The sequence below is a fragment of the Onychostoma macrolepis genome, chromosome 22 (genome assembly GCF_012432095.1).
Source record: "Onychostoma macrolepis isolate SWU-2019 chromosome 22, ASM1243209v1, whole genome shotgun sequence".
In the NCBI taxonomy this organism is placed as follows: Eukaryota; Metazoa; Chordata; class Actinopteri; order Cypriniformes; family Cyprinidae; genus Onychostoma; species Onychostoma macrolepis.
This window is the reverse complement of record NC_081176.1, coordinates 31,606,384-31,894,741: the sequence shown is the minus strand read 5'-3', so window position 1 is coordinate 31,894,741 and position 288,358 is coordinate 31,606,384. Positions and strand designations below refer to the sequence as shown.

General features: G+C 35.8%; 12 protein-coding genes and 1 long non-coding RNA gene across 25 annotated transcripts in view; 6 read left to right on the top strand and 7 right to left on the bottom strand.

The window, feature by feature from the left end:
- slit1b (slit homolog 1b (Drosophila)) overlaps positions 1 to 26,763 on the bottom strand; it is a 58,138-nt gene extending 31,375 nt beyond the window's left edge. Inside the window, exons 1-16 of the mRNA XM_058759928.1 lie at positions 26,633 to 26,763; positions 25,013 to 25,414; positions 24,689 to 24,919; positions 17,406 to 17,477; positions 17,027 to 17,098; positions 15,743 to 15,814; positions 8,029 to 8,100; positions 7,845 to 7,916; positions 7,655 to 7,726; positions 7,380 to 7,543; positions 5,912 to 6,056; positions 5,535 to 5,606; positions 5,214 to 5,285; positions 1,452 to 1,523; positions 1,162 to 1,305; positions 920 to 1,083 (exon numbers count right to left, since the gene is read on the bottom strand). Coding sequence (XP_058615911.1) covers positions 920 to 1,083; positions 1,162 to 1,305; positions 1,452 to 1,523; positions 5,214 to 5,285; positions 5,535 to 5,606; positions 5,912 to 6,056; positions 7,380 to 7,543; positions 7,655 to 7,726; positions 7,845 to 7,916; positions 8,029 to 8,100; positions 15,743 to 15,814; positions 17,027 to 17,098; positions 17,406 to 17,477; positions 24,689 to 24,894 — 1,471 coding nt within the window. The 5' untranslated portion in view covers positions 24,895 to 24,919; positions 25,013 to 25,414; positions 26,633 to 26,763. The remainder of the gene's footprint in view (positions 1 to 919; positions 1,084 to 1,161; positions 1,306 to 1,451; positions 1,524 to 5,213; positions 5,286 to 5,534; positions 5,607 to 5,911; positions 6,057 to 7,379; positions 7,544 to 7,654; positions 7,727 to 7,844; positions 7,917 to 8,028; positions 8,101 to 15,742; positions 15,815 to 17,026; positions 17,099 to 17,405; positions 17,478 to 24,688; positions 24,920 to 25,012; positions 25,415 to 26,632) is intronic.
- Positions 26,764 to 27,760: 997 nt separating this feature from the next.
- Positions 27,761 to 40,644, bottom strand: arhgap19 (Rho GTPase activating protein 19). The gene is made up of 11 exons (XM_058762164.1): positions 40,560 to 40,644; positions 38,686 to 38,960; positions 37,282 to 37,362; positions 36,045 to 36,254; positions 34,235 to 34,461; positions 33,310 to 33,396; positions 32,565 to 32,630; positions 32,316 to 32,492; positions 31,315 to 31,413; positions 29,939 to 30,041; positions 27,761 to 29,478 (listed from the first exon to the last, which is right to left on the bottom strand). The coding sequence occupies exons 1-10, from the start codon at positions 40,601 to 40,603 to the stop codon at positions 29,946 to 29,948; spliced, it is 1,362 nt and encodes a 453-aa protein (XP_058618147.1). The 5' UTR covers positions 40,604 to 40,644; the 3' UTR covers positions 27,761 to 29,478; positions 29,939 to 29,945.
- Positions 40,645 to 41,174: 530 nt separating this feature from the next.
- kcnip2 (Kv channel interacting protein 2) lies at positions 41,175 to 48,933 on the bottom strand. 3 transcript variants are annotated; one of them, XM_058760846.1, is made up of 10 exons: positions 48,583 to 48,630; positions 46,065 to 46,163; positions 44,932 to 45,034; positions 44,676 to 44,796; positions 44,075 to 44,144; positions 43,885 to 43,955; positions 43,489 to 43,596; positions 43,256 to 43,360; positions 42,870 to 42,932; positions 41,175 to 42,022 (listed from the first exon to the last, which is right to left on the bottom strand). In XM_058760846.1, exons 2-10 carry the CDS (start codon positions 46,138 to 46,140, stop codon positions 41,975 to 41,977), a joined length of 765 nt encoding a protein of 254 aa, XP_058616829.1. In that variant the 5' UTR covers positions 46,141 to 46,163; positions 48,583 to 48,630; the 3' UTR covers positions 41,175 to 41,974. The 3 variants fall into 3 exon arrangements, with proteins under 3 accessions (XP_058616829.1, XP_058616828.1, XP_058616830.1); XM_058760845.1 differs by lacking the exon at positions 48,583 to 48,630 and adding an exon at positions 46,348 to 46,418 and having other exon boundaries at positions 46,065 to 46,178; XM_058760847.1 differs by lacking the exon at positions 46,065 to 46,163 and having other exon boundaries at positions 48,583 to 48,933.
- A 5,622-nt stretch (positions 48,934 to 54,555) lies between these two features.
- armh3 (armadillo like helical domain containing 3) lies at positions 54,556 to 77,833 on the bottom strand. Its single transcript, XM_058761496.1, has 26 exons — positions 77,715 to 77,833; positions 77,207 to 77,323; positions 75,696 to 75,752; positions 75,470 to 75,616; positions 73,786 to 73,893; positions 73,611 to 73,703; positions 72,232 to 72,306; positions 72,061 to 72,147; positions 71,891 to 71,947; positions 71,762 to 71,805; positions 71,626 to 71,686; positions 70,227 to 70,273; positions 67,971 to 68,046; positions 67,753 to 67,846; positions 65,391 to 65,492; positions 64,827 to 64,885; positions 64,678 to 64,743; positions 64,281 to 64,350; positions 64,145 to 64,205; positions 63,967 to 64,055; positions 61,946 to 62,028; positions 61,725 to 61,851; positions 61,563 to 61,638; positions 60,153 to 60,231; positions 57,508 to 57,624; positions 54,556 to 56,307 (listed from the first exon to the last, which is right to left on the bottom strand). Exons 2-26 carry the CDS (start codon positions 77,306 to 77,308, stop codon positions 56,215 to 56,217), a joined length of 2,070 nt encoding a protein of 689 aa, XP_058617479.1. The 5' UTR covers positions 77,309 to 77,323; positions 77,715 to 77,833; the 3' UTR covers positions 54,556 to 56,214.
- Positions 77,834 to 83,475: 5,642 nt separating this feature from the next.
- Positions 83,476 to 97,933, top strand: si:ch73-173h19.3 (uncharacterized protein LOC563864 homolog). 2 transcript variants are annotated; one of them, XM_058760442.1, is made up of 9 exons: positions 83,476 to 83,748; positions 84,647 to 84,739; positions 85,997 to 86,042; positions 86,309 to 86,584; positions 91,233 to 91,352; positions 92,826 to 92,945; positions 93,088 to 93,211; positions 93,325 to 93,517; positions 95,466 to 97,933. In XM_058760442.1, the coding sequence occupies exons 2-9, from the start codon at positions 84,653 to 84,655 to the stop codon at positions 95,625 to 95,627; spliced, it is 1,128 nt and encodes a 375-aa protein (XP_058616425.1). In that variant the 5' UTR covers positions 83,476 to 83,748; positions 84,647 to 84,652; the 3' UTR covers positions 95,628 to 97,933. The 2 variants fall into 2 exon arrangements, with proteins under 2 accessions (XP_058616425.1, XP_058616424.1); XM_058760441.1 differs by having other exon boundaries at positions 83,477 to 83,677.
- Positions 97,934 to 100,204: 2,271 nt separating this feature from the next.
- Positions 100,205 to 117,383, top strand: srfa (serum response factor a). 2 transcript variants are annotated; one of them, XM_058760437.1, is made up of 8 exons: positions 100,206 to 101,181; positions 103,779 to 104,045; positions 110,515 to 110,767; positions 113,533 to 113,715; positions 114,724 to 114,825; positions 114,911 to 115,102; positions 115,247 to 115,323; positions 116,655 to 117,383. In XM_058760437.1, the coding sequence occupies exons 1-8, from the start codon at positions 100,732 to 100,734 to the stop codon at positions 116,742 to 116,744; spliced, it is 1,614 nt and encodes a 537-aa protein (XP_058616420.1). In that variant the 5' UTR covers positions 100,206 to 100,731; the 3' UTR covers positions 116,745 to 117,383. The 2 variants fall into 2 exon arrangements, with proteins under 2 accessions (XP_058616421.1, XP_058616420.1); XM_058760438.1 differs by lacking the exon at positions 113,533 to 113,715 and having other exon boundaries at positions 100,205 to 101,181.
- Positions 117,384 to 118,799: 1,416 nt separating this feature from the next.
- On the top strand, positions 118,800 to 121,709 carry LOC131530267 (uncharacterized). Its single transcript, XR_009268343.1, has 2 exons — positions 118,800 to 120,557; positions 120,874 to 121,709. It is a non-coding gene; the product is annotated as an uncharacterized LOC131530267 (long non-coding RNA).
- Positions 121,710 to 129,227: 7,518 nt separating this feature from the next.
- LOC131530266 (protein krueppel-like) lies at positions 129,228 to 141,195 on the bottom strand. 2 transcript variants are annotated; one of them, XR_009268342.1, is made up of 5 exons: positions 141,012 to 141,195; positions 140,759 to 140,867; positions 136,636 to 136,764; positions 133,048 to 133,169; positions 129,228 to 129,429 (listed from the first exon to the last, which is right to left on the bottom strand). XR_009268342.1 is itself a non-coding variant. In XM_058760444.1 (2 exons), the coding sequence occupies exons 1-2, from the start codon at positions 130,866 to 130,868 to the stop codon at positions 129,386 to 129,388; spliced, it is 423 nt and encodes a 140-aa protein (XP_058616427.1). In that variant the 5' UTR covers positions 130,869 to 131,002; the 3' UTR covers positions 129,228 to 129,385. The 2 variants fall into 2 exon arrangements, 1 of the variants encoding a protein (XP_058616427.1); XM_058760444.1 differs by lacking the exons at positions 133,048 to 133,169; positions 136,636 to 136,764; positions 140,759 to 140,867; positions 141,012 to 141,195 and adding an exon at positions 130,490 to 131,002.
- rnf13 (ring finger protein 13) lies at positions 136,163 to 166,975 on the top strand. 2 transcript variants are annotated; one of them, XM_058760440.1, is made up of 10 exons: positions 136,163 to 136,182; positions 143,161 to 143,297; positions 143,393 to 143,473; positions 150,303 to 150,428; positions 154,662 to 154,749; positions 155,716 to 155,806; positions 156,151 to 156,256; positions 156,364 to 156,457; positions 163,184 to 163,264; positions 166,039 to 166,975. In XM_058760440.1, exons 2-10 carry the CDS (start codon positions 143,184 to 143,186, stop codon positions 166,389 to 166,391), a joined length of 1,134 nt encoding a protein of 377 aa, XP_058616423.1. In that variant the 5' UTR covers positions 136,163 to 136,182; positions 143,161 to 143,183; the 3' UTR covers positions 166,392 to 166,975. The 2 variants fall into 2 exon arrangements, with proteins under 2 accessions (XP_058616423.1, XP_058616422.1); XM_058760439.1 differs by lacking the exon at positions 136,163 to 136,182 and adding an exon at positions 141,266 to 141,414.
- A 1,224-nt stretch (positions 166,976 to 168,199) lies between these two features.
- On the bottom strand, positions 168,200 to 178,362 carry pfn2b (profilin 2b). Its single transcript, XM_058760443.1, has 3 exons — positions 178,070 to 178,362; positions 172,825 to 173,017; positions 168,200 to 169,509 (listed from the first exon to the last, which is right to left on the bottom strand). The coding sequence occupies exons 1-3, from the start codon at positions 178,202 to 178,204 to the stop codon at positions 169,412 to 169,414; spliced, it is 426 nt and encodes a 141-aa protein (XP_058616426.1). The 5' UTR covers positions 178,205 to 178,362; the 3' UTR covers positions 168,200 to 169,411.
- Positions 178,363 to 183,439: 5,077 nt separating this feature from the next.
- On the top strand, positions 183,440 to 214,427 carry tsc22d2 (TSC22 domain family 2). Its single transcript, XM_058760436.1, has 3 exons — positions 183,440 to 185,551; positions 210,930 to 210,981; positions 211,974 to 214,427. Exons 1-3 carry the CDS (start codon positions 184,035 to 184,037, stop codon positions 212,244 to 212,246), a joined length of 1,842 nt encoding a protein of 613 aa, XP_058616419.1. The 5' UTR covers positions 183,440 to 184,034; the 3' UTR covers positions 212,247 to 214,427.
- A 5,276-nt stretch (positions 214,428 to 219,703) lies between these two features.
- rubcn (rubicon autophagy regulator) lies at positions 219,704 to 242,795 on the top strand. Of its 3 annotated transcripts, XM_058761066.1 has the most exons (22): positions 219,704 to 219,897; positions 223,685 to 223,838; positions 225,243 to 225,326; positions 225,418 to 225,577; positions 225,668 to 225,774; positions 228,271 to 228,445; positions 228,653 to 229,033; positions 230,375 to 230,422; positions 230,854 to 230,949; positions 232,271 to 232,386; positions 232,464 to 232,662; positions 232,748 to 232,852; positions 234,350 to 234,424; positions 235,320 to 235,377; positions 235,504 to 235,636; positions 237,194 to 237,339; positions 237,424 to 237,488; positions 237,573 to 237,811; positions 239,769 to 239,830; positions 239,908 to 240,061; positions 240,214 to 240,307; positions 241,042 to 242,795. In XM_058761066.1, exons 1-22 carry the CDS (start codon positions 219,860 to 219,862, stop codon positions 241,188 to 241,190), a joined length of 2,838 nt encoding a protein of 945 aa, XP_058617049.1. In that variant the 5' UTR covers positions 219,704 to 219,859; the 3' UTR covers positions 241,191 to 242,795. The 3 variants fall into 3 exon arrangements, with proteins under 3 accessions (XP_058617049.1, XP_058617050.1, XP_058617051.1); XM_058761067.1 differs by lacking the exon at positions 230,375 to 230,422 and having other exon boundaries at positions 219,705 to 219,897; XM_058761068.1 differs by lacking the exon at positions 234,350 to 234,424 and having other exon boundaries at positions 219,705 to 219,897.
- A 1,122-nt stretch (positions 242,796 to 243,917) lies between these two features.
- On the bottom strand, positions 243,918 to 254,579 carry LOC131530653 (5-hydroxytryptamine receptor 3A). 5 transcript variants are annotated; one of them, XM_058761033.1, is made up of 11 exons: positions 254,448 to 254,579; positions 253,742 to 253,924; positions 253,448 to 253,612; positions 250,912 to 251,075; positions 250,781 to 250,825; positions 250,584 to 250,693; positions 248,633 to 248,802; positions 248,023 to 248,183; positions 246,680 to 246,890; positions 244,444 to 244,707; positions 243,918 to 244,178 (listed from the first exon to the last, which is right to left on the bottom strand). In XM_058761033.1, the coding sequence occupies exons 2-11, from the start codon at positions 253,893 to 253,895 to the stop codon at positions 243,952 to 243,954; spliced, it is 1,671 nt and encodes a 556-aa protein (XP_058617016.1). In that variant the 5' UTR covers positions 253,896 to 253,924; positions 254,448 to 254,579; the 3' UTR covers positions 243,918 to 243,951. The 5 variants fall into 5 exon arrangements, with proteins under 5 accessions (XP_058617016.1, XP_058617017.1, XP_058617015.1 ...); XM_058761034.1 differs by lacking the exon at positions 254,448 to 254,579 and adding an exon at positions 254,230 to 254,358; XM_058761032.1 differs by lacking the exon at positions 254,448 to 254,579 and adding an exon at positions 253,975 to 254,092 and having other exon boundaries at positions 253,742 to 253,888.
- Between the last annotated feature and the right edge of the window lie 33,779 nt (positions 254,580 to 288,358).

The following is a 288,358-nucleotide window of genomic DNA, read 5'->3' as shown; positions in this document are numbered from 1 at the left end:
AAGTGACTGTCTTTATGAGCAAATCATTAAACCATTAAATCACTGATTTGTTCAATATTACTAATTCATGAACTAAATGAGTGACTGTCTATATGAGTGAGTCACTGAAGTCTTCTTTCAACTGATTTGTTCATAGACACTGATTCATTTATGGAACGAAACAAGTGACTCTTTATAAGCGAGTCATTAAATCATTCACTTAATCAATTTGTTCAACAGCACTTTTATTCAGGAACTACACAAATGCCGTTTGAGTTATTTACTCAAACGTTTTGTTCAAAATGTACTCATTCAGAAATGAAACCAGTGACTGTTTTTTTTTTTTTTTTATGAGTGAATCATTAAATCATTCACACAAACGATTTGTTCAACAACACTGATTCATTCAGGAATGAAACAAATGACTGCCAATATGATTAAGTCACTGAATGATTCATTCAGCCATTTGTACAAACACTGATTCTGTCTGGAAGAGCGAATCAATAAATAACTTATCCAAATGATTTATTCAACATCACAGATTCATTCAGGAATGAAACCAGCGACTATCTTTATGAGTAAATCATTAAATCATTCACTCAACCGATTTCAAAGACACTGATTCATTCAGGAATTGACTGTCTATAAAAGCAAGTCATTTAACTGACTTGTTCAAAAACATTTTATTTCTTTCAGGAATGAAACAAGTGACTGCCTTAATGAGCAAATCATTAAATCATTCACTCAACTGATTTGACTCATTTACGAACACCTACTAATGTGTTGCTTGGAGAAACAATTACTGTCTGCGCAATTACCTGGAAATTCAAACAATCTTCCCAATTAAAAGTTATGTGCGTACTTTTAAATGAATAAATAAATAAATGTATGCAATTATTTATCTTTGTAAATAACTGCATGGTGTGTTCGTGTATTCTACCTGAACAGCGGAACTTCTTGCTCTTGATCTGACTGATGCGTTTGTTGGCGAGCCGTCGAGGACTGGAGCATCGTGCGCCACTGGTCTCAATCGGGTTGGAGCGCAAAAAGTCCGCCAGCCACTTCAAACCACAATCACAGACGAACGGGTTCTGAGCTAAGTGACTGAAAGAAAGTCAGCAATAAAACATCTTCATTACATTAAGTGCCCATATCAATTGTTCGTTATATAACATCTCTTACAGAGTCTGGATGGATTTCAGCGGAGTAAATGTGCCTTTGGCTAGAGTCTGGATCTTATTGTCATACAGGGACAATAGAGATAGGTTCTCAAGGTCATGGAAGACATTGACGCGAACACAGTGGATTTTATTGGCATTTAATAGTCTGAAAGAGAGAAAGACAGACAGCTCAGACATTACAATGACTGTCTGGATGATGCTGTTTCAGTGTGCTACTTTATTCACAGACCATTAAGCAATTTTTATATGTGGGTGGTAATTTTACATTGACATAGGCTTTTCTGTACTTACAGTAACTCTAATGCACTCAATCCATCAAAAACACTTCGAGGCAGATCTGTAATCTTATTTCCATAAAGAACCCTGTAAAACCAAACACAATAATGAGATACAATGGTGCTGGATAAACAGTTTCATTTGAACCAAGTCTGCAGGGCTTGAAAACATGCAGATTTCATAAAAATTGACCATTCGGACACAAGGTTGCACATACATTTAAATACAAATGCCAAAACATAAAGCCCTATCAGGTTAGGTTTAACTAGATTATTTTTATGATTTTACATTTTATTAGCTGAAGTTATAAGAGCACATCCCCAAGTATATGGTCTTTAGATAGAACTTCTTTCTTCAGTATTAGCATTAAGCAATGCATTCTAATGAATTGAATCTTTTTAATGAATCAGTTGAACCGGTTCACAAAATCAATAGGATTTAAGAATTTCACAAATCAGCGACTAATAGAACCAAACCATTTTGGACATGTCTGACTTGTAAAAAAAATCTGTTTAACAACTCACAGATTCCTTGAACCAAAAACCGATTTAGGAATGAATCATTTAGAATCAGTTTGTGAACTGGTCCAACTGATTAGCTGAAAAGTTATGACTCAATAGAACAATTCTGACTGAACTTTTATTGAACTGGTCATTGAAATTAACTTTTCGAAAGAAAAATATACAAATCTAAATGACTAAATGAAAGTCTATGAATGAATCATTCTAATTAACCAAATCTTTTTAATAAACCGTTTGAACCAGTTCACAAAATAAATTTGAGCTATTTAAGCATTTGGTTCAAGCTTTTCACAAGTCTTGTTGACGACTCATCAGAACCAAAACATTTGGACATGTCTGACCCACAATGAGTCAGTTTTATAGCTCAATGATTGCTTGAACCAAAAATTGATTTGGGAATGAATCATTCAGACTGAGTTTGTGAACTGGTTGATATAACTGAAAAGATATGACTCGATAGAACAATTAATTCATGAATCAGTCATTACTAAATTAACGAACGAACGAATGAATGAATATTAATACTAATGAGGTCTTTGTTGAATTCCACATGAATTCCTCTTTCAATGTAATTAGCATCTTATTCATGAATTAATTTTTTAGCGAATCAGTTCACAAAACCAGTCTTAACGTTTCATTTGCAAATGATACTGAATCTGTCCAAGTGGTTCTCAAGTCAACACAGTGACTCACAGAACCAGATCTTTTGCACATGTCCGACTTGTAATGAGTCGGTTAAACAACTCACCGATTCTTTGAACCAAAAAACATTTGGGAATGAATGGTTCAAACTGAGTTTGTGAACTGGTTCGACTGACTGAAATGAATGATTCATTCATATAATAAACAAAGTAATAAATAAAATTGTTAATAACCTGTTCATTGAATTCCAGATATGTCTTCTTTTATTCATCATAAATAACGTTTGATTAATCAATGAATCATCCTAATGAATTGGATCTTTTAATGAATCAACTTAGCCAGTTTATAAAACCAGTCTGAGGACATCTTTTTCTTTACATGTCAGATTTGTAATGAGTCTGATTAACAACTCAACAATTCACTGAACCAAGAACCAGAATCGTTCAGGCCGAGTGAACCAGCGGTACTGATTCACTGAAAAGATTAGACTCAATAGGTGATTCATTCATGAACCAGATATCTGTACATTCTGAAATAAATAAATGAATGTATTAAAGACTGATTTTTGAAGGAATCGATACTGTATCAAATATTTATAGCGACTGACTGAACTGCTGAATCATTTATTCAACTGCTCAAAAGAGCCAGTTAGCAGTAATGAATCAGACCGACTAAATGTAAGTCTATGAGATTTTATCACCCGTTTTATCAAAAAAAGACAACCTGTCATGAAGCAATGTTCCCACTGAGCTGAATCGCACGCATCCTCACGCAGTAAAATCATATAAGACATGTAAGCTAGAGACGTCTAGCGCTGCAGGCTAGACACACACTCATATATTTACACAAAACGCACACTTTCATATCAGAGCCCTGCTGAGATTCTCCCAGAACAGATGTTTACAAAGAACTCTTCATGTTACACGATGCATAATTCAACACAGCTAATAAGCGCGCACATATGAACATGTTGGAAATATACACGCAATCAAATGCAGATTAAATGATTATATATATGTGCGTGGTGTAAAATGCACACCACACGAAGGCGTCTTGTTTACAGATTTGAATAAATGGATATGTAATTCTCAAAACAATAAAGTAAGCAGAATAATAACAATTATTCTTTGTGATTGTACGTTTCATTTTATATTCATGTGCAAAGTAATTGTTTATTGTGATTTTTAAATGTATTTCTTTTTTCATGTTGCTGTTGCTGGCTCTCAGGTCCTGAAAAAAAAAAAAAATCATTGAAAATATAATTTCCTATTTAAATGCTGTTGGAAATCTTTTTTCTGTAGGGCGGTGTTGTATAAAGGAGCATTAGCAGTAATGTCTACATCAACATTTCTGTTCAGTTCAAAATGATTTTTATCGTATGATGTCTGTGGGCTTTATGAGACCCTCTGCAGCATTTTTATGAGTTCATATAACTCAGTTTTCTGATTTGCTCTATCAAAAACACACAGATTGGCTTGAGTTTTTCAGGTCATTTTCTTGCAAGGTGCATTTCTAGCTGCGCTTCAGCTTTCTGACATGAAATTTCAAATCTTTTCAAGGCCTGAGATTTTTTTTTTTTTTAGCATGCTATAGTGAAACACCTGAATTGCTAAAACTAGACTATATTATATTATATTATAAGTAAAATCTTACCTTACTTATAACATAATATAATACATTACATTATAAGTAAAGTAAGATTTTTGTTTGTTTGTTTTAGAAAGAAGTCTCTTCTGCTCACCAAGACTGCATTTGTATAATTTAAAATACAGTATAAACTGTAATATTGTGAAATATTATTACAATTTAAAATAACTATGTTCTATTTGAATATTTTGTAAAACATAATTTATTTCTGTGATCAAAGCTGAATTTTCAGCATCATTACTCCAGTCTTCAGTGTCACATGATCCTTCAGAAATCATTCTAATATGCCGGTTTGCTGCTCAAGAAATATCTTTTTTAATTATTATCAATATATTTGTGCTGCTTCATATTTTTTGAAGAAATCACCATATATTTTTGAATAGAAAAAGTTGAATAAAAAGTTATTTGAATAAAGGTCATTGACATCAAAAAATGCTTTTGATCAATGCAATGTATCAATGCATCCAATGTAATATAATAAATATAATATAATATAATAGCTATCATAAAATTATATATTTGATTTTTTGGAAATATTTTTATGATATTTTTAGCGCTGTCAAACGATTAATTAGGATTAATCGCATCCAAAATTTATACATACAGTATAATATTGTACACATACATACAGTATATATATTTTGAAAATATTTACATGTATTTATATGTATATATTTATATTCATATAATTTATATTATATATAAATATATTTAATATAAAAACATAACATTTTTCTGAAATATATACATGCATGTGTGTGTGTATTTATATATAAATAATAAATATACACAGTACACGCATATATATTATGTAAACAAAAACGTTTATTTTGGATGCGATTAATCGCGATTAATCGTTTGACAGCACTAGATATTTTATGATATTTTTTCCATTCCTTTATTTTCTGGCATGTAATTCCGTAAAACAGACACAGTAAGACTGAATGAATTTTAAAAGCACACTTACAGTGAGTTGAGCGAGCGCAGGCCTTGAAAGGCATCAGGGGCGATTTCAGATATTTGGTTATTACTCAAATCACTGTGGAGTAAAAGAAAGAATTATGAAACGTGTGAAATATATAATGGCGATAAATGTAAGGAAAAACAAACCTCTGTTTCTTAACAAACGCAGCAGATCCTGAATGAATTTATTCCAATTTTTCCTTCATTAACAATTCCATGTTGCGCAAAAACTGCATGTATAGTAATTCTCATAAATGTATGTGAACTAATGAATCTAATTTGTGTCATAGTTCATATTGTAGTTTATATTAATGTAATCACTCACATTCTGCGCAGTCTCTTGTAGGAGGCGAACGCGCCTGGAGGAACAGACTTTATACCGTTCTGCTCCAATCGTCTGAAAGACAGAAAACCAGAGAACCAGTCAACTAAATGTCAAGGGTGGATGGTTAGCTCTACTAGCGTCTCCTTGGTTCCCTTATTATCATGGATACTACGCTGTGAAGGGTGCGACCTTTAGCAACTAGTCAGTGTCAAAGACAGCAAACGATCGATCACACCAATGCAGGTCAAGAAAGGGTAAAACCCACCAGATGTGAAGGTGAAGAGTCAAGGAGAATGTAAAGTGCACTTATTTTTCACAAGGGGTTTCTCAAAAACGATGTTAAAGTTGAGCTAATATTAAACATCTTAAATACTCACATCTCAGTCATGCCTTCAGGCATGTTAGCTGGAATCGCCGTCAGACCTTTTCCTCTGCAGTCCACGATATTGTTCGTACAGGTGCACATCGGAGGACAGGAACCAGACGCAAGACCACAGGGCTGAGGACTGGAATCAAAAACACCTCAGGAAAAGAAGGAAACATTATATATATTAGACTTAAGCATGCAGTTGATTTGTTTAATGTTTGCTTGATATCGGTCTGGATGTTTCTTCAATTTTGGGGACTTTGGAACAGTGTTTTTTTTTTTTTAACATTGTGTTTCTAAATGAAAAAAAAAAAAAAAATTCCTTCACATTTCAAATCATCGTGGAAATGACATTTTTATCATTGAATAGAATGGCTGAATTCTTCTGAGACTAATTTCACAGCGAACATTTTATTTATCCAAAACACACAAATTACATAATAACTTTGGTGAATTTTTTATATAAAATTTAGCGCTGTCAAGCGATTAATCGCGAGTTTTTATTTACATAATATATGTGTGGATACTGTGTATATTTTTATGTATATATAAATACAAACACATGCATGCATATATTTAAGAAAAGTATGTTATAAATATATTTATATATAATATAAAATATAAGAAAATACATATATAAATGTATAAACATGTAAACATTTTCAAAATATATACTGTATGTGTGCATTTATAAATAAACACAGAAAACATACATATATTAAATAAACTAAAACTTTTTTTTGGATGCAATTAATCGCAATTAATCATTTGACAGCACTAATAAAATTACAGCTTAATTAGAAATAATACACCATAATTATAATATTCTCTAGCCTTGGTAAACAGTTACACTGACATCTGAAAATACATAAGTTATTCAGAAAATAGCAAAAAAATAAATGATAAATTAAGATAAAACATTTTCAAGGCACTGTTAACGTGACCTTCATAAGCTTTTTTTAGTTTTAAAAAAGTTTTTAATAAAAATTAACCTCTTAAACATAAAAGCTAAAGAAACAAAATGTGACTGTCATACTACATATATCAAAAAAGTTGAGTAACTCAAATGCTGAATATCTTAATCTGTTTTTAATCATAATTTAGTAAATGTTTAAAAATGTGCTTCGTTTTTTTAAACACTTATATAATAGAAATGAATACACAAAGAAACACAATGTGACCGTCATACTATTTACCAAAAAGTAAAAATAAAAACTGTCAATAAAAACTGTAACTGTTTTAAATAAAAGTACACTCTAAAAAATGCTGGGTTAAATACAACCCAGTGCTGGGTAAAATATGGACGAACCCAGCGATTGGGTTGTTTTCAACCAACAGTTGGGTTAAATGTTTAACCCAACCACTGGGTCAAAAACAACCCAATCGCTGGGTTTGTCCATATTATTATGTATTATTCAATTTTTAATTAAAAAGGCGCAAAATGAAAAACAGCCAATACTCCAAGAGGCCAGATTTACCGGAGCATGTGAAATCCTTCTTCTGCAGTTCGGCCAGGTTGAGGCCGTGTAGATTGGGTGGTGCACTGCACTGAGTGTAAAGTCCCAGCGTCGCTCTCTGTCTGAGCCACTGAGACAGCCATGACAAATGACAGTCACACCGCAGACTGTTAGAGTGCAGCCGGCTATGAAGACAAAAGCAGAAAACTGCTGAAAACGGACTTTGGAAGTATCATTATTGTCAATTCTCATACTCCTGTGTGAGGAGAAATGTGGAAAATGGGCTCTGGACTCACAAGGTACGTAACTTGGGCATGTGGTTGAAGCTGGAAATGGGGATGGTGCTGATATTGTTGTTGTTTAGTGTGCTATGGAGGAGAATTAAAGAGGTTATAAAGAATATATAATCCATATATACTGTGCATATTCTGAAATACACGCAAACTAGAATTTTCTTTCTCCATAGCACATAAAGTCAGTACATACAGGACCTCAAGGACTCTCATGGCACGAAACGCTCCGTCCTCAATGCAGCTGATGTGGTTCTTATCCAGCTGTCTGAGATCAACACAAGCACAATGGCATACAAGACATTTAAAGGTTACATTTAAATTGGGGAAATTAAAAGAAACATTTATAGATAAATAAAGTTGTGTGAATTTTAACTCACAAGTTCTTGATGTCTGTGGCTCCTCTAAATGCTCTTCTTGGGATCATCTGGATGGCATTTTCACTTAAGTCCCTAATTAAAAGAGTTTGTGAAAGGTCTACTTAAATTAAATCAATAATTAATTATGCAAAATAGAACTGAAAAGCAAGTTTAGATTAGAAAACATCAACAACCAAGAAAAAAAAAATTAAATCACCAAGATAAGATGCAACTTTTATTGCTATTTTGCAGTTTGAGAGACCTGAAAATTGACTCACCTTCAAGATGCAGATGAGCTTGTTTCTTCATCAGATTTGGAGAAATTTAGCATTGCATCACTTGCTCACCAGTGGATCCTCTGCAGTGAATGGGTGCCGTCAGAATGAGAGTCCAAACAGCTGATAAAAACATCACAATAATCCACAACACTCCAGTCCATCAAACAATGCCTTGAATTGAAAAGTCTGCTTGCTTGTGGAATCAGATCCATCATTAGGATGTTTTTGATTTCAAACCGTCACTTCTGGCCAAAATATGAGTCCATAATCCATAATAACACTTGCTCCAGTGAAAAAAACAAACAAACATCTCCTAGTCCATCACATCAAAATTCAATGCACTTGTTTGGAACAATTTTGGACTGTTTTCACTTGTAAACGATGCTTAATCTGGGCATATTTCACACCTAATTCATACCAGATTCCGTTTTCACCGGAGGAAGCAATGTTATGGATAGAGGACTCGTGTTTTAGCTGAAAGAAATTGTTTTAAGTTAAAAACATCTTAATGATGGATTTGTTTCTTACAAAAATTCAGTTTTTCTCTTCTCAAGACATTAATTGATGGACTGGAGTGGTGTGGATTATTGTGATGTGTTTATCAGCTGTTTGGACTCTCATTCTGACGGCACCCATTCACATTCATTGGTGAACAAGTGATGCAATGCTACATTTCTCCAAATCTGATGAAGAAACAAACTCATCTGCAACATCTTTGTTGGCCAGAGGGTGAGGGTATTTACTTACTTATGTATTTATTATTTTGATTCATTTCGATTAACTATTCCTTTGGTAGCTTATATCTAGTCAATCTTGGCAAATCTGAACACAATTTGAGACATTCTTGAGATGTCAAAGCTGTTCTATTATGACTTTTAACCATTAAAAAGAATGTCTCCGCATGAATAATATTTCCAATTTGGTGATAAAATGAGCGTGACACAATCCCAATGCCATAGTTTTGAAATGTATCTATATTTCATATCTAGTCATGCTCGGTGCTGTTCTGCAGGAAATTGACATTTAATAAAAGAACATCTGGATTCCTAAATGTCATTTCATCTGTTTTCTCTCCATGTGAAAGCCATCGGTGACCTTTTCCTAATGCATGTGATTTTTGCAGCAATTGCAAACTGTTGTTAAGTTCCCCGCAATTGGTTCAAGCTACAGTCGCTGTTTGATAGAGGCCTTTTATGTTCCTTCAGGATGAACAAAGAGTTCAGCAAATTAAAGCTCATTTTCTTTGTTTAAGGAGTAAAATGCAGTAAAAAGCTAAAAGCTACCAGCAGACGCTGAGCATCAGCTGTATCATTAGTGGCATTTGCTATAAGGCACTATTTCCAGTAGAAGTCAGACCACTGAGCCAGTACAATGAATCAGACACATAATAAGAAATCTGTAATCTAGGGCTGTGAATCTTTGGGTAAACAGCAAATCGATGCGATTCACGATTCATATAGGGTTTCAATTAAATTCAAGAACGATTTTTGCAAATTCAGAGCAAATTCGATTAATAATTCGATTCTGCATTCTTTAAGTGCAATCACAGGATTATTAAAATGCTTTATATGCTTGGTCAGAGGGTAAATTACACAGCAGCCTTTATGGAATCAGAGAGTGCGGGTAAAAAACAACAACAATATTTTTATCCATTGTTAGATGTTAGTTTAATAATGCTACGGCATGACATATGGAGTATATAGAAGGTTAACCTAGTGAAAAAGTATATTTTAAATACCTTTATTTTAAACTATGTATAGTTCAAACCTATTAATACATTTACTGACATATCGCGTGAGACTTATACTGATATAAAAATGATATTTAAGCTTTATTTGGAATAGTACTTGTGCACAATGCACATCTCTTAATATTAAGCTTAAAATGTGTTTTAATGTCACTATTAATGAGGACTGTATGATCTTTGAATAATATCGGTCTTTTAATGCAAGATATTATGATAGTTAAGTTGCAATAGTTCCACTTTAGCACAATCAAATATACTTCACTATATATTTAGTTGCACTTTAACACTACTTCCTCACAATTAAAGTGCATTAAGTAAAAAATTAGTTTACGTATACCAGTATAGTACACTAAAAGTACAATTGCAGGGTATTTTTATTAAGCATTTAAATATGTAAATGTATGTAGTATATGTAGCATGAAATAAATTGATTTCAAATACATTTTAGTATATTTATTTTTCACTAGGGTATGTTAGCCAAGATTTAAAAAAAAGAAAAAAAAAAAGAAAAAAGGATTTAAAAGTATTATTTCAAGGTTCATTCAAAAATGCATTTGATTCTTAGCGTTTTAAATTGATTACTGGCCCAAATCAATGATTCACGATTCAAAAATCCATGTTTCAAGATCGATGCATATGCACCGTCAGGGATTGAAATCGATGCATCGAGAAAACGAGTGAATCGTTACACCCCTACTGTAATCAAGTGTGAAATTGAGTAAGAAAAGAGTGAGAAAATGCTAAATATTTTTTAAACAAATACTAAGGAGTCAATTTTTCTGTTACTAAGTCTATAAATGAACAGAAAACCTCCAGCTGTTTAACTCTGAAATGTGAATATATGGGGCTAAAATGGACTGTTCCATTGCTTCTTGTGTTTTTCAGTGCAAATATGGGCAAAGAGGTCTTTTTCACTTCACGTTCCAAGTTTTTGATCTTAGTCTGTATCATTATTTATGGAATGCATATGTAGGTCAAAATAAAATTTTCTCTGTTATTTAATGCATTCCACAGGCCATTTTTCCCCCTTCATTTTTCATCTAATATATGTAATAAATTTTAAATTAGTTAAGCATCGTGATACCATATTTCAATTAAGAAAATTCTCACAAAAAACATTGTTTTACATTTATAACATGTATTATTTATTATAAAATGATACAGTTTTATGAAGTAAAAATGCACCAAATTGATCATATTTGACCCACATATATACTCAGTTTATATTGTATATGTGTTCTACAGTTATTTAGATTAATTTTACACTCATGTAAATGTAAGCAATAATTTCTGCTCAAGAGAGCAACCAGATTTCATTGCCTGTCATTCCCACATGTTATTTTCTACTTAACAGCTATATTACTTGTGAATGCCGGTCACTGGTTACAGGTCCACTCAAGTAATTATCTGAGAAAAAGACCCCAGTAAACTCACGTATTAATGCATCAAAGTCAGAGATATCAATATGATATCAATTTCTCATTGGATTCAGGAGTGAAGTTGCTCTCCATTTGTACTATGTATCAATTTGGTCGTCCAAAAATCGGCCTCATTCACTTCCATTGTTCCTTCCAAGTTCCTCCAAACAACCTTGATATTTGCTTTTTTTTATAGCAAACACTGAATGAGTCTAATTTATTTTTGTGGTAATCAACATTACTTCACCAGTGTTGTTTTTTGTGTTTAACTTGTACTGAACCCTGAATGTATACAGAACTCAAACGCAAGAAGTATCATGATAATGCAATGCAGGTTTCCATTATTTACGTGCAACACAGCCAATTCTTAATCACATCAAAGTGGCTTAAACATATTCTGACTTTGCAATCAGATTCATCTTTAAGAGGAACTAAGGGAAACCAGAAACAACCTCCTAAACTCTGGGAAGAAAAGCCTCCAGTGCTCTCAGTGTGAGCGCAGGGTTTCCTGGTAACCCCCTTTAATCTAAGCTGTTTGCCAAGGATGTTCAGTTTGCATTCGCTGCGGTCCCAACCTGGCTGACATCCAGAGGTGAAGGCAAACAGTACGGATAGTAAGACTGCTCAACCTCTGCAAATATTACACTCCAGATCTTTTATTTGAAAACCCTTGAAAGAGGGCAAGAAGAAGAGGACAATAGAGGCCTGAGTGGGAAAAAACGAGCAACAAGTTGTGGGATCTGAGAGACTGCGACTAGCCACACTGGTTTCCTTTTGTTAGCCGTCGTCTTTCTTACATTCGTCTTTTTGTGTTTGACGTACTGTTTGCTGAGGGATATTAAATGTTAGCAAAGGCAAAACTCATTCAGCAGAAGCTCAAAGACAGTGAAGAAACAGTAAATAGAGAGAAAATGACTCTGGCGTGAAGAGAATGTGTGTCTATCACTGTGCCTTTAAAATTGTTACACATATTGTATATAACCAAAGCTACAGATCTTTAAATGTCTTATTTGCGATTTTTTAATTAGCTTATGGTTTGTAAGATAAACACTCAGAGCAACAGCTTAGCATATCGTTAGCTGATTAGCATGCTTGCCTAAGTGTCTTCAAGTTACTTACAGAAACATGAACTCTACACCTCAGGCGTGCATTAATTTTCAATAATTCTATAGACTGTCATAAATAATTCCTCATGTCCACCACTTGCGCTACAACTAGACAAACGTCTAACTCAAGCACATGTTGTGTGACCAGCCAGTGAACTGTAAGAAGTGGTTCATTGTGCCATTACTGCATAATTTTTCAAGAAAAGCTTTCAAAGAAAAGTTTGTTGAAAGTACATGAAAATTGGCTTTGTGCTGTAAAATGGCCATTTTGTAACCATGTAGAAGAATCATTCAGTACAATGACTCATTTAAGACCAGAAACATTTTTAAAGCAACAAGTAAAAGATCTTTGCAAGTTGAAAAGTGCAAAACTCCTCTAGCATAACAACCAGCTAGCATAACATTCACTGCTAGCACTACAAAACACTTCAACTAACCTTTAGAAACACATTACATGCATTTAAGGGTTAAGTTAGGACATCTGCTCACATGGAGTTGGTCATTAGTATGTTGCTAAGTTAACAATAATACATCGGCAACAAAAAAAAAAAATCAACAAAACTCAAACTTGTCTGATCTTCAAGGATGTATGTAAAAAATAACTTAGACTCAATTCACTCAATTTCCAAATATATAATAATAATAATAATAAATATAATATAATATATAATAAATATAATATATAATAATATATTATTAATGAAATAACAGGCCACTTAAGTAGAGAGGCATTTTCATGACTGTTACTAAACACATTTAAGGAAAAATGTCCTTTGTAAAAATGCCAAATTAAATGTTTTATTTTAAAGTAAATTTTAAATCATCATGTTTTAATAATTTGTCGTTTTAAAGTGCACTTATTTTGATGTGTTGACGAACGTACTAAAGCACATGTAAAGTACTTGATTATAATGTTACAATATTTCATTTAAAGTTAATGTATTTTTCATTTACTAAATAGCAACTTCATCATTATGTGTATTTACAAATATTTCAATAGAATTTACATTAAAGTATATTTTAGTATAGATTAAATGCTTGCAAGAAAAGCTTTGAATGTAATATTAGATAATAAGATAATAAAAGCATGAGATAATAATGATATTTCTGTACATAAAAAATCTACCTAAATCCAATATAAGTGGGTCAAAAAAGCACTCTAAAATTATTGCACATAATTTTAAACTACAATACATTTTCATTTAATTGCAGTTAAATGCAAAGTGTCTGAAAACATTACATTCATTTCACACTTAAATATATATTTTTAAAGTAAACTTTTTCACAAGTTGAGTTCGGTATTACCATGTTTGCTAAGCTAACAATTTGATACACTAATGAACACAACATAATAAACACAGCACACAAAAATATTGCATAAAACAGTCTACTACCTTTTTATCAATACATAAATGTACTGAACGAACTATAACTATACTTATAATGGACATTTTCCCGCATTATCATCCGCTATCTTGTATTTTTGTTGGACTGAGCTTGTGGCAATACATTTATGGGATTTTCTTACTTACAAAGAATGGTTATATTTATGATTTTGTCCTAAATGAGATTTCTTAGAACACATTGATTCCTACAATTCAGAACAGCCTTCGCATTAGTAGTGCACTTATAGTCTGTAAAATGCTGTCTTTATAGGCAGCTGCCTAGGGTTTGGAACGAAGCTATTCACGCTACAGTATCCTGTCAAATGAAGTCAATTTCTGAGCGTTCCTGGAGAGGAGAGACAGGAATAGCATGAACGTTGAAGAATAATTAGTCTTTTCTGTCTTTGGTTCGTAACATACACATTCTTAGCTAAGTTCTCAACCGGTTACCGCAAATGAACATTTCTGCTACCCACAGTGACAGAGTTGAGGAAAATCTACATACCAATCATAATTAGCAATCACCCCTCTTATTTCCTCTCTTAATTAAATGTATTAATTAATTGTGCATGGAGAACGCCACCATGGTGCCAATTAGCAAAGCTAGCCTAATGAATCTTCAAGTATTAGGAGACTATTACTTGTTTTAATGAACTAGATATTGCTTTATTTAATTGTTCGCAACAAAATTCAAACAAAGAGCAAGAAAGGAACCCAGATTACCCACATGACCCACATTATCATAAACCAATATTCCTGAGGTTACCAAAACGAGTGTCTCTGAAGGAAAAAGACCTTATGAATTTCATTTATAATAGCAGACATCTTTCCCTAAAGGCATATGTGGGTGGTTGGGGGTGTTTGCAGGCAGATTGACTGAACGCACCACATCCATATGGCAACTCACTAATGAGACAACGTGTGAAACGGCATGAACAAACAACCAAATAACAAGCAAACACAGCTGTCCTTAACTATTTGTTCGCACCCATTATGCCTCTTTCCGTACTCCCACACATTCCTACATAGTTTCCTTTTTGACCCACTGCCCCCGGCAGTGCAGACTTTACCAACTGTATCTGCATTCAACTATAAAAACTCTTTGACTAACCGCAGCTAACTAACCCAAGCTCTTATATCCAGGAATATCGAGGAAGACACTACACAAGCACGTAAAAGGTGTTTTGACACAAATTCATTGGTAGAAGCTAGGCAAATTAGCCAGACGCTAATGTTTATTGTCATATTTCAAAGACAATATATTCATAAAAATTCCTCTAAAGATGAATATAAACTGTAATTAGCATGCAATTAAGTTTCTGAAAACATTATATTCAGTTCGCATGAATGTAATTTTAATTCCATAATTAGTGTTTTTTTAGAAAGTGTTTTTTTTTTTTTTTTTTTTTTTCAGAAAGGTTGATTCCAATTGCGTTTGTGAGCATGTTAGTGAAACTGACAATGGGATACATGAATAAGCATTGCATAATAAAGGAATAGCACACAAAAATACCTAATGACAGTTTTTTCCCAGACTACCCCTGACAGGCCAGACTTTACCAACAATATATATTCTTAGTGCTAAAAACTCTTCATCTAACCACAGCTAACTAACCTAAGCACTTATTAAGATGTGATTATTTAGGAAGTCACTACGCAAGGTGTTTTAGCACAAATTCATTGGTAGAAGCTAGTCAAATTAGCCAGATGCTAATGTTAATGTCATGTTTTTGCCTGAGAATGGGTGGTTTCATCTCAACAAGTATTTCCTGATGTTTCTGATAAGAAAGCAGTCACTTACAGTCTGGAGAGAGCGGGATTTTTCAGGAACAGGAGCTCTGGGAGTTGCTGGAGACGGTTTCGGTTGAGACGCCTGAGGGAAGCACAAAGACATATGGCTCACAATTAAACCCAGTTTGAAGATTACTTAGTAATTGTCCCTACATGCTATAGCTTTTAAATAATTTTTCTTTTTGTGCCAGTCTCTTGCTAGTTACACAAATTGTAATGTTGCCTGCATTTGTCAACCCTGTTACCAAAATGATTGCTACTGTAAAGTTATTAAAATTCTAACATTGGCTTAATTTGTGCTAAACCACAAGCCAACAATTGGACTCAAACTGGCTTAATTTAGATATTTTCAACCCTGATGCCCATTCGGCTGAGATGCCTGAGGGGAGCACATATAGACATACGACTCAGGAAACTCAATTTAGGAAAATGATATAAAACATGAAAAAAATTAAATTTGCGATTTGCAATGCAATTAATTTGAAAAGTCACATTGATCCCAAAGAAAAACTGTTACTATATTAGATTCCAGACAGAGTGCTAAATCTTCCATGATTCTTTTGTGAAAACTGGGTTTTTTATTAGGTGATAGGAACATATTAAAAATATAAGTAAAAGGGAAAGTGAAGGTTAATTTCAAAATGACTATGATTAATTTTACACATCCAGCTTTGGGGACTCTGGGAGCCCAAATATTAAGAATGTAGTAAATTTCAACAGAACCTGAGGGTTAAATGCTTTAAATATTATATTAACCCTATAAATCCTACTGTATCATTTTTGATATGCAACTGTTTAAGTCATCTTAGACTGATATTTATATGCATTTCTATACAGTTATGCCAAAACCTCATTGAATTACATTAAAGCTATCAGAATTTCATCTTACTTTTTGTCCATATAAATATCAGCATCTGCATAAAGCAGTATTTTTCCTCCTCGAGTATGAGCTCCATATTGTCATATCATACAATATATGAGCCATAAAAGCCTAATCCATCAAATATGATATACTTTCTAACCATAGCTTTCAAGGAAATAATTTTGTGCCAGTTTCTAATTAGTTACACAAATTGTAGTAAGATATTTTCAACCCTGTTACCCATTCTGATATATGGAGACAGATAGAGAGACTTCTGATTTTAGATTTTGTCTAAAGGTTCAATAAACTGTTAAACCATTTCAAAAAAGTAAATTTTTCTAAATGAGATTTCATATGTCAGGTTTTATAGGGTTAAAGCCTTTGAAACAAATTACTGTGTTATAGAAATAATTAATATCTCTCTAAACTCACAGTCTGTCCAACTCCTTCAGATCATTGAAGGCTCCTCTGTCAATAGTGACAATCTGGTTATCCATGAGGTGCCTGTATAGATTGATAGAGTAATGCACAGTGAAAGTTAAAAAGAAACCAGCATTCAACACAAAGTGAGTAATAGCGAATGTTTAGAACAACCACACATTCCAACCTCTAACAGCATACAAACTGTAATTAAAATGCAATAAAACTGTTTGCTTGTTAATTGTTGTTTACATGCTAAAATGTGCTCTTGTCTGCTTCCTGGCTATTGTTGTCGCATATATAAATGTGTATTTAAATGTCTAAATCTCTATAGATTACAAAATACAACAAAAATGAGATTGATGTGAAGAAATAAATGAATAAAGCTTACAAAATTCGGAGGTGCTTCAGGCCAGCGAAGTCATCCTTGCCAATATGTGTAACGTTGTTTGAGTTCAAGTCCCTTTAAAAGCAAGAAGAAAGAGTAATTGGTAGTTAATAATTAAATATTAATTGAAATGATTACAATTAAAAAATAAAAATAAATGGGTTAATGGGTTAATAATTCAACTGCAATTAAAGCTGTTGAAGTGTCTTTACAATGTGCTTACAATTTTGTTCCACTTTCTAAATTTGTACACAAATTACAGTGTTGACTGCACTTGTCAACTCTGTTACCAAACTTTTTGATATTGTAATGTTATTTAAGAAAAGTACCTAACAAATATTTTCTATATTCTCAAGAATTTATGCTAAACTACAAGCCAACATTGTACACCAAACTAGCTTATTTTATATATTTTCAACCCTGTTACCCATTCTTATATTATATTATATTATATTATATTATATTATATTATATTATATTATATTATATTATATTATATTATATTATATTATATTATATTATATTATATTATATTATATTATATTATATTATATTATTCATATTTTTAAACTCATTAATATTTAATGTGGGTTGGACAGAGAAGAAATACGATATGGTAAGAGGGAAAAAAATACATTAATGGGTATGAAAAGAGGTGGACAAGGTGAGGCTTAAATAAGTGTAGATTTTTGATAATGCAACTTGCGCATTTTAAAATGAAATTGTGATACAACAGCACTGATGAAAGAAAAGTCAGCTTGGAGATCTAATTAATATCTCAATAGTTTGTCCCTGACAGCCATGAGATTAATGTAGACACTTTTTGGACAGCAGCACACATAAATAATAAATAAAACCTTAGAAATGGAAATAAAATCCATAAAGACCATAATTTGCGCATGCAAGGGAGGGTTACGTTCATTGTTAAGAGGTGAACACTGACAGGCTGCCCCTTTTGTAGTGGAAATATACATTTGCGCACACATGTAGACTGGTGTCACCTGGGACATGGGCTGTAATGGCACTATTGTGGAAAAGAGCCCAGGTGTGACCAATCAGGGCAGTGAATGAGGTGACTCCTTTAATCCTTTAATTAGTCCAGCATCTGCGGCCAACACTGGCACCATTAACGTGGAAAATTGGACACAAAAGCAGCTTGATCTCTTCATCTACTATACATCCCCACAGTTTCCTTGAGAGCTTGAAAAAGAAGCTAATGGCTTGTCACAGATATATATATAACCAGAAGACCTTCATTTCAATCAGCGCAGTTGTGTGGCAATAAAGAGTATATATATATATATATATATAATTCATGCATTTACAGTGGTTCGTTATGTGGCCTAAGTAATCTTTAGAAAATATATTAGGAAAATAATAATTAATTTGACAAAAAGCAATTAACATGTAATTAACATGTTTTTAAACATATTCTTGGCAGAAGTAACCTTCGGGGTGGTTTATTTTAGACTTTTTTTTCTCAGGGAAACAAGGTTGAACAGATTTAATTATTTACGACTTTTGTTTACCAGGGCTAATTAACATTGGGTCTTGAAAGTCACATTTGTTGGTGCTACAGAAAAACAATTTGAAATATTAAGAACCTTTTAAGTAATTTTCATGGTCTGAAGGTCATTTGTTCCAAATATGGAGAAGATCGGAAATTCATCATGGTGGAAAATCTAGTCAAAGAGAGTCTTGGGGGAGAATGTAGGGGAAATTTTTTCAAAATGAAAAAATAAAAATGGAACATTTCTTAAAATAATGATATTCAGGAAATGACATCAGTTGGAACCTTTATAGTTAAGTCAAGTCAAGTCACCATTATTTATATAGCACTTTTTACAATGCAGATTGTGTCAAAGCAGCTTTACAGTATTACACAGCATCGCAGGAAGGCAAGTACATAAAGTCATTGTATTTTCTCAGTTTTTACACAAATTGTAGTATTAACTGCATCAAGTTCAACCCCGTTAGCCAAGTAGCTGACCAATAAAAAACCCCACAAATAAACAAACAAGAATCCAAGATCAACAAGTAATAGATTAATTTAGGCTACATTTTCAACCCTGTTACTTGGAGCTCTATTACCCGTTCTGGCATATACATAAACACAGGGGAGCTGAAATGGTGGAAATGTTGGGATGACTCTGGTCAGATGGGTGGAGCAGTAATATTAGCATTCCCCCAGAAAATGATTTTGAGGGGAGCCAATAGTTAATAATCTGTCCAGCGGCCCCAGAAACCCTAGAGACACACAGAGTTACCTAAGCCATACTTCAGATTTGGCCTCTTATGAACAGCTAAGTTTATACTCAACATAAATTTTATTTATTGTACTTTATTTTTGTAGAAACCAACATCTAGCCTCAAACTAGTGAAGATCTACTAAATGACAAATTAATTTTGCCTACATTTTCAACCCTGTAACTTGCAACCCTGTTACTCACTCTGGCATACCTTCAGAGTTTGGCCCCAACAATCAGCAGTCCCATATTCAGATTTAACCTCTTATGAACATCTTTATGCCTGTTTCCACCGCAGGAACTTTCCCCAGGAACTAGGGACTTTCAAAATCTCTTTAAGACGATTCATGTCACTCAGCTGCCATCTTTGAAACACCTCTCCGGCATGCAAGTGCAGCTTTGAATCAATCTCCTTGAATTGGGAAACATCAAATTCTCCAAAGCTGTTCACTAAGCTTACGATTAAATTTCATATTTGAAATCACCAAAGAAATCTGACAACAACTGTATCATTAATGTTGTTTCGTTTGCTCAAATAGCATTATAAAAAGCTTATTTTTCAGGCTAGATTAGCCAGTGCGCATACGCAGTCCTAAGTGCACGTTTTAAAATGCTGACTGTTTCTATAGCAACCGGGACTTCTAAGGGCAGCTGCAGTGACATTTAACGATTAACGATTGGCTCTTTCATTCAGAAGGCGGGGCTTCCTGCGATTGAGCGGCCATATTGAGTGTTGCATTGTGCAAGTGACACGTCTTGGTTATTCTATAGTCATTGGGACTTTGGGGCGGTACTCACTGTGTTTTCACTGCAGGAACCAGGATCTAAATAAAGTTCCAGGTAAAAATTTGCCCCTCAGAACGTCCCTGCTCGCGAGGTAGTACTTTTTCAAAGGTCAGGAACTTTCACGGGTGGGACTTGGGCGCTGAACACACTGTTTGATATAATATTTCATTTCATTGTAATGTATGTACATTCCCTGAACTACATTTCTGCGGCTATTAATATGTTTAAATGAAAATGAAAAGAGGCAATACTGCTTGATATAATCTTTTGTTTCATTGTAGTGTATGTACGTTCCCTGAACTACATTTCTGCGGCTATTAATGTTTAAATGAAAATGAAAAGAGGCAGTGGTGCTTCATATCATATTCTGTTTTATTGTAAATACAGTGAGGAAAATTGCAGTAGCCAAGGTGAGCTGACTGACGTTATCAAGTACACTGCTGTTCCATTTGCAGAATTACCCGACTTGCATCGTCCCATCCTCAGGAGTTCACTTCACACTCCCAAGTCGAACTTGTGAAGTCCGAACTACCGAGAATGAAAGGGACAACAGGTCTGGAGAAAAAATGTTCCTGGGACAAATTGTTCCAGGTAATTTCGGTGGAAAAGTGGCTTATGTTTATACTAAAACATTTTATTTAATTAATTAGACATTACTTTTGCAGAAACCAACATCTGGTCCCAAACTAGATAAGCTCTACTAAGTGACAAATTAATTTAGGTTACATTTTCAACCCAGTTACTCATTTTGGCATATACCTACACACTTTCAATCTCTCATGAAGAGCTGAGTTTACACTGAACATATATTTAATTTAATGACTTTATATTTGTAGAGACCAATATCTCTTCCCAAATCAGCTAAGATCTACTACAGTAAATTATTAATTTAGGCTACATGTTCAACCCTGTTACCCATTCTGGCATATACATTAACACAAGGGGAAAGGCTAGGACAATCCTAAGGGCCCTGGTCAGACAGGGGACCAAGCAATTTTCAGCCTTACCCCTGGAACATGATTTCAAGTGGATCCAGAGTCAATAGCCTGTCTAGGAGGTTGATAAGCTCTATCAGCACCCCTACATAAGCACCTAGACAACTTCAGAGTTCATTCCCAAACAATCATCCATCCTATACTTAAGATTCGACCTGTTATTTTACACTGAACATATATATATATAATTTATTGGACTTCGTTTTTGTAGAAACCAACATCTGGTCCCAAACTAAATAAGCTCTACTAAGTGACAAATTAATTTACGCTACATTTTCAACCCTGTTACTCATTCTGGCACATGCACCTACGCACCTTCAGTGTACGACCCCTACCAATCACTTCTGATTCGATCTCTAATCGACCAGCTAGGCTTACACTGAACACTTTTACAGAACATTTGAGACACAAGATACCCTACACCAGATATTTAATATGATGATCTAATCAATCAGTTTACATTTAGTTTCAATTCATTTCATTCAAAAGACAAAAACAGCCTGTACACAGATATCCTGTCCGTTCTCAACTCTATTATTGGCCAGTGATATCATGTTGAGCCGTTTGAGCACTGCAACCCTCAGCAGCCTTTTGCCCTCCTTCACGACCCCCCGCCTCCCCCCAGCCAACTCAAATAACGGTGCCTCCGCAGCTCCATTCTTTACCACTGCAGGGGCAAAGCTCAGGGGACGATGGGGGATATTATTTGGCTAGTGCAGTCTCCTTGATAAATGACTCTCTTTGCTGCGCATCCACTAGGGAATGTCCTCCTCACTATAGAGCTGCTTGATATTATCAATATTGCTTTCACTGCTAATTGTTCAACAGGGTTGAACACACTGAACCTCATCTAAATGCCTTTTCATTGTTTATTGCGGCTCTTTCCTGAATTGTTTGTTGGTACTGAAACATCATTCCTGTTGAGGAAAGAGACCTAACCTTAAAGTCTGGTCACATTTACAGTCGAGGGTGAAATCCAGTCATTTTAATTAGATTCCACGTGATTGGGAATTTTGTTTAAGGGCGTAAGATATCCCTACACAGAATTCGCAACGGGTTCAAGCTGGTCACATGGTTTTGCCCCGATGACCAACAGAAAGTTGCCTGGTTCGAAACTGACTTCTGTGTGAGTTCGGCTTAATACATTGCTACACCATTGGCAATAGATGTTGGACCTCGTTTGCCGCAAAATACCGCTGACCGCAACTTTAAGCTTAGAATTAGCGATGTCTGATGTAATGAACGGTTCATTCTTCTGATTTAAATCTTTTTAACGAGTCGGTTTCTGATTCACAAAATTGAATGATTTGTTCATGAATGGGACTGAGTCAGTTCTTCAATTCAACTTTGTGAGTCATATGCCACAAGTCATATGGACTACTTTTATTATATTTTAAGTGAATATTTTACCAAAAAAATGAAAGTTCTGTCATTATTTACTTACCCTGATTGGTGTTCAAAACCTGTATGGTTGCTTTATGAGTTGAGACCAAAAACTTCAAAAAAGACATAAAGGAAGCGTAAAAGTAATCCTGCATGTCACGTGACTTATCCGCATGACCCAAATGCCAATGCGGTCCAATGTTACTCACGTGTCACCATATTTAATTTGGGGCTCTGAATATGTGAGTTGATGAATGATTTGATCTGATTTGCAAATTAACTACTTAAGTTTGTTCTATTCGTCATACAAAGCTATTGTATCACTTCAGAAGACTTGGATTTAACCATGGATTACTCTTCCAATACTTTTTTGAGCTGTACAATATTTGGACCCCATTGACTTTCATTGTATCTACATAAACATCTGAGAGATTCTTCAAAAATTTGTGTAGAAGAAAGAAAGCCATACACGTTTGGCACGACATGACAGATTCTACATTTCTGAGAACAATTCCTTTAAGTGCACGATTTGAAATATGAGGCACTACTAAATCACACACCAATCCAAGTAAACAAACATATGATACATCTCAGTATGATCTGAAAAAGCGCTCGAGGATGACGATAACCGGAATTACATCTTCTGAATCAATGGACATTATGTCCTGTAGTATCAGTTACATTTGACATCTCTTGAGCCTCACAGAGGATTTGATAGACATGCTCTGAGAGCTCTGACATGAGATACTCCAACCTCTGAGATACACAAACATGCTCATATACAGAGCCAGTGCATAATTTAAAGGCCGACACTATAAACAAGACCAGAACACAACAGTTGTGCTGTCCTTTCTCTGAATAAAACACTACTGACTGTGCACACAAATCTATATCTATCTATCTATCTATCTATCTATCTATCCTTCAAGTGTAACTGAAAAAGTTCCTGTAAATTGTTTTTTCTCAATGTAACAACTCGTTCAGCACATCACACAAATGTTACTGTGTTTGTCAGGATTTTAAAGATTGGGCTTAATTTTGCACAAACAAGGTTAGTAAGTGATTTTATCATACTAACACAATACTTAGTTAAATACTGTAGCTATATTTTTAAACAGCAACATTTAACCGATAAGCCGATAATTATTTTCATGCTACTGCTAGTGTTAATATTATTTCTTGTACTATTCAATATATTTAATTTTTTATTTTTAAAATGAATACATTTTTGTATTTAAAATGTATTTATTTTTTTAATATTTTTGCCATTTTAGTAGTTCTCTATGTATTTCTATTTAGCTTTAATTTATTTTTATTTCAGTTTTAGTATACTTCAACTTATTTTCAGTTAGCTGCCATGTTTTTCATGTAATATTTACTTTATTTCAGCTTTATTGTGTTTACAGAAAATATACAGAGCAGTATCTAACAATTGGTTATATGTCATGAATGGCCAATACTAAATCTGTCTATGAAAAATGAACATTCATTTTTAGTTTAGTTAACATAAATTTAAATAAAACCAATATCAATTATCAAATAACCTGTATTGCTGCCCATCATTCTTCCTTTACAAGTCAATTACTAAAAAAATAAATAAAAATAAAAATGTTCTAATAAACTAAGCAGCAAATTGAAATCATTCCACAGACTTTAACTTTTTAACTCAGGACATTCCTTAAGTTGCCAGATATAACTTCTGGAGTAAATTAGATCCAAAATATCATTAGATTCAAGTTGTAAGTGTCAAGCTCATAAAATATATCATGTTACAGCCAAAAAGTGAGTGTCAGCCTATGCCATTCACAAATGCATAATAATGCACATACATTAGTGACGTATAGTGACACATGTGCAATCAGCAGATGATACTCACAGTCGTTCTGTGTTCTTTGGTATATTTCGTGGCACGTTTTTGAAGGCAAGTCCATGGCAGTCCACAGTGGTGCCTGTGCAGGAGCAGTGAGGAGGACACGCTCCAGACTGACCCGCCAGGAGAAGGGCGCTCAACAAACCCCAAATCCACAAACCACAGCTGGGAAGCATCAGTTCAGCGTTCAGACAGCCAGTCCTGACCGGCATCTCCAAACCAAAACCTCTACTGCAGCTGCAAACGCCCAAACATAAACTACAGGACAGGTATCGCTTCTTAAAACACTCAAAATGTGAAAAACAAAGAGTAAAAGTAAAGCTAACAGACCGCAGGTCCCTCAGGAATAACAGCACTTGTTATTTTCTCCACTCCAGGCTGTTTTTTTGTCTGGGCTTTGTGCAGTGCTTGTCTTTCTACAGTGGTTCCCCTTCTCTCTCTCTCTCTTTCTTCTTTCTTTCCTCCAGGGTAGAGCTCTGGAAAAAAAAAGACAGACTCGTACAATCTCCCACACGCGTCCTCCCTCATTCACATATAGGAATCATCCATCAAAGGATCTACAAATCACTGCTTCTGACTCCTCCCAGTCAATATTACACCCTCCAACGGTTTCTAACGGTCACACACACACACACACACACACAGAGTCACAGTAATGGGAGTCCTGCAGATGCCCAAGGTCCTGCTCTCCCTCTCTCTCTCCTCTGGGTAATTACGCTCTCTGACAGGGGTCTGGAGGAGGACAAGGGAGGAAGAGGAGGCTTTACAAACACAATAACTGAGCATTCATGTGCACACAAGTATGACTTTGCAGAAGTATATATTTAGGGGGAAATTATAGAATGTCTTACTTACAAAAACATCCACAGTAGGCATATTTTTTTTTTTTTTATAATATTAAAATAATAGAAAGTCTGTACTAAGCACATACTATAAACTCTTCGCAAATACGCTGGTTTAATCATTTATTTGGTGTAACATGAACATTTCTCAGTTCATGCAAATTACCCAATCAAACCATGGAACATGAATATAAACTAGGCTATACATGCAGAAAAAACTATAAATAAATTAAAATTAAAGTATATTAATTAGTGATTATATATTGGCCAATTTTATGTTTTTAAATTAATAAAATAAATTGATAAATTATACAAATTTTATATATACTGTATGTGTGTATATATAACATTTTTGATTTATATCTATATAATATTTATATTATATATTTAATTAAATCAAATATTTACCCTCTATGATTTATATTTAAATTAAAATTTACAATATAAATATCATTATACATACACACACACACACACACATATATATATATATTAAAATATCGAGAAGTGTGTGTGTGTGTGTGTGTGTATGTATGTGTGTGTATATATATACATATATGTGTGTGTGTGTGTTTATATTTATTATATATATATTTCGTTCAAGCAATATACATTTTTTTAATTAGCATTTAAATTAATATTTACTATATATTATATATTTGTGACCCTGGACCACAAAACCAGTCATAAGAGTCCATTTTTAATAATAAATAAGCTTTCCATTGATGTATGGTTTGTTAAAATAGGACAATATTTGGCTGAGAGGCTGAGATACAATTATTTGAAAATCTGGAATCTGAGGGTGCAAAAAAAAAAAAGCTATAATTTTGACCCATACAATGTATTGTTGGCTATTGCTGCAAATATACCCGTGCTACATATGACTGCTTCTGTGCTCCAAGGTCACACACACACACACACACACAGACAGGCTATATATATATATATATATATCTCAAAACATCTATATAACAGAGAAGGGTCTTTTAAACTACATTTTTATCAACATTTCAGAGGCATGGTTTGATAAAAATATAAATCAACATTTTATTCATAAATTTAAGCTGCTAGTTCAGTCAATAGTACTAAACTGGTAATGTTTACTTACAATGAGTAATTCTGTCCAGGCTGGACTATTGCAATCCTCTCTTGGCAGGTCTTCCAGCCAGTTCTATCAAACCTTTACAATTAATCCAGAACTCAGCAGCAAGATTAATTTTAATGAGCCAAAAATAATGCACATCACACCTCTGTTTATCAGTTTGCACTGGCTACCAATATCTGCTCGCATAAAATTCAAGGCATTGATGTTTGCCTACAAAACCACCACTGGCTCTGCACCTCTTTGCCTAAATTAATTACTTCAGACTTATGTGCCTCTAGAAGCTTGTGTTCTGCAAGTGAACGTCGCTTTATTGTTCATCCCAAAGAGGCACAAATTCACTTTCACAGACTTTTACATTAACTGTTCCCTCCTGGTGGAATGACCTGCCCAACTCAATCCCAGCATCTTCAAGAATCGGCAAAAACACATCTCCTCCATCTTTATTTGACCCTCTATTGTAATTCTATTATTATTTAAAAAAAAAAAAAAAACCTTCCCTTTTGGACTTGCACTCTATTCATTTACTGCTTGTTTTCTTTAAAAAAAAAAAAAAAAAAAACACTACCTTTTATAATCTTTTTGTATTCTATCTGTTTTCTTTTTATTTATTATACAATTAACAAAAGCAAAAAAGGCCTCGAACACCAGCTTGCTCTATTCTGTTTCCTTTTTATTATGCAATAAAAAAAACAAAACAAAAAACCTTGCTATGTGTACTGCGCTCAGCTAACTGAGACTTGTTATAGCACCTGCATATCATTGCTCTTTTGTTGGTTTTGATTGCTTCTATTGTCCTCATTTGTAAGTCGCTTTGGATAAAAGAGTCTGCTAAATGACTAAATGTAAACAGAGCGAATAAGACATTTTTGAAGGCAAAATCTGATTAGTTAATTATGCTGTCCCTTTACAAAACTCTGAATACAAAACCACCTAATTAACATTACGAGTCAAGTCTTCGACATAAACATTTCCTAAAATCGTCCTAAGTCAGTCAAATGACAGATAATGAGCAGAACAGGCTGACACGATGAAGACAGCCCCGCGCGGACGGACTTCAGCTGTGCGGCAGCGACCTCTAGCGGACAGCCGCGCGAACTGACCATCAACAACAAACGACAAGCAGCTCAGCTGGTGTGAGAGTTTTAATGAAAAAAGAAAGGAAATACACAGAAGCAATCGTTGTACTAGAGCGGATCAAGCACAAACACAAATGTTTCACATATCAAATACAAAAATGTTTTTTTTAAACTCCAGTTTTAATTGCTGTAACATAAAAAAAGGAAAATATAAAACTTAATTTGAAAACAAAATCAATGATTTCCCCAATCTTTTCCAACAGATAACAACATCCCCAATCTCCACACGTACCATCTGTACACACACACACACAGAGTTAAATAAAACATCCCAATTATTGCTAATTACACGTTTGCAGATAGCACCATATCTAAACTTGAAAGAAAATTTTATTTAGCTCTTCTTCTTTCCTTAAACACTTCAGTAAATCGCTGATTATTGTGAAAATGTATTTCAATTTGTGAATTGTAAAAAAATCCACCATTAGCATGCAAAATTAAACTTGAAAGCTTGCATGCTTATTTATTGGTGTTAAAGACGTTTTAATATTTCCAGTTTTTAAACAAGTTAACCACCCACCCCTTTTTCAACATTGCAGGCTTAAAATATAGATTTAGAAAGGCTACATTTGAGTTAATGCATTAAAATGGGAGGGGGGGGAAAAAAATGAAAAAGCAATTCATCAGTCGAGGGAACGTGCATTTGGAGAGTGCTTGTGACCAAACACATCTGAAAGAGCTATATATATGAAGACAATGAAAGGAAGTGACTTCACAGCGCTCTCCAGGAACATGAAAAACACACTCTGCTTTGAGGAATAAGACAGGAGACGTTCAGGATCAAAGCCAAACCAGCATTAAGAGCAATTACTTTCACAACATCCTTTAATACCCACTCGAGTTCACACAAACACTTACATCTCGACCTCTGCACCTTCATCCACCACCCGTAACATACAAAAACCTTCGAAACACCCCTGACACGCACCCAAAACCCTTCAAAAACAGCACTGAACAGCGTTTAATACAAAAACACGGCTGCTTTGTGCACTTCTCAATATGAAAACACAAAATTATCGTACACTGAAATGAATTTTCATACAAAAATACAGGAACCTATTTGGCTTAGTGGTTAAATTACATGGAAACTTCAGTCGGCTGATGATTTGGGCCTGAAAAGCGACATCAAGTTTTGAAAAATAAAAATAAAAATCACATTTGTCTTGTTCTGGTCACAAAATACCATATTTCGAATGTCCATAGTGTTATTAAGACAATATCTATATATATATATATGTAAACAAACGCCAGTTTATATTCTCACAGATCTCTAAATGACAGTAATACACTTTTGTGAGTAAATGATGTCTATCGTTCCCTTAAAATCTGATTACAGCATGAATTGAGTGATTAATGTGAGATGCGTACGGCCCAGATATCAGTACGCGCTTCCACACACGCAAATATATTTATACATATATACACTGGCAATATGAATGAGCTGAGCAAGTTAATCTTATCGTGGGTCAGGCTAAAAGGCCCAGTGTAACTGACAAGTGGTTTACCCATTAAACCTGATGTAACAGTTTAAAACCATACAGCGAATTAAAAAAAACTTAAAATTCACATTAAATGAAAATTAGTCTCAACATTTAGTATGTTAAAACAGTACAGAATATAAAGAAATAAATAATTAAAATAAAATAAAAAACTATCTTCTCTGGTCGTCTTCTATTCGGGCAGAATTCACAGTACAGACAAAGACACGCCGCGCTGGAAAATAAGCAGAGATTTATGCATTGAGCCTTGTTCAACAAGTTCAAATGTTATTTAAAACCAATTCATACTTTTGAAATAAAAAAACTAAAATAAAACAAGTAAATATTATCACACTTTAATAAAACTAGACATAAAACCAAAGCAAAACAAAAACACATGAAAAAAAAAAAACATTTAAACTACAAACAAAACCACACAATGAAAAGCAAAAAAAAAAAAAAAAAATAAAAGCAAAAAATAAAAACAAAGCAAAAAACAATGAAATCAAAACCAAAAAAAAAAAACACAAAAGCAAAGCAAAACAAATTAAGACAAAGTAAAATACAAAACAACAAAGCAAGGGAAATGAAAAGAAAACAACTGAGACGAAAGCCAATCAAAAGAAAAGAGTGAATATGAGAAGCTGATGCCATGCACTCAGTGTGTTGGTCGTGATGGTTAAACTGCTGCTGACCTGATGTTCAGCTCGCCGGATCACAGCTGATGTTCTCCTTCCCCGGAGGAGACACGTGCCGCCCCCTCCTGTCTGCGCTGGGCTGACTCCCCAAAACCTTCTTCTGCAGTCAAACACAGCAGCACTCACTACACAAGCACTACACACTCGCTCGTTCCCTGCAGGTTATTTTTGGGAACCAAATAAGAACATTCGCTGCTGTTTATTTTTCTAATAACCTAAAGAGAACCTTCCCAGAACGTTCCCTGCAGGTTATTTTTAGGTTTAATTTTATAACCTAGAGCAGTGGTTCTCAAACTGGGGTGCAGTGACGGAGGGGGTACGCCAACAAAATGCTGAAATTCTACCCCAACTTAAAGTAACATTAAAACCGAGCATGTATTTCTGACGAGCAAAATGCCGCTTCTAATATAAAACATGAAAATGGGAATGCTGCAAACACTCGTTTATTGATCTCTTTATTGAATAATTACTTATAATTAATATATATTCAAGAGTAAATACTGTGATTTCAGAGAGATTTGATACGTCTAATTGAAGAGAACATGACATTAACCGAGAAGTTTGTGTTTACGGACAAAAAGAGAGAACATCATCGTTAATTCAGTGGTAAGAAATGAATGCAATGTTATCCCAGATAAAGTCAAATAAATGTTATTCATTTTTAATGTCTGTAAAAATAAAATACACATTTTCAAATCCAGATGTTTAGTTGAAGTTGCTGTTATTTGGTGCTTAAGAAATGTAATATCTGGGATATTATATGGTATATGGTAGTTATAATAAAGAAATCTTACATATTAACGGATTATTCAATCTCATTTAATGCTCCTTATGATGGTTAAATGTGCTCTGATTATCTTCAATAATTAAAAATAGTTTAAAACAAGGTTTGTAGTACTGATTATTGAGGTCCATATCCGTCCGTCTTCCTTGCCACTTACTCTACGAGACGATGATTACTGACCTACAGCAGCGCTGACGGAGAAAAGAGGTTAGGAGAACCTTCTTGGAACGTAAATAGAATGTTCTCTTTAGGTTAGGAGAATGTTCCGGGAACCTTCAGAGAACTTTCTGGGAATGTTCTGAGAACGTTCCTCTAACCTAAAGAGAACGTTCTATTTACGTTAAGAAAACATTCCTGGCTAACCAAAAGGGAACGTTCTAGGGAACAAAAAGTTGTTAGCTGGGTGAACTGTTCGAGTGTGTTTTCACAGCACAGCTGTTATATATCTGGCAGCAGACTGATGACTGAACTAAAGGACACACAGCTGCACTTGAAGAGACACCATCATCACCTTCATAACTTCTGTGAATGTCACAGAGGTGAGAGTCATGGATGTGGTTTGATTAAAGCAGAGATAGAGAGATCTGACCTTGATGAGTCCGCCGAAGGAGCGCGAGCGCGCGTGTTTTTTACTGGTCGGGGTCGTGTTCTCGCTCACAGGAGTGCCAGGACTCGACTGCTTGCCGAGCTGAAACCACACAATAATTACAGCACAAATCACATACGAGAATTACAGAATGAAAGCGCCACACTTCTTAATACATTTTTTAAATGAATCACAAAAGAAATATAACGAAAATGCACACTAATGTTTAAAAAGAGATCTGCTGCCTTTAGTATCATATTAATATGTCTCAACAGCAAGTTATGAATAAATTACTCCAATTATAGCTAAAATAGCATGTAGTGCATTATTGTAGCGTCAATAATAATACTAATAATTCTATACTACTACTATATATATATATATATATATATATATATATATATTTTATACACACACATATACATACATATATATATACTTATATAAAATTCTACACAAAATGCAGGTGTCTGTTGTAAATAGTGTATTAATTTAAACAAAAATGTTGGTTTAAAAAAAAAGCAATGTAATTATTGTAAAAATGTATGGTAGCATAATAACAAAAAGCCAACTAAAGGGGTATGTTGTCATTTGTGTAAATAATATTAATAACAACAACAACAACAATAATAATAATAATAATAATAATAATATGCACAATGTATTTTGTTGGGTTAAAAACAATTATTGTAAAAATGTAATATCGTTAATATAATAAAAAGTTATGATATGGTTATGATTATAATCATACTTATCGCAGTAGTGTCATTAAAAGTAAGAAAAAGATGATTTTTTATTTTCAATAATGACAAAATAATTATAGGGAAAAGTAAAGCTAACAACATTTAAAAAATAATACTAATATATAATACTAATAAAACAGATTTGTATTTTATTTAAATTAAACTATTGGTGAAAATGTAAAAAAACAACATCAATGGTCTCCTGCTATTAATAATAATAATAACAACAACGGGATTGATGTTTACACAGTGTGCTCTCACCTGTCGGATGAGTTTCTTCTTCTTGGCGGAGTTCGGCATGTGATCGGTGACGTGTCGATAGAGCTCTCGGAGCGCCTCTTCTGTGTGACCGTCCGAGTCTAAGCGCACGCGCGCTCCGCTCCTCTTACACGCCGACGCGAACGGAGAGCCGTCGACCGACAGCAGCTCCAGATCATCCTGACAGCACACACAGGAGCATTAGCTCAACAACAACTCAATCAATGAAGAATGAGCTCCAACGCCACAAACCTTGGAGTGAATCATTTTGGTGTTTGCGAACTGAAGTCTGGCATGTTCCCTCAGATACGCCGGCGCCTTCGCAAAAGAGAAAACAGATTTGACTTAAAAACTGAAATGTGTTTAAGTTGAAGTACTAAAACTAAACAAAATACTGCTGAAATAAAAACAAAGGTAAATACAAATAAAACAACATAAAAATGACAAAAGCACATACTAAAATTATTCAAACTAAAGCTGAAATAAAAATAAATTCAAGTTTTCTTCTTTTTTATTTTACTCACAAAAATTACAAAAAGCAAAATTAGAAATGTTTCTTTGGCAAATAACTGAAATAAATAACACTGAAGTTGAAGTACTAAAACTAAAATAAAAATTAAGCTAAACATAAATATTAGAAAAATGTCAAAAGCACATAAAACTAGAAATGTTTTCTTGGGAAGTAATTGAAAAAATATTATATATATGTGTGTATATATATATATATATATATATATATATATAATTAAATTAAAAACAAATAATAATAATAAAGATATTTAAAATTGTTATCAATATTTTTGTGTATATATGACAAAATTACCAAAATTAAAATGAAAACTGAAAATACAGAAATGAGGGCTAATTCAATATATTAATAAATACTATAAAAGCATATATATAACACTAAAAGAACACTATGATGTTATTTTCCGTCCCATCAGTTCTGTGAAAATAAAAAAAGCTGCATTTGTAGAAGGTGAGGTGGGAAAAATACCCGAAAGATCTTCTGGGAGTGTTTGATGAGAAACGCCATGCCGCTGTTCAGTTTCTTCAGGTTCTCCTGAAGGTCACTGGCATTCATCTGAAGAAAGCAGCACATCACACATCACACATCACACATGACACCTGAACCTGGGGCATTACAACTAACTAAAACCATTTAAAAAAACACGATTTTCATGTTCTTATTCTGACAGAGCTGCACAAGGGTTCAAAGTTCAGAGCGAGAGGAAAACCTGCACTGAAACTGTGTTACTGCTGTAAAATAAAAGAAAAGACAATAATAATTACAACAGCTCTATTAATACATTTATTAGAACACACAGTGTTCAAATTGGGATCTGTAATATTTTCTAATGTTTTAAAACAAAGTCTCTTCTCCTCAGCAAGGCTGCATTTATTTGTACAGTAAAAAAAAATAAAAATAAAATACATAACTGATTCAAGAAGGGGGTCTCATAAATGGCCAAAAAATATTATTTTACTAACTTACTAATTGTAAGTTAAATTGTGCTTTGTTGGTATAATGTCTCCTAGAATGTTAAAAATGTTCTGTGTAAAGTAAATATTTTTAAATTGTTTTGTAATTGATTTTTTTCTTTGAAAAGCTATAGACAAAACAGTAAAAAGCACATTTTGGCTATTTATTTTATGCAATGGTGAAAAAAATTGGCAAAATGCATGAGGAAAAAACGCAAAAAAAACGTGCTCGGTCTTCGGCCCAGGGTTTCATTTTGTTCGGCTTCAGTCAAGAAAATAACTAAAATAACTAAAAAGACAAAAATGCACAGAATTACTAAAACTAAAATTACAATGAAAACCGAAAGTCAAAAAACAAAACCTATTAGTAAAAACAATACTATTATCTGAAAGACACAAAAAGGTCTAATAATGCAAAAAGAAAGAAGCGAATGGCGTACGTTCTTGGGCCAGATGACGTGCGGGGCGAACATGAGCGCGAGGTTGTGCGCGGACATCTTGTTCTTGTCCTGCTGTTTGGCGGTGTGGTAGAGCAGGTCCAGCAGCAGCTTGAGCAGGGTTCGGTTGGCGGTGGGCAGCAGCATCAGCAGTAGCTGCAGCGCCTCGATCTGACGCTCCTTATCCGGCAGACTCGTCTTGTTGCCCTGATCGTCGAACAGGCTCAGCTCTGCGCAGACAGACCGATCGGGTTAATTTCTGTCAACAACATTTTTTCACCAACGAAAATGAGACGATAACGAAAGAAAAACTCGTTTTGAACAACAAAAACTATGACGAAAATTGATGTTCAAAACTGTCAATATCCGGGAGTAAGAGAAGAGTAGACATATAGATAAATTTGACGATGCAAAAGAGAACTCAATTCGGTCCGAAGCAGTGCCTCTCACACAGCACACGAGTGCACTTTCGTGTCTCATGAAGGGAGAAATACGCACTAAATGAGGTTGAATTGTCCACTTTTTACAGTTACGCCTGATGTGAACGTAAACAATTGGGAGAATTTCGGACGTGTCAGTACATTGCATCCGTGCATTCGGTTTTAAAGGGACAGCAGCCTAATTTAGTCAAGTATTTAATTAATCAAATATTAAAAGAAAGAGAGAAAATCACTCGCTGCTCTTGACTGAATCACTTTAGTAGCCATGATAAAGATTAATCTAAATTTATGTAAATAAATATGCCTGCTTGAAAGAATGAAGAATGTGTTGTTATAAAGCATGCATAATTAGCCTATATACACATTTCATTGAGAAGAAGACCATGTTCTTGTTTCTTTATGAGAAGGGGTTTCATTTAATTTGAATATAAAGGCATGTTGCGTCACAGCAGTTAAATCTGTGTCTATCATGATAAAACCATAAGGCCAGTTTTACTAACAGCCTGCGCCAGCGCAAACCGTCTTTTGGCGTTAAAATAGTACGGTCAGGTTTTACTAAAGACGCACAGTGACTAATTAGCGCTGAAAAGGCGTGGAAACAGTTATTTTTGCGCCTGACATTACTGAATATGCATTAGTAGGAGTTTCCCTTTCAGATGCAAAATTTATGGGAGGTGAATATTAAAATGAATCATGCAACGCGTTTTACTACCGTTCGCGTTCGTCAAATTACTGGTATTTGCGGCATTATTTAACGCCCAGAAAAAGCATGTTTTAAACTATTTTGCGCTTGAAATGGCTGCAATTTGTTGCTAGGAGAGGCACCGCAGAGAACAGAGAGCGCGTGGTAGAAGGAAGAGGGTTTTTTCCACACATTAATTTATTTGGAAAGCAAGAAGAACATATCGTTTGCCAAGCCATGTTATTTTTAATTTGCTTCAGGAAATAAAAGACGACTTTGAACCCTCAACTAGGAGTCACGCAATACCAGCTCTATCAAAACTTCTAGCGAACCTTCATTTTTTTAGCCTCCGGTTCTTTTCAACATACTGTGGCTTCTTTATTTCTTTATTTGCGACTACTCTAATTTGCGCTCTGCTTGGTATATTGCATTGGTCGATATGTAAATGAGATGTTGCGTCTGTGTTCTTTAATTTGCACGTTGTCAGTAAATCAGAAATTTCCACACCCATCGGTGCTGTTTTGGAATTGCGCTCTTGCGTTAATTTGCCCCGTTTAGTTAACTGTAGATTAAGATTTAACTAGGCTAAAACAAATCAGATCACTAAAACTAAATGGCATTTTAGTCAAAAGACTAAATCAAAATTTGGTGTCAAAATGAACAGTGGTGAGGTGTGACTGATCTGCCAGACCTGTGATCTTCAGGTGAGCGTGCAGGTGCCGCTGGGTCAGCAGGGGTTCGGGCAGCTCTCCCAGGAAGCTCTTGAGGAGCGTGGCAACATCGTTGGGATGGAAGTCACCGGAGGAGAAGTCGATGTCGGCGCCGCTGTTGAGCTGCTCTCTCAGCGTCTGCTGTCTCAGACTGTTCCCAGGAACCCGAAACAGACCCTCCACATGCAGATCTGCACCACAACAACCAGCTCTTTACTTTGTTATTCATTCAACAAAGGCAAAATATGGTTGAATATTGAATACAAAAGACACCGTCACATTACCAGCAAAATCCAGTCATTTCAATAGAAATCCAGACAATCAGGAAATTTGATATTTGATTTAATATTAAGAATAATATTTATCACAATAATGTCAAAAACAACGACAGCAATAAGCATGATTTTTTTTGTTTTAATCACGCGCATAAATAGTAATTATAATAAATAATACTAAATCTCACTACTTAACATTTTTTAAAATACAAGTTAATAGAAATTATTTGTTTTAAACAAACAAAAAGATATGGATTTAATAAAACATGATTCCCATTAAGGAACATCTAATTTAAAAAAAATAAAAAATCTATCATTTTCATTACATTGATATTCATTAACTTCTTATACATTACTTCCACACATCGACAATTTCAGTACTCAGGTGTCAGATTTATAACTTGCTGGCCAAATATTGACCTTACACTGAATAAACTATAAGACTGAGGTAATTTGAGGTAATAATTCACACAAACTATTTTTAACTTGATTCACCATAAATCATTAAAGTCAGATGTAACTGTAAATACTTTGCCACTGAAAATCATTTTTAGGGCATTTGAGCTAGCTATTTGTTGCAAATTGAACAGACCAAAATATGTTAAGTTAACTCAACATTCAACAAACTGACGCTATTTCCATCAGACGTCTACAGAAGTGCTTATTGAGAATTAACCTAGGTTTAGATGATGGTTTTTGTTGTTGTTTGATACTACCATGATGGAGATCAGTGTTTGCTTTAGTTGGGCTCTTGACCCTTGACTTTTTAACATGAACTTTTCTTTGGCTGCTGTAACAATGTGTCAAAAAAGAGCCAAGGCAAAATATGTAGAATTGTTGATTATGTTTTGCTAATGACGTAATCATCATTAAACACCAGGTTCAGTGATTTGATCCAGAGTCTCTTCTCTTACCAAAACAATGTTACGCTGTTATAACTCACTTTTGTTGAGGTACACGATGAGTTGATATATCTGGGCTATTCCTTCCTCCATAAGAGGCATGCCAAACACAACACCTTTGTCTGGAAAACAAAACAAAAAAGACATAAACCAGTTGACAATTAAACATATTTTCAATAATAATGCGTTTAATGCAGAATTTCTTTATCAAATGTAATAAATTTGATACTATTACATTTAGACTTCTAAAGACTATATTGGTTTAGAACAAATACATTTTTCATATATATTTGCAAATAATAAATTTGAACTCACTGTCAGTTTAATCTAATTTGAGTTCATTACAATTACAGAAGGATTTAGTGGAATAAATTTAAAAAACAATGAAATTATTAAATGCACCATGAAATATTGCAATAAATACATTTTGTAAAATGTAACTTGAAATATGTCTTGAAAATAACAAAGTTATATATATACACCTTGAAGTAAAATGTAGCAGACAACATAAAACAAATAATTATATTAAAAATAAGTATATAGAAATACTTATTATATATAAAAAGTATATTATGAAATAATATTCATGTAAAAGGCCTAGTTTCATGTAAGTAAGGTTTTTTTGTTTTTAAAAGGATGTCCAGTCTGTTCGCAAAGGCTACATTAATACGATAAAAAATAAAGTAAAAATTGTGAAATATTATACTGTTTTCTATGTGATTATCTGTTAAACTGTAATTTATTTCTGTGATCAAAGCATCATTACTCCAGTCTTCAGTGTCACATGATCCTTCAGAAATCATTGCTGATTTGCTGCTCAAAAAACATTTCTGATATATTATTCCTATTATCAATGTTAAAAACAGTTGTGCTGCTTCATATTTTTGCGGAAACCTTGATATATTTTTCTTTCATGATTCTTTGATGAACAGAAAGTTCAAAAGAACAGCATTTCTTTGAAATAGTAATCTTCTGTAACAATTTATTTTTATTCAATTGAGTTTATTTTATATTTACAACCAAATTCATTCTATATCAGTGCCTTCATTTCGTTGGGAACCAAACACTGTTAGTCACACAAAGAAACCAATCAGGTCCTGATTTCCATTACTGTTGACTGTGAATCTAGAGCCGGCCAGTCGATAGCGAAACCCTACGGCAGGAAACTAACTTCAATAGCAATCGGTGAACTTCAGAGAACTTCCCAAAACAGACGACGTAATTCTCCCACTGAAGGTTATTCAATCGTTTTTGTCAATAGTGTCTGCAATCTTCCCACAGAAGAATCACCGGTGCCTCCACAAGCTCAAAAGGCATATCGACAACAGGCCAGTTGTAAATTAGTAGGAAGCATGAGGAAGAATTAATGCCCACTGCAGGATGAAACAGAAACAGAATACACAGTCAATGGAAAATGACTATAATTTCCAAAAAGCAGTTCTGACCTTTGCGTTTGAGGAAGTTGAACGAGCGGAAGAAGCCTCCGGCCGCAGTGCTGTTGGGCGTCTTGGGCACCTCGTCGAGTAACTGTGAGAATTCGGCCCCCGGGAGGTCGATGAGCCGCGTGATGTTACTCAGCACCAGCTCGGTGAAGGCCTCGGGCCGCTCGTGACGCAGCTTCTCCACGAAGAAGTCAGGGTTGAAGATGATGGGCGGCCGGCTGTCACCACTGCCGCCCATTTCTGACTCCTGACTGATCACAACATTGCACACCGTGCCCCTACGAACAAAGATATCATGGCATCACGCTGTTTTTATTGTTTATCTACCAATCAAATTCTTCAACAAAAACATTAAACATGTCATTTCACTTTTCAACTTTTTAATTTTTTGAATAAAAATTAATTTTTTGTATTTTTTTGAGGGGCATAAAGTAAAAATGTCAGGGCGACACAACTGTACTTTCATCACAGTAAAGAAAAAGAATTAAAAGAATTAAATTCATGAAGTAATTTTGCATAATCTTTTCTTAACAAATATATATTTAAACAAAACTGTTTCACTTTTCGATTAGTATAACTTATCATGTGGTGAAACCATCATGCAAAAACAAAACAGGAAATGTGAATCAAAGGCAATAAATCTCTTAAAATATCCAATAATTCAAGTCAAGGTTAGTTCAGGTTTAAAATGTCATGTGGTGCGACTCAAAAACATAATGTTTATTAATTAATAGGCTAATTTAAGATATAGATGTGGGGGGAAAAAACTTTTCAAACATTTAAAAATATTTATTTTTATTGATGGTTACACTACATGACATCAAACATTTTTATACCATATATACGTAAGGGTATACATTTCTTACACCATATACGTGTGCGTTTAAAACTAGAATTTCCCTTTTCTTTTGAGGGCCATAAACTGTATATTTATGCATTTATTGTCATTTTATCCAGCAAAGACAGTTATGGAAGCCTTGAATGAAACGATACAATTACATACTAGATTATATAAAAGAAATAGTCGCAAATTTTTGCATGCTCATTTAAAATATTCAGCTGTCAACTTAATAAAAAACAGACATTTCCCAGATAATATTTTAATGCGTCGCTTTGTTTTCAGTGCAATTCTACAAGGATTTAAATCAATAAATCTATAATGAAATTATTCATGGAACACTGAAATAAAAAGCATCCAAAAATAAATTATATCTAAAATGGTATACTGGATTTATATTAGTATACTAACGTCACATTTCTAATAACCTGGCATGTGTGTTTAAAACTGATTTTTCCTGTTCTTTTAAAGGCCAAAAACTGTAAATGAACCTATAAATTGTCCATTTTTATCCAGCAAAGGCAGTCATTGAAGCCTTGAATGAAGAAAAGTGTGCTTAAAACTGCTATAAAATTGCTTCTGAGCAAGTACAGGACAGAAATGATTATGAATTATAATGTATATTGAAAATTTCAAAACATCAAAGAATGAAACAATCCAATAATTAGTAACACCAAGGATTACATGGTAAAACGCGTTGAAAACATGTAACGTTAAGAAGCTTTCTGAATACAACTGTGACTTAGTTTCACTCTTATTTTGATGGCACTGAAGTACAGATAGTAACGTTACTCTGATATTTATCATGTTCTGAAAGATTCACACATTAATTTCACCAAGGATTTTACATGGTTTTTCTACGGTTCTCTAAAGAATACCAAGTATTACTATGGTACTGCGTGTTTATGCCCATTCAAAGTTACCACGATGTTTCTACCTCTCTGCTTCCACCCAGCAGTTATTCAAAAGTGTAAATACGTTACTGTATTTTCAGACTATACGTGTTTGACTAACATTTTTGTAAATACATATTCGTTACCTTCTGTCTCGATTATTTACATCGGTGTCTTTCTCTGCGGCCATCTTTCATCTTCCGTTTGAATCCGCCGCTGCTGAGGCGTTAACCGCTGCTTAATCATGATTGGACAGTGAAGGAAAAGTGGGAGGGGCTATGGAGCCAGGCGGGTTTGCTGAGTCCTGATTGGTTTATTCAAATATTTCAGCGATACACAGATCTGGGAACAGCCTTGAGGTAAAAGACGTCTAGGTTGATTATATATATATAAAGTGACCCTTTAAATGTGTAATATTAATTTACATTTAGATATTAGTATTTATTTTTGTTTTATTGTTGCTAAAGTGTTGAATGTTGTCTATATTTAGAAAGTAACCTTAATAACCCTAATGGCAAAATAAATATTAATCTAGCTCATATGATCAACGTGAATTTACTACTTTATATGAGACATAAATCTTTTTATAAAAGGATTCAAAGTCTACAGATTGAATTAAAGTCAGGTGTGAAGTATGATTTTGCTTTAACATTTATAGAAAGGCAATCAACACTTTTGTGCATAGCAATCATGAATTTATTTGTTAAAATAAAATTAACAATAAATAAAATAAAATTGAAAATCCACATGGAATATGCGCCATCTACTCAAAATGTTATGGTAGTCTATAAATAATATTTAACCAATTTATATATATATAGATAGATAGATATAGATATATATATATATATATATATATATATATACATACAACTGCTGTTTTAAATATGCTGCAAAAATGCTGTTTTAAAAGTAGTCAAATGCAATGTTTGTGTTCAAAGGTCTTATCAGAAATATATTACACGAACTGAAATCAATAAAAATGAAAAGGATAAATAAATATAAATATAAATGTATTTATTAGGGAGATTGTAAAACATCATTAGTGCGAATCTACCAAAAACTATTCCACTTTTGCATAGTTCGTTACATCAAATTCTGCCGATTCCGTAATCTTTCCCATCAGTGATATTGATTGTAAATTGTTGTGCATATGCATATATTTCAAAGTAGTGTGTTACAACATAATCTAAATAAATTACATCTCACATGAATAATGTTTGTATTTATAGGATTTTCACACATTCCTTTCTGTGAGAAACATAATAGTGATATAAGGTGTTAGTGCAAAACTGAAAGAATCTCGTTTTTAAGAGCCTTTTTTGTTGTTGAATTGGCTTAAAATATCTCTTCACATTATATTAAACAAAGACAGTGGCATACAACAGCTGATCTTCAAAGACATCATTTCATCCTCAGGGTGTAAAATAACATGGCATGCTCACTTTGCACCTGTTCAGGTGTTCACTGTAAGTGCAAGATGGAGGAAGCCAGGCAGACGCCACAACAGATCAAACACTGTTGCTGTTCTGAAAAATGTTCCAAAGATCGTCATGCAGAGCTAAATTACGTGATCCAACATCTGCATGGACTCCATGATGGCCTCGTCCTGAACAAAAATATTTGGTAAAAAAAACAACAACAAAGGTCATATTAAAGGAATAGTTAATACAAAAATGGAAATCTGCTTAACATTTACTCATGTAGATGAGTTTGTTTTTTTATCAGATAGCAGTACATCACTTGCTCCTCTGCAGTGAATGGGTGCCGTCAGAATGAGAGTCCAAACAGCTGATAAAAACATCCCAGTGTTTGTTGAAAGCATGTTTTTGGACTGTTTTTGCTTGTAAACAGTTCTTGATCTGTGCATATTTCTCTCTTGATTCTGACAGTATGACTTTTCATTGGAGGAAACTTTATTATGGAAAATGGACTTGTATTTTGGCCAGAAGCGACAGTTTGAAGTTAAGAACTTAGTGATGGATTTGTTTCTTACAAACGCACAGCTTTTCTCTTCACAAGACATGAACCGATGGACTGGAGTGATGTGGATTGCTTGTGGATTATTGTGATGCTTTTATCAGCTGTTTGGACTCTCATTCTGACGGCACCCATTCACTGCAGAGCATCCATTGGTGAGCAAGTGATGCAATGCTACATTTCTCCAAATCTGATGAAGAAACAAACTCATTTACATCTTGGATGGCCTGAGGGTACATTTTCGGCAAAACTATTCCTTTAAATATCATTGCAGGTAATGTAGACATTACTCGTAATTAATTTTACTTATGTTTGGAGTGTTAATTTTGGACTCTGGATACACCTTAGTTGTGTCTTGTAATGAGTAATGAGTAATCACACTCACATTCTAAAAACAAAAGATTTTTACTTAATACCAAAAGCATAAAAAATATAGAAATTAGTATCAGTAATTCGTTTTTGTGTCGTCCTTATACCTTTTGACACGACTCCAGGAACTCCTCCATTGTGACGATACCATCATTGTTGCGATCCATTTTCTGAGTGCAAACAGATAAACAATTAATAAATGAAAAATCTGAGACCTAGTATTGTGCCAGAAACATGGCATGCATTAGAAGTTTTGAAGAAATAATAATTAGAATATTAGTTTTATGTGTTTTGTTTTTTTTCTTTTGCTTTACCAAGGCTGCATTTAGTTGATCAAAAATACAATAAAAACAGTAATATTATGAAATATTTTTACGATTTAAAATAACTCTTTTCCATTTGAATATATTGTAAAGTGCAATTGTGTCACACATGATCCTTCAGAAATCTGTCTAATATGCTGATGAAAGAGACAGAGCTTTCTTGAAGGTACCTGGAAGAAACTTTCGACATGTTCTCTAGGTGCGCTGTCCTTCATACACGGATGCGTATACTTCCCCATCATATCATAAATAGACTTCATAATATCATTCATCTCCTAAAACAGACAGGATAATTGAACAAATACAATAATGGATTCACATAAATGACCAGTTTATGCACCAGAATAAACCTTAAAATGCACAATTTAGTGTGACAATAGTCTATACATCTGTGATACTGTACCTCTTTAGTGATGCAGCCATCTTTATTAAGATCATACAAACTAAAGGCCCAGGACAGTCTATCAGTGACGGTACCACGCAAGATGATTGACAGGCCAACCACAAAATCCTGAAGCCGATGAGAAATCAGAGACCAGTTAGTGTGAAAGATTTTAATATGCAACATGATGATAACAGCGAATCATCTATTGATTTGACTATAAAATCCATTTTTTGTGAAAATAAATAAGAAATAACCTCTTTGCTAATGTTGCACAAAATACATCGACTTTAAGATGCACATTTTGCATATTAATGTATATTACTATATGCTTTGGTATATGCAAATATACTATATGCAAATGGTATATGAATTATACTTATTCATATAAAGTATATGAATAAACAGCAAACTGACCTCAAAAGTTACTGCTCCATTTTTGTGTCTGTCAAAAGCCTCAAACAGGAAATGTGCATATGCGCTAGAATCTTCAAACGAATTTAAAAAAAAACACAGAGGGGTTTATAAAGGCCTCTTTAAACTCAATTAATTAAAAGGTTGGAACAAATGAACTGATTTAATTAGCTTCATGAATTAATTCACTCACCTCCATGAGGAAAAAAGTGAGAGTAGATTATCTTAAAAGTCTCTTCATTTACTAATCCAGAGGGACATTCCTACAGCACATAAAAATACTCAGAAACAAAATTACAGTATATTGAACAATATTTCAGTATTTAATATATTTAATAATAATGAAATGATTTGAGAAAATAATTGTAAAAAGGGACAGAGCCCTGTAATATGTATCCAACACACAAAGAAGAAAACTTCGTAAGCGTAACCTAGCCATGAAAACCCAACCCAATTTTATGAGAAAACGTATTTTACGAGAAAACGAATATTTTACAAAATTGCAATTTCATACAAATTCATTCAATGTGATTTGTTGGAAAACAAATTATAGTGTGGACCTAAGCTGGTCGTACACAAATGTAACACGAAAAATTGTTTCGAACAATCACAACAGAGGTGATTTACATTTAGAAGTCTTAAAGGTACAGTAACCCTTTTTTTCTTGATTAATTCTAAGTGTAGGCGAGAAGCATAAACACACGTTAAGAATTGTATATCAATATACAAACTTATTGTCGAGTCCATCAAATCAGTAGGGACTTTATAAAGTCACTGACGGAAAAGTTTCTTACATTTTTGAAACTTCTATAGAGGACTTGTAGCTCTGTTTTGGAAAATTTGGTCTGTTCCATCATTTTTTCCAGACTATCCGGTCTGTAGCACACAGTGGCAAGCTCAAAATCCTCCTCTATACTGTCTATATGACAGATGAAAAGAAACAAATATTATACAGAAAACTGCAAACAATATTAAATGCATTTTAGACATTTGTCTAATTAGTTACAGACAAAGACCATGAGGAAAGGAAAGCGACAGACAGTCGGTCACTTGCTTTGCCTGACAGTTGGTGTGGAGTCAACATGACAGCAGGGCAGAAGTTTGAGGAAGCGCTGCTTCATGTTCTTTTTGCTCTGGCCTGAGGGAGGGTTACCTACAAACACAAAAAAGCATTGGGAAACTGCTTAGCAATGCAAAAGTGCTCAGTAAATCATTTCAATTCTATTATAAAGACACAAAACTTTTCGCAAAACGGCGGTCTGTCACAGTCAGTTGGCACAGTTTGCTGCTCTGGCTTTGATTCAAAAATGAATCGGATCACTGAATTTAGAGAACTGTATTTCCCCCCAATCGTAAAATAAAAGAATATGAGCACACACTTTCTCTGACCCTTTTGATTTTACCGGACATGGCATTTGATATCAGTATGAAAAGCCCATACAGTTGGGACAAATAACATTAAAGGTGTGTTCACGCCCTGCTGAAAAAAACAATAGAACCCTGCCCAAAACACAATAGAAAATGTAATGGTTTTAATGGTTATAATGGGAATTATATTGGTTTTAATGGAAACTATAATGGTGTCTACTGGTATGTGATGGATTCTATTGGTGGGATGTTAAATCATATTGGAAAAATGCCCAAAACACACTACAAAAAGGAATTTTATAATGGTTTTACTGGAAAAAGCTAATGTTTATAATGGTATTTTAATGGAAACCATTGGAATTTCTGTGATGGTTTCTAGTGGGCTTCTATTGTTTTTTTTTTTAGCAGGGCGTTAGAGCAATTTTCGTGGGCAAAGTATTAAGTGATGAATTAAGCAATGCAGGTTATTTCCAAAACAAGCAGCTTTATAATGGAAAAAGTGACAAATTCAACAAAATTATGCCATATTAAATCTGCTAATGGAAATTCCTTCCTCAGAAGTGGATTGAAATCAGTGCATTTCGCCCGCGGAATTTAAAGCAATCCAAAGGTAAAGTTAAAACAACATCTCACAAACAGTGCTGTTTTAATATTCAGACTAACAGATTGTGTGTGGAATTGCTTTAATACAACAATCTTAAATTTCACTAAAGTTAAGTATCAAGTAACTATTTTAGACACAACATTGTCAGTTATTTTGTTTAATTTTCACCTCACCGACAATCTCAAAGTGAAAAACAGAATCAATTGTGTACCTGAATGAATCGATTGAGTAAAAGGTTGAATGAATCGCTCATTGTCGCTTATTTTGTTCCTGATCAGAACAATCATTTTTCACCACCTACTGATGTGACCTGCAAAAACGTTCACTGAAAAAAATCCCCACAAACAGTCTGGAACGCGCAAACACAGATAATTAAGCCTATGAAAGTATGGCCATGGAAACAAACCAAATTAATGCCAGTGAGTCATAAATAAAACATTAAACTAAAAGTCAGAGACAAAAGCAAAGTGACAGAAATTATATTCACAACAGACCTTAAATCCGTTTCATCGAGTGTGTTCATTACTGAGCTTTATTTGCATATCTATCATCAGCCGACTTCACGAGACTTCATTTTGGTGAATTATTTCAAACACCTGTTCCTCCAGAGCTTATTTATACTGGCATGGAAAAACAAACAAAACCAACACTACATTAAACGCACAGCGCATGCGCACAGGTGCATACAGCCCTTAGAAAATACTGGTGCACATCTGCAGCAGCACAAACAGCCCCACATACAGTATACATCAACAAATATGGAACGAACTGCCAAATTATTATTTATGTACTCTGGATTGTGGCAATGATATGCACACTATCCCAGTAAACTTGGTTATATGTTAAAACACTTTCACAACATTCCCCATTTACCATAGTATGCATAAAATATGTCTAAAAGACAGCTAAATATCTATGTATCAAATCTTAGAAAGCCATGTTTTTGCATAAGTCTGGTTTCAGTTGTTCCTTAACTTCAGAACACATTTTAGTATGAAAGTTGATCAAGATTTATCCGTTAAAATGTTCACGCATGCATATAGTGAATATGACCCTAATTTCATTATTTTTGCAATTCCATTTGGTGACACTAGAGGCACCAAAATTACACTTTTTCTGCTTTAAATACCAGCTTCTCGCACAGTTCAGGAATAATTTAGGCCCATTCGTCCAGTCAGATCAGGCGTTTTTCAATAGTAATGGATTTTAAAATCCCTCAGATTGTCATTTGGATGAAAAGTTGGAAAGACATTTGGTTTTTTGTTCTTCGGTCTCTCATTTGGAGCTACTGAGAGTATTGACAGACATAAAGGAGCGCATGAAGGGTGAAACCAAGATGGAGGCAACAACAAAACTGGCTAGCTGATCTGAATCCTTAAAAAGGGCAGAGAGGGTGATTAAGATCCTGAAAAAAGATAATGATAAACGATAAAAGAATTCAGAAATAGAACTTGCTACAGCTCAACCAGGTGACCATCTATCTATCTATCTATCTATCTATCTATCATGGACCACCATGGTACGTTGTGTAATGTCTTCATTAGTATGCATTACATATGTTTTATACGCTACTGTAAGCTAGATTGACCGAAGGCAACAGTAGCTGTGACACTGACAAAGAGGAAGCCTGACTATAAAATGAAACTTTATCAATTATTTAAGCAATGTTATAAAGCCCTTGTTATGACAAGATATGAGATATGACTACCATGAAACGGGTGAAAGAGTCAAGTGATTTATTCAGACCTATTTAGTTCACTTGTTGGGGAATTATTAGTTGGTTAACAGGTAAACTGGTCTCATACATTTAGTAAGTTGACTAACTAGTTAGTCTGGCAGTGGTCTCACTGCAAAAATAGAACATCTAAATATGAATAGAATGTAGGTTTAGCATTATGCAAATTGCACAGAAAATTAGCTAGTTAAAAATATGTTAGTCACCTAAATAACGTGATATTTTGTTTACTTAGTAAGTTGGCTTGTTACTAGGTAGTTAGTAAGGCAGACTTCAAAGCAAAGCAATCAAAATGTGAACCTGATGTAGCTGTGTTGGTATTTTGTCAAGGTCAGAAATTTGTATTAGTCCTATTATTGACTGCAGTGTCTCAATAACCGAGATCATAAAAACCGCAGACATAAAAATTATATTAAATAAAATAGCTTGAGGTAGAGTTTAACATGTCAACTACCAGTCTACATACAGCCGTGTATAGCTTGTAATTTCATAAAAAAAATAAAACGTGAAACGTGATAATTTAGCTCAATGACCACTAAAGCGCGCTAAAAAGCATTTATAGTTAAAAAATTTAATTTAAAAAAATGTGGGAATAAACCAATCGTTTCCCAAGAGATTACATCAATCCAAATCCTGTCAGGTGTTATACTATGCTGAAATAATGCAGTAAATAACATTGAAAATATCCTAAATATAATCACAAACATCGAGAAGCTTGTACGTTTCATGATTTGAGAAGCGACAGTTAGCCGCTTATAAATATGCGGACAGAATTGGTTACATGGCGAAATATGTCCGGTGATGATTTTGAAAAGTGAAAACCTAAACTAAACAACTAAATATCTGTCAGCAACAGTTTAGCCAACATACAGTCTGTAATCTACAAACAAGGGCAGCCAACTTTATCTGAGAGCATACAAAAAATATAACACTTGCATAAATTGCGCGATGTCGCGGTAATGATCGATTCGCGTGTCGTTTTAAGTGCACTTACCTGTCAGCAAGTCATTGGATCCGTCACATTCTCCAGAAGTATTCAAACTCTCATCTCTAGATTTCACCTTCATTTTGCCTTCGCAGTCAGAGAAAAATACCTTTAATCCCTTTAGAGTGAGAAATTATATTGAATTATCTGCCTGCCAGCAAATGTGAGTGCAAGGCTTTTTAATAGAGTGAATAATGTTGTTATATTTCCATTAGAAGTTCCCGTCGGATGTCAGCTGAATTCGCTCCAGTATCCGGTTCATTCATGTGTAGACTGTTTTGACTGTACTATCAAAGTCAGTCCTTCTTTGTTATTATAAAAGAGTCTCCGCACTGCCTTGCTGCCTTGCTGCCATCTGCTCTGCCCTGCTGCAAAATGAATGAAGCTGCTCGGTGAATCAGGACTGAGTCAGGCGGCGCGTTTGGGCATCATCATTGGCACGGTCCACATCTATACAAACTTCAAGTCAGTTTTTAGGGCGCATTACAACATCAGCAGTGGCTATTTTAAACACATTCCAAAGCATGTTTTGCTCTTTGCAAAAATTAATTTTGGCACTTTCCAAATCAATTAACTTTGTGTCTCAAATCTAAAGCATTTTTAAGTATTCTGATTCAAAATCTTTTATGTTCATTCCAACAAATTCCAACTCATTTTCGGCATGTTACAAATAATACTTTTTGGTGCATTCCAAAATAAAAGAATTTTTATGTGTTGGTAATCAAAATAATGTTGAATTCTGGCATTTTTACACATTCTTAACACATTCTTTTACACATTCTTTCACGTATCTTTATGTATGCCAAATTAATGCTTTCCAACATTCCAAATCAAAAGCGTTCTTACACATTCTGAATCAAAAGCATTTTTCTGCACTTTGAGTCTAAACTATTTTTTTTTTTCAACATTCCAAATGAAAAGTAGCTTTATGTATGCCAAATTAATGCTTTTTTTTTAACATTCCAAATCAAAAGCATTTTTACACATTCTGAATCAAAAGTATTTTTAAAGATTCAAAGTCATTCCGAATCAAGAGCATATTTGCATAGTCCAAAACAAAGTCATTTCTACACATTCCAAATCAAGAGCATTTTTACACAGTCCAAATCAAAAGCTTTCTGAAATATTCTGAATCAAAAGCATTTCTAAATATTCCAAATCAAAGGCATTTTTTACACATTTTGAATAAAAAATATTTTTTTGTTTTTCTTTACACATTCTGAGTCAAAAGCATTTTTAAATATTCCAAATCAAAGGGTTTTTGGTACACAAATTCTGAAACAAAAACATTTTTAATCTTAACACATTCATAAAAGCATTTTTGGCCTTTTCCAAAAAGTCATTTTGTGCACATTCCAAATCAAAAGCAATTTTTTAAACATTCCAAAATCAAAAGTATTTTTACAAAATCAAAAGTTTTTTTATTTTTTATTTTTATTTTGAGCATTCTGAATTCAGGTGGGCTGTAGCAATCTGATCTCACTGGAATACTGAACGATTTTACAAGGTAAATCATACAAAACATACAATTTTGAGGAAAGAAGCATGAAGGTTCACCCCTAAACATAACTGTCACTGAGGCATAAGATCATATGAAAACCAATTTACCGATCCACCAATTTGCCAAAATGTAAAACAGTTATTTGAGATGCCGTTTTTTGGCATTGCTTGTCTCCCAAAATACCTTTTCTCTTCAAATGAGTCTTCCAAATGCCTAAATAATATGAATAAATCATTCATTTCCTGTGGTTCAAAATTTTGCACATATTTAATATTTCATAGACCAGAGCCACTAGTGCAAGGATGAAAGACTTATATTTAGTTTTTGTCTTGAACTATTTTTAAACTACACTTCTCCAAAAAAAGAATTATCTTCTCTTCTACTGAAAGCTGTATTAATGACACAATACTATTAGGATGTATATATAACTGTTAGGATGACCGTATGAATCTGTAAGCATCTTCTGATATAACATTAGGTTTATATTTATCCGTCTGAAAACATGAGACCAAAGGAAAGGACATGAGCTGACAGCCCTGCTTAGATCTGAGCATTTCAGATGCTCTAATAATAAAACAGAAGTCAATACACTTTTCATGTGCATAAAATAATGTTCAACACTTTGTAGGGCCCGCATTTTGTAATAAAAAAGGTGTCGATTTTAAGACCTGCCACATTGTGATCAAACTCAGATGAGTTTTATTTTAGATACTTTTCATGGACATAACACAAGATTGTTGCGAGGATGTTAAAGAGTCAAATCGGTATCAGAAAGGTATCAGACATTTCAGTCGAGGTACATTCTTTAAAAAAAAAAAAATTGTCTTTACTGGTAGAAAGTCAAAGAACGTTATGATGGATATAAGTAATCTGGAATGTAACGATTACTATACAGGAACGCTAATCTCTAATCTTGCTAATACATTAATGCATATAGTACGCACAATGGATCTTGCAACATAGTTATATTTATAAATGATCTCTAAAAACACTCCCAAACCAGCGCCCAAACCTTAACTAGATCTAACTGATTATTCAAATACAGTCAGCAGCCAATGGCAAGTCTCCAACGGCAGACTATTTCAGTATTTATATTTTTGTCTTAGAAGTAATGTTGTTTAATAAAATTACATCTACATTTTTATTTCGGTAACACTTCACAATAAGGTTCCATTAGTTAATGTTAGTTAATGTATTAACTATGAATGAACAGTGAACAACAATACATTTATTACTATATTACAGTATTTATTCATCTTTGTTAATGTTAGTTAATAAAAATACGGTCGTTCATTGTTAGTTCATGTTAATTCACAGTGCACCAATGTTAACAAACACAACTTTTAATTTTAATGCATTAGTAAATGTTGAAATTAACATTAAGATTAATAAATTGTCAGCTACAGACAAGTGAAAAATTTCAATTTTGGTCGAATTTCAGGTTTTCACAAAAATGATTTCATTAAGCCCTCGTCTAGTGATCCCAATGCTCCAAATAGTAGCCTAATTAAACACCTAAAACGATCTTTATTTGTACGTTTTCTGAGAGCTGCTTACATCCATATAGTTTAGAAAAGAACCAAAGGGTTATTGTCTGTTTTGTATATTGTGTATTTTTATATACTTATTTTATTCACCTATTTCATTTTTATTATCTGTCTTTGAGATCACACCTCATTATAGTCAGCTCAAATATCCTTCAAAATATATCTTTGATTAAGATGTGTTGGCTTAAATTCAGCAATTAGTGCTCAATATCACTGTAAAAAATGACCATGATTTTAACGGTAAAAAACTGTGAAAAAGCTACGGTAAAAACCTGTTAAATGGTTTCACGGAAAGTTCGCCTAATATATACCGTGAAAAACTGTAATAGACATTTCAGACAATTTTACGGTGAAATACCGCTTTTGGAAGTGAAAAAGAATGTAAAATTTACAGGGAAAAAACGTAAATTGACGTTTCCAGAATTCCCTGCGTTGCATTTCAAATTTGATGTTTTTTCTTTGAAATAACAAGGTTTCTTTGTTTTTTTCTTATCAGTTATGTTTATTAGGGTTGTATGTTACATCTAATGTTGTTAAATTAATGTTTATTGCATATTTCAGTTTAATGAGTCTCACCATGATGGTGTTTAGTGTTTGTGTGAATGACACTGTGCACCTTCTATATATGTTATTATTTAAAATCTGCTTGTGATGGGCTTTGGTTCATCATGTGACTTTCTCATCACCACCTGCATTTGGTGGTTATCAGTGTATTTCAAAGGTACAAAACAGATTTCAGTACTTCTATAGGTTGGTATATTAACATTATATCAGTTAATGAAATTATGGTATTTAACTGTAAATTTAAGTTAAAACCGTAAAACCTAAAATGTTGCTACCGTATATTTTACGGTAGAATTCCGGCAACCACAGCTACCGTTTTTTTTACCGTAAATTTTACGGAATTTGTTTTACAGTGTTCAAAATGTACCCTCTGTAAACTAGTCGCAAAAATATTTGCTGAATAGGTCTCAGAAGTTCAATAGTTGAAGACAGAATTAACTAAACGAAAGACTGAATGAACACAGAGACTGAAAATAAAGAGATTGAAGAGTGTTGGCTAAATGTGGTTGGGCAAGATATCGAAAAAGCTGTGATAAACGTTAAACGCTATAAGCCTAAAAGAAATAAAAAAACAGCATGGTTTTTGTGCAGTTCAGCTTTATTTATAAAGCACTTTTAACAATGGAGACGTCTATATAAGCAGCTTTTCAGGAAATCCGTCCAAACACGAACTCCCAGAGAAATCAGCCTCTTCAGACTGATACATGAAGTAATGAGAGCAGAGTTTGTGATCAATATTTATACGTTTGTTATTACCTTTTTGTTTGTTTGTCTTTTAATTCCTTGGCAGAAACTGGCTTCCATGTATTTCAATAGAATCCATGCCATCGGGACTTTAATGTGAAGGTGAAAATTTATCCCAATCATATTTCCAAAGGGGTTCTAGTTGGTCGAGGATTTGAGCATCAGGAGCTTCCCATATTAAGAATTCGTTCCTTCATTGTAAGCTATTATATATCATGTTTCCTCATTTTAGTTAAACTGTGGCCACAAATTAAGAATCTGTTACCTTGGTTTAGTAAATCATGGCCATGTTGTGATAAATTGGTCCCTTGTTTTGATTTCATTAAACAAATTAGTACAATGTGGCCATAATTTAATAAAAAAAGGAAACAAATTTTTAATTTGTGTATATATACATACAATGTTGGTATAACGCCAAGTTAAGAACGTTAAGTAATCAGATTACTTTTTCAAGTAACTTGTAAAGTAATGCATTACCTTTTAATTTATAAGAAAATATCTGAGTTACTTTTTCAAATATGTACGCTGCTGTGAAAAGATGACAATACTGTAGTTCTAGACTAAATGTCAACATGCATTTACTCATCTCACTTGCGCAAAAACAGATTCATTATTCCTCAAAATGAATAAAAATTCAGAATATGATGCAAACCTGCAATAATTATTAACCAATATCTTTGCAGCTGACTTTTGATGATTCAATTCAACCGTACTAATATGCAAAAATGACTTTAGATAAACATTTGCATTTTTTTTTTTTTTGATTGCTTAAGATTGATGAACTTTCTTCTCTTGCCTCCTGTTCTTCATGCAGTCCAGAATGGCAGCACAGCTGAATGGTTGGTTTGAGCTGCGCCCTCTACTGTATAGACGTGAATTTACATTTTCTTCAGCCTGAGGCTTATTCAGTGGACCTTAATTTATGCAGAGAGGCTGAAATAGAAAAGCCCTTCTCCAAACTGTTCCCACAAAGTTGGAAGCCTAGCAAAATGTCTTGGTATGCTGAAGCATTAAGATTTCCCACCACTGGAAGTAATCCCTTCTCCACCAAACCTTACAGTCAGCACAATGCAGCCAGACAGGTAATGTTCACCTGGCATTCGCCAAACCCAGAATGCCAGAGGCGCATGATTCGTCACTCCACAGAAAAGGTTTCCACTGCTCCAGAGTCCAGTGTCGGTGTGCTTTATTACACTCAGTTCAGTGAAGCTAGCACACAGAAACTGCATGGCAAGGTGCTCGATTTTATATAGCTGTGGCAATGGGTCCGATTGAAACACATTCAATAATTAAGACGTGTGTCCCAATACTTTTGTCCGTAGAGTCGCCACAACTTAAATTTAAGCAGATAAGGTTATCTTTATATAGCATATGCCCTTCTGAAGGAGAAAGTAAAAGCTTTATTTTATCTCACTGCCACACGAACATCTCAAACTTGGCGGCCATAGGGAATAAATCCTTGGAAGGGAGTTTAACTTAATAACTGCTTCTTTTAGAGGTAAAGTCAATGATAACAAGTAGAACCCGTTTATTTTTTTAGAAGACGATTCACTACCGAGATGCCAGAGCATTGGGTTATAGGGTTAACGTTGAAGTCTGTAACACAAACCAAGACACTGGCCATCATTGTGTATGTTGTACAAAATAAGATTTAATAAGGAAACAAACACCCATAAATAAGAACACTAAGGCAAAGGAAGCCAAATACTCATTTAGGACCAAACCCAGGAAGAATTTACAAAGAATTTCTTTTAAATGTGTTTGTTTTATTCAGTTATCCTCCACGTGTTGGTTTAAATTAGACTAATTAGTAATAGAACTGGTTTGGATTCTATAATGTTCTAAATTTTCTAGAACTAGCTTTCAGTGGAGTTTCAAGTTAATACATTTGTTTCTTTCTTTACCCAGTGTTATAAAACTCAACATACAGCTGCTTTTACACTGCAACTTCATATCTTTTCATGATACCATACTGAAACATCTTGCAATACTGGAATATACTGAGAGTGAAGAGAATTAAGAGACTGTCAGATTTTTTAAAAATTAATGCACTTATACTCGAGGGTGAATCTCATGAAAAACTGACATGAAATGTCCAGGTCACATTTTAAAAAGCTGAAGGAATAAGAAATTATATTTTGCTTAAAAATGAAGCCTATCGATTTATTAATGTGACAAGAAAATGTAATTCTCTCCTCAAGAAAATTCCAAAGTACAATTGTAATCATGCATTATGGCTTTATGTGTTACACTGAAATTATGTTTTTAATAAAAAAGGACAGGATAATAATTCTTATTGTATTATGGTATGAGAATTAGATTTTTAAACATTCTGATAAGAATCTGAGAGGAAATGTGCTGAAACGTCACGAAAATGAAACCGGTTTTAGGAATATTAATATTTGTTTGCATTGTGATATAATTTTACACCCAAATTATCATTATAAAAATGTATATAATTCAAAACTGTAAATAATGGTATGTAAATGCTGTTTTTAATAAAAAAGGACAGAATATTACTGTATCACAGTAATGAGAATGAAATTTTTGCGCATTGTAATGAGAGGACAATTAAGCAAATTTCACAATTTCTCATTACCGTAATATATTCAAAATATTTAAAATTGTAAGTATGCATTATAGTAGTATGTGTTAAACTGAATTTTTGAAGTAAAAAAAAAAAAAAAAGATGTAAAAATGATTATTAGTGTATCATGGTAATGAGATTTTTGGTGCATTACGGTAATGATAATCTTTTCTTTTTTTGCATTACAATAATGAGAATTTGGAGAAAATATGAAAATATGTCAGAATGCAAATCTTAATGGCTTAATTTTATTAATGCAAATTATGATTTTCTTTCGAATACATGATGATTTATGACCCAGACATTTCTTTGTCAGGCTCATGAAAATAGGGTAATTTATTTCCATTCACTCTGAATGTAGAAAAGAACTGAAAATCGGTTTGGTGCTAAGGCAATGAAGAATATGCAGTAGAATCAACAGAAACAGCACTGGGCCACCAATAAAAGGAGAAGAAATAATAATCAAAAACCAAAAATACCAAGTTGTCAGAATCAAAATTCACATTGTGCAAAGTTGGGCTGATTGCTTTGTTAAGCCAATACAAGTCAGTTCTGAGTGCGACCAAACTCACACACTACATCAGTAATACAGCCTCAAATCCAGTTCTGTCCGGTTCTGGATACTCTGGTGTAACTACGAGAAGCCTCAGATGTGGGGCGATGGATGTGTCCGTATGAAGGTCAAAGGTCCAGTTGTCTCAGGATATTGAGGAGAACTCCTTCAGCAGGACGTCCTGACTCATGGTACTCAGAGACACGTTCTTCCTCACATTCAGACTGATGGAGCGAACCTGCAAACACAAAACCAGCATCTGTGCATCAAAACTAACTCGTTTCCTGATGACTGCCATCGTGAAAGGAGACGCGTGTGAAGCTGGTCATAAATTCACATCACATTAAAATTTAACACAACAGTGAGTTCCTCGGGGCACAGGAACTGAGCTCAGAAAAGAAGAATTGGGCTCATACCAAAATGCTCAGCTTTACAATATAATAAACAGACGGTATTTAGACTGTTGAGTATGTGTTATATATTTGAGCATCATGTAACAGATATGTTTATTAAACTAATAATTGAAATGTACAAGAAATATGGTCATATTTGTGCAAGATTATAGAATTAAGAGCTATAATTATTAATAAATTCAATAATAATAATAATAATCTCACCAAATATTCCTCTGCATGAATAGGGCTCTATGAAATTTTTATTTTACCCCAAATTCAGTGTTTTTCTTTTTAATTTTTCTGGATGTTGTTTAAATGGTTTAATAACATTTTAAATAGGATGTTTAATCAACTGAATTCATAGAACTTTAACAACTTATTCATTTATTACAATTCTAATGTTTATTAGTAGTAGTAGTATTTTATAGAAATTCTGTTGTTTTATTTTTCGTTCTATGATTTATTAGAAATTTATTATCAAAAACAATGCTAATGAAATGAATAATTAAAAACAAAAAAAATTACAAATCTTGCAAAATGAAATTTGAACAATTTTGAAAATGTTATTTAATTTTTTAGCAAAAATGCTGTACAACAAAAATGCACAGGTGAAATTAAAACATGGATTAAAATTTGTGCAATATTGTGAGATATTCCTTTGTTTTAATTATTAGTACTTTGAGAAGTACATTCTACTCTACAATAGTAACATATTTCTGTCATAATTTTTGGTTCACGTTAAACTGAACTTTTATTTTTCTGGGTTGTAGTGGAGGCCCGTTTGTGTGCATCCGATGAAAGTTTTCTCAAAGCAAATGGTGAAGTAACTCTCAGAGCATGAAGTTTCATGTGAAGTGTAACAGTGAAACAACAGACACTGAAAACCACCAAATTCTGTGACGTTCTGCGCTGCACTCTAAATATCATTTTAATGACTGGATTCTGTGATTTCGTCCAACTTTTGTCGTATTCGGTATCATTCAACCCATAGTTAACGTAGCCAAAGGAAGGAAGTAACTTGTTAAGCTAACTCAAAAGCTTACCAGCTCCTTGAAAAAGCCGGCCTCTCTGGGCTGTTCAGAGTAACGCTCAAACTGATCCAGACCATCCTGCAGCTTCAAGGTTAGCGTGTCGTAGTTTGAGCGCACCACCTCCAGCACCTACAGATGAGAAAAATGACATAAAACCCAGAACAACTACAAGAAATCTTCCAGGTTTAAGACAACAATGCACTTACAATGAAGGACTCTGGCATATTATCTGTTTTATAACAACTGTCCTGAACTGAACTACAGGAACACATTTAAAAAGCTAGTGGAGTGATCACATGACTACTACAGAAACAGATATGAACCACCACAACTGGCACAAGCTCTCTGTCGACCACTGTTGATCAGCTGACCAAGCAAGATCAGTAGTAGTTTGCAAACTTCACATTCATCTTATAATATCTAACACATGATATTTGCTTACTTGTAGTTGGTCAAATACAGGAAATGGACCAAAACAACTGTTTGTCTCTGCATTAACACTTGTGGTCTTATAATTTATATTTTAGAGTTTCAAAATGGTGACTTTTAAAATGATTATATTTTATTTGCATTACAAATGTTATGAAAAAGTGCATTTATTTTGTCCCTGTATTTTAAAGAAATTAGCTAAAAAATAAAATACATTTAATTTAATGGTATTTTATTACATTTTAATCGTACTTTATTAAAATGTACTGATATATTTTAAATAATAATGTTTTCTGACATTTTACTTTAATATTTAGGTAGCATTTTGTTGGATTATTTTGGTAGATGTTTTACTTTTCTTTTTTTTTTAAATAGCTAATTTTTATATAATAATTTTTTATTAAAATGTAATGGTATTTTACTACATTTTAATAAATAGTATATTAAATATTTGATATTTTTGAAATAGTAATATTTAAATAATATTATCTGTCATTTTACCTTAGAAAAAATGTTTTGGTAGATATTTCATTTTAAACAGTTTAAATATATATATATATATATATATATATATATATATATATATATATATATATATATATATATATATATATATATATATATATATATATATATATATATATATGTGTGTGTGTGTGTGTGTGTGTGTGTGTATTTTTTTAATTAAAAAATCATTAAACGTAATGGCATTTTACTACCTTACTACTTTGATGAATATATTTTATTAGAATGTAATGGTATTTTTTTATAATAATATTTAAATAATTTTTCTGTCATTTTACCCTGGAAAAATAATATTTATTAAAATTATTTATTATTTTGGTAAATATTTCGTTTTAATGTTTTTTTAATAAACATTCTATTAAAATGTAATTATATTTTTGAAATAATATATTTCTGAAACAACAATAATATTTCCTGTCACTTTACCTTGGAAAAAAAAACATTTTGGTAGATCTTTTAAAAGAGACTCCCAAGTAAGATTCTGAAGGAACTCAAGGAGGCTTAGAAACTTCTAGACCCCTCGCAAATTGCAATTGTCTTTTTTTGTTAGTACGCAACAACGTAATGCTTTGTTTATTTTTACAATATGAAAGACAAATCAAAACAGTTCTCTGTGGCAATCATGGAAAGACATAATTTCAAAATAGCGTTCCCACAACTACAAGCTGTTTGAGGTCACATTGTGCGCAGTAATTTTAAATCGAATGGGTCTGGAGTTTAACTGGGACACTCCAGGGCATGAAACGGGCTGATGGACCACAAATCCCTACACTTAAACTAAACTAAGAGAGCCAGAGAGCCTGGACAGAGGTCTGTTAGAGGTCATGCGGGAGCATCTGGCAAAGTGAGATAAAAGAGACAAGAGTTTGAGACTACGAGCGACAGCTGGCATAACCATCTGTAAAACTGACCTCACTTCCAGCACACGGCATCATTACCCTACAGATCAAAGGCTAATTAAGCAACACCTGTGACCACAAACACCTGTGACCGTCCCAATCAGCCGCTTTTCTAGACACATATACAGTGTTTTGCTTATTCAGATTCAAAACCAATTCTCTCATATGACAGAATTTAATTAAAGTTGACTGATAAGATTTTAATGTTTTTGAAATAAGTCCTCTAATTTTTTGGTTAAAAATACTGTAAAAACAGTAATACTGCAAACATTATTTGAATTTAAGCAGTTTTCCATGTGGAAATATTAATTTATCAAATATAACTTATTTCTGTGATCAAAGCTGAATTTTGAAATCATTCCAATACACTCATTTGCTGCTCAAGAAACATTTCTGATTATTAGCAATAATGAAAACAGTTGTGCTGTTTCGTACTTTTGCGGAAACCAATAAACCTTTTTTTAACAATTAAAATAAATAAAGAGATCAAAAGAACAGCATTTTTATGAAAATCTAAATCTTTTATAACATTATAAATGTCTTTACTGTTACTTTTGATCAATTTAATACATTCTTGCTGAATAAAAGTATTTATTTCTTAAAAAAAATAAAAATAATCTTACTGACCCCAAACTTTTGAATGATAGTGTTTTAATAAATTAGAAAATTACATATAAAATTACGCTATATTATAACGAGGCTAAAAGTTAATGTTCTTTGCAGAAACTCATTAAAGTCTGTTTGAACTCATGAGATCAAAACGTTACATGACTGTCTAAATCTGATGTGAACGTATTCAGTTACCTGATCTTCTGAGAGCTGTGAGATGTGGTTCACAGCGGCGTACGACTCAATCTTAGGGTTGAAGTGGTTAATAATGGCTCTGAAATTACAGAAACGGGCAACATGAGATAGACATGTGAAAACAGTGCAGGAGCTTCATAATAGAATAAAATGTAACGTTGCAGAGAATTTTCAATGGTGTGGTTCTTTTAAATATTCTGCAGTAATGCTTTGCATTATGCATGCTGCAAAAAAACAGTGCTCGACTTCTTTTGTGCGGCACAAACACATGGTGACATCTCTGAAAGCCCGGAGAACGCTTCCACATTACCTCAGACTCTAAAATCAATAATTAATTCACCAGCATGCCCCTTGCACACTAACCAAAATAAAGACAAAAACACACATTTTACTAAAGCTGTCCAATGATCGTTACAGACTTCAACTAAACAACTCAAACTATGATTATGATCTTTCACGATTTCACCCATATTTAAAACATAACTGGTATGCAAATTAAAGTACATTGTTTAAATACTGTATATTTAGTATGATTTGTATTATAGATTTTTGCTTGTTTATACATTTTATAAACAAGTATGTTATACATAAGAAAAACAAAGAAAAAAACCCCAAAACAAACAAACCAGACACAAAACACTACAAAAACAAAGAAAAAGTAAGTAAATATATATATATATATATATATATATATATATATATATATATATATATATATATATATATATATATATATATATATATATATATATATATAGAGAGAGAGAGAGAGAGAGAGAGAGAGAGAGGGGGTAACAAAATCAAACGAAAAAATTAATCAAAACCAAAATAAATAAAAGAACAAAAAATCTAAATCAAAGAAAAAGCTGAGAAAAACAAAAAAATAAAAAAAAAGGACAAAAAAAACCCCAAAAATGAATAAATAAGAATAAAACAGAACGAAAACCAAAAGCAAAGGGGAAAAACAAAAAAAGAAATCAATAAAAATAAAAAAAAAAAAAATATAGAAAAAAAAACAACAAATACAAATCAAAGGGGGGAAATAAATAAAAAGCAGAGAAAAAGAGGGAAAAAAATTCAAGTACATTATATAAATAAACTATATATTATTTTATTATTAATATTATATAAAAATATCATTTTACATTTACATTTACATTTATGCATTTAGCAGACGCTTTTATCCAAAGCGACTTACATTGCATTCAAGTTACAGTTTTTACATTTTATCAGCTCTTGCTTTCCCTGGGAATCGAACCCATGATCTTGGCGTTGCTAGCGCCATGCTCTACTATTTGAGCTACAGGAAAGAATACTTAAAACCGATTATTTAAACAAAGAATGCAATAAATCCTCCGATTATTTATTGTGAAAGCGTTCAGGAATGAAGGTAAATGTGAGCGTTCTGACCTGACGTTGACGAGAGCGTGAGTAACTTTACTAGCAGGCTCCTTCCACTGGCCTGCATTGGTCGAGACTCGCAGCACTGCGGTGTCATGAAGGTCAGGTTAGTGCTTTAATGATGGATACAAATAAACATGTACACAGCAGGATGGAGCTCGGGTGACTTACCCATGCAGTAGAGGTTATCAAACACCTGATGCATGCGTATAATCTCATAATAGAGTTCGTCGTAACTGCTGGGCGTGGGCAGAAACGTGTCTCCATACGTGATGAACATGTTAAAGAGGTTCACCACCTAAAGCAGACAAAAACATGTCAAATGAGGTGAGAAATGCCCAATCTGTACTTAAAAACATGACAAACTGCCGCTCACAGCGAGTGTGATTTACCTGAAGAGCCAGCTGGAAGATATTGTGCTTCGCCAGAAGGATGGTCTCATTAGACAGCAGGAACTTCAGAAGGTTAATGAGAGCTGGAAAACACAATCAATGCAGCCATCTGAAGCTATCTGAAGAAACACATTATTTCACACTGAAATAATCACTGTTTTGACCTGTGACTCCACACAACTGCTAACGCAGATTTACACGGTCATTGTCGGATCTATTATCATGGGTTGCAGAGAGGTATAGACAAATGGAGTTAATAAATAGAAAGTATTTATTTATATATATATATATATATATATATATATATATATATATATATATATATATATATATATATATATATATATATATATATAAATAAATAAATAAAATGGTACAAAAACAAAATGAAAAAATAAATAATTAAACCAAAAGAACAAAAAGCTCAAGCAAAAGAAAAAATAAATAAAATCAAAAACTAAAGTGAATAAAACATTTTTTTTAAAAAGATCAAAAATCAAACAAACAAATCAAATTAAAAAGCAAAGAAAAAATAAAGAAATAAAAATTAAAACAAGAATAAAAAAGCAAGCAAAAAAACATAAAAATTGAAAAAAAAAAAACTAAAAGAAAGCAAAGGGAACGGGGGGAAAAATAAATAAAAAGTAAAAGTGAATACAAAATAATTAATAAAAAAAAAACAGAAGAACAAAAAAAAAAGATATCAAAAGAAACATAACATGAATAAAATAAATAAAAACAAGAACAAAAAAAACTAAATACAATAAACAAAAAGAAAAAACTAAAAATAATTTTAAAAATAAAATGAAAAACAAAAGTGAATTTAAAAATAAGCTATTTAAAAAAATAAATCAAAACTGAAGAAATACAAAATAACATTAAAAAAAATTACATTGTCATTTAGCAGACGCTTTTATCCAAAGCAACTTACAAATGAGGACAATAGAAGCAATCAAAACCAACAAAAGAGCAACAATATGCAAGTGTAAAACTATACATTACTATATATATTAAAGGTCCCATGACATGCTGCTTTTTGGATGCTTTTATATAGGCCTAAGTGGTCCCTAATACTGTATCTGAAGTCTGTTTCCCGAAATTCAGTCTTGGTGCAGAATTTCAGCCACTATGAGCCAGTCCCACAATGAGCTTTCCTTAGGACGTGCCATTCTGTGTCTGTAGCATTTAAGGACGAGAGAGGCGGGGCAAGGTGGAGGGTGGGGGTGTGGCCTTAACCAGCTTGCGCTATCATGTGCTAATGTTGACAGTAGATGTATCGCAATGGCTCATAGACACACAGTCATTCAAGCTTTTCAGTTTGACCCAGAATCTGATCCGGATGGAGAAGCACCGGATGAAGAAGTTGCAACTCAGCGGCTACAGCAGGACGTCTCCGAATGGTTAGTTTAAAATATTGTGTCTGGATACGGTACTTTAGTTGGTTTGTTTATGTATGCTGTTTCAGTTATTATCATGTAGCTAATGCTAGCCATAGGCTCGGATGAAGGAACTGAAAAAATACTTTGGTGTTCATTTGTACATCCAAACACTGAGCAACTGCCATGCTTCGCTCATTTGCAAGCCATGATGTCTCTCGAGGAAAAAATATTGTGCTCGCCTCGCACGGTAGTAGCTCATTTTCTCATGGGCGGGCAAAGCAGAGAAAGGGGAGGTAACCTTTCCCCATATGACGACATAAAGGGAAGATTCCAGATTGGGCCATCTGAGCTTTCATTTTCTCAAAGGCGAAGCAGGATACCCAGGACTCGGTTTACACCTATCGCCATTTCTAGCCACTGGAGGACCATAGGCAGGCTAGGGGGACTCATATTAATGTTAAAAAACCTCATAAAGTGACATTTTCATGCCATGGGACCTTTAAATATTTAGTATATGTAAAACTAAAGCAAAAATAAATAGCAAACCAAAAAAACAAAAACAAACTAAAAGCAAAGAAAAAAAAAACAGAACCCAGAGTGCATGCCTGCGTTTGGCTCAGACACACACCGTAAATATCATACCTGACCAGAGGTCTCTCCATGTGTAGTGCATCCTAACTCTACACTTCTTCTGGTAGCAGATCAGTTTGTGAATTATCTGAACGCAGCGCCTAAAACAAACGACTAAATTAATTCTCACCATATCCACAATCATCTAAGCACTGCAGTATTTAAAACGGCAAATTAAAAGGAAACTCACACATAGAGATCCATAGGAAACTCCTTCATCATATGAGTAACAACGAACTCCACCATCAGATCTGCAAAGACAAAAAACCTCTCAGAAACGCTCACAAAACGATAAAGACATCGCTCATTCTGAACACAAAACTCACCCAGAACGGCACAAACTAAAGGCCGGGAGGGGATGCTCTTATCCGCGGCTTTCTTTCGATGCCTCATGGGCTGAAATGCATAAGAGAAATGACTTCACTCAAAGCTACAAGTCCAAACAACACTGGACTTTCATTGCATGGACTTTATTTTTGGATGAAAGCTCCCTTTAAGACTGGCCAAGGTTGATTTCAGTCAAAAGTACACAAATAATCCTGCTTTCATGTGTCTAGATAACTGGATTTACTGCATCAGCAGTGAGGCTCTGGGACGTCCCATTTCGTAATGGATTGGCTGTAACATGGGGCCGGGCAGTTTGCTGCTTTATATGCCAGACACACTGTCTTCATTTGGATTCTGCCATTTAAAAACAACTGAGACCTCAGCAGAGACTCTTACCATTCTGTGCAAGTTGACCCTGAAGTTCATGTTATCATCGTGGAGAAAGGCGTCGGCGTACTGGTCCTATATAACGGACAGCGAGAGAACAAACAGTCAAACAGTGAACGAACTCACAGGGGAAAAAATAATTACCCACAATGCATTACCTCGGCTATGCAGGTCAGAATGATGAGGCACAGCCTGGCACTGTTGAGTCTGTGTTCATCTGAAAGCATACAGAGGAAAACTACTGTAAGATGTGCACAAAAAAACTGGTTTAAAACCAAGAGAAATAAATGGCTCCGTTCCAAATTCTAGTGAGCTCCCTACTTAGGCAGCATTTTAAGGCACTAAGTGCTTTGGCATAGAAGCTTTTCCAACATGTAGATAAGGTAATGCCGCCTTACCTTCTTTTGTAAAAATTAAAAACTACATGCATCCTTTGCAAAGAACGCAATCCCATAATGCACTGCAAAAAGAGCAACAATCCAAAATGGTGGACAAAGCGGGAAAAATGCTGACTATATTAGCTAAAATGTGCGTCCTTTGCGTTTTTATGCTTATGAGAGTATCATGTTATTAGCTTAGCAACTATTAGTTTGCTAATAACAAACCCCACTGAAGTCAATAGCGAGTCGAGGTTCTGTTTGACTCTGGATGCTGCCTAGGTAGGCGCAAGGAAGCTCGCTAGGTTTTGGACAGCACAGATGAGAGAAACAGTGATATCTTGCCTTTGGTGTCCTGCATTACGATGGAGGAATATTTGAGGAAGGTTATAAGAAGATTACTTGTCTGCAAGTTTGGGTCCAGAGGAAGCTCAGGATTATTCATCACTGCAAAGAGAGAATGTGAGCATGGTGAATCATTTCTGAAAATGATCATTCGCCACAATTTGCGTACCTATACTACACGCTAAAAGTACATATTTCGTATTGAAAAAGACCACACTTTAGAGTATGTAGCAACACTCAACCCCCTTTGTGTTGTTAGCATATTAGCATTTAGCTGAATTCATGTCCATCATTATCTAAGTTCATTACTTATGTGGGAGTGTCATATAAAAAACTTTTTTAACTGAAAAATTCAACAGAGATCCATCACTTTCACCGCGCAAAAACTGAGCAATATTAGCCAAAAACTACTATTCTGTTTTGTCGTCTGCCACTTTAAATGCTCACAGTCTGTAAAGTCATGTGGATTCTGATTGGCTGTCAATGTTTTTATGGTTCATCAGCTGGGGAAAAAAAAAAAAATCCCTTCTGAAAGTGAATACTGCATATTGCATATTGAAGGATATCTACCGTTATAGATATCAGTAAATTAGAAGGATTATTAAAATGTTACAGTTCTTGTTAAATTATAACGATTATTAAAACTTTACAGTTCTTGTTAAATTAGAACGATTATGAAAAATGTTACAGTTATTGTTAAATTAGAACAATCACTAAGTGTTAGTTATCGTTAAATTAGAATGATTATGAAAAATGTTACAGTTATTGTTCAATTAGTACAATTATGTAAGGGATAATCAACGGCTAGCTGTGCATTAAACGATTTGAATGCACGACGTGGAGGCGAAGAACTGCCCGACGCGCAGCGGAGTGCATTCAAATCGTTTAATTCACAGCTAGCCGTTGATTATCCCGTTTATGCCATGGTCATTTGCCAGCATTCACATATTAAAGATGTTAATAATATTTGCGCTGTAATAGTTGACCAGATTGATACAATTGACCAGAACGGTAAAAATGACGGTTATTTTCGTCTGTATTACTATTCAACTGTAACTGTATGTTACTATGGTTACCAATGTTTATAGGAAGCGCATTAATATAGAGCATGATTAAACTGACCTGGAACTACCTGTGCAGTTAAACAAATTTAATCAACACCTGCCAGCCAATCAGAATCCAATATTCAGACAGACCATGGCATAATAAAACATTATAGGTACAGTTAAATTAGAACGACTGATAAAACATTTATTTTACATAGTTATTAAATTAGAATGATTGTTAAAACGTTAGTTATTGTTAAATTAGGATAATTAAAATGTTAGTTATTAAATTACAACTGTTAAAACGTTACAGTTATCGTTAAATCAGAACGATTGTTAAAACCTTAGTTATTGTTCAATTAGAACAATTATTAAAACATTATAGGTATTGTTAAATTAGAACTATTAAAACGTTAGTTATTGTTAAATTAGAATGTTATTAAAATGTTACAGTTTTAGTCAAATTAGAACAATTATTATAATGTTACTGTTTGTGTTAAATTAAAATGCTTATTAAAACATTACATGTATCATTAAATTACAATGATTATTAAAATGTTATAATTATCATTATAGTTATTGTCCTTTTTGTGAACAGGCTATAAGTATATTGTGAATCAGTGGTTCCCAAACCTGTCCTGGAGGACCCCCTGTCCTGCACATTTTGTATGTCTCCCTAATCAGACACACCCAGTTTAGTTCTTGCAGTCTCTACTAACGAGCTGATGAGTGGAATCAGGTGTGTTAGATGAAGGAGACATACAAAAGTTGCAGGGCAGGAGGGCCTCCAGGACAGGTTTGGGAACCACTGTTGTGAATGTTTCTGGACCAAGTAATCTGTGTCATCCTGATTACAGATGATTGAGCTCTGCTGGCACATTCAAGCAGGAGAACACGCCACATCCACCACGGGAGCTTCAGTCTGCCAGATCCGAGTGGATTTAATATTTCATACAGCTAATGGATATCAAGTTTTTAAAAGGTTGCAATGCAAAAAGCAGCATTAAAGTTACACGTGTTTTAGAGGCAAATGTAAGTGTGGAATCAGTCTGAAATGCCGGCTCTACAATATAACAGCCTGGAAGTACGATTCAAAGGGTCATTTCCTGAACAACAGCTGCTTAAAAAGCTCAAAGCGTTTCATTATTCAAACAAGTCTCACTTCTGACTACTGCGTTGACCATTTAAACAGCCACTGAAAGTATTAGATTCTCATCCGGTGCATGTATTTCTACTTCAGTGTTCTGCAGAAGAAAGCAGGTCATGTGGGTTTGACATGAGGGTGAGTGAATGATATTTTAATACTAGTTACTCACTGTCCAGAGAGGGCGGTGTGGTGCCCAGCGGGGTCGTAGGAGAGGCTGGGACGGGCACAGCCGGGGTTGTTGCAATATCAATCTCCGGATGGCTCTGTGATTGACAATTACAGATGCATAGATAAACCACAACCATCAATGTAGATGTAGGATAGGCCTAACAATATATGCATATGTCAGTGCGCAAAGATAAACACAAGTCATTGTGCAGTGCTGACCTGTGCAAGAACCGTGATGAAGTTTCTGTTGAGATGTACGGCCTCATAGAGAGCGAGCAGAATGGCTTCATTAGTCCTAAAGGACAATAAAGTATTCAGACATGTGGAGCATTTGATTTAATAATACAAGAATAGACATTTCAAGATTTGATGACTGCTATAATGCGCTGGAGACTTATGGGGCTGATCTGACCTTCAAATATATATAGTTCTCTTCAAAGGTTCGCCTTTTTGAAAGAAATTAGCACTTTTTTTCAGTAAGGTTGCATTAAATTGATCAAAAGTGACAGTAATTACTTTTAGAATGTTAAAAGGCTTTCTGTTTAAAATAAATGCTGTTCTTTTGAACTTTTATCATGTGAAAGGATCGTGTGACACTGAAGATTGGAGTAATGAGGCTGAAAATTCAGCTTTGATGACAGGAATCAATTAAAATTTTAACATATATTACAATAGAAAACACTTTTTAAATTGTAATAATATTTCACAATATTACTGATTTTACTGTATTTTTGATCAAATAAATGCAGCCTTGGTGAGAAGACAAGACTTCTTTCAAAAACATTTTTAAAAATCTTACCAACCCCAAATTTTTGTAGATAAGTTGTATATATATATACACAGGTGCTGGTCATATAATTAGAATATCATCAAAAAGTTGATTTATTTCACTAATTCCATTCAAAACGTGAAACTTGTATATTACATTCATTCATTACACACAGACTGATATATTTCAAATGTTTATTTCTTTTAATTTTGATGATTAAAGCTTACAGCTCATGAAAGTCAAAAATCAGTATCTCAAAATATTAGAATATTTACATTTGAGTTTGAATAAATGACCATCCCTACAGTATAAATTCTGGGTATCTCTTGTTCTTTGAAACCACAATAATGGGGAAGACTGCTGACTTGGCAATGATCCAGAAGACGAACATTGACACCCTCCACAAAGAGGGTAAGTCACAGAAGGTCATTACTGAAAGGTGTGGCTGTTTACAGAGTGCTGTATCAAAGCATATTAAATGCAAAGTTGACTGGAAGGAAGAATTTGGGTAGGAAAAGGTGCACAAGCAACAGGGATGACCGCAAGCTTGAGAATACAGTCAAGCAAAGCCGATTCAAACACTTGGGAGAGCTTCACAAGGAGAGAACTGAAGCTGGAGTCAGTGCATCAAGAGTCACCACGCTCAGGCGTCTTCAGGAAAAGGGCTACCAAGCCACTTCTGAACCAGAGACAATGTCAGAAGCATCTTACCTGGGCTGTGGAGAAAAGAATTGAACTGTTGCTCAGTGGTCCAAAGTCCTCTTTTCAGATGAAACTAAATTTTACATTTCATTTGGAAATCAAGGTCCCAGAGTCTGAAGGAAGAGTGGAGAGGCACAGAATCCATGTTGCTTGAAGTCCAGTGTGAAGTTTCCACAGTCAGTGATGATTTGGGCTGCCATGTCATCTGTTGGTGTTGGTCCACTGTGTTTTCTGATGTCCACAGTCAACGCAGCCATCTACCAGGAAATTTTAGAGCACTTCATGCTTCCTTCTGTTGACAAGCTTTATGGAGATGCTGATTTCATTTTCCAGCAGGACTTGGCACCCGCCCACACTGCCAAAGGTACCAAAAGCTGGTTCAATGACCATAGTGTTACTGTGCTTGATTGGCCAGCAAACTCGCCTGACCTGAATCCCACAGAGAATCTATGGGGTATTGTGAAGAGGAAGATGAGAGACACCAGACCCAATAATGCAGATGAGCTGAAGGCCACTATCAGAGCAACCTGGGCTCTCATAACACCTGAGCAGTGCCACAGACTGATCGACTCCATGCCACGCCGCATTGCTGCAGTAATTCAGGCAAAAGGAGCCCCAACTAAGTATTGAGTGCTGTACATGCTCATACTTTTCATTGTCATACTTTTCAGTTGGCCAAGATTTCTAAAAATCCTTTCTTTATATTGGTCTTAAGTAATATTCTAATATTTTGAGATACTGATTTTTGACTTTCATGAGCTGTAAGCTCTAATCATCAAAATTAAAAGAAATAAACATTTGAAATGTATCAGTCTGTGTGTAATGAATGAATATAATATACAAGTTTCACTTTTTGAATGGAATTAGTGAAATAAATCAACTTTTTGATGATATTCTAATTATATGACCAGCACCTGTATGTATGTATGTATATATATATATATATATATATATATATATATAAAAATGCAATCACCAACTAAAATGTTTTAATTTTTACTTACTGTATTGACAACTTCTGATCTGCGTCAGCAATAAACATACTGCCCACCTGCAGACCAAAGCATTATTATGATAAATATGTAGCTGCAAAGTCACTTTTATTGTACTGAAAAGAGCAGCGTGAACATTCTGCTAAATTTCTCCTTTTGTGTTCCACAGAAACAAAAAAGTGAAACAGCTTGGAAAGACATGTGATTTATGGATTTTTTTCCTTTTGATTAGTAGCCTACGTTTAGGCAAAGACAATTTATATAAAAAAAAAAAAAAAAAAAAAAGTTATTAACCGTTATTTTTTCTACTCGAACCGGTTCCGGAACAGTAATAATACAGAGGAACGCAGGAACAGAAACGTTAAAATATCGATTCTGCTCGGAGTTAACTTGTTTCGTTTTCAAGCCTTGGTTCACATACAGCTACATGACATACTGCATGAAAGGTAATATTCGAAAAGGCATAATAGGGGCACTTTAAGCCACAAAAATACTATTTAAACATGAATCCTGCATGTTCTGCGCGTCTCTGTATGAATGAATTCTGCAGATGCGATTTTGTTTACTGAACACATACTTGAAGCGTGTGACGCTCGCTTTGTTTTCAGCCTCTGCCTCCTCACTATATGAGCATTTTTCTTCACAGCAACCCGTCGAAATAAAAGTCTGGTTTAACTTGAAGAAACTGCGACAGAAATACTACTACTACTGATAAAATTTATTAAAACATTATTTTTAAAGGAATATTTACCATAAGAAGTATTTACCAGAATTTTTTAGCAGAAAAATGTAAACACAGCAGTATTTCTGAAAAAAATAAAAAAAAATAAATAAATAAATCTATAAATAAAATCAATTAATTAAAGCTTTTGATTATTGATATTTAATGAAACCATTAAAATGGAATCCAGATAATTAATGGGAAACTAAATTTGGTTAAAAATAAATAAATAAATAAAACTGAATTTGAGAAAAAAATATATATATATTTTATAGGGCCTTAATTTTATTTTTGTTAAATTGCTGTTTAATATTGTAAATTTCATTATTTTGATTAATTAGACATGCTTTTTGATGAATAAAATACAATTTAACCATTAAAACAGAGTCTAGAAAAATTTTAATGGAAAAAAAAAAACAAAACAAAAAAACAATGGAATCCAGAAAAATTTAAACGGAAAAAAACCACTTTGGAAAAAAATAAAACGCAATTTGAGAAAAAATAAAACTGATTTCATAGGGAAAGACATGCACCTATGATTTCCGCGATGTGGAAAACGCGGACGGAATTGCGGAATCTAGTCATAAAAACCAAATTTACTGTATAACGCAGAATTTGGCCATTTTTGGATGGAAACATGAAAAGTAGGTCAGTTCACAGACATGAATAAATTATAAAAGAGTTTTATACCATGCTGGTAAGGGTGGAGAAAAAGCCTCCCTGGTTTTCTTCTTCTTTGTCTCTATACTGTCTGTGGAAACCAGATGGATCACATTAAATCTTTCACACGTTTCTTAAAAACAAAACAACAAAGATCGCATGTTACCTATTGTACTCTGCAAGTGCGTGGTGGATGACCATTCCCATGCCCTGTGAAAAGATCAATTTTATTAGACCAACGCATGACAATGAATGAAAAATATATTGATTTTCAAGAATCTCGCTAACTACTCACATCCAGGGTCGGCTCGTCGTCCACTATTGACAGCTTCACAATATAAGGATTCACAGACTGCAATTAAAAGAGGAAACAATCAATCTCACAGAAATCTTACAAACAATGCTTCATGACTAGAACTGCTAGAACAATAGATTGTATTACTACAAACATCACTGTGCATTTACCTCATACTTCCTGTAGTTGACCAGCAGAGCTAAAAGTACCACAGCATCATATCCGTGCTGCGCTCGACTGGAAACATCAGACAGAATCTGGACAAAAAGAGGATGAAATTATAATGCACAGGTAAAATCGAAAAATGACACTACACATAATTCACCCAATCACAGTTTTACCTGAAGAATGGCCTCAAATATACTGTTGATCATCACATACTCCAGTATGGTGTTCTGACTAATATTATCTGTCACCTGCAAGAAAAAAAAACACATTATAACCACGTCTGAAAGCATAGTGTCATTTGAACACATACATTTTAAAGGAATAGTTCAACCAAAAATTAAAGTTTGCTGAAAATGTCCTCACAAGGGACATTAATCGCGATTAATCGCATTCAAAATAAAAGTTTCTGTTTACATACTGTGTGTGTACTGTATATATTTATTATGTATGAATACACACATAAAAATGTTAGATTTGTATATAAAATATGAATATTTACATATAATATAAATTATATACATATATATATATATATATATATACACACACAACTTTAAAAAATATATATATGTACATACATGTGTGTGTATTTATATATACATAATATATGTGTGTGTACTGTGAATATTTATTATGTAAACAAACTTTTATTTTAAAGTGATTAATCGCAATTAATCATTTTGCAGCTCTAGTCCTCACCCTCAGGCTTCATCCAAGATGTAGATGAGTTTGTTTCTTCATCAGATTTGGAGAAATGCAGCATTACATCAGTGTCTCACCAATGGATCCTCTGCAGTGAATGGGTGCCGTCAGAATGAGAATCCAAACAGCTGATAAAAACATCACAATAATCCACACCACTCCAGTCCTTCAGTTAATGTCTTGTGAAGAGAAAAGCTGCATGCTTGTAGGAAACAAATCTATTATTACATTCAAACCATTGCTTCTAACTAAAATAGGAGTCTATAATCCATAATATTGTTTCCTCCAGCGAAAAAGTCCATCTTCTGTTATCTCTCACATCAAAATCAACCAATATATTTGTTTAGAGTTGTTTTGGACTGTAAACGGTGTTTGATCTGCAGATTTAGACCAGATGACTTTTTCAATGGAGAAAGTGTTATTATGGATAGAGGACTCGTATTTTAAGGTTTGAAGCTAAAAACGAGTCTTTACGATGGATTTATTATTTTTTTTACAAACAAAGTTTTTGGCTTCTCAAGACATTAACTGATGGACTGGACTGGAGTGGTGTGGATTAATGTGATGTAATGAAATCAGCTGTTTGGACTCTCATTCTGACGGCACCCATTCACATCCATTGGTGAGACAGTCATGCAATGCTACATTTCTCCAAATCTGATGAAGAAACAAACTCCTCTACAGCTACAATTTTCATTTTTGCGTGAACTATTCCTTTAAGTTCTGTTGCTATAATTTTGAAATCGTTCAGTGACACCAAGACATGACTTCCATCGTAAATGGACTGAATTTTGCTTGCTTTTACAAACTGAGTGAGCAGTGAGCAGAAGAATGAATGCACTGATCTTACAGTGACCAGACACAGCAGTAGTTTCAGACATAAACTCTTCAGACTCTCTGACCCGTCACCGCACAGCAGACTGTCCAGGCTCTCCATTAGCTCCTGTGTGCACAATTACATTACAGCTCAAATCAGCATTCAATAGAAACGTCCAGATCATGTGTTAGCAGGACAGACGACTGACCTTCATTCGGAGCTCAGCTTTGTCGAAGCCCATCAGCATGTTGATGATGTCAAAGCCCGTGGCGGATTTGTTCTTCTGGTGAACTCCTCTAAACAGCGCACAAAGAGTCTACAGAGACAGACAGGAGGAGACTGGTGTGCTTTTCATGTCTTTGTCATGTTCATTCAGATCTTTAGGTCGAAAGCAACTGTTACATTTTCTTTATGCCAACCAGTAACTGAATGAAGAGTGTGTCTGCAAACACAAAAGCTGACTTCACAACTTTAGTCTTATGTTCGCTGGGGTGTATTTGTAGCAGTAACCAAAAATACACTATATGGGTCAAAATTATGCCAAAAATCATTAGGATATTAAGTAAAGATCATGTTCCATGAAGATATTTTGTAAATGTCTTGCCGTAAATATATCAAAACTTAATTTTTGATTAGTAATATGCATTGCTGAGAACTTCATTTGGACAACTTTAAAGGTGATTTTCTCAATATTTTGATTTTTTTGCACCCTCAGATTCCAGATTTTCAAATAGTTGTATCTCAGCCAAATATTGTATAAATCTCAAGGTCACATATGTATGTTATATATATTTATTTATATGTAAATGTGTATATATATGTACATATATTTATGTGTGTGTGTGTGAGAGTGTCTGTATATATAGTGTAAAGAAAGTGAAACTTCCAGTACTGTTTAAAAGTTTGGGGTCTGTAAGATTTTTTTGTAATGAAAGAAAAAAGTCTCTTCTGCCTACCAAGGCTGCATTTATTTGATAAAAATACAGTAAAAACAGTAATATTGTGATGCATTACATTTTAAAATAACTGTTTTCAGTATGTGAATATACTGTGAAATATAATTTATTCCTGTGATCAAAGCTGGATTTCCAGCATCATTACTCCAGTCTTCAGTGTCACATGCTCTTCAGAAATCACTCTAATATGCTGATTTGTTGTACAAGAAACATTTCTGATTATTATCAAACATTAAAACTTTTTTCCGAGATTCATCACTACAACCGCATTTATTTGAAATAGAGACCTTTTGTAACATTATAAATGTCTTTACTGTCACTTTTGATTAATTAATGTGTCCTTACTAAATAAAAGTAGCAATTTCTTTAATAAAAAAAAAAAAAAAAAGTTTACCGGCCTCAAATTTTTGAATGTTAATCTATTTTTACACTATTATTATATTTTGTAATCTTATGACAACTAAGTACATTTTACCCCATAATTATCATTATTGTAAAATAAAATAAAATAATAAAGCGTAGGGATTTTAGAGAATGGGATTTCAACTTTTGGGTTGTAATTCCATGATTATCAATGGTTAACCTTATTAGATTCTTACATTTTCAGTACTCTAAATATAAAAAACACACACACACAACCATTACAAAAAATTAAGTACAAATAGTTCTACCGTCATGTATAAATACTTCGCCATTTAAAAAGTACATAATTATTTTTTCAAATTGCAGTGACGAAAATAATGTTTTTACAAAAATGTTTGTAATTGATATAAAAATAATATAAATACTAAATGTTTTAACGATTCATTTTCTTTATATTAAATCTGCTGCAAAAGAAAAATCTTCAGTGAAACCCAGACATTGATTATTTGAAGCATGACTTGATTGTCAGTATTATGAACATGTTCCTTAGTAATGCAGCAAGCATGGTTTTACCTGAAGCGCATTGACTACTTTGATCTGGTGCTCTTCACCCAGAGCTTGAACGCAGTGATGGAACAAACTGTTGATGTTGTCTTTGATTTTCATGACTTCATCCCCGTCCAGAGACTCCAGCTTCCCCTCCAGATACTCCAGATTGACCTGCTCAGAGCACACAGATCAACAATATAGTCCACGCATTCAGAAAACAGCTCCACGGAAATGTGTATCTGCCACGGACCTTCATCAGAAACAGCTCGTCCCAGAAGCGAGGATTGCTCTTAGTAGGGTCTTCCTTCTGATGGGAAAGAGCAAAAACAGTGTTTACAATCTATATCTGCACCAACATTACATTTAAAAACATTTCCATTCAAATAAATGACATTAATTAACATTATCATTAATGATCAGTTATTGTTGATTCATTGCGTTTTGCTGCTTTAAAGTGACACAGTTGTCCAGTCATGTCACTGAATACGCATTTCCATGAACAAAACACATCTGTATATGAAAGCTATATTTCAACGGGATAAAAAATAAAAATAAAAACACACACAAACATACAAATCTGGACAGATTACTTACAAATTGAAAAGTAGTATTCTGACTACTTTTTAGATTACTTTTTTATCAAACGTGTTTTAAACTTACCATTAAACATAGCATGTTGACATAAATTCAAATACCTTGAAATGTATTTTTTTCTGTCTGTTTTTGGGAATATAATCAAAGCTGACAAAGCAGCATTTTTAGAACTGAACATTTAAAAGAGGAATTAGGGAGAATCAATAAATTATGAATAATTTAATGCCACTGTGTGAATAATATGTAATCCATAAAGAAATAACTGTATTCTGATTATGAGCATATATACATAAATATACACATATATACATTTTTTTAAATATATACATTTTCATACATACACTAACAGTCAAACGTTTTTGAACGGTAAGATTTTTAATGTTTTTGAAAGAATTCTCTTCTGCTCACCAAGCCTGCATTTATTTGATCCAAAAGCAGTAATATTGTGAAATATTTTTACTATTTAAAATAACTGGTTTCTATTTGAATATATTTTAAAATACATTATTGATTCCTGTGATCAAAGCTGAATTTTCAGCATCATTACTCCAGTCTCCAGTGTCACATGATCCTTCAGAAACCATAATAATATGCTGATTTGCTGCTCAAGAAACATTTATTATTATTATTATTATCATCAATATTTAAAACAGTTGAGTAAATTTTTTCAGAATTCTTTGATGAATAGAAAGATCAGCATTTATCTGAAATAAAAAGCTTATTTATCATTATACACTAAAGCAATCAAAACCTTGAAATCAGTATTTATTTATTTATTTATTTTTAGGAATGAATACTTTTATTTCGCTTTATATTGATGATAAAGACATTTATAATGTTACAAAAGATTTCTATTTCAGATAAATGCTGTTCTTCTGAACTTTCTATTCAGCAAAGAAACCTGAAAAAAAAAATCTACTCAGTTGTTTTCGACATAATAAAAATAAGCAGCATATCAGACTGATTTCTGAAGATCATGTGACACTGAAGACTGGAGTAATGATGCTGAAAATTCAGCTTTTCATCACAGAAATAAATTACAGTTTAACATATATTCACATAGAAAGCAGTTATTTTAAATAGTAAAAATATTTCACTGTTTTTACTGTATTTTAGATCAACTAAATGCAGGCTTGGTGATATAAATCAGGAAAAATATTGACTTACTGCGAATATCTCATCGTACATCAGCACCACCTTCTCCTTCAGAGGCTTCTTCGAAGAGGATGTTCTCCTCAGAAGACCTGCTTTCTTCTCAGTCTGAGCCATGGCTTACAAACGCGACTACAAACACACATTAACACGACAATAACGCTTACAAATCTCTCCTAGAAGTAAATTCAGACAGACAATCAGGTTTCGAGACGCAGCTCATGTTCTCGTGCATGTGTTTTGACAGCTTAGCTTTAGCATGTAGCTTCCTAACATTATATACCGCAAAGAAACACAGGCCGATTAGTATCACTTCCAAATCAAAACAAATCATATTTTAACACAGTCTCTATTTGAGTCAGTCATGCTAACTGTTCAAAGCTAAACTGTTTGGCATCCTTTCCTTGCATTTACAACAAAATAAACATATTATGCATTCCAGCGGTTACTTTTAACAGTCAGGCAAGGATTTTAAGTAGGAATCTATCAGTTTGAATAGATAAATTCAATAATATGTTCATACCCGGGTAAATGAATCACTGTATTTGTTCCATTACTCTTCTAGCTAAACAGATGGATTTCGCCCGACTGACTTCCGGTGGGAGCAGAAACCCCGCCCATGTGCTTACATCACGTCCGCTAGCCATGCTGAATAGACACGTATAGCCAAAACCTTTTTATATAATATGCTCATAATAATAAGAGCATCTCTGCACATGCCGTACTGATATGATTTGACCTTGTCAAATTATTTTTTTTATTAATAGTTTATAGTGCAAATTTAGATGGATCATTTGATAATTTTATTATTGTTCAAAATACAGGTATGTTGCTATATGTATTATATAATCACCTAATATATATAACTCAACAGTTCATAGAGACAACATTTGACACAAAAATCACTTCTTTATGTAAGCATTATTAGTATAGATATATATAGACATATATAGATATAAATTTGAAACGGATTTTATTATTTATTTTTAGTAATTATAAATGTTATTACATTTTTAAAATAACTTTCTTAGATAGTTATACATAACATTTTATATTTAAGAGATTTTATGATACAGATAAATGACCATATAGTATTTAATATAATAATAAAATTCTTGATTATCGTTAAGACATTTTTATTTTTTCAAATAAATTTGAGATTTTATTAAAAATATAAAAAGCTGCTTTATTTAAAAAAAGTAAAAAATTCAATTAATGAAATCAGTTATTTATTATTTATATATTAATTATATATTTATTTTATTAGATTAGATGTTTGACTATATATATATATATATATATATATATATATATATATATATATATATATATATATATATATATATATATATATACATATATTCAAAGTCAAGTCACCTTTATTTATATAGCGCTTTTAAAAATACAAATTGTGTCAAAGCAACTTCACAATATCAAAATAGAAAATAGTGTCAATAATGTAAAATGACAAGATTAAAAACTCAATTTTCATTTAAAGGCATTTCATTATTGAATTCAGTGATGTCATCGTCCAGCTCAGTTCAGTTTAAATAGTATCTGTGCAATCATGTAGACGATATCGCTGGAAAATAAGTGTCCCCAACTGAGCAAGCCAGAGGAATCAAAACTCCATCGGTGACAGAATGGATAAAAAAACCTTGGGAGAAACCAGGCTCAATCGGGGGCCAGTTCTCCTCTGGCCAGACAAAACAGCAGTTCAGTTTCAACTGCAGCAAAGTCAGATTGTGCAGAGGACTCATTTGGTTCCCGTGGTCTTGTCCCGATGGCTGTCTAGGTGACGAGGTCTTCACTGGGGATCTGTCTCTGGGGCTCATCTAGGTGTCCTGATCTCCGCTGACATTCAGGGCTGTAGTGGTCATCTCTAGGTGCTGATCCACCATCTGATCTGGATACGGACTGGATCCGGGTGACTGCAGTGACCATCTGATCTGGATACGGACTGGATCCGGGTGGCTACGGTGATCTCGGAATAAGAAAGAAACAGACTAATAGATGCCATTCTTCTAATGATGTAACAAGTACATCGGGTGTTATGGGAAGTGTTCCCGGTTCCGGTTGATCTAATTAATGCAGCCTAAAAATCCTTTAACGGATTTGAATAATAGAAGTGTATTAATGTGTTATGTGTAAGCCAGGCTAAAGAGATGGGTCTTTAATCTAGATTTAAACTGACAGAGTGTGTCTGCCTCCTGAACAGTGTTAGGTAGATTGTTCCAGAGTTTGGGTGCTAAATAGGAAAAGGATCTGCCGCCCGCAGTCGATTTTGATATTCTAGGTATTATCAAATACGAACATAGTGGACGTGAAGGACTATAGTGTGATAAGAGCTCACTCAAGTACTGGGAGCTAAACCATTCAGGGCTTTATAAGTAATTAACAAGATTTTAAAATCTATACGATGTTTAGTAGGGAGCCAGTGCAGTGTTGACAGAACCGGGCTAATGTGGTCATATTTCCTGGTTCTAGTAAGGACTCTAGCTGCTGCATTTTGGACCATCTGTAGTTTGTTGATCAAGCGTGCAGAACAACCACCCAATAAAGCATTACAATAATCTAACCTTGAGGTCGTAAATGCATGAATTAACATTTCTGCATTTGACTTTGAGAGCATAGGTCTCAATTTAGATATATTTATAAGATGAAAAAAATGCCGTTTTACAGATGCTAGAAACGTGGCTGTCAAAGGAAAGATTGCTATCAAACAGCACACCAAGGTTCCTAACTGATGACGAAGAATTGACAGAGCAACCATCAGGTGTTAGACAGTGTTCTAGATTATTACATGCAGGGATTTTAGTTCCGATAATTAACATCTATTTTTTTTTCAGAATTTAGCAGTAAAAAATTACTCGTCCTCCAGTTTTTTATATCAACTATGCATTCCGTTAGTTTCTCAATTTGGTGTGTTTCACCGGGGCGCGAAGAAATATAGAGCTGAGTATCATCAGCATAACAGTGAAAGCTAACACCGTGTTTCCTGATAATATCTCCCAAGGGTAACACGTAAAGCGTGAAAAGTAACGGCCCTAGTACCGAGCCTTGAGGTACTCCATACTGCACTTGTGATCGATATGATACCTCTCTCTGTCTCTCTCTATATATACAGTGAGGAAAATAAGTATTTGAACACCCTGCTATTTTGCAAGTTCTCCCACTTAGTAATCATGGAGGGGTCTGAAATTGTCATCGTAGGTGCATGTCCACTGTGAGAGACATAATCTAAAAAAAAAATCCAGAAATCACAATGTATGATTTTTTAACTATTTATTTGTATGATACAGCTGCAAATAAGTATTTGAACACCTGTCTATCAGCTAGAATTATGACTCTCAAAGACCTGTTAGTCTGCCTTTAAAATGTCCACCTCCACTCCATTTATTATCCTAAATTAGATGCACCTGTTTGAGGTCGTTAGCTGCATAAAGACACCTGTCCACCCCATACAATCAGTAAGAATCCAACTACTAACATGGCCAAGACCAAAGAGCTGTCCAAAGACACTAGAGACAAAATTGTACACCTCCACAAGGCTGGAAAGGGCTACGGGAAATTGCCAAGCAGCTTGGTGAAAAAGGTCCACTGTTGGAGCAATCATTAGAAAATGGAAGAAGCTAAACATGACTGTCAATCTCCCTCGGACTGGGGCTCCATGCAAGATCTCACCTCGTGGGGTCTCAATGATCCTAAGAAAGGTGAGAAATCAGCCCAGAACTACACGGGAGGAGCTGGTCAATGACCTGAAAAGAGCTGGGACCACCGTTTCCAAGGTTACTGTTGGTAATACACTAAGGCGTCATGGTTTGAAATCATGCATGGCACGGAAGGTTCCCCTGCTTAAACCAGCACATGTCCAGGCCCGACTTAAGTTTGCCAATGACCATTTGGATGATCCAGAGGAGTCATGGGAGAAAGTCATGTGGTCAGATGAGACCAAAATAGAACTTTTGGTCATAATTCCACTAAACGTGTTTGGAGGAAGAAGAATGATGAGTACCATCCCAAGAACACCATCCCTACTGTGAAGCATGGGGTGGTAGCATCATCTTTGGGGGTGTTTTTCTGCACATGGGACAGGGCAACTGCACTGTATTAAGGAGAGGATGACCGGGGCCATGTATTGCCAGATTTTGGGGAACAACCTCCTTCCCTCAGTTAGAGCATTGAAGATGGGTCGAGGCTGGGTCTTCCAACATGACAATGACCGAAGCACACAGCCAGGATAACCAAGGAGTGGCTCTGTAAGAAGCATATCAAGGTTCTGGCGTGGCCTAGCCAGTCTCAGACCTAAACCCAATAGAGAATCTTTGGAGGAGCTCAAACTCCGTGTTTCTCAGCGACAGGCCAGAAACCTGACTGATCTAGAGAAGATCTGTGTGGAGGTGGGCCAAAATCCCTCCTGCAGTGTGTGCAAACCTGGTGAAAAACTACAGGAAAGCGTTTGACCTCTGTAATTGCAAACAAAGGCTACTGTACCAAATATTAACATTGATTTTCTCAGGTGTTCAAATACTTATTTGCAGCTGTATCATACAAATAAATAGTTAAAAAATCATACATTGTGATTTCTGGATTTTTTTTTTAGATTATGTCTCTCACAGTGGACATGCACCTACGATGACAATTTCAGACCCCTCCATGATTTCTAAGTGGGAGAACTTGCAAAATAGCAGGGTGTTCAAATACTTATTTTCCTCACTGTATATATATAATGTATATATACTGTGTATATATGTATTTTGATTATTGGTAAGACATTCCTCTAACCTTCGTAGACAGACCTTTTTTGAATATTTTATTAATTTTAGATTTTATTAAAAATATAATAAAACAGCTTTCTAAGAAAACAAACTGTTAAGAAAAAATGAAATCACCGTTTTAGATTACATATGTTTTAGTTAATATATTTTTATGAAACATATTAATAATCTTAACGATTATAATATAGTTTTTGATTATTGGTAATAAAAAGACTCTTCCCTTCATAATCAGACTGTTTGTTTTTTTAATTCATTTCAGATTTTACTAAAAATTTAAGAAAATGTGTGTCTTAGAAAAACTGTTAAGAAATCAAACAAGTTTTTATATATATAGTATATAAATTGTACATTTACCGTATTGACCCGAATATAAGACGATGTTTTTTTCTTGGAACTACAACGCGGTCATCTTATATTCAGGGTCTAGACTTTGACATGTCAATAATACAACCACAACAATAGGTGGCGCCAAAAACGCATAAAACGAGTGTGCCATGAAATATGTAATGTAATGTGTGTTGTAAAGATCGCGAGTGAAAACAAAAGAAAAAGAAAAGCTTACAGCAGCAGAGTCGTGACTGTCATGTTAGCCTGATGGGACCAAACTTCCTCTGTAAGTCATTTTCAAACATAAGACAGTACTCAGATGTGAAGACTACAGTAAGATTTCACTTCTACTGTTAATACAATTTTGGTAGGCTAATATGAGATCTATAGCCTAACTGTTATATAATTCAGATGGGCTACCTGTTATTTCAATGGTATATCAAAAAGTATATATTTTTCAATGTCATTGTTGGTACATTTTACCAGTATTTACCATACTTTCAAAACAAAAATTAAAATAGGAAAAATATGCAATATGAAAATAATTGAAGAAAAAATGTATTTTACAGAGAGGGAAAAAAAGACAAGATTTGGTTTTCAAAAAGCCTTTTTCCAAGAGGTACATCTTATAATCAGGGTCGTCTTATATTTGGGACAATACGGTAATTTATTTTATGATACATAATCATATTTTATGATAAATTATCATAATATATAAGATAATAATTATATTATCTTATAAATTATCATAATATATAAGATAATATAATTATTATTGACCGGTAAGACGTTGGTCTTTACTTCATAGAATTTTTTTATTTTTTATTATTAATTTTAGATTTTACTGAAAATATTAAATGGGTGTTTTAGAAAACAAATTAAGAAACAAAATGAAATCAAGTTGTTTTGTTTTATGTATTAAATTCTATATTTAATTAATAATATAATAATTAATTCATAGATTTTTATGATAAATACAAATGATCATAGTATTTGACATCAGAATTCTTAATATAAATTAAAATTATAATTATAAAAAAATTAAATTCAGTCAACAGTTATTTTATATATTAAATGATACATCTACAATAGATAATGTTCATAGTATATTTAAGATCATAAATTAATTCTTAATTATTGGTAAGACTTTTCTTCATAGACCTCATGTCCTCAAGTAAATGTGTTGTAGGTCTAAATGTTAAGCAGTAGGTGGAGCCACATTCACTGCCTTTATATTCCAGCAAGAATGTTGCAGTGAGAAAAAACATAATTTGAAAAGGCTTGAGAGAAAAACCTGCCTCTTATAAGAACATGATCGCAGGCACCTCATGTGTGAGAGACTCCAGTGCTCCTCAAGCTACAGTGGAATAAATCACACAGGGTAAGATCTCCACTCACTTCACACACACAATCAGGACTTTGGGGAAGAGGGGGACAATCCTGTTTGATAAGGTATATTGTTTATGCAGTTTTGGCATTGCATTATAAATTCTATACTGTGTTAATGATTTCTACATCATTTTGATTGATAACTACAGCATAGTAACAGTTTTCTGAATGTGCAACTCAGAAACTGCAAGTTGTAGTGCTTCATGTATAACAACTGTACTTTGTTTTACATATACATGAAGAATGATTTATCTGGCTATATTGCATAAATATTTCATACTTTTGAATGACAATCGACTTCTGCTTCAACTTCTAGCATGATTACAGGAGATTTTGTTGAACAGAAAACAACAATTTCAACTGGAGGTTGCTGGAGGGCTTTGTCAGATAAATATGGTGTCTAAGTACTAGTTGGTACATGCCTTCAGTTGCACTACTTTTGGAATAGCCATAATAAGCTTGTACTGTAGATTTACGTGTTTTTATTTGAGCTGGTTCTTTCTGACACAGTCTGGGAGGTTCACAACGAGCTTCCAGAACAGAGATGTTCATCCTCAGGGGGGAAAAAAACCATTAAATTCAATATTACAAGACTGAATTCGTCATGAACATTTCCCACAGTGTTGAAATGAGATCTGCTCTTGGTCTCAAATATGCTGGATATGGTAATTTGCACAAGGACAATGTGATACTTTTAAAAATGTGCCATGGCTTAATTGCTATTATGGACTGGGTGAGTGGGCACAGTTTGGACACTGTTGTTTTGTGCTGCAATGTGTTGGACTCTGCCAAGTTGCTGCAGAACTGAGCCAGGGTCAACAGCGGTTTTATTCAAACCAAACAATGTGATCTTTGCAACGCGGATGAAATGTAATTGGGGTTTAGGTGGAAATGGTGCAAATGCACATGGGCTCAGTGATGATTTGTGAAAGTGTGAGCGTCTGTTTTCTCTGGGCTGCAGGTCACAATGTTGGGGATCTGCTTGTGTTTAAGTGTCGCCGTCCACTTCGCCGTGTCTCAGGAAACCGAAGCTCAGGATCCTGTCATATACACGGCAAGTAGAGCACAACACACCACAGCCACTTAAGGGTGCTGCTTTGTGTTGATAGATAGATAGATAGATAGATAGATAGATAGATAGATAGATAGATAGATAGATAGATAGATAGATAGATAGATAGATAGATAGATAGATAGATAGACAGACAGACAGACAGACAGACAGACAGATATACTTTGGACAGGTGTATAGATAGATATAGATAGATAGATAGATAGATAGATAGATAGATAGATAGATAGATAGACTTTGGACAGGTGTATAGATAGATATACTTTGGACAGGTGTATAGATAGACAGACAAGCAGAGAGACAGACAGACAGATAGACTTTGGACAGGTGTATAGATAGATAGATAGATAGATAGTCAGACAGACAGACATTGGACAGGTGTATGGATAGATAGATAGATAGATAGATAGATAGATAGATAGATAGATAGATAGATAGATAGATAGATAGATAGATAGATAGATAGATAGTCAGGCAGACATTGGACAGGTGTATAGATAGATAGATATAGATAGATAGATAGATAGATAGATAGATAGATAGATAGATAGATAGATAGATAGATAGATAGATAGATAGATAGTCAGGCAGACATTGGACAGGTGTATGGATAGATAGATAGATAGATAGATAGATAGATAGATAGATAGATAGATAGATAGATAGATAGATAGATAGATAGATAGATACAGACAGACTTTGGATAGGTGTATAGATAGATAGATAGATAGATAGATAGATAGATAGATAGATAGATAGATAGATAGATAGATAGATAGATAGTCAGACAGACAGACAGACAGACATTGGACAGGTGCATAGATAGATAGATAGATAGATAGATAGATAGATAGATAGATAGATAGATAGATAGATAGATAGATAGATAGATAGATAGATAGATAGATAGATAGACAGACTTTGGACAGGTGTATAGATAGATAGATAGATAGATAGATAGATAGATAGATAGATAGATAGACAGACTTTGGACAGGTGTATAGATAGATAGATAGTCAGTCAGACAGACATTGGACAGGTGCATAGATAGATAGATAGATAGATAGACAGACTTTGGACAGGTGTATAGATAGATAGATAGATAGATAGATAGATAGATTGATAGACGAATTTGATGTCTTGCTAATAGTGCTAATAACTGTAAAAAGATTTGTCTGTGTTCCATTTTTTTGATCCAGTATTTATTTATTTTCTTTGCCTATGACTCTTCTTTTGCAGTGCACTGAAGGTTATGAATTTGACCATGAAAAACAAAGCTGTAAAGGTAACAGCTTGTCTCCTCTCATATTTATATCTTGATAGCTTAAGCGTTAATGCTACACGAGTATATCAGCCAAACTGCTTTACTGGCTAATGTTTGGACCCTCTGAGATCAGCACAGTATTATCACATTTATATTGCATACACCTACACCTACACCTGCACTGAAAACCCACCATGAATTAGCATACTGCATAATTAGGACCTGTGCTAGATATTCATGTAAAAAAAAGAGAGAGATAACTACTTTTGTGTCTATTTTCCTTACAGATGTAGATGAGTGCAAGACACTGCTGGAAGCCTGCAAAGGGGGCATGAAATGCGTCAACCATTTTGGTGGCTACCTCTGCCTTCCCCACAACGCTCGGATAATCATCAGTAACGGCGAGGATGAGCCCACTACCCCCCCGCCAGTGGAAAGAGTAGATGTTCAGCCCGGCTTACCCCCCGTCTCCAGGGGAGATTACTCAAGAGTCATTCATAGCTCAACACATACACTCCAGTGTGGCGTGGGGTTCATGCCGGATTCTCAGAACTACTGCAGAGGTGAGCAATAGCTGGCCCATTCTCTACTTGATTATTTGCAATATTTGTTGCGATTATGGAGTTGAGAGATCTCATGACCCACAATCCTGTAAATGGTGTGTATACAACAGATCAATGTGTCCATGTGTAGCCTATGGAAACTTGTTCTCACCATGGGATAAAAAATAAAAAAAGGTCAGGGCAATTTTTTATCTCCCAACTTTGAATTTATTTCTCGCAAATCGCAGTTCAGACTTTTTTCTCACAACTGCAAGATTTAAAGTCAGAATTGTAAGATGGAAAGTCAGAACTGTGAGATTTCTTGAGCAATTCTGAGAAGAAAAGTTTCAAGAAACACAAAAAGACTAATAAAATTGCAATTATATATAGATGTTTTTTTTTTATTCTGTGGTGGAAAGAAACAGAATTTAAAGATGCAAACTTAGAATTCAGCAAAAAATTTCAGAATTCCAATATATACATTTTAAATTGCAAGAAGTTAACTCAGAATTATGTGAAAAAAGTCAGAATTGCAAGATATAAACTTTTTTTTTTTTACATCTTGTAATTCTTGAATTTATGTCTCGCAAATCTTACTTTTTTCACAATTCTAAGAAAAAAGTCAGAGTTGTGAGGTACAAACTCATAATTGCAAGATATAAACCTAGAATCGCGAGATGTAAATTTGGAATCGTGAGACATAAACTCGGAAATGCGAGATATAAACTCAGAATCCCGAGATATAAACTTGGAATCGCGAGACAAACTCAGAATCGCGAGACATAAACTTGGAATTGCGAGACATAAACTTGTAACCGCGAGATATAAACTTGAAATGCGAGACAAACTCATAATTCCAAGATATAAACTCGCAATCGCGAGGCATAAACTCAGAATTGCGAGACAAACTCAGAATGACGAGATATAAACTCAGAATCCCAAGATATAAACTCGGAATCGCGAGATATATTCTCAGAATTGTGAGACATAAACTCAGAATCGCGAGATATAAACTCAGTAGTGCAAGATGTAAACTCTGAATCGCAAGATATAAACTCAGAATTACCAGATATAAACTCAAAATGGCCATAATGACTCATAATGGTGAGATATAAGCTTAGAATCGTGAGATTTAAACTCTGAATTGCAAGACGTAAAAACTGAATTGCGAAAAATAAAATCTGAATTGCAAAAAATGAATTCTGAATTGTGAGATATAAACTCAGAATTGCAACTCTAAAGTGCAAGAAATAAACTGAATTGCAAGGAATAACCTCAGAATTGTGAGATATAAACTCTGAATTGCAAGATATAAACTCCACCAACCTGACATTTTGCTCACAATTGCGAGATGTGGTTGTGAGATAAAAGATCACAATTACTATTTAAGCTTTCTTCCCATGGTGCAAACAAGCTTCCATAGTACCCAGTTTTGTGAGAAAAAGTAGGCTTCCTTAAATTTAAAATATTTGGTTGACAAAACCGCATACTTACGTACTATATAGATAGTAGTATGTTAGAATCCTTAGTATTTAAGAAACACTATGTCTCAAATAACCTAGATGGTTTACTACTTCTGCCAAGATTTTTAAGGGCACATCTGATGGACACTCTTCTATCCCATAAGGCCATGGGAAAAGAATTATGAATGCTGATTCTGAAAATTGCTTCACACACACTGTTTGCAAGAATGAGTGGAATGTGTATAAGCGAAGTTTATTTTGTGTGCAGATGATACCCTCAAAATTTTGTGTCCTACAGTTCCGAAGTTAGTAGCAAAAATGTTAATTAGCTTATTAGCCCACAGCTTTTAGGCTTCCAGCACCTGAAATATTAGCGATATAAATGTTGTTTGCAAAATATTCATTTTGTCAACATACAGTTAATTCTGAGAGGTCATATTTAAAATACTCAACGGAAGATGATCTCTTTGCAGAATGTGTAGTTAACAAGCTAACAAGCCAAATGCTGACCCCTCGGGAAGTTATTATGTCATTCTTTGGGAAGTCATTGTATCTGTTCAGAGGATGTAGTGCCAGAAATCTGCTTCCTCTGGGTCTGTCTTCTTCTATCTGGTGGATAAAACAATTTTGTGTGTGTGCTAATGGTGCTAATTCTTTCCCAACTTGATAGAGGGCTCAGTCATGTTACAGCATGCAGAATCCCTGTGCTAGAAGCAAACAATTTAGATTGCATAAACCATTCACGATGAGACTGAGAGACAAGAATTGCAAAGACATGCCAACTAACATGTCATCCAACAAGAATAATACATTTGTTTCCCAATCTTAAATCATTTTATTAGATACTATGAGCAGTCATTTGCACTGATTCCATTTGCTGTAATACTTGATAACTGATTCCACTACTGCTGAAAAGCTCAGGAAAGATCAGTGTCTATTTTAATGCTTGGCAAAGTAGTTTTTTACTGGTTAGCATTGGTTTGGCTTTGGTCTTGCTATATTGCTTGAATTATAACGTTAATGAGCAAAATGTAGCTGCTTCAGCTTTTATACCAATATTATATTTCAAATTTCCATTTACAAGTCATGTGGTATAACCACCAATGTAATAATATATGTTCCTTATACCCTGAATGCATGTGAGTGTACATGTCTTTTTTAAAATACTTTTTTCTTTTTTTCCCAAAGTAAAAAGTAATTTTACACATATCAAGAATTATTCATTCTTTCATTTTGGGGAGTCGCACCACATGACATTTTACAACCTGAACTAACCTTGCCTTGTCAGATTTTCTGATATTTTAAAATACTTACAAATACTTATATCTCATATAATTTCCTATTTTATGTTTTTTTTTATGCATGTGTATGTCAGTTGCACCACTTGACTCTCATTCTGTGGCCAAAGTTTTTCAAACTGATTTTTTTCTTCTTCTGAGAAACAAATCAAATAAAAAATATATAAATTTTATTCATTGATACAGACTATTTAAAAGTATTGTTTAATTTTTGTCTTTAAAACATTAAAATATTTTTAATGCCAACTTAATTTAATGCAATTAACACTCTCTCTTCCTTTGGCTTGCTCCCTTTATCAGGGGTCGCCACAGCGGAGTGATCCACACAACTAATTTGGCATGTTTTACGCCAGATAATGCAATTAACACTAATATTAATTATAAATTATTAATATTAAATATTAATATTTAATATTAAATATTATTTAATTTTTGGAAGTTGCACCACATGACATTTAACAACCTGAATTTTGTCAAAAAGGTCAGATGATCTGATATTTTAAAATACTTATTGACCTTGTCCTCTCTTTGATAGCTTGTGCATATAATCAAGCCAAATCAAAGTCACATGACTTTGATTGGGCTTTTTTAAATAAAATTTTGCTAAAAAAATAAATAAATAAAATGATTATTTTAATAATGCAAATAATTGAATTATTTCATATACGTATTATTATTATTATTATTAAATTTTAAAAAAAGAATGCCACTAACATCACAAACTAATGTTTGTTGGTTTTTTATTTGTTTGTTTTTTAATCAAAAGTACTCAATGCATCAACCTGGTATCCATAAACTTTGTCTCCAGGCAGACAAGGGTGTAACTCAAACCATTGTATTTTGATTTAAGCCATTGTTGTGTGCAATATTCTTCAGACATTCAGTAAATGGACTGTTGGTAGGTTCGCGCACATGCTCTTGGAGACTAATCTTGGGTCAAATGGCCCTTCAGCGACTGTGCTTTTTGTTATCATACAGCTACCAGAGTTTATGTGGTTTTGTTTGAGGAAGTATGGGTCAGGACATGTATCTCTCAGCCCATTAAAATGAGTCAACAATTAGCTCAGGCCTCTTCCCGCAAAAGAGAGTCAGCCTTCCTGCAATGTTTACATATTTTCGGCCAGTCTCTTTCAGAAGCGCCTTGGCAGTGATTCCTCTGGAATCTAACACCAGTTTGCTGGAATCAAATCACCATCATGTGGGTGATCACAGACTCCAGGTGTGTCTCTCTCAAAGAGGTGGGCAAGAAAAAAAGCATGTTTTTCGTCTGAACTCTTGCCCGTGAGGCCTTGCCTCATTTTTTCCGGCCAGATTGGCTATCAGCAGCACTGAACCCCCTGAAAGGGCCCAAATGCTGGTCAGCAAAGTTTTGGAAACTCTCGGCGAGAGGCCTCCCGGGGGTCTTCGGATCTATGCATTGACATTATTCTCCCATTAATGCCTCAAACAGGTCACTTAAGAGCCTACTAAGAATCTGCCTTGTTTGCATGAGGAGGTTTTTCACTCACACGTGTTGCACATCCAATAGTCTGTATATGAATCACAGAATACTGGCCTATTCTTAGGCCTTTGTATACAGTTACTTGACCAAACCTGGCAGATAAGCGCAGACCACCCACGATGGCCCTCACAGCGTGAAAGGACACTTTCTGCGCTCCAGAACGAAGCTGGAAACCTCGCCAGACATACCAAAGAATGATTAGGAGTGCAGAAATGATGTGTGTTTTGGATTATGCTACCTGTTGTTTTAAATAAGTGCCGTTATTAGTGTTATATTTGAGGGACTGAATGAAATAGGCATTTGGGAACAACCAGTTGTTTTGTTTATTACTCATGCAATCTCATTTTTAATTTCATCATCTATCATTAATGTTCAGTTGTGTGTTTTGTTTTTTGTTTTTTTTACAGATGTGAATGAATGTCTAACCGCAAACCCCTGCCAACATCAGTGCTACAATCTGATTGGCTCTTTCATCTGCCAATGTGAAGTCGGATATGAACTGGCTTCAGACTCAGTCTCCTGCCAAGGTTTTTTTTTTCAAGCATTTTACGCTTTTTTAATGTACAAAAATACATGATAGACTTTGAATATTCCTAACACCATCAACAATAAGTTCAACGTGTATGTAAACAAACATGTAAAGTACTGACAGTAATGTGCTTACAAAAGACAGTTTGACATTTGTTTCATTTAGTTAGGGTAAGTTTTACAATCTCTCATTAGCTAACATCTACAAAAAGTTACTCACGCTATCCTGTTGTAGCCAATCAGATCAAAATAATCATAATCAAACAGTATTTCAATGGCGATAACATTGTACAATGTTGTACAATTTTTTCCCCCATTTGTGTGGATATTAAAATAGTTATAAGAATATCTTAATGGGATTGGACAAATGAGCATTATTATATAATTCATAAAGAAAATATAAGTATTACGGTATAAAATAAACTCTATGAAGTTTCGTATTGAATATTTCTAGTAACTTGCATATTGCATGCTTTGTTAGCAGGCTATGCTAGCTTAGGAGGCTAATCTGTTAACATGCTATCCTTAGGCTAACTGAAAGAGAAATGTTATATTTGATGTACATTTGATGGTTTTTGTTATATAATGTGTGAAATAGCCATTTAAAAGACATTACTAAGGTACTTTGATATTGGCTATTTAAATTGACTTTGACAAACTAGTTAATACTATTTGTACACTTAAGACAATCTTAAAAACATCTCAATGTCTTTGCATTTGATGATTAAAATATTAAACTAAGGCCCGGTTTCACAGACAGGGCTTAGACTAAGCCAGGATTAAACCATAGTTCAATTAGGACATTTAAGTCATTTTTATAAACGTGCTTAGAAAAAAAACATTATTGATGTGCATCTCGAGACAAAACAAAGGCACTGATATAATTTTAAGATCAGTCAGTGCAAGTTTCTTTCAGTTGAAACAGCTCAGACTTACATTTTAGTCTAGGACTAGGCTTAAGCTTTGTCTGTGAAACTGGGGATAAACAATAATTATCTTAGCGTCCACATCAATGGACAATAATGTTGTGTATTATAATAACATGCTGAAGTTTTGTCGTCAGTTGCTTAAATGCTGAGTGTTGAGTGGATTCTGATTGGCTATCAATGTTTTTATTGTTCATCAGCTGAAAAAAAAAAAAAAAGGTTCTGAAAGTGATTTTAACAAGATTGTTCCTGTGTGTCAACATCATTGTAGCTGGGATTTGGACTTTGCTATGCTCAAAAAATTAGAAAGATTATTATAACTTTATAGTTATAATTATCATCGACTATTGATATACTGTTTCAAATGAAGACAAAAAGCATGTCGACACTTTCTGGTTGTCCTATGTTAGTATAGTGTAGTATAAAAGTATGTAATTTTCTCTGTGGTATTCGAGATTCGGTCCACAGACATTAAATTGACAGTAACCACAGTAATGAGCAATATTTTGTCATTCTGTGAGTTTCATTCTCATTCGTATTTTCCAGATATCAATGAGTGTGAATTCTCAAACTACATCTGCCAGTTCCAGTGTGTGAATCAGCCCGGCGGATACCAGTGTGTGTGTCCTGATGGATACCAGCTCCAAGGGACGCGGATGTGCCAAGGTAAATTCCAGTTTCTTCCAGGCTTCTGAAGTGGCTTATGAAGATACTCATTGACCTTTTTCATTGTATGGTGTAACAGACTGTTTCCTGTGCATACGACAATAAACTCTTGAATCTTGACTCTTTTCCACCCTGTTAATAGATATAAATGAGTGTGAAACAGCACACAACTGCAGAGAAGATGAAATGTGTTGGAATTACTATGGAGGGTTCCGTTGCTATCCAAGAAACCCCTGCCGTGAGCCATACGTCAAAACAGGCGAAGGGTGTGTCTAATCTCCTGATAAAATCATACCCTGTGTTGCGACAAAAAATATAAAATGTGTTGGTATTTGATCCACAAATCTGTTTTACAAACTGTTTAACTCTCTATCAACAGACGCTGCAGGTGCCAGTCACCAAATGTTTGCCGAGGACTGCCGCCTGTCATTGTCTACAAGTACATGAGCATCTTTTCTGATCGCTCAGTGCCTGCGGATATCTTCCAGATTCAAGCTACCAGTGTCTACCCCAACATGGTAAACACCTTCACCATTAAATCTGGCAATGAGGGAGGAGAATTCTACCTGAGGGTAAGATCTGTGATTACAGCCTTGCAGTTAGTTATTTATTTTTTACCAGGTGATTAAAAAATCAAAGTAATTAACTACTGTAAATGAATTACTTTCCCTTGAAAATTAAAGTAATGGATTACTCTTAGCTTTTCTGTAATTTAACTACAGTTACTTCTAGTGTAATTGCATTAAATACTGTATAAACCAGGGGTGCCCAACCCTGTTCCTGGAGATCTACCTTCCTGCAGAGTTCAGTTCCAACACTGATCAAACACACCTGTCTGTAATTATCAAGTGCTCCTTCAGATCCTAATTAGTTGGTTCAGTTGTGTTTGATCAGGGTTGGAGCTGAACTCTGCAGGAAGGTAGATTCTAGGAACGGGTTGGGCACCTGGTATAAACTATAACAATTATGTATAAAACAATAGTGGATTGAACATCAAAATTTAACATCTAATGTAAAAAATGCATGTTTTAATGTAACCTTCTCCCTTTAAATACTTTGATTTCAAGATTTCTTGTCAGTTCAAGAATAATTTATGCAATTTTATTTATTTGAAATGATTAAAATAGCAGTTTCATGTCTATCCTTGTATTGTTCAACTGGTCGAGGTTGATACAGGATTTAGAAAGTAATTAATAAGTAATGCAATACTTTTTTACAAAGAGTAATTAGTACAGAAATTTAATTACTCTGTTGAAGATTTTATTAGCTAATGAATTGAATTAATAAGTAACTTACTGTACCCTGCACTGAATTGTTACTAACCGTAAATCTAACCCTTTCAATTCTATGTTATTTAAATACCGTAACAGTTTGGATGGATAACTTAATAAGCACAGTAGATTGTTTAAATTTGATATGTATTGCTTTCAGTAAAGCCTTAATAAATAACACATTATAATTGAAAAGATAATAATCAAAGACATTTCTCTTCCAAAATTTGTGCCATCCGATCCCTGTCATAGAGTGTTTAAATATTACAGGATTGAAAATAATTTTAAAAAAGTATAATAACAGCTTTAGCTTATTTGTTTACCTTATTAGCTTTAGAGTCAATGTTCATGTTCATTTTTGCCAAGAAAAGTATTAGTATTATGTAAAGGACTGTTCACTATTAGTTTCCTATAACACACCAACTATTGAGCTTGACAAAATAACTTAGAAACCTGATATTTTTTATGAGATATACTTGCTTTTAAACTCTATTTAAACCCCAAGGCATTTCTCTACCAAAACAGGTTTTATGTCCACCCTGTTACATTTAAAATGGTTGGGTTTGAATGTTACAGGGTTGTAGATTAGTGCATAAAATCTGATTATTTACAGTCAGCATTCTTGTGCTTTTTGTCAAGACTTTGAACAGATGAGCTTGACAATATATCTGTAAACATAATAAAAACTGACAGAGACTTCAATAGATACTCACCTGGGTTTGAACCCATGATATTTCTTTTCCAAAACAGGTTTAGTGCCAACCCTGTTACATTTAAAATATCTAGGGATGAGTATCAGTGCAAAAAAACACAACACCAGATTATTTACAGTCAGTATTCTTCTGCTTTCTGCCAAGAAAACTATTTTTCTGAAAGAGTGATCACTATTATTTTCCCATAACAGAGCTGAACAATTGAGCATGACAGTATAACTGTAAACAACAAAAACTGCAGTGACTGTAAGAGATACTTACTTGTGTTTGAACCATGACATTCCTTTTCCAAAATAGGTTGTGTCAACCCTGTTACCTTTCAAATGTCTATTTATCAGATATCATTATTCACCAGATTATGTAGTCATCATTGCTCACAATGATATTTTTCCCATAACAGAGTTGAAATATGTACCTGTAAACATACTGAAATACACATAAAGACATCAACCTTGTTGCATTCAAAAATGGATCACTGTGATTTATAACACTGTCTCGTGGTGAAGCCTGGTGATGGGATTTTCTTTGTCTTGCAGCGCTCCAGTAATGTAAGTGCCATGTTGGTGATGACCAAACCTTTGTCTGGACCTAGAGAACATGTTGTGGACCTGGAGATGGTCACCCAGAGTAATGTCTTGAGTTACCGTTCCAGCTCACTGTTGAGACTCACCATTATTGTGGGTCCATACCCTTTCTAAATCATCTAGATTGACTGAATCAGCACCTTGGTTTAATGTGTGTAATGCAGCTTACTATGTTTAAAATGTTCAACACAGCATGGCTACCTGGTTGTGGTCTAGATCAGTGGTTCTTAACTGGTTGGTTGAGACCCAAAAATGTGTCAGGAACCAGTTCTAAATCAACCAATAGATATTAATGTTTGATTTTAAAGTTTTATGCGAGCTCACATTTGTATGATGAATCTTTTGTATAATACATTTTGATACTGTGTTGGGTTGCCATTTAATGTCCGTTGTAAAATGTAAGTCTTGAAACAAAACTGGCTAAGAACCACTGGTCTAGATAGTTGCATATTCACTGGGTTTCAAACAGGAATTGGTTTATTAATCATAAAATGTAGGTTGTCTGGTTTACTGAAGTTTTCAAGTAACTTGTACTTTGGAAAATGAAAGACAAGGTCAGAGAGGGTGACATGAAGACCAAGAAATATCTGAAAAACAACACAGCTGGATACCAGAAGGAAACACAGTCGCTCAAGTTTCATTCTGAAAAGCACTTACAGGTTATTCTTTGTCTTGGTAGCAAGAGGTTTGCAAGATTCTGCTGCATGTCAGACTTTTAAATGGATAGTTCATCCAAAAAGTGGGTCCATCATTATTTACCTATCGTATGTTCTTGTAAACTCATATGACTTTCTTTCTGCAAAACACATAAAGTGAAGTTTAACAAAATGTCATGTTGCTCGTTTCCATACAATAACCATCAATGGAGGACAAAAACTCTGTGGAGCTCCAAAAATTACAAAACACCATAAAAATAGTCCATACGACTCTACGTCTATATTGTGAATCTTCCCAACAGACCAAAAAGTTATTCACTGAAAATACTCCCTTCTATCACAACGCTCGAATCTTTCACATGTCTTCAAATTGGTGCCACAATTGGTTACGACTAATTCAATGACCGCCTACCAAAAATTTTGGTCTGTTAGAGACCAATTACGAAGAACACGGTTTTACAGGAAGTGCAATAGGAAAAATGCAAGGTCTCGAGAAAGTTGACTGTCTTTTCACTTGTGCACTTTTTTTTTTTTTTTCCACAGTGCACAAGACGTTGCAAAATACACAAGCACTGGTCAAAGATGTCTGTTTCACACATGTTTGCATAGAAAACCAATGGAAAATCAGCACACTGGAATTCAAAAACACATTCTGTATGAACATTGCGTGGCTTCAAAAAATTACTTTAATCATGCTTTTTTGGCTATTTTCCTCATTCGTCATATCGTCCTCATTCCCTCTCACTGTATGGAAAATTGCAGCATGAACGTTCTGCTAAACGTCTTCTTTTTAGGTCCTCAGAAGAAAGTAACCATATGAATTTGGAACGACATGAAGATGTGTAAATGATGGCAGAGTTTAAATTTTTGAACAAACAAACCTTTTAATCTGTCAGTAAATCAAAGCTTTACATTTCCCACACATGGATTGTGTAGAAACAGAATGTAATTATCAAAAAGTGCTTATAGATTCGTTACTAGATTTTACTTCTTAGCAGGGGAAAAGTGTTTTATAGGTGGAACATGTGGATAAAGCAAACAGAACTGCATAGAGTTAGGTGGAACAGTTTGTGTCGTAATCTAATGGCATCCTTAGCTAATGGAAATCTCTGAATGCTTCCTCCGCCTTGCAAATACTGCAGAAATGACCTCCTATCCTATGAGAATAAGGCAATAATGTTTTGGAAACAGAAGTGATGTTTTCAGGAAATTGCTGGCAAGGGTTTTGGGTCGCATAAGCAATGGAACTCTTGCCTAACATGTCTGTATGGTTGCCAGAGCAGCGTTTGATCTTCTGCAGTGTTTCGTGTCGATGGTCTGTGACAAACACTGTTACTTAAACCGTTGCGTCACACCCGGCGCCCCCAGAGATGTGGTCGTGGGTGAGGCCGGAATGGTTCGCGCACCACCACGTTGTATGAAATTATTTTGGCAAGCAATCTCTATGTTGGCTGCTTCGAGATCTGACTTAGTATTTTAATGCAATGCTTGCAAATCAATCTGTACGTTGTCATTATCTGTTCTCTTATGATCAAACACTTTGATTGATCACAGTGAATTTGTGAATGCTCCCTGTTTTTTCTCTTATTGAGATCATTTTTGCTCATATCTAATTTGATGTGGTCCGGTTGTTTCTGCTCAGTGAGGACAACAGTCCTGTATTTGTTTAACAAACTAAAATTAATTGGATTTGCACCATTCGTTCAGAAATTTTCTGTATTTTCATTCTGCTCTCAAGTTGCACTTTTTTTTTTTTTTTTTTTACTCATTCATAGCCTTTGTGCCATTTATTCTGCTGTAAAGTTTTTGGAAATAAAAATAAATACAGTAACAGTTGTGTCATTTTAATTTGCTCAAAACAAATGTATAGCACCAGAAAGGAAGCATGTTCGAAAATGCTCATGTGCAAAAATGTAATCTTTTGCTAGTATTGCATAACATGCATGGGTCAGTTTGGTATATTCCTGGAACAGTTTATAGGGACCACCAAGATTCATCTGCAGTTATTACCTCCCGCGGTTGCAGATGGGAATATGTAACTATGTGATGTTGTCATGACAATAGTTGAGCAGTTCCTGTAAGAATATTTACACACTGACAGCCTAGTCGTTTACAGAAAGCATGCAAGTCATACATGAACTTCACGTTTTTGCTTAGATTTCGATGCAAAACTACTCATGCTATTTTTTTCTTTTTAAATAAAAGAAAAAAAATTGAGTATAAACTAAATGTGGGTGTAAAAAAATCTGTGGAGAATTACAAGAAAAATCTGGAAAAACCAACAAAATTTAGAATGTAAAGACATTTTCTTTTTGACAAATTTATTGTTGCACAGTGCATAATGTGAATATATTATTAGATTGCCATCTTTCTGATGGTTTTATGTGATTATTCATGAGTTTAATTCGTGGCCCTATGTCTCTCATGGGACGAAGAGGATTAAGTAACAGGGTTCCTACCCATTTTCCATTTTAAAATTCCATACTTTTCCAGACTCAAATTTCCAAACCTCTCAGTAGATTTTCAGACCATGTTTAACATAAATGGTTCATAGAGCGTTATTTTCAGCTTTATATTTGGATATATTTCAATATTTCAAGGCCTTAGGTCTCTTTAACGCATACTTTGTGGAGGCCAAGAAACCACACTGCGAAATGGGCTGATGGCACAATACACTCTTAAAAATAAAGGTGCTTCATGATGCCATAGATAGAACCTTTTTGTCTAAACGGTTCCATAAAACACCTTTAACATCTGAAGAACCTTTCTGTTTCACAAAAGGTTCTGTGGTGAAGGAAGGTTCTTCAGATTATAAAAAGGTAAGAAAGAGATGGTTCTTTAAAAACCTTTGACTGAATGGTTCTTTGTGGAACCAAAAATTGTTCTTCTATGGCATCGCTGTGAAGAACCTTTTAAGCACCTGTATTTTTAAGAGTGTAGGTGGCTCAGTGAGCATTGTCCTATATGCCAAGTTTTATGGTTTCTCGTGCGCACATACAAGTCTGCATATTTATTTTTGCAAAGGTCCTTGAGGCTATATGATACGGTGCTAAGACTATTATGAGAAGAAACCCAAAATGCTTATAACCTGCATTTTGCATAATCAAAAAGTGCATATTTGACTATCACTAAACAGCTGCCATGAAATCTCACTTCTTGTACAATAAATGTATTTATTTTCATTACATTCCTAATTTTTTATTATAAAAAAAAAACTAAATAGACGCAAAAGTCTGGAAACAAATATTATTCCAAACTCTGCTTTCTTTTTTTCCCAGACCTGGAAAAAAATCAAATTCCATACTTTTCCAAACCCCGTAGGAACCCTGTAGTAAGTAAATCATGAGACTGGGTTGGTTAGAACCTAAAACCTTTAGGAAACTGCCTTGATATTTGAGCACCCAAATACATACTACTTTCCTACTATTAGTAAAACATTTGTATTCTCTGGGCCCAATGCAAAACCTTCTACCATAAAAGCAATAGCACTGATGTAGCCTAACTGTCAAAGCAAAAAGCTGAAAAGTGGGAATGTATTTTAGTATTTGTAAGCAGATGAGATGCGTGAGACGCCAAAAGATTGAGTTTAGTTTAACTTTAAACCAATACTCAATGTAAGAGCCTCATCTGCTGGTTACCCAGAATATCGCATCAGTTAGACAGCTCTCACAGAGCTGAAATTCACCTCAGTTTGTACTCAAAATTAAACTCAGCAGCCAATCCAACAACACACCTTCGGTTTTAGAAGTTCGTTAAGTGAATGTGGTTTACCTTTTCAAACATTCCTCGCCAGAAATGGTGTATTTCTGTCGTTTATATTACTGTGAGGGCCTAAGGTCCAGAAACATTTGCTACTAGTTCGCCGTGCATGACGTAAACCATTTCTGTCGGCCAAATTAGATTCGAACCAATCACGAAGTCGGAGAGGTTTGCGTAACCAATCACAGCGCAGCGCTGTGACTCACCATACATGGACAGCCATCACCATATAAGGAAACATCGCCTCGCTTTATATGGAGGAAAGTAGATCTTTAGGCCAACGGCCTCGTGAGATAAAATCCCTAAATAAGCGCGCTATCAGCAATTTTATCGTTTCAAAAAACGCCAAACGTTACATACGACCAAATAAAGTAATTTATGTGTTGAAAGTGAATAATTTTCCGCGATACTGACGTTACGACAGGTAACTAGTTCTGTTGGCGGAGGCACATTGAGGTACGGTCGCGATTCGTTGTTTCCAAATGTGGCACGCGCAGCGTAAGTTCAGTTGAGGTTTGATTGATGGACTGTAGGCGGAAACTATACGCTGCAAACTTTGTACGATGGTCGTAAGGGGCTAGTTCTGGAGGTTTGTTTTTGAACATCACGAGCTGCCTAAATCGTGGCTTTCAAACAGAAAAAAATATATATCCGTCCTCAAACTCCAGATCCCGCGCGCTTTGCCTGCTGAGTTGAGCTAATGTGTTTTAGCCTAGCATATGTGAGGTAAGTTCGGTATCGAGGGAAGCGATCTGCTGGGTTTGATCTGGGATCTGCTCGGATCTCTACACCTACCGCGGGCGATGTTAGGGGGAAACGGGACGGCCAGAGGGGCTGGGCGCTCCGGTAACGGCGCGGGGTTGACCCATCTACAGGTGGGCAGCACATCTGGGGCTTTGGGGGCGGTCAACTCTGCTATAAACCTGCCCGACGGGGTCAGATACGACGACAGGCCGTCGGTGGAGGCTGTGCTGAGCGGCTCCGACGGAGACTCGGACTCCGTGGACGATGAGGAGAGTCCCGCGGTGGACAGGAGAGGGGTGAAGCGGGAGAGGAGTGAGATGGAGGTCGGGGGATCCTCGGGATCTCACGCGGGACTGTCGGCGGGATACGGAGGGGTTTCCTCCGGGGTGGCCGGTGCTAAACCGGGCAAGAAAACGCGAGGACGGGTGAAAATTAAGATGGAGTTTATTGACAACAAGCTGAGGAGATACACGACCTTCAGCAAGAGAAAGACTGGCATTATGAAGAAGGTACGTTAAGCCAGCACATGTGTGCTTGTGCCTCCTGCTGCTAGTCAAGAATTAGCTAACAGTAGTATTGTACAAACAACATCATTACTACTCTAATACTAGTGCTAAACCACCATGCTAATACTAGCACTGCAACTATACTGATACAGGTATTCCGCTAACATTACATTACTGATACTAGTATCACTAGGTTTAAATCACTATAATTATTCTAATACTGTAGTACTAGTACCACTGTTGCTAGTTTTATACCACTGCTAGTGCTATGAAGTTACTACTAGTGCTGTTGCGATATACTGTATTGTACACTAGTAGTTTTAAATGATTATGCTGATTCGTATATTGTAGAAATACTAGTACAACCAGTTTTAGACGATTATGCTGATTTTAATACTGTAGAAATATTAGTGTCACTAGTATTATTACTGTACTGATTCTAATGCTGTAGTAATACAAGTACTAGTTTTAAGTTATTATACTGATTGTAATGCTGTAGAAATACTAGTATCACTCGTATTATAATTGTACCAGATTTTAGTACTCTAGTTTTATATCTAGGCCTGTTCTGATTTTAATACTGTAGAAATAGTAGTATCACTAGTATTATTATTGTACTGATTGCAATACTGTAGCAACTGGTATCACTAGTTTTATATATCGATTCTGATATTAATACTGTAGAAATACTGGTATCACTAGTTTTATATCTATCATGATTCTAATATTGTAGAAATACTAGTGACATTAGTTTCATATTGCAACTGTTATTCTAATACTGTAGTAATATTAATGTTACTAGTGTTATTATTGTACTAATTGCAATACTGGTGGTATCATTAGTTTTTTTTATCTATTCTGAGTCTAATACTGCAGAAATACTAGTGTCACTAGTTTCATATTGCTACTATGATTCTAATACTGTAGAAACGGTATCACTAGTGTTATTATTGTACTGATTTTAATAATGTAGCAATACTGGTATCACTTGTTTTAGGCTATATCTATTCAGATTTTAATACTATAGAAATACTAGTGTCACTAGTTTTATATTGCTACTGCGATTCTAATACTGTAGAAATACTATTATCACTAGCATTATTGTTCTAATTCTAATACTGTTATATAATACAGATTGTGTAATAATAATATTGCACCTTCTACAGCTAAACCATATAGTACTGTACCCCTTGTTGGTGTTTTTCATTTACAATTTATTGATTAGTAGCGTATTAGTTTGTACCATTTTACTGATACTAGCGTTAATAACCACTCACACTAGTTCTGTAGCAATATTAATGATTTTCAACTTATTGTACCTTTATTAGTTCTGTATCAATTAAATTCAACTTACTAATGCTAGTACTAGGCAAGCTACGCTAAACCGCGTTCATAATCGAAGGCGATTTGTCTTCGATTATGAACGCGATATTGCCTAGCTTATCAGTGAAGTACGGCTCCGTGGTAATTGCTGCTCCATTTGAAAGCAGGTGATGGCGATTCACTACTAATCACAGAACCGGCTTTACTGACGAGATGTGCATGACAGTCGCATTCGATTAATCGTGCAGCCCTACTAGTATTTTAAAAATACTAGTACCCCTATATTCATACTAGTACTGCGCCATTACTTGCACCATATAAATTTACTGATACTACTGTACTAATGTTATTACTGCTATACTGATACTCATATTAATACTGATTAATACTGATACTATTATAACCTTATGAGTGCCATACGACTCCAGTTACACGAGTACTGTACTCATACTAGCACTGCACGGATAGTAGTGCCATACCACTGTGCTGATACTAGTACTACACCACCACTGTTGTTAAACTACTATTTCAAGTACTTTACCAACACTTTTTAACATGCAAGTGCTACTAATACTAGTTCTATTGCACTAAACTGGTACTAGTTTACTATTGTGTTTACACCACACCGCTATAACACACATTTCAACAGCAAAGACCTTAACAACATACACACTCACTGACTACATGTACACAAACCAGAAACTTCCCGCCTCTCAAGACCTCTTTTCAGTTTAGTCAGAACCACGTCTGCAATCGCTGTGAGCAGCTGAGGTCTGACACTTATGACAGGGATTCAGTTGAAGGTAGTTTCCACATCTGCTCTGACTCATGTCATTGCTCGCTCAATTGTCATTCATTCCCGTCTCAGCAGAAATAGCCCTGATGCCTGATCAGGTTACTGCAGTGCTAGACATTGTTAATACATTTGCATATCTTGAGAACCGGCCTACTTGCAAAAGTCGGGCACGGAGGGTGTAATGACAACCTGCAGTAGGCCACAGGTGACCTTCAGGAACATGTGACGGGCTTCTCTGGTATCTGTGGCTCAGTAGTTGCAATTAGTTGCATTTCTTACCAGTTCATTAATCTCCACACAATGTTCAACCACACAACATTTGTGACAATTCCAAGATGTTTATCATTGTTGTCCAATCAATCAGTGTTAAGTTTACTACAAGGTTGTCGTCACTTGTCAATCTGTGTCCGCTGGTCATGAAAATGACCCTCTAATACAGAAGGGCTCATCGTTATCTGGCTTTTCCTCTCAATATTTCTAGGCTTACGAATTGTCCACCTTAACGGGGACGCAGGTTTTGCTCCTGGTTGCTAGCGAGACGGGCCATGTCTACACATTTGCCACGCGAAAACTTCAGCCCATGATCACCAGTGAAACGGGTAAAGCCCTCATCCAGACCTGCCTAAATTCCCCTGATTCTCCACCCCGTACGGACCCTTCAACAGACCAGCGGATGAGTGCCACGGGATTCGAGGAGACGGACCTCACCTACCAGGTCTCAGAGGCTGATGGTCTCACAGAGCCAAAGGTACATACTTTCTGATACATATGTTCAGTGAAGTAGTGGATGCTATGGTCATAAGTTAGAGTGTTGTTGTTTACAAAACATGATAACAGACGAGATGTATTTCACTAAGGATGCATTCTTGTGTTTATGATAGTAAAACTGATGGAGTACAACAGGGCTCAAAACATGTTTTGAAAGTTGGTAGAAAAAAGTTGAAACTTGCTAATTTGATTTAAAAATGTAAAACTTTCAGGATGCGTGGAGTAATAAATTGAATGGACCAGATGCTTTTCTTTAGAGGTGTTCATTTAGGAACCATTCTTTTGTTCACAACCGTTAAATGGCGCACAGCAGGTCTCAAGTCTTTTTTCTTTTTTTTTGAGTAACTTGGTAGAAAAAGATTGAAACTTGTTAACTTGATATAGGCCTAATTTTAAAAAAAACTTTCAAGATGTATGGTGCAACAAATTGTGTGGATCAGAAGCTCTTCTTTAGGGGTGTTCGTTTAGGACACGTTTTTGTTCACAATAGCTAGATGAAGCACATTGGGTCTCAAGACATGATTTTAAAAAGTTTAATTTGGTAGAAAAGTGCATCATCTTAAATGATGTTCAGGACACGCAGCACAAGAAATAGTGAGAATCAAATGCTTTTCATTAGGTCCACTCACTTAAGACTGTGGGCCCTATCATACACCTGGCGCAAGTGTTTTTGCTAGTTTCAGCCTGACACAGTTCTCATTTCTTTGTCCTGTGCTGCGTTATTTAAATAGCAAATGCATTTGCGTCCATGGGCGTGCTGGTCTAAAAAAGAGGTGTGTTCAGGCACGTTGTTGGCGCGTTGCTATTTTGAGGAACTGAAAATAGACTGCGCCATAGACCAACTCAATAGCGTGTTAGTAGAAAATGCACCTCTGGGCAGGTCAGCAACGCACGTTCACTTTGCTTATTACACACAGGGACGCGCAGCAGCACACAAACATGCCAAATATTAAAAATTAAAGGATTACAGTGTAAAAGAATATTATTGCGTTGGCTACATAAATGTAAAAATGTCATACATGTCATAATGGATAGTCATTGCGTGTATCAGAATTAGCCTACCCATTTGCTCGCGCAAGAGCAGATCCGTTTGCTCTCTGGAGACGTGTTCAGTCTGTGTGCCTTAAAATTCCGCCGTTTAAATAGCGAATCCGCCATGGCGCGAGCGCAACTCGCTCTTAAAGGGAATGGGAGATGAGACTCTGGTTTATTGCACATTACTCTCAAAAAATGCACATTACTCATTAAGAGAATAGGGACAACCCATTTAGACCATGCGCCGGGGCGCGCCGACCGTTTTCCCGTCGTTAAACTAGCAAAAGTGGATTCGGAGAATTCCTCCTCAGCTGTGCGCTTTAGACCATGCACTTAGATTGTTAAAATAGGGCCCACAGTCTTGTTCACAATAGCTGGCTGGAGAACAATGGATTATGAGCTGTTTTGAAAGTTGGTAGAAAATGTGGTCAAAGATTTTTGAAACTTGCTAATGTGATGCATCAAAAAAACGTTCAGGATGCATGTCGCTATGTTGCATGGACTAGATGTTTTTCTTTTGGGGCGTTTGCAATAATTGTCTGGAGTACAAAAGGTTTTGAAACGTGTTTTGGTAGAAACTTGTTAATTTGATGCATTATTTTAAAAATGGTCAGGACACATCGTGTCAGAGCACAACCGTTCTCAAATTTAGTTTTTTTTTTTTTTAGTTTAAGTTGGCAGAAAAGTTGAAACTTAATTGTTAATTTGATCATTTGACATCATCTTAAAAATGTTCTGGACATGTGGCACAACAAATTGCTCTGATCCAATTTAAAGCACCACTTAAAAGTATTGCTTAAAAGGATATTTAGATATACTCACTACTTTATTAATATAGTTGGTTTGACTAAATTATTCTCATTAGACTAGTTGGTTTATAAATTAGTTGACTCTGCCAAATTTTTTGCTTGCATCTAAATAAGTATCATTCTTTATGGTTCCATAGTCCATAATTTGAGTGGAAACTTACTCCCATTCTTGAGTTTCTTGACCTTTGCAGGTCTCGGTTTTCCAGACTACAATAGCGTGTTTTAACGTCGAACGAAATCTTGCACAGCTTTCACACAAATCCCCTGTTCGACTATCTGCATACATCCTGCATACTCCAGCTTTGCCCACATTTAAGAAGTTAACGTCACCCCAATCATGTCTTGTATGGCAGCGTGTATTATTCACAATGTCCAGCTCTCATTGATAAGGATTAGATGCTGTCTGCATGTCCTTATATAGTCTGGTTTTCCTAGTACACTTTCTTGGCTCATGGCTGATCACATTCCGTATAAGCTGCAGCTGTTTTCAAATTTGGATGACATATCCCCCCCTTTTCCCTACTGATTTAGGACAAGCAGTGAGTGAGCATGCAAAGATTAGAAACCTGAATCTCTGTTTAAGAAATTGCTTAAAATAAAAATAGCAGATCCTCATCTTGTTGAGCTGATGGCAAGCTCATCATATAGTATGTTTTGAAAATTTTGTATGTCATCATGGGAATGGGATCCCTCCTTCCAAGTTTGATGGCTCACAAATGCTCCAGGGCTTTACGACATGGATTGGTTTTCAGTTACAGATGCTAAATATGTCAAAAGTCCCTGCAATTTGGTACTGAAATTGAACATGTGTAACAACACAATAACAATAAGAGTGTTTTTCAGTAGTACCTGCACTCTGTGACAGACGACTTCTTTTAATTCATGCACACGTTCTGTGCGAACTGAAACAATCAAATATACTCCAAATACGATTGTAGTGAAATATTCATGTAAGAAAAGTGGATTGTTTTTGCAGTGAAATATAATATTCACCCAAAAGTCATTTACTCGCCTTCATGTTGTTCTAAACCTGTACGAGTTTGGACTCAAATGAAGTCTTGTACTCTGACATATTTATTTATCGTGTCTGCATTCTGAAGTTTTGCTTTAATAGATATATATAAAATTTGTTTAAATAAATTCAATTATTTTCTTTCTTTTGTTTTTTAGATTATAGTGTAACAACTTATTTTTAATGCTTTTATTTACCAAACCCAGTCTTTTCCCAAAGTCTTGTTACAGTACAGTTTACAAATTTAGGGTTAGTATTTTAAAAGTGACAGTAAAGACTTTTGTAATCTACAAAAGATTTGTTTCAAATAAATGCTGTTCTTATTCTTTTTTTATTCATCAAACAGTTTCCACAAAAATATTAAGCAACACAACTGTTTCCAATATTGATAGAATGATTTCTGAAGGGTCATGTGACACTGAAGACTGAAGAAATGATGCTGAAAATTCAGCTTTGATCACAGGAATAAATTACAATAGGTGCGTTTACATGGAGCACTGTAATCGGTTTAAAAGTCCAATCCGAATGAAAATGCTCCATATAAACACCTCAATCGGAATAAAAATGCCCAAACCGAATGAAATTGTAATCGGTTTGAGAGGGGTGGGATAAACCTTTCTATAAACCGAACAAAATTAAAATCCTGCCATGTAAACACTTTAAACCGATTACTTTGCGTCTACGTCATCACGTCCAGAGGTCGGGTCGTCAGAACGTGAACGTGAAGTCGGCAACGGTACATTCTGTGATTTGGGGACACTGCAGTAGAGACTGGGTAATAGTGGAGGTATAAAGTTAAAATTTCCATTATACAGTTAAAAACACATTAGAAAGGAGAACGCTTGCTGTGTGACGGACTATCTGCTCTCATGTCCGGAGTGAAAACAGATCTGAAATGAAGCGCAATTTTCTGCTTTTCAGCTTAGAAACAACACAGTGATGATAGTGAAAGTAGCTCAATGAAAATAAACAACTTGACCAAAAGTTGCCTTTGTCATTTGTATTTGTATAGATGACAGATTCATAATTTCCGATCTGCTTGAATTTATACGTGCTCACGCCATGAATGTTGTACGAAACACGATTGTGATAAAGCAATGCTCCTTTGATTCATTGTTCAGCAACTCTTGGTAAGAAATCGTGTATTTGTTCCATTTAAGTACAGTACAACTTTGTAGTATCAGAGTACAATTAATCTCAGCTGCATTACAGAGGGACATATGATTTCTATGATCGCGTTCTGGTCATATGACTGAGCGCTCGAATGAACGCAAGGATTCAAATATTAACCGTTTATTCTAAGCAAGTGCAAACAGATATTAAAAATATTAACGTAAATATGGGCGTTTTTTCCTCTGGTGACTTGTTTTTGTTGTCACTGTAGGCTATTAGCATATCCTAAAATCGAAAGCACAGGCACATGTAAACACCATATCGGATTAGATAACGTCTCATGTAAACAGTTCATCGAATCTTTCAATCGGAATGATTTTAATCGGAATGACAAAAAAGTGTACATGTAAACGCACCTACTGTAACAGATATTCACATAGAAAACACTTTTTACATTGTAATAATATTTCAGAAAATTACTGTTTGTTTTTTATTTTTTTTTATCAAATAAATGCAGCCTTGGTGAGCAGAAGAGACTTCTTTGAAAAACATTTAAAACCTTACCAAATCCAATCTTTTGACAGTAGTGTATTTAAAAGTGTAATGTAATTTTATGATTAATCCGATTCGCTCTGATCTCTCAACCAAGCTCAGTAGTACTACACAGTGATCGATTAAGTTGTGTAGTTGCAGTCTTTGTCGTATTTCTCCTCTGTACCCTTCTTCTGGAGAACAGAAATCCCTCAGTGTTGCTCAGCGCACAGGCTGTCGGGTCGGATCGGTCGTCCCTGTGTTGTAGGTTTGGTCGAGGGCTGCCTGAAATAGCGGCGCTCTCGCTGTGTGGACACCTGTTTTCCTGTGAGGCAGCTGCCGTTCGTGGGATCCTCGTGACACAATTGCCTTTATCACACGCAGTTGTTGCCACAGGCTCTGCCGCAATCAATCAGCCCTGCTCCGCCACAGGAAAACTCTGTGGAATAAATTTTACGATAAATGCTTCTTTTTTTTTTTTTTTTTTTTGTCTTGAAAGTTCCCCTGAAAATGTGTCATCTTAAAAGGGGCAGTTGATCCAAAAATAAAATCTGCCATTTACTCATTCCTAACACTAAAGAAGATCCTGAAGTTTCAGCTGTTTTTGTTCATATTAAGATTTTCATTTATTATTAATAATCATATCTTTTGGTTTGTGTCCATGGGGCTTCAGATAAATACATTACAAATGCTAAAATGAGATGAAGTACCTTTCTTTTGTGAAGTATTTAATTGACTGGATTATCAAATGGGCATTGTTACGTTATGTAATATATAAATATGGCTCTACAGTAAGACAGAATAAAAGCTCCTTAATTCACCCATAGGATGTTGTTAATATTAAGCCAATTTTATTTTTTAAAATATTATAGAATATTGTTGAATCTGTTAAACTTCAGATATTTTAAAAATCAATTTTTTATTTATTTGTAAATTTTGAAGTTATTAATTTTATTTTTAATAAATACACGAGTAAATACTCAAACTGAAAAATTTAAATAATGATAGATGAAAATAAATGTATTAGATATAATTTTAATAATGTATTTATTTTAAAGTACTTCATTTTTATTTATTATTATTATTTATTTATTAATAAATACAAAATTAGTAAATAAAATATGAATAAATAATTAAAATAAGATTATACATACACAAATAATATATTTAGATTTGATTTTTAATGTATTTAAGTATGTTCATTTTTAATTTGTTTATTAATAAATAAACAGTGATACAAAATTGATAAATAAACAAAACATAATTATGAATAAGTAATTAAAATAAGTTAAAAATATATTCAGATGATTTTTGATGTTCATTTTTATTTTATCATTTATGTATTTATTAATAATAAATAAAAATAATATCAAATTAATGAATAAACAAATAAAAATTTATAAATTAAAATGAAATAAAATTAAGTGGTTTTGTTTTTATTTATTAATATTAAATAAAACATAAATAAACATACAAATGAATAAATAATTAAAATAAAATAGTGAATAAAAACTACTGCTAATAATCTTTTTTCTTTTCAACAAATGCCAGTTTTAGCATATCTGTGCTGCTTTGTGACAAAAATGAATACTGATTGAACTAAAAAAAAAAAAAAATTGGCAACAGTTTAGAGTGTGGTCCCATTAGTTAACGTAGGTAAATGCATTAACTAACAATGCGCAGTAAATTTGTTACAGTTTTTATTCATTTTTAAAGTAAATTATCGTTCATTATTGAAAGTTAATAAAAATACAACAGTTAATTGTTAGTTCATGTTAGCTCTGGTTCATTAAATAATATTGACAGATTCAACTTTTGATTTTATTAATGTATTAGTAAATCTTAAAGTTAACATCAAGATGAATACATTTTTTTAGAAGTGTTTTTCATTGTGAATTCAAATGGGAGCTCATTGTCAGCGGTTGTTTTACTTCTGTCTGTCGTTGCAGGAAATGATCAAGCCGACGTTCACAGCTGCCTCTTTACCTGGAGGCACCGGCACCAACAGCACCACCACACAGTCGTCGGCCTCTTCCTCTCCCTCCTCGTCCTCTGTCTCCATGCACACTCAGAGCAGCACCACCTGCTGGCCAGTGGCCGCGGGGATGAACGTTCAGAGCGTCTCCAGTGCGAACGGGACAGTGCTCAAGAGCTCTCCGGCAGGAGTCATGCAGCTGCCCGGCGGATTCACGCTCATGCCAGGTGGGGCTCCTCGTTGTTCGTTCGTTCATTTGTTTGTTGCATGATGTTTTTCTCACTTTCACAGATTGAGGCTTATTTGACTTCCCAGAGGGGTTTTGCATGATGCACTGCATCAGCTTGCATGATGTCTTTGTGTTTTAATACACACAACTTTTTTGCTTGCATGTCTGCATACTTTGAATTCTGCTTTTAACTGATTTGTCTGTGTAAAGGCCTATTCACATCAAGAGTGATGCAAAAATTACTTGATTCATAGGGAAACTCAGTATATAATTTGTTTTAAACGTGAGGCAATGCTCTTTTTTTTTTTTTTTTTTGTCAAAAATACTTGTTATACTTTTTTATTTTATTTATTTTTTTTTGTGAGTCTTAAGTAAACGATGTCAGAAATGAATCAAAAGCCTGGTTAATCAAAGAAATTCTTGAAAAGAAAAAGTAATATGAAGTCTACATGCAAAAAAAAAAAAAAAAAAAATACTTGAAATAAAATAAGCATTTACTGAAATAAAATATTAAAATATTTTCGTTTCAGCTTGCCAAGACACAATTTCTCATTTGAATTTTAGAAAACGTGATGTACTAAAATAACTGAAACTGAAATGAAAATTAATTTTAAAAACAAATTATAAAAAATATTGTTTGTGTATTTTAATTTGTTTATTAGCAAGTTATTTATTTATTAATAATACACAGACAGGGCTTGACATTAAGCATTCTCATGTGGTTGTCCTTCGGACAAGTAAATTTGTCATTTACTTGTCCGAGTATAAAAGTTACTTGCCCGGAGAGAAAAAATTAAGTTAAATTGAGTTATAAATATAATTATTTATTGTAGTTATACAAAATACATTTAGTTTTAGATTTTTCTTTTTAAATGAAATAATGAACAAAATAATAAAGTGTGATAATACTATTATATTTTAAAATAAAAAGTTAGAATTAAATACAAATACAATTATTTTATAGTAAACTTAAAAATAAAATGCTTATATATATATATATATATAAAATTTTCATCATTTTCAAACTTAAATTTAATCAGTCAATTAGTATAATAAGACATTTGGGCTGTTACCAAACAAATGAAATCAGTATCAACAAAATTCATCTTTGCAATGCAGAAGAAACAGAAGCTGCATCTGAAGTGGAATAGATATATTTACCCACTGTTTAATGCAGCTCTGAGGGACATGGAATGCTTTAACCTGCAGTTACAAATGAATAAATAATGTTTTGATACATAAAACGTTGAATACTGATATTTGAAATTAATTATTATAATTTTTTTAAAATACTGTAAATGTGAAATTAAAACCGCCAGCAGGTGGCATCAAGTCACTGTTAATAAGTGAGTCATTGTGACTGAACCGAATCATTTAAACGGTTGATTCATTCAGGCACAAAACACCGTCATGTTGCTCAGAGACGCAAAACAGCACTGTGGCTGTGTTTGGAATTATTTTTGTTGGTGAATAGAGCAAAAACAGGCAATATGGTGTCTAAAACGTAAGTCTCTTAATATTAACTAATTGTTTATTGAACTGTTATCACATTTGTAATCATGATGATTTTTGAAGCAAAAAAAAAATATACGGCGTTCGATCTTCGTGTGATATTAACTATATGAAATGATATAAATGCATACATTTTCCTCCCCCATGTCTTGAATTTTCTGATCATTCTTCATGCATTGTAATTGTAATACTGAATCATGCAGTGAAAGAATGCACGTGAGCTAGTCTAACCTAGACGACTTTACGTAATTGTGCGTGCACTCTTTGTTTGATTCTTGCAATATACTCGTTAAAACAACAATTACGAAATTATCGCAAACGATATATAAATCGCACACCCCTATAACAAAGGCTATATCACAAATAAAGGCGTTTATTATTGTTTTTGGTATTGACTTTTTCAAGTTGGGCAAGTAAATTTGTCTTTCACTTGCCTGTCCAAAAAGCGGACAAGCGTTAATGTCGAGCCCTGCACAGATAATATAAAATACAAAATAATAAATAAAAATATTTTTGTTTTTATTTTTATGATATTTATTATTTTAAAACCTGAGACAAAATCTTACTAGAAACTATAATAGTACCTCAGTGAGACCAAAATAACACTAATGGTTAGAAATGCATTTCTTAAAATATCTGGTCTAGCTCTAAAATATCAGATATTGGCCTTTTAACAAAGCAAGGTCAGTTTAGGTTGTAAAATGTCATGTGGTGCAATTCCCCAAAATCAAATAATATTTAAGAAAAAACTTTGAAAATGTAATTGTATTGCAAAAAATTTTTTATTTTATTTTTTTGTTAATGTGTATGCTCACATCTGCCATTTACTTTTGACTGATGGTTGCACCACTTGACATTTTTTACATATTTATTTAATTAACAAAACCTCTGCACACCTGACGGCAATAAATAGGTGCGCTGGAAACAAAGACCAACCAGGTCAAAAACTAAAAAACTATGCAAATAAATATTTTATATTTTTTGCATAGATAGTGTGCGGTATTTGTTTTTGCTTTTTACATATTTATTTAAATAAATAATATTATAAATGTTTTCAAAAAACATGAAATCAACATAAATACAAATGTTACATTTCTAATAATTTGGCATTTGTTTTAAACTAGAATTTTAAAATATCTTAAAATATTGTCGTCAAAATCTGCGCTTGCTGTGACTAGGCCTGGAGCGGGCGAGTGTTTGGTGCGTGGCGCTCTGCTTGGCTTGCTGAGGGTGTCCCTGTGTGTCCCACAGGCGCTTCTCTTCCTCCTGGCACACACACTATTCCTCTCAGTCAGCTGCAGACACACTCTCTGGCCATACAGTGTCCACAGACGCAAAACAGCAGCAGCTCCGCCACCGCCGCTGTCCCCGCACACACACAAGCCGGCACACAGGCCACGCTCTTCCGCCTGCCGGCCGCAGTCTCGCTCACAGGTCAGTGCTCCCTCACACTCTCTGTGAACCCTCTGCGCTCCACGACCTGCATGCTACAGCGCTCTCAAATGTGCTTGTCAGCGATAGCATTTCAAGGCAGTTTGTGTTACTCTAACACAAATAACAAGTGATCATTTGAAAATTTGAAATTATTATTTGAAAATTGAAAGTTCAGTGGATGAATTGTTAACTTTGTGTGAATTTTACTCTATTACGTCACCAATAACAGTTCGTATATTATGTAATTATTTAATAAATGAACAATATTTGTTACTAAAATGAATAAAAATCATTTGCACACAGCTGTGTAGGGTAGTGCACAAGTCTGTCTGTATAGAAAAAAATGTTGCATTTTCTTTTCATATGGTCATATTCTGTTTAGCTTTATTTTCATTTCATTTTTAGTAATTTTATTATTTCAAATTGTATTCATATTTTAAACTATTTAAGTTAGGACAACATTTCTAATTTGTGTAGGTTGTCATCTAATATTTTAAGCATTTATTACCTTTTATTCTTCAATTAAATGTATTTCAGTTTTAGTCATTTTTGTACTTTATTTCATCTAGTTACTAAGGCAACTTTTCTATTTGTTTGTTTTTGTTTCTAAGTTTGTTTTCATCAGACGTTTTAAGTACACTGCAAACTAAATATCTTAAGTCATTTTACTTGTCAAGTAAATTCATCTTGATTCAAGAATGTTTAGATATTTTTAATTGAAAACAAGACAAGAATACTAAGAAAATCATTTTTTGCAGTGTTTATTAATTAGCTTTAATTTTTATATATTCAGTTTTAATTGAAGTTTTAGTTATTGTCTTATCATTTTTATTAGTTTTTTTTTTTAAAGTTTAAATTTGCCACCTCATTTATTTTCATTTCAGATTTATTTCAATTAATGAAAATAATTTTTAAGAGTTTTATTTTTTACCATGTTCCATTGATTCACGCATGTAGTTATGGCCAGTATGAAGTGCACTGAGAATGTGTCTGTGGTTTGTGTGTCAGGTGGTGCGATGCCTCAACAGTTACAGACCATCCAGGTTCACTCCAGTCCTCTAAGCAGTGACAGCAGTCCAGAGATCAGCCATACCTCCAGCAGCTCCGCTGGTACTTACAGCATCACCCTTTCTTACGCTCAGATACTGCTCTGATCAGTGACTTCAGTAAGACGTCTCCTCTGTCTCTCCCACAGCAAGCCACACCGCTACGATAGTCACTTCCTCAGTGCCTTCTTCAGTGGCAGGTCACATGATGTACCCTGGAGCGCACGTCATGTACGCTACATCCACCCCTACCCTTGCCGACGGGGGTCTGACTGTGCTCAATACCTTCTCGCAAGCACCCGGCACGATGCACGTGTCCCACACACCAGCTCAAGACTCAGGTCGGTCAGACGCACACAGTGTGTGTTAATGCACAGATAGTTAAACAACATTGTAAAGTCAGGAACTACACTAATTCCAACATTTTGAACACACCGTAATTTCATTGTTTTCGAGGCTCTTTGTTTTGTTTTGGTCGTGTTTAGGTGCAGTTCCTCAGATGTTTCTCACGGGACCTCCTGGAACTGTACAGATCCCAGTTTCAGCCGTTCCACTACATTCGGTAATATAGCTCACAATAAAATAAATGTCACGAAATGCTCTCTGTGTACTTTGCCTCACACGGTTTCCACTGTTAATGTTTTGCATTGTTGCATCCAAAAGTTTAATGGGTTTTGTTTGTGAGAGTAGCTTCTGAATCACATCTTTTCTCGTAATATTTTTTTGTTTGTATGTTTTCAATATTAAGCTTTTTCTTAAAACATCACTTTATTCCTTTATTCTCAGAATAGTAAAATTTAATTCTTAAAACACTGATTTTATTCTCATTGTTACAACTTTATTCTTGTAAAACAAAACATTACTGTATTTTCATAGTATTTTACTTTTATTCTTGCAATGTTTTGACAAATATTGTAACGTTATAATATTTTAAAACAAATTTTGCTTTCATAACATTATGATTTTGTTAAACTGTACAACTTTATTTTTAAACTATTGTGACTGTTGTTGTAATGTTATCTTTATTCTCATAACAGCGGCTTTGTTCTTGTAATGTTACAAGATTGTTCTCAAAACATTGCGCTTTTATTTTACAAACAGCGCTTTTATTCTCAAAACAAAGTTTTGTTTTCTTCACATTACGACTCCATTCTCTGAGTATAACTTCAGGGTTTCTGCGGGTCCTTAAAGTCTTAAAACGTCTTAAATTTACTTTATCAAATTTAAGGTCATAAAAAGTCTTAAATTGTACAAGAAAGTCTTAATTATGATTTCAAGAGGTCTTAAATTTGGGTACAGACCAGAATCACGATGCAGCTTAATGTGACGATTAAATATGAGCGCAGCACGTTTCAAAGTCAGCAAAGCTGCTTTGTGTTCTGCTGTTACCACGGAAACCGTTCGAAAGCGCCTCCTGCTGGCAGAGAATGAATGCGCATGTTCAATAAGGCTGTTGTTGTGAGTAGTGTATTCATGCAATACCGGAGGCTGTAGTTTCAGAACCGGATTTCTATGACTATTACTATAACATTACTCCTTTGTTTTTGTAACATTACAAGATTGTTCTCAAAACATTGTGCCTTTATTATAGTAACACTATGCCATTTATTTCCAAAACATTACACCTTTATTCTTGTAATGTTTTGACATTATTCTCGCTACATAACATTTATATTCGCAACAGTTTTGTTCTCGACTTTTCTCAAAACATTCTAACTATTCTTATAATGTTGTGACCTCTATTTTAATGTGGCATTGAAACGCCATTGTAGATAATACGACTAACAGCTAGCAAAGTGCTGTTTATTTACTTTTAACTGCACACGTGCTTATGGAGACTGATAAGAGTGCGCAGTAATTCGGCTCCTCTAACAGTTTTGCTTGTTTTTTCAGATGTTAATAAACCAGCAGCCCACCGGTAGCAGCAGCGCCACCCTCACGGAGCTGCGGGTGGTGAATCTGGACAATCCCAAAGGAGACTGACCCGTAACGCATGAGGCCGGTGTGACCGTTCACTCACACTGATATTCCAGGGATCACTCATGCCATGCAATCAGACTGCCATTATATTTATTACTGCCTTCTCGCTGCGTGGGGTTCACAAACCCCTCACATACGTCAATAGTGAGGTGTAATGGGACGTTTGAAGGATGATCGCGTCTCCTCACGGACTCGTTTTGGTGGGTAGTGTGATAATGGATGATTTTTGTTCTCACACGCTTCTATACATCAGGATTTCATAGAGACGTCTGCAGTATCGCTGCTGGGTCTTCACCTGTTTTTGCCGAAAGGTGTACAATTATGTTCACTTTCAGTAAATTCAGATCTCTTCGCTGTACAACAGTCGAAGGATCTTCAGTTCAATCTTTCTTTTTCTTTTGGGAATGCCTCTCTTGATCTGATTTGTAATTCATTTTTCTTTTGAGGTCAAAAATGGATTCTTTCCAGAATTTATGTTGTGAAATCAGCTCTTTGGTATAGTTTCAATGGCGGTTTGTGTGTTATTTATCGCTTTAAGGAATGTTTCACTCAGAAAGGACAATTCTGTCATCTTCAGATGCAAAAGGAGTTATTTTGCAGAATGTCCAACCTCCTTTCCATTTAAATAAATGGTGACTGATGCGGTCGAGCTCCAAGTACCACCTTTTTATAAAATAAGATGTTTTTTTTTTTTTTTGTCATTTTTAGAGCTCAATAGCACCTGTTCCCGTATATAAGCATCATCAGACTTGGAAAGACAAGAGGGTGAGGAAATTATGAGTGAACTTGCTCTAAAAGTAATGCTGGATACTCTTGCACTGCCATCAACACTCACTAGGGGCTTCATGTACAGTTTGAATTCATAATTTCTTAAAAATACAATTTTTCGCCCTCATCACTTGCTCTTAAGGCCTTTGTTATTCAATTGACCCTTCGCTGGGAGTTTGATTGACAGGCGATCTGACCAATCATAATGCCAAATCTGCCATTTTGTCCGACAAACCAGACAGAGTAGATTAACGTCGGTAGACTTGAACTTGAAAAATGTGTATTGATGTTGAAACGAGATACCTTCTAATGTTCATTCATGTTTATTTTGTGCTATAACTAGTAAATATGAAGAGCGATCATTTCATGTGCCTCTTGATCTGAGGTGCTACAGCGATCTGTCACGACACATTAAAGAGCCACAAAAGCGGTATTTATTGTTTGAATTTCTTAATAAATTACAAAATTTGAAAGCTGAGACTGTTTCTTACCAAAAGGTAACCTGCTCTGTCATGTCTGTCGGCACGTTGTTAGTTTCCTCTTCGCTCCGTGATGCATTTTGCGAGAACTTGGTCGGACGTAACAGTAACTAAGGGGGCAGCGAGGGTCAATTTCATGTTATGGTTTTATTCTTATAACATTATGCCTTTGTTCTTGTAATGTTACAAGACTGTTCTTAAAACATTGCAGATTTATTCTTGTAATGTTAACATGATTCTTGTAACATTATGCTGATATTTTCAAAACAATTTTGTTATGACTCGACTGTGACTTTCTTCTTGTAAGGTCATGTCTTTATTCTAAAAATAACGACTTTATTCTTTTGTAATGTAATAGTCCTTATTCTGCTTTCTTGTAACACAATGCCTTTAATCTTGTAACATTAGGCTTTTACTCCCGTGATGTTATGACTATTACTATAACATTACTCCTTTGTTTTTGTAACATTACAAGATTGTTCTCAAAACATTGTGCCTTTATTATAGTAACACTATGCCATTTATTTCCAAAACATTACACCTTTATTCTTGTAATGTTTTGACATTATTCTCGCTACATAACATTTATATTCGCAACAATTTTGTTCTCGACTTTTCTCAAAACATTCTAACTATTCTTATAATGTTGTGACCTCTATTTTAATGTGGCATTGAAACGCCATTGTAGATAATACGACTAACAGCTAGCAAAGTGCTGTTTATTTACTTTAACTGCACACGTGCTTATGGAGACTGATAAGAGTGCGCAGTAATTCGCTCCTCTAACAGTTTTGCTTGTTTTTTCAGATGTTAATAAACCAGCAGCCCACCGGTAGCAGCAGCGCCACCCTCACGGAGCTGCGGGTGGTGAATCTGGACAATCCCAAAGGAGACTGACCCGTAACGCATGAGGCCGGTGTGACCGTTCACTCACACTGATATTCCAGGGATCACTCATGCCATGCAATCAGACTGCCATTATATTTATTACTGCCTTCTCGCTGCGTGGGGTTCACAAACCCCTCACATACGCCAATAGTGAGGTGTAATGGGACGTTTGAAGGATGATCGCGTCTCCTCACGGACTCGTTTTGGTGGGTAGTGTGATAATGGATGATTTTTGTTCTCACACGCTTCTATACATCAGGATTTCATAGAGACGTCTGCAGTATCGCTGCTGGGTCTTCACCTGTTTTTGCCGAAAGGTGTACAATTATGTTCACTTTCAGTAAATTCAGATCTCTTCGCTGTACAACAGTCGAAGGATCTTCAGTTCAATCTTTCTTTTTCTTTTGGGAATGCCTCTCTTGATCTGATTTGTAATTCATTTTTCTTTTGAGGTCAAAAATGGATTCTTTCCAGAATTTATGTTGTGAAATCAGCTCTTTGGTATAGTTTCAATGGCGGTTTGTGTGTTATTTATCGCTTTAAGGAATGTTTCACTCAGAAAGGACAATTCTGTCATCTTCAGATGCAAAAGGAGTTATTTTGCAGAATGTCCAACCTCCTTTCCATTTAAATAAATGGTGACTGATGCGGTCGAGCTCCAAGTACCACCTTTTTATAAAATAAGATGTTTTTTTTTTTTTTGTCATTTTTAGAGCTCAATAGCACCTGTTCCCGTATATAAGCATCATCAGACTTGGAAAGACAAGAGGGTGAGGAAATTATGAGTGAACTTGCTCTAAAAGTAATGCTGGATACTCTTGCACTGCCATCAACACTCACTAGGGGCTTCATGTACAGTTTGAATTCATAATTTCTTAAAAATACAATTTTTCGCCCTCATCACTTGCTCTTAAGGCCTTTGTTATTCAATTGACCCTTCGCTGGGAGTTTGATTGACAGGCGATCTGACCAATCATAATGCCAAATCTGCCATTTTGTCCGACAAACCAGACAGAGTAGATTAACGTCGGTAGACTTGAACTTGAAAAATGTGTATTGATGTTGAAACGAGATACCTTCTAATGTTCATTCATGTTTATTTTGTGCTATAACTAGTAAATATGAAGAGACGATCATTTCATGTGCCTCTTGATCTGAGGTGCTACAGCGATCTGTCACGACACATTAAAGAGCCACAAAATGGTATTTATTGTTTGAATTTCTTAATAAATTACAAAATTTGAAAGCTGAGACTGTTTCTTACCAAAAGGTAACCTGCTCTGTCATGTCTGTCGGCACGTTGTTAGTTTCCTCTTCGCTCCGTGATGCATTTTGCGAGAACTTGGTCGGACGTAACAGTAACTAAGGGGGGCAGCGAGGGGTCAATTACAAGTTATAGGATACCCTAAAATAATCTGATTATTTCTGTGCTGCTATAATTTGGATTTAAACATGATCCGTACTGCAAAAATGTTGGAAAAAGATTGCATGTCATTCCATGTTGTAATGCTGTGCCAAATTATACTGTACGTCTCGATAGCTGGAGTTGAGTCTAGCTGTCAGAAGTCGACTTTTCTGCTTCACGTGCTTTCACTTTTAAAGATGCTGTAAGAGAAAAACACTGACTTGCATTTGCACTGCATGACAACGTACCGAAAACGGCGGTGCTGCGCAATCACAGGTGAATAAATGATGTGGATTGTGCTCTTATGGCTTTAGTTTACCGAAATATTAAAATACGTGATAGATCTGCTACTAGGTACTAGAATGGCATTTGTTTTTTTTCTTTCTCAAAACAACATATTTTCACTGAAATAACTTAAATCAAATGTAGTAAAATATGTGCACCCATATATTAATATTGTAAAAGTTTTTTTTCTTTAATTTGTTGCTCTAATTATGTTTATTTTTTGAATATTTCATTTGGATTTCTCGCGACATCCAAAGGGCTGTAAATCTCAATTTGTGTATACGATTCATTTGGTTTTTCTCCACAGATTTCACTCATTCAGACTGCAAGTTGGACCATAAAGCCTTTTTCTCGTACTGTTAAACCGATTTAAATGGACCACGGCAATACAGAGAGTTTCAGGAATGATGTTTTGTCATCTTTTTGTGGATTTTCAGTTTGTGGATCTGAGCACAACGTGTTGACCTGTTTGACCAGCGCAAACCGGATAACGAATGAAAAAAACATTGTGGGATTTATGAAGCGGCCAGAACAAAAGTATTTGACTCTTTTATTCAGTATTAATGCGTTTTAAGTCCAGGGGAAGACTTTCTTGAGTTGCTTATGTTCTTGGGTGAATTTCATGAATGCTTTCAAGAACTTGTCCAGGTCGTATTTCACTCCAATCCAAAAGAAAAAATATATTTTGCATTAAGTATTAAAGGAATAGTTAACCAAAAATTTTTAATTTGCTTAAACTGTACTCATGCTCAGGCCATCCAAGATGTAGATGAGTTTGTTTCTTCATCAGATTTGGAGAAATGTAGCATTGCATCACTTGCTCACCAGTGGATCCTCTATAGTGAATGGGTGCCGTCAGAATGAGAGTCCAAACAGCTGATTAAAAACATCACAAAAATCCACATGACTCAGTTCATCAAATAATGCTTTGTGAAGTGAAAAACTGCGTGTTTGTAAGGAACAAATCCATCAAGACATTTTAAACCTTTGCTTTGGGGGAAAATATTCTCTCATTCTGACGGCACCCATTCACTGCAGAACATCCACTGGTGAGCAAGTGACGTAATGCTACATTTCTCCAAATCTGATTTTGGGTGAACTATTCCTTTTAACACTTTTTTTTTTTTTTTTTTTTTTTTTTTTTGTCTTAAAACATTTTAAACCACATTTTTGCTCAGTTCTGATTCAGAAAAAAAAAAAGATAAACTGTAAGGTGGTTAGATATTGTTAGTATTTGTTAAATAGCTTTTAATTAGTGAAAATTATATTCTTACTGTATTACAGTAATAACAATCACCTTTTGAGAATATTTATATTAGGAATACACTTAATTATGAAAATATTTTCACAATGCCAAAAAAAAAAGTTTGTGGTTTTGCTTTATGTGAAGTATTATTCTCATTTTTGTTTTTAATTTTGAGTGAAATATGACCTGTGTGTTTGACTGTCTTTTATATCGGCTGTTATAGTATGAATTGTGTAAACACTAGAAGAAAGTGTTGAATGTACCATACTGTATATGGCCCTTATTGTACATAATCTGATTTCTGACTTTAACAAACTGTAAGTAGTTAATATGGCTGCGTTTGAAATTAAAATGTTTCTGCACCCTGGATATATTCAGTGGACTGTATATATTAGTTTTAATGTGAAGCACAGACGTCTGTCAGTGCTGTTTTTTTTTTTTATTATTGTTTTTTTTCTTTTCCTTTAGCACAGTGTAACCAGTTGTGGATGAAACTTTGCTTTGTTCATTATCTTCTACAGTGCCATTTTCTGAAGAATTAAGTTTGTTCTGTTAGATTGTTTGGTTTTGTATTACATGCTGGGTAAGTTTTAATTTGATTAAAATTTAAGTTGATATTACGAACAATGAAAGCGAAATGCTGTTTTAACCACTAATACATACTTGTAAAAGAAATGCTGTAATTATGTATAGAGCTTTCTTTTGTAATAAAAGAAAGATTTGAGAACAATTTTACACAAGCTGGACATCGTGAGTGATGCATTTTAAAATAGTGTAATGTTTTCATGTAAATCAACTTCCGTCATATTGTCTGATGCAGACATATTGCTCATACTACACACATGTATTATTTTCGAAGTAAATTCACTGTGCCTAGTATGCAAATGTTTGCTTCTAACTATATTGGTAACACAATTTGAATACTGTATCCCAAAATGCAATGCACTTGACTTTCCATTTAATCTTTACAGTTAGTATCTCAATGTTATCAAATGTATGTGTTAGTAATGACACTGGCATAGTTCATCCAAAAATGAATATTAGCTGAAAATGTCCTCACCCTCATGTCAGCCAAGATGCAGATGAGTTTGTTTCTTCATCAGATTTGGAGAAATGTAGCATTACATCACTTGCTCACCAGTGGATGCTCTGCAGTGAATGGGTGCCGTCAGAATGAGAGTCCAAACAGCTGATAAAAACATCACAATAATCCACTCCAGTCCATCAGATCATGCCTTGTGAAGAGAAAAGCTGCACGTTTGTAAGAAACAAATCCATCAAGACGTTTTTAACTTAAAACGGCTAAAAAGCCAATAATCCATAAAAACACTTCATTTTTAACAGTTTTTGCTGATACTTAAAATGTGCATATTTCTCTCCTGATTTAGATGCAATGACTAAATTCACTAAATTGACTAGGTTTCGCATGCAAAATTTGGCAGAACAATGGTAAATATGACTGCAACTTCCCAGCTAAAAAAAAACTGTGTTCTTAGAAAGTTTTGGTAAGGTTGCCATTACGATAAGAAAACTTTGTTCCTGAATGTTCAAGACATCCAGGTTAAGTAACCATTCTTAACTTTTACCATGTAAAGTAAGTATAACAAATCTGATCTGCCAAATTTTTTTTTACAAAAGTTAGAAATAAAATCGCAGCAGCACTTGAAATCGGTTTGCATCCATTCCAGTCACAGATCACGTGACATTCAGAAACGGATACAGAAAATCATACACTCAAAAGCACAAAATCGCTCGGGTCTTAAATAATGGTGTAAATGCCAGTAATTTGACGAGCGCAAACGTTAGAAAAATGCGCTCTGTGTGATTTATTTGAATACCTGTAATTTCGTAGTAAATAATAATAAATCCCATAAATTTTGTGTCTGAAAGGGGAACTCCTACAAATGCATATTCCATAAGGTCAGCTCCAAGAATAACTGTGTCACTGAACACTGAGTACACTTAACGTCTTTAGTAAAAACAATTTTAACGCCAAAAGACGGTTTGCGCTGGCGCAAGCTATCAGTAAAACTGAACCTATGTGTTTTGTTGTTTGATTAACATTCAAGACACAAAGCAACAGGAATATTAAACTGCTGTGAACCAATATACTGTCTCACATCCATTCTCTTTCTCAATTGTTTACCTTCACATAAGCCATAAGCAGCTGTGTTTACAAGGATACTTACAGAGACATGCAACAAGTCCCTGACAGTAAACTGCTGCCTCGTTCTGCTTATGAAGTACTGACCCAAAGTTTAAATGATCTGCAATGGTTGCTTTGTCGCGTCCAATGTAGACAGCCTCCAACAGCTGTCGCCTCCAGTGTAGACTGTGTGTCTGTAAAAAAAAAAAGATCGGTATAAATATAACGATCAGTATACTAAACATCACACATCCTGCGACATATCGCGATATCGATGCTGAAATTATATTAACGCGCAGCCCTAAAAAGCGGTCGTATTTTTTCCATCGCATGATTCGCATTGTATTGCAATGTGTTGAATCGAATCACACTACATCGTAATAGAGGTGAATCGTATCGCATCGGTAGCTGCTTCATATGCATCTTTAATGTATCATACCATTGAAAAAAAGGCATGTTTTGCCTTTATTAAGGCATTATTCAGCAAAAAAAAAGGTATTTCGGTGTTCAACCAAACAAGCAAAAAGACCGAATAAAACAATTGTACCGAACAATGACGTGACGCGATCAAAGAGAGGCACGCACTCCTGCAGCAAACATGTGGTCAGTGTGGAAACATGTAAAACTGTCAGAGAAAGACACAGAAATCATTACAAGCACCGACAGCGAGAGACTGTTTAGTGCTGCATCGCATGTCTTCGATGAGAAGAGGAAGGGTGGTTGTTGCTGGTTACTCTATGATGACTGAAATAGCGAAATGTCCTTAAACAATGAAATAAACTGCAGAACGTTATGTTTTCTAATACACACATGAAATGCATGTGTTCTGACGCCAGGGTTCAAAGACCAAAGCATGAGGAAATCTGCGCCGGTGTCATTTTGTCACATCCATGCCTTGTAAAAATTCATAAAAATGTTACTAAGTCATACGTGCGACAAACATCTTCCCAAATTCGTAATGAAAATCGTTTATAAATCTGCTGTTTTCAACAAAAAGAAGCACTGAGGACTTCCTGCGGGGTTTTGCCAAAAATAAAAGCAAGATCATAATAATGATAATAATAATTACAACAGCTCTATTAATACATTTATTATAACATTCACACATAGTGTTCAAATTGGGATCTGTAATATTTCCAGGTCACCAACCTTTTTAAGCCCAAGATCCCTGACCTCGGCCTTGCTGAAATGCAAGATCTACTTAACAAAAGAACTGACAGAAAAAGAAATCGGAGACTGCATTTCCAACTTGAGACCTTTAATTTAGCATTTTTGAACTACAGTGCCCTCCGCTAATATTGGCACCCTTGGTAAATATGAGCAAAGGCGGCTGTGAAAATAAATCTGCATTGTTTATCCTTTTTATCTTTAATTAAAAAAATTCACAAAATTCCTATCACTGAAGTAAAACCATTGAAAGTGGGGAGAAAATCTCATTTTGAAAGAAATGCTTTCTCTAGTTCATGTTGGCCACAATTATTGGCACCCAATTATTGCAACGTCCTTTTCCCAAGATAACAGCGCTGAGTTTTCTCCTATAATGCCTGACGAGTTTGGAGAACACCTGACAAGAGATCAGAGACCATTTTCTTCAAACAAAATCTCTCCAGATCCTTCAGATTCACAGCTCCATGTTACATTTACATTTAGTCATTTTGCAGACGCTTTTATCCAAAGCGACTTACAATTGGGGAATACATAGTGATTCATCTTGAAGAGGCAATCCGACAAAGGAAGTGCTTGTAACACCAAGTCTCAGGCATTGTTTAAATAAGTACAAGCTAGCAAGGGAAGGAATAAATAAGGAGAAAGAGTTTTTTTTCTTTTTTTTTTTAATGTGTAGGGTGAAGTCAAGTAGTGTCGAAAGAGATGAGTTTTCAGCTGTTGCTTGAAGATTGACAGGGATCCAGTACTCCGAATATGGGTGGGAAGATCATTCCACCAGCCAGGAATGGTGACCGAGAATGTTCTGGAGAGTGATTTTGAGCCTCTCTGTGATGGTACCACGAGGCGTCGCTCACTAGCAGATCTCAGATTTCTGGAGGGGATGTAGATTCTTAATAGTGAGTAGGGATGAGCGAGTACAGCATTATCTGTATCTGTATCTGTATCTGTTAACCATATGAATTATCTGTATCTGTATCTGTACTCGGACTGGGCGGGGCCTAACCAGGAAGTGGGCGGGATTTAACCTGGAAGTGGGTCGGGTTGTCTTGAAATGGGCGGGGCTTTAACCGGTATGTTATTTTAAGCATGCAATTGATATGGGTTGATCAGAAATTGTTATATTTATTGCTGATTAGAAAACTAAGAAAGAAAGTGTCACTCAGTGCGTGAAGTAAAAAAAACTGGTTAGAACCAGCTGACGGTTTAAAAAAAAACTCTGATGACCGGCAGAGAGAGGGAGAGAGAGAGAGAGAGTGTGTGTGTGTGTAGCTAATTAATTTGTAATATAGTTTTTTTATACCACTACTTCCTTTTTATTGCAACACAATAAATCTGTATGTGTGTAGGGGAGGGGCGCTGTGACTAGCCTATCACAGAACGCAGACACAGTCAGCTATCCAATGAGAATTTTTATTCAATCCGAGCACAGATATTGACTCCTATTACTCGTATGATACTTGTACTCGGCAAAAGTGCTTTATCCGTACCGGATACTCGTTTCAGCCGAGTATCCGGCTCAACCCTAATAGTGAGTGCATGTAGGCGGGTGCTGAGCCTGTGGTTGTTCTATGAGCAAGCATCAGTGTCTTGAACTTGATGTGAGCTGCGATTGGTAGCCAATGCAATGAAATAAAGAGAGGTGTAACATGGGCTCTTTTGGGTTCCTTGAAGACCAGTCGTGCCGCTTGTAGAGGTTTGACTGTGTTTGATGTTATTACTTCTTCTCTTCAGTTCACCCCACTCATTTTCTGTTCAGGTCAAGAGGACTGGGACAGCCATGGTAAAAGATTCATTTTGTGCTCAGTGACCCATTTTTGTGTTTATTTTGATGTTTGTTTTGGATTGTTGTCCTGGTGGAAGATCCAAACATGACCCATTATAAGATTTCTAACAGAGGCAGACAGGTTTAGATTTTTTTATCTGTTGGTATTTGATAGAACAAGATGTTCAGGACCTCTGGCAGAAAAACAGGCCCACAACATTAAATATCCAGCAGTATATTTAACCGTGAACATGGGGTACTTTTTTTTTTTTATCCCTGTTTGTACTAAATCTGGTGGGTTTGCAGCCAAAAAGCTATTTTTTTTTTCAGTTTCATCTGACCATAGAAGCCAGCGCCATTTGAGTTCCAGTCGTGTCTGATAACTGAATATGCTGGAGTTTGTTTTTGGATGAATGAGGAGAATTTTCCTTGAAACCCTCCCAAACAACATGTGGTGATGTAGGGGATGTTTGGTATATTTTATTTTTAGGTTTCTGACCCCGAGGCTCAACTAATCTCTACATTTCTCCAGCTGTGGTCCTTGGAGAGTCTTTGGCCACTCAAACTCTCCTCCTCACTGAGCATTAGGACGATATAGACACACGTCCTCTTCCAGGCAGATTTGTAACATCTTTAGTTGATTGGAACCTCTTTATTATTACTCTGATGGTGGAAATGGGGATTTTCAATGCTTTAACTCTTTTCTTACAGCCACTTTCTATTTTGTGATGCTCAACAATCTTGTTCTGCACATCAGAACTATATTCTTAGGTTTTACTCCTTGTGATGGATGATTACGGGAATTTGGGCTTTGTGTTCCTCATATTTATAATCCTGTGGAACAGGAAGTCATGGCTGGACAATTTCATGTTCCTAGTCACCCTGGTGTGCTAAAAAATGTAAATATGAATGGGAATATACTTCAGAGATACTTTACTCATATGAATTTCTAGGGGTGCCAATAATTGTAGCCAACATTCATTGGAGAAAAACACTTATTTCATCATGAGATTTTGTCCCCACTTTCAATTGTTTTACTTCAGTGATAGGTTGGAATTTTGTGAAATTTTTGAGTGAAAGATCTAAAGCATAAACAATGCAGATTTATTTGCACAGCCGCCTCTAGTCATATTTATCAAGGGTGCCAATATTAGTGGAGGGCTCTATATGTGAAATGTTCTGGTTTAACCTGCTTTAAAACTTTTAAATCGATGCAACCAAGAAAAACTCTGAAGATGTACCACAGCACTGTAACACAGCAGATCATATGAATTGCCATTGTTAACTGAAAAAGGGGCATTGATGGCAACCTCTGTTTTAAAAGAAGTCTCTTCTGTTCAACAAGGCTGCATTTATTTGTACAGTAAAAAATACATGCCTGATTCAAGAAGGGGGTCTCAAAAATGGCCAAAAAATATTATTTTACTATCTTAATTTAAAGTTAAATTATGCTTTGTTGGTATAATGTCTGCTAGAATGTTTAAAAAAAAAATCAGTGTTAAGTAAATACTTTTAAATTATTTTGTAATTTATTTTTTTTCTCTAAAAAAAGCAAAACAGTAAAAAGCACATTTTGGCTGTTTTATTTATGCAGTGATTAAAAAATTGGCAAAATACACGGGGAAAAAATGTGAAAAACTGTGTTCTGTATTCAGCCTTCGGCCCAGTGTTTAATTTTGTTTGGTTTCGGCTTCGGCCAAGAATTTTCATTCCGGTGCATCCCAAGTTTTGGATGATTTTGCCTCATCGGCAATTATTGCAAACAAGCCAGTGTCCCGAACCCTTTCAGCAATTTCACTACAAAGTAATTCTGTGCATAGGTCTATAACATTGTTCTGAAAATCTGGACTGGTATAATTAAAATGAGTGACTGATAACATCTTTGTCATGTAGCCTAATACACTCGTTGGTTCTCAGTGAGTTCACAGTTTTAACTTTAATTTATTTTCACGATCTGAGGTAGGCTAAACTATCTGTTGTTGCTTTCAGTATGGTCACGTAATATGATATTTAAACTCATATTAGACATTTAACTTTGACTAAAGCACATAATCACCTGAGATAGGAGGCCGATAACAACAACCAACTAAAATTGGTTTACAATGTGGAACAGAAATCTCAACCCATATGCAGTGGATTTTTTTTCAGGGGGGGGGTGGTACACCCCCCGAAACTACTAGTGTTGGGGAGCAGGCGTGTTACAGATACGTGGTGTTGTCATAGACTTGGTGCTCAGTAGGCGGTTGTTTGTATCGGTGCATTTCTAGAGTGAGCTAAAATGACAAGAGTGCACATAAATTTGGTAAATAAATATAAACAAATTTATTTACACATCACACAACTATTTACAACACACTTCACTGTGTGATCACTGGCACAGCGTACAATTGTGGTTTTTGCATTTAATTTTCCTAGGACTTTTGAAAAACATTTCAAGGGCCTCCTGATATGGGAAGTCCCCAACTGGGGGACCACTGATGGACACCCTCATGCAGGCCTCAAGATGCTCCCCCTGCGGCCTGTTGCGAAGGTCTGTCTTCACCTGCAAGCAGCAGACGAAGACAAGACAGGCTGTCAGTAAAGCCGGTTCTGTGATTAGTAGTAAATCTTCATCACCTGCTTTCAGGTGGAGCAGCATTTACTACACAGAGCCGTAGTTCACTGACAAGCTACGCGATTATGAAATCGAATAAATCATTTGCGATAATGACAGCTGTTTACGTAGCTTCTCAGTGAACTACGGCTCTGAGTAACATTAGTAAATGCTGGTCCATCTGAAAGCACGTGAAAATACCACATTTAATAACATGTTTTTACTCCAAACTCACTTCATAACGTCAGCTGAGAGTTTGAAATAAATCCTTCTGTGAGATGATGTGGCTTCTTACTGTCACGAATCCGGCCTATGAACTTCCGTTCACCCACCACCAGAGGTCACTCGCTCACCACATTGACTGTTGCACTACACTACTGTTGCACGACACCCACGGACTACATTACCCATCATCCATTGCACTGACGACACACACAGCTGATGGCACTAATCACACGCACACCTGATCCTACGCACACACTGATTACATGCCTTATATAAACCCTGGACTTTCTTTCCCTCGCGGCCGAGTATTGTATGCACATATCCCTCTCCTAGTGATAGCTACTCTATGGAGCCCTTGTTAGTTATCCTAGTATTGCCTTGCCTGTTTTTGTATTGTAGCCCGTGTTTTCCTGGATTAACCCATTCCGTGTTTCTGTTCGGACTCTGTTTATTCCCTTGCCTGGATCATCTCTCTGCCTTGCCCTTTTGGATACTGTTCGCCCATTGTCGACCTTTGCTTGCCCTAGGATTACTCTTTGTCTTGTCCCTGCCATACCTGTTTGCCATTGCTCGACCCTGCCTGTATTTATGACCATGCCTGTAAATAAAAGCTTGCACTTGGATCCGCACGTCTCGTCAGCCCCGTTACACTTACACAGAATAAGGCATGCAACAAATTTCATAGTATTCTAAGCAGGATCCTGTTTATGGACTTCAGCTCGGCCTTTAACACTATCATCCCATCACTCCTCCAGCCCAAACTAACTCAGCCCTCCGTGCCCACCTCCACTGTGTTTCACTCCAGTGTGAAGCCTCTCATGTCTTTTCAGGTCTCCTGACTGACTGACTCTCTTGTCACAGTGTGAACACATGTAAGGTTTCTCTCCAGTGTGAATCCTCTGGTGTCGTCTCAAATCTTTAGTTGCAACAAAAGTCTTCTCACACTCAAAGCACATATGATCTCTCACACCAGTATGTCTTTTCTGATGTTCTTTTAGACTTTGCAGTTTTGAAAAACTTTTCCCACATTGATCACATGTGTACAGCTTCTCTCTAGTGTGGATGTTCATATGTTCCTTAAGGTTTGATGCTCGTTTGAAACTCTTCCCACACTGATCACAAGTGAACGGTTTCTCCACTGAATGAACTCTCATATGCAACATAAGGCCGTGTTCACACTTTTTTCTTTTTTGAAGCTACCAGCGTCTGTTTTACATTATAATCCTATGGAGTAAACCGTGTTTCCAAAAAAGTCCTTTTTAAAACGCCACCGCCGGCGTCTTTTTCTGCAGCTCAGAGCGTCTTTTCAAGTTGAAAAAAGTTAAACATTTCTGAAAAAAACGCCCTACGTCAAGCGCCTTTTTGACAGCTGACCAATGACAAGCGAGTGGCGAGTCGTTTCCATAACAACAAAAACAACAAGAAAAAAGGAGAAGATAGCCGGTAGACAGATCGTACTAGTTTCGGAGCACAAGGAGTTGTATGAAACCGTGCATCATCCAACCGGAGCTCCTGGACTAAATTGTTGGAAGCACCACACAGTTTCCTTCCCCGTATAACGTCACGCTCCCACAAACGCCGTTGTGAACCGACATCCTCCTCGTTAACTTCAAAAGCCGACATTTCTGCAGCACACAGCGCTAGGCTACCGTTGCAGCTGTTGTTATAGCAACAAAAGATGCCCTCGGCTGCTATTTGTAACCAAAACGCTGCCAGCTTTTTATTTTACTATAAAAGCGCTCTTGTCAACTTTTTCGAGTCAAAAAAGACGCCAAGTGTGAACACGGCCTAAGGCTTCTTTTTACTGCAAAACAATTCCCGCATTGATCAGTTCCCTTCTGTCCAGTGTGAGTCCTCTCATGTGTTTTCAGATGTGTTGACTGGCTGAATCTCTTGTCGCAGTGTGAACACTTGTAAGGTTTCTCTCCGGTGTGGATCCACATGTGAACTTTGAGACTTTTACTGCATGTCAAACTCTTTCCACACTGACGGCAGATGAAGGCTTACATAGGCTTACACAAATTATAGTATATTGTGATTATTAGTGCAGGCTATTCAAACTTTATTTAAGCAAGGATGGTGTAGTTTTGAATGAACGCGTTTAATTAGTTTGATTCGTTTTGGAAATCCAAATCTACTAATTACAATTTAGTTTGTTCTTTATGAAAAAAAAAGGGTTCTATTGTCTTTATTTTTCCATAATAGTCTTATAGTTCTGTCAATAATTCGTTCATGAATCACATATTATTTTTCGTTCTCGCTCTCTGTTATATAGGCCTACGTGACAGAGTATTAAAGTTATAGGCCTACTAAAATATGCGGACATCTTTTTTATACAGTTTAAAAATAAAAAGAAGAAAAACAATCCTGTCAGTCAGGGTTCTGTTAGCCAATAGACCCGTTATCCCGAGTTATACCGTGTTTTTACAGTCAATCCTCTGTCCAACAAATAAATACACACACGGTCAGGGACAAGGTATATTAACACAAAGATGACCATTTCTATTTGTTGTGTGTGTTATTAATATGCAAGTTAAATCCCTGGAGATAGATAGACCTAATGGCTAGACATACCATCCATTCCGTTACGAGAGCGCTCTCTCTCTCTATGGAGACTTTTTTTGAGTGTTTTGTATTGTATCAGACGATGTGTGAAAAGCAACTAATGAAACGGAGTTATCTGTTTTTGCAAATAAACTCTTCATATCATGTTGCTTATTGTATCCTTATAATAATGGATACAGCACCATATATGGGCATCCTGGCGATAACATATGAAATGAAAAAAAAAAAGATTAAAAAAAACCTTTGAAGTCGCCAGTAAAGACAAAAACATTGTGGATGAATTTAGACATTAAAGTTTTTACACTGTAATGTAATGTAGGTCATCGCGTATTGTAATGTAGGTCAAAAACCCTTGCTACATGTACTGCGTTATACTTCGCTTAGACTAAGACGCGTTGGATAAAAGCGTCTGCAAAATGATTAAATGTAAATAAAAAATATGACTTCATTCGAGACCTATGCGCGTAAAACATGCACTACGTAGTGGATATAGTCTAGTACGTCATCGTGCTACAGGCTGCAGCGAGGACCTCTTGATGCATTTGGAAAAAAATTGCAGAAATTATCCACAAATTGATTTATCGTTCCACCCCTTCTGCTTACTGCCCAGCACACAGTGCATACTGCCTACTATTTTTTTAAGAATAGCATGTGAAACAGTATACAATAAGCAACAAATAATGTTTCAGAGTAGCTTCAGTGTTCTCGCATGAGAAACAAGGAGCATTAATTCAGCACAGCTGTTGTGGCTGTTACTGTACAAATAAATGTGCTAACCGTTTCTTTTACTAAGGCTTCTTCTTGCTGGTTTCATGCTGGTCTTCACTTGTAGGCTGATGGGAATATTCCAGCATTTATTGGTGAATTGCTGTCTGAGGAGCTTCACTGAAGGAGCTGATCTGCCAAAATGAAGAATAAATCAGTTACTTTTATGTTTTTATACCATTTTAACTATTTATGTTCACAATCTATATCTATCTAGTAAAGTGTACTGGAAGAAAATTAATTGCAAAGTGTTTCATACCAATTCACAACTCTATGTTATTATTAATATTTATTTATGTATTTAAATTAACATATGAACAAAAATGAAAATGCTAAACTTAAGAAGTAAAACAATTAAAATATACCTAATATAAACAATGTAAAAATTAAACAAAAATGAAAGGATAAACAAAATAATAATAAATTTGCAAGGCACAAACAACCCACCAGTTAACTTAACAACTTGCTTTTGTTTACTGTTTTAGTTTTGTTTCATATGAAACATGGATTATGGCAGTTTAATGAAATAAATGCTGTTATATCCTGTAATGTCACAACAGGTGATTGTGTCATTTGCTAAAGTCTATTGTTTGAATTGCTAATAACTACATTTCATAGCTATACAGTAATCAGACATTTTATTTGGTATGTGCAGAAACTTACAGATAATAAATCCTTCTTTAAATACAAAGAGCAGAACAAAGCAATATTTTAATGTTTTCAGTATCAAAGTTCTTTCATATGTATTTATACTCACACTTTATGTGATAAATTTCTATAGCTATGATTGATTTTTAAAAAGTAATTTTGTCTGCTTTGCCCGTGAAATTAGTTATAGCTCACATGCTCAGCAGGGACATGCATATCGCATGAATTGAAAAAGACATGAAGTGTCTAAAATAAATGTGCACAGTTCAGCTGAATGATGAAGTTTACTTTGACTGTAAGCTTTGGACAAAATTAACAAACTGTACATTGAAACAAAATAACCAGAACATTAACAATAACACTAGAGCTCGTGGTTTATCTGTCAATCAGATGCTTGGCCACTGATCTATGCTCGAGACGGTTTCTTTTAGAATTATTGGCTGATAGAAATAAAAAATAGTATTTTAGATGGAAATAAGATCCTCAATCAGGTCATGATCTATTCTGTCGTGCAGCGCTCAAAATTGTGGACAACATAAGCCAGTTCCACCGTAAATAACTTTTACAATTTTTTATTTTTTTTTGGTTCATTAAAACTATCCGAAATAACTTTTTCGTGGAAACGAATCAGACTTCTAATCACTTTTAGCGAGCATGAGGCGAAGGGTAATACAAATATAAAAATGAAATAGATCTTTTATATTTAAAAAATAATCTTTTATCTCACAACTGTAATTATCGAGCACGAGGGAGGCGAATGGTGCTTCTCAAGGCTGCATCCTCAAATCTCAGTACCGACTCGTTTTCTTTCAGTTTATTTTCGTGAATTTAAATGTGTGCAGCCTTCGTAGGATGCAGCCTTCCATGTGAGAGGCACCTATAGATAAGCTTTGTTGAACTGAAAAAAGCTCTGAATGAGGAGTCGATTCTAGTGATGGGTCGTTCTTGAACGATTCGTTCATTTTGAACGAATCTTTAATGTGACTCGGGAAGAACGAGTCGTCTCAGGGAGTGATTCGTTCAGTCGCGCATGCGCAACATCCTATAGGTTCTGTACTGGAATTAGTTCACCTCCCGAGTCTTCGGGTTTGAGTCGTTCGTTCATCACGTGACAGCCCCATAAGCTAAACCAATGCAGTCAGAGCCGGAAAGAGAATTGATTCGTTCACCTCCCGAGTCTTCGGGTTTGAGTCGTTTGTTCATCACGTGACAGCCCCATAAGCTAAACCAATGCAGTCAGAGCCGGAAAGAGAATTGATTAGTTCACCTCCCGAGTCTTCGGGTTTGAGTCGTTCGTTCTTTTGTCACGTGACGTGACAGCTTTGGGCAGAGAAATTAGTTAATTTACAACCTTCCTTACAAACTGGTGCATAGTCATTATTATTATTATTATTAGCCTATTATTTATTTACTTGTACAGTTATGTGATGCATTTCTGGTCTCAAATTACTGCTTTTAATTTCTGTCACGATGGTTCTTATCCATAATACTGAATGTAGTAATAAAGATAATAAAGAGTTGGTTATGCTTTAATTTAATTTAATTTTTTTTTTTTGAGTCTATCTTCATAAAATACAATACCTTGTTGTATTTATGTCTTTTGAGTTAACCCTTTAGATTAGACTATAGTGTTACTTACTATACTTTTGTAACATATGACACTTTAGACATTAACACTGTGTACACACTCTTGAATTGTTTTTTTATTGTTTATTTTTGTGCCAGAAAAAGCTTTAGCAAAGAGGATAACTATTCCAAAATGAATTAAAACAATTTAAATAAAAAATACAAGAAAATTAAAATATACTAAAGCCACAGAGCCAGATCATAACCTTAATATTTTAAACTAACATTAATCATTCATATTCAAAATGTTATTTGCTTTCACTTTATGTCATTGTGTCCTTTTTGACCAATCTTCTTATACAAATATTAGACCAATATGTCAAGTCTGCCTAGGAAAAACAATTATACCAGCAAAGTCAAAATTGGAGTAAAAATGAACAAACTATAAGTGCTTTGTAATTTTAGGCTTGGATTTTTTTATTATATAGTTATATTATATGTTTATTGATAGACAAAGACAGTGAAAGGACAAATCAATCAATATTTTATTTATAACAAGGTTTTATTTATTTATAAAATAACACAGATCCTCAAGAAACAGTAACAAAAACATAGTGACAGAAATGAACAGACCATTTTTATTTCCAGGAAAATGCTTATTACACATATTTTGATAATTTTATGATAATTCTTAAATATGATCCAACATACAACACATACAGTTTTACTTTATAGTATTTTACTGATCCGGCAAGTGGTCACGTGACAAAAGAACGAACGACTCAAACCCGAAGACTCGGGAGGTGAACTAATCAATTCTCTTTCCGGCTCTGACTGCATTGGTTTAGCTTATGGGGCTGTCACGTGATGAACGAACGACTCAAACCCGAAGGCTTGTCAGATAAGAGGTGAGGTGAGCTAATCAAGACCCAGGTAAACCATGAATTAATCTTTTCTGTTTCTTATAGCATTATAGTTTGTATTGTTTGTAGTGTGATCAACGTTTGCATAAGCAGTAGATGTGTTAGGGAAGTAGCACGTAACATTTTAATTATATTTTGCTAAAATGAACGAAATGACTCGAAAAAAGATTCGTTCATTTTGCTGAACGAGACTCAAAGGTCCGAGTCAGTAAAATGATCCGAACTTCCCATCACTAGTCGATTCCTCTTGATGGGATCGATTCCAACCTTTGGAAACGACTCTCGATTCCCCTCGGAATCGATTCTTTTTGGAATCGATTCTCAGCTCTAGTGTAATGTTAGTCATCAGAAGAGAAGAGAAGAGAAAGTTATGAATGACACTCGATGAAAACAATGCAGAACTGACTAACTTTGTAAAGTGTATAAAAACTGTAAAAGAGTACAATTGTGAAAATACACTCACCTCAATAAAAACGGCTCACTTCAGAAATCTCGAGAGGCTGACAGCGCGCGAGGGGTGACGTCATTACCGCAAGAGCAACGGCAGATGAGATCAAAAGAGCGCCAAAACCTATTTAAAATGTCAAAACATCTAGAAAGCACATTAAAAAAAAGACATAATAATACTAATAATAAATTAATAAATACATTTCAAAAATAAGGGTGAAACTGATGTAGACAAATTTCTCGATAAAACTTTTAAATGCCTAATAAACTGTATGCTATATTTCACCCCACACATAACTGCAGTTTATCAGGCATTTAAAAGTTTAAAAAGCCCCAAAAGTAAACATAATTCATAATGTCTTTAAATATTGAAATAATTATTTTCCAGGTGGAGATACAATAAAAGTTGTTAAAATTTAAAAAGTAAAAATATCAATGAATTAATGAAGTAACATTTAATAAATGATAAATACATAAATTAAATAAAAATAGATAAGTAGAAGTGAAAACCAATGAGATGGATCTCTCTCCTTACTGACTTACAAAATTGAAATGGTCAGCTGCAAAACAATAATCTTGTATCTGCATTTTTAAAACACATCATAAATGGAAGTACAACCTGAATTCCGGAAATGTTGGGACGTTTTTTAAATTTGAATAAAATGAAAACTAAAAGACTTTCAAATCACATGAGCCAATATTTTATTCACAATAGAACATAGAGAACATAACAAATGTTTAAACTGAGAAATGTAAAAATTTTATGCACAAAATGAGCTCATTTCAAATTTGATGCCTGCTACAGGTTTCAAAATAGTTGAGACGGGGACATGTTTATCATGGTGTCCCATCTCCTCTTCTTTTCAAAACAGTTTGAAGATGTCTGGGCATCGAGGTTATGAGTTTCTGGAGTTTTGGTGTTGGAATTTGGTCCCATTCTTGCCTGATATAGGTTTCCAGCTGCTGAAGAGTTTGTGGTCGTCTTTGACGTATTTTTCGTTTAATGATGCACCAAATGTTCTCTATAGGTGAAAGATCTGGACTGCAGGCAGGCCAATTCAGCACCCAGACTCTTCTACTACGAAGCCATGCTGTTGTAATAGCTGCAGTATGTGGTTTTGCATTGTCCTGCTGAAATACACAAGGCCTTCCCTGAAATAGACGTCATCTGGAGGGGAGCATATGTTGCTCTAAAACCTTTATATACCTTTCAGCAGTGGTAGCGTTTCACAAAACCATAGGGTATGGTGTGTGTGTGTGTGTGGAGGGGGGGGTTATCAGACACTTGCACTTAACATTAGCCTATATGAAAATCAAGCTCAAATGGAGTTAACAAGGTTTTTGACCAGCGAATGACGGAGATCTGTGTTTTGTCTGTCTTTAGAACGGCTGTAGCTGAGTGCATCGCATTATGCTTTCATCAACTTTATTGTAGCTATATGGGCGCATAGCTTTCTTGTTGTTTAATACACTTGGCCATAATCTCTGATATGAAGCGCTCTATGCACAGGATATTTAAAACATACAAATGCATATTGGCTACAACTAGACGGCAAATGTAACTCTTCTCCAGTCTTCAAACACACAAAAAAATTAGCCTTTAATTAGCCAGACATAGTGTTTAAGTAAAGAAAACGCTGTTCTTATTCAAACATAAGTTATTTATTTACCCTTGCATTGCGAACAAGCGGAGATCTGTCTCCTTCAGGCTGTGCGCGGCGCTTCATTCTGAATGGAGGCGGGGTTCTATCGCTGATAGTTTGAGGATTTAATGGTGTTACGAAGTTTTACTGACAAGCTCTTTTAATTGCTTTTCATTGGTTAAATATTTGTAAAGCCCTCAAACAGACATAAGGAAGACCAATAGCATTGATTTAAAATGATATTAACGAAATATTATAGAGATATTAAGTTTGGATTATTTTCCACGGCACACCTGACTGGGCTAGGGTATGGCGACTGCCATACTCTGCCATATGGAAACGCCGCCCCTGCCTTTCAGCTTTCATAGTGGCTTCCAAAACATGCAAGCTGCCCATACCGTATGAACTTATACACCCCCATACCATCAGAAATGCTGCTTTTGAACTGAACGCTGATAACACGCTGGAAGGTTTCCCTCCTCTTTAGCCTGGAGGACACGGCGTCCGTGATTTCTAACAAGAATGTCAAATTTGGACTCGTCTGACCATAGAACACTTTTCCACTTTGAAACAGTCCATTTTAAATGAGCCTTGGCCCACAGGACACGACGGCGCTTCTGGACCATGTTCACATATGGCTTCCTTTTTGCATGATAGAGCATTAGTTGGCATCTGCAGATGGCATGGCGGATCGTGTTTACCGACAGTGGTTTCTGGAAGTATTCCTGGGCCCATTTAGTAATGTCAATGACAGAATCATGCCGATGAGTGATGCAGTGTCATCTGAGGGACCGAAGACCACGGCATCCAACAAAGTTCTTCGGTCTTGTCCCTTACGCACAGAGAGTTCTCCAGTTTCTCTGAATCTTTTGATGATGTTATGCACTGTAGATGATGAGATTTGCAAAGCCTTTGCAATTTGACATTGAGGAACGTTGTTTTTAAAGTATTCCACAATCTTTTTATGCACTCTTTCACAGATTGGAGAGCCTCTGCCCATCTTTACTTCTGAGACACTCTGCCTCTCTAAGACATCCCTTTTATAGCTAATCATGTTACAGACCTGATGTCAATTAACTTAATTAGTTGCTAGATGTTCTCCCAGCTGAATCTTTTCAAAATTCCTTGCTTTTTCAGCCCTTTGTTGCCCCCGTGCCAACTTTTTGGAGACCAGTAGCAGGCATCAAATTTGAAATGAGCTCATTCAGTGGATAAAAGTGTCAAATTTCTCCGTTTAAACATTTGTTATGTTGTCTATGTTCTATTGTGAATAAAATATTGGTCTTTTAGTTTTAATTTTATTCCAATTTATAAAACGTCCCAACATTCCGGATTTCGGGTTGTATAAGGTGTTTCAGAAACAACAATGAAGAACAAGTTAAAAAGAAATTCAGTCTCAGTCTCTGTTACAACAGAAACACCTTGGGTGTCTCATCCGTCTCTTGGAGAGTTTTGACCCAAAACTTTTTTCATTTTTAAAAATTGAGCGTTCATCGGAATGGTACGAGACTTGTGACGTTTGTCAAACTTGAACCTGGAATACACACACACACACACACACACACGAAAAAAATAATAAATTGAGTGGATTCTTTATGCGGGTGAAATTAAAAAAGTTCATATTACTGTTTTAAATACATTAAGGCTCTTTAAGTGTTTTTCACAACGTTTTGTCTCGCTGTTTATTGATTGAACTATTGCGGCAGGTGCATATAATATGGATTGCAAATGGCTAAAACTTGCAGTTTGTTCACATATCTTTGTTTTATTCTTTTAAGAGGTGATCTAAATATTTGTGGCTTGGAAACAGATGGAAAATTGACAGGCTTGTGCTGCAGTTCGATGGATGTTTTGCCCTCCAGGTCTTTGAGCCGGTCACATGACTGAAAGCTATGAATTAATGTTGTAAAGAGAAAAGCAGCACTCATGTATCAAACAAATCCATCATTAAGACGTCTTTTAACTTCAAACGGCCGCTTTTGGCTACAATCCTTAATGACGCTTCCTCCAGTGAAGTCCATCCCATGTTTTCAACTGTTTTTGCTGGTGCTTGATCTGTGCATTTTTCTCTCCTGATTCAGAAGAGACGACTTTTTCACTGAATTGACTGGATTTCGCCCACGAAAATTCACCAAAAAAGCCTCGATAAATATGACTGCCTATCTCCAAATAACAAAAATATGTTCTGATAACTTGTTGCTAAAGTTCCAGCATCCAGTTTGATTCAAATGTTTTTTTTTCTTGTTGATGAATGTTACAGGCAATGTTCAAAACTCTGAACCATCTGAGCTCAATTAGTAACATTTAAAATCGTTAAGACAAATGTCCAACTAAAATGTTTCAGAAAAACGTTCCATAAACACTGTTTTTGTACTAAAGTTTTGAGAATGTTATTAAGGACCAGATAACTTTGCACGAACGTTCTGTTAAAGTCACTGGAGAGAGAACCTTGCTAAAATGTCAGAATGCCAAAATTCTGAGAACGTTCCCTGTTACCTGGGTTTACACTGTGAGGAAACGAACTGCTAGCATAGCATGCTTCCAGATAAGATGATTCTACATGTGGACGCTAAAGGGCGCTATGTGTCGTTTGGTCACCAGAGAACTAGAATAGAAATAGAATGGGATTTAGCATTCAGTTTAGCAGGTGAGGTAGTTTATATTTTAAATATTTTAACGACACAGTGTGTAATTTCAGGCTGTTACACTGTTATCAGTGTAATTATTATAGTAAACAGCAACGGTTTACCCGATAAGTTACTTTTCTCAGTGCTGCTCAGACTGGACCAATCACAGTTGTTTGTGATGATAACACAATAAACCCTCGAAATTAAACGACACAAAAATAAAATACAAACGTCTTGCATAAGACAAAATATGTCCCCTTCTCATAGTCAACAATTAGTTTGGGGCCAGTGGTCAGTCAGTTTGAGTTGATTCTGCCTCTGTGCGCTAGAGGGCGCTGTGTGTCGTTTAGGACGAGTGTGTGTGTGTGTGTGTGTGTGTGTGTGTGTTTGGATCTCTGTTGACATTCTGGCCTGCCAGACGATATGAGGTCTTACGACGCAGTCTGAAGCCTATAATTTCACTCTAATGTAATGTCATCGGGGTTTATTATCTTCCTGGACTAAAGAGCACCATCTAATGTAATGGTAAGTCGCTGATGCGTCCTGCAGTTTTGATTTTTCATCTTTCTGTTTGCTGATTGAGCTTCAGTCTCGTCGTTTGTATGATAGTTTACTGCTCTCTTTGATCGCGGTCGTTTTCTCCTTTGGCGTGTCAGTGTGAATATCGATATATATATATATATATATATATATATATATGTTTATATGTATACTTTGGTGATGTGCTGTAGATTCAAAGCAGATTGTTAGAGCAAAGCTAAAGTTCATCCGGTTTGTGTTGACTGTTAGCCAGCGTGCTAATACAAGCAAAACCATTGTGATTTAGGACATAAATCAATTCGAGCCTGTTTGAGTAACAGCAAAGCACATGTCAGTTAAACGGAATTGAATTTTATGTTTATATAATCGTGGACCATTTATTTATTTATTTTTACAGCCCGTTGTCTGTGCAATATGCTGTTCGGAGAATAAAAAGGAAGTTTTTATATCACGTGAGTGAATTAGATGAGATAGAACATTTAAAACTGTTAAAAAGGAATAACATTTCGATGAACTATTAAAGGGTTTATTATTGTTAAATTATGTTTTTTATGCATTTAATAATAAATCTAAGTATTAGGTATTAAATGTAACTAAAATACACTACAAGTTGCTCTTGCCCCGCCCCCTTTTAACAAATTTTTACGCTACGGGTAATTTTTATTTTTTTGTACCCGTTTACAGTATTTATTGTATCAGACTTTCATAATATCCATATTTTAACAGAGTTTAGGCAATTGAAAATTGCTACTATTAATACTTTAATTCAGCGATAAATGTCGAAATAGTGTGCGTGGCTTATTGAAACATATCAGTGTTTATGAGAGACAAGCGACAACAAACGGTGTTACAAAAATAGTGACATTTTTTGCTGTTCCAGGGGCCTGTTTCATAAAACAAGTTTACCAAATAAGCCAGGTTTATTTCAGTTAGTCTGAATTATTGTCAGTTGGTTTGGTTCAAAATAAGTCAGACTAACTGAAATAAGCCTGGCTTATTTGGTAAACTTGTTTTATGGAACAGGCCCCTGGTGGTTCAGCCTTAGGGGGTGTTTACGCAACAACTTTTTAATGCATTTTGGCTGTTCATTTACATGACAACAGGGTTTCGGGGCCTGAAAAAAAACAAAAAAAAAAACAACTTTTGAAAACAGGTTTCGAAGTGCACGTTTTTGGAAACGATACTGTTATTCTCTCTGTGTAAATGTAATAAAAAAAACATGCAAATTTGTGAAAATGGTGATATCATGCATGTTACGTGTTCACTTAGTGTTTCTTTACAAAGTAACGTCGCCAACTACTGGCCTGGCATGAATAATACAGCGATTTTAGTTGTTTTTGCACATCTGTGTGAATGAGGATTGTTTTAACAACATTGTTGTCTTACGCAAAACTTTTCAAAAACACAAAAGAAAAAGTGAAGTGAAGTTTTGGCTGGTTATCATGGTCCTCTTTGCCTTGTGTCTGCATCATTATCAGGGCAAATAGCATCTCGACTGACAACTGTTTGCTGTCAATTCTGTTTTTGTAACATTAGCAATTTGCATACTGTTTGCATTATGTTATAACTCGTATTTCAGTTTTTGGAAGGCTTTGAAAAGCGTTCAGTATATCTGATCAGCGGCTTCCTTTGAACGGACAAAAAGGGTTGCATTGGCCCCTCAGAAACAGGAAATGTTTTTTTGGGGGACTTTCTGCTGATGCCTAATGTATCATTTCCTTTCATTTGCAGGTGTAATTGAAGCAGATCTTAAGATGCTGCTCTCTTTGGGGATGCTGATGCTCTCGGCCACACAGATTTACACCATTTTCACGGTTCAGATATTTGCCTTCCTCAATCTGCTGCCCGTGGAGGCCGATATATCAGCTGTACGTTTCTGACACATATGCAGCAACAGTAAATTGATATGCAACATTTAAACACATGGTTGTCGGACTGTAATTCATGGTTGTTTGTTTTTCAGTATTCATTTGACAATAAAACAGAGAACTTTGATGACTTGCCAGCTCGATTTGGCTACAGGCTGCCCAGTGAAGGACTAAAGGTGAGTTAGCTATACTGATGAAAGACACAGTATATTTAAAAAATAAATAAATAAATATATACCGTAGGTCTGTTCCAAACCCTAATGATCTGCCATTATTTTGCTTTAGCCTGATTGTTATATATATACATAATTATGCAATATTACATAGCCTAAATAATCATGATGATTATATAAACTGCAGTTACTTTTATAGTTTTAAGTTTGTTACAAATGGTTCTCATCCAAAAAAAGTGTATTTTAATTAAATATAGAAATGCACGTTTTATTTATCTTTTATTTCTTTATTTTAACATTTAAATATTATTTAGAAATATTCTAGCACATCATTGGTCAGATCATCTTGATAACAACAATAAATATTATTTTACTGTGTATAATACAATATTCAGGTTGGCTGGATTAAAACATATCTGTGTTAATGTAAAGAATACAAAATAGATATAGAATGTTTTTGATTATTTGGAAATATGTAAATAATTGTGTAATTTAAATTATAAAAAACTTATTTTACTTGTAAATCTTTAAATATGTATTTTTATGTACTGGTAATGTATAATATATAAGTAATTCACTACAGTTTAAAAGTTTAGGTCAAATATGTTTTACTTATTTATTTTCTTATTAAATATTAATACTTTTATGATCAAAGATGGATTAAATTGATCGAAAGTGACGGTAAGGGCATTTTATAATGTTGCAAAAATCTCTTTTGAACATTTTACTGAATTGAAAAAAATAAAAGTACAAAGTATCACTGTTTACTGTATTTCTGATCAAATAAAAACAGCTCTGGTGAGCAGAAGAGACTTTCAATTTCAAAAACATTAAAAACCGACCCCAAACTTTTGAATGGTAGTTTAAGTTACATTAAACTTAGTGTACAATTACCAACAAAACAATTATGTGAGTTTAAGGAGTGTTTCATATGAATGAATGACCACTTGTGGTACAAATGTTATTTTTACACTATTAGTGATCATGACAGCTTTAGCCAGATGTGCATGTGAGGAGAGTTGATGCAAACGTCAGCTGTTCCAGATTGTTTACCAGCATGCTGACGGTGTAAAAGGGGTTATAAGTTAAAATTAGATGTTTTGACCTCAAACTTCAAACTTGGTGAATAAGTCTAGTTTAGTGAGTCTGGCACTGACCCTGTTCCTTGTGACGAGTGGAGATGATTGACCCAAAACTGCTGCACTCACGCTCCACGGCTCCGCTAATGTGAGACCTTACTCTCATCTGCAGAGCTCATGACCTCAAAGCAGAAACGTCACAAGAGAAGATGTGCAAAACCACAGATTTACACAATCAGCTGGCCGAATGACTGCTCGATCTTAAGGAAACATTGTGTAATAAGTTAGTGTAGGGTCCATCAGAAGCCAGTGAGATGTGTTTTTAAGAGGCATTTGGATGATAACCAATGGCCTTTAATAGCGTAGCTGGCCGATATTCAACTAAATATATGGGCGAAATGACTAAAATCCTTTAATGAAGCAATCTGTCTTAGTCCTCACTAAAAACAAGAACATTTGTTACAGCAGGTACGACATTGAACGTCCCTTAATTTATTGTCGAAGGTGGTGAGTTTGTTCCGGTTTTGACGTCTATAACGGTGCTGATTTAAAGGTTTTTAACTGCTGACAGTCTAAAGACACTTAAATGCTAGAGAAAGCGCTGACGAAGCATTTTACGAAGAGTAATGCGTAAGATGCTTTGCGAGGGTGTGGAGGTATCCAACTCCAATTAAAATCAAGCAGGAATACACTGAATTGAATATCCAAAGGCACAATTGGATGCTTAACAGGTGGCTGCAATGCAAGTTAACTAAGGCAAAGTTAAAGATTTCTCTTTTGGTCACATGACACAGCTTTAATCACGCAAAATCTTGCGTTTTCTGTCTACATGCTATATCATCCACATTGATGGATGGTAACATGGATGGATGGTTTTAACTTTATAAAACCTGTTCATGTCAAGAACGATAACTATAACAATTGCTATATTAGCGTCCACACAATAGATGATAACGTTCTTATTACTAGTGTGCGCTGCTGTTGTGTCGTCAAGAACGATAACATTTTATAGTAGCTTGAGTTAGAATGCAGAGGTAAATTTTCAATTCAAATGAGTTGCGCTTTTGGCGCATAAACATTATATCGAACATTTATCGAACTCTTCATATCATTTTATCGAGGAAAATTATATCGCGATAATTATCGTTATCGAATTATCGCCCTGCCCTAATTAGCGTCCACACCAACGGATGATAACATTCTTATTACAAGTGTGCGCTGCTGTTATATTGTCTGCCGCTTTAAAAACTGGTTCATGTCAAGAACAATAACTGTAACGATAGCTATATTAGCATCCACACACCAGACGATAACGTTCTTATTACTAGTGTGCGCTGCTGTTGTGTCGTCTACAACTTTATAAAACCTGTTCATGTCAAGAACGGTAACTATAACGATAACTCTAACAATTGCTATATTAGCGTCCACACAACAGGCGATAACGTTCTTATTACTAGTGTGCGCTGCTGTTGTGTCGTACAACTTTATAATTATCATGATCATTTTTTCATATCAGTCGATAACGATAATTATCACGATAAATGTCAAATCTTTATTTCGTTTCAAGTTTAAAGCCAGATTTTTGCTCTAAGGTGAAAGTTGTAGAAACCAGAGTTTAGTTTCTGCATGTTCTGATGAGTCATATTGTTTCAAATCAAGAAACAGGTTTGGGTTGCCTGATAATATTAATAATAATAATAATAATATCACTTTTTGTCTCTTAGACATGCACATTTTATAGTAGCTTGAGTTAGAATGCAGAGGTAAATTTTCAATTCAAATGAGTTGCGCTTTTGGCGCATAAACATTATATCGAACATTTATCGAACTCTTCATATCATTTTATCGAGGAAAATTATATCGCGATAATTATCGTTATCGAATTATCGCCCTGCCCTAATTAGCGTCCACACCAACGGATGATAACATTCTTATTACAAGTGTGCGCTGCTGTTATATTGTCTGCCGCTTTAAAACTGGTTCATGTCAAGAACAATAACTGTAACGATAGCTATATTAGCATCCACACACCAGGCGATAACGTTCTTATTACTAGTGTGCGCTGCTGTTGTGTCGTCTACAACTTTATAAAACCTGTTCATGTCAAGAACGGTAACTATAACGATAACTCTAACAATTGCTATATTAGCGTCCACACAACAGACGATAACGTTCTTATTACTAGTGTGCGCTGCTGTTGTGTCGTCTACAACTTTATAATTATCATGATCATTTTTTTCATATCAGTCGATAACGATAATTATCACGATAAATGTCAAATCTTTATTTCGTTTCAAGTTTAAAGCCAGATTTTTGCTCTAAGGTGAAAGTTGTAGAAACCAGAGTTTAGTTTCTGCATGTTCTGATGAGTCATATTGTTTCAAATCAAGAAACAGGTTTGGGTTGCCTGATAATATTAATAATAATAATAATAATAATATCACTTTTTTGTCTCTTAGACATGCACATTTGATAGGAGCTTGAGTTAGGATGCAGAGGTAAATTTTCAGTTCAAATGAGTTGCGCTTTTGGCGCATAAACATTATATCGAACATTTATCGAACTCTTCATATCATTTTATCGAGGAAAATTATATCGCGATAATTATCGTAATCGAATTATCGCCCTGCCCTAATTATCGTCCACACCAACGGATGATAATGTTCTTATTACAAGTGTGCGCTGCTGTTATATTGTCTGCCGCTTTAAAAACTGGTTCATGTCAAGAACAATAACTGTAACGATAGCTATATTAGCATCCACACACCAGACGATAACGTTCTTATTACAAGCGTGCACTACTGTTATGTTGTCTGCAACTGGATAAACCCTGTTCATGTCAAGAACGATAACTATAATGATAGCAATGTTAGCGGTTACACTAATGTACGATAACGTTCTTATTATAAGTGTGCAAGAGTTATGCTGTCTGCAGCTTTAAAAACCCATTCAATAACTGTAACGATAGCTATATTAGCATCCACACCAACGGATGATAATGCTCTGTTTACTATATGTCTGTGCTGCATTTTTTGTCGCACTGCAGTTTGCCTCTAATTGGATGTCTGTTTTTGTCTTTTATTGATTGGAAAAAATTTTTTTCAGAAAGTTATTCCAATGACATTGTTTCCTCCGTGTCATTATCGTTACATTTGCAGTGCAGACTGCGCTATTCTCGTAGAATTAGAACAGTTGTTAAAACTTTATAGTTACTTTTATAGTCATCGTCCTTGGTATGAATGTGATCAGTGAAATTTCGCTGACGAATGTTATTAAATGTGACAATAAAATAAAGATCCAAAGCTATTCTGCAAATGAACCATCAGAATAACTGATTTCCGAACAGATCATTTTTGCTTTGTTGGCTTGCTATTGGTCGACACTGCAAATTTGAGTTTCAAAATTCACCAAATTTGAACTCGACTCAAAATTTGCATTGGGAAATTTCCTCACCACTGAAAATTCATGCCAATTCCCATTGAAATGACCAGTTTTCGCTCGTAAAGTTTCATAGAGCAACAATAAAAGATTTATGCTACTTTGATTTTAAGTGTGATATTATTGGACAACAGATTTGAATAATAGTTCCTAAAATTAATTGGCTTTGATATTGGCTTTTTTTCCGCAGCAGTTCAACATTGTACTCATTTTTATGCTCGAATCGTGCTAATTTTCTGTTCCTGATTCACTGACCTAATCACACAAACCTCATGATATGTTGGTGAAAACCGTGAAAATGACTTAACATCTGTGACTTCTCCATTTCGCTTTGATTTCCCCTTCTTTGTCAGCTCAAACCAAAGTGTTGTTTTTAGAGGTCATCCAATAGGTTTTTCATATTTTCTCTAAGCAACAGCGTTCACCTTTGTCCTGCTCAGCTGGACAGAAACGTAATATGCTTATCGCCATCTATTTTTACTAAATATTGTGTTGGGAGTTAATCCCTGCCGGAAAATCCAGCTTAATCTGCTCTCTGTTTTGGAGTGTGGCAGCCGATCTAATCTAGTCATGAGCTGGTAAATCATCTTGGACCAACAATCAACCCGCTGCATTATGTCACCAAAGTGTAAATGTAAAGAACCGCAAGGGCTGAGGACGTCAGTCGGAACAGGAAGTACTGTTAGACCACTTCCTGAAATTCAGGGTCTGTGGTTGCATTTGCTTTCTTATGCCATTTTGAAAAAATATATATTCTCTCTGAACCCTGATGATTTGAGATCAGCAGGTTTAAGGAAATCAGCTCAGAACTGGAAATTCAGTGTTTGATATTTATTTATTTATTTATTTGTTACTGAACTGAAAGTACAAAATTTTTTTTTTAAATGTAATTAATTTATTTAATTGAAATAAAATAATAAGAATTTTTTTGAAGTACTTAAATAACTAAAACCATAACTGAAGTAAACATAAATTAAATATAATTAGAAATATTAAAAACAATAACCAATAACCAACCAAATAACAAAACCAATAAAATGGCAAAAGTTACTAGAATTTAAACTAAAATTAAAATGAAAACTGAAAATACAAAAATAAAAGCTAATATTAACAATTATGGTATAGCTGATACCAGTAAATGTCTGATATTAAAGTTATATAATATTTTTTCCTAAAAATGGAAAATAAAATACATTTATGTATATACTTATTATGTATATATATTTGTTTGTTTCAATTTATTTAATATAATAATTTAATAGTAACAATTATGCTATGGCATATTATCAAAGTTTTTATTTAACATTTTTAATATATATTCATTTAATATTCACTTTATTTTATATGGTTTTTAATACTAATTTAGTTTATAGCTGCTTATATATTTTTCTTTTCTGAATAAACTAAAAACTACAATTAGTTGTTTTAAATGCTACAAGAGAATTAAAGCATCACAACATTATAATAACTAAGAAATATAGATATTCATTTGACTGAATTCTTTATTGTGTTGTTTGTAACACATTTTGAAGTCAGCGTTAGATAACAATTGGCCTAAATGTAAAAACAGAGGAAGTTATGTCTAAAAGCTGATGTAATGTCAGCTGATGAACCATATATCATGTATCCGTAACACTCAGTAATGCAGTGCTTCTTTGGTTTTCCTCTGTTTTTGTGGCCTACTTTGACTCATCCTCATGTGGTCATGTGCTGGCCTCATGCCTGCATGCTTTCATGGCCCAATAACCCATGCTTAAAAACAGGAAGTGTCCCTCTTGATGGAGTGACACTCGCCTTCAAGCGTTTCTTCATTGTTCAACTGCCTTCTTGATGACTGTGGCTAATCGGACAAAAATGAAACCTTACAGCATGTCTCAAAATGAAAGTGTCCGATTGAGGTTACATTAGCTTTGTTTCCATTCAAAGATGCGCAGAACTGGAATATTGCATAAAACATTTGCGAAAAAAGCAAGGTGGAATTTGTTTTCAAAGTAATTTATGCACATTTTTTCGTATCGGATAAAAAGTTTAAGTGCATATTTAAATTTTTTAAGCGCATTTTTAGAATTTATGCACATCTTGGCATTTCCATCCAGCGTTTGTTTTTTTTGTTTTTTAATGCGATATTCCAAAATGCGCATAAAAATAGGTGGAAGGAAACACAGCTGGTGTTAAGAGGTGAAGATAAGCGCTTTATTGTCCATTTCCCTCTGGAGTTTCCCCAGACTGTGCTGTTGTAGTTGTGTGTGTTTGGTCCAGCAGAGGGAGCTGTTGGGAGTCTTTTGCTCTGCTGATATTGTTGGTTCTGTGTGCAGGGTTTCCTGATCGGCGCCCGTCCCGAGAACGCCTGCGTGCCGATCGACCCCCCTCCCCTGCGGGACAACCTCAGCAGCGCCTTCATCGTGCTGATCAAGCGCTTCGACTGTAACTTTGACATCAAGGTAGGTTTGACCGCAGGCCTCAGGAAGTTTGCTTCCATCGTTTGCCTGAAACACCACAGATTCCCGTTCTCAAGAGTGTCACAGAGAACGTGGGAAACGTTTGTTTATACACTCAGCGAAACGTGTCAGAACGCCGTCCACGATACCTGACGCTGTGCCAACACATGAAATCATCAGGCAACTGATTGCATGTTTTTCTGCAGCATGGGAAAGATCTCGATCACACTGAAACTAGCAGTTTAACAAAGCCTACTGTATGCAGGCGGTGGAAATAACTGTGTTTCCATAGGATTATGAATGTACCATTATAGTATTTATGAATATTTGAAATATTGGATTTTTAAAAATTGTTTCATTATTATTATTTTTTTATATATATTTTTCTTTAGCTTTTAATTTATTTTAATATATTTAAATAGTTTACTTTTTTTTCAAGCAACACTCATCTTTTGTTTAATTTCTTTTAGGTCATAGTTGTTCATCTAATATTTATATTATATTTTATTTAAACTTTATTTCAATTAATTACATTTTTAATAGTTTTTATTTTAGTCAAGGTTATTAAAGTTAACTAAACTATAGTTATAGTTAATTATGGTTGTTATAATTAACTAAAACTAAACATTTGTATGAAAATGTTGTTAGTTAAAATAACTAAAATAACTAAAAATATTTTAATTCAAATAAAAAATTATTTATTTTTAAGTTGATTTAAAACTCCTTTTATTTCAACATTTCCCTTTTAATAATACTAATAAATAAAAAATGAAAACTATATAGACATTTAAAAACATACAAAACACAACAAAATGAAAACTTTACTGAAAACAGAAAATATAATTCTAAAATCTATATCAGTTATACTAAAATAACACTGATCTTAGAATGACACTGATTTCATGCTACATATATATATATATATATATATATATATATATATATATATATATATATATATATATATATATATATATATATATATAATAACAAGAATAATAGCAAAATTTTAAATAATCAAGTAAGTTATTTAATCCAAATAAGAGGTACTTTTTTATTTTATGACATTCTAGTCTCCTAGCAGTGCTTTTGCTCAGGTACATTGACTGTGTGTGTGTGTGTGGTCATGAGTGTGTGAGTCACTCCACTCACACCTGATGTTGCTCATCATCTCTTCAGTGCTTTCAGTGGGGCTTCAGAGTGCTTGATTTCTGTCCGTCTCCATTGTCCAGTGAGTTTTTACAACCCCAAAAATGTAAAGATATTTCTGAATTAATAATTCATGTTATTAAAAAAAAAACTAACAAAAAAAAAAACTTCTTACCTTACCTTGTTACCTTTACCTTGTTTTTTGAAAGTAATGATAATGTTTGTACACTCACATGCATTTAAAATATATAAAAAATATGAACTTTTCAGTGGTTGCACCACATGACATTTTATTTTTGACATTGAAAACTTTTTTTGTTGTGGTTGTTTTATGAAAATATCTCAAAACCATACGAAACAGATACATTTCTAATATTTCTAAATTTATAAAAATATAATTTCATAAAAATCCTTTTATAAAGGACATTTAAGTTATATAAAATGCATTTTTTAAAAGCACAAATATATATATATAATTTTTTAAAAATTCATTTTAAAATGTATTCACAAATAATATCATTTATATAAAATAAATAATTTATAAAAATATATTTGTACAAGTTGAATAAATTATTATTTTCCAAATATTAAAATGTATAATACAAAATAAAATAAATAACTATTGATTTTTTTAAATGTTATAATTTGTTAGTTATATATTGTTTCATAAATGATATAATTTTTATCAATTAAAAACATTTTTACAAATTGAAAAAAAATTATCAATTATGTAATTTATAATACTTTTAAAAAATGATTTGAAAATATAAAATATTTTAAAATGCTATAATGTTGGTTCTAAATATATATAATCTTTTATAAACTTTTTTTTTTTTTCAATTATAAAATACATTTTTAAATCCATCATTTATATTCAAAATGTCCTGCTATTACTCCTAAAACTACAAACATAGCATAGAAACGCCTCCGTCCGAGTACGCAAATGCGCTCCTAAATGCAAAACCAGCCCCCGCTCCAAGACGTGCTTCACTGCGAACACGTTTCATGCTGCTGGCAAATGATATGCAAAGACTTCAAGAGGTCTGCCTGCAGTTTCTGTTCACCTGCGGGACTTTGGACGTCTTCCAAACACAGTCGCGTAACACCTGTCGAACCATTCTAAATATTTTTCCTATACCACAATAAACCGTTAATCATCGACAGCACTGTGGAATTTGTGCACCTTTATAAAGTGTGTAGAGATAGAGTAGGGTGATATAACATCAGGTAAAAACCAAAGCATAACATTTTGGTGCATCTTTCGCAATATTTTCTAATCACATGATGATATTATATCTACAGCTGATATTTTATCTGTGAGCTATACGTGCCGTGAATGTGATTGATGTCTGTGTCTGAGGAATGTCTTGAATGTTTTTATCACTGCTTGCACAAACATTCATTAATCACTAATCCAGTACAGCAGGAATCTCACTCTAGACCACATTACCAAGAGCACACGTTTATATATGCAATATATAACAACAATACAGCACTAGAATGTATTTAAAGTAGTTTTATGTATCTTGGTTGTGTTGCATGTTAAAAGTGAGAATCTGATCCTGTAATTCTCAGTTCTGCCATTAGTGGCCGCTGTTAAAAATGCAGGTTTTAAAATGAATGATACCGAAAACAAGATAAGACTGAGCTGGAATGACAAATACTCAAGTTTTGTCCTCTCTACTGCGCAGATGTCTTCACTGATCAAGTCTGAAAATTACTTTTGATGTGAACATTCTTTAAAGAAACCTTTATGGCTTTAAGGTTATATTTTTAAATCTATTTTTACTGGTTGATACATTGATAAATCAGCTAGGGATGTTAAATTATTAGCTTTACGCCCCCTTGTATTGCTTTATTTATTTAGTCAGATATTACAGGAAATGTTGAGTACAGTAAATGTTTTTTAATTTCAGTAAATTAAAAAAAATCACAACATTTCAGAAAACATTTACTTGCATTATAAGGAAATAAGAAATTTGGATGAATATCATGAAATTAAGTCACATTTCACTCTTGTTTTGAATGGGAAAAAAAAAAAAAAAAATATATATATATATATATATATATATATTGCATAAATTAAATAAGAGCAATTAAATTAAATTTTGTAACATTTTCATGCCAAATAATAATGCAGTAATTTTTACCATGATGAAGTGGAAAATTAAATTAAGTGTAATTAAATATTTTTTTTATTTAAAACAGCATAAAGGTAGTAACATAAATACTATCTGTATATATTCGTGCAGTCAAACGATTAATTGCAATTAAACGCATCCAAAATAAAAGTTTTGTTTACATAATATATGTGTGTGCACTGTGTATATTTATTATGTATATATAAATACACATTCATACAGTACATATATTGAAAATATTTACGTGTTTACATGAATATATTTATGTAGTTTATATTATATAAAAATATATTTAATATACAAATATTACATATTTTTCTTAAATATATACATGCATGTGTGTATATTTATGTATACATAATAAATATACACAGTACACACATATATATTATGTAAACAAAAACTTTTATTTTGGATGTGATTAATCGCGATTAATCGTTTGACAGCACTAATATGTATAAATACTTGACAGTATTTTAAACTCTCTAATTTATATATTTTTATACTTTTTATGCAGAATTTTACTTCACAGTATATCATTGTTACGAATGTAGTCTTCTTCTCAAAGTACTCATTACCATGTGTTCAAATTTTTTACTTTTGAGCATTAAATACATTTATATATTTTTATACATGACAACTATTATATATAAATGTTCAAATAAAGCTTTATCCAAAATATAAATATTATCAGATTTTTCTTTTCCGTTATAGTAATGAAAATTCTTAATGTCGCGTTAAAAAAAGCAAATATTTCTCATTTCTTTAGATTTCGAGGGGAACTCTGATCCAGACATGCTCTTGAACAAACTAAACCAGTGTGTACATGTGAATACACAATACATGTGTCACACAAGACTTGTGTGTGGGGGTTGGAGGAGTGCACGTATGATGCCTGTGTTTATCTGAACACAATGCTTCTGTCTCTGTCCTCGTCCTTCTTCAGGTCCTCCATGCGCAGAAGGCCGGCTACAAGGCGGCGATTGTCCACAATGTGGACTCCGATGACTTAATCAGCATGGGATCCAATGATCGTAAGTTCCTGCACACGAATGCATAAAACATGCAGCAGAGACACGCGCTCGTGTGTTCTGCTGCGGGACAATGCTGTGATTCACAAACCTCTGCCCCTGTGCTGCTAATAACCAACGCTGTATTTATGAAGTCTGAGCTGTGATGTTGTTTGACTTGGGATGTCAGGATGAAGGCCAAAGTAGAGGAACCAACCTTCAGCGTTCTCAAATCAAGCTTTATTGTCATTCTGCTACATGTGTGGACCTATAGTGGAATGAAATGTTGTGTCTCGCAGGACCACGGTGCTACATACTAGTTAAACATAAATATAAACATACAACAATAGAAATATAAGAAAAACAATTATAGACCTATACAACAGTTAACCATCTGACTATACATATACTATAAATAGTTGACTCTACATACACAAACTGAGACGGTACAAAAACTTTACGTAAATACTGTACATGAACTTGTGCAAAGGAGATATTTTGAATATATATTTTGAAAGGAATAGGTTACTCAAAAATGAAAGTTTTCTGAAAATGTCCTCACCCTCAGGTCACCCAAGATGTAGACGAGTTTGTTTCTTCATCAGATTTGGAGAATCTGGTGCCGTGAGAATGAGAGTCCAAACAGCTGATAAACACAACATAATAATCCACAGCATATTTCCATATTTCAATCAACTCTCATATTTAACAGCATTTTATAGATAATAATGGAGTGTGGGATTGATGTTGAGCAGATCTAGACATGTGGTGCTGGGGAGGAGGAGGGTTAAATGAAACTTTCAGTTTTCATTCATTTGTTTATTTATTTGTGAACTATTTCTTTAAAGTGGACATAATGAACAAAATAAACATTATTTTACATTTTAAAATACACTCGATTATTTAACATTCATTTGTTTGAGGAATCAAAGTGAATCAGAATCAAATCTGGTCGCATTTAGTCTCTTAATGTACGCATTTTTTTTGCAGTGGATATTCTGAAGCAGATAGACATTCCTTCAGTGTTCATTGGTGAAGAAGCGGCCAACTCTCTCAAAGAGGATTACATCTATGAGAAAGGGTGAGGGCTCTGATTTCACTACTGAATACTTCACTGTTCAAATGGTTACTTAACAGAAACATCTGATGAATTCAGCTGCGTTGGCACTCCAAGACTCATATGACATTATAGAAAGTCTGCTGTTCACACAAAGTCTGAAAATGTGAAGTATTCACCAACAGTTTCTCCACACCAAAATTACTGACTTAAAAGGTTCATATATTTAATAATAATAATAATAAATATATATATACAAATAATACATTACATACATACATAATATGAGTTTTAAGTATTATTGTCTGTTTGTAAGACCTGTCATATAAAAGCAGTATCACACTCACAGTCTTGCTTTGTGTTTTCAGTGGTCATGTGATTCTCATGCCGGACTTCAGTTTGCCTCTGGAATATTATCTGATCCCATTCCTCATCATTGTTGGAATCTGCCTTATCCTCATTGTAGTTTTCATGGTGAGTCATGATTGTGTGTAATTTAAAATAAGTAAATAAACACATATATAAACTATGCAAGTAAACAATCAAATACCTTAGTCTTGACTGACATGTTTACATCTTAGATCACAAAGTTTGTACAGGACAGACATAGAGCCAGGAGAAGTCGCTTACGCAAGGACCAGCTGAAGAAACTCCCAATTCACAAGTATAAGAAAGGTAAGAGATGTCTTTAATAAGATCTGATGCTTAGAATAAATTGAGGTTCAGCATTCAAATACATAAAGTTTAAGATTTTATTTAGCAAGAACCCAATAAATTAGTCATAAGTGATCGAAAAGCCTTAAAAAAAAAACAAACAAAAAAACCATTAGTTTAAAAAAAAAAAAAGATATCTGAAATAAATGCGGTTCTTCTGAACTTTCTATTCAACAAATTATCCCGGAAAAAAATATCAGTTTCCACAAAAATGTGAAGTAGCTCAACTGTTTTCAAGATGGATAATAATCAGAAATGTTTCTTGAACAACAAATCAGTATATCAGAATGATTTCTGAAGGATCATGTGACACTGAAGACTGGAGTAATGATGAAAATTCAGCTTTGATCACAGCAATAAATTGCATTTGAACAGGTATTCACATAGAAAAGGTGTTTTAAATTTATAACAGTATTTCATAATATCACTGATTTTTTCTGCATTTTTGATCAATTAAATGCAGCCTTGGTGAGCAGAAGATACTTCTTTCAAAAACATAAAAAAAAACCAACCCCGAACTTTTGCCAGTAGTGTAAAATTATCGCAAAGGTTTTTATTCGTTATTTGTTTGACCATTAAATTGTGCAAAGACTCACCAGAATGAGAGATTCTAATAGTCCTAGAATCTGAATCAAACGTCAATTAAAAAGATTTAACATGTTTGATTCATGCCATCAAATCAGTTCTTTTAAACTGTCCGTTTTAAATTCATTTAGCTACAATAAATTTATAGTTCCTGTGGAAACTATAAAAACCCATTTCAAAGTAAATACTGAAATATATATTATTTTTTAAAAATGGGTCATTTTAAAAATCAACTTTGTAAAAAAAAAAAAAGTTTTAAAGAGTTAACGTCAGTTGTAAAATGCTAATGTTTACTGAACTTAAATGTCAAAGATTCACTTAAAACGGCCGTCTGATTTGTGTTTGAGGGAAAATCCAGTGTTTTTGTAGACTCTTCCTCTTATTTCCTGTGTGTACCAGAAATATTGCAGCACTTCTGTTGAACACTGTATACTTTGGATATACACTCTGTACCAAGAATAAGAATGGGCCTTTTAGCCTCTTCAGTTTGATGTTGTGAAGCTGTCATGTTGCTGGTTCATCAGTATTCGGTATTATCCGTGCTGGATGGACAGCACAACAGAATGTGGGAGAAATGTGGAATTCCCCTCCCACGCTGGAGCTCTCGGCGTTTCCACCTCCTCATAGTGAATCATCAAGCCATTTTATAGCCAAATCAACACCGTGACCATTGACCATTCACTGTGTGCCTGCATGAATGAGCATCCTGTTCAGCTTGCTCATAGTGCATTAGAAATGCGTTCGCCTGTAAACGTGAAAGCAGACCCCGGAGACGTTCCTCCTGAAGGTGTCAGACGTCACTTTCACTGAGTATAAGGAAAGAGTGCGGTCTGGACTCAGGTTACAGACACACCTGTGTTCACGTATCCACTTTCAGACATTAAACAGATGAAAGGTGTGCGAGATTTCCTAAAGCCAGCGGGCTGGCGGCAGCAGAACGTGTCGGAGTCGTCTCTTACGCTTCAGATATTCAGAGCAAATGAGAGTCATATCAGCATGAAGGTCATTTGTAATTGTTTCCATAGTACGTATTCACCAGTTGTCATGTGGATAATTTATCTGCAACCAGGGCACGCACTTAAAATTGGTTCAGAAATAAGCTTTATTTTCTTTATGCAAAACATATGGACATGAGCGAGGCAGCTTGTCTATTTGAATGATGTTTAAATGACTAGAGTGGAGAACAGGACTGTCACGAAATCAGATTTTCACTACAAAATTATCCTGGCCAGTAGAATTCATGATAACTATAATATCATGACAGCTATAGAAATTTTGAAGAAAAAAAAAAACGCTATTAGTAAAATTAAACTAAAATTCAACTTTTACGTTTGTAATTTGTAACCATAACTGTTTAAAAACGTGTAAAAAAAAAAAAAAAAAAACCCTGTTAATCTATACTAACTATCACTAGCTAACTATAATGATAGCTATTTTAGCATCTACACCAGCGGACGATAATTTTCTTGTTATAAGTGTGCTCTGCAGTTTTGTCATCTATCACTATCACATCAGCCCCATTCACACCAAGAATGATAACTGTTAAGATAACTTTAACGATAGCTATATTAGCATCAACACCAGCGGACGATAACTTTCTTATTATAAGTGTGCACTGGATTTTTGTCGTCTGCTGCTTTATAGGAACACTCATACACAGAGCCGTAGTTCACCGACAAGCTACGCAATTCACGCTCAGAATCGCAGATGAATCGCCTGCGATAATGAACGTGATATTGCGTAGCTTGTCAGTGAGCTACGGCTCTGTGTATTAAATGCCGCTCCATTTGAAAACAGGTGATGGAGATTTACTACTAATCACGGAACCGGCTTTACTGATGAGATGCGCATGACAATCACATGTGATATATCGTGCAGCCCTATAACTAGTTATGATATAGCTGGGGACTACTTTCAGGCGCTGCATAATATCATTGCGCCTGCTGCACCAATGGTACGGCAGCAAAGTTCCTTGATTATGTTAAGGTCATGATTCACATGACCTTAATACTGAAGTGCATTGCATTGTGGGATACACTATTATACACTGTCTAATTTACCCTAAAGCATGTAAATGATATAGGTGATCCTGGACCACAACACCAGCCATAAGGGTCAATTTTTTTAAATTGATATTTATACATCATCTGAAATCTGAATAGATAATCTTTCTGTTGATGTATGGTATGTTAGGATAGGACAATATTTGGCTGAGATACAACTATTTGAAAATCTGGAATCTGAGGGTGCAAAAAAATCGAAACATTGAGAAAATCGCCTTTAAAGTTGTCCAAATGAAGTTCTTAGCAATGCATATTACTAATCAAAAATTAAGTTTTGAGATATGTACGGTAGGAAATTTACAAAATATCTTCATGGAACATGATCTTTACTTAATATCCCAATGATTTTTGGCATAAAAGAAAAATCGATAATTTTGACCCATACAATGCATTTTTTGGCTATTACTACAAATTTACCTGTGCAGCTTAAGACTGGTTTTGTGGTCCAGGGTCACATATATAGAGTCCTACCTAAATATATGATTACAAAAATAAATGAATGTGCTAGATTAACCCACTGACACATCTTACCCTATATCATTTTTACACAAGCAGTTGTTTCATCCGTATGGACATTACTGAGGCTTTTGAATCCCGTCACACAGATAAAGGCCTGCAAACGTGTGTTTCACCCTGATGTTCACCTTCCTCTGGTTCCCGCTCATGCCGTCTCTGCTGACTCATTGGTTTTCTTCATCCGGCCGCTGTGCTGATTCATCGCTTCTGCCGGCCGCTGCAGTCTGCCTCACTGAGAGAGCGAGCGGGTTTTTCCTGTCGTATGACAGTGCAGCTGGACCGCAGACCCAGAACTCACAGCTGCTGTCATGGCCGTTTTACGACACACAGCGGAAAACACACTGGCTTTACTGCAGGCTCTTTTAAAACCCTTATCTATAGATATATCATACTATAGTAAGCATTTCAATATATTACCTTTGAAAGATATATAAAAAAACTGTTATAATACTAGTTTATTAAAATACTATTTTTAAATATTCTTTCAGACAAATCTGTGAATCAGATGTGCAAACTCCAAAATTCAGTGCAAATATATCTTGAATATCGAATATGTCTAACAAATTAGCAAATTCAAAACACTTTGTGAATTGCTAGTAGAGCTGCACGATATATCGTTTCAGCATCGATATCACGATTTATTGTGCCGCATCACTGATTATAATGGGTTCTGTCTGGTGTAGACACGGTGAGATCCGCGCAGATGCACATGAACACTGAATTACGTTCACTTCCGTAATTCAAAAAACGTATATTTGTGCCTGAACTGACACACATGCGCGAAATTGTCAAAATGCATGTCTCTGCAAGTATCCTTGTAAACACAGTTGCTTATGGCTCAGGATGGTGAAGGTAAACAATTGAGAAAGAAAATGGCTGTGTAACAGAATATTGGTTCACAGCAGTTTACGGTTCCTGTTGCTTTCTGTGTCTTGAATGTTAATCAAACAAAACACAGAGAAAAATCACTTTTGTAACTTTAACACAGATTTATTAGATTTATTTTATACAGTGAAGACTCTATGCAGTGTTATTTTACATTTGATTTGGCCTATTCAATTTCTGTACCTGAATACTGTTAGACTTACCTGGAAAATATAAAGCACTGTTTATTTTTTTCTTGTATCTTTATCATATTATATTTTTCTATGCTGATTTACTTGCCTACAAAATCACTCCAATCATTGGATTTTTTCCCCCCTAAATAGAGCTATTCAAGTCATCTAGTGAATTTTATAAAAGCTAAGTTTTTTTTTTTTTCGTGCCTAACACCGGCTTCACAGGGCTTATTGCTTTAAAATACAATGTTGGTTTATTTTCTATTGCTAAAACATCATTGCAAATGTCTAATATCATGAATATTGGATGCGTGTAATGAATTTACAAATTCAAAAACAAATCACTTGTCTTACTTGACGTGATTTCTGGTGCCAAAAAAAGTGCCAATATTTGCAAAATCTACACTTTTGCAAGTCTACTTGATGTGATCTTTAGGAAAATTGTAAAAAAAAAAACCTTCGATACAATTTGGGTTCATTTTCTATTGCCAAAAAAATTGTGCAAATATACAGGTGCTGGTCATATAATTAGAATATCATTCCATTCAAAAAGTGAAACTTGTATATTATATTCATTCATTACACACAGACTTATATATTTCAAATGTTTATTTCTTTTAATTTTGATGATTAGAGCTTACAGCTCATGAAAGTCAAAAATCAGTATCTCAAAATATTAGAATATTACTTAAGACCAATACAAAGAAAGGATTTTTAGAAATCTTGGCCAACTGAAAAGTATGAAAATGAAAAGTATGAGCATGTACAGCACTCAATACTTAGTTGGGGCTCCTTTTGCCTGAATTACTGCAGCAATGCGGCGTGGCATGGAGTCGATCAGTCTGTGGCACTGCTCAGGTGTTATGAGAGCCCAGGTTGCTCTGATAGTGGCCTTCAGCTCTTCTGCATTGTTGGGTCTGGTGTCTCTCATCTTCCTCTTGACAATACCCCATAGATTCTCTCTGGGATTCAGGTCAGGCGAGTTTGCTGGCCAATCAAGCACAGTAACACTATGGTCATTGAACCAGCTTTTGGTACCTTTGGCAGTGTGGGCAGGTGCCAAGTCCTGCTGGAAAATGAAATCAGCATCTCCATAAAGCTTGTCAACAGAAGGAAGCATGAAGTGCTCTAAAATTTCCTGGTAGATGGCTGCGTTGACTGTGGACTTCAGAAAACACAGTGGACCAACACCAGCAGATGACATGGCAGCCCAAATCATCACTGACTGTGGAAACTTCACACTGGACTTCAAGCAACATGGATTCTGTGCCTCTCCACTCTTCCTCCAGACTCTGGGACCTTGATTTCCAAATGAAATGTAAAATTTAGTTTCATCTGAAAAGAGGATTTGGACCACTGAGCAACAGTTCAGTTCTTTTTCTCCACAGCCCAGTTAAGATGCTTCTGACGTTGTCTCTGGTTCAGAAGTGGCTTGGTAGCCCTTTTCCTGAAGACGTCTGAGCGTGGTGACTCTTGATGCACTGACTCCAGCTTCAGTCCACTCCTTGTGAAGCTCTCCCAAGTGTTTGAATCAGCTTTGCTTGACAGTATTCTCAAGCTTGCAGTCATCCCTGTTGCTTGTGCACCTTTTCCTACCCAAATTCTTCCTTCCAGTCAATCACTATTGCAAGTCTACTTGATGTGATCATGACTGAAATTAATGAAAAAAAAAAAAAAGTAATATAATACTTTCAAAAAATTGATACAATTTTGGTTACTTTTCTATTACCAAAAAATTACCGCAAATATATCATGAATATTGGATACTACTATCATTGCGAATTGTTAGTCTACTTGACGTGATCTCGAGGAAACTTAATCACGAGGGAAAACGAAGATTCTGAGAAAAATAAAATAAAATTTACCAAAAAACTCAGCATGAATATTGGATCAACATGGTAATGGTAAACTATATTATGAAGTGCCTTTCAAACATGTAACCCAGTAGATGCAGGTTTTCCCTTAAACCATAAATCTTCATCATTTCAGAACGAATGAAGAATTTTCCACAAGGTCACTGGCTTCACAAAGTGTCGAGTTGTTTCTGTTGTAAACAGTGAATTGGTAACATCTAAATCTGCTGTCTCTGTGAACTCTTCAAACAACCGTCGAGTCTGTGACATCCTGCAGATACGAGCTTCTCCATATACGGTCACATGCAGCCATGGCAGTTTGTGTTCGTTTACCACTTATATAAACACTGAGCATCAGCGGAGCTGCTCCTTCATTGGTGCAAAGAAACCTGAAAAAAGCCAGAGGAATTTGAAGGAGGGCAGGACGAATTCCTGGACTTATTGAGCCTGGAATGTTTTCCTTGATCCACAAAACCCAGAATCTGAAAGCAAACGCTGCACGTTTATCAATCATGTGCTGCAAGTGTGAAAATCAGAAGCCCTTCTATTAAAGATATTGATATAATATACAGTATATATTGATTAAATAATCTGTTTCTTAATTCCTCGTAGGTGATTCGTATGACGTGTGTGCCATTTGTTTGGACGAGTATGAGGAGGGCGACAAGCTGAGGGTTCTTCCCTGCTCACATGGTGAGTTTCTGCTTCGTTTGGCCCTTGATCAGCAAAAAATACAAAATTGGTTAATTAATTTGCAGCTTGAAAAATTTAGCTGTTAAATCACTTAAATATTTCAGATTCAAAACAAGTATTGTCAACAGTGTACGTGTTGCTTACAACTAAAGAAAAAAATGTAAAAATACTGTAAACTACTATCAAAACACAATTTGAACAATAGTATTACTTATTTAACTAAAGTAATATTAAATTAAATTATGAAATGAAGCATTTAACCTAGAGCATTTGTTTAATGTTGTAACCACATGACAAAAATAAACGAATAAATAAATGGCTTTAGTTAAATTAATACAAAAAAACAAAACAAAAAAAAACATTAAATAAAAGCATCGTAAAAAAATTCAGTTTTCGAGGTCAGTTAATGTAACAGTATTTATCATATAAATAAATAAATAAATAAATAAAAACCAACTATAAATGATTTAGTTAGAAATTAAAAATAATTTAATGAATTAAATTTAAATGTAGTAAATATAAATTTATGCGATAAATGAAGGCATGGCTTTTTCTTTTTACATGTAAAAAAATATATATAGTTATGAAAAAAAATTTATTCACCCAGGACATTAAAGTACACATGTATATTACATATGTAATATTTATATGCAAAAATATAAATATATTTTTATGTAATAAAATTTTTTTACATAGGGTACACTTTATATTTGTGTATGTCAGTTTTAAGATTAATTTTTTATTAAAATTAGAGCAGTTTTTGTTACTAATAAATAAAAAAATAAATAAATGAAGGCATGGTAGGGACAAAAAAAAAGATTTATGAATTTTAAGAAAAAACAACTCATGGCATTAAAGTGCAGAATAATAATTAGAATAATTAATATGTTAAATCCAATTAGCAGTAGATATTTATTTGAATATAAATACATTTTTATATGCATACAGAATGCACACACGCACACACACACACACACACACACACACAGTGGGTACGGAAAGTATTCAGACCCCCTTAAATTTTTCACTCTTTGTTATATTGCAGCCATTTGCTAAAATCATTTAAGTTGTTAAAAACACAGAATTGTTGACATTTTTGCAGATTTATTAAAAAAGAAAAACTGAAATATCACATGGTCCTAAGTATTCAGACCCTTTTCTCAGTATTTAGTAGAAGCACCCTTTTGATCTAATACAGCCATGAGTCTTTTTGGGAAAGATGCAAGTTTTTCACACCTGGATTTGGGGATCCTCTGCCATTCCTCCTTGCAGATCCTCTCCAGTTCTGTCAGGTTGGATGGTAAACATTGGTGGACAGCCATTTTTAGGTCTCTCCAGAGATGCTCAATTGGGTTTAAGTCAGGGCTCTGGCTGGGCCATTCAAGAACAGTTACGGAGTTGTTGTGAAGCCACTCCTTCGTTATTTTAGCTGTGTTTAGGGTCATTGTCTTGTTGGAAGGTAAACCTTTGGCCCAGTCTGAGGTCCTGAGCACTCTGGAGAAGGTTTTCGTCCAGGATATCCCTGTACTTGGCTGCATTCATCTTTCCCTCGATTGCAACCAGTCGTCCTGTCCCTGCAGCTGAAAACACCCCACAGCATGATGCTGCCACCACCATGCTTCACTGTTGGGACTGTATTGGACAGGTGATCAGCAGTGCCTGGTTTTGTCCACACATACCGCTTAGAATTAAGGCCAAAAAGTTCTATCTTGGTCTCATCAGACCAGAGAATCTTATTTCTCACCATCTTGGAGTCCTCCATGCGGGCTTTCATGTGTCTTGCACTGAGGAGAGGCTTCCGTCGGGCCACTCTGCCATAAAGCCCCGACTGGTGGAGGGCTGCAGTGATGGCTGACTTTCTACAACTTTCTCCCATCTCCCGACTGCATCTCTGGAGCTCAGCCACAGTGATCTTTGGGTTCTTCTTTACCTCTCTCACCAAAGCTCTTCTCCCCCGATAGCTCAGTTTGGCCGGACGGCCAGCTCTAGGAAGGGTTCTGGTCGTCCCAAACGTCTTCCATTTAAGGATTATGGAGGCCACTGTGCTCTTAGGAACCTTAAGTGCAGCAGAAATTTTTTTTGTAACCTTGGCCAGATCTGTGCCTTGCCACAATTCTGTCTCTGAGCTCTTCAGGCAGTTCCTTTGACCTCATGATTCTCATTTGCTCTGACATGCACTGTGAGCTGTAAGGTCTTATATAGACAGGTGTGTGGCTTTCCTAATCAAGTCCAATCAGTATAATCAAACACAGCTGGACTCAGGTGAAGGTGTAGAACCATCTCAAGGATGATCGGAAGAAATGGACAGCACCTGAGTTAAATATGAGTGTCACAGCAAAGGGTCTGAATACTTAGGAGCATGTGATATTTCAGTTTTTCTTTTTTAATAAATCTGCAAAAGTGTCAACAATTCTGTGTTTTTCTGGCAATATGGGGTGCTGTGTGTACATTAATGAGGAAAAAAAAAAACTTATATGATTTTAGCAAATGGCTGCAATATAACAAAGAGTGAAAAATTTAAGGGGGTCTGAATACTTTCCGTACCCACTGTGTATGTATGTGTATATATATATATATATATATATATATATATATATATATACACTTAATGTACACTGTATAGTCATGGGAGATCATGCTTTATTATTCAGTGTTCATTACTTTTATTTAGTGGAATTTTTAAATGAACTACTAATAAATCAAAAGGATTTGGATTGAAATAGATCAGCTTCGTCACAATGTGTGGCACTAATTTTCTCTGCACCAATCATCAGCCTATCACTGCAAGTGTGTCGATCCATGGCTGACCAAAACCAAGAAGACCTGCCCCGTGTGCAAGCAGAAGGTCGTGCCATCCGACGGCGACTCCGACTCAGAGTCAGAGTCGGGCGACAGCGGCGGCGAGGAGAACGAAGTGTCGGAAAACACGCCCCTGCTACGATCTGTGGCCTCAACCAGCGCTCATTCCTTCGGCACCATGTCCGGCTCGCTGTCCCACCCCGACGCCGAGTCCTCGGACTACGACGAGCGCAGCGACACCACCGACAGTGAGGAGGAGGTTACGGTGGAGACTGTCGTCGTACAGCTGCAGCAGGACCGTCCCGACAACATGGAGGCCAGCGCTTGAGGCGTTAGCCGACGCCAACTCGAACTCTCAATGAGATTCCAATATGTTTCACCATCACTTACAGTTTATCGTCACAAATCTGTTTAACATTCGGCAATACTATGCAGCAAAATTTTATACATCATGATTTCCCCCAAATGAAGCGCGCAATAGCGCGAATTTTGCCAACTTGGTGAAACGTCACCTTTGGGAATGTCATTAGCGCTTGCTGCCAAACTCTTATCTCAGACCTGTATCCGATTGCGACCAACTGCATGTTTTATACGACACAATAAGACTTTATTAGCGACACTGACGTCACCGTTTTAGTTTTGATCATTAACAGCGGAGCCGTTCTAAACACCAGTCACTCAAGTGATCTTGGAAGAGTAGTTAGGTAATAACACATCATTTATATACTGTAAGTAGGAAGTAAGTTGGGTAAGTAGATTCGAAGGGTTCTTTTTTTTTTGATAACAACGTGAACTGTTACCAATGTCTGGTTGCCTTTTAATGTTGCTTTACTGTAAATATACCTTTCTGCTCACCCTTGTTTCTAAGTAGTCTACATTCATTTCTCTTCATGAATAAAATACTACACCTTTTGCGGTTTGTGTGTCAATTTGTCATCTAGAGTTTTAGAAGCAGCACACAGTTTTAAAGGTGCTGTATGTAATTTTTTTTGACTGCATAAATGCATAAAACACTAGTAATATGTTTATGAAGCATGCTAAGTTCACATTTGTTTCTCCGAAAAACAAAGCTAGTGTCAGTTATTCTACTTTGAAATGCATGTTCCGTGTCGGAATGTATGTCTTTTTTTTTTGGTCTGTGTGACTCCGCCCCCACTGCCAGTTTATCCAATAGTATTTTGACACCCCAGGTCGCTAGGTGGTGGAAAACACAGCATACTGAAGCCAGCAAACAAACTGGATCAGAGATTTAAGAAGCCTCGGCTCCATGACCTGGCACCTATTAAAACATGGACGAATCAGTTAATCGATTTAAAGTGCGTAAGGCTTGTCAATTGCACTTGTTCCTATTGTGTCCTCAATCTGGCAACCCACATCAGCATTGAGTCTAATGAGAGGGAGAAACGACATTCTCCAGTATTTTGAATTTGGACTGCAGTACCCATTTCAACGCAACATAAACATAAGTGGACCTAGAAGAAAAGGGTGCAGAAATCTTTCATATTTTGACAGAAAAGCCATATTTTGTTTATTGTTTACATTGTCCTTTTATGTTTCTGGCATTGACATTCTAAATCCCAAATATATAATAGTTTTTAATAACCATTTTTGTGTGCAACAAAAGGTCCTGAGAGAAATGTGGTTATGTGCAATAAAAATAGGGTTGCAAAGGCATGGAAGTTTTCTGAAAACTTACCAGAATAGTTTTTGGACTTTCCAGGATTTTTCTTCTTCCACCACTTTTTCATGGACACGTTTCATTTTGTGCAATAAATGCTTATGACCATTTTGTTCTTTTTGTGCAATGAAGTAAAATTATAGCTTATAAAACAAACAAAAAAAAAATCCATATTTCTTTCAACAGATTCTGTTTCTCATTACCAGATAGTTTTTGGTAACTGATGAAGGTCTGATAGAATGTTTTGAAATACTGTTTTAATGTGACATTCAGTTAAAGTTTTACTTCTCCATTTTTATGTGCAAAACAGGAAAAATTGTGTACAATAAAACAAATTTGCCTACCATGAACAATTTCCAATTTTTGTGCAAACAGTCCATTATCTACTTTAAAACAGAAAAGATTCCCCATGAGATGAACCCTGAAACAACACACAGCAAAGAAAACCAACAAGTAACTGGGTTGGAATAGATTTATTTAATCTGTCTGTAAACAAGGTGGTAAAATTAATTTATGGCATTTCTCATTTTATGCATATGAAATCAGACATATCAGACTATCCAAGATGTATGAAAAAGTACAGGGGAAAAAGAGAAATGAACTAGAGTCACCTGTACAAATACCCCACAAGGCCAGAACTTCAGCTGATACCAAAAACCCCTGAACAAAGAAGCGACAGAATCATTCGGGAAGCTGTTTGAATCAATAACAACAGATTCTCTACATTATGGCACAGGATACACATTATGATTTGAGTGTCACACTTGAACATTTGGACTTGATGAAACATCAAGTTTTGACAGACAGTTGTATCGCTGACGACTCGAAGGCAATTTATTCCACAGTCATAACAGTACGGGATCAATTCGATTCAAGTGTTGAAGTCTGCGATCAGACGCTAGTGTTTTGTTGTTTAGCATTTATGGTAGTGCGTAAATAACCCAAGCAGTGACGAAAATTGGTCCGACTGAAAAGAAACTCTAAACCGCTGAAACCCACTGTCTGAAATGGCAGTCGTATATATATATATATATATATATATATTTTACATAAGCTAGCAAAAGTAAATGCGATGACGGAATGTCAATAAACATTCAATTGTAGGGTTGATGGGGAAAAAAAATGCTACCTGCAGCTCAAAAATCACAGTAAAGCCAACTAAACGAGGCCTCAGCTTGAGAAGAAAAAAAAAAAAAAAAAAAAACGGTAGTGTTGCGTTTACAGTTAGTGTTGATGCGCCAATGGCGACAAACTTCAGGTTGAGGAAAAAATGACAAAACAGATGTTTGTTAGAGCAGACGCCATATTTAATTAGATGAAAACGCTAAATATATCGTCCAGCCTAACTAGGGTTCATTTGGTAGGTTTGTAGATATGCATACAGTTGACCGTTCCCAGATTGGATCTAGGAATAGGAATTTGAGTTGAGCTCAAGCCCTTGGTTAAATCAACAATCTCCCAAAAAAAGACGTGAAGTTTTCACGCTAGCTTTTGGTCTGAAGCTCACCATGGGATCGTAGTGCCAAAATGGGACCGAACTCATTAAATAGACATTAATGGGAAAGAAATGGGGTTTGGGTAGCATAAAAGTGGAAGTAAAGTTGAAAACCAATGGATGATGAAGCCATCTAGAAGGGTTAGCAGAATGAGCAGCTAGGACTGGACGCGTCTTAATATCCAGATTTCCTCAGGTAATCAGCCATGTGATACGCTTTCTTGTTGAGCAGCCCTCCATGGGTGCCTTCCTTGCCCATGACTAAAACCAATGCTGGAGTACACAAGGGGAAAAAAAACAAGAACAAAAATCAACAAACTTGAGGGGGAAAAATAAAGAAACGACTTTCCCAACTTAAAAAGCGATGCAATTGTTGACAAGATTCATTACCCTTGCTTGCCATTAAGATGTCCAAAAACTTTACATGTGTTTCAAGGGGGGTGGGGGGGTGGGGGATCTTCACAGCTTATTTTTGGGAATGTGGGTGACTTTTTTTTTTTCTCCCTCCCTAAATTTCACTACTTGATCAAGAAAAACAGAAGAAAAAAAAAAAAAAAAAAAAACTAGAACCCTGATTCTCTCAAGTATTTTGCCATTGAATATGCCTTCTTATTCAGGCCGCCGCCGTGGACCCCTTCTTTGCCCATTACAAGAACCAAGACTGAAAGAAAAAGACAGAGAGAGGAAGTTAAGAGGACAGGAAAATCCCAGCTCTGGAAAAAAGCCAAACCAAGATCAACGAGGCCAGATAGAACAGAATAAAAAGCAGAAAGAGATCGAGATAACATGCATGCAGAGGGAAAGACTGCAGCCTAGAGGAAATGCCTTCATTTAGCTACTAATAATAGTTCAACTTTGTTTTTAAGAGTGGTGCGCCATTTTTGTGCAATCATCAATTTCAGATTTGCATACTCCTAAAAAAAGAAAAAGTCTGTTTTTAAGACCATAAAGGGTTTATCTGACAAGTAAACAATAATAAATAAAATTATGGCAATGTTAATTATAATGCACAATAATGGTTACAACAATCATTTTATATATAAATAAGAGTATATCTATTGACACTTTTGATAAAATAACTAACTTAGTTATTGAAATATATAAATTATACAAGCTATTTTCAGTTATGAAACAATGTAAGACTTAAGTTAAGAATGGACTGTCAAAATGTTGCATTGCAAAAATAAATAATTTGAATATTTCATATAGTACTATACTATATATTACAATCAATGTTTATAATATTTGTAACAAGTTTTTGAAAAGTTATAAACAATTATAAATTAAATAGTTATTATTATACTAATATTATATATATATATATATATATATATATATATTTTACAATTAATATATTTGTAATATTATTATAATTTCATAAATTAATTTCCTACTTTTGGCCAGTATAAGCTACACAATAGATCAGATAATGCTTATACTGGCCAAAAGTAGGAAATTAATTTATGAAATTATAATAATATTACAAATATTTTAATTGTAAAATATATATAGATAATGCCTATTAGATCATGCTTAATTATATAATTACTCTTAATATGTAATGGTTGACGATGGGCTGCTGAATCCAAGTTCTTCTCTCAATACATTACAGTTTTCATCCTTACAACACTCAAATGTGCTACTTACTTTAAATATCTCCCTAAAGGCAAGATGTGCAAGAAAGACATTTGCTATTTTTCCTGGTTCATTTGCTGTTGCATGCCTTAGGGTTCTTGCAAATAGTAGAAATAATTTGGCAGTGAACGGGAACTGTAATGCAGTTAATCACAGTTCAACACCTTAAAATGTCTGTCAGCCAATCAGAATAAAGCATTCAACAGCGCTGTAGTATAATGAACTTTATAATGTTACCATTTAAGTTTAGCAATGGCCAAACAATTAGTAGATTCATCTGGAGATATAGATTTGGATTTCATTTCCAGAAAGTGTTGATTAGCCTAAGTGTTAGAGAAGTAGATTGTAGCATGTGATTCATTCAATTCAAGCAGGAAAAGCAAGTTTAGTTCCTCTCCACAGTACATGCTATGAGCTATAAGAAAGTGATTGATTCATAAAGGAACACTTTATTTCAGGAAACAGGAACTCCTCTCACGTCACGGAGCGACAGACCCCAGACGTGTGTGAGAGTAGCAGAAACACACATGCATGTGAGAGGGAATGTACCTCAACAGGTCCCAGAAACTTCCTGAACACCTGAGCTCAAGTCTCATGATCAACCGAGACGCTCTCAAATCACTAGCTAGAACGAAACGCTGCGTTTTTTTTCTAAAAAACGGTGTAGAAAACCCACATTGGTAAAAGCAAGATTCTCAAAGAAATGCTTAGGTCATATTTCAGGCAAAATTAGGATTATTTTTCAGTTAATTAGGATTTTTGCATTACATTTTCCTCACTAATTTAAAACAAATAAAATAAATAAATACACACACTTACATATATGTATATAAAGAGTTTGTTTGCAAAAACATAACATTTTAATTTATTTTCAGAAATTGTTGTTTTTTGTGCATTCCAAGTAATGTCAATCAAACTGCAGTTGGGTTGTTTTGATTAAGTAATAACTTAAAATGCAGGTAACTTACAAAATTAAAGTTCATTGAAAATGTTTTATTTATTATATATATATATATATATATATATATATAAGTTTGTTTAATAGCAAAAGCATCTAACTCCACATTTCATGTTTCAGAGTTAAACAAAAAAACATTTGTTTAATCTTTGTGATCTCCTCAAATGACAATGTAGACACCAGACAAACATTGTGATCATAGTTTCACCGTTTTTTTTTTTTTTATATACAGGGAGCACCTTTCCCTCACCATTGTAACATGCTGCTTTTGCAAGGTTTTTTTGTTATTAAAATTTCCACTATTATTTTCCTTTAAAACCTGAAGAAGATATCACAGGTTCATCAAGTTTGTCGAAATTATCCATCCTTGATCAATTTTAGTCAGCTTTGACAAAACTCCTCTCAGTTAGCACGTTTTTGCAAATTAAAGTTACAATGCTCGCTACAATGGATTTATCGGCTTCTGTTCACAAAAAAGGGCGATTATCGGCTTCTGCAGTAAAACGTGAACTCGCGATGCCTTGAAAGTGGACAATACCGGCTTTTTTGGACAAAACGAGTTTAGGGTTCAGATCGCGCTATATGTGGAGAATAATACACGGCACTCAGTTCATTTTTTTTTTAATTGAACATTTATCGTTTTTTGCAAAAACTCTTCATTTCATATATATGCATGTATGTATATGAGATTCACCCACTGATGTGTCACTTCCCAGCACCTAATTGTGAATATTTAATGGCTTTTGTCTCCCATTAAGTCATAAATCCTTTTTTAAACTATTTATAGACACTATCATTATTTCCGCTTCCAAGTCTGCCTCAGAAAAGAGAATTTAAAATAATCAGGAGGATACATAAATTTCATGTACACAAGACTCCTGTTATACAGGAAAGATATTGAGGAAAGGAAACATCTACATTATTACCATCATTATCTACATTATTAAGTTTTACTAACAGAAGATATTTGTGATGAAATAAGAACGGACAAGTACCTTTGGTTGCTTTGCCGACAGTGACGTTGTACGTGGCCTCTCCTCCTTGACTCTTTGTTCTTATGTCCATTGTCCAATCATTGTCGACTAGGAGGCTGTCTCGGATAACTGAGCACTTCTTTGAACCTAAGGTCAGGCCGTTGGTGAAAAAACTTTCTCGGTCTTTTCCTACTAGGACGTCGATTTCTGTGGGCTGGTGTTTAAAAAATAAAAATAAAACAATGTTAAATGTGGAACTCTTCTTGTCTAGTCTTTTACAATTTAATTTGGATTAATGAACAGCTGAAATGCAATCAACAAATGCAGGTAGGCTGTTAGAGGAGCATGATAATTTATGGAGAGATCCATGCAGATAATTTTAGATAAAGATACAAAGTCATCATGCACTTTGAACATCAATGAGTCATTAGGAACACAAAAAAAAGATAAGTTAAATATAGTGGGCTAGTCAGTTCAAACTAGCTGTTTGTGCACAAGGTTTACTTTTAGAGTGAAAAGACAAATTACCAGCTATTGGAAACACCTGGCTTAGACACGACTTCAACCTATTTTTGTGATGAAATCTGCCTGACAACTCAGTTTTTGTTTTCATGTAGTGGTTGTTAAAGCTGCAGTCACATTGGCAAGATTTCACAAACAAAAACATACATTGTCAATAGTGACGTACAAGTGAACACTTTCTAACCAAGCTTTCTGTTGGTCAACATAGCAAATTCACATGACCAATTTGAACCCAATACAATTTTTTGCCCCCATTGAAATAACTGGATTTTGCCCACAAAGTGTGTGAAAATTAGTAAAATTTTGTGGGCAAAAAAAGGTCTGTTTTCAGTGTAACAATGTTTGGATTCTTTCAAACCAATCAGCTTTTGGTTGATCAATGTGGTGAATTTGCATAACCAACTTGAACGCATTACAAAATCTGCGTGGGGAAATCTTTTGGGTTTGCGCAAAATTCCCAGTAGTGCATACTCCTATTGAAACGGCTGGATTTCACCCTGAAAATTTTGCTGAGCAACAATAAATGTCAAATTAGTGAAATTTTGCTAAAAATAAAAGGTCTACTGTCAATAGTGTTGCAATGTTTCAAACATCTTGCACCAAAGTCACTTTTAAACCAATCAGCTTTCTGTTGGTCACAGTTGGTCACCAACTTGAGCTCACTGTGAAATCTGTTGGGAAAATTTCAGCAAAATTCCCAATCATGCAGACTCCTATTGAAGTCACCATCAAAATTATGCTGAGCAACAATAATTGTGTCAAATTAGCTACATTTTGCATAAAATAAAGGTCCATTGTCATTTTAAACATATCTGACACCAAAGTCACTTTCAAACGAATTAGCTTTCTATTGGTCAATGCGATGAAATCGCATGACCAAAAAAAAAAAAAAAAACCATTGCGAAATCTGTGTGGGCAAATCGTTTGGCTTTGCATAAAATTCCCATTCTTCCAGATTACTGTTGAAATGACTGGATTGCGCCCACTAAATTCTGCTGAGTAACAATAAATGTGTCAAATTAGCTAGCCTAATGTCAATAGTGTAGTGATGTTTCAAGCACATTTCACACCAAAGTCACTTTCAAACCAATCAGCTTTCTGTTGGTCAGTGCAGCAAATTACAAAAATTTGCGTTGGGAAATTGTCTGGGAAAATTTGGGCAAAATTATGCAGATTGCTATTGAAATGACTGGATTTCACCAACAACATTTTGCTGAGCAGCAATAAACATGTCAAATATGACCAACTTGAACCCCTCCGTGGGGGGGAAATCTTTCAGCTTTGCGCAAAATTCGCAAACGTGCAGATTGCTATTGAAATGATTGGATTTCGCCCACTAAATTTCTCTGAGTAATGTTAAATGATAAATGTTGACCGCACCTTTACATTGAACAAATTTGCATCAACCAACTCTAATTTGAAGCCAAGTTTGAACAAGGAAAACTTTAATCCTGAAACCCAAAGTATACCTCAGTTTTTAACGCATATGCAAGGTTTCATATACTGTGTGTGATGCACATTTTGTCAAAACAATAGTATGCATGACACCCGATTTTTGTAACCAGGTCATAAACACACGTTAAATTTGTTTTGCACTAATCAAAGTATACTTTGGGCTTAAAGCAAAATTAAAACTTCATATTCACACTGCCAAACTACATTCGACTACAAATGCTCCAGTTTGATCATTAAACAGCAAATATGGATGTTTATTTTTAGAGTACTCTACAATTTTCAAAGGATATTTCTGGAGCATGATAAAAGCATAGCTGAGCGGAGGTGATTTGTACCAGTGTCCTTAAAAGGAGGAACTTCTAAAACACGACATATCTGGGAAACATTCTGCCTAACCCTCAAACTGGAATGCAGTAATCACATTAAACAGCAGTTTTGTGTGTCAAATGCCAGCACTGATCAAGCCTGAACGTGCAATTTTCTTATTCGTTTCATTGTCATTTGGACTGCATCACAGTAGCTTTGTTTGTACTGGCCCACTATGAATCTACCGAGCCGTTTTCCCCTAAGGCCAAACCACATAAAACTAAAAGCAGCTACTCTTTGGTGAGAATCAGCGAGCCGATGCTATTTCCAGTAAGGTCTGGAGGCACTTGCATGGCGATAGACACAGCCTTGAACTTAATGAAGTCTTTTTGAACTCGTGCTTCGACTCATTCCTTTCTCTATCAGTACAGGAAACCAAGAGGAAAAAACCTACTGCTTTTACTGTCAGTCCAAACCCGTATGACTAACAGAGGCTGCCAAGCTTTAACGCAAGGGGTCATGCAGGGTTGAAACAACATGGTGAGGAGATTTTTTTTGAGGGTGAGGGTGAGAGTTTTCACCCTTTTTCACAGTTTTTTATGTGGACTATACAGAAACGCCTTACAACCAGAATATGGTCCTTTGATCCTCAAAAACTTTCAACTTACTGAATTATTAATAATAAGGAAGTTATAATAAAGTCTGACATGTGACTTTGCAAATCTCATTTCATAACGGAAATCCATTACAACAGTCCTTAATAGATGCATATTCCTATATAGCACTGCAGTAAACATCCAAAATGAGGATTCCCACACCTTTCGATCAGTGAATTCTCATGACTTTTCCAGTCTTTTATGATTAACGGATGAGGATTTTTTTCAAAATCTCGCTGTACACATACATTATTACTCTCACCAAAAGAACCAATTTCTAGCTGATGGAAAATTTTAGAACTGAATTCGCAAAAGAAGTGTATGACTATGGTTAACGTTCGTTAAATTTCCTGACCTTAAATCAAACTTTCCAAATACTTCCAGGTTTTCCATAACCATAGGAACCTTGCACATACATATATATATATATACACACACACGCGCTACCATCTAATCTTAAAGGGACAGTTCACCCAAAATGGAAAATTTACTCACCTTCAAGTTGTTCAAAACCTGTAGGAGTTTCTTTTTTCTGTATTCTACACAAAAGCAGAACGTTAGTAACCAAAAAGTTGACGGTAGCCATAGCCATTGGAGAAAAAACAAAAAATACTATAGACTGTTAACTATTTGGTTACCAAAATTCTTAAATATATATTTTTTTGTGTTCAACGTAAGAAACTTACCAGCCTGGAACAACTTGAATTTGAGTAAATTATGACAATTTTCATTTTTGGGTGGGAACCATCCCGTTGTACATCTGTTGCTGTAGTTCACCAAAAATGAAAACTGTCATTATTTTTTCCTAATCTGTACGTCTATCTTTCTTCTGTAGAACACAAACAGTGACATTCTGAGAAATGTTTCAGTGTTTTTTTGTTCATACAAATCACAGGTATGAAAGAACATGAAGGTGAGTAATGGAGACTTAAAAAATTTTTGGGTGAACTATAAACCTGTTAATCAAAATGTAAAAGCCTACATATCCCAAAAGTAAACTTACAAGCGGCAACTGAAGGCAGCACATTAATCTGGGGGAAATAAATGTCAGTGTGACAAATGTGACCCTGGACCACAAAACCAGTCTTAAGTCGCTGGGGTACATTTGTAGCAATAGCCAAAAATACATTGTATGGGTGAAAATTATAGATTTTTCTTTTATGCCAAAAATCATTAGGATAAATCATACCAGTAAAGATCATGTTCCATGAAGATATTTTGTAAATTTCTTACCGTAAATGTATCAAAACTTTATTTTTGATTAGTAATATGCATTGCTAAGAACTTAATTTGGACAACTTTAAAGGCGTTTTTCTCAATATTTTGATTTTTTTGCACCCTCAGATTCCAGATTTTCAAATAGTTGTATCTCAGCCAAATATCGTCCGATCCTAACAAACCACACATCACTGGAAAGCTTATTTATTCAGCTTTCAGATGATGTATAAATCTCAATTTCGAAAAATTGACACTTAAGACTGGTCTTGTCATCCAGGGTCACAAATAAGGCTGTTGTTAGATTTATTAACACCCATTTATGGAGCGCCATCTTGGACAACGGGAAGAGGGCAGGTACTGCGAAGATCCCGTATTCTGGAATTACGTTACGCACGTTCCGCGGCTGAACGACGCGTGTCTTCACGTACGTAACGTTAGTCTGGTGCTTTTCGAATCGGACCGGTTCGCATCGGCCTGTTTTGCACTAACACCACCTCCCTCTTAATGACTGAAACTTTAAGTCTTTGCACCACCTCAACCTGGACTTTTAACACGATTTTTCGCCAAATACAACCAGCTAACCTAAACGATCCAGTGACAGACTTAACCCCAAATAAATAAAGGCGCAAGAAATTGAAACACTCCCATCCTGGGTGAACGAAAATCTCTCCAAATTATTGTTTTGTTCAGTCAGCTAGCAGCCAGTATGTGTTCGCCTTCGTTCCTATTCAAGCTGATCAGGCCCCGGATTTCTACCACACCGGCTGACAGGTTGATCGAAACCTTGGCTGTGTCCCAAACCCTTGGGAGTCTCCTACAAAGACAGCGCTTCAGAGTTCCAGCAGCATTTTGGCGAGATTCACTCCAAAGCGTTTAAAATCCCGCTTTACTTTACGCGATGTAAAATAAACATCGCAAATTAAACCGCGCTTTATTTTTAGGCGCTAATTCCAAATTAAACGCGGTTTAGAGCCGCATTCCGACTCCGCGCCTGTGCGGACCTAACATGCGGTCTAGGTAGGCAGCGCACTAGTTATTGAAACACAGCCACAGTTTTCAGCCCTCCACTAAAGGCAGCATAAAGAGTGCTGTTAATAACGCGTATTTACCGTGATGTTTATGAATGTGCCCCCCTCCTGCGCTGCCCAAACGTATTTAGAGTCTGAGTTGCACCCAACAATGGCGGAGTCCTGGCAGCAGCCATCCGACATCAGGTTATCCACATAGCTCTGCCACGACGACATATTTGCCTTCTGCTTTCAAGCGCTCACAAGCTATCCTTAAAAAGACGGGACTGACAGTTTCGCGCGGTTACCGTATATGTGGATGTCCCGCACGCCCCCTTCTCTAATGAGAGTTTGAGCAGTAAAGAGTCCCGGCTGAATGGAGACTCTGGGTGTAGTCCCTTCAATATCCCTCCGCGCAGGCGCGCTTAGGCTGCGGTCCATTAGGACAAAGCCGTGTGCGCGGATTAATACGAGTTCTGATTGGACGCTAGTGTGCACGAGCGTTTAGAAGCCACGTTTTGCATGACAAAGTTAGCTAATGTGTGCAATGTAAGAAAAAACAACACATTTTACCCATGATGCTGGGACTACTATTTCAAGACTATTTACTTTTGGTTTGCACATTTCACTTTGCTTTCAGAACCAAATGTTCAGTGTTATTCACATCAAAAGCAGTTTCAAAAGATTTGGTAAAAACAAAGATGTGACCTAATGTTGGCCTTTCTCTGAAGCGGCTTCCTTTTTTTCATTTTGTAGATTTAGAACTTTGCCTGTCAGCTGATTTTTTATTTATTTTTTATTATTATTGTTGTTTTTACACTCTTGAGTATTTTCGTCCAAACTGTTTTTGTTAAAGCTCCTCGGTCCTCGTGACAGCAGTGATTCATGTTAGCTGCAACACCTCATAAATTTAGTGATATTTTTGGGTGAGATCACCCTGCTGGAAAAAAACAGTAGAACCCTGCCCAAAACACAGTAGAAAATGTAATGGTTTTAATGGAAACTATAATGGTGTCTACTGGTATGTGATGGATTCTATTGATGGGATGTTAAATCCTATTGGAAAAATGCCCAAAACACACTACAAAAAGTAATATTGTAATGGTTTTACTGTAAATAGCTAATTGTTTATAATGGTATTTTAATGGAAACCATTGGAATTTCTGTGATGGTTTCTATTGGGCTTCTATTGTTTTTTTTTTTTTTAGCAGGGATAAACATTTGATTAAATTTGAGTTGCAACGCAGTCGGGTACATAAGGTCATCTGATCACAGGTGGATTTTCTAAGAAATGGACAAACTGCTTTATGTAGCAATCTACATCAGATATGTTTCAGTCTGTATGTACGTGTATGCAACACCCACAACTGACATAATGAAACCTGATAGAATACATTTGTCAGTTTGACAACATCAAAATACGTTCGGATTTGTTGTTTATCGCCTCATAAATCATAGCCTCTTCCGACCTCTTGTGGACAAATCACGTAATGACATTAAAAAATAATAATATTCATAAGGTGACCCTGCTAAAAAAAAACAAAAAACAATAGAAGCCCAATAGAAACCATCACAGAAATTATAATGGTTTCCATTAAAACACCATTATAAACCATTAGCTTTTTCCAGTAAAACCATTACAAAATTCCTTTTTGTGGTGTGTTTTGGGTATTTTTCCAATAGGATTTAACATCCCACCAATACAATCCATCACATACCAGTAGACACATACCAAATACAATTCCCATTATAACCATTAAAACCATTAAATTTTCTGTTGTGTTTTGGGCAGGGTTCTATTGTTTTTCTTTTTTTTTTTTTTTTCAGGCTGCTCTGTGCCAGCTCAAAATTCAGTGTCAAGACATAATGCTGCATAAAAGCCAGATTAAATTATGCCTGCTCTCAGCCTCTAGTATAACAGTAGACAGTTGTAATTGCTGTCTAAATGCATTTATTCCACCTCTGAACAGCATTAATTTGTCTGCGTAAAGACTCCTCTTCAGAAGCCAGAAATGAAATAATTTTATCTCTAAGTATATTTTTAAAAACAGTCGATAGATATACCTATTTTTGTTATTGTTAGCAGTGCAGAGAGAAACAACTAAAGCAGCATTCAAGAGCTTTCTAGTACAACTCTTGAGCACTCTCTCACAGAAATGTGCAAATATTTTGGACGGAACATTTACAAAAGTGACTGCAGGAAAAACAAAATGCAGTAATTTCCCAGAAGCTTGAACACATGTAGTGCAAATATTTACAAAGTAGCTAGGCTAGTTGACATTTTTCGGACTTGTGTATTAACAGCTCTTTAGAAGAAAGCAAAACGTTTTACTTGTTCAATGGAGATTAACAAGTTACATAAGACATGCTTGAATGATCACATAGCCTAGTAAAAATATTAAACAATTTCTGAAGCACAAAATTACGCCATGTTGTATCTATGCTGCGCCAGTGACCTCTTGTGGATTAGGTTTGTATTGATATAAAGACAGATTAGTGCTATTTTCGGTTATATTAGAAGTAAAACAATTATGAAGCCTAAAATAGTTCACGAAAGAGCAAAAATGTCTACTTATAAAGTAGCATAAAGTATCTCTAAACGATAGCTGTTGTAAACAACAATTTGAGAATAAAAAAACAAATTGTTAAAATATTAATCAAATAACATTCAAAACTCATACTTGCCCAACCTAAACTTTTATTGTGTTCACCTGTTTGTCCAACAGCTATCACAAAAATATGATATTGCAATTTTAAATGCAAAGAGAGATTTAGTTTTCGTGAATAAAAAATAAGTCATGTTTACTCACAAGGAGTCTTACACAGCCTTCATTGTGCAATAAAGGCAGTGAAGGCCAATATAAATAAGACATATAAGATAACCTGAGAAGACGTGCATAGCTAATGCACCAGCTGAAAGGAGAAAATCGTAACCAATGTCAACAACAAATACATAGGCATGACTTGCAAATGTTATGCTTTTATTATAATTTTATGTTTACACTGACACCGTTTTTATGTCAATCTATGAAACTGGAGACCTGGAATCAAGTTGTGACTTGATTTAGGAAATGAACAAGGAAAACCCTAGACATCTTACATGTTTTGGTAGGTTTTTAAAACTAACATAAAGCAAAATTATCATCAGAAGGCATTTGAGTGTTGGCTTGGCTTGGAAAGGTATGAAATTTGACTTGGACTTCTTCTCAAAAACATGGTTTCAGCACATGTACGGGATGTTTACAACTAGTGTTGGGAAAAGTTACTTTTAAAAGTAATGCATTACAATATTGCGCTACTCCATTAAAAAAAGTAAATAAAAAAGTAACTTGCATTACTTATTTGAAAAAGTAATGTGTTACTTTTCTAGTTACTTGGAAGAGTAATCTCATTACATAACTCACGTTACTTATAATGCGTTATCTCCAACACTGTTTACAACCACAGAACCAAACACTCTCAAAATCTTTAATTCAAAAGTTTATACCACGACACATCGAAGTCAATCCTATCCTGATATACTAACACAGCTTACAACACGAGTATATTTTCCTCAAGTCCAGATTTACCTACTTTGGCTACTCCAAGCCAGAATGAACCTGACTGTTCTCACAAACTCTCTCTCTCTCAAAAAAAGCAACTTCCCATTTAGATTTTAAATTTAGAGAAATTCCCTCAAACCCTTTTTTATATCTCGGAAAAGCTGTATGAACTGGACGAAACCGCAGAGTGTGTTCACACAGCGTCCAGAAAACAAAGAACGTCTCTATGTCTGGACATGACAAATAGCACCTGTCTTCAGCCGACTGATTCAAAGCCCTCAAAGTATTTTAAAATGCAAACTGGTTTTAGTACTTGGACACATAAATGCAGCCAGCTAAAATAACAAGCATGTCCCATTCACCACGGGACCGAGGCAAATACAATAAACAATCATATGTTGTGTAACTTCTGAGTGACACTGAATTCCGAAGCAATTTTGTTGATATTTTGAGTTTTTATAAACAACTGTAGCCCTAATAATCACTTTCAGGATCTACTGTTACGTTTTTAGAAAGCTGCATCGGCGTTTTCTAATATAAAATGCTTGGCATGTATTTCTTTCAGTATAGCACACTTTTCACTGCTGTTTGGATTGGGCTGCAGAGAGGATGGGTAAACTCAAAAGCAAAACAAACACAGCCTTCCTTACTTATTGGAATAGACTCATGCCTAAAATAATGACCTAAACTAATAAACAAACTCCAGCAAAGATGTATCTGTCTACACTAGCTGCATTCCTTCTCGCCCCCTGCGTGAACTTTTTCCGAAAGGCTAAACAAAGAAGTAACTGTGTTTTGTAACATGATTTTGCTAGAAACACTTGAAGCATGACTAGGCAAAAATGAATAAAATAAATCAATTGTTATGCATTAAGTAAAAAAAAAAAATTAGATAGAACAACTTAAGTAAAACACACACACACACACATATATACATATATATAAATATATATACATACACACACGCGCACATATGTCTTGCAGCGTTCTGTTAAAATGCCAGTTAAAGGTGGCATAGCAAGCCTGTTCAATATTATGAAATAATTTTTCTTTCCATAACCATAACTAACAACAAACCTATTTGGTTGTGTCCTGGTTTTGAAAACTTACATAAAACCACTTGAAAAATCCCCTCGCGTATGATAGCCAACTACAATCAACAAAAGTAAATGACCCTTTTGACAGGAAAAAAGATTGAAATGTAAGATATGTAAATAAAGCAGCTGTGTCTAAACAGAGAAACACAATATTAATATTATAATATAATTGCAGTGCATAATATCATTGGTTTGGAAAATAAAAGTTCTTTTTTTATCAAATGTTTTTATGAATTCATTATTGCATTTACATTTATTCCTTTAGCAGACGCTTTTATCCAAAGCAACTTACAAATGAGGGCAATGGAAGCAATCAAAATCAACAAAAGAGCAACAATATGCAAGTGCTATGAAGTACAAGTGTGCAGTACATGTACCAAGTTTCTTTTTTTTTTTATTATATGATAAATAATAAGAAAACAGATAGAATAGAAAAAGAATAGAGCAAGCTAGTGTTAGAGGCCTTTTTTGCTTTTGTTAATTGTATAATAAATAAAAATAAAATAAATAGATAGAAGCAAGTGTTATTTTTTTCTTTTAATTTAAGAAAACAAGCAGTTTTTTAAAAGAATAGAATTAGGCCTAGAATAGAGAGTGCCAGAGTAAGAGGGTCAAATAAAGATGCATTAATAACATTTTCAGAGAGTAGGCTACAATAAGAAAAAGAGTAATACAAACATTTAGGAAAATGTATTTATGTCGTCTGAATTTGTTTCCCTTGGCACTTGTTTAAAAAAAAAAAAAAAAAAACAGCACCACGAATAATGAGTAGTGGTTGGTATTCCCGGCTGAGTTACGTATGCTCGTGCGCAGTCCATCCATAGAGCAGCGTGCGCGTTACGTAGCCATCTTGTGTAGACTACAGCAGAGGAAGCGGAGCCGTTAGCTCGAGACTTACACTGACAGCCGACAGACTGACAAACAAACCGTCATTCTGCTCCCGACAGACTGCGTTAACATCAGAAACGGAGAGCAAACATGCGTTACGACGTGTCAAGATGTCTATCCGATGTGTTTCGCGGAGGATATGTGCTTTTGAACACGGCAGAGCGCTAAAAACGGACGGCGCCTCAGAGTCGCGCGAGTCCAGCGACTGGAGAGTTTCAACTGCGAGGGCGGCCTGAGGGAAAACTCTCACTCCGGGACATGGCCTTCGTGTAGGCCACGGAGAATAAACATACGGGCTTGGCAGGATTAAACACAGCTGGAATAAAGCTGTCGTTGTGTTTGGAGCTTCAGGAGTTTCAGTTTAAAGGATTTAAAGGACTAAAAATGGCGCGATGAGGACAGAGCTCTGAGGGAGTCTTGTGTTAGCGTGACGCTAACTGAAAATTACATGACATATTTTCATATACATTGCGTTGCTACGCTTACATTGGAGCTGTGCGCTTCACTCTGACGTCTTGAGATACACTTAAAGCTGTCAAAATGTCTAAAATGCCATCGAAAAAGAAGAGCTGTTTTCAGATCACCAGCGTAACGCAGGCTGCGCAGGTGGCAGCCAACAGCAACACGGACGACACCGAGAGTTTAGACGACCCCGACGAGCCCAGGACTGAGGACATGTCCTCCTCCGAAATATACGACATTTCCAAAGCTGGAGATTTCGAGCCGGAGACGTGTGACGTCAGTTTATCGGACGAATCGCTACATAACGAGGCTGAAATATCTGGGGCGAGCGCCCAAGATGCTTCCATAACGAACATACCTGGTTCTCGCAAAGCGAGTGCGGTTCATATAAACCCACCTGTCCGTTCAGTCAGTGGGTCTATATCTTCCCAGTCTTCGGTTGCATCTAATGCACCATCCAGCATCCAGACTTCATCAGTTAGCAGTTCTGCCACAGTAAGTAGCTGCAGCTCCCGTTTCAGGGTCATCAAATTAGACCATGGCACGGGTGAACCCTTCAAAAGAGGTAGGTGGACTTGCACCGAGTTTTACGAGCGAGATACAGACGCTTCCTCATCTGGCCGGACTATGGATAGTGTTAAACACGCAAGCGCCGCGGATCATAGCGCAGAAAAGGATGGACTAGGAGTCGCCGGAGGTTCGGTGGCTGTGCATGTTGGGTCTTCAACATCTGCAGCAGAACCTCATACAGATAGTGGCTACTTATCTGCACCATCGAACCCGCCTGCGGAGCTTCAGCAGCAAACCCTAGGCATCTCGCAGCAGGGATTAGGGCTTGCAGCCCAGAATGCCCATATCAAATCTCCAAGCATGCCTTTGGCAACTCAACCACAGCCATTTTTCCCGGGAAAACAGGTGCAGAAACCTGGGCAGATTCTTCAGAGTGTTATTCCATCGAATCAAGCCCAAACGGTCTCGGTGGCTTCGCTTCCGCTCGTGACCCCGTTAAACCAGGGTCCGTCACCTGTCATGACTCCTGCAGCGCCGGGAAGCGCCGCTCACGTGCTCGGATTAGTTCCCCAGCCCGTGGACGGCAGAGGGCTTCCCATCAGCCAGTCGGAGCATGTTCAGGGACTTTTACAGCAATTAGGCATCAGCACGGCTCTAGGGACCGTGTCGACCGCAGCTGTTGTACAGCAGGCACCAGTGCCGCTCATTCAGCCAGCGGTAACCGTGTCTGTCAGCCCCCTTGCTGGGGTCCCTGGTGTGCAAAATGTGCCTGCTGTTATGTCCAGTGCCTCTAATGCCCCCCAGAGCATGCCAAAACAGACGTTGCAGAATCCACCTCAGGGAGTCCACGGCGGGTTGCTAGGAGGACTGGGTGCGCAGATGACCCACGCTAACTTTTGCCAGCTTCCCACCGGCGTCGCCCAGGTCGAGGAGAACCAGAGGAAGCACGACGGGCTGCTCCAGAGCTCTATACTCATAGGAAAAGATGCCATCAAACCCCTGAATCCCGAGGGCTTGCAGCTTGCCACACCTGCTGTCAGCAGCCTGTTTGGAATAGCTATTCCCATCGATGGGGATGAGGACAGGTAAACCTTAATTCTTGATGTTGCTCACTTCGATTAAAATAGTTCAAGTAATTAATGAAATATGTGTCGGGTAAACCATTTTATCACATCTTTTGCAGGAGTTGAAAATATTTACATTTGAAAGCATGTTACCTTGAAAATATGAGTCAATTTTGTTGCATCGTAGTGAAAATGTGCATGTTGACTTGTATGTTTTGCTTTTTAATTTTTTTTTAAAGTGGGTAGTTTTGCACTAAACTTGTCCTGGAGGCCCCCTAAACGATCCTTTTATTACAGACTGTAGTGACGCATTTCCACGTTTCTTAAAATCGTAAATCAGGGACATCCAAACCTGTCCCTGAAGGGCTACAGAGTTTAGCTCCAGACCTAATTAAACACTTGAACCAGCTAATCAAGGTCTTGAGGATTACTAGAAACTTCCAGGCAGGTGTGTTAAAGTTGGTTGGAGCGAAACTCCCAGGAACAGGATTGGACACCCCGTCATAAATTTACCAACGTTTTTGTCCATTTTTAATAAAATGTATGTACATTATAACACTGTACTTTGTGTTATATTACCTTGGCATTAATTCAGTTAAATCAGAAATCTAGTTAATGCTGTTGTGTGGGTGTTTCTAGTATAATATCTCTGTATTTTATTTATTTTTGGGAAAGGCATAGAAACACTATTGTGGACTTTTGGATTCCTTGGCTCATGGTGAGTCAAATGCATACCAAAATGTACATTTTTGAATTATCCGAAAATGTTGTTTTTCAAAAATCACTACAATAGAAGTTTACCCAACTATGATGGCTTCTGAGAACCCAGTAAATGTGAAAAAGGTCCATTCCACATTTTGAATCTCACCTTGATTTTACACATCTGATTAAAGTCACCAGCTCATTTATACTGTATTGACATCTAAAATAAGGGGATCTCCAGGTCAGGAAACATATTTGTGAACTTAGCGACTTAAGTTACTTAATTTGTAACAATGTAATGATTATTTTTTCAAATCATGTTATACCAGATGTTTCTAGCTAATTACTACAAACCTATTTTAGTAAGAATAGTTTTAATTTTCTAGGTAGTAGTGAAGTAATCCTTATCACTTCGGTTCAGGCGTGTTTGATTAGGTGTGTAGCTAAACTCTGCTGTACCAGGAACAGGATTGGCTGCCTTGACTTCAAAGGATTTTACTCAAATGTGTAAAAGTCCGTCAGCCTTTATTCACCTATATGTCATTCCAAACCTGTAAGACTTTTCTTTCATCTGCAGAAGACAAAAGAAGATATTTTAAACTGTTTTTAGTCTATGCAGTTTGAGTCAGTGGGGTTTAAAACAAAGGTGACACTTTTAAAATATCTTCTGTTGTGTTTTACAGAATAGAAAAGAAGAAAAAGACACTTTGTTGTTCTCAAGCTTCAGTGGAACAAGTTCATATTTAATGTATGGTTACTTTACTGAGAACTTCATAAAATTCACCTTGACTATCAGTGCAGACATGGCTCAGAAATGTGTAGATCTGAGGAAGCAGCTAGCATCATTTTTTTTTTTTGCACGTGGTTATTTCCCCTGTCTTCTTGCAAACCACTTCACACTTGTTTTAAAAAAGGCAGCCTTATGGGCATTTCATTTGGTAAAGCCTTTGGAAAGTTTGACACACGAGTGTCTGACTCAAGTGATCTCGTTTTGTGTTTGTGGAAAAACTTCACACCAAATTTACCCAGCGCACTATCCAGTTCCTAAAGATTTGTTTTGGTGCCACTGTTTCCTCCTCATATGCTTTTCACCAGAAGTTGAGCTGTTTATTTAGACTGATTAGGTGATGTTTAGCGTGTGTTTCCTATCTTGTGATGCACAGAAGCTGCTCTCCGCTCTATGCACTAACACTGATAAGGCCTTCAAACATGTGTAACATCTGCATGATGTTATGCTGCATATGGACGTTGTTTACTGTCAGCAGTTGGTAGGAATCCAAGATAAATCTGTACATTCTGTGCTGAATACATGCTGTCACCATTCTTGGCAGGCTTTTGAGAAGTCCAGAGATGGACCTGTAACCTACACTGGATTAGATTAAATTGTACACATTTGTATTTATATTTGTGTAGGGTATTAGTAACATTTTCTGTGCAAAAAGAAAACGAAGGCTGTTTTAAGCCCACTTTTGATTTTTTTTTCTATTCTAATACTGTTTTAATGACAACAAAGCAGTTTAAATCAAATTATTTAGTAGATTTTCAGAATTCTAGTTTTCGTGATGATATTCGTTGCACTAGATGCTGGTTTTAATGAAACAAAATGACTAGTACTACTATTATATTACAGTGCAAATGGGTTTTCTTTTGTATTACATAGACTTTAACTTTGGTGCAGCACAGATTAGGGAATGAAGATGCAGAAGGAACTGAAGGATGTTTGATTTGCAATTTTTTTCTTTTTTTTGAGAATGCTTGGAAATACTGCAACAAGGGTGGCAAAGGTTAAAGGATAGTCAGCAAAGCGTGAGTTTTCAAAATAGCTTTTTTACTGTCACTGATGGTAGTTGATATGCTCTTCCTCTGTTTATTTTGTTGGCATAAATGCATGCACACTCATATTTGAGCAGTGAGATTTACCAAAATGATTGGAAAATAGACAAGGCAACTGGTCAGTTTTATTTTGGCTTGATATTATTAAGAATGTGAGTAAACTTGAAAAAAAATTAAATTTGCTGAAAATGTACTCACCCTCAGGCCATCCATTCAGATTCAGAGAAATTTAGCATTGCATCACTTGTTCACCAATGGATCTTCTGCAGTGAATGGGTGCCGTCAGAATGAGAGTCCAAACAGCTGATAAAAACATCACAAATAATCCACACCACTCCAGTCCATTAATTAATGCCTCGTGAACCGAACAGCTGTGTGTTTGTAAGAAACAAATGCATCATTAGAGGGTTAGTTCACCCCAAAATGAAAATTCTGTCATTAATTACTCACCCTCATGTCGTTCCAAACCCATAAGGCCTTCGTTCATCTTCAGGACACAAATTAAAATGTTTTTGATGAAATCGGAGAGCTATCGGACCACTTTTTTGGTCCATAGACAGCAACGCAACTGAAATGTTCCCAGATCCAGAAACGTAGTAAATACATCGGTAAAACAGTCCATGTGACATCAGCGGCTCAACTTCAGTTTTGCGACGCTACGAGAATACTTTATTTTGCGCAAAGAAAACAAAAATAACAATTTACTCAACCATTCTTCTCCCCCGAGTTACGTCTTCCGCCATTTTGGAGAATACCCAAGAACGCATTTGACGTAATCAGCGTTGTTTACGTTTGGGGGGAAAGTGCGCGCATGAACGAAAGCTGCGTAATAAGCGTTGTTTACACTTAGGCGAAAGCATGCATATGCCTTGTGATACTCTCTAAAATGGCGGACGACGTAACTCGGGGGACAAGAATGGTAGAGTAAATTGTTATTTTTTTTTTCTTTGCGCAAAAATAAAGTGTTCTCGTTGCGTCGCAAAACTGAAGTTGAGCCACTTATGTCACATGGACTGTTTTACCGATGCATTTACTACGTTTCTGGACCTGGGAACATTTCAGTTGCTTTGCTGTCTATGGAGGGTCCGATAACTCTCTGATTTCATCAGAAATATCTTAATTTGTGTTCTGAAGATGAACGAAGGTCTTACGGGTTTGGAGCGACATGAGGGTGAGTAATTAATGACAGAATTTTCGTTTTGGGGTGAACTATCCCTTTAAGACATTTTTACTTCAAACTGTTGTCTTCAAGAGATATCTTCAGTTTGAATCAGGAGAGAAATCTGCACAGATCGAGTACTGTTTATAAGCTGTAACAGTCCAAAACAGTTTTACGTAAATATTGTGATGTTTTTATCAGCTGTTTGGACTCTCATTCTGACGGCACCCATTCACTGCAGAGGATCCATTGGTGAGCAAGTGATGCAATGCTACATTTCTCCAAATCTATTCCCTTGCAAAAACAAACTCATCTACATTCGAGTATGAGGACATTAAAAAATGTAATTTTTGAGAGAACTATTCCTTTTAGTCTGCTGTTCAAAGAAGGTGAGGTTGTCCCAAACCAAAGACATCTTTTCTCTCACCTTTTAGACTGAGATATGCACATCAGCGTTCGAGTAACTAATCCGTTTATACTAAAGATTATTGCATTAACTGAGGATGAAGCGAGATGTCTCGGTTCTCTATTATATCCTCCTTCACTAAATACCCAGGAAATGGCCCTTGATCATTTTGACTTTCACTCATCACTTTCTGTTCCCCTATAAACACCATAAGAAAGAGGAATTGACCTTTCAACAAATATGAAGATATGAATAACTTTATTGACCTAAATGGCATCACGGTTGAAGCAATGGTGAACACCTCAGTATTAGTGGAGAATGCGTTACAGGGTTCAGAACAGCTTAACTTTGAATATGTTTGGACAGTTACAGAGTTTTGTTTCTCACCTATGCAATGAAGCTCTGCTTTTAAAAGAAGGTTTGTTGTTTTAATCCTCTGTTGTTGTGGTTGCTATCTTCCAAGGGTTGTGCAACTACACCTACTTGACTATTGGCGTCTTTATATTTTCAAAAGTATTTGTTGCTAGATTATGAAAAATGAGTATAGCCTGACGTTTTTACATGTTTTGTTTTGCACCTGTTTGAGAAACAGCAGTAGCTGAAGTTTGTTTGTTCGTTTGAAGGTGTGGTGCTGAGGTCTTATTCCTCACAGTAATGGTGCAGGTGAGTCAGTCCTCTCACAGCGCTCTGACAGTTAGGCGTTTGTATATATTATGCCATCATGCTTTCATGATTTGGAAGACGTGCCCTTGTACATGAAAGCTTTGACCCTACAGCTGAGTCTGTAACTGACTCATATGAATCGGAAACGTTAGAATGTGTGCTCACTTTTTTTAACAGACTAGTGACATGGAGTCTTAGGACCCAAATCTCCAGAAGGTTGAAAATGCTATGTGAAACATCAGAAATGACTTTTTTTGAACGGAGACAAAATTACATTGCATTTAGAAATTTGCTTAACTTCAACTCAAAGGACTTTAGTGTTGAAAGAAACTGGTCACACATTATTATACACGTTATTTATAACAGATTCTTCCAGATATGAGGAAGTGTTGTTACCGATAAAATGCATTTGAAATTAGTCAAACACTTCCTCCATTTTTCTATTGTTTCTCAATTAGAGATGTTCTGATACCCTTTTTCCCTTCCCGATACCGATTCCGATACCTAGGCTCAGGGTATCGGCCGATACCGAGTACTGATCCGAAACTGTGTATCTGGTTATACAGCTATACTTACTAGCCCTGTATGAATTGATACATACAATTATTTTACGGTGCGCTTCACCATAGATAGATAGTCTGGCGAGTAAACAAAAAATATAATATATAATGTTTGGAAAAAAGTACACTCTTAACATCAGTCAGTCAAGCATTATAAATATATTATGATAATCAAGTATTATTTAATGATAGAACTTTAGCAATTAGAATTAAAACTTGGTAACCATGTATGAATGCATATTAGTCATTTTAACTGAACTTAGGGAAAAAGGGTGGTGGTGCTTTTTTGATCATTCAGTGTTTCTGTAAAAATGGGGGAAAAACTATCAATAATACTGATAAGATAATAATAATCATACTATGAATTCTACTAAGAACAATATAAATGCACTAAGGATTAACGAGCTGCTGGATTCATGAATATTAATCACGTTGTCTGCATTGGCTCGAACTGATTGGCTGAAATCAAAACAGGGACGATAATAGGTGAGCGCCAGCCAATGAGATTGTCGTTTGCTCATTAGCTCCGCCTACCACCGGAGAACCCGGTAGTTAGAATTCCAAAGGAACTCTGTTATTTTGACAGAAAAATACAACAAAGAATATCGTTTACATACCATTCGGAATTGACGCGCTACATGTAAAAGACTCTCTCTCTCTCTCTCTCTCTGCGTTTGAGAAAAAAAGCAAAGCGACGGCGAGTTGTCTGCTTCACACTAGAGCTTACGGTACGTCAAATACAGGTGCGCTGCTCATTCATTCAGATGATCTGAAAAATAGATAGCTTGACGGAGAGAGAAACTCTGAAGCGCTCAGTCAGAGTGTTCGGCGAGTGACAATATCTGTGCTAAACTTATACATAGCCTCCAACTCACACACTGGCGAGTAAAATCTGATTATTTATCAGCCAGTGGCTAATATTAGACATCATTTAGTCGCCCAGGGTGAAGATTTAGTCGCATATGCAAGTGATTTACTGGCAATGTGCTATGCGTTTGTATTTCTTCTTCGCTGCTCTAAATAGTGGTTGCTTGTGGCAACACAGCACAGTTTCCTGTGTTTGCATTCTGAGCAGCGAAGAAGAATTGATTTCCTATTTGCAGCGTTAAGCAAAGCTAGCGCGCATAACTATAAGTCTTGTTTAAGAAAATGGTATCGGATCGATACATGGGTTCAAGTACTCGCCGATACCGATGCCAGACTTTTTTGTGGTATCGGTGGAATTTCCGATACTAGTATCGGAATCGGAACAACCCTATTCTCAATCGAATGTAAAGGGATAGTTCACCCAAAATGAAAATTCTGTCATTAATTACTCACCCTCATGTCTTTCCAAACCTGTAAGACCTTCATTCATCTTCAAACAGAACACAAATTAAGATATTTTTGATGAAATCTGAGAGCTTTCTGACCCTCCATAAAGAGCAATGCAACTGAAATATTCCCAGACCCAGAAATGTAGCAAGGACATTGGTAAAATAGTCCACGTGACATACAGCTGAACCAGCTGTAATTTTATGAAGCTACGAGAATACTTTTTGTGTGCGAAGAAAATAGCAATAATGACTTTATTCAGCAATTTCTCATAGCTTCGTAAATTATGGTTGATCCATTGATGTCACATGGACTATTTGTCCTTACTACATCTCTGGGCCTTGAACGTGTCAGTTGCCTTGCTGTCTAGGCCTGTCATGATAACAATTTTTTGTTATGCGATATATTGCCTCAGAAATAATTGCAATAAATGATAGTATTGTCATTTTAAGACCATTTTATGCCACTGAATATATAATCATAATATAACGGCATAATAATGCAAGAAGGCCTACACGCATCCAAATGACAACAAACTTTTTAATTCTTAAGAATATTTAGATCATGGAAATCAAATATTAGGTACCTTAAAAAAACTTAAATAAATAGTAAATAAACATTTTAAAACAAAAAGTGCAAAGTAATATATAGAAAAAGAAAAATTCACAAATAACTTTTTCCATCTACAGATTTTTCCCTGTCCTCCTTTTCTCTGTAAATTAAGGGTGCACACTATTGCTGAGAAACACAAGCTATACTTGGCAGTCAGATGTCCGTATGCACAAGGCACAGATCCCTAAAAAAGGCCATATCTGCAGATTAAACTTTTTTTTCGTATGAATCATGGATCAACTGCGCTCTGTTAAACAACTTATATACGACAGATCAGAGCAATCTTTCATTTACTAATTTAACATGAAATCCTTAAATTGCATATCAATCACATACAAGGAAAATACAGAATAATTAGAACAATCATTAACGCGCACTAAATAACAGAGCGTCATACCTATACTAGTGCTGTCAAACGATTAATCGCGAAGTATATATAAATACACACACATGCATGCATTTATTTAAGAAAAATGTTACGTTTATTATTGAACCGTGGCTCCAAAACCGTGAACTGAACCGTGGAATGACTACTCATGGAACGTAAAAACTTTTTTTGCGGTAAATGTGAGTTTTTGAGAAATTGGTGTTTCCATTGGGCGAATTTTCAATTTGCAATTTCATTTTGCACAATTTGAAGGGTAATGGAAATGCAGCTACATATCTCATCCAAAATAATCTATCTATAATTGCTTGTAGAATTACATTGTGTTTTTGCTTGAATGTTTTTCACTAGTAATGCTAAATGCAAATGCTGAACCTTGAGAAACTAGCAGTTTGTCCGCTAAGAAGTTTCTGAACATAATGCATGCATTTAGCATCGCCTACTTTGCACCTGGGCCACCTCAAGTACTGTTATCGATTCAGAACAGCTACTGTATGACAACAGAAACTATGCTTCGAGTCCAAAAATATAATCTGTTCGATACGGCATAGCGACAATAAGTAACCCTTACTGTAGGAAATGTTTATTTCTAGATATCAGTAGAGCTGTATTTGTCCTACGTGTTGGTGAACTGGCAATGTTTGCAAATTATGTGGTTAAAGATTAACCAAACATTTTCATGAAGTAGGTGGGGTTAAATGTGTCAGATGCTGTGCCAACTAATGGTGTGTTAGGTGTGGTAAACTGTGCTATCTAACGGTGATAGTGAGCTTATTTTGCCAAATGATTCAACTCGCCGCTTGACATGACATTTTTTTGAGACTCTGTTTCTGTGTCCCTGAGTTTTATAGTCAGTTTGTTTTAATTGATAGCAGAGATCCTGAAATATAAATAAGAGTATTTGTAATACCCTCTTCTTTGAATGCTCTGTTTCTATGGATCCTTTATTATTAGAGCTATACAGCTCTGTGTACAGAAACCTGTTTCTGCGTAATCCTCTGTCAGCTTCACATCCCCAGGGTAATTCCATTTGTCAGTCATCATCTTTTGGTGGAAACATGAAAGAATATTTCCACAAGTGTTTGTTTTGCACACCATTTGACTGAATTTTACTAATTATACGTTTAGGATAATCAGCTCTCTCTGTATTTGTTTCCGTTTTGTCTTTTTGACTGAATTTACACAACCATTTCTTCAAGAATTACCAAGTTTTGAATTACCAAAGCTGCAGATTTCAGCAGAATTTAAGCAGAAATCTATGGATTCCTTCATTTTCTTTTGTAAATGTTGTGTGCCTGCACTTTTTGTAATTGTACACTTTTTTGGACCTCACTTTTACAAGCTCTACTTATTTAAAAAAAAAAAAGAAATTAAGTATTTCACCTTAATTGCTAAATTGATCCAAATTGCCTTAATTACTTCCAAGTACCAAATAGAGTGTAGCACTCTTAGCTCCATTTAACACATTGTGCTTCATAATGAATTTATTCCACAGATACTCCCCCCAAATTACCTTTTCTTGGTAACTAGAAGATATGTTAATTATGAGGTTTGACCTTTTGTGTTTCCTAAACAATTGCGGTTTCGATCACAGCTCTGTTGAGTTAGTGACAGCTATTTTGTAGCTACAAATGTTAAATTTTTCAATATTGTATTCACATTCACAAAAGACCACATTTAAACATATGGAATAGTTTTGTTGTTTTTAGATGCTTTAGATTTATAATTTGCCTAATGATTTTTTTATTTTTTATTATAGAAACAAGAGGTTAAGGCAATTCTATGGAAGCCCATTTCTGCCACTGAATAAAAAATAAACAAGGATAATTGCAACTTCTCACAATTCTGACATTTTGTCTCGCAATTGCGAGTTTCTATAATGCAATTCTGACTTTTTTCTCTGGGAATAATGAGATATAACCTTGCAATTTGGAGTTATAAATTCAGAATTGTGGGATATAAACTCAAATTTGTGTGTTATGAAGTTAGAACTGCAAGATATAAACTCTCAATTCTGACTTCTTTCATCAGAATTGCCTGATTTAAACCCGGAATTCTGAATAAAGTAATCCAAATCTTTGAGGAAAACTAATCAGAATTGTGATACAAAAACTCTCAGTAACCATTTTATTTTATATTCAGCGGCAGAAATGAAGTGAAGCCAGATTTAAAAAATAAATAAATAAATAAAATGTGAGTCTAGTCATTGCTGGTCAAAGGATAATGGTCACTTTGTAACATTCCCTGTGTTGCATGATCGACCAAAGAAAATTGAATTAATCTCCTTTTAGTGAAGTTGTATAAACTTGGCTGTAAATCAATGCGATCATTTGTGTAGGGGATCCGTGTCTCACACTCAATGGCTGTTCTGACTTTTCCTGTTTGGCATACATTCACTCCGAACTCTGAATGCTTCAGGCCTGTAGCTTGGGGCTCAGACGCCAGTGCTATTTCACACCCCGAGCCATTTCACTCTTAGATATGAATGGCCATTCAGCTTTGTCTTGAAAGCCCTTAAGGCATCACAGCAGATTTATATTGGTCTTTCCTTCCAAAGCTTTGACATTATATTACCTTATTCATATTTCTCTCTCTCTTTCTTTCTTTTATCTGCAAGGAATCCCTCCACGGCTTTCTATCAGGCCTTCCCAAACGGCAGGTCAAAGGCCATCAGTGATGGGTATGATCACTGTGTGTGTATTACATTGCACTCTTGGCAGCCGTGAGTGTGCATGGAGTGAGCATGGCATTTGTGGAAGTGTTTCAGGTCTGAGTGTCTGACATCCATAACTCTTACATATGGACCCTTTTCACAGGCTGATGATGCAGTCACACAGTTATTAGCATTGTAAATCGTTTGTAAAATCATGGAATCACGGTTGTGCTTTTTTTCTTCTTCTTTTTTCACAAATATAGTCTCCTGTTCACCACAGTAGAAGTTTACTCAGCTATGACTACTTCTTCTGAGAACTCTGGAAATGTGAAAAGGGTCCATTGTTGACACTTTTGGCCACTCATACACATGAGAAAGCACTGACTGAGAAGATGTGTTTGAAGGGTGTAGATAGACTTGGGTCAGTTAGACTGGAGTTACTTCATTGGTCAATGGATGCCTTGGTCAGAGTGTGCTGCAGTAAATGTTTACTCAATTATTGGATGCATGATGGTACATCCACATTAGTGTTTTTATGGATACTGAAATATCTAAAACTGTTTCAGTACTCTTTTATTCCTCAGTATCGATACCCGATACCAGCTGCGCTTTCTCGCTCGCTCTTCTCTCTGATAGCCACACACACCAGAGTAATGAGAGCATTTAACCCGTTGTCCAACAAAATACACATTTAATAACATATTTTTACTCCAAACTCACTTCATAACATCAGCCGAGTGTTTGAAATAACCTTTTGTTATCTGATGTGTCTTCTTTTTATTCAGGTACAGCGATAGCTGGAAGCCTTTGTCTATATTAGGGATTTCGCCAGAAGTAATATTATTATTGTGAGGCATATGTGGTGTTTCTGCATTTCTACAGTATGAATGAAACAGACATTACATGATACTGACAGCACAAAATAATGCTCACACCACCCTATTTTGGGTAATAATGGGAAAAAAAGTACTTCTCGCTGAAGAAAGTTTTTCTCAAGTGTTTTGCCACCTCAACAAGTTTTCATTAATGTAAAAATATACCTCATTCAGGGCCCTATGTAAGCTATTTTACCGTATTTTTTCCCAACTTCATTTTTTTCCCCCCTCAAATTCCGTTTTTTTCTGTTTTAACTTTCTGAATAAATTTTTTTTTTTTTCGTTTGAATTTTTCTGGACTCCTTTGTAATGGTTAAATGACATTTTATTAATCAAAAACCATGCCTAATTAATTAAAATCATGAAACTTATACAATGTAACATCTATTTGTTAAAAGTATAACATTGTTAGAGCCCTATGAAATGCGTTTTATTTTTTACACACTGAGGAAGGTCTTTGAGCCAAAATGTTTCTGTCCTTGTCCTATTGGTGATAAATGTAGAATAAAACTAAAAGAAAAGACTGTTTCATGTGAGTGCGGATCATGGTTTTGTATAATAAGTGATGTAATGGATTAACACACCTAAACGAAAGATCAAGCGACGGTAGAGCGCAGTGCAAACAACTTTTGTGGGAAATATCATTATGAAATAAATGGCACCCCTAGAAATTCTTATGAGTAAAATATCTCTGAAGTATATTCCCATTCATAGTCACAATTTTGAGCACTCCAGGGTGATTATGAACATGAAATTATTCAGCCATGGCTTCCTGTTTCACAGAAATATAAATAGGAGGGAAAACAAAGTCCAAATTCCCTTAATCATCCATCACAATGAGAAAAACCAGAGAATATATTTCTGATGTGAAGCAAAAGATAATTGAGCTTCACAAATTAGTGAAGTGGCCTTAAGAAAAGAGCTAGAGCAGTGAAAATTCCCATTTCCACCATCAGGGCAATAATTAAGAATTTCCAATCAACATAAAATGTTATGAATCTGCCTGGAAGAGGACATGTGTCTATATCGTCCTAATGCACGGTGAGAAGGAGAGTTTGAGTGGCTAAAGACTCTCCAAGGACCACAGCTGGAGAATTACAGAAAATAGTTGAGTCTCGGGGTCAGAAAACCTTTAAAAAAAAAAAAACAGCATCTACATCACCACGTGTTGTTTGGGAGGGTTTCAAGAAAAATTCTACTCGCTCATCCAAAAACAAACTCCAGCATATTCAGTTATCAGACACGACTGGAACTTCAAATGGGACTGGCTTCTATGGTCAGATGAAACTAAAAAATGAGCTTTTTAGCAGCAAACACTCAAGATGGGTTTGGTGAACACAGGGATAAAAAGTACCCCATGTGTACAATTAAATATACTGCTGTATTTTTGATGTTGTGGGCCTATATTTCTGCTGGAGGTCCTGGACGTCTTGTTTAGACACATGGCATCATGGATTCTATCAAATACCAACAGATAAAAAATCAATAAGTGACTGACTCTGTTAGAAATCTTATAATGGTCCATGTTTGGATCTTCCAACCGTACAATAATCCAAACACAAACCTCAAAAACAACACAAAAATGGGTCACTGAGCACAAAACCAAGCTTCTGCTGGCCATTCCAGTCCTCTGACCTGAACCCTGTAGAACATGAGTGAACTGAAGAGAAGAAGCAGCAACATGGAGCTGTGAATCTAAAGGGTCTGGAGTGATTCTGGATGAAGGAATGGTCTCTGATCTCTTGTCAGGTGTCTCTAACCTCATCAGGCATCATAGGAGAACATTTAGAGCTGTTAAACTGGCAAATGGAGGTTTCAAAAAGGATTGAATAAAAGGGTGCCGTTAATTGTGGCCAATGTGTATTAGAGAAAAACATTTATTTTATAATGATATTTCCCCCCATTTCAAATTCTTATTATCCAATGAAAGGTTAGATTTTTGCGATTTTTTTAATAAAAGATCAAAAGGATTAACAATGCAGATTCATTTTCATAGCCTTCTTTGATCTTATTTACCAAGGGTGCCGATATTTTTGGCCATGACTGTATAACCTCAGATTTTAATATTTTTTGATATTTTGAGGTGGTTTTAAAACACATTTCATTTGTCACACGTCTGCCAGGACTGAGCCATATGTTTCTGTGCGAGTTTATTGTGATCTTTAAAGTCAACAAGTGTATTCCAGCCTTAAGTTAACATAGCTACATAGCAAAAATTCTTAGAGGTGATTACACATTTGTTTCTAAGTTGTCTCATTAAAGTTGTAAGTTGTAGAACTATTTCTACATGAACAAAATGTCCATGAGAGGTGTTTTTAATGTGGTTTTGCATGAGTACATTTAGTACTAGTTTACGTAAACCTCAGAGGCACAAATTGACATTTGATTATGATTGCAAATTCGGTAGTTCTTGAACAAAGGGAGTGTTGTACTGACAGTGAGCCAGAAGGATTTGACATTACTGTATGACTCATAATTTTGGTGGGAAGGTATTCATGTCAAGAGCAGATTTCTGATATTTGCTACATGTTCGCTCCTGTCCCCACGGAAGAACAATGTTTGACAGCCATCAAACCATTGCCCTGAAAGGGCCTTTTTTTGTGACCATATGCATTTGTAAGCAAGTCTTGAGACTGATTTCTTGTGCTGTGATCGAATGCCTGCGGATTTTGATCATTTGATCTAATTGAAGTGATGAACGGTAGTAAGTTTCAAATTAACATTTTATATTCAGAACCATAAAACAATTTAACAGCAATTTTGCATGAGAATGATTGTCATAGATCATTAGGACAGTTGCATGTTTAATGCTTATTCATAGTCCGAACCTCTCTGAAAGTATTTATGGGACAGGCATCGGTGAAGATAAGGAAACTTGTGCTTCTTATTTGACTATTTATCCCACTCTTTTATCTCCATTCAAAGGCTCCAGGGCTTTTAGTTACAGGCAGATTTCCATGGAAATACTTCAGTTTGAGAATATTTGCATGGCTTTTTTTTTATCCTGTTGGTCTGTATTAAGTGCAAATGCGTTGGCTTTTTTGTAGAATCAGTTGTTGGATTATTGTTATAGATACTGATTCTATCTGTTACATCTATGAGCTGTAGATGTTCCAAGATTATATTTGTATATGTTGAGTAGGAATGGTTCACTCAAAAAACCTAATCTTTGGATGGAGCACAAAGAGATATTTTGCAGAATGTCCAAGCTGCTCTTCTCCACACAGTGAAAGTAGACCAGTCAGTTATTCACTGAAAAATTTTCCCTCACTGTAACTCTACTTAACAGGTCATTGTCTACTTATTTTGTATGGACAAGAGCAGCTTGGACCATTTTCCTAACATCATCTTCTCAATTACACAAAAGAAAGTAGTTTAGGCTCATTGGAAATGAGTGAGGGCGACGTTTCTGCAACATTGAAATGTGCAGTAAGGTACATAATATCACAGCAGTTTCAAAGTGAAATATCCACTGAATGGTGCTAAAATGCATGTTCAGTTCTTGACTATGGCCATATTTTTATTATGTAGGTACAGGCATGTATTCCTGCATTTTTGCATGTTGCTTCAGAATTTACAAAAAAAGTTAATGCTCTATTGTGTTGGAAAATAACAAACACCCTACACCAGGGGTGCCCACACTTTTTTGTGTGGGATCTACTTTTCAAATAAGAAACTCACTTAGATCTACCAAGTGAAAAATAAATAAATACCGTAAATAAAATACATATAAAATAAATAAATAAAAAGCTTGTTGGGTTGTATCTTTATATTGCATTAATTTCATTTCATTTTAAAATAAAAAAGTAATAATGTTCATTTCTTAGTACCTTTATATTATAGTGTTATTATTTTCCAATTCTATGTAATTTTTTTTAAAACAAAACAAATTCAAGATAGATTTAAACATTCTGTGTTCTTTTTTGCAAACATACTTTGCAAAAATGTCAAGTGCAGATATTCTATACAACTCAATTATACAGTAGGGATGAGCGATATCTTATAGTTTGTAATATACCGGTAAAACACCATATTTTTGGTAAAAATAGGAAAGATAATGCTTTTCTCTAAAGAAACAGGATTCCCTCAATTATCGTCATCGAAATATTGTGATATATTTTTAAGCCCATATCACCCATCCCTATTATACAGTAATTTTAAAGTGCCCCTATTATGGGTTATGAAAGGTTAATATTTTGGATTTGGGAGTCCCCAACAATAGGTGGACATGCATGCAAGGTCAAAAAACACTTTCACTGTCTTATAATATGCATTTATTTTTACCTTATTTGCTCAATGACTCCCAATCGATTCCCGATTCGCTCAATGATTCATTTTTCCAAACCCCTCTTTTGAGTGACGCTAATCTGCGGTGATTTCAGATTAGCGATTTCATTTCCATTTTATCATGCCTGTAACACCTGATAAAGCAGCGTTTGTGTGCAGTGCTGCTTTGTGTACAGCCGTTACTGGGGAAACCGCTATTTTTACCACTCCAAAAGCTGCACTTATAGTGGCAACGCGAAAATCAAGTTTTCCCAGATCTGTGCGCACAACAAGTGGGCGGACAGTATGCTAATGTTTCATGTTGACATCAACATGAAACTGCTTGGGATTTGTTTAAAAATGACTCTTGAGATAAAAATGACTCGATGATTCAGAGTCGACTCTTTCTTTTGAGAGACAATAACTTTATACACGGAGCACTTTCAGATTTAAAACTTTGCAGGATGTTTTCATTCACTTAGAGCTGTTACACGCTGCATGAAAGGTAATTTTCAAAAATCCATAATAGGGGCACTTTAACAAATAAGCACAAGTCAACCTGCAATACGGATACATTCAGGATCACTAAACACACCAAAATACAAATGAAAAATTAAACCATTCTGAATGTGTGGAAAAAAACACAATGATCTGAATGCGGCTCAACGTCATCAGTGAATAGTTCTTCTGTCAGAACACATTCTGTGTTTGGAGCGTCTGATGCCCATATGTACATAAACACCACTGATCCTCACAAACACATGAGCATCCATTATAAAACACTCGCTGTATACAACTACATGAATATACTGAACTGTGTTCAATCAGAAATATGTTATAGTGATTAGTGCGCCGCAACCGCACATACACGGTTAGTTTGCGCATCAATAATTACAGACACGCCTGCACCAAATTACGACTCCTGTATGTCATTGTATTTCACGTATTTCATTATTTAATTGTATTAAACCTGTATTTCATGCAATGCGATAAGAAACAGCTTGAGCTGCTCTGAAATCTATATTTATTTATAGGCAGTGGGGATTTCTTTAAGACTGCAAGGGAAGCTCGGCTTCCCCTATAATGTCAAAAAAATAATGGTCAAATATGTACTATTGTGTTAACATTTTATTGACTAAAAATGCGTTAGAACATGTTCATCTCGAAGACGAGTTCGTTCAGAATCAGCTGTAAGCAGGTCGGACTCGATTTCCTTCTCATACATTCCTGTAGCGTCACAGTGCATTTCCCTGTTGAAGCCTAGCGTCCATTGACTGCAATGGGGCTGCTTCGAACAATTTTTTTCAGTGCCTCGAAACTAGACGGTCATTGGATAAATACTGCGATTATGTCCCGCCCCCGGACGCTCAGCGTCTCTGGGGGTGAATGGAGGAGTGGGCTGGCCTGGACTCCGGGCTTCTGCGTGATGATTGGACGGTCTGTATCTCCTTTTGATTGACAGCGATTTTGTCCTATAAAAAGTCGCTGACGCTGAAGCTATTCGAGCTCAGTCCCATCGCGGCTTTGCACTTGGTTCTTATCAATCATTATATATATATATTTTTTATAATAATATATAAAATATATCATTTATAATATTATGTTTTAATATACATGCTGCTAACTCGGAAATTTCAAGATATGCGAGCAAAAAATGCTCCTGACACTTAGGCAATACGAGAATTTACGTATAAATAAATGGACAATTTTTATGATGTAGGCCGAAAATGAGCTTCCCCTCTTTGAAAGACCAGCAGCCGCCACTGTTTATAGGCTATATATTTTATGAAGTATTTATCATATTAATCATAAAATTTGTGAATTTATTATATTTTAGTTTTAAGTTATCTTGCGCCCCCACCAACCATTGAGAACCATTGACCTAAAGCATAAATGATGTGCAATATACCAGCATTGCCTTTGTGATCGACTGGTAGATCGCGATCGACCTATTGGGCTCCCCCGGGCTACACCAAACCCAACCCTAAACTTACAATAGTGTTAACGGAAGCAAAAGTGATATAGAAAACGCATGCGCTGATGCAACCCTGCTATTTTAACTTCCTTATAGGTTAGTTTGAGCTGTTTTGTTGAACCGTAGTTTCACTGGATTCGTACCAGAGTGCTTCACAAACAAGTGCAACGGCGTATCGGGTGAGCTACCGAGCGAACCTACCGCATTTGAAGACCCATACATATGAAGCTGTATATGTGACGCTAATCAGTTTTCAAATTTCGTAGCATGTGAAAATTAATTTGAAGTCAAAATATAATATTGTGTAAGGAATTGTGTGAAAGTTAGGCTTTCTTAATCAAAACTCTGGACCTGCAAATCATACTTTGTGTGGAAATGAATAAAAGTCGCTAAAAGTTTTACTGCCTCTAGTGTTTATTTCAGTTGGAAAATGCAGCGATTTGTACGTATAGGTACGTTTTTGGGTTTTTCAGAAAGGGAGATAGAGTCATGTATTTCCAATAAGCATACATAGAAAAAGTCATGCTTGACTGGAACAATATGAGTAAAGGACAGTATTTATTGAGCAAGCCTGCTTGTTTTTGTAAAGATGTCCTCACAAATTCAGATTACCAAATCAGCTGGCTTTCATGATTAATTGAGTTTGGTTAACTTTTTTTTCTTCATAAATGTTCTAGAAAACTGCACTGACTGGCTAAATCAAGCACAATGTTAAGCCCTTAGAAATCAGAGTTCAAATAGGGGTTGTGTAATGGATTCCTTTGTTTTGGATTAGAATTTAGAATGAAGAAAGCAGCAGAGCAAAGATTGTGAACTAGCAAAGATTGTCATTGATTCTAGGCCAGCTAGTTCACAGTAGTTCACAATCTGCTTTTCCGACACTTAAAGTTCAATTTTGTGGTTACATCTACAAATAGACTTTAACCTGTAAGTAGTGAAAATTAAGAATGCATACTGCAAATATCTGCAAATAGCTCACTTTAATTCAACTTGGATGAATGTTTTGAATGATTTTACTTAAGATATTGTCATATCATTTTAGATGTCTCAATATAGATGACTAGCTTTAGGACCAAAGTCAAATCAGTGTTTTTAGAAGTTGGTTTGACCGGAAAAAATTACTTAAGAGCCCCTCCTATGGGTTTCATGTTCTTGTAATTAAGTAGCATTTTGACACTGGACATTTACCACTTGACTTTTGCCATTTGCAGTGTTGACTGGCTAAGTGTGGGGGTTGTTGGAAAATTATTCAATATTAGATTGATTCATTAAAGTGTTTTCAAAGTGTAGACTGAGACTCATCAGCATTTCCATTCTCATTTTCTCTGTAAAACAATGAATGCTTGCGAATTTAAATAGGCCTTTTGACTAAGGTACAGCATGCACTCTGCTAAACAGCAGGAGGCGCCTGTTGGAGTGCGTGTGGACGAAGGTGGTATCACCGGGTGATCCGCATGAATCACAGGGGCCCACATGACTCCCACCAGTGGTAGGAGGTCATTGATTCTAGGCCAGCTGTGTGCGGACCAAAAACATTATGCAACAGCTCAACGAATCAATTAACAGCATCTCTCAAGACTCTGGACTTGTTTACAACAAATGGGTGTTGAGGATGAATCACTCATGACTCTGATTTAGAGCTGAAGGAACTGCATGAACTTTACATTATTTACTGGGCATCTGAGGCAAGATACCCTCTAAAAAAGACATTTTAAACCCGTTCTCACAGAACAAGTTTTTGCATTTCACTGTGCTGCTTTTTTTCTTATGTAATCATGCTCTAAATCGAATTGCTTGACCGTTGCAGCATCTCACGCATGATGTGCCATTCTGAAAACGCTACTCAGTTTTTAGTAGTGATGCACCAACATTTTGGCAGCTGAAAACAACATTTGGATGAAAATTAATTTTTGGTTTCAGACGAAAACTTTGCCTGCAACAGCTAAACATGTCAGATGTGTGTAAGGTAGAGCTAGTTGATAATATAGATTTTTTTTAAAACGATCTTCATTTTGATGAACTGAGATATTTTATTCTGTGCTGTTTTCAGTTGATGCATTATAAATTATAATTAAATTAATTTAATTACCATTAAATAATCGCAGTAAGCTTTGTGCATTGTTACTTGTATGAAACAAAGGCTTTCAAATTCAAACAAATGTCAAAATTCAAACAAAAGCAAAATACAAACAAATGTTATTTTAATTGCTGAAATGGATCAGTTCAGCAGTGCTTTTGTCTTCATTATTTAATGCACGTTTGAATGAATCTGAATACATTTTATTTTCGAATTAAGTTTTTGGTTAAATAAACAACAGTGTTGATAGTACATTTCCGCGCTACTGAATGAATTCTTGGTTTGTTCTTTGGCATGTTCATGAGATAAGTAGATAGGTCCCGATTGGTGAACAAATCATTGTTTTGAGTCAAATCTTTTGGTGACTCAGTTGCTCTAGTTAGCAAATCAGATCCATTTTTGAGTTAAATTCACTGCCTCTTGTCGCCGCTGATAGCCTTGTGGGCAGTACGCTGACATACAGCACCGTTGCGCTACGGGTGTCCCGAGTTCGAATCCTGACTCGAGGACCTTTCCAGATCCCACCCCCCTATCTCTCTCCCACTTTGCTTCCTGCCAGCTCAGATCTGTCCTATAATAATAAAGCCAAAAAAGCCAAAAATAAATAAATAAATACAGGAAAGTCAATCATGTATGTTTAAAGTGACAGAGTCCAGTATCTCTTCATTTATCATTTTATCACACAGCAAAGAGAACTTGTGAGAACAGACAGCAATGAATGCATTTTAGAGTTGTTATCCAAAGGTTTTTCAATTTTGCAGTTTTATAGTGTTTCACCGCGTTACTCGCCATGAAAATGGCCAAGGCATATGGCGTTAAAACACCAACCAACTTAATCATGTGGACAAAATTTTAAAAACTTGTTTGCACTTAAGATGGAAATATCACGTTTTCAGATATAGCCTAAATACCCTGAGAGTTCAAAATAAGTTTCTGTACGTGTTCCTCTGCACGTCTATCAATTTGACTAATACCAGGCTCTTTTCTTAGGAACTGAGTTTCCCTCTTTGTGGGCATTTCTACTGCAAGGAGGAAGTTTCAGTTGGAATAGACTGGAACTCAAGTGTGTGTGCTTTGTTAGTCACGATGCAACATGCAGATAGATTTGACGTCATATGCATAAACCATGTTAATTAGGTTGCTGAGAAAGGGGTAATAAGATTTTGTCATGATAACTGATATCAACAAAACTTGCAAGAACTATATGATTCATTCATAAGCTCATCAATACTAAACCTCCAGTAAATGACTGTTTAATGAATTCAGCATTTTGATTTAACAAAAATGTGCGAACTAACTCTTTTAAAAAAAAGAAAAAAACCACGATACAGGTTGTTTCTTTAACTTTGAAAATTACACCTGCTTTGCAAGTGTAGTGACTATTTAAAGTTGCATTTATGTATTCATTCATATGTAGCACGGGTATATTTGTAGCAATAGCCAACAATACACTGTACGAGTCAAAATTATCGATTTTTCTTTTATGCCAAAACTCATCAAAAGTAAAGATCATGTTCCATGAAGATATTTAGTAAATTTCCTACCGTAAATCTATATAAACCTTATTTTTGATTAGTAATATGCACTGCTAAGGACTTCATTTTGACAACTTTAAAGACGATTTTCTCAATATTTTGATTGTTTTTTTTGCACTTCCAGATTCCAGACTTTCAAATAGTCGTATCTCAGCCGAATATCGTCCTATCCTAACAAACCTTATTTATTCAGCTTTCAGATGATGTATAAATCAATTGCAAAAAATTTACGCTTATTACTGGTTTTGTGGTCCAGGGTCACATATTTTTTATTTTTCCATGGCACACTCTTGTTGATATTCACTTTATTGAAGGATAAGAATCTTATTTCCAAGTTAAGGAACTAACTTTTCTGCCAAGAGTTAGCGGGATATCAGTGAATTTCAATCAAGATTTGACTTTGATTTTAACTATTTTTAAATAGTTTCCTCGAATTTTGGATCCTGTGGAAATGGGTTTCCTAAAGGTCATATTTAGGTAAACAGGTTTGAATTCAGCAGTCAGTTGGTGTATATATAGACTAACATGCACTATTCCTATGCAACTACTTGACAACACAAGCAGGTGTTGACACCAGTTTAGGGCAGATGCAGTGGACACTAGGCATGGGCCGGTATGAGATTCTGACGGTATGATAACCTTAGATAAAAAAAATATCACGGTTTCACGGTATCATGGTATTGCGATTATAGCTCTAAAATATGTTATTTTTAAATGTCTGGGTAAAAAACAACAACGTTTTTTCCACTGTACACAATACATTTTATTTTTAAGAAACATATAGAACATTTAGGAATGGTAAACATGTCAGGCTAAATAATTAATATAAATAATTGAATTCTTGTTAATTAAATTACGTGCAGTCACTTAAGTGAGCCTAAACCTGCAGCTCAACAATAATCAGAACATACATAAATTATTTTCTGTAAAAAAAATTAAAAAAAATCCTTCTAAATGAAAAAAATTGAAAATTCAGTCACTTAACCTAAATCTACAGCTCAATAATCAAAAACATAAATCAAAACAATTTCTGTAAAAAATAAAAAATGCAGTCATTAAACCTGCAGCTCAACAAGGTTTTTGGAGATATGCTCACTTTCTACACATTCATCTTTCAGTCCAAGTTATGAGCGGTGAGGTACAAAGATGTGTGCACATACACATCAGGAGCGTGCGCGATTGTGTCTCACACACACACACACACGGTCTCTCTCCGTATAATACTCAAACAGTGGCAAAGACACCCGAGCCAGCAGTTTGTTTCTTTTTTAAATGACGTGATTTTGAACAGATGTAAACAATGGCAGGAGGCTTAAAATTATAGACGTGATACCAGCTAAATTTATTGTACCAAATCGCAGAAACGTAGTACTTTAGTCTGCTATTCCCCGCTCTGTGAAGTAATGTGAGGGAGGAAACTAGTTGACGTTAGCTAGTTAATTAGGTATAGTATTTATTTCAACACTCAAACAACCGGTGAATGGGTCTCTGTCTTGATTGAGGGTGAAAGAGGGAGAAATGAAGACGACACAGATATATCGTTTGTGCACGACCTGGAAGTATTTATTTAGCGATCGGCGCCAAAACGGCATCTGTACGGAACATCAACGTTACCCGAGAAATTCCCATACGGCAGACTTCGCCTTTTTCGACGGGGGAAAAAGTTCCAGGGATTCACCTCATGCGGCCATCATCCCACACACAGGTGACTCTCACTGACCGCTGTCCGGAGGGGGAGGAGTCGTGTGACTCGTTACGCTCTTCACTGCTCACAACTGAGAGAGTCCGGCACTTTCCATCTTTGACGACACGTAAAAAAACTGCGCATACCGCAGGAACGGTATAACAGAAAATTTTAGTGGTTTTGAAACCGTGAATTTTCCAAACCGCGGAATACCTTGAAACCGGTTATCGTCCCATGCCTAGTGGACACTAGAGACGACTTGATCCTTTTGGGATTGATTGCAGCTTTCACACCTTTTTCACTCAGTCTAATTTAAGACACTCCTGAGAGGAGTGCAGAGAAGTGCACTCCTTTAAGAGACTCCTGAGAGAAGTGACTGCTTTTTAATGCTAATACATTCATGAAATAATGTTTTACACATGAATGCATCTGATCGCCAACCAGTTAATGGAAGATTCTTGTAGTCTAGGATACATCTGTTGATTTTTGGCAGCACTTTTTCTTTTCAGATTTTGTTTAGCGCCTGAAGAAATGCGTTAGTTGCACAGGTTGTGAAATTTAAGGACACTTAATGTGGTTTGGGAGACACCTATGATCTGTGGCGGCATGTGTCGGTTTGCATGTACACGTATGTTTGACGTGCCTGCAGTTCAGTTCAGTTCACAATCTGGATGACCGAGAATAAGATCTAGAAAGCACATGTATCCCAGAAAAAGAAAAAAAAAAAAAAAAAGTCTTAAGCTTGTTTTTGTGACCACTGAGTACCCAAAATTAAATTGGAGGCTGGTGACTTCTTTGCGGTCGTCGTCCTTGAATGCACTACATAATTAATTTTATTTTATTTATTTTTTAATTCATTTTTGTATTCGTTTAGGGACTCGTTCTAATATAAAGATTTTAAAATTCAAGGAATGCTTTTTGTTCACTTTTAACCAATTTATAATTGATTTCAGCTTTGTGCATGTTAAGCACTTGCATAATTAGTCAAAACAGATCTGCCTTTCATTTGTAAACAATATGTATTTAGCATAGTACACTACCAGTCAAAAGTTTGGAATAATTAAGGGTTATGTATGTGTCTGTTGATTTATTCAAGAAGTCTCTTCTGCTTACCAAGGCTGCATTTGTTTGTTCAGAAATATAGTTATACTGTGAGATATTATCACAATTTAAAATAACTGTTTTCTATTTGAATATTTCTTAAAATGTAGTGTCACACGAGCCTTCAGAAATCACTCAAATAATGTATTTTCCAAGACTCTTTCCTAAAATGTTTGCTTTGAATGCGTTAAAAAGTCGTCTGTATGATTTAATGTGCAATATAAACTTTAATAAGACAACTCCCAATCCCAGACGAGGAAACACGAGTAGCATAGAGAGGCTTGCTGATGCTTGGCTCCGCCTCTCGGGTGACGGCACTCGAGGCCACGCCTCCTGGGAGAGCACAGCTCATAAGCCACGCCTCCTGAGAGAGCACACACTCCTTAAATCCTGAGGAGCGCCTTTACTACTAACACGCTTCTGTGTCTGAGACTAAACGATTACCAACATGCGCTGCAAAATGAGTTATTGCCTGCCGTACTCTCCTGGATCCTCTCCTACATATTCTGGGAGGATATTATCATGCAGAGCACGATGCAGGTAAACGTTATAACTTTATAACAGGATTGAAACGCGATGCTTTTATTATTTTCCTGAGATGAACTCTTGAGTGCATTCATTGCTTTGAGTGGCTTTTCTGAAAAGACGCTTAGTTTTATTAGTTATGTATCTTTGTTGCAAAAACGTTTGCGTTAAATGTGGGTTTGTTGTGTGATGTTATTATGTTAGATTTGTGAATGTTCGTTTGTTTAAGCTTAAGGACATGTATGTCACGTAGTGTTTCAGTTCGTTAATATGAATGCATCTAAAAACTTGCCGTTCAAGGTTGTTTATACTGAAACTCTTCAGCATGCGAAGTGTTTATTAAGCGAAGCGTAATTATTTATTATCAGTTTACGTTAAAGCCTCGATTGTTTTAATAACGGAGCGTTATTGCGCAACCCAATGACGGAACGCAGAGGAGTAAAACTGAACTCGAGAGACTCGAGGGGCGTTTAAAAAAGATTTACTGTTTTTAGCTGCTCATAAAAACGCAGCGTTCATAGCGCAGAACGCGACCCGACGCGCGTTCCCAGTAAGAACGCGTTCTGTGTGAACGGACAGTAACAGGGTTGAAGAACGTCTTTCCCCCCCCCACCTTCTGTCTTTCTTCGGTTTTTCGGTCTTTAGTTCTGTCTGTTGGCAGTTTTGTTGTAAATGTTTGTATTTTGCAATAGTTAGACCTTCATAACTTAATTGTTTTTGCACAAATTCTGGATATATTTCCTTATGCGTAATGGGATATAACGTTGACAGGTTGTTTTGGATGTGGATGGAGTATGTGCATGCCTGATTTCTATCTTATCTCGCAGCACTCAACACGTGTATGATTTTCTATGATGCGTGCTGATAAGCTCAACAAGGAAATGTCGTCTACATTTACCATTCTTAATTATTGTGCACGCATAGTTGGCAGGTAGTTAGTTGGAAGTGTGATTTAACAGATGTGATGTAACGAGCCTGACGGAACTTGACAGAAATATTCCTTAGAAGAGATAACAATGTAATTATCTCTCTTTGTTGTATTTTTTTTAAACCGTCTTTGTTTTCTTTTTGCAGTGCCTCTGGCGCCAGTGTTGTGGCCATTGATAACAAAATAGAGCAAGCTATGGTGAGTATTTTAATTGTTTTTTTGTTTGTTTGTTTCTTAAATGTTAATGCATTTATCAGTGAATTAAAAATAACTTTGATATTTTATTTGGGGCATAAAGGAAAGAGGTGTGTGTGTGTTTATCTGTTTTTGCAAATAAACTCTCTTTATATTTATATATATATATATATATATATATATATATATATATATATATAACTTGTTTTTAAATGTTTCTTATGTTATCATGTGTTATTGTTAGTTAGCTATATATTTTTTTTTTTACTTAATCAAAATAACCCAACTGAAGTTTGATTGAGATTAAATGGAATTGACAATGAAAAAACATGATTTTTGAAAATTGTTAAAAATGGAGTTGTCGGTTTTTAACAGAAAAAGGAAAAAAAAAACTTTGAAGTTCAATAAATGTCAAATAATTTGACCTTTTATGACAAGGTAATTAAAGTTAATATGGAGCAATTAATAATTCATGATATTTGTAAACAATACTTTCTGCCTTTTGAAAATGATTAGGATGTGTACAACTTTTTACTTTTTATCTATTTATTTTTGACTTTTTTTTTTTTTTTTTTTTACTTGATTGTTATACCACAAGGCATTTTGGAGTCATTAAATTGAAACTTTTCTTGACAAGTTTTTCAAATCCATATGAAACTAGAACAAATATCAAGAGTACATTTATAATAACTTGCATTTATCATGAACAGACTCAATGTAATAAATCCCATTGATTGGAGAAAAAGTTCTTCTATTCAAGGAGTAGAAGACACTTTATCCCTAAAACTTGTTATATTACACAAGTGCTGGTAAATGAAACCATATGTAATTTTAGAGTTTTAAGCAAAAATAGATCTGATGTAATTTACAAAAAATTTTTCTTGTCATAAAAATAGCCACAGAATCTGGCATGACACACACACACACACACACACAAAATCTAAGAACATGCATCTGAAACATTCCATTGACCATCGCTGTGCTCTTCTCCTCAGGATCTTGTGAAAAGCCATTTAATGTACGCCGTGCGCGAGGAAGTGGAGGTCATGAAGGAGCAGATCAAGGAGCTCTATGAGAGGAACTCACTTCTGGAGAGAGAAAACGCAGTATTAAAATCTCTGGCCAACACTGAGCAGCTGACCCAGCTCACCTCTCAGCTCAACAACCTCGGCAGCACTTCGCCCCAACAGACGGCGGTCAACGCCATCCTGCAGGAGGGAAGCAAACTCGTGGCCTTGCCCCCGCAGCCCAACGTGTCCACAGCGTGAAGACCTGGATTCACTAGACTTGCATAAAAAAACAAAAAAAAAACATCCAATCTGCAAAGGAGATTTTGGTTTCCAGTCGTGTTTGCCACTTGCGGAGAGCCATGCTTCGTTATACGTGCTGCTTGGCTTTCTCTGTATTAGACAATCATTTTGGGAGAAGCAAATTTGGCTCCATTATGGGTGCGGTAGATTTCTGTGGGAATGGGCTGCTGGCGAATGCGAAAGAGTTCAGTAGAAAAGTTGAGATTTAGCAGGAAGCTAAACAGCGATTTAGATCTGGAAACGGAGAGCAACTACCGTGGAAAGCTTGGGAGAGCCTACAGCATGAGTCCTTTCGTCTGTTTAGTTTTTCTGTTTGCATATATTTATTAGAGGGCTGCTATTTTCATAATGTAAATGAGCAATGTAACAGAGATCTAATTATATATATATATATATATATATATATATATATATATATAAAAGAAACGTTCTTTTGGTTTCTGAAATGTAAGATACTTGTTTAACAAGGCAATAATGTCCCCATGGCACAGTTCCAACACTAAAAGTGATTCAACAACATTTCTGATACAGTCCTGTATAGTTGAGTTGGTTCGGGGTTGAATGTACATGTGTATAGATTGTAAAGTATAGCCAGTTGTACAGGTGAGCAGCAGTTATCAAGTATTTTTCTTTCGGATTTTATTAAGTATACTCGCTATACTTTCCCTAAGTACTTAAACTCTGGTTTTTCAATTCGGGATGGGGGAAGAAGCTGTGAATTAGTTCGTACAATGTATTTGTAACCAAAGAAGAAAAGCTGTGTGCATTTGTTTTTTTTAACGCACATTTTCTTGTTTGTTTGTTCACTCGCGCTTTTTTTTTTTTTTTTTTGTAACTTTGTCTCCTTTTTGTTTCTGATTAGCATGTGCTGCATGATCTATCAGACTATTTTCTTACCTCATGTTTTTTTTTTTCTTATTCATCATAATTTAAGCAGTCTGTGAACGATATTTGATTATGGACGGTGAAGGGTGATTTTTGGAGGAAAAAACCCAGTTATGTTAACAAAAAAAAATAAAAATGAGTCATCTGTTTTCATTTGCATGGTGTTGTAAGACTTGACGTACAAACAAATGTTTATTACATTGCAGAAAATGTACAAAAATAAATGCCGATTTATATTTCCAGGTGTAGTTTACACTGATAACCTTCAAGGAACGATAAAATAATCATCGTAATGAAATCAAAGCTGAAAAAGTGTTCACAGATGTCGTTTATGTATAGGGCATGTCCTCTGTTTTTAATGTCTTTTGTGCCTCTTGTGCTATGGACGCAGCGATCTGTTTTTTTTTTTTGCCCAGTTTGAGCCAAACAGAAATATTGTACAATCACTGTACATCGGTCTGAACTTCTTAGGTTTGCTTGTTTTTCTTTTTTTGTTGAAGGAAATGTAGTATACAAGCAAAATGTATTGTACTTGATCACTGAGCCTTTGAGAATATCTTTAAAAAAAATACCCTTGTAATGTGCTGTTTTTGAAAAGTTTAGTTTTCTGTCAGAAATAAATTACTGTTCCATTGAGAACTAAACCATTTTAAATTGCTGTTTTCTTGTGCATAACTCGCACAACAAACATTAATGGACATGAATTGCTAACTTTTTAAAGATGAGTTTCACATACACTTAGATAATTCAATATGGACATACCATAGACTTAAAGGTTAATTAAAATGTATACAGACCAAGGATGATAACTATAACGATAAAGATAGTTTAATTTAACAATCCACACCACAATAAGTATAATGACACAGAGTAATATAACTGGAATCACATGTTGTAGCTGTTTAACAATAAAACCATTGACAGCCGATCAGAATCCACCCAAATTTAAAGAGCACGAGCATTTAAATGTGCCTGAGAGACAAACACGGCCAATCCAAAATGTCCACGCCCCTATTTTGATAGCCCCGCCCCCAAATTCACAAACATTCTGTGCAACACAAGCACCTCCCCCATCGCGTGTCAACACGCCCCCTTACTGGTGATTGGCTACAAGTGTGTTTTGGCGCTCAGTCCGATCCACTTTCAAAAGTGTTTCTCAAAAATGCTTACTGCACCTTTAAAAATGCAGACGACAAAACTGTAGTGCATGCTTATAATAAACAGAACATTATGTTTTGCTGTGAACGCTAATATAGTTATGATTCTTGGTGTGAACCATTTTTCCATTTCACTGTGCTACTTTTGTTTTCCATGTAAACGTGCTAGATGAACGCTTGTCCACATGTCCCTTTGCAGCATCTCGCGCACAAAGCAGCTTTAAAATAAGTTAAACTTTAAAAGAACGCATGTCGAGGCATTGCATTTTCCCTCCATTCCACTGCCTCCATCTTATAGCTACGCTTTCAGAGCGAAACCACAGAACGCGTTTGACGTCATTTGCAGACACAGCGTTCTAAAACTTTTAAAAACATTGCTCTCAACACTGTAAAAACTGATAAGTTGACTTAACTTAAAAAATTGAGGAAACCCGTTGCCTTAAAATTTTTAAGTAAATGATAATTAAAAAAATAAGTTAATTGAATTGTCAAGTTCACTTAACTTTTTTTTTTTTTTTAATTATTATGTACTTAATCATTTTAAGGCAACAGGTTTTTTTTTAAGTTAAGTCAACTTTCACTTTTTACAGTGAAGTTAAAAGTTTAAAAAGCGCAATTTCTAGGCATTGCATTTTTTATTTTTATTTTTGTATTACACTACCACTGCAACTCAAGTTTGTAAATGCAAAAAAAAAAATGTTTGCATTGCACCAGTGGGTCATTCTACAGAAACGTCCACTTTTGGTATGGCAAGATGTCTTAAATTTTTTTTTTTTTTTTTTTTAACATTTAAACTTAGACCACATTATTAGATTACCTTTTAACTTTATGAATGCATATAAATGACAGCTTAATTTTTTTTTTTGTGCTTTTTTGTGCAATTATTTCAAGACCACATGTATCATTTTTTGTCACTGGTGTTGCCTTCTTTAGCAATATTAAAAGTTTTTATGAAATATTATTTCTAAAAAACAATTTTCAGCACATGTAGTCAGAGTTACAGAAAAATAATGAAAATGCAAGAAATAAGGAGATTATGTTTTATTTATTTAATGTGACAGACAAAAACAGTACAGTAACTCAGTAACACAGCACAGTAACACCAGTGACATACATTAGACCTGATACACTGATCGTCACTGGTGTTATCCATAAGGAAGGTAACACCAGTGACAGTAACACCAGTGACATACATTAGACCTGATATACTGATCGTCACTGGTGTTATCCATAAGGAAGGTAACACCAGTGACAGTAACACCAGTGACATACATTAGACCTGATATACTGATCGTCACTGGTGTTATCCATAAGGAAGGTAACACCAGTGACAGTAACACCAGTGACATACATTAGACCTGATACACTGATCGTCACTGGTGTTATCCATAAGGAAGGTAACACCAGTGACAGTAACACCAGTGACATACATTAGACCTGATATACTGATCGTCACTGGTGTTATCCATAAGGAAGGTAACACCAGTGACAGTAACACCAGTGACATACATTAGACCTGATACACTGATCGTCACTGGTGTTATCCATAGGAAGGTAACACCAGTGACAGTAACACCAGTGACATACATTAGACCTGATATACTGATCGTCACTGGTGTTATCCATAGGAAGGTAACACCAGTGACAGTAACACCAGTGACATACATTAGACCTGATATACTGATCGTCACTGGTGTTATCCATAAGGAAGGTAACACCAGTGACAGTAACACCAGTGACATACATTAGACCTGATACACTGATCGTCACTGGTGTTATCCATAAGGAAGGTAACACCAGTGACAGTAACACCAGTGACATACATTAGACCTGATACACTGATCGTCACTGGTGTTATCCATAAGGAAGGTAACACCAGTGACAGTAACACCAGTGACATACATTAGACCTGATACACTGATCGTCACTGGTGTTATCCATAAGGAAGGTAACACCAGTGACAGTAACACCAGTGACATACATTAGACCTGATACACTGATCGTCACTGGTGTTATCCATAAGGAAGGTAACACCAGTGACAGTAACACCAGTGACATACATTAGGCCTGATATACATTTTTTACATTTCCCTAACAATTAATAGGTCACACCAGTGACATCAACTAAAAGCTTCATATGAAATCATGATATAAATGAGAAAATTTATCATAACTGAAAAGAAACAGTGGACTAAACATGGGCCTTTTTTCATAGATGTTTAGAAAATAGGAAGGAGGAAGTCAGGTGATCATCAGTGTGATTTTTATTTCAAAATAAAAGACTTTCAAGCGGTAACACCAGTGACACAACTCCAGGGGACCACTATTTTCATTACATATTTTATAATATTTTTTGGCATTTTGTTTTATTATGCCATTTACATCATATATTTGATAGTTATGAATAGACATTTATATTTTAAATGGTAGAAAATCCTGTTTTTGACCTCAAAATAAAGCACTTTCCTGCTGTACACGGCTGTGGGGACGAGCAGTTCTGTGGTACCTGGAATTATATATAATTAATAAAAATAAAAATAATAATAATAATGCCACATTGATGCTCAGGAAGGTGTAATTGTTCAAATAACATATTGTTTCATTTTAAAATATAAAAAAATTGTAACCCTAATGTGTATTTCAATTGTAATATGTCTGTAAAGTCTAGGGACAGAAAAGTGGACGTTTCTGTAGAATGACCCGCTCCATTATTTTCTACGTAAACATGGACGCATGGAAGCTGCAGAAAGTGTTCAGAATAAAATCGGCAGGTACGATGCGAAGTATGGAGTTTGAAGTCTCTGCAGAGCAAAATAAGTGGGCGTTTCTTGCGTGTTTTCAAAGTGCTGGGTGTTTCTAAATCATGCAATGATAAACGACCCCCCTGGGTTTTAGGCCCAAATATGACAATCATAGGCTACTAGACTGAATGTTCAGTTTACTTGTAGCCTGTTAGCAGAGTGCACTTTCTTCACCATGTAAACTCATATTCATGCTGTTATATATAGGCCTACAGTAGGCTACCTACCATTATTATTATTTTTAATTTCCATATACACGCTATAATCAATGTTTATTAAAAATAAACATGCCGATTTTTTTCTGAACCGCCCTCCACTCCGTTGCGCTCGCACATTAGGCACGATTTATTAATTTTTTTGCATTTGATTAAAAATAAAATTTCAGCAGCTCTAGTAAGACAACAGTGCATTATTCCGCTCAAGTCGGTTCGATAGTGTGAATGCTGCAAAGTTCATCATTATGAAGCGAACTCAACTCAACTGTAAAGCGGATCTACACAATATAACAGTGCATTATTCAGCTCATAAATAGTGCAAAGTTCGTCATTGAGTTACATAAAACAATTTTTGAAGGTTATGAGTCATTGAAACAGATAATTGAATTTTTTAGTAAAAAAAAAAAAAAGAGTTATATTATAAGTATTGTTGAGGACAGCTATGTCTTACTAGATCAGGAGTTTCCGCTACATGCCAAATGAACTGAGTGGAAACAAAATACTTGTGAATACAAAAACGTGTTCAATAAAGTTATTAATTAAATATCTCATTAAATAATCTTGATCTTTTTTTTTTTTTTTTTTTTTTTAGCATTAATCAGGACTTGTGGTTCACTGCTGCCATCTTCTGGTCATTTCTGTCAATTAGCTCTAAATTCCATCAAATTACAAAATAAATATTTAATTACTTACATTCCTTATTCTTTCTAAAAATGTATTTGTACTACAAAAAGTATATATTCTATTCTATTCTATTCTATTCTATTCTATTCTATTCTATATCGTTCTATTATGGTGTTGTCGTGGCTGGTTGCTACCATAAATTATACCTTCAAAAGCGAAATGGAAATATGCTGCCCTTGGCTCTAACTCTCAATGCAGAAAGCCTTAAAATGTTTTAATTTTAATAAAATCGTCTTTAAAGTTGTCCAAATGAAGTTCCTAGCAATGCATATTACCATTGATATTACTAATCAAAAATTAAGTTTTGATGTATTTACGGTAGGAAATTTACAAAATATCTTCATGGAACATAATCTTTACTTAATATCCTAATGATTTTTGGCATAAAAGAAAAATGTATAATTTTGACCCATACAATGTATTGTTGGCTATTGCTACAAATATACCTGTGCTGCTTATCACTGCTTTTGTGCTCCAGGGTCACATATGGAAAACATTGTAGTTTAACAGCGCCACCGTGTGGCCACAACGTGTAAGGCCACAAATGAAGTTGAGAACAGAGACGGACGCTTTTTCTCATCGCTTAGGACGGTTGTGTTTGTATTTAAATTCAGTTAAGTTTTGGTTGTTTTTAATTGTTCATAAATATTTTGCTTTAAATATACTTAAATATTTAAATTGCATTTAAATGTAATCATAATTAAAATGAATGTAATGCAATAAATTAAATATAAAAATGAATGCAAAATAAATTAAATATGCCAAATATATCAAAACTTAATTTTTTGCTTTAAAATAATTTACATTTAATTTATAATTAAAATAAATGAAATGTAATAAATCTAAAAGTAAATGCAAAATAAATTAAATAGGCTATACCAAATAAATAAAAACTAAATTATTCATTAATACTTGCTTCGAATATAATTTACATTTAATTAACAAATGAAATTAAATATAATACATGAAATATAAAAATAAATTAAATATACCATTTAAATAAAAACCAAATTGTTCATTAATATTTTGCTTTAAATACAATTTAAATGTAATTAATAATTACAATAAATGCAGAATAAATTAAATGTACCAAATGAAATAAACTAAATTGTTCATGAAAGTTTCATTTCAAATACAATCCAAATTTAATAAATAATTAAAACAAACGCAACGAAAAAAAAAAACCTATAAAAATAAATGCAAAATAAATTAAATTAAATTTACTACCAAAATTAAAAAATATAAACGAAATAAAAACTTTTCAAATTGTTCATAAATATTCGGTTTAGATACAACTCAAATATAAAAAAAATAATTCAAATAAACGTGATATAACAACTGAAAAATACAAATAAATGCAAAATAAATGAAATATACAAATAATAAACACAAAATTGTTCATAAATAGTTTGTCTTAAATATAATTAATAATCAAAATAAATGAAACATTAATAATGCAAAATCAATATACAAAAACAACATGAATGAAATACATAAAATAACAACCGTAGCTGGCGATCTTACTTAATATTACTTAATCACCAAATATTTAATCTAATATATCAATATATTATGAGTACATGGCCAGTATAGTGTATATGCTTTGATAAGATAAAAGTCTACGTTGAACTTTTATTTTGAAAAACAACCCGCTTCCGCTACTTCAGGAATGCGCATCCGGTCAGAGCGCGCTTTATCTCTGACTTCACCTCCGTCTCTCTTGTTATGGTGAGGGACGCCCAGTGGAAACAACAACAGCTACCTGTCCGCGGGTTTTCTGTGTTTAAACCCGACCTAAACTCTAAATCAAGCCGTTACCTGGACTCGAGATGGAAATATCCACGGAGGCGGAAGATGGAGAACGCAGGTAAACAAAAACATTAACATCTAACAGTTACAGCAGACCTGAGTTCTACAGCTAGACTCACAGCTCTAGTTATGGTGCTAAATTAAATAGTTTTATCATCTCATACTTTTGTATATATGTATTTAAGAACATTTAAATGATATATGTATACACTAAAATTCTTGTTTGCGAAGATAATTTCGAGCTAGCCGGCTAGTGCGTTTGGACATCCTACTATGGCGAAGACTTCGCTAATGAATATTAATTACGCCACGGTACTATTGCCCACAAAGCGTCTCATCTGATTGGCCGAGCTGTGTATGTTATTATGTAAGCAGGGGAATCAACCAATGGGAGGCTTGGCGCTCGCGGAAGCGTTCTGTGTCTTGATTAATATTAATGAGACTCGACTTCACTATAGTGGGATTCTGTATCGTATGTTCTAGCAGCTTTAGACTTACAGCGAATAACAACAGTCTTGTACACGCTCACATTTAGCTGGTAAATAGCAGATGTAAGCGCGAAATTTCATTTTAAGCTGTTACTTTTTGTGTGTGTTGTTTGCTCCTGCGAGCTGACTTAAGTTAGCATGAAAGGTCATAACAGAAACTCTCGTTATTGTGACTCATAACTCAGTTTTATGATCTTCTGAAACATTTAACACCTATGAACTGGTGTGACTGTAACACAGCAAATATGTAAAATAAAAGCAATAATTCAACTACAATGCAGTAGACATTAGGGAAGCAAAACAGCTTCCTTTAAAACATCAAGAATGCAAAACAGACACACACACACTCAAATGAACTGATATGGCTATAACCATGTAGCCAAAACAAGTCATCAGACCCTGAAGAATTAAGCTCTGATGTACATATACCTTTTTATGGAGTTGTAATGTTGTGTGTAACACAATGCTTTCTCTGTGTTCAGGTGTGACTGTAGTAATACACTGGTTTTTGAGAAGTGGGACAAAACGGGGTGCAAAATTGAAAATAAAAAATAAAATAAAACCTTGTATTCAGACACATTAAGCTACATTCATGTATCTTATATGTACTAAGCTGCTGAACTATGCTTTAATACAACCTCCCAAATGTTCTCTTTTTTTTAACAAAATGTGCTTTTTACCTTGAACTGTGTAATATAATTGCAATTTTATCTTTAACAGCATTCAAGATGTTTTTAACATTTCAAAACACATTCTCGTGTTAGTAGACAGATCACACTTTCACATATGACCAACAATTCCTCAACAAATATATATATCATAATGAAATATTATCAAAATATTCAACTGACGGAGTTGACACATCTGATGGTGGTGACAAAAACCTGAATTTGTAGTCTCTTTAAGAATTTTCTCAAGAAATTTATTTTTGTAATCAATTAATTACTGCATGAAAAGAAACACAACAAACAGTGAGTATGCTATTGTTTATAAAACCGAACTCCTTGCTACGTTTCTGGACGTTGATCGTGTTTATTACATTGCTGTCTATGGGAGGGTCAGAGAGCTGTCAGAATGCATAAAAAAATCTTAATTTGTTTTCCGAAGACGAACGAAGCTTTTACGGGTTTGGAACGACATGAGGGTAAGTGATTAATGACACAATTTTAATTTTGGGGTGGAGTAACCCTTTAACCAATGCAGTCAGAGCCGGAAAGAGAATTGATTAGTTAATCTTCCGAGTCTTCGGGTTTGAGTCGTTTGTTCATCACGTGACAGACCTATAAGCTTAACCTATTCAGTCTGAGCCGGAAAGAGAATTGATTAGTTAATCTTCCGAGTCTTCGGGTTTGAGTCGTTCGTTCATCACGTGACGGCCCCATTAGTTTAACCTATTCAGTCTGAGCCGGAAAGAGAATTGATTGGTTAATCTTCCGAGTCTTCGGGTTTGAGTCGTTGTTCATCACGTGGCCCCATTAGCTTAATCTATTCAGTCTGAGCCGGAAAGACAATTGATTAGTTAATCTTCCGAGTCTTCGGGTTTGAGTCGTTCGTTCATCACGTGACAGACCCATTAGCTAAACCTATTCAGTCTGAGCCGGAAAGAGAATTGATTGGTTAATCTCTCGAGTCTTCGGGTTTGAGTCGTTCGTTCATCATGTGACAGACCTATAAGCTTAACCTATTCAGTCTGAGCCGGAAAGAGAATTGATTAGTTAATCTTCCGAGTCTTCGGGTTTGAGTCGTTCGTTCATCACGTGGCGGCCCCATTAGTTTAACCTATTCAGTCTGAGCCGGAAGAGAATTGATTAGTTAATCTTCCGAGTCTTCGGGTTTGAGTCGTTCGTTCATCACGTGACGGCCCCATTAGTTTAACCTATTCAGTCTGAGCCGGAAAGAGAATTGATTGGTTAATCTTCCGAGTCTTCGGGTTTGAGTCGTTTGTTCATCACGTGACGGCCCCATTAGCTTAATCTATTCAGTCTGAGCCGGAAAGACAATTGATTAGTTAATCTTCCGAGTCTTCGGGTTTGAGTCGTTCGTTCATCACGTGACAGACCCATTAGCTAAACCTATTCAGTCTGAGCCGGAAAGAGAATTGATTGGTTAATCTCTCGAGTCTTCGGGTTTGAGTCGTTCGTTCATCATGTGACAGACCTATAAGCTTAACCTATTCAGTCTGAGCCGGAAAGAGAATTGATTAGTTAATCTTCCGAGTCTTCGGGTTTGAGTCGTTCGTTCATCACGTGGCGGCCCCATTAGTTTAACCTATTCAGTCTGAGCCGGAAGAGAATTGATTAGTTAATCTTCCGAGTCTTCGGGTTTGAGTCGTTCGTTCATCACGTGACGGCCCCATTAGTTTAACCTATTCAGTCTGAGCCGGAAAGAGAATTGATTGGTTAATCTTCCGAGTCTTCGGGTTTGAGTCGTTTGTTCATCACGTGACGGCCCCATTAGCTTAATCTATTCAGTCTGAGCCGGAAAGACAATTGATTAGTTAATCTTCCGAGTCTTCGGGTTTGAGTCGTTTGTTCATCACGTGACGGCCCCATTAGCTTAATCTATTCAGTCTGAGCCGGAAAGACAATTGATTAGTTAATCTTCCGAGTCTTCGGGTTTGAGTCGTTCGTTCATCACGTGACAGACCCATTAGCTAAACCTATTCAGTCTGAGCCGGAAAGTTTTGTTAACCTATTCGGTTTTGTCCCATGTCTCAAGATTTCAAAAACTGACACTTCAAATCAACAAAAAAACTAAACCTTTACAAAAAGTTGTCTTTGAGAATGTCTAAATATATATCTAAACCCACAACTTAATAAATTAGATGAATTATAGAATTTATAGGCCTTTTACATAAAGCTATATAGGAATCTATGGGCTAAACCAGGAATCCTCAAATCCGGGCCTCGAGATCCACTTTCCTGCAGAGTTTAGCTCTAACCCTAATCAAACACACCTGAGCATGCCAATCAACGTCTTCAGGATCATAAGAAAATCACAGGTAGGTGAGTTTGATCAGGGTTGGAGCTAAACTCTGCAGCGCATTGGCCCTCCAGAGAAAGATTTGAGGAACCCTCTCTACTGCTGAATGTACTAAGTTGAAATTTGGTATATTTAAAATAAATTACCTTTGAATGTAATATAACACTACAGTTAAAATATAATGAAATACTTTACATGTGCTTTAGTATGTTGGTCAACGCATTAAAGTAAGTATACTTTTATAAAGCACGGTAAGTTTATTAAAACTTTATTACTTAAAATGTATTTCAAAGCAAACCTTAAGTACACTTAAGTGGCCTTTATTTTTCTGTAATTAATATACTTGTAAAAGCAATTTACATGTGCTTTCTTCAGATGGGAACACTGGAAGCTTCTGTCTAATCTGAAGACGACTGTTGAAGGGCTGCTGTCCACCAACAACCCTAACGTGTGGTCCCGCTACGGGGGTCTTCAGCGCCTGCACAAGGACATGAATAACATCCTGGGCCACGGCCTCAAACACGAACAGGTGTGGAGGAACATGAGGGTTTTTCTTTAAAGTACCTAGAATATCCTGTGGTGACGGCAAGAATGTGTTTAAAACAACAGCCTGATTTACCAGGAACCATTAGACTCAAATAAGCTCTGTGGCTAATCAGACGAGGAAGAGTGTTTTTAAGTTTCGTTACTACTTTGTTTTACTTTTTGTACCTAACTGGAGATAAGAAATGGCCTCTGGCCTTTCCAACAAAGAAAATATTGTGTTCGTTTATAGATTAACGTCATGAAACCTACATCAGGATTATTATACACTGCTGGCCAAATGTTTCTGGTCGGTAAGATTTTATTAATTTTTTTTTAACGTTTTTGAAAAAAGTCTCTTCTGCTCACCAAGGCTGCATTTATTTGATCAGGAAAGCACTAAAACTGTAATGTCGTGAAATATTGTTACAATTTATAATACATTTTTTTTGTTATATTGTAAAATATTTTATTCCTGTGATGCAAAGCTGAATTTTCAGCATCATTACTCCAGTCTTCAGTGTCACATGGCCACATTTGAAAATATGTAAAAACAGAAAATAGTTATTTTAAATTGTAATACTATTTCACAATATTACTGTATTTTTACTGCATTTTTTTGATCAAATAAATTCAGATTTGGTGAGCACAAGAGACCTTTTTCAAAACCCGGCAGTGTTTTTGTTTGAAAATCTCTTTTTTATGTTTAAAAGTCAGCATTAAATAGAAATGCATATCTTTTTTTCTAAATGCACTTTATTAGTTTTACTGTGAATTGAGCATGTCATTTTTTTAATTTACATATGACAATCGGTGAATAAACCATGTAGAGATTGAATATTCAAGTAGTTTATTCGTTTTCTATCCCTGAATGTAAAAATGAAGCTGAATTCTTGATTTTTAAAAATAAATTGTTTGATCAAATGAAAAGCGAAAAAATTTGACACTTTTTATTTATTTTTTTCAGATTTCAATATTAAATAAAAACAAAAAATTATTGAATGGAAGATGCACTGATTCATGACTCAATCTTCTGTTGCTTCAATTTCATCACAAAAATGTTTTATTTGTTATTTTTACAAATAAAATTATAAAATACCCTTTTTTTATTTTTACTTGACTTTATAGATAAACCTTTGTCAGTCAGATGCCAATCAAATGACAAACAACTGCTGCTTCATTTTACTTTAAATAGAAATTTTACTATAATTTGTATTTATAATTTCAGATCTCTATTTTTAGACATTTGTTGTTGTTGTTTAAATGTAACTTTTTTTTGTTTTATTTAAATACTTACTATGAATTGTTATGAATAACAGTGTTGTCAAGCAGAGAAGTGACCAAACATATTTTTAATGTATGAATCATTACGCTGTGGTACAAGATCTAATTTGGTTATTTTGTTTTGCAGATTTACTATAAACAAAAAGACTACTGGCGTTTCGTGTGGTGTGTGCGGTATCTCTGTCCTCATCTCGCCTGTCATGTAGAACAGGTATTTGTCAGTCCAGTGAATATTTCCCACGTGAAGCTTGTTTTGACACCTTCAGTGAGATTTTTGACTCCTTGTTCTCTCTCTCTCTCAGTTCAGTCAGCTGGAGCCGGTGTTGAGCAGTAGTGTTCAGAGTTTCGGTGAGGGTTATAAAGCCGAGCGTTGGCTTCTACACAGTCTCCAAGGTCACATCTTATCTGCCCAGCTCAAACCGCTGCTGCAGCATAAGACAAATACACAGAAATATTACAATGGTAACTCAACATCCACCAAACCTTTAGCATCTTCACTTATGTATACGGTATTCCTGTGTGTGATAATGTTGTTGGTTGTCTCTTCTGTAGACAGGGCCTTCCTGTTGAGTGAACCACACGTGTCTGCCATGTTCCAGTGTCTGGAGGCCGTAGAGCAGAATAACCCTCGACTGCTGGCTCTCATAGACACCGGCAGGGTGAGAAACTTGACGTCCTGGTAGAAGTAGTCTGTAGTTGATTCATATTAGTAAGGTTTTTTCTACATTGTGACTCCAGAGGATGTGATTAAGCATAACAAAGAAGATAAATGTTTTTCCTGGTCTTTGTTGAATCCAAACAGTGATGGAAACTCGTGTCTGAGACCCAGGCTTAAAGTTATAGTTCACCCAAAAATGAAAATCCTGGCATCATTTACTCACCCTCAAGTTGTTCCAAACCTGTATGAGTTTCTTTCTCATGCTGAACATAAAAGAAGATATTTTGATGAATTGGGGTAACCAGACAGTTTATTGGGTGAACTGTCCCTTTAAGTCACAAATCAATATTAACTCGGTTTGTAAATAATTGACTTGAGACTTTTTTAGAAGTGTTGGTATGATTAATTAAAATTAGAACTGTCAATCGATTAAAATTCTTAATCTTAATTACGCAATGTTGCGATTTAATTAATCGCAATTTAGTTGCTCATCAATTTTGGCTGAGAAATCACTCCCTAAAAGATAATTTAAAGTCATTATTATCTTAATTAAGAAAAGCATGAAATAAATATTACAAAAAAGCTAATAAAAACACTTTCTGTTAATTGAAATAAAGCTAAAGTAAAATGTAAATATTAGATGAAAAACTGAACGAAAGTTTTAAATGTTGCCGTGGCAACTAACTTAATTACTAAAGATATGATAAAGTTATAATACTTAAGTTCTAAAATTACTAACCGAAATAAAACTAAAATTGAAGTAGAAGTAAAAACTTATCAAAAATAACAAAAGCTATTTTAATATTAATAAAACAATAAGCATATCAAAAAATAAAAGCTAATTTAAAATCTTATTCAGAATTCAATATCATCTTTTTTTTTTTTTTTGGCTGTGGAAGCACAATTTTAACTTCGGTGATATTATGTTATGTATAATTTAAAAGACTTTTCATTTATAATTCTGGGATTAGGTGATTTTGTTGGGCTGCAGTGTGTAGTTTGGTTTTTGTCCAAACACTCCAAGCATTGACGCACCTAACATGTGCAGCAGTGACCCTGCAGTGTAAAATAAAACTGCTTTGGCAATATAAAAGGTTTTAAATTTCCTTCACTGGTAGGAATTCATTTGTTTGGGTTTATAGAGGCCAAAGTCCATAGAAAGCTTTTGTAATAAGCTGAGAAGGGTTTAATAATGTGAGGTCCTCGGAAGTCTTTACACCAGAAAACAGTTCCCTTCATAAACCTGTCCTGTGAAATGTGTATTTTTAGGATAACAGTCAGTGTTTGTTTGTCCATGATCTCATCTCACACACTTGGTTGTTATCTCACTGAATGTCTGGCCCAAATTCCTCTTTTCACACTTTCATTGATCTTTCCAATAAACATCTTTCCTATCAGATGAGACCATTGACCAAGATCAATATATGCGATAAAGAAATAAGTAGTTTTGAGAACGAAAACACCTTAGACAGGAATACAAACATGTTTTATTGCATTTTACGATTATGAGTTATTATAAATGATTATGTAAATGTAGGTTAGTTGAACTGTTGACATGTTTAAAGCTAAAGCATGTTTAAAGTCCTTTTAGCCTCTTCTGATAGATACCATAACTACATCAGCTTACTTCAGTTTAACTTGGTTAAACTGTTGACATGTTTATAGCTAGATAGCAACCTAAAATACAGTTTTTAAGGGGTCAGGGTTTGGCTGGTTAGCATAGCCCTTTAGCCTTTGCTAGTAGATACCATAACTATACCAACTTACTTCGGTTTAACATAGTTAGCTAACTAAAGTACAGTTTTTAAGGCGTCATGGTTTGGTTAGCATAGCCCTTTTAGCTTCGTATGGATACCATAACTACATCAGCTTAATTCAATATAACTTGGTTAAACATATCAAAATGTTTATAGCTAGTTAGCTAGCTAACTAAATAACATCCAGTTTTCCAAGGGGTCATGCTTAGACTGGTTAACATAGCCCTTTCAGCCTCTGCTGGTAGATACCATTGTTAACATAGTTTATAGCTAGCTAGTTAACTAATTAGCTAAATAACATCCAGTTTTTCAAGGGGTCATGGTTTGGCTCGTTAGCATAGCCCTTTTAACCTCTGCTGGTAGATAGCATAACTACACTATACCATCTGACTTCAATTTAAGTTAAACTGTCAACATGTGTCTAGCTAACGAACTACGTAACATCCAGTTTTCAATCGGTCTTGGTTGACTGGTTAGCATAGCTTATTTAGCCCCTGCTGGCAGATAACATAACTACACCATTTTCAATACAAGTTCATTAAAATGTCAGCATGTTTATAGCTAGCTAGCTAGTTAAATAGCATCCAGTTTTTCTAAAGGTCATGGTTTGGTTGGTTAGCATAGCCCTTTTAGCCTCTGTATTATAACTACACCATCTTACTACATTGTTGGCCTTCACTGAAACCATGCATTTCTACATGCTGGTATGTAAATTTCTTCTGTCTCTTTTGTCTTCAAAGCTTTCGCATGTGAAAGAGTCTCCGTTTGGTTTGCTGAAGAGTCAGAGTTTGTGTTTGCTTCCTGGGGCCACTGGAATTTGGAGGCCTGCGGACAATTCAGACTCCCGTCGGCTCACCACGTCCCAGAGCTGCCTTACAGAGATTCCCAACACCCCACTCTCCAAGAGCAGCTCAGGTCAGCAGGTTTCAGAGAACAACAGGCCGCTCTGTGGCTCCATTACCATGCTAAATGCTTGCCTTGTTTACACACAAAATGTCCCAGAAAACAGTATGTTATTTGGCAAGAAAACTAGCGATGGAAGGTGGGCAGTTAGCAATGCTTGCGTTGAAGAAATGTGACCGTTATTTGGTATCACAGTGCATCTCTTTGTTTGTCGTCAAGATGTCACTCCATCCAGCAGCACTCAGGGAGCTCCATGGGTGTGTGGTAAAGGAAACCAGGACGCAGGAATCCCCCAGATCTCCTTCACTGAGCCTGCCTCAACCGCTCTGCCCGAGATCCGGGATTGTGTGGAAGCGGATCTGGATGACGGCCCGGAATACCTGGCTATCGGTAATCTGGGGAAGCACAAACGGCGCGACTCGTCCAGCTCCACTCAGAGCAGTGAACACATGGGGACTCAGGGCGATGCCCACACTCCTTTGGCTCCGCCCCCGCCGCGCCGCTGCTCCTTCTCAGAGGCTCAGAGAACCACGGGGCGGAGCTCGAGGGGCCACATCCGGTCTCTGTCTGACACGGGCGTCACGCAGAAGCAGAAAAATGGTGCGTACAAACAGTTCTTTGGAACACAGGCCTTGTCAAAACTAACTAAAAGTAGCAAAACTACTAACGAAGCAACATTTATTAGTGTAAAAGCCTGTTTATGCCGAGGACATTAACTATAAGGATAACTGTATGAGAATAGCAACATCCACGCCACAGCTATATCGATAATGGCACAAAGGAACGATATGGTTGGAATCACTTTCAGAACAATTTTTTTTCTAGCTATATAGTAAAATACTTGAAAAAAAGTCTGCACGCTCTCATATGCGAGAGAAAAGCAGTTTACTGAAAAAACAAAGCACCAAGGCAAACGTTTCAGTCACATGTGACCTTTTTCAGTGCCAAGCATGTTTGCCTTGGTGCCTTGTTTCTTCAGTAAATTGCTTTTATCTCACATTTGATAGTGTGCAGACTTTTTTCAAGGATTTTACTTTTGGGAACTTTTTTGGTCTATGCACTTCGGTTGGATTGTTTTGAAGGCTTTTTCCATTTTTTTTTTCCTTGCTATTGAACAGTAAAAACTTCAATCATAATCCACCCGATTTAAGAGGTTGAGCATTTAAAGTGAAAATGTCCAAAAAAATGTATATTTTATGTAAAATAAATATTTAACAAAATATTGTGGAATCTAAAAATGGTGTAAAGTCAAAGCCACACGTCTAAGTTATGTTCCAAATTTGAAGTTGACATTACAAAAATTGAGGTTCCTATCAGGTTTTGTTTATAGCAAAAATAGCCACCGGTTGACAACCAAACAATTTAAAAAAAAAAATTTTCTCAACATAACCACCAAAATTTGTCAAGATTATAAAAAGTTTTGATTATAAAATGTTGTAGTAAATTTTGTAATATGACACTTAACACTGCCCACTAGGGGGAGGAGCCCGCTGAAAGGTTTTAAAGTACCATTATCATGGTAACGCAAAGTCCGATTTCAAAATGGTTTCCACAAGATGAGTTTTGAGTGTTTAAGCTGTCAAATTATATAAAATTTAAAATTGATCCTATTTACTTTCTTAATATTTAAAAAATTGCAATATTACATTAAAACGTAAAATGTTTCGGTCATGTTTCACCTAAAAATACATCAGATTATGAAAGTCAAATTGACTGTTCGCTCACTTTAACTGATCTATAATGTTAACTAGCTTGATTTTAATTGAAAAATATGGCATTCCCATACACGTCTTCAATAAAAAAAATATATATTTAAAAACAGATCTCCAAACCTTGCTTCTTGCTGTTGTATCTCTTGTGCTCTTTGGTCTTGCTGTGGATCAGGGTGATAGTTTCTCTGCTTCAACTCTATTTTTCTCTTTTTCTTCTCTGTATGGAAAGGAGGGAATCACAGGAAAATCACCATTATTATTGAGGACCCCGTCGCAGGTTTGCAGTGCCGTGGTGCTGCATCTTGTCCACCCCTCCATTTCTGTTACCCATGCATGATTCACTGTTGCTTTTTATTTTGTTTCTTTTTTTTTTTCTTCAGCTTTTGGCATCGTTTGTCAAGCTGTTGCACAACATTCCTGTCCTGTGCCATTCCATTTGCTCTTAGTGAAATTTTACACAGTTGTGCCTGGAAAGTTTTTAATATTTCATTTTTCTCAGTTTCCTTTTAGTCTTTTCTGTTTTTTGGCCATTATGTTATCAGTTATAAACGTAGATCTACATGTAGAGTTTCTGTTGTGTAGATCTAAATTTTCATCAATGTTTATCATGGATCAGATCCTGAACCAGGAAGACGCATTTGTTATCTTCCTTATCCTAATATCATGTATTTGTGTTTAATTCGTATCATGTTTTTCTGTATTTCCCAGAGTCTGTTGCAGCTACACCAATTTCAAAGAGCTGTGGTCCTTTCTCACCCCAGAGCAGCGACAGCAGTACCAGCAGTTCCATTTATATGGAGTCTAGTGAGTGAATTTATCTTTCGTCTTTCTTTGGGTCAATGACATGATGCTTTCTATCTATTAATTTATTCAAAAATACATTAAAAATGCAATTCATGCTTACAATGACCTAAATACACTACTTCTTTGAAGAGCATGTTTTTATTTAAAATTTTGTTTGATATTTTTTGTGAGCATAAAGTAAAAATTTAAGGGTGGTACAAATGTTCTGATGTTATGACGAAGGAATATAGTAAAACAGTCAAAAATGTATTAACATTTTTGTTTTATTTATTTAATATTCTTTAAATAAAATACATTTAACACAACTACTTTAGTGCTTGTTAATATTTGAAAAATGTTTGCCTTCAAAAGTAATGTGGTACAAACAACATGCTGAAACATTTGACATTTGATTTTAATGACAGCAAGATTAGTTCGTTGTAAAATGTCATTTGGTACAATTGTACTGATATTGTAATGAAGAGAGAATTGAAAAAAAAAATGAATAAAGGAGTTTGACATTAAATTTTTTATATAAAAATTATTTGAACACAGCTGTTTACTGCTTATTTAAAAATGTTTGTCCAATTAATCAAAGTCATGTGGTGCAACATGCAGAAATATGCAGGGGAAAACAGTTTCTTAAAATATAAAATAATTTGACCTTTATATGATGGCAAAATTAATTGAGGTTATAAAATGTCATGTGGTACAACTGTCCTGATATCATAATGAATAATGAAAAAAGTTCTTTTTTAAAAAAAATATTGTATCACAACTAAATTTAAAAAAACTTATGTCCATCTTATCAAAGTCATGTGGTACGACTAAAAGTCTCACAGTACAACCTACATACTGAAATATGACAAAAAAACAATTATCTTAAAATAACAGATAATGACCTTTTTTATGATGGTAAAATCAGTTCTGGTTGTAATATGCCATGTGGTGTGACTTCCAAAAAGCTGATATTTCTTATTTAATAATTTTCTGATATTTGTTAAAAAATGTTTTACTTAAAAAAAAAAAAAAAAAAAAAAAAATATATATATATATATTTAAAAACCTTTTTGAAAATAATGATTAAGACTCATTACACTCACATGTATTTGAGGTGTAAGGAAAAAAATACTACTTTTCACTTGATGGTTACACCACATGACATTTTTGTCGAAAAATAAAGTTTTTTGTTCCAAAACCATACGAAACAAACATGAATACAAAGTGCACATTTCTACGTTTCTAACTAGATTTTGTTTTCTTCATCATGGACACTTGCATATTTTATCAAATTATATTAAAATAATCATAATCTTAAATGTGCCTTAATGCTTACTTGCAGACGGCAGCCAGTACAACAGTATCCCAGACGGATTGTTCCGCAGACCGTCCGAGGGTCAGAGTCTGATCAGCTACCTCTCCGAGCAGGACTTTGGCAGCTGTGCTGATTTGGAAAAGGCAAGCGCAAACTCCTCGCTGCACTCAGCGTCTCATATATGGTGTTCATAACTTACATTCATATCCCATCTCCGCAGGAAAATGCCCACTTCAGCATCTCGGAGTCTCTGATCGCGGCCATCGAGCTGATGAAGTGTAACATGCGTAGGCCGGTGGAGGAGGCCGAGGAAGAGGGCGACAGCGACTCGGAAATCCAACAGCTCAAACAGAAAATCCGTCTGCGCAGACTGCAGATACGCAGCACGCAGATAAAGCCGCCGGTCTCCTCTAATAACCGTAAGACTGAGGCGTTTGCAATCAGGAGGGAAATTAAATGTAAACAGGATGTGTGCAATGGATATTTATTGCTTTTTTTCCACAGAAGCCCCATCTGTGGATAGTGGCGGTTCACGGAGGAGCTCCCAGGATTCCTTTCACCCCTCTGACTCTGGCTCGGATAGAGATGTGGAGGATATCGAGCTCAAAGGTAGGAGCTCCAGACAGAAAGTCTGACCTCATTCCCGCTTGTGATCGTATAATCATCCTCACGATTGCCTTCATTACCCATAATGCCATGTGATGAGAAATGTGTTTGCATCCCAATCACATGACTGATTTCTAACTGATTATGCTTATTTTTGATCCCTAATTTGTAACTTTGAATCACGTTTTTTTTTTTCTTTTTTTTTTTTTCTTGATTTATTTGTGTGTTTTAGCAGGAAAGAGCAGAATAGTCATTGCAGGTGTTGTTATTCTTAATACGTTAGACTTCAGAATGCAAATCAATGTGAAATCAACATTAACACTGTTTACGTTTACACACGTTTACATACCAAAACTTTTAAAACGTGGGAGTAGATGGTGTTTTAGGAAGTGAGATGTTCACTCTAATTCTGGGTGGATAAAGTTTTGTTTATGTGGTTAAAAATCTTGTTGCATTTAGAAATGTCATATTACTGTATTGAAAAGGATACTATTAACCTTCATAATGTGACATTTCAAAGAATTATTGAAATGTTTAGCTAGAAATAATGTATTGTGGGACTTATGGGTAATATTTATAAAATGTGTTGCTAAATTTTAATAAAACATAAGAGTCATATTGTGCAACCAAAAAGTCATTTGGTACAACCAACATGCTGAAACGCACATAAAAACTACATAAATTACTCCTGGTTGTAAAAAGTCATGTGGTGCAACTGTCCTGATATAATGAATAAAGAATGTCATAATATGACACATTTCAAAGAAATATGTGGCTAGAAATAATGTATTTTGATTCGTATAGATGAAATATCCCAAAATTCTCAATCACTTTTTAATAAAACATAAAAAAAATGTTTTTTTTTTGGATAATGAACAAAGTAGAGATATTTGTTCATATTGATAAAGATCAACACATATCTGCAAATGTTTGTACTAAAATATTTTACGTATTTTTACAACATAAAATGTAACAGATTTAGAACATTTGTAATATATATAAACTACACTTTTTAAGGTTGGGGTCAGTAGGATTTTTTTTAAAATATAAAAATATTATAAGACAGTACATTTTATGACAGTAAATACTTTTATAATGTTACAGGCTTCTGAACTTTTTATTCATCAAAGAAGAAACCAGTTATTTTAAACTGTAATAATATTTCACTATATTACTCTTTTTGCTATATTTTGATCAAATAAATGCAGCCTTAGTGAGCAAAAGAGACTTTAACATTACCCAAAACTTTATGATTGGTTGTGTATGTTTTTAAAATATTTTTTTACATTTAAAATGTATATAAAAAATTAATATTGTTATAATTTAAATAAAAATTAAATATCATTTTTGAATAATGTGCAGTTTCTGCATTGATGAATGGTGACCAGGACATTTATTAAGTAGATGAGGCCCGTTTAGATTTCCTGTTGTCTTTATAACCTGTACGACACCAGAATCGGCGTCTGGTTGAGGATACAGTCTCTGGTCTCTGTCTCTCAGATGGCAGTGATGGTCAGTCCCTGCTGGCGGTGTCTCAGAGTGGCCTGTCCCTGTCACTCGCGTCCCTCTTCTCAGGTACCAGAGACAGATAAAGAGAAAGAGAAAGGGAAGCCGTGTGTATTGTCTCACAGCCTTTGCTGCTTGATAGCTATAATGGTGGGATCGGAGGAGTCAGGTGTTTTAGACTCTGTAGCAGTAGTTGCTGGCTGTTCCTGCTTTTTCCTCGGCTTTGCTTGTTCATCCTCTCTCACAAGTGTCCATCCCATGTGTCAATATGCATGTCATATAAACCTCTTGTTTGATGTTGCCGTTTTCTGGCTTTTATTTATGATATGTGCTAATAAACCTGCAACCTTTAGCACTGCTTTGCTGCATTATGATGGGTATGTCTCAACAATTATGCAACATTATTATATAAGAATGGCTTCAATCATGTGCCCTAATCTCTTTTGTTAATATTAATCAGCAAATCGAAAGTTTTCATATCTTAATGCTTCAGTTCATAACCAGTGACATGAATCTTTCTGTTTATCAGCTTGTAATATTAGGACACAGGCCATTTGCGCAATTAATTTGCTTAGTTTTACTAGACATTTTGCCAGACACTTCAATAATAAGAAATATTTTAATAATTAACATTTGCCTATAAAATGTAACATTTAAAATTGTTTATAAATTATACTACATATAATTATTCTATATATATTTATAAAAATGTGTGTAATGTTTAAATATTTGTGATTTTTAAACTTTTATAACTTATAACTTAATTAATTTAGAAATTTATTGTATTGTATTTTCATACACTAACAAAATATGTCACAATATTTTATTATTCAGATTTTTCCAAATATTTTAGGGATGCTTAGTGTTGCTCAGGCAAGCATGGTCTGTTGCTGGTATATAGCTCTTCTTATACAGTAGATCTCATTGGAGAAGGTTTTAACTGTTTTATTCTCATTGTTGTCAGATGCAGACATCAAGCGCAGTGCGTCCGGCAGCAGGTCCTTCCTCTGCTCTGACTCCATGTAAGAACGTCACAAATCTGTCTTTTTGTTTGCTCGATCTTTTTGTGGTTGTAAAGTCCAGTGATTTTGAGTTTTGAATGGTATCCAGAACTGATTTGTGATCTGCTGTAATGTCTGTTTGCTCAGCTCTCCATCAATGCTACAGTCAAACTCAGCAGAATCGGTGGCGATGGGTCTCCTCAGACAGTTTGAGGGCATGCAGCTGCCCGCCGCCTCAGAGCTCGACTGGCTGGTTCCAGAACAAGACGCCCCTCAAAAAGTACCACGACTTCTCTATTTACATCCTTAGGCCTGAAACACACTTTGTGCAAATATGCAGTTTTCTGCGATACTGACAGTATTGGAAAGTACAGTTGATATATTTGTTTAGGCTGTGGCTGTTTGTTTTTTTGTTTTTTTTGCGATATGCTGTTTACACTGTGTAAATGGAATCTACAGCTATTTGCACTGCTAAAATAGCAGGATTTTCTGCTATTTATACTACTTATTGCAAATAGTGGCAATTATCTGAACCTCCGTATTGTAGTACATTATAAAACAGTATGCAATAATAACGTATTGAGTGTAAATTAGTTTTAGGGCAATATCCAATTATATTATATAATGTACTAATTTGCAGAAATCTGAGCATCAGATAAAGCCAGGTTCAAAATTCTTGTTTCGTTTTGATGGCATACTACAGTTAAAGGTTTTGCATTTTTTCTTTTTATCATCTCATAATTAAAAAAAAAAATACTGTCAACAGACAAAAAATAAATTAATTTTCACCATTTTTTTTTTTAGGAATGCAAGCAATGTTACATGAATCAGGCAACTTATGAACAAACGGCTCTGTAAAAAGCTTCAGAATATTAATAGGAATAAATATATAAAATTTGGTATGTGCAAGTGCTGTTGGATAATTCACCCAAAAATGAAAAATACCCCATGATTTATTCTCTCTCAAGCCATCCTAGGTGTATATGACTTTCTTCTTTCAGACGAATACAATCGGAGTTACATTAAAAAATATCCTGGCTCTTCCAAGTTTTATAATGGCAGTGAATGGGTGTCGAGATTTTGAAGCCCAAAAAAGTGCATTCAGCCATCATAAAAAGTGCTCCATATGGCTCCAGGAGGTTAATAAAGGCCTTCTGAAGGGAATTAATGCATTTGTCTAAGAAAAAAAATATCCATATTTAGAATTTTAGAAACTGTAATCTTTAGTTTACACTAAGTGTCATACGCACAAGCTGTTCCATGTGGCTCGAGATTACGGTTGTGGTTATGGAGATTATGGTTTATAAAGTTGTAAATATGGATTATTTCTTACACAAATGCATCAGTTCGCTTTAGAAGACCTTTATTAACCCCTGGAGCCGTCTAGAGCACTTTTTATAATGGATGGATGTACTTTTTTGGGGCTTGAAAATCTTAACAGCCATTCACTGCCATTAAAAAGCTTGGAAGAGCCAGGACATTTTTAAATATAACTCAGATTGTATTTGTCTGGGAAAAAAAAGGTCATATACACCTAGGATGCCTTGAGGGTGAGTAAATCATGGGCTAATTTTCATTTTCGGGTGAACTATCCCTTTAAATCTTTAAAAGAGTGCATTGTAATTAAAATCTCCAGATGCGGATAGATCAAGTGTAATAAAATAAACAATTTGTATCTTTCCTGTTTTCTTACGGACTCAAAACAGCCCAAAATCTCAAAATTTATAAGTGCACGAAAAAGCCTGTAGTGTCTTGCCTCAAATTTTGATTGTAACTGAAAATATCTAAATTTCTGCTAATTTTAGCATTTGTTTTTTGTTGTTGTTTTGTTTTAAAGCTCCTTCCAATACCAGATTCTCTTCCCATTTCACCTGACGACGGAGAACACGCAGACATTTACAAGTTACGCATCCGAGTGCGAGGAAATTTGGAGTGGGCCCCTCCCAGACCACAGATCATCTTCAACATCCACCCTCCTCCAAAGTGAGACCATCTCCATCAGTGTTCAGCTTCATTCCCTTCATGACATGCTTGTGTAACGTATGTATCTCTCCATTGATCTGTCAGGAGGAAAGTGGTGGTGGCCAAACAGAACTACCGCTGCGCCGGCTGCGGCATTCGCATCGATCCAGGTACGAAACACACATGCGTTGTATAAATACAGCTTGATTTCCTTGACTCTGTGGGTTTACGCTGGTGGTTTCTCTGTGCAATAGACTACATCAAGAGGCTGAGGTACTGTGAGTATCTGGGCCGCTACTTTTGCCAGTGCTGTCATGAGAACGCACAGGCCGTCATACCAGGAAAGATCCTCAGGAAGTGGGACTTCAGTAAAAGCTACGTCAGCAACTTTTCCAGGGACTTGCTGGCCAAGATCGCAGGAGATCCGCTCTTCAACCTGAACGACATCAACAGCAGCCTGTACAAGAAAGTCAAAGCCCTGGAAACAGTGCGCGTACGTTACACAGTCTCATGACCGTAATAGTGGCTTCTTTTTAAGCTCCTCTTTAAGAATTGATGCATCAATTTAGTTGAATTTACTAGTTTTGTATTAATAGTGTGATGATAATATATAAATATTAATATAATACAATAATATAATGATGTATAACATGGAATATAAAAAAATTATATAAAATAAAATAGATACATAAAAATAACGGTAACACTTTACAATAAGGTTCATTAGTTAACATTAGTTAACAACATTAGTAAACATGAACTAAGAATGAACAATACTTCTACAGCATTTATTAATCTTAGTTAATGTTAATTTCAGCATTTACTAATGCATTATTAAAATCACGAGTTGTGTTTGTTAACATTAGTTAATGCACTGTAAACTAACATGAATAAACAATGAACAACTCTATTTATTCATCTTTGTTAATGTTAGTTAATGAAAATAGTGTAATAAATGCACTGTTCATTGTTTGTTCTTGTTAGTTAATACATTAACTAATGTTAATAAATGACACCTTATTGTAAAGTGTTACCAAAATAACAAAAATAAAATAAATATAAATACATTTTATATTTATATATTTAAAATGTTAATTTCTCTCTATACTTAAGTAATAGTGTGATATAATATGTAAATATTAATATAATAAAATTACTTAGGATATTTATATCAGGGGTGTAACGATACACGTATTCGTACAGAAAATTTTCGGTACAGGTCTTTTGGTTCGGTACGCATGTGTACCGAAGAAATACAGCGTTATTATAACCACTGCATGAGTGGAACTTAATTAGAAACTTCCAGTTTAATATATTGTTACTTTTGATAAGAAACAAAGTCTCATCTTTCAAATTATGTCCTTTTTTTCAGGAAATTCAAACAATAAATGCCGTTTCGGCGCTCTTTGATGTGGCGCGACAGATCACTTTATAAACGCCTCAGTTCAAATAGCAGCGCGATCATCTCTTCCTCTTTACTACTAGTTTTACATGAAATAAACATGAATGAACATCTCATGTATTCACTCAGTCAGTGTTTCAACAGCGGAAAGACATAAATAAAACAGCTATATTATATAAAATATATATTTTATAATATGTAACAAAATGTAGTTTATATAAATGCACTAAATATATACACTACTATTCAAAAGTTTGAGGTCAGTAAGATATAGTTTTTTTTAACTAATACTTTTATTCAGCGAGGATGCATTAAATTGTTCAAAAGTGACAGTAAAGGCATTTATGTTGTTACTATATATATATATATATATATATATATATATATATATATGTATAGATGTATAGATGTATAGATATATACATATATACAGTCATGTTCATAATCACCCTGGAGTGCTCAAAATTATGAATATGAATGGGAATATACTTCAGAGATATTTTACTCATAAGAATTTCTAGGGGTGCCAATAATTGTGTCCAACGTGTATTTGAGAAACACATTTATTTCATAATGATATTTTCCCCCATTTTAAATTCTTATTATCCAATGAAAGGTTAGATTTAAAAAAAAAAAAAAAAAAAAGATTACCAATGCAAATTAATTTTCACAGCCGCCTTTGATCATATTTACCAAGGGTGCCAATATTTTTGGCCATGACTGGAATTCTGTTTTAAATAACTGTTTCTTTGATGAATAGAAAGTTTAAAAGAACAACATTTAAGTTGCTGAAAATTCAGCTTTGCCATGACAGGAATAAATAATATTTTAAAATGTACTTATTTACTAAAAAAAAGTGGTTGAATTAAGTAAAAACAGTAATATTGTGAAATATTTTTACAGTTTTTTCTTTACTTTTGATCAAACAAGTATTCTTTCAAAAATTCTAAGTATTCTTACCCCAGATTTTTGTACTTCTAATATAATATTTAATGTTTCTAATTGTGATTTGTATTGTTTCATTAAGAATGAATTGACTGTATTACAGGCATTGAGGGAACAGTTGAACCACATGAAGAATCTCTTAAGAACGTGCCGTTTGGCTAAAGAGTGAGTGTTTTTCCTGCACTTTTTCTTCGAGACAGCACTGAAGAGCTCTGCGTCTCAAGTCTCTGTTCTGTTGACAGGGTTCTGGATCAGTTCGACACTCTTCCTGGACATCTGACCGAAGACTTTCACCTGTTCTCTGTCAACGACCTCACAGCTGTCCGCAACGGCTGTCTGGCACCAAAGCTGCGAGATCTGCTGCGCCTCGGCTCCAGCCACGTCAAGGACTGCATGGTGAGGAGACGTTCACACACAGCTTGACAGGACTTACAGAACATTGTGTTTCTTTAGATGTCTGAAATGGGGAGCTGATATTTCATGGTCTAGATTTGCAGTTGATCTAGATTATCAGGTTTATTGGTTCTTCTCTTGTTGTTCTCCCACAGCTCTGCCAGGCCAAGGGCTTCATTTGTGAGTTCTGTGGAAATGACAAGGACATTATCTTCCCTTACGAGCTCAACAAGTGCCTGCGCTGTGAAGGTGAGCCTCTTATTGATTGGCTGATTGATTGATTAATGTTTAATTTGTTTATGCATTTGTGTTTATTTCTGCGTTTTATTTGTTTATTTCTAAATTTATTGTTATTTATTTATAAATCAAAGTATTTTGAATTTAGTTTATTTCTGCATTTATTTCTACGTTTATGTATTTATTTCTTTTTTCTACATGCATTTGTGTAAATACATGTGCATGTAGTAATTTTTTTTATGCATTTGTGTTCGTTTATAAATCAAAGTATTTCAAATTTAGTTTAATTCTGCATTTATTTATACATTTATTTTTTCATTCCTACATTTGTCTACATTAACTTAAATGTATAAATGCATAAACTTATAAATGTTTATTTATAAATTGAATTAGTATTTTAAATGTATTTATACATTTATTTCTGTGTGCATTTATGTACGCATGTATTTATACAATCATTTGTTTATGCATTCATGGATTTATTTATACATTTATGCATTTATATGTATAAATGAATAAAATGTATGCATTTATGTATCTGTTTGTTTATATGCGTTTATACATTTGGTTTTTTTTATTTGTATTTATTCTGCTTTTATTTATACATGTATTTGTTTATTTATACATTTATATATATATTTTTTTGCATTTATTTATACATTGTTAAACTAGAATGTTTTCTTTAGGTCTTTTTCCCATGTTATGGTGGTTGGTTGTAATGGTGTGTTTTTTTTGTTGTTGTGCAGACTGTCATGCGTGCTATCATAAGACCTGCTTTAAGGGAGGGAAGCAGTGTCCTCGCTGTCTGAGACTCGCCGAGAGGAGAGAGCGGATGGCTCGCAAGAACATGGAGGAGCAGGAGGACAGAGAGGAGGACGAGGCCAGCGGGACCTAACACACAACGCCAGTACGATTTCACCAGAGCACAGCGCAGCAGTGAATGTAGTGACTGATATTCAGCCAAACGTTTCTTGATTCCCGTCCCAAATAAGCTGCTCTAAAAGTCCTGCTGACTGCAGCACAATGGATCATTAATGCTAAAGAGTTCTATGTGCAAACAAGCGTTTCTGTTTTTAAGGACTGCCGCCTTCAGACACAAAATCGTATTGTTTTTTTTACTATGTGCCACGTTTTTGTTTGTTTGTTGCCTCCGTCCTTAAAAATCCAATTTATTTTAATCAACAGGCTTTCGAGTCCTGTCGTAAGCTTTTATGTGTAATGTTTTTGTCTGTCTGCTTTTTGTTAGTTATATTTAAGCATATAACTTGTTGTGTGCCTCTTAAATGGCTGCTTGTTTGTATCGATGAGAGACGGAGAAGAGCAGCTGAACTCCAGCGAGTTTTGCACAACCTTTGTTTCGGGAAGTTTCTAGATGTGCCAGGTTCAAGCTTACTGTGTTAAAGATCAAAGCTACTAAAACGGAAGACCTCATTTGTGAAATGCAAGCCAAATTAATTTGTGAAAAATTTGCAAATAAATATTAATTTACTGTACCTTAAGTAAACCTCGAATTTCAAGTAAAACCAATCATTAACAGACATTTACATAAAAATTAAAGCGTAAATTGTCATATTGAACCGAATGCAAGTTCGTGTAAATTATTTTTTGCACTAGTTTGAACAGAAATTCAGTTAGCTTTTTCGTAAAAAAACATTTTAGACCGAAATTTGCTCTGGTTGCATAAATTGTTTTGGTTTTGTGAACATTTTAACCAGAAATATAAATAAAACCAATTTGTAAAACCATTCTTGCGGAAGTTACTTTGAAATTTGTTTTGCTCAAGTTTCACAAATGAGGCCCAATGCTGGTCTTTAATTGTAAATTTGAAGGCCTTTTTGCACCTACAAAAAATGTCACTGTTTTCTGTCCCTTGTTAGACAAAAAATGTCTTGTTGGTTCTTTGATTTGCACTAGTTTGATGTTTGTTTGAACGAGGATTGTATTAATGTTTGAGCCAGAACATCATTCCAACATCTCACATTCGGTCCAAAATCTTTCACAGTGGCCCATACTCGTCCAATGAAGCTACTCACTGAAAAAGATATTTGTACCAAAGTGTTAATTGATTAAAATAGTTTATTACATTGGTATTACAGAATTTCTCTACATCATACATACTGGACCTAAGTTAGTTTGAGTAGTATTTAAAAGAAAATATATTCAAGAGCCCTTTTGTTTGCTGCTGTGAGTATATCTGAAGCAATAACGACCATGTGCTACTCTGCCACAAGCGTTAAATGACTTGAATGTACTGACCTTAAGTATATGAGATTGAATGAATGAACAAACTTGCTTTTGTGTGGTTGCTTCTGAGATCTAATATTAAGTTTTTAATGTTTCATTTGATCCTGCTGATGATGTGTCCACTTGAGTTTATTGTTGTAAAAGTTGCCTTTTTTTATTCAGGGGCTTTTGATGCACTATTTGAGAAGATGTGTATAGATATAATTTCTTATTATGTAAATATATGTAACTGACAATTAAAGATGTTTAGACTGCCTTATTGTTTTGGAGTCATTATTGTATTGTTGTTACACTCAAAACTTTTGGTCTCTGCATTTTTCCATAATCAGATATTGGTTTTGTAATGTCAGATCCACCGATAAATGGTTCAGTTATGCATATCGGTTATCGCCACATAAACTTGCAAACAATCGGTATCGGTTATAATAGGGTGACCATACATGCAATTTTTTTATTATTTTTTTGGACGTGTCCTGGCCGGGATTTCTAAGTTGCCTAAAATGTCCAGGGGCCTCATTTATAAAATGTTGCGCAGAAACCATCCTAAATTTGATCTTACGATCATTTCTCAAATATGCGTACGTTTGATTCATAGAATGAACGTACGAACAGAAAATGCGCCAGACGTCTGGCGTCTCTTTCAGATGTGAAATCTATGAATCGCAAATGATCTTCAACTTGCGCGCAATTGAATGGTTTCAGCTCTCTGCCTTGTAAACGACTCCTAACTAATATCATTAACATATAAAATATTACCAATCATTATAATTTAGAACAGCTTACATTTTAAAAAACCTGCAATACTCCGACAATAAAAAGTGCGTACGTCTGCTCTGACCCTGACGTGAAGCTAAGCACTTTTCCACATCAAAGACCGTCTTTATAAATATGAGCTTTGGCGTGGATTTAAGCGTACGCACACTCTAAGATCAAATCTGAGCGTACGCACACTTTATAAATGAGGCCCCTGGTTTTGGCTTTGTTTTCCTACTTGTACAAAGTACAATGACTTAAAGTACATAACTGACCAATGTGGCATGTAAGAAGGCGGAATCTACAGAGAACAGTCAAAGCAATGCAAATACACGTTCATATAATGAATGAGAGAACGTCAATAAGAACAGCCAAAATCTGGAAATTTTTTATCCTGACCAGGACTGGAAAAGAGGACATATGGTCACCCTATTATAACCGATACCGATTATTTGCATGTTTACATGCCGATAACCGATATGCATAAATTAACCATTTATTGCTGGATCTGACATTACAAAACCGATATTTAATTCTGGAAAAATGTAGTAAAAAATCAATTTCGGTCAATTTCTACTCACTATATTTCTGCTGTAGCGAATATGGGAAAACAACCAAAAATCTATATAAACATTCTTTTCTACTAGCCTGTACTCTTTCTACTGGTTCATCCAAATGCACCACATGCATATGATTACAAGCGCGTATCCCGTGATTATCAACAGGTAAATGCGGAAGAGAAGGAAGTCCAGGATGTAGCCCACATGACACCACTGGTTCTGTAGATGGTCTTCTTTTCGTAGAATGGACAAATAAATGTTCATCTCTCTAAGATCCTGACTGATCTGTCTTAGTTCAGGCACATCCAGTGTCATGGATCCAGATGCTAGGGGACAAAAAGCAAACATTTCGCATCTTAAATAGAGGTGTCCACTTCATGCTCCTGGAGGACCAGCGTCCTGATGAGTTTAGCTTCAACAAGCTTCAATACACTTGCCAGGAAGTTTCTAGTGAATCTGAAGACCTTGATTGGTCGAATCAGGTGTGTTAAATTAGGGTTGGAGCTAAACTCTGCAGGACACTGGCCATACAGGAACAGGTTTGGACACCTTTAATTTGAAAGTTAACATCAGGTTCTATTCTTGTCTCACCATTAGTGGACGTCTGTTGACTGGACGTTGATTCTGAGGGCTGGACGACCCATGGATTGGTTTCTTGTTTCCCTTCTAGCTTAGCTAAAGGGTCTTCGGGGAAACTGTAGCAAATAATTCGAGCAATGAAGCGCATCACCAGCACCTGAACCCAGTGTGGCACCTCCCTGTATTTCATTGAATTGTGGTGGAGAACGCAGGTGATGAGGACTGTCTCCAGTAGGCTTATGGTCATGAATGCCAGACACACAGAGAAATAGATACCTAAGGAGGTGAAACCAAATTTTAGAGATATAACTAAATGAATGTTTAAAAAAAGTTGTCAATACTACATAATTCAATTCTTGATCCTTATTGGTCAATCAGGGGTGCGTTTCCCGAACAACGACTTAACTCGCTGATTAACCACCAAAGTACGATGCATTGTTTTGGAAACGAACTAACTAGTCACGACTGTTTCCCGAACACGGTCGCATCTCCGTCGTTTGAACCACATTGGTTCAGCAACATAGGTCCATTGGTAATGACGTCACATGCATATGGTGGAGGAATAACTTCTGCCATTTAACTGATTAGAGATCTCTAAGATGCTGCTGTATTGAACATGGCACCTACTGACTAATTTACTATTTTTTGTTCCATTATTTTGTTGTTTTGTCATTTTGCTTTATTTGATGTTTGATTCATCGCAAGTTCCCTCTTACGTCACACTCTGGGGTTCCCTTAGGCGTTTATGCACATGCGCACTTTTCAAAAATGGCACTTACAAAAATATATAATTAAAATGCATTTTATATTTAGATAGAATGGAAGATACAGATAGTACTGCATGTTAGCTTGCTTGTTGTGCCCAATAACATTTATTTAAGCCCATATATCTTATTAACAAGAAACTATGCTTCTAACCACAGATCGAGAGCTGCAGTTCCAACCACGTAAGTTTGTGACGCTGATTGCGAATGTTCGTTTGAACTATGGTTTCGGGAAACACCGAATCGTTGAACTATGCTGGTAATGACGGAACTTGCAACCATAGTTGGCTAACGATGCTTTTGGGAAACGCACCCCAGGTCAATTGTCCATTGCGAAATTTCATGAGCAAAGAAAGGTCCATTGCCTATTGTCAGTAAAAAATAAAAAATAAAACTGCCTATTGTCAGTCAAACCAAGCAGCTTTCTGTTGACCAACATGACAAATTCACATTACCAACTGAACCCAGTGCAAAATCTGCGCGGGGAAATCTTTTTCTCACAAATGTGTGGATTCCTACTGAAATGACTGGAATTCACCTGCGAAAATTCTGCTGAAAGAAAGTAAATGTGATTTCACGTTAATGCCCAACACACACATACATATACACATTTTATTTGCTAGGGTGTATGTACAGGGCTTATTGTGTAAATGTGGTTATTTAGCATAGTATGTTTATACTGGATGAGCCTTGATTTTGCACTAATTAGTTGGTCCACAAGGTGGCGACACTGATTGTTTCACAGTCAAAAAAGAAACTTTTTCGAGATGAAACAACAAAAACAAACTACTGAATAAATATTTATATATCAATAGATGGCCACGTTGAAGAGTGCTTGTGTGACAGGGTTAAGAAATACCTGCATCTCCAATTTAAACAAGTACAAAGACGTTTTTGTCTGTCATGATTCAGAGAAATTGCACAGACACTGAGATGAACACAAAAAGATTAATCATCTGCGATTGTGCACACTATCAAATAGAGTACACTTTGAAAGACTATGTTTCGGTTGTACACATACACTTGGGAGAAGATTTACTAAATAGGGCAAATTAGTGCGAGACCACAATTCCATAAAAGCACCAATGGGAAAGGAAAGTTCTCCCGGGCTAATATTTTGCTGCCTGTTTTTAGTTAAACCTGACTAGCTTAACCAAAAAAAAAAAAAAAGAAATCGACCGATAATCGGTTTTACCAATATTTTTCCTGATAATTGCATTTTTCCACAATCAGATATCCTGCAGGTTTGCAGGTATAATGTACAAAATGTGCAAATATTAGGAAAGGAAAATGCAAAGAAAAATGTGCAAATATCAGTAAAATATTGGTACAACGATTATCAGTTGATCTTTTGTTAAGCCATCAAAGGTTTTCTCTTCTTAAACCCAATGTAGACTAACATTTTGATACAAACGCTTGAGGCCAGATTGAAGAAAATTAAAGTTCACACATTGCTTCACACTGGTGTGTTGTGGCTAATTGACCTATTAAAGGTGTCCCATTAGCAGTGCTGGGAAGCAGGTCATTCATAATGAGAAGAAAGACTGTATATCCCAGAATGAGGGTCATTTTGAAAGAGGATCGATCCACGCTGTGCGGCGGCAAGTAGAAGGACAGGATGTCAATAATCATGAGGAAAGAGCTGGGGATGATCAGGTTCACCACATACAGTATCGGACGTCGCTTTATCACCACCTGCAGGATGGAAACAGTAAGACTTGGACTGACATATATTTAGCTTGAAGTGCTGTATGTTTTTTGGAATATTTATTTTGGAATATCACACATTTACCGAGCTCTGCACGTGACATGCGGTAGTAAAAATGTCTTGTTATTCATGGCCAATAAATAAAGAATTCATTTCTAAGACTAATTTGTTTCCTCTTTTTAATTTGGTTAATTTTTGGGCACACTTTAAGGAAACAAATTAGTCAAATGTGGCCACAAATGAATAATTATCTCAATTCTGATTATTCTTGCAATTCTGAGAAGAGTTCATTGTGAAATAAAAAGTCGCAATTACCCTTTTTATTTTTTATTCTGTGAAAAAACAAAAAAAAAAAAAAAACAGAATTTTTAGAAAAAAGTTAAAGTTGCAAGATGTAAACTCATAATTCCAAGAAACAAGTCAGAAATATGAGAAGCAAACTTGCAGTTCTGAGAAAAAAAGGAAAAATTACTGATTTAAACTTGCAATTCTGAGATACAGACATCCAAGAAATTCAAATTCCAAGAAAAAGTCCAAATTATGAGATGTAAACTCAGAATTGAGATAAAAAAAGTCAGAATTGCCATATGTAAACTCAGAATTCCAAGAAAAATGTTTAGAATTGTGAGATGTAAATTCAGAATTCTGAGAGAAAAGTCAGAATTGCGATATGTAATCTCAGAATTCTACAAAATTCAGAGAAAAAAGTCAAAATTGTGAGATGTAAATTCAGAATTCCAAGAAAAAGGTCAGAATTATGATTTAACCTCACAACTGAGAAAAAAAAAAATTGAATTGCGAGAGATAAATTCAGAATTCTGATAAAATTCAAAATTCTGAGAAAAAAAGTCCAAATTGTGAGATGTAAACTCAGAATTCCAAGAAAAAAAGTTATATATATATATATATATATATATTTTTTTTTTTGGCAGAAATAAGCTTCTGTAGTACACATTGTTACAATGTTATAATGACATATGTTATAAGTTGTCAAATGTAGTAGGTCATTTGGGTATAAAAATGTGCACATACAACTAGATACTAGAGAAACAGAGTAGTATGTTAGTATGCTATTCTAAACACAGCCTATTATATGCCCTGCTTTTGTCTCTTTCTTACCCAGAAAGTGATGATGTCCCATTCATCTATTCCGAACTTCAAAATGTCAGCATCACCTGAGATAAACACAAGCTCCCACTCTCCACTGGCCTGTAGGTAACGCTTCGAGTTTTCTGTCATCTCCTTAAAGGACAGGGCAGGACTAACACGGACGTCCTTTACTGAAGGGGTTACAGGTTTTACAGGTGTTAGAATCCTTACACTTAAAGAAACACATTCATAAAACAGGAAATTATGTCAGACCCTCGTGACTGTGTGTCAAGGTCAGTAAGTCTTATTTTTAAAAATAAAGTTTTATTAGATTTAAAAAGTATATATTTTTAATACTATTAAGGTGTGTGCATTGACACGAATTCAAGATGCAAGGAAAATGTATTTATGATGTTTTAATGGATGGTTACACCACTTGACATTAATCAAGGCATTAAATTTAAACTTCAAAATTGGCATTCGGTTACTACAATATGTTGACTTTAAATTACTGCATGCGAAAGTCCACAGAAACTAACAAGACAGATTAAGTGGGTCTTCACAAACCGCAGACACAGATAAAGGGAAATGCTTTCATGGCAAATATATGCTGAGATGGCAGGAAATGAGGTGCCGTTACTTGTATGCATGTAGGAGCCGAAGGTGAAAGAGCAGTTCTGTATGTCGAAAGGGAAACTGAAGATCTGTAGGTTACAGGCGCTAACAAGCCTCAACATCCTATCATAGCGGATGTGGCCCGTGTGGTTCACATACACATAAGGACAGGCCTGAGATACATCGTCATCCACACTAAACAGGAGAAAAGAGAGAGTTCAAATTATTTAGGATTTTTTTTTAGATTACTTGTAGTCTGTATTATTTGAAACCTTCTGCTAAGCCAAAAATAGTCCAGTTAATAGAATTGGCCTAGAAACAAGACGAACACTGCAACAATATTACATAGCTATTTAATTCGTTTTTAAATCTTCCGAGGACATTATTGCTACAGTTTTGTTTATAGTTAATTAGCTAACCATAATGATAGCTGTACAGAGTGCTTATGTTTTTCTTATATATTATTCCTGAAGATATGGGATAACATTTCTCTGGTGAGAATGTGTTGATTTGTATTTTTATATGTATTAATGCAATATTACAGGATGTTATCTTTTTTAATGTCTTGTTAGCTAATGCCTTCATCTTGTTGTATTATGACTGTAGTCCATTACTGATTCCAAATTACAGATTTACAGAAATGTACTATGTAACATAATTCATTACATTACACATTTTAGGATTACTTTCAGACTACTTTCTGGTTATTTTTAGATTACTTTTGACTTAACATGTTTATCACATTGATTTATATAGGATAATCTTGTACCATATTGATATAAAAATACAAAGAGATAGAAAATATATTATTAAAGATATAAGAAACATCATGAAGTGCATTAAGCATTACATTATGTCAAGTTTAATGAAACGCTAACAATAAAATAAATAATAAAAATGGAAATTAAAATAAATAATTTAAAAATAACAATGGAACACTTAGTAAAAACAGCAATATATTTTATTTAACTGCATGTCATGTGACCATTAATCAATTGCAGAGAACTGTGAACATGCAAATGTGTTACTTAATTATCAACTTATTAGCTTAAAAATCGAAGTACTTCTCAAGAAAATATATTAGGTGAAAGAAGTTTGACTGACAAAAAAAAATAAAAATTGGAATCCCTGCATTACATGTAGGCTAAATAAGAAATAAGCTGAATTTTAATGTGCTTTAAAGACAAGTGACTACCCTGCTAAAAAAAACAAAACAATAGAAGCCCACTAGAAACCATCACAGAAATTCTAATGGTTTGCATTAAAATACCATTATAAACCATTAGCTTTTTCCAGTAAAACCATTACAAAATTCCTTTTTGTAGTGTGTTTTGGGCATTTTTCCAATAGGATTTAACATCCCACCAATACAATCCATCACATACCAGTAGACACCATTATAGTTTCCATTAAAACCAATACAATTCCCATTAAAACCATTAAATCCATTACATTTTCTATTGTGTTTTGGGCAGGGTTCTATTAGTTTTTTTTTAAGCATAATTCAAATAGGCTAATTATTAACCTGTTCATCAGTAGTTGATGCAATGTTTACATGTTGAGAAAACAATTACCACCACATTTTTCTAAGTAGGCCTTCCTAATTTTTGGAATCTGATTACATAACCCAGATTACATGTAATCAGTTGATACTCAGCACTGATTGCAGATATAAATATTCATACATTCGTATAAGCACGTTTGCAGACGCACAATAAACTTGTTCTAGTTGGCTTTGACCAGCTATGCCAATGAGGCATCTGTGTTTGTACATCTATGAAGGCAACACTAGCGTCCACACCAACGAACGATAACGTTATTTATTGCGAGTTGCAGTTTTGCCATCTGCCGCTTTAAACTCGGGTGGATTCTGATTGGCTGTCAGTTTTTATGGTTTATCCGCTATCCCAATTGGTGAACCATACCATTCATTCTCCCAAAAAATGTCCCAAACCTCCACAGTAGAGGGCACTCACAACTCATAAACGATAATGTCTGGAGTCCAGAGATCTTTGACAGGAAGAGAGATCTTCGTAATGCTGTCACAGGCGTCTGGATCCCAGATGAGGAACTCATGGAACCAGTACTATAACAAAATATGATTGGAGAACAGGATTGTGAAATATTCAGGTGATTATTGAAACATCTCTTAGTGTTTATGCACCAAACCTACCAGCCTGAGCCAGAGGAATGTGGTAAGAATTTGTGCTTTTTCATTCTGCAAAACAAAACAAGCATCAGATGTTCAAACACAAGTACAGTTTACACAACTAGAGACATACAGCTGGTCCTGCACTGACTCACCACTCCCAAGATAGCGTAGAGAGTGAAGGAGATGTTGGTTATGGTGGGGGTGCTGAGGTTGACAGAAGGTCTGAAGGACTTCTTGTCAATGACTTCCTGTAGAGAGTCATACGTGGGTCCACTTTGTCCTTCTTCACAGCGAAGCATATTCACCAGACACGATACTTAACATGACCATAAACCAGGAGAAATTGCTTAGAAATTCATTTGATGTACATTTATTAGCATGCAGTCAGCAAACACAGTTCTAAAATGTATCTGGACACTTAAAAATGTACAGATATTACATAAAAAAATAATAAAATTCAAAAAAATATAGAAGTGTTTAATATTTTAAACACAAAAAGTATTCTGACATTTTCAGTGTAAATGTATATTGTTTGATCATCCCTAATGGGTATTTCTAGCATATTTAACTTTGACACTGAATTAAAAGTAGTGCATATCTAATCTTATAAATGTACGTAGAACATAAATGTACATAAAGGAGAAATAAATGTATGCTATATATTACAGAAACTGTATACAACAGATCCTGTAACATGGGTGAGATCAGTTTATCCATTTTAGAAATTAGCGACAAGTGATGAAATCACATTACAATTACAGAAGCTGTAATAAAGTAAAATACATCGCGTTATAATTTTATTTGTCCAAACAGCTATGACAAAGATAAATATGTGAATGTTATTCCAATGTTTGTAATGTATAGCACAAAAAAATAAAAATAAAAAAAAACGCTTACAAAAAGACAATTGATTATAAAGGGTAATTCTGAATCATTGAATCATCAACCCAATCTCATGAAAGTGTGTATAAATAGTACTCCGAATAAAAATGAAAACTTGTGGTATTGATACACAAAAAAATGGACTTTGGCGTGTAAATGCTACGCGATGGGTAGGATTAGGGTTGTGGGGTAGATGTGTATCATATCTACGCGAAAACTGCGTTTTATATGCACGCCAAACACGTTCGTATCATATATACGCCAAAGTCCATTTTTGCATATCAATACCACAAGTTTTCATTTATATTTGGCATACTATTTATACGGATTTTCATGAGACCGGGCTCAGATATTGCATAGTTGTTTTTAACAAAGACAAAATTTTAACTGACCAAAACATTAAGTCTGTGATCTACATAAAAGTTTAATTCATTACCTTTAAGTAGAATGAAAAATGGCAGAATAAAACGCCAAAGATGTCCCATAATGCTCCGTGTGGATGAGATATCGTTTTGTTTAAAACTGCTCACCATTTACTTCCACGGGTGAAATGTGATGACTTTACTGGCACCATCATGTGCGCTTACATGTTGTTTAACACCTTCGGTAACCACTGACCTATCTTGTTTTAATAGCTTTGGATCCGTTTGGTTGGAACTCATTAGTGATGTACCTGTTTTCCATTAGATGATAAAAAACATGCTCAGTTCCACACATTTAATTAGAAGAAAGAACACCTTTCACGCTTGGGCTATTATGGCTCCTCAAGACATTATTAAATCTATTTTAACATATTAAATCATCTTGAATATATTTCCAGTTTTTCTATATACCATGGGTTGTTTTATATTTTTGTGATACCACCTAGAAATCCAGAGACTGGCCTTGTTTGTAGGTTACTTAACATATTGCATTTTTAAGAGCATTTTCTTGTGGCTTCTTTTATTGTCATGCATCAAATTAATAACTATCATTAACTATAATTGTTAATTTAGAAATGCATTACCCTATGCTTATTTCAATACATATATTTAACATTAAATCACAATAACTAAAATCAATAAATCCTTTAAAAAACAAACAAACACAAAACCAGGAGCAAAGTTTGTTTGATATTTAAATAATATTTTAGTATTATTTAATAATATAACATTTGAAAGTGACAGTGAAAAAAGTCATATTTGCTATTTATGTTACCAAAGCTAACAAAACATGTTTTGATGATACAGATACAACAGAAAGTCAGATTCTACTTATTTACTAATCTTTAATATATATATATATTTTTTTACATTTTTTTAATAAGATTTAAATCTCTATGGAATTTTAAGTATTGGGACACTTAAAGGGTTAGTTCACCCAAAAATGAAAATTCTGTCATCATGAACTCTCCCTTAAGTTGTTAAAAACTAACAGTTGCCGGTAGACTTTTTTTTTGCCATTAAGTCAATGGCTACTGTCAACTGTTTGGTTACCAACATTCTTCAAAATATCTTTTTTTTTTTGAGTTTGAAACAACTTGAGGGTGAGTAGAAATTATACCCAATAAAGAGTATAAAGCTACAGTGTTTTGTTGAAGATCCCTTTCGTTACATCAGAAATAAATCATGACATCAGAGTTTTGGTGTCATCAGTTTACAGAGCAGACAATAATAAATCACGACCTTTTGTCTAGACTGTATGAGTACAGCCACAGAACCATAATTGTGCTTAAACTCACAACGATAAAGAGACTATACATTACAAAGAGCACACGGTCAATGACCTGACCAAACATGAACCAATCATCTGTTCTGTTGTCATTACTGAAGTGCTCTTCAACTTGGTGACGGATGGCCAATAAATCCGTACTCATCTTCTTCATTTCATCAAGGCATTGTTCCCAGACTCTCACTGGACTTGCACCAACTAGTTCTGTCTTTGGAATATCAGTCATGGTGTTTTTGTAGAAAGTGCACTCAGATGTGTTTGCTGTGGCAAGAAACAAGACCGCCATTGGAAAACATCTTTTACACCAATGATATGAATTCTGACATCAGGTGCGCACCAATAAAGTGATACTGTAAGACAAAATATATTGGCTTCCGAAAAGAGTCTTACCTTCAAAGTGTTTATCGCAAGATTTCTTCATACAAGCAAGTCGAGCTAGATATTTCAGGACCAGAATCTTGAGCCACTTGGGTAAGGGAGGCAAGTCACGGGAACCATACACAACATTGGTGATGAGGATAGTCTCAAGGAGACTTGCTACCATCAAGGCCAAACAGAGTGAGAAGAACACATCTAGATCGAGAGAGAAAGATAAGATTGGAGGTAAAGAAGGATCACCTAACCTGCTGAAAAGATCAAGTTAGAGTCCCAAAAGTATTGTAAACCACTGTAGAGAGCATTGATACCATTGATGACCAGGGGTGCACTTCCCAAAACCATCGTTAGCTAACTATGGTCACTAGTTCCATTGAACTCCAGAACTTGCGACCATATTTTATTTTGGGAAACGCACCCCAGGCTGGTTTATGCCAAAATGTAAATCAGAAAAACTCAAGCCGGGGTGCCCAATCTTGTTCCTGGAGATCTACAGTACTTACCTGCAGAGTTCAATTTCAACCCTGACTGAACACACCTGTTATTATCAAGTGCTTCTTAAAATCTTAATTAGCTGGTTCAGCTGTGTTTGATCAAAGTTGGAGCTGAACTGTACAGGAAGGTAGATCTCCACGAACAGGATTGGGCACCCTGGACTTAAGCTTATTGACCAGGATGATCTTCATGATACAACTGGTCAACTCAAAGAGGTCTGTAATACCTTGAGAAAGCTAGGACGCTGATTGGCTCACATCCCATTTGTTTACATAGAGTGTAGGGTTTATGATCTACACTGCAGCCAGCCCTCAGATGGCAACTGGAAAGTTTTGGCTTAACATTTCAGGATGTTCACACTTGCTCCAACTCTAATTAAACACACCTGAGCCAAAGTAATTGAGGTCTTTAGACTCACTAGGGCTGCAATCCACTCCACGTTTAGACACGCACTCACAAACTTCACTAAGCACTTCCCCTTGGGGGAAGTACATTCCACTTTGTGAAGTTTATATGGACAGACCCTCCAGTGTTGCCAAGTCCGTGGTTTTCCCCGCTACTTTAACACTCTTTCCGCGGGATGTTTTTCATGTCTGCAGGTTGAAGCGACTCCAATAATGTGATATTTAGCCCCTGGAATGCAACTTTTACCAGGGGAACCCCTCCAAAAAAAAATTATTTTATCCCCTGGAACACAATTTTTACCAGGTGATCCCCCCTGAAGAGCAAGTGGGCTACTTTTGGGATAGTTTTGAGTAGCAATTGGGTTTTGCTGTGAAAACCTGGCAACCCTGAGACACTTGACCCCTCGATTTTGACAGAGGGAGCGAGTCTGCTTCATATGCACACCTCAGGCCACTCCATAGACCACAATGCAACACGATTATGACATAATCGCAGATCGTGTTTAATTTATCCCCACCCCAAACAACTCTATAATATATAATTCTTTTTTTTTTTTACATTTATATCAACCCAAGCATACTTAATGCTGCACCAAACTAATTCGTAAGAGAATAAATTTAAACAATAAACCAACTCCATAGCGGATTCTAAGTGATCAAGGACTTACAAAGGGGCGAATTCACTAAGAAGTTACACAACTTTTGGGTGTGTTATTTCCTACTTGTTTTCAGCTTTGTCTTCTGTTGTTTTATTGACGTTTTCCATCCTCTTCTTTAGCTAATTCTTTAAAAGTAAAGGGTTCCAGTTCAGCCCATTCTAAGGGTTCCACCAGAAGTAGGCACTCCAGCCCTAACTGGTTCATGCCATCTTTGGTTTGTCAAGAAAGTATTGCTGTGTAGACTGCACCAGCATCCCACTCTGGAGACCATCAACTTATGCTGGTGATCATCTGGGGCCACATTTTAGCAGAGTAAAGACAAAAATATGCAAAATGAGTGAATAAGAAGGTTTGACAACATACTTATGAGTGGTAAGTTGTTTCCAGTGACGGGCAGCAGGTCGTTCATTAGCAGCAGGAAGACGGTGTAGCCCAAGATGAGGGTCATTTTGAAGGAAGCACGGTCCACGCTTTGAGGTGGCAGCAGAAAGCTGAAGAGATCCACAGAAAGCAGGAAGCTGCTGGGAATCAGGAGGTTCACCACATACAGTGTAGCTCGACGTCTCAGGACAATCTATTCCACAATGAGTGAGGACATTAGTGTTTATCAAGTATAAATTTCACAGTAGAAAAAAAAAATAACACAAAGGGGCGAATTCACTAAGAAGTTGCAGAACTTTTGGGTGTGGTATTTCCTACTTGTTTTCAGCTTTGTTCTCTGTTGTTTCATTGACGTTTTCCATCCTCTTCTTTAGCTAATTCTTTAAAAGTAAAGACCCAACTGTGAGTGTTGGAACCAGGTTGGTCTACAAAAATATGTCAACCCTTCAACACTCTATTGAGTTGTAATCCATTAGGTGGATTTGGACTCATTACAGATTGTGCCAACGAGATACATCACAGAAATCTTCAAAGAAGCATGGGAAATCCAGATGGAGCAAAACGTCCGAAGGATTTCACCAAATTGTAAGAGTTATTTGTTTTATTTAATTTATCTTGAACTTTGTCATTGAAACTAGCATGTATAAACTTTAATTAAACCCCAACCCTAACCCTATTTAAGAATCAATATAAAAGAAATCTATACCTGTATGACATTACGCTCTACCCACATTGGACAAGCAGTTTGGAAAATGGATGGATGGACGATTCAGCTGTAGGCACCAACTTCTTGTGAGATGCAGGAATTAATTCGGCACATCCCTCACAGTGCATTATGGGTATTCTCTAGTATACATCGGTTGTATACTCACTATCGCAGTACACAATGGGATTGAATGAGTACACTCGATAATGTCCACTATGGTTTTGGACACCACTACAAATGGCTGTCCCCTTAAAAAGTGCCTTATTTAAGGGTAAAGTGGCGATTTCAGGCACAGCAAAGGTCTTCAGATTCACTATAAACTTCCAAGCAAGTGTGTTGAAGCTGTTTGGAGCTAAACTCTGCAGGACGTTGGTCCTCCAGGAGCAAGATTAGACACCCCTGGTGTAGTCAAACACACTTTCAGCTTGTTTTGTTGATGTCTGGATCACAGTGGTGCAGCAGTGCTGCACAGTCCCAGTCACATGCACCAAATCATGACGGTCGCTGTGATTTTGCCAAGTAAGACGTGTTCCTGGATCAACATCTTTTGTTGATCCTGGATCAACATTACTGTACAAAAATATAGATTTAACCCAATCCCTACCCCTTAACCTAACCCTACCCATAATTTATTCCTAAAATCAGTGTGAAATGATAGCTGATTAACAAGGGTGTAGAAGCACCTAACCCAGATCGTAAGCCTAAAACAGATATTTCCTGAAAATTTACCGCTCAGTTCTGATTGGTTGATTGGAATGTTGTTCCAGGATCAACAAGGATGTTGGTCGAGGAACATGTTGTACTTGGTGAAATCATGTTCACCAATCATGACAGTATCGCTTGCAATTCTTAGTGAATTCCCCTCCAAATCTAAAATGGCACCAACATAAACAATGAGGTTATCCCATCCCCCTTCCAGAAATTGCTGTACAGGTTTTTCTGCTCTCATGTCTATCAGCTCCCACTCTCCTTTAGTTGTCATCGCTTCAAGAGGATTTTTGAATATCTGCTCCACTGGCAGAAGGAAGAACAACTGAACATCATCACCTAGAAAAAGAGACCAATAGGTACAATATAATCAGTAGTAATAATAAGTAGCCAAACAGGAACATACTTTTCTCAGTTTTGCTTACTTACGAGAGTGTTTATAAGAGTTGAACGTGTATGTACAGTTTTGAAAATCAAACGGAAAGGTGTAGATGTCCAGTCTGCAGGAGCTGATCACGTGAAACGGCCGTCCGTCATGCACCAGACCAGTGTTGGTCACATAGATGTAATTTGTTTCTGGTGCTCGGTTTTCATCCATGCTGCAAAATGATGGTGGGTAGCAGGTTAAAGTTTATGGATGTCCATTGCAAGTGCGTAAACACTACTTTTTCCCGTATTCAGTAGTCATAGCTGTTTCATTCAATATTTGCAACTTACAATTCATTGATGACGATGTCTGGAATCCATATCCTTTCTCTTGGTAGTGAGATCTTTTTCGTTCCACACTCAGCAGGATCCCAGCTCAAACCTTCAATCTGCCACCTCTACAAAAAATAATAATTCAACTAGTGATATTGCTTCTAGTGCCTGGAAGTGTTTAGCACTGTAAAATGTGAATGGATCATGTGAAATGACTATTGATGCCATGAGAGTATGGCATTGGCACTATTGGCATATGGCACTACTAAACCAGGAGTGTGTGATATTTATCATCTGCGGAGGGCCGGATTTATGCATAGGCTTCCTATGCTCGCTCGTCCAGAGAGGGCTCAAGTACAATGAAGAGATATTATTTTTGTTAATTTATGGGCTACGTACAACAGCAAAATAACCAAACCCCCCAAAAGCAATGATCAAATAAATGCAACAAACAATAGGAAGAAAAATAACAAACTATTTGCATGTTTTCCACCTTTTTATTTACAGAAAGCATGTTTTCCTTCTCCCACTCTCTCTTACAAACGCACACATACGCATAACATACATTTATTTTGCCTGTCACAATAAGAGGTAAATCCGTCCCTGCATCTGCGATGATATCGTAATTGTTGTTTATGCGAACTGACATTGTCGAGTATGTCACTCTCTTTGCAAAAAACAAAGATAAACACGTCTTGACAATCCAAAAGCATTTACTTTGTGATGAAGCCTATTAGAATGCAGGTATGAAAGCAAAAAACATCCCTGAATGGGATTTTGTTTTTAATATTTGTACGATGCAAAATAGTTAAAGGGATAGTTCACCCAAAAATGAAAATTCTGTCATTAATTACTCACCCTCAAGTCGTTCCAAACCCGTCAGACCTTCGTTCACCTTCGGAACCGAAATTAAGATATTTTTGATGGAATCCGAGAGCTCTCTGAACCTCCATGCTGCCTTGTATGGTGATCATAATCCACATCAGATCTCAAACAGAAGTTATTTCAAAATCTTGTTGCTGTCGGAAAGTGAGTTTTGCGCTAAAATTATTTTAAAAGTCTTTAATGCTGTTGTTATAGCTGTGAACTATATGAAATGATCCGCGGCGCTGAAGCTCTCCAGATGGCCCATTTTCAGGGGGCCAAAAACCTTGGCCGTTTGCCCCAAGGAAGTAATCTACACACTTCTGATCACTTACATGGTTTCTAAGTGAATCAGCCATTTTGAATTAATCATTTGAATGAATGCTGCCACCCACTGGTTGTTTTAGTGTCTTATTTATTTATCTATCCATGACATACCTACCAGCACAAAAACACACTCAGCAATATCTCAGCAAGATTTTGTAAAACAATATTGTTTAATTATCATTATTGGAAAAAATGGCAATAAATATTGGGATTTTTTTTTATTTTTTTTGTCAATATCACACACCCCTAGTCTAAACAGTGTATTTGTTGACTCTTACCATCCTCACCCACAGATATGTTTCCAACACCTGTGATTTTTCATTCTGAAAGGGAAAATAATGCAATCTGTAAGCATTTCTATAATATTAAGTGGGATTAGTACTATAAAAATGTCATGATTTTGTAAGTGTTAAGTCAAAGTTGCTTACCACTCCTAAGATTCCATAGAGAGTCAAGTCTACAGTGACGTTGGTGGGAGTACTCAGACTTATAACTGGCCTTGCATCGCTGTAGAGGATGACTTCCTCTCTCATGGCATTAAGGAGTGATTTTGTTGTTGGTTCTGAACATTTTAATGACTCTACAGATCCTAGCAAGAGAGCTGAAAGAGAAAAACCTGAATAAAGCATAAAGCATTTCTTGTAATAATAGTGGACAATGCAATTTGTTTGTTAATTAATGTTTTTTTCTTCTGTCAAATCACCTCAAATGTTCTTGCTTTAAAATCACAGTCATTTGAAACAGATTAAGAAAAAAAAAAAAAATTGTATGGAAATGAATCTTACAGTGTATAATGAAGCAGTTGGTGATCAACTGGAGCCAAGTGAGAGTGGCGTACCATGTAATAACCTGTTGAATATCCAATTGGGTTACACTTTATTTTAAGGTGTCATTGTTACAGTGCAATTATACACTTAAGTACTGAGTAATATTAATTAACTACATGCAATCTCTATCTAATTCTATTCTTAAAAAAAAAAAAACTGCCCCTTTTAGATTTGAACTTTATTCATTTACTAACTGCTTGAAACTAACACTACACTGTAAAAAAAAAAAAGAAAAGTTGAACAAACTTAAAATTTTAAGTCAACCAGCTTCAGCAGATTTTTGAGTTTTCTCAACTTGTCGTTTTAAGTTTATACGACAAAAAATTGAGAATCTCTCAAAATTAAGTTGAGCAAACTCAAAAATCTGCTGAAGCTGGTTGCCTTAAAATTTGAAGTTGGCTCAACCTTTTTTTTTTTTTTTAACAGTGTAGCTTCTCTATTCTTTTTATTCTTTTTGTATTCTGTTTGTTTTCTTTTTATTTATTTTACAATTAACAAAAAGCAAAAAAGGCCTCTAATACTAGCTTGCTCTATTCTTTTTCTATTCTATCTGTTTTCTTTTTATTTATTATATAATTAAAAAAGAAAAACCTTGCAACGTGTACTGCGTTAAGCTAACTGAGACTTGTTATAGCACTTACACATTGCTCTTTTGTTGATTTTGATTGCTTCCATTGTCCTCATTTGTAAGTCGCTTTGGATAAAAGCGTCTGCTAAATGACTAAATGTAAATGTATGTAATATAATTACTGTATGGTTAGGTTTAGGATTAGGGTTTGGTTTAGGGTTACTTGCATGTAATTACATATAATTAATTGTTATTATAATAGTAAGTACATGTAACGTGTAACAAGGACACCTTAAAATAAAGTGTTAACTCCAATTGCAATATATAGCAAATAATCTTAAAATACAACCTCACCAATTAAATACAGCAAAAATGATAAACTCTCATTACCAAGATTCTTCAAGATATTAAACTAAATTAAATTAAAAATTTGAATTTCAAAATGTTAAAAAATTATGACAGAAAAAATTAAAACTCAAGAAAAAAAAAAAACTGACAAAAACACACAACAAAAAAATTTATGATAGCTATTAATCTTTTCAAACTAGAACAAAGTGTATTAAAAAAGTTTTTTTTCCCCCAAAACACATAAATTTAAAATGAAATATTATAACACCAAATACAGTCTTACCTGCGTTCTTGGAAGACGGATAGAAGCCATCAGGTCCTCAATAACCAGGACTGCAAGTAAATGTTTAGCAGAATTTTTTCCCTTTGCCAATTTTTTGTGTGTGGAGGTTTGGATAGCAGAATGGAGAGTGAACATAACATAAATACTTGCTTTTTATATGACTTATTTGTTTAAACAAATTAGAATAACCACAAGGGGGTTCGCTCTCATATTTCAAAGCATTTTTCTAAGTGTGATATAGTTAAAACAATACAATCTCAATTTTCATTAATATTCAGTATATAAATTGTCATGCATTTGAGCAACCCCCCATCTTTTTCCCCGAGGGAGGCCAGCTTGAAATAATTTGCTGGAGTGAAGATGGGATCACACTGAGGCCTGAAGCAGAATCTGAGCAGGTAAGAAAAGGTCTTGCAAATGTTTTATAAACAGACCAAATGATAGTTGTCTAATGTGATACCAAGGTTCTTGTCTTTCTGTGCGGGTGAGATGGTTGAGTTGACAATTCTTGAAAAGGATGGTTCTTCACTCTTAAAAATAAAGGTCTATAGTATAAATAATCTGCCATGGTTTCTACACTGTTTTTTTACTAAAGGAACATGCAACAGAATATGCAATCAAATTGTGTTTCGAATCATGTTCCTTATGAGAAGAGTTGTCATATATTTCACAATAAAACTTTGAATAAAATTATTGCATTAACCCCAGTGTTTTATTGACACAAGGTACTGTAAATACAGTATAAATATAACTGTAAACAATAAAATCATTTAGTAGCATCATTTGTAGCAAAGTCAGTGTAAACACTAAGCCATGTTTGTTCTGTACAGCTTAGGTTTTATTAAATCACATAACTAACACACCCAAGCTCCTAAATGCATTTACTGTAGATAAAGTAGCAATTTTTGTAGTGTATTAAAAATCTATTTTTAATTATTAAATGATTTGATTTTGAAAGACTTTTGTAATCAACTTAGAATACCACTGTATCAGTGAGAACACCTCCAGAAAATACAGTGCTTAATAATTGATGGACAACGCATATTAGCTTAGCTTCCTAAAACAAGCACAGTTGCGGATTTAGTGACACAACATTTACACTAAAAATAATGGCAAACAAATCTCCAAAATGAGCAACAAAACCTCAAATGTTCTCCTGCTCAGGCAGTGACCACAAGGGGTTGATGGATCATACAAACCAAGCAAAACAAGGTTTAGAGTTGGGTTAGAGCACTTACACTATGTAAATAATGGGCATTTGTACAACCTGAATATTTGATTAAAATCAAACAACCAGATACATCATTATCTTTGATCTCTCTGCCATCTTTAAAGTTTTGTTCTAGCCAAAGACATTAATAAATCTCAGCTTGGTTTTGCAGAAAATCTGTAAATCTCCAACATCTCGAACAACAACAAAACCAATCCTAATAAGACACTTAAAACCCAAAGCTGTGTCCACATTAATCTGGACACATTTGAAAAAGCATATTTTTCTCGCTGTTTTGGTTGTGTTTTTATCTCAGTGGATACATTTGAAAATGTCATTTTCACATTGTAGTGTGGACTGTGAAAATGGATGTATTCAAAAACAATGACACATATATTTAGTCATGTGACACATATTGTACCCTATATGTAAAGGCGAGCTATTCATTTTAATAATATTGCAAAAGATACATTTTTTGTTTTGTATCTTCTGCAGAGATGACGAATATTTGCTCATAATTACTGTCCTGCAGCAAAGAATGATGACAGTTGTATTTTAGACCAGTGGCGATTGAGTGTGACCTGTGTCTCTTGGGATATTTGCTACTAAAATGATTGTGCTAGAAGAAGAGTGAGAACTTTATTATGTCTGGTTTCACTTTATCATCTCAGTCAACATTTATGATATGATTTACACGTTTTCAGATGTGTCAGTGTGAACGAGCAACTTCTGGAAAATGCTAGTGTGGATGGAGAGCGTTTTGAAAAAGAAACGTTGTTTTGAAATATGTCCAGATTAATGTAGATATAGAGTGATATAGATGTAGTCTAAATCTACAGATTGACATCTCAATTGGATTGAGATGGATTTCTGTGGACTGTAGGTCAGTCTTTTTACGATGTCTATTCAGTGATTTATTGATCTGCTACAATAACATGAAGTCTTTGAATTATCTTAATTTGGAGGCTTTTTTCAGCAAATATTGGTAAATGCATTCAAAGATATCTGTATCTTCCTAAAACAAGCAAAATGGACAGCAGTGCTGGGTAGATTACTTACTGTACAAATTGTAATCCGTTACTGATTACAGATTACATAATGAAAATTTTAGTTAGTAACGTAATCTAGGTTGCTCATTTTAGGTAATGTATTCTGACTACAACCCGAATTCCGGAAATGTTGGGATGTTTTTTAAATTTGAATAAAATGAATTGAACATAGAGAACATAACAAATGTTTAAACTGAGAAATTTTACACTTTTATCCACTGAATGAGCTCATTTCAAATTTGATGCCTGCTACAGGTCTCAAAAAAGTTGGCACGGGGCAACAAAGGACTGAAAAAGCAAGAAATTTTGAAAAGATTCAGCTGGGAGAACATCTAGCAACCAATTAAGTTAATTGACATTAGGTCTGTAACATGATTAGATATAAAAGGGATGTCTTAGAGAGGCAGAGTCTCTCAGAAGTAAAGATGGGCAGAGGCTCTCCAATCTGTGAAAGAGTGCGTAAAAAGATTGTGGAGTACTTTAAAAACAACATTTCTCAACGTCAAATTGCAAAGGCTTTGCAAATATCATCATCTACAGTGCATAACATCATCAAAAGATTCAGAGAAACTGGGGAAATTTCTGTGCGTAAGGGACAAGGCTGAAGAACTTTGTTGGATGCCGTGGTCTTCGGGCCCTCAGACGACACTGCATCACTCATTGGCATGATTCTGTCATTGACATTACTAAATGGGCCCAGGAATACTTCCAGAAACCACTGTCGTAAACAGATAAACACAATCTGCTGTGCCATCTGCAGATGCCAACTAAAGTTCTATCAGGCAAAAGTGTTCTATGGTCAGACGAGTCCAAATTTGACATTCTTGTTGGAAATAACGGACGCCGTGTCCTCCGGGCTAAAGAAGAGAGAGACCTTCCAGCGTGTTATCAGCGTTCAGTTCAAAAGCAGCATCTCTGATGGTATGGGGGTGCATAAGTGCATACGGTATGGGCAGATTGCATGTTTTTGAAGGCACTATGAATGCTGAATGGTATATAAAGGTTTTAGAGCAACATATGCTCCCCTCCAGACGGCGTCTGTTTCAGGGAAGGCCTTGTGTATTTCAGCAGGACAATGCAAAACCACATACTATAGCTATTACAACAGCATGGCTTCGTAGTAGAAGAGTCCAGGAGCTGAATTGGCCTGCCTGCCGTTCAGATCTTTCACCTATAGAGAACATTTGGTGCATCATTAAACGAAAAATACATCAAAGACGACCACAAACTCTTCAGCAGCTGGAAACCTATATCAGGCAAGAACGGGACCAAATTACAACACCAAAACTCCAGAAACTGATAACCTCGATGCACAGACGTCTTCAAACTGTTTTGAAAAGAAGAGGAGATGCTACACCATGGTAAACATGCCCCCGTCCCAACTATTTTGAGACCTGTAGCAGGCATCAAATTTGTGATTTTGTGCATAAAATTTTTACATTTCTCAGTTTAAACATTTGTTATGTTATCTATGTTCTATTGTGAATAAAATATTGGCTCATGTGATTTGAAAGTCTTTAATCTTTCATTTTTCATTATTCAAATTTAAAAAACGTCCCAACATTTCCGGAATTCGGGTTGTACGTTTTAGATTATTTTTAGATTACTTTTTACCCAACTTGTTTTAAACACACCATTAAATGTGCCATATTTATGTGAAAGAATATTATGAATAGTTTACTGCCATTGTATGAATAGTGTAATCATGTAATCCATAAAAAATCTGATTATGAGCATTTTATAATGTAATATAAACCAGTTACAACTACCAAATTTTTGGAATCTTAAAATTAAATTATCCAGATTACATGTAACCAGTTACTACCTAGCACTGCCAAAAAAAACAATGGCAAACAAATCTCAAAACATGTGGGGCAAAGACGTTCTACTTTTCAGGCGGTGACCACAAGGGATACATATAAGGATTCATACTTACAAACCAAGCAAACCAAGGATGAAAGTTGGGTTCCCTATCAGTCAGTCACGTTCGACGTAACATCAGTGTGACTGACTAATGGGATCTCGCCCGAGAGCCCAATCACCTTCGAGTGTTAACAAAACAAGCCAATGACAGTTGGTGTGCGTGTTTCGCCACGCGCACCCCGCCCCGCAGTGGGGGTATAAAAGGAGAGCGCGTGCAAACGCACATCAGCTTTTCGCTTCGGAGCCGAGCCTTTCAGCGCGAATCTCCGAGAGTGTCTGCAAGACAGCAACGAAGCAGTTGGTGTTACGGTGCGTCAGCGGAGGTTGCTGTCCAGTGCTGCTGCTTCTGACGGCGTGCTGCAGCTCGTCATTCTGCGGTCGCGCCGCGACCTCCCCTGGGTGCTTCAGGGCTCCACGAGCGATGGGCGTGTTTCTGGATGTGGTCGTTTCCTGGCTTCATCTGACGGCCTCCGGTTCCATTCTTCCTGGAGATGCATCAGGAGGTGACTAGGTCTTAGAGGGCACCTTTTTCTGCCCGAAACAGGCCTGGCCCCTCCTCCGCCCTCACCACCCTTGACGGTGGGGCGGTCCAAGGGTATGTGGAGATCCCCCCCAGTTGAGCACGCTATTGCCATGCAGCTCTGCCCGCAAAGCGCCGCCGCCTGGAGGGGTAATCCACACCTTCTGTCTAGGGCCTGTAAGTTCTCGTCCGCTCTGACGGCCAAGGCTTACAGTGCTGCTGGACAGGCCGCTTCCGCCCTGCACACCATGGCCCTCCTGCAAGTCCACCAGGCCAAGGCGTTGAAGCAGTTGCACGAGGGTGGTGCTGATCCAGGTGTGCTGCAGGAACTGTGCACAGCTATGGACCTCGCCCTAAGGGCAACGAAAGTCACGGCGCGGGCCCTGGGTCAGACGATGTCCACATTGGTGGTCCAGGAGCGCCATCTGTGGCTGACCTTGGCAGATATGAGGGAGTCTGACAAGCATCGCTTCGTGGACTCCCCAATCTCCCAGGCCAGCCTATTCGGGCAAGCGGCTTCCCTGAGACGGGCGATCCAGAGTCTCTGGATACTGCTCTTCAGGAGATGGTGACCGCACCACTCCTTCCCCCGGAGGAGGGCTGGGTGGAGAATCTTTTAGAGCAGTTTCCTTTTTCTCTGGGTCCCAAGAGGGCCAGAATGGCAGTGCGCGAGACACAGTCTCTACACCCCCGTCCCCCTCTCCTTTCGCCAGCGGTCAGCAGGGTCCGGTCCGAGGACGCGATGCCTTCTCCCGCGCCCCCTGCCCAACCGTGGAGCCAGGTAAATGTTGCACCGCGCACTCAGACCCCACTCTGGGATGCACTGCCTTCCGAGTCGGGTCCCTGTGCTCCACTTCGCTGCCCCACAGCGGGTACGTCGGTGGCTCCCCTGGTCCCGCTTGTACGGTCTCTGGGGGCCTGGTTAGCGCTCCCCAGGCCGTCTCGCTGGCTCCTGAGAACCATCAGACTCGGCACGCGATTCAGTTCGCCCGGCGCCCTCCCGAGTTCAGGGCGTTTGGTTCACCTCTGTGTTGAACAAAGATGCTCCTGTCTTGCGTGCAGAAGTCGTGGTCCTGCTGGCGAAGGACGCGATAGTCCCTCCAGCGGAGATGAAGTCAGGGTTCTACAGCCCCTACTTCATCGCACTCCAAAAAGTCGGTGGGTTACGACCAATCTTGGACCTGAGTGTTCACAAGCTCCCGCTCAGGATGTTGACGCAGAAACGCATTTTTCAATGCATCCGTCCACTCGATTTGTTCGCAGCGATCGACCTGAAGGACACGTACTTTCATGTCTCGATCCTCCCTCGACACAGACCGTTTCTCCGTTTTGCGTTCGAAGGGAAAGTATATCAGTATAAGGTCCTCCCCTTCAGGCACCTCAGCCGGTTGGGGCTTCGGGTCAACTGGGAAAAGAGCAAACTCTCTCCTATGCAGAGGATCTCTTTCTCGGCATGGAGTTGGACTCGGTCAACCTCACAGCACGCCCCTCAGTAGAGTGTGCTCAGTCGATGCTGAATTGCCTGGAGTCTTTCTAGCGCAAGAGGGCGGTTCCACTGAAACAGTTTCAGAGGCTCCTGGGGCATATGGCATCCGCAGCCGCAGCCGCTGTCACACCGCCGGGTTGCTTCATATGAGACCGCTTCAGCGTTGGCTTCATGACTGGGTCCCAAGAGGGCCAGAATGGCAGTGCGCGAGACACAGTCTCTACACCCCCGTCCCCCTCTCCTTTCGCCAGCGGTCAGCAGGGTCCGGTCCGAGGACGCGATGCCTTCTCCCGCGCCCCCTGCCCAACCGTGGAGCCAGGTAAATGTTGCACCGCGCACTCAGACCCCACTCTGGGATGCACTGCCTTCCGAGTCGGGTCCCTGTGCTCCACTTCGCTGCCCCACAGCGGGTACGTCGGTGGCTCCCCTGGTCCCGCTTGTACGGTCTCTGGGGGCCTGGTTAGCGCTCCCCAGGCCGTCTCGCTGGCTCCTGAGAACCATCAGACTCGGCTACGCGATTCAGTTCGCCCGGCGTCCTCCCGAGTTCAGGGGCGTTTGGTTCACCTCTGTGTTGAACAAAGATGCTCCTGTCTTGCGTGCAGAAGTCGTGGTCCTGCTGGCGAAGGACGCGATAGTCCCTCCAGCCGAGATGAAGTCAGGGTTCTACAGCCCCTACTTCATCGTACCCAAAAAAGTCGGTGGGTTACGACCAATCTTGGACCTGAGTGTTCACAAGCTCCCGTTCAGGATGTTGACGCAGAAACGCATTTTTCAATGCATCCGTCCACTCGATTTGTTCGCAGCGATCGACCTGAAGGACACGTACTTTCATGTCTCGATCCTCCCTCGACACAGACCGTTTCTCCGTTTTGCGTTCGAAGGGAAAGTATATCAGTATAAGGTCCTCCCCTTCAGGCACCTCAGCCGGTTGGGGCTTCGGGTCAACTGGGAAAAGAGCAAACTCTCTCCTATGCAGAGGATCTCTTTTCTCGGCATGGAGTTGGACTCGGTCAACCTCACAGCACGTCCCTCAGTAGAGTGTGCTCAGTCGATGCTGAATTGCCTGGAGTCTTTCTAGCGCAAGAGGGCGGTTCCACTGAAACAGTTTCAGAGGCTCCTGGGGCATATGGCATCCGCAGCCGCAGCCGCTGTCACACCGCTCGGGTTGCTTCATATGAGACCGCTTCAGCGTTGGCTTCATGACCGGGTCCTGAGATGGGCATGGCGACGCGCCACGTACCGGGTCTCTGTCACCCCTTCCTGCCGCCAGACCTTCAGCCCGTGGTCGGACCTTGCCTTTCTTCAGGCAGGAGTGCCCCTAGTGCAAGTGTCCAGGCATGTTGTTGTATCAACAGATGCCTCTGCCATGGGCTGGGGTGGCATGTGCAATGGGCACGCAGCTGCGGGGCTCTGGACAGGGCCCCGACTGCAGTGGCATATCAACTGCCTCGAGTTGCTAGCAGTATGGCTTGCTCTGCGCCGCTTCAAATCACTGTTACACAACAAGCATGTACTGGTCCGTACGGACAAAACTGCCACCGTTGCGTACATCAACCACCAGGGCGGTCTACGCTTCCGTCGCATGTCGCAACTCGCCCGTCATCTCGTCCTTTGGAGTCAGAAGCATCTGAGATCGCTTTGCGCCGTTCATGTCCCAGTCAAGCTCAATTGTCCAGCCGACGAGCTCTCACATCAGCCAGCCCTTCCGGGAGAATGATGACTCCACCCCGAGACAGTCCAGCTGATTTGGAGACGCTTCGGGGACGCTCAGGTAGACCTGTTTGCCTCCCCAGACACGTCCCATTGCCAGCTGTTTTACTCCCTGTCTGAGGGGACCCTCGGCACGGATGCGCTGGCATGCAGCTGGCCTCGGGGCCTACGCAAATATGCTTTTCCCCCAGTGAGCCTTCTCGCACAGACACTGTGCAAGGTCAGGGACGATGAGGAGCAGGTCCTCTTGGTGGCACCTTACTGGCCCAATTGGACTTGGTTCCCCGAACTGATGCTCCTCGCGACAGCCCCTCCTTGGAAAATTCCTCTAAGGAGGGATCTCCTTTCTCAGAGAGGGGGCACCCTCTGGCACCCGTGTCCAGACTTGTGGAATCTCCACGTGTGGTCCCTGGACGGGACACGGAGGTTCTAGGTGGGCTACCTCCAGCAGTAGTAAACACCATCACTTCAGCTAGAGCCCCGTCTACAAGACATGCTTACAGGCTGAAGTGGAACCTGTTCGTCGATTGGTGCTCTTCCCGCCGGGAAGACCCCCGGAGATGCCCAATCAGGGTCGTGCTATCCTTCCTGCAAGATGGGTTGGAGCGAAGGCTGTCTCCCTCCACCCTCAAAGTGTATGTTGCCGCTATTGCCGCACATCACGATGCAGTAGACGGTAAGTCTGTCGGGAAGCACGACTTGATCATCAGGTTCCTCAGAGGGGCGAGGAGGTTAAATCCTCCACGCCCTCATCTGGTACCCTCTTGGGATCTCCCCTCTGTCCTGGTGGCCTTGAAGGAGGAGCCCTTTGAGCCTCTGCAGTCAGTAGAAGTCTCTGTCGTTGAAGACAGTGCTCCTCACAGCATTGGCCTCGGTCAAGAGGGTAGGGGACCTGCAGGCATTTTTGGTTGACGATTCGTGCCTAGAATTCGGGCCGGGTAACTCTCACGTTGTCCTGAGACCCCGGCCTGGGTATGTGCCCAAAGTTCCTACCACGCCCTTTAGGGATCAGGTGGTGAACTTGTAAGCGCTGCCCCGGGAGAAGGCAGACCCAGCCATTGCTCTGCTCTGTCCCGTCTGCGCCTTGCGCGTTTACGTGGACCGCACGCAGAGCTTCAGGACCTCAGACCAGCTCTTTGTCTGCTTTGGAGGACAGCAGAAGGGAAAGGCTGTCTCCAAACAAAGACTTGCCCACTGGATAGTGAAGGCTATAGTTCTAGCTTACCAGGCCCGATGCTTGCCGTGCCCTTTGGAGTAAGAGCACACTCTACGAGAGGTGTTGCCTCTTCTTGGGCATTGGCGCGGGGCGCCTTGATAGCAGACATCTGTAGAGCTGCCAGCTGGGCGACACCTAACACGTTTGCGAGATTCTATAATCTCCGTGTAGAGCCCATGTCCTCCGTGTACTCACCTCAGGTGGCCAGTAACACAGGACTCGCTCGGTGTCGATCACGCTTGCTGCACCATTCCCCTCTACGGACCGGATACGTGCGCTTTACTGCTTCTCAGTTCAGGACCCTCGGCACGGATGCGCTGGCATGCAGCTGGCCTCGGGCCCACGCAAATATGCTTTTCCCCAGTGAGCCTTCTCGCACAGACACTGTGCAAGGTCAGGGACGATGAGGAGCAGGTCCTCTTGGTGGCACCTTACTGGCCCAATTGGACTTGGTTCCCGAACTGATGCTCCTCGCGACAGCCCCTCCTTGGAAAATTCCTCTGAGGAGGGATCTCCTTTCTCAGAGAGGGGGCACCCTCTGGCACCCGTGTCCAGACTTGTGGAATCTCCACGTGTGGTCCCTGGACGGGACACGGAGGTTCTAGGTGGGCTACCTCCAGCAGTAGTAAACACCATCACTTCAGCTAGAGCCCCGTCTACAAGACATGCTTACAGGCTGAAGTGGAACCTGTTCGTCGATTGGTGCTCTTCCGCCGGAAGACCCCGGAGATGCCCAATCAGGGTCGTGCTATCCTTCCTGCAAGATGGGTTGAGCGAAGGCTGTCTCCTCCACCCTCAAAGTGTATGTTGCCGCTATTGCCGCACATCACGATGCAGTAGACGGTAAGTCTGTCGGGAAGCACGACTTGGTCATCAGGTTCCTCAGAGGGGCGAGGAGGTTAAATCCTCCACGCCTCATCTGGTACCCTCTTGGGATCTCCCTCTGTCCTGGTGGCCTTGAAGGAGGAGCCCTTGAGCCTCTGCAGTCAGTAGAAGTCTCTGTCGTTGAAGACAGTGCTCCTCACAGCATTGGCCTCGGTCAAGAGGGTAGGGGACCTGCAGGCATTTTTGGTTGACGATTCGTGCCTAGAATTCGGGCCGGGTAACTCTCACGTTGTCCTGAGACCCCGGCCTGGGTATGTGCCCAAAGTTCCTACCACGCCCTTTAGGGATCAGGTGGTGAACTTGTAAGCGCTGCCCCGGGAGAAGGCAGACCCAGCCATTGCTCTGCTCTGTCCCGTCTGCGCCTTGCGCGTTTACGTGGACCGCACGCAGAGCTTCAGGACCTCAGACCAGCTCTTTGTCTGCTTTGGAGGACAGCAGAAGGGAAAGGCTGTCTCCAAACAAAGACTTGCCCACTGGATAGTGAAGGCTATAGTTCTAGCTTACCAGGCCCGATGCTTGCCGTGCCCCTTTGGAGTAAGAGCACACTCTACGAGAGGTGTTGCCTCTTCTTGGGCATTGGCGCGGGGCGCCTTGATAGCAGACATCTGTAGAGCTGCCAGCTGGGCGACACCTAACACGTTTGCGAGATTCTATAATCTCCGTGTAGAGCCCATGTCCTCCCGTGTACTCACCTCAGGTGGCCAGTAACACAGGACTCGCTCGGTGTCGATCACGCTTGCTGCACCATTCCCCTCTACGGACCGGATACGTGCGCTTTTACTGCTTCTCAGTTCAGTTCCCCTTGGCGAACACCCTCGGCAGTCAGGCGTGGCGGAGCGCCAGATGCCAGGTCCAGCACTCGTGTGTTTGCCCAAGGTCAGCCCTTGTGCTGGGCTAGGTGCCCGTGTGTAGTGATTCCCCTTTGGGTGATCCCACATGTGTATTTCCACGGTACGGCTCCCCTCACGGTGAGCCCGTGTCTTTCCCTGGCAGAGACCTTCTGCCGTCTCTGCTGTGTATTGATCTCACCCCAGGCTGGCTGAGTCTACCTCAGAGACTTCCATATGTAGTACTGCCTAGGCCAGTCCATATGTGTAATCTCCACATGGTTTTTACCATTTACGCAGGATGTGGCTTCCGTAGCGGTCCCCTACTTGGAGTACGCTTTCCCAGTGTTATCCATATCCACTGTAGGGAACAGCAGTGGCTGTCATCTCTGCCTAAGCCCTGTCCTATCTTCCGTCCCAACTGGTGTGGGGGGACTTGCCGGCTTCCACAGGGCACTGGAAGGGGTCAGCAATAGTGGCGTTTTCCAAGGGATCCCATTAGTCAGTCACACTGACGTTACGTCGAACGTGACTGACTGATAGGGAACGTCTCGGTTATGTATGTAACCCTCGTTCCCTGAAGGAGGGAACGGAGACGTAACGTCCTGTCGCCACAGTAGCTGTACCACCGCTGTACGGCCGGGGCACACAGTCTCGGCTCCTCAGTGAAAACTGATGTGCGTTTGCACACGCTCTCCTTTTATACCCGCACTGCGGGGCGGGGTGCACGTGGCGAAACATTCACGCCAACTGTCATTGACTTGTTTTGTTAACACTCGAAGGTGATTGCGCTCTCGGGCGAGATCCCATTAGTCAGTCATACTGATGTTACGTCTCCGTTCCCTCCTTCAGGGAACGAGGGTTACATACATAACCGAGACGTTAGATCACTTACACTATGTAAATAATGGACATTTGTAAACCTGACCATTTGATTAAAATCAAACAACCGAGTTTTGTTCAAGCAAAAAGCCCTTGATTCTTGATTCAAAATGCTGTTGGTTTACTTTGCCTGTTTAGACATGGCATCTTGTTGACACCATGTTTTTTTGGACATGTATTCTTACATTAGATTACCGTGGTATCTGCACATGCATAAGGTTTACTACCATGAACTGGGCGATATAATGTGCCAGTAGAAAAAGAAGCATCATAAACATAGGCAGATTGTATTGGTAATGCTTTTGGGATATGAAGCCATGGCTGCTAATTGGTGCACTTGTGGTCTCATGGCTTTTGTCTGCTCAAGTCAATGAACTTCATGGTGTTCAGTGTGTCATTTTAGGTTTCTGAAGGAACTCATGAGTGTTCTTTTATAGTATGGGTGTATACATGGAGAAGATATCAACAAAAAGTAAATTCATTGCGCTTTTTAATTGGGAAAGCATGTTCATGTAGAGGTTTATTTAGGACAGTGTGTCCTTATAAATCCAGATTTACATTCAAAGAGACAAGATAGTCTACGGTGACCTGACATTTCCATGACAGTCGTTCAACCACATGTCACGCCCAAGCTCACACCTGTGCCTTATCCAACATTCAGAGCGATCATGATGAGCTCAAAGTGGTAAAAAAAAAAAAACCCTGATACTCGTCATGTGGTATCTGAATTGTGTTGCACAGTGATGAATAATTCACTACATATTTCTTTTTAAACACCGCCTATGTCTCTTGATGTATATTTAGCAAGCTTTGATGGCAGTTACAAATATTAACGAACTGCACAAAGTGGTAAGTATAATAAAACATGCTATTACTTTTTTACATTGTATAAAATCGATATGTTGTATTTCTTTCTTCACCTGTGGAATGTAGAATATGAAGGGTCTAAGGAGCCTTCATAGCAACCCGTCGGCATGATCTAACAAATAGACTGGAATAGTGTGTGTGAATGTATAAGTATCCATTACTGTGTACCCTGTACTGTACATACTGTACAATATAATGTACACTAAACACAATGTGCAATGTTAACAGTGTAATGCAATATGTTGTACAGTACAAAATGCATTATACAGTACAGAACGTGCATTTCTTTCTTTTTTCTGATTTATTGTTTTAAATGTAAATAGCCTATTAAGCTAATTAAGAGCAAGAAAAGATATAAAAAATAAAATCAGTAAATAACTTATCCGATCCAAAACTCATCCAATACCAATGTAGTGTGCAGTCTTATTTCAGAATTTAATCCTCAAGTATTATATAATATGATGTAGATGTTTACTACTAATTTACTAATTTACTATGAATAATCTTACATTTTAATTAGTGTCCATCAGCTAAAATTATAAAAGCAACCAAGAACTGTATGTTTCTGAAAACAAGACAAAATAAAATAAGACATAGGATGTCAGTAAAATTTTATATGTACACTTTAAATCCTTTAACTTTTTTTTTTTTTTTTTTTTACATTTTAATGATATCATATGTGATCCTGCACCACAAAACCAGGGTCAATTTTAAAAAAAATTTGATTTATGCATCATCCGAAAGCTGAATTAAATAATTAAATAAATAAATAAAAGAAAGAAATAATCTTTCCATTAATGTATAATTTGATAGGATAGGACAATATTTGGCTGAGATACAACTATTTGAAAATCTAGAATCTGAGGGTGCAATCATAAATCAATAATAAATAATTATCATAAATAAATCACCTTTAAAGTTGTCCAAATTAGGTTCTTAGCAGTGCATATTACTAATCAAAAATTAAGTTTTGATATATTTACGGTAGGAAATTTACTAAATATCTTCATGGAACATGATCTTTACTCAATATCCTAATGATTTTTGGCATAAAAGAAAAATCTTTTAAATTTTAATAATTTTGACTCGAATAACAATGTATTGCTATTGCTACAAATATACCCATGCTACTTCTGACTGGTTTTGTGGTCCAGGGTCAAATATTTTATTCTATTATGAATGTATAGATTATTTTAAATGCTTTGCATGTTTTTTTTTTATTTGTAGATTATACTGTTTATGCTTTTAGTGAGTTAATGTTTTATTCAGATTATTAATCAACAATAACAAACAGTACTGCCTCTTTAAGGAAGCAGCACTGAGGATAAGTTGTTTTATGGCTTTGCCAAAGGCAATAATATTGTTATTAATAACAATACTATGTTATATTATGTTTTTTTATGTTGTTTGAGCATGCTTTTATATGTAGGAGTGCACATGTACTCGAAGTTCATCTTTGTATCGGAGGTTAAGCTATATCAAACGACAGCTCATTTGGTCTCCCTTTGCCAACAGGTGCAATGTGAGAGAAAGCAGCAAAAAATTTAAGCAGGTATGTTGTGTCATCCATACATTATTATCATTGCTGTGTGACAGTACGGGCTATTCTATTGCATTATGGCAATTTCTTAATATAATGTGGAAGCTGCAGTAAACGGTAAGCTGAGGAAAGTAGGCTATACGTGAGAAATTCACAAATACATGTAATGAACAGTAAGTTTCCATTTAAATTAGCCAGAAGTATACGTTTCATAACATTTTTCAATCATCACACAACACAAACTTTAAGTTTAGCTCCAATCCTAGAAATCTTAACACTTATGTAAACAATAAGATTACGTGGAGAAACATTTTGTAAATTTTTCCTCTGAAAATTGTTTGCAAACTTAGACACAGCAGTGGTGGTGTTTCGTTACTGAACAAATTATTTGTATGAATTACATAAAGGGGTCATCGGATGCCCATTTTCCACAAATTAATATGATTCTTTAGGGTCTTAATGAAAAGTCTATAACATACTTTGGCTAAAATTTCTCAATGGTAGTGTAAAAAACACAATTTTTCCCCTGTCAAAATCAGCCATTTTTTTTGTCCGTGTTGCTTTAAATGCTAATGAGCTCTGCTGACCCCGCCCCTCTCTTCTGTGGGGTGACGAGCAGTACTGTAAACTTCAGCCACGAAACTGGCTAACTAAAATATTATTAGGAAAGGCGATTTGGAAAGATTCATATAAAACCCTTATACTCACTTGTTCTGTAGGTGAGGCTGAATCACGAATGATTCGCGCGAACATAGATGTATTTAGGCAGATCGGCGATTGGTGCATTCCCTTCAATAACGAAAGTAACATTAATCCTCTGCGTCTTCAGTGGCTCAGATGTCAGGAGTAAATGACGACTGCTATGTTTATTATTACATCCAACAACGAAACACCTCAATCGCTTAATCGGTGACATCTTGTCTTCCCCTCCACCAGAGTCGACACAATAGCGGACAGCTCTCAGCTCACTCAGGGTGGGTCTAAGGTAAGATGGCCTTGTCAATCAACTATCATGGGAGGGGTCTGTACAGAACTACATCATTCTGACAGGAATCTCAGAACAGCCTGATTTGAGAAAGGGGATTTTAAAATAGGCATTAAAAAAAAAAAAAAACACTGGGTGGATGTGAATAATGGATGTGGATGTAAAGTGAATTTTGCATCCGACGACCCCTTTAAATGACTCACGACAGTTACTTATCGCCACCTACTGCCGTTATTATCTTTCATATTTCACACACACACACACACACACACACACACAAGCACTCTGGAGACTTTCCATATATGTAATGTTTTTTATACTGTACAAACTACAGTTAAGTCCATATATATTTGGACACTGCCACAATTTTCATAATCTTGGCCACCAGAATAGGATTAAAATGAAACAAGATGAAATTGAAGTGCAGACGTTAAGCTTTAATTCAAGGGGTTGAACAAAAATATAACATAAAATGCTTAGGAATGATTTTTATAGTCCCCCCATTTCAGGGGCTCAAATGTAATTGGACAAATAAATATAATCAAATAAAATGTTCATTTTTGATATCCTGTTGAGAATCCTTTGCAGGCAATGACTGTCTTAAGTCTGTAACTCATGGACTTCACCAGAGACTGGGTTTCCTCCTTTGTGACGCTTTGCCAGGCCTTTACTGCAGCTGACTTCAGCTGTTGTTTGTTTGTGGGTCTTTCTGCCTTTAGTTTTGTCTTCAGCAAGTGAAATGCTGCTCAATCGAGCTGAGATCAGGAGATTGACTTGGCCATTGCAGAATATTCCACTTTTTTTTACCTTCAAAAACTCTTTGGTTGCTTTTGCTGTATGTTTTGGGTCATCGCCCAATTGTACTATGAAGCACCGCCCAATCAACTTTGCTGCATTTGACTGAATCTGGGCATACTTTTTCCTCCATACTTTTTTCTTCCCGTCATTCTGGTACAGGTTGATCTTAATTTCAGCCATCCAAAGAATGCTTTTCCAGAAGTGTTCTGGCTTTTTTAGATATTTTTTGGCAAAGTCTAATCTGGCCTTGTTTGCAGCTTGTGGTGAAGCCTCTGTATTTGCTCTGGTGAAGTCTTCTCTTGATTGTAGACATTAACAGAGACACGTCTGCCTCCTGGAGAGTGTTCTTCTCTTGGCTGGATGTTGTGAAAGGGTTTTTCTTTACCATGGAGAGGATTCTCCGATCATCCACCACTGTTGTCCTCCGTGGAAGTCTAGGCTATTTATGTTGCTGAGCACACTAGTGCGTTCTTTTTATCTCAGAATGTACCTGTTGATTTGGCCGCTCCTAATGTTCCTGCTATCTCTCTGATGGACTTGTTTTGTTCTTGAAGCCTAACAATTGTCTATTTCACTTGTATGGAGAGATCCTTTGACCGCATGATGTGGGTTCAGAGCAACAGCTTCCAAATACAAATGACACACTTAGAATCAACTCCAGACCTTTTACCTGCTTAATTGATGTAGAAAAAATGAAGGAATAACTCACATCTGTCCATGAAACAGCTTTTGAGTCAATTGTCCAATTACTTATGGCCCCTTGAAAATGGGGGTAGGTACATATTAAAGAGCTGTAATTCCTTAACCCAGTGGTGGGGAACATTGATTCTGGAGGGCCACTGTCCTGCAGAGTTTAGCTCCAACCCTGGAAAAAAAACCCTGTATCCTGAAGACCTTGATTAGCTTGTTCAGGTGTGTTTGATTAGGGTTATAGCTAAACTCTGCAGGGACACTGGCCCTCTAGGATCAATGTTCCCCAACCCAACCCAACCCATCCCTGCCCTAACCTTTCCTCCAATTGTGATGAGAATACCCACAAATTAAAGACCAGAATGTGCACTTTAACCCCATATTATATAACTGTATGTTTAGGTCAGCAGCTAAAATAATAAAAGTTCTGTCCGAGTCCAAATATATATGGATCTAACGGCGCTTTTCCACTGCGTGGTACGACTCGGCTCGGCACGGCTCAGTTCGGCTCGGTTTGCGTTTCCACCGCAGTTTAGTACCGCTTTAAAGTGGGCGGGATTATTCACGTGTCGTTATAGTTGCGCCGCCTCTACTGCCGTGACTCCTGAAAAACATTTTAATTCTGCGTTGCTCCATCAAGCTCTCGCTGGATCTGCTCGTCGGCTATCAACGAGAGGACAGTCTGTACTTCCTCAACAGACAACGAAACAGCCATTTTTTGGTTGTTAAAAGAAAGGTGCGCTCATTCAAAACAGTTGTGTTCAATCCTTCGCTGGCTGTGCTGATTTAAATCTAGCGGGTCTGTTGTGTCTCGTGCCGCAAGTTCAATGACGCAGGCAGTGACTATTTTCTCCGGCCAATCAGTGATCAGCAGAGTTTACACGTCACGTTTTGGTAACGGTACGGTTCGCTTGGAACCTCGGCCGAGGTGGTACTAAAAAAAGTACCAGGTACCAGGTACTGTTCCCAGTGGAAAACCCCCCAAAAGTGAGCCGTACTAAACCGTACCATGCCGTACCATGCAGTGGAAAAGCGCCATAACTGTATATATTCTACCCCCTAACCCTAACACTACCCCTCAACCTAAACCTTCAGAAAACATTCTACATTATTACATTTAAAAAAACCAACTAACAAACAAACATCTTTATTTTTGTATGATTTGCACACCAAAAATTTCCTCACAAGGTCAAACATTTCAGGTTTTACTATAGGGGAAACTTTTGGTTCCCACAAGTAACATTTTTTACATTTTTGCCCCTGAAAATTATTTCCAAACAAGGCTAACAGTGGTACTAACCATTGTGTCTGTCTGAAAAACAAAAAACAAAAAAACAGTAGTGGTGTTTTGTTCCTGAATGAATCACTGTAAAATGGCTCACTAATAAAGAGAGTCGTTTGTCACCATCTACTGGCGCTATTATGTAGCCTACAGATTTTACACACACGTTTGGATTTTTGGGTTTTATGAAGATTCTCCATAGAGAATACTCATACTCGGTATGATTTATAAACTGTTTTCCTCATGGGGACTATACAGTATATTGTGTCGCCACCTATATAAAGGACTAGCCTATTTGTTCATGTTTTTAATTAGTATAGAAAGTAATTTTGTCTCATTCCTCAATTTGATAAAACAAATCAAATTTGACAGAAATACACTTGCAATGGAAGTTTAATGAGAGAATAACAGAACAATAGAACAATAATTGAAAAGTGAGGGTGCCCTCTAGTGACCATGTGGAGATCTTGCTGGATACTTTGTAAAGAACCACCATTAAGTGTTTACACAGCATAGCTTTATTGATGCTCTATATAATATTCATGACAAACTGACATTTCTTAAACTGATTTTGCTATATAAAACAAAACAATTACATTAAAAGATTCTTATAATTTGCACAATAAGATGCTTTAATTTCTATTTCAAGACTATAGTGATTCAATTTATGAATTTCTTATTTATTCAACCTTGGTCTAACCATTAAAAGCATACAATGTTAGATCTGTGTAGAATACACAATGTTATACACTGCAAAAATTTTTGTCTTGTTTTCAGCCAAAACATCTAGAAATTCTTAAATCAAGAAGGATTTTCTTCTAAGTAAAAATTATTGTCTTGTTTTCAGAAAAAACAAGTCAAAATTAAGTGAGTTTTATCTTAGAACAAGCAAAATAATCTGCCAATGGGGTAAAAAAAAAAAAAAAAATCTTATTTCAAACAGAAAACAAGATTATTTTTCTTACCCCATTGGCAGATTATTTTGCTTGTTCTGAAAACAAGACAATAATTTTTTACTTGTCTAGAAAATCCTTCTTGATTTAAGAATTTCTAGATATTTTGGCTGGAAAGAAGACAAAAAATCTAAGTAAGAAAAGCATTTTTTTGCAGTGTATTTATGTTAAAGCACACAATGTTATATTTATGTCCTTCCGCAATTACAGAAAGCCATGTGTATTTAAAAGAAAACTTCTGCTACTCACTGACATACAGTAAGTTACTGTATAACGAAATACACTACATGAGAAGTTCATGTATGCAGTTAAGCAATCTTGTCTTGACCAATGAGAGATAGACCACTGAATTTGAGCAGCTACATTTTGGCAGGCCATTATGATTTTTTGTCAAAACTGTACCAGTACAACCAGAAAAATAATATGGTGAGGAAGCTGACAGAGAGGAAAATAACATACAACCCGAACAGAAATCGATCAATGACCTCCCCCAAGTGTATCCACTCTGAGTTCTGATCAGTGGAGAAATGCTTGTCAACTTGCTGGCGAATGGTGAGTATGTCTTCATGAATCATCCTCAGTTCCTTCAGTTCTTGCTCATCATGATTTAATGGTGATTTAATGCCTTTTTCTGGGTATCTAATTTGGTTTATTTCTATCTCAAGTGAACAGGAAATTGTGCCTTTGGTGTTTTCTGCTGGCAGAAATTGTTAAAATGTATGAATGTGATCTAACGGTAAGCGCAACATGCAGCATCATGTTTTTCACTTGTGCGTTAATTTCGATATATGCAGTATTTTATTTATATATATATTTTTACACATAGAAGAATACGTTATATACTGTCAGTTGTCCAAGAGGGTTCATATTATTTGCTTGTTATTTGCAGAAAATGTTTGACTTTTTGTTCAGCTGTTATGAGACTCACTTTGAGGTTCAGAATTCTGGTCAGAGACTTTCTTGCGCAAGCAAACCAGACGTGCCAGATAATGCAGGAACAACACTTTAACCCAGTTTGGTAGAGGGGGATAATCACTCGAGCCACAAAGAATATTAGTAACGACAATTGTCTCCAATAGACTGGCCACCATCAGCGCTAAACACAGAGAGAAAAACACATCTGTAGGGAGACAGAGAGACAATAGTGTAAGTTTTCTACCTTAGAAATTAGTCACTGATGTATAAAGTTCATCCAAAAATGAAAATTTGCTGTTAATTCACTTACCCTCAGGCCATTTAAAATGTGGGTGGCTTTTTTTTTTCAGTAGAACAGTAAAGATGATTTACTGCATTTTATGGCGATTCATAAAATGCAAGTTAATGGCTACCGTCACTTTAGGATCTTTCGCACCGTGGGAACCTTTTCATAGTACCCGAACTAATTATGAAACTACCCACTTTTTGGCATGTTCGCACCGCAGGAACTAGGAACGGTTTTAGTTCCAGGAACTCTGTTTGGAGGAACTAAATTAGACTTCAGAGTAGGGTCTAAAACAGTTCTACAGTAACTATCAGTGACGTAAGTGTACGCCGACTGACCAAACGCACGCGAAACACCAGCTACCCGGCATTTTTAAAAAGCCATGTAAACATATTTACTCCACGAACATGGAAAACAGCAATAACGGCATTTACCTGTTGTCTGATATGTAACACTGCAAGTTGTCATAAAGAATTTAGTCTCTTAGCCCAACTTTTTGCTCTTCGTGTATCGCGTAAATTGTGCGTTGACATTCCATCTCCGTTATCATGAAATCCACGACACACAACAAAAACAGCTCTGATCACAGCGTCCTCCATTCACCAGTTTTTGACGTTTGTTAAAGCCACGCAAAAAGATCACTGTCGGCCGCTTCAGAGTTCCTGTTGCGAACGCAATCAGGAAAACGGCCCGGGGGAGAAATTGGTTCTCTAGGAACTACCCTGCTGGCTAGTTCCTAGAACTAAGTTCCTAGAATTAATTACGTGGTGCGAAAGCCCCTTTTGTGAGTCAAATAATGCATATACTGGCAAGACGAAATGAATACCCGTGGCTGATATATTGAGGTCTTATGAAGTGAAAAAATCAGTCAGTGCAAGAAACTGAATGTTATTTATTTTTTGTACAATAACTTTTTATTGTTTTAACTGAACATTATTTTCAACATTATTACCTTTAATTCAGAGTGTCAGATGTACGGTTTGCGAACGAATCATTCTTTTGAATCGGTTCTTGTTATTGTGCAAAAAATCTGACTGTTCGCCAAATTGGACTGAATTATGTCTGAATTTGTTTTGATCCCGTGATGAATGACCTGGTTCAGCGCTCCAGTTCCTCAAACACTTCAGATCAAAGAACGATGAGCTACTGATATGTGCATGTGTGAACCGAACACTTGAATGAAATGTTTTATTTCAAAAGTTTTATGGTTTTTCATGGTTTATGTAAAAAAGTGAGCTGATGAAGATGGATATTCACACTAAATGCTGAAAACATGTAAAACAGGCATGTTTCATATCGCAGTGCTAAAAGTTATATTAACCAGTTAATTGAAACAAACTGTCTGAAAGGACCAGTTCATGGAAACAGATCAGACTACTCCATTTATCTGACCTCTGGATTACAGGTAACAATGTTGCAAGTAATGTTCAGTTTCTTGCTCAGACTGATTGTTTCGCTTCATAAGACCTCAATATATCGTCAGGAGCCATAGAGATTAATTTTGTGTTGCCTGAAAATGCTTTTTTGACTCTCAAGTGCTGGTAACCATTGACTTCCATTTTATGAATCACTAAGGACCACCGTTTCAGCTAAAAATGAACTTTACTTTCTACTGAGGAAAAAAGTCACCTATGTCTTGGATGAGTACATTAATGCCAAATTTTCATTTTTTGAGTGAACTATTCCTTTAAACTCTTGTGCAGATGGTACACAAAATGACAATAAATAGCCTAATAATAATATTAATAACAGTTGGCACTTGAATATTCTGATTTGATTAAAGGTGCCTGAAATATTTGAAAACTATTGATTTTATATGATATGACTTCCTTTATATTATTCTTATATAACTTATAATGAGGTCCACAAGTCTGAGATTCAAAATCTAATTTAAATATGTTTTAGTTATTTTGAACAATATAAAACAAATAAATGTTACATGAAGTATAAAATGGATTACACTATTTCTAGGTCACTAGAAATATTGATTTAATTCTTTAAATCTTTCAAGTGTGATTTCTAATAAAAACAAAACAAAAAAACAATTAAATCAGAAATATTTGCAAAATAGAAGCATTTTATTTGCAGACTCAGACTTCTGGACCCCACTCTTTATATAGAGTGATAACAGACTTATGAGAGGTATGGTGTCTCCTGTAACCGGAAGCAGATCGTTCATGAGGAGGAGGAAGACGGTGTAGCCTAAAATCAAGGTCATTTTAAAGGCAGAGCGATCCATTTTCTGAGGAGGCAGGAGGAAGCTGAACAGATCTACGGTAATCAGAAAGTAGCTGGGGATCAGCAGGTTCACCACATATAGAGTTGGTCTGCGCTTCAGGACGATCTAATATGTGACAACCGTTAGAACAATAAACAGGACAAAAATTAAAGAAATAGTTCATTGAAATTAAAAATTCTGAACAAACTGAAGGTAATACAAACATGGTAAATGAGTTCATCCCATCTGTCCAATCCGTCCATGGTAAAGTATGATGAGTTGGGGGATCTTCTGGCGATCATGTCAGTCAGTTGCCACTCTCCTTTAGTTTCCATGTACTGTAGAGATTTTTTGAGTGTGGCCTCCACTGGCTCTGAAAATAGTATTTGAACATCTCGAACTGTAGAGGGAGAAATTGTTTTGAATCAGTTCCAAATGGCTGTCAAAAGACTGGGGTTCTCAAATTTAACACGTTAACAATTGAATCTTTAACATGTGTTCATAGGTTTGAGACACACAAATTGCCAAATCCAAACAAATTGCACATATTTTGTTTTCCTTCCTTAAATTGGAACTGAACTGAAATTGGAACATTAATGGACAGCCTAAAAAATTATTACTTACTTGTATGCTTGTAAGAGCCAAATGTGTATGTGCAGTTTTGAATGTCAAAAGGAAAGGTGTAGATGTCTAGGTTGCAGGAGCTTATCACATGGATTGGCAGACGATCTTCTGCTTTGCCGTTGTTGTAAAGATAAACGTAATAGGTGTCTGGGGCTTGGTTGTCACTTATGCTGTAATTAAATAGGACAGCATATCACAGACATCCACAAGAGTTGCGCTTATTGTTGCAGAAAAAAATAAAAGAAGGTTTTTCAAGGGTTTTTACTTTAGATTAGTCAACCAAAATCTGATTAGTCGACTTGTCATTGTGGTAACCCATTGAAGATATGTTGTTTTGCAGCACATATTAGGGATATGCAAATCTACACACACTGACCAAGCAGCATCTGGAACTATACGTTTTTTAATTTTTAGTAATTTACCTGCTTTGTCTTTCCGGTAACGTTCACAGATTGTACTCCATATCATTTCTATTTAAGCTATTACTAAATTATTATAAATTAATATTAGGGGTCATTCTTTTTCTTCTTCTTCTGCTTTTGAGTCTATAGTTGCCGATAGAACTGCTTGTGGGAAAGTTGAAAACTTGGTACACAGATATATAGACAGTCACAACATTAACCACACCAAATCTGGAGTCTCTCACTCAAACCATCTAGTGCCACCAACAGGCCAAAGTTGCACTCTGATTCCTTGGCTCATGCCAAATTGAATGCATACCATGATTTAAATTTTTTCAGGTTAACTTTTTTCGTAATTTTAAATTTTCTGAAAAACCTATTTTTCGAACTCGACCTTGACATTTTGTGTGATTCTCACCAAAACTGGCTAAGATCATCTTCAGAACATGCTGGCAAAATTAATCAAAAGATTTTTGTTAGTTCAAACCGTTCTCGTGAAGCATGTTAACAAATTTGATGCAGGTCATGCAAAAATGGACACGAGGTTATATCTCCGCAATGCTTCAGCAGATTCTGACCAAACTTGGTGTGTGTTATACCAAGCATGACCTAAGGGCACACGAGCAGTTTTGGAACAGTGCCACCTATTGGTCAAAATATATAAAAATTCACATTTTTGTTCAGAACTTCTGAACAGTTTGGCCTTGTTAGATTTGGAACGGCATACCAAATCAAACGCTACCCAATTTTTCTTTGTTGACTTTCATGTTGGGGCGTCTTTAACAGTCGCATCCATCCTGGAGAAAAAAAAATAGCTTGCAGCTATTTTTTTTAAGTTAAGTTCTAGAATAGTTCAAGTTTAAATAATACCCTTATGTAACAGTTTGATTTTTAATTATTTATTTTGGAACTCACAATTCATTGATGACAATATCAGGTCTCCAGAGTTTTTTTCTTGGCAGTGTGATATGGTCTGTTCCACATTCAACAGGATCCCAGCTCAAACCCTCAATAGTCCAGTCCTTCAAAACACCAATGTCATACTGGTTAATTTTTACTTATATAATGTAAGTAAACACTTTAAAAAAATACATATATCAAAATATTGATATATTTTAAAATACAACCTGATAAATTTTATGAATTGAAAGCAAAGAATAAACGGTAAGGTAACAGATGCTTAGAGCTCTTACAAACCGCAGCCAGATAAACGTATCCAGGATTTGAGCTTTTTCATCCTAAAGGAAAAACATTCACAGTTTCTGTTTAGCCATAATTCGTGTAATGTGATTGCATACCGTGATTGGTATATTTGGATATTTACTCACCACATCTAAAACTGCATACAAAACAAAACTCAAATGGATCTTTGTAGGTGTCCTTGGATTAATAACTGGCCGCAATTCGGTTTTGTTGAAGACACTCTCTCTGAGTGCTTGTAGGAGAGACTCTGCAGTCGGCTGGGAGCAGTTTATAGTGTCTGCAGATCTCATGATAGCAGCTGTGTTTCAGACCCAAAGAGAGAAGGGATTGTAAAGATAGTCATGAAAGAAACAAGCTATATGCTTATTAAACCAAAAAGATGGATTACAATCCTAAAGGCCACGAGCACAAGGTTCTTTTTAATCGTTTGCTCATTTTTAGACTTAGTGAACTGATTGTCTTACATTGCACAATGAAGCAGATGAAGAAGAAGTGAGTTGTAGAAGATTGGCTGTTCATTGTCTATCCTGCAAATGACAAACATAAACATTTGTTTCTGAATTCATAACACAACCACATCTCAAGTAAATTAACAAACATGTTTCTGGAGCACTCTTGTCTTAATCCATCAACAGTTTGATCAGACCAGACCTACATGAATATTTCCTTCAGATTTGTATCGACAAAATGCCATTAAGGTTTGGACCTATATTCGACCAGTTTATTTATGATAGGCAACACACTGTATGTTTGAAGAACAGAAGGGTCCAAATGAAGTTTTAAGATTTAGATGCTACTACAAATTTTGTACAAAAACATTTAGTGTAGAATGAGTTTTCACTCAGAAATTGATAGTAAATTCAGTTAATTACAAAGAAACAGCATAATGAACAAAGAAATTAACAATGAATTAAACCTAAAATTTTGAAGTAGAAAGACTGAAATAGTATTTACTTGTAATAGCTCCGAAAAATGTATTTTTTAGACATACAGTACATGAAATGCCCTTTGTGAGTAAAACAAATAATTTTTGGTAAATTATACGAAGAATAACCGGTCACAAGAATAACCAGTTACATTAATGGCCAAATCTTGCCGTTAATAAACCATTAACTACGATTTTTGCCTCAATGATATTCTAATTATATATGACTGTAGTCTTTGTTAGTTGTTTTTATTTCTGGCAGCCTAAATTCAACAATTCAAAATTCATGCATCAAAAGAGTTAAACACAACAGTCTGCACTGCAATGCTACTATTCATTCTCTGCTTAAGCATTCGTGTAGAAAAGTTATAAAGCTAAACCATTAACTATCGTAATTATTTTCAGCTTGAAACCAAGCCTTCTTGTTAATTGCTGAATCTTACCTTGAATGTTTACAGAAGTTCTATATCCATTAAGTTCTTGGTCAGTGTTGTGACTAACTGGGCCCCACAGATTTTCATTTCAGATTCATTTCTCAGTTTGACAGGTATGTATCCTAAATACAAATAACTGATTTGCTTAGGCAAATGAATTATTCATCTAGCTAGTGCTGGCATGCAATAGTGAACATTTTTGCAAAAACTCAATATTTTACTTCCTTACCTTCTGGAAATCTCCGACATTGGAGACACAAGCCCAACATGCAAAATATCAAACGTCAAAATAAATGTGGCGGTTACTGGGGTCTGCGGTGGAGCATATTTTTGCATGCTTAAAGCTGAGGTTAAGAAACGTGGCATTGTCTAAAATTGTGGTGTAGATATGACATTAAAAATGCATGGTGTGACACAAAATACAAAAGTCTCCCTCTTTCACATCACATTTCCATTTAATGCTTACACACTTTCAAGGTTAATGAAACACCAGTTACCGTACACTATCAATAACAGATATACAAAGAATTGTATCTTAGAAGTACTTTAGAAGAGTGCTTTACACATTATTTGATCTCACTATTTTCAGATACTATCACCCTTGTCTCTTTAGAGGAAATTCAGTGGATGGAAATTGCAATGGAAACTATAAATAGATAAAATCCAAATGCTAAAAGCCAATTTTCAAAGTAAGTAGTAATATATTCAACTAATCCAGGGCTAGTCAACTTACATTCAAGTCTTCGACAAGCCTCGTATAGAATCCCATTGATCAAAACATCTTGTGATAGTAATTCTAGTCATAGTTTGCACAAATATAATTCATAAAAGCTTCCTGTGTGTTAGATTGGGAATCTGAGATCTAAAAAAAAACTTTCACTACACAACCATCTTTTGGTGACAGTATCTCTTATCTTGCTGCTCCAGGATTATTACAAATTCAAATGAGACTTAATGATTTGCAAATTGTTTTGTAAATTAATCTGTTTATCTACCTATTAAATGTAATTATATGACACCCTTGTACAGTACATGTGACACACCACGCATAAATCAAGAAGTATAATGAAAAGTTTTAAACTAGACTGAATATACTGTAGATGCACTAATAAAAATGTTTTCTCAAATGTTCAACTCTTATTCTAACATATGCAAACAGATGACACTCCATATAAAGGGTTTTCAGATATCAATCAGTTATAATTTCCATCAAACATATTTATGCCTCTTAAAATTGATGAAGGCATATAAATTCAGAAATATCTTTAGATTAAATGTAGTCCTTATTAACAATAAAAAAAACAACAATAAAATATACAAAAATAAAATGCCATCCATCAGCATAATGCAACTCATATCTTATTTTGGAAGTGGTCGCATTTAGTAGTATCCTAATGTTTTCATTAAGTTATAATCATACAGTTTTATTTATTTTTTCTTATGAACGCAGGTCCTTGAAAATCAGTGGCACCGTTCAGAAATCATACATTTATTGATTGATTCGTTTATTTATTTTTCTCTTTTCAAACAACAG

Excerpts from the sequence above, each read along its gene's own strand:
- kcnip2 (XM_058760846.1), bottom strand. The coding sequence starts at position 46,140 with ATGATTGTTCTGATCAGGAACAAAATAAGCGACAATGAGCGATTCATT. Across the intron at positions 44,145-44,675 it reads TCTATAGAAGTTTCAAAAAT|GAATGTCCCTCTGGATTAGT; the intron begins GTAAGAAACTTT and ends TATGTGCTGTAG. Across the intron at positions 43,956-44,074 it reads TCACTTTTTTCCTCATGGAG|ATTCTAGCGCATATGCACAT; the intron begins GTGAGTGAATTA and ends ATTCGTTTGAAG.
- rubcn (XM_058761066.1), top strand. The coding sequence starts at position 219,860 with ATGGAAATATCCACGGAGGCGGAAGATGGAGAACGCAG. Across the intron at positions 219,898-223,684 it reads GCGGAAGATGGAGAACGCAG|ATGGGAACACTGGAAGCTTC; the intron begins GTAAACAAAAAC and ends TGCTTTCTTCAG. Across the intron at positions 240,308-241,041 it reads CAAGTGCCTGCGCTGTGAAG|ACTGTCATGCGTGCTATCAT; the intron begins GTGAGCCTCTTA and ends GTTGTTGTGCAG.
- LOC131530653 (XM_058761032.1), bottom strand. The coding sequence starts at position 254,071 with ATGGTTTTGGGAAGTGCACCCCTGGTCATCAATGGTATCAATGCTCTC. Across the intron at positions 253,613-253,741 it reads TTGCGATAAACACTTTGAAG|CAAACACATCTGAGTGCACT; the intron begins GTAAGACTCTTT and ends TTCTTGCCACAG. Across the intron at positions 248,803-250,583 it reads GACATTATCGTTTATGAGTT|TGTGGATGACGATGTATCTC; the intron begins GTGAGTGCCCTC and ends TCTCCTGTTTAG.
- LOC131530266 (XM_058760444.1), bottom strand. The coding sequence starts at position 130,868 with ATGTTGCATATGAGAGTTCATTCAGTGGAGAAACCGTTCACTTGTGAT. Across the intron at positions 129,430-130,489 it reads TGGAGTGAAACACAGTGGAG|GTGAAGACAGACCTTCGCAA; the intron begins GTGGGCACGGAG and ends TGCTGCTTGCAG.
- si:ch73-173h19.3 (XM_058760442.1), top strand. The coding sequence starts at position 84,653 with ATGTTGGGGATCTGCTTGTGTTTAAGTGTCGCCGTCCACTTCGCCGTG. Across the intron at positions 86,043-86,308 it reads TGAAAAACAAAGCTGTAAAG|ATGTAGATGAGTGCAAGACA; the intron begins GTAACAGCTTGT and ends TTTTCCTTACAG. Across the intron at positions 93,518-95,465 it reads GAGGAGAATTCTACCTGAGG|CGCTCCAGTAATGTAAGTGC; the intron begins GTAAGATCTGTG and ends TTTGTCTTGCAG.
- arhgap19 (XM_058762164.1), bottom strand. The coding sequence starts at position 40,603 with ATGGCCGCAGAGAAAGACACCGATGTAAATAATCGAGACAGAAG. Across the intron at positions 36,255-37,281 it reads CATCGTGTACCTCAACAAAA|ATCTGCATGTGGAGGGTCTG; the intron begins GTGAGTTATAAC and ends GTTGTGGTGCAG. Across the intron at positions 33,397-34,234 it reads ACGTCATCTGGCCCAAGAAC|ATGAATGCCAGTGACCTTCA; the intron begins GTACGCCATTCG and ends TGCTTTCTTCAG.
- armh3 (XM_058761496.1), bottom strand. The coding sequence starts at position 77,308 with ATGGCTCAGACTGAGAAGAAAGCAGGTCTTCTGAGGAGAACATCCTCT. Across the intron at positions 75,753-77,206 it reads TGTACGATGAGATATTCGCA|AAGGAAGACCCTACTAAGAG; the intron begins GTAAGTCAATAT and ends CTTTCCCATCAG. Across the intron at positions 73,704-73,785 it reads AAGCTGAGCTCCGAATGAAG|GAGCTAATGGAGAGCCTGGA; the intron begins GTCAGTCGTCTG and ends TTGTGCACACAG.
- srfa (XM_058760437.1), top strand. The coding sequence starts at position 100,732 with ATGTTAGGGGGAAACGGGACGGCCAGAGGGGCTGGGCGCTCCGGTAAC. Across the intron at positions 114,826-114,910 it reads TACCTCCAGCAGCTCCGCTG|CAAGCCACACCGCTACGATA; the intron begins GTACTTACAGCA and ends TCTCTCCCACAG. Across the intron at positions 115,324-116,654 it reads CAGCCGTTCCACTACATTCG|ATGTTAATAAACCAGCAGCC; the intron begins GTAATATAGCTC and ends TTGTTTTTTCAG.
- rnf13 (XM_058760440.1), top strand. The coding sequence starts at position 143,184 with ATGCTGCTCTCTTTGGGGATGCTGATGCTCTCGGCCACACAGATTTAC. Across the intron at positions 143,474-150,302 it reads TGCCCAGTGAAGGACTAAAG|GGTTTCCTGATCGGCGCCCG; the intron begins GTGAGTTAGCTA and ends TTCTGTGTGCAG. Across the intron at positions 154,750-155,715 it reads CAGCATGGGATCCAATGATC|TGGATATTCTGAAGCAGATA; the intron begins GTAAGTTCCTGC and ends TTTTTTTTGCAG.
- tsc22d2 (XM_058760436.1), top strand. The coding sequence starts at position 184,035 with ATGTCTAAAATGCCATCGAAAAAGAAGAGCTGTTTTCAGATCACCAGC. Across the intron at positions 185,552-210,929 it reads ATCGATGGGGATGAGGACAG|TGCCTCTGGCGCCAGTGTTG; the intron begins GTAAACCTTAAT and ends TTCTTTTTGCAG. Across the intron at positions 210,982-211,973 it reads ACAAAATAGAGCAAGCTATG|GATCTTGTGAAAAGCCATTT; the intron begins GTGAGTATTTTA and ends TCTTCTCCTCAG.
- pfn2b (XM_058760443.1), bottom strand. The coding sequence starts at position 178,204 with ATGTCGTCGTGGCAGAGCTATGTGGATAACCTGATGTCGGATGGCTGC. Across the intron at positions 173,018-178,069 it reads GCACATTCATAAACATCACG|CCCACAGAAATCGACGTCCT; the intron begins GTAAATACGCGT and ends TTTAAACACCAG. Across the intron at positions 169,510-172,824 it reads TGTCGGCAAAGCAACCAAAG|CATTGGTTTTAGTCATGGGC; the intron begins GTACTTGTCCGT and ends TGTGTACTCCAG.